General features: G+C 37.7%; 11 protein-coding genes and 3 pseudogenes across 23 annotated transcripts; 9 read left to right on the plus strand and 5 right to left on the minus strand.

The window, feature by feature from the left end:
* Positions 1-15,714: 15,714 nt before the first annotated feature.
* Positions 15,715-31,119, minus strand: LOC127432125 (YTH domain-containing family protein 3-like). 3 transcript variants are annotated; one of them, XM_051682943.1, is made up of 6 exons: positions 30,780-31,119; positions 30,228-30,252; positions 28,333-28,412; positions 24,463-26,097; positions 18,768-18,839; positions 15,715-17,229 (listed from the first exon to the last, which is right to left on the minus strand). In XM_051682943.1, the coding sequence occupies exons 1-6, from the start codon at positions 30,801-30,803 to the stop codon at positions 17,206-17,208; spliced, it is 1,860 nt and encodes a 619-aa protein (XP_051538903.1). In that variant the 5' UTR covers positions 30,804-31,119; the 3' UTR covers positions 15,715-17,205. The 3 variants fall into 3 exon arrangements, with proteins under 3 accessions (XP_051538903.1, XP_051538904.1, XP_051538902.1); XM_051682942.1 differs by lacking the exon at positions 15,715-17,229 and adding an exon at positions 17,236-18,148; XM_051682944.1 differs by lacking the exon at positions 18,768-18,839.
* Positions 31,120-34,229: 3,110 nt separating this feature from the next.
* LOC127431699 (pyruvate dehydrogenase E1 component subunit alpha, somatic form, mitochondrial-like) lies at positions 34,230-37,946 on the plus strand (annotated as a pseudogene).
* A 667-nt stretch (positions 37,947-38,613) lies between these two features.
* On the plus strand, positions 38,614-98,077 carry LOC127432121 (ribosomal protein S6 kinase alpha-3). 6 transcript variants are annotated; one of them, XM_051682932.1, is made up of 22 exons: positions 38,614-38,987; positions 41,650-41,709; positions 77,873-77,989; positions 78,352-78,433; positions 83,237-83,317; positions 83,440-83,519; positions 84,586-84,692; positions 84,999-85,036; positions 86,177-86,319; positions 86,437-86,507; positions 88,325-88,413; positions 88,501-88,565; positions 90,712-90,814; positions 91,024-91,148; positions 91,291-91,416; positions 92,874-92,963; positions 93,506-93,664; positions 93,950-94,111; positions 94,208-94,284; positions 94,373-94,490; positions 95,324-95,464; positions 96,383-98,077. In XM_051682932.1, exons 1-22 carry the CDS (start codon positions 38,925-38,927, stop codon positions 96,503-96,505), a joined length of 2,220 nt encoding a protein of 739 aa, XP_051538892.1. In that variant the 5' UTR covers positions 38,614-38,924; the 3' UTR covers positions 96,506-98,077. The 6 variants fall into 6 exon arrangements, with proteins under 6 accessions (XP_051538892.1, XP_051538896.1, XP_051538894.1 ...); XM_051682936.1 differs by lacking the exons at positions 38,614-38,987; positions 41,650-41,709 and adding an exon at positions 43,388-43,408; XM_051682934.1 differs by lacking the exons at positions 38,614-38,987; positions 41,650-41,709 and adding an exon at positions 66,767-66,886.
* A 9,655-nt stretch (positions 98,078-107,732) lies between these two features.
* Positions 107,733-112,289, plus strand: LOC127432137 (eukaryotic translation initiation factor 1A, Y-chromosomal). Its single transcript, XM_051682974.1, has 7 exons — positions 107,733-107,889; positions 108,564-108,647; positions 108,764-108,867; positions 109,639-109,689; positions 109,909-109,990; positions 110,146-110,237; positions 111,290-112,289. Exons 1-7 carry the CDS (start codon positions 107,874-107,876, stop codon positions 111,293-111,295), a joined length of 435 nt encoding a protein of 144 aa, XP_051538934.1. The 5' UTR covers positions 107,733-107,873; the 3' UTR covers positions 111,296-112,289.
* Positions 112,290-113,327: 1,038 nt separating this feature from the next.
* Positions 113,328-137,127, plus strand: LOC127432124 (MAP7 domain-containing protein 2-like). 2 transcript variants are annotated; one of them, XM_051682940.1, is made up of 17 exons: positions 113,328-113,577; positions 114,681-114,749; positions 115,557-115,720; positions 122,398-122,500; positions 127,075-127,167; positions 128,514-128,609; positions 128,732-128,862; positions 129,100-129,221; positions 129,342-129,550; positions 130,552-130,684; positions 130,796-130,976; positions 132,620-132,724; positions 133,176-133,226; positions 133,339-133,417; positions 134,498-134,624; positions 134,774-135,038; positions 135,741-137,127. In XM_051682940.1, the coding sequence occupies exons 1-16, from the start codon at positions 113,550-113,552 to the stop codon at positions 135,024-135,026; spliced, it is 1,944 nt and encodes a 647-aa protein (XP_051538900.1). In that variant the 5' UTR covers positions 113,328-113,549; the 3' UTR covers positions 135,027-135,038; positions 135,741-137,127. The 2 variants fall into 2 exon arrangements, with proteins under 2 accessions (XP_051538900.1, XP_051538901.1); XM_051682941.1 differs by lacking the exon at positions 127,075-127,167.
* A 1,161-nt stretch (positions 137,128-138,288) lies between these two features.
* LOC127432123 (BCLAF1 and THRAP3 family member 3-like) lies at positions 138,289-147,270 on the plus strand. Of its 2 annotated transcripts, XM_051682939.1 has the most exons (11): positions 138,289-138,518; positions 139,444-139,487; positions 139,601-140,140; positions 140,596-141,303; positions 144,434-144,603; positions 144,707-144,827; positions 145,203-145,260; positions 145,461-145,591; positions 145,817-145,913; positions 146,007-146,112; positions 146,323-147,270. In XM_051682939.1, exons 1-10 carry the CDS (start codon positions 138,510-138,512, stop codon positions 146,103-146,105), a joined length of 1,977 nt encoding a protein of 658 aa, XP_051538899.1. In that variant the 5' UTR covers positions 138,289-138,509; the 3' UTR covers positions 146,106-146,112; positions 146,323-147,270. The 2 variants fall into 2 exon arrangements, 1 of the variants encoding a protein (XP_051538899.1); XR_007895699.1 differs by lacking the exons at positions 146,007-146,112; positions 146,323-147,270 and having other exon boundaries at positions 145,406-145,591.
* A 110-nt stretch (positions 147,271-147,380) lies between these two features.
* Positions 147,381-158,093, minus strand: LOC127432128 (lipase member H-like). 3 transcript variants are annotated; one of them, XM_051682952.1, is made up of 10 exons: positions 157,948-158,093; positions 150,443-150,819; positions 150,136-150,244; positions 149,941-150,042; positions 149,219-149,308; positions 148,769-148,936; positions 148,573-148,662; positions 148,376-148,484; positions 148,096-148,269; positions 147,381-147,929 (listed from the first exon to the last, which is right to left on the minus strand). In XM_051682952.1, exons 1-10 carry the CDS (start codon positions 157,997-157,999, stop codon positions 147,854-147,856), a joined length of 1,347 nt encoding a protein of 448 aa, XP_051538912.1. In that variant the 5' UTR covers positions 158,000-158,093; the 3' UTR covers positions 147,381-147,853. The 3 variants fall into 3 exon arrangements, with proteins under 3 accessions (XP_051538912.1, XP_051538914.1, XP_051538913.1); XM_051682954.1 differs by having other exon boundaries at positions 157,973-158,076; XM_051682953.1 differs by lacking the exon at positions 157,948-158,093 and adding an exon at positions 154,876-155,022.
* A 4,781-nt stretch (positions 158,094-162,874) lies between these two features.
* On the minus strand, positions 162,875-168,267 carry LOC127431700 (stomatin-like; annotated as a pseudogene).
* A 7,949-nt stretch (positions 168,268-176,216) lies between these two features.
* On the plus strand, positions 176,217-181,742 carry LOC127431701 (ATP-binding cassette sub-family C member 2-like; annotated as a pseudogene).
* Positions 181,743-184,488: 2,746 nt separating this feature from the next.
* lyz (lysozyme) lies at positions 184,489-186,078 on the plus strand. Its single transcript, XM_051682817.1, has 4 exons — positions 184,489-184,683; positions 184,868-185,023; positions 185,578-185,653; positions 185,844-186,078. Exons 1-4 carry the CDS (start codon positions 184,548-184,550, stop codon positions 185,911-185,913), a joined length of 438 nt encoding a protein of 145 aa, XP_051538777.1. The 5' UTR covers positions 184,489-184,547; the 3' UTR covers positions 185,914-186,078.
* Positions 186,079-187,940: 1,862 nt separating this feature from the next.
* LOC127432016 (chondrolectin-like) lies at positions 187,941-228,844 on the minus strand. 2 transcript variants are annotated; one of them, XM_051682748.1, is made up of 8 exons: positions 228,814-228,844; positions 226,573-226,673; positions 197,530-197,875; positions 195,522-195,679; positions 195,386-195,436; positions 195,194-195,277; positions 194,650-194,746; positions 187,941-189,389 (listed from the first exon to the last, which is right to left on the minus strand). In XM_051682748.1, the coding sequence occupies exons 2-8, from the start codon at positions 226,634-226,636 to the stop codon at positions 189,305-189,307; spliced, it is 885 nt and encodes a 294-aa protein (XP_051538708.1). In that variant the 5' UTR covers positions 226,637-226,673; positions 228,814-228,844; the 3' UTR covers positions 187,941-189,304. The 2 variants fall into 2 exon arrangements, with proteins under 2 accessions (XP_051538708.1, XP_051538707.1); XM_051682747.1 differs by lacking the exons at positions 226,573-226,673; positions 228,814-228,844 and adding an exon at positions 202,152-202,501 and having other exon boundaries at positions 187,942-189,389.
* LOC127432015 (uncharacterized) lies at positions 214,169-224,723 on the plus strand. The gene is made up of 5 exons (XM_051682745.1): positions 214,169-214,448; positions 215,481-215,617; positions 217,608-217,785; positions 218,858-218,900; positions 219,288-224,723. The coding sequence occupies exons 1-5, from the start codon at positions 214,333-214,335 to the stop codon at positions 223,566-223,568; spliced, it is 4,755 nt and encodes a 1,584-aa protein (XP_051538705.1). The 5' UTR covers positions 214,169-214,332; the 3' UTR covers positions 223,569-224,723.
* Positions 228,845-229,107: 263 nt separating the features above from the next.
* On the plus strand, positions 229,108-230,524 carry LOC127431903 (NADH dehydrogenase [ubiquinone] 1 beta subcomplex subunit 4-like). Its single transcript, XM_051682540.1, has 3 exons — positions 229,108-229,319; positions 230,028-230,174; positions 230,377-230,524. The coding sequence occupies exons 1-3, from the start codon at positions 229,143-229,145 to the stop codon at positions 230,437-230,439; spliced, it is 387 nt and encodes a 128-aa protein (XP_051538500.1). The 5' UTR covers positions 229,108-229,142; the 3' UTR covers positions 230,440-230,524.
* Positions 230,525-231,304: 780 nt separating this feature from the next.
* Positions 231,305-241,707, minus strand: LOC127432043 (homogentisate 1,2-dioxygenase-like). The gene is made up of 14 exons (XM_051682812.1): positions 241,528-241,707; positions 240,460-240,531; positions 240,297-240,385; positions 240,044-240,149; positions 239,856-239,915; positions 239,658-239,749; positions 239,505-239,539; positions 238,467-238,546; positions 238,232-238,331; positions 234,648-234,772; positions 233,472-233,576; positions 233,245-233,371; positions 231,773-231,954; positions 231,305-231,687 (listed from the first exon to the last, which is right to left on the minus strand). Exons 1-14 carry the CDS (start codon positions 241,540-241,542, stop codon positions 231,544-231,546), a joined length of 1,332 nt encoding a protein of 443 aa, XP_051538772.1. The 5' UTR covers positions 241,543-241,707; the 3' UTR covers positions 231,305-231,543.
* Between the last annotated feature and the right edge of the window lie 2,086 nt (positions 241,708-243,793).

Raw genomic sequence — 243,793 nt, forward strand, 5'->3', positions numbered from 1 at the left:
GGTGAGTTCCCCTCACCTCTGCTCAAGGGTCAGAGAGCTACACTGTACAATTAACCCTAACCCTTAGACAAATATAAAGTCGTTCTCACCTTTTATCTCTCTCTCACATGCACACTGGCTTTGCTAATTGTATCTCATTGTGGAGGAGAATCTTGGAAGGTTAAGGTAGGAGAAATGGGCGGGTTGACGGTCTCAGATGCGGAGGCAACTGGGATTCGTCCACCGCCACCCGGACTGAGGCAAATCACTACGCAACCATCAGGACTTAAAAGCACATTGGGAATTGAGCATTCCAAATTGGGAGAAAAAGAAAAAAAATTTTTTTTTTTTGAAAAAACAAAACAAAAACAAAAAAAAACAAACAAAAAAAAAGGAAGGAGAAATGGTTCAGAAAGCTGTTACTAATATATGGGTGAGGCGGCACAGATAAAAAAATTGCTGACCTTGGCAACTGAACGAGAGTATCACCACATGCTGTCTCATCATCTATTAAATTAAAATACGCGTTTACTTAATGTATCTAAATGTATCCACATCTCAAAGACCGCAAGATCATGTAGATTTACACTCTACAATATCAGGAAGATAAGACCCTTCCTCTCTGAACATGCCACACAACTGCTTGTCCAGTCAATTGTCATAACTAGACTGGACTACTGTAACGCTCTCATTGCAGGCCTCCCTGCATGTGCAACTAGACCCCTCCAAATGATCCAGAATGCAGCAGCACGTCTGGTCTTTAATGAACCAAAGAGACCATATGTTACACCACTCCTTGTCTCTCTCCACTGGCTACCGGTTGATGCACATATCAAATTCAAGGCTCTGATGCTGGCATACAGAACAGTCACTGGGTCTGCTCCAGCATACCTAAAATCATTTATGCAGAGCTACACGCCCACTAGAAGCCTGCGGTCGGCTAAGGAACGTCGCCTTGTTGTACCAACACAAAGAGGCACCAAAACACTTTCCCGGACTTTCAGCTTCATCGTACCACGTTGGTGGAACGACCTTCCCAACTCCATCCGTGAAGCTGACTCACTCTCTGTCTTCAAAAAATGACTAAAAACACATCTTTTCCATGAGCACTTAACCAGTCATTAAAATAAAAAAAAAAAAAAAAAAAATTCTGTTGCACTTTATTCTGTTTTGAATGCTATTATGATGCTAGTGATATTTTGTAATACAGCACTTTTCATACCACTGTCTCCTAAGATGATTCGCTTATGTTTTCCTCTCTTGTAAGTCACTTTGGATAAAAGCGTGTGCCAAATGAATAAATGTAAATGTAAATCTAAATCTAAATGAGGACATACCATAGACTGTTTTTATAGAAAAGTAATTATAATTACTATAACCCTAACTCACACCCTAAACATACTTCATAAAGACAACTTTTGGTATTTTAAGATTTCTTTTTATTATGCACTGACTTAGCACTTTATTTGGAACACCTGTACACCTACTGATTCATGCAATTATCTAATCAGCCAATCGTGTGGCAGCAGTGCAATGCATAAAATCATGCAGATACGGATCAGGAGCTTCATTTAATTGCATATCAACCATCAATTGATTTCAACCATGGCATGATTGTTGGTGTCAGACGGGCTGGTTTGAGTATTTCTGTAACCGCTGATCTCCTGGGATTTTCATGCACAACAGTCTCTAGCGTTTACTCAGAATTTTGCCAAAAACAAATATTCAGCGGACGGAAATGACTTGTTGATGAGAGAGGTCAACGGAGAATGGCCAGACTGGTTCGAGATGACATAAATGCTACGGTAACTCAGATAACCACTCTGTACAATTGTAGTGAGCAGAATAGCATCTCAGCATGCACAACATGTCGAACCTTAAGGCGGCTGGGCTACAACAGCAGAAGGCCATGCCTAGCACTTTTTAGGACCATAGTGTACCTAATAAAGTTCTCAGTAAGTGAATATTTGCTGTATTAATAAATTTTACAATAGAGGATGTCCTCCAGTGTCCTCAAATTGAGGTTTTGTTAGATTTATCTCACTTTTGGGAACAATTTTGTACCAACAGTACACACAAACACCTGCTCTGTTCTACTGTCTTTCTTGGTAATTTCTTTGGCACCATTTTCGCTGAGGTGCATGTTTATTGCCCTCTGTCTGTTTCTACATCTCTGTCTTTCTTTCTGGATGTTCTTTTTCTTGTTTCTCTGTCTCTCCACCACTGTATCTTGCTTGTCATCTCACCTGCATATATTCTCTGTAAATGTCCATACATGTCAACTAAGCAGTGAAGGGGGAGACAAAGCCACTGAGTTAATTGTCTATCATTTACAGCAGATGGCTGCTGACAATATTTAAATGTGTGTGTGTGTGGGTGTGTGTGGGTGTGTGTGTGTGTGGGTGGGTGTGTGGGTGTGTGGGTTATATGGTCAGGATGAGGTTATTTTGTCAATGTTTTATTTATTTTGATTGATTGTTAATAGCAACCGCTGCAATTATGGGTTTTAGTTTTCAGCAATTATTTGTAACCTTTATGCTCATATTAAATCATTTATCACGTTAACTAGCAACAAAACAGGCTTTTTAATTTGCTTTTTATCTTAAAGCCAAATTTCTGTGACAATGATGTGACACAAATGAATTGCAAAAAAACTGTTTTTAAATAGGTTTCCCCGAACAGTTCCCCCATCCGCCACTGGTCAGGAAACAGATAGTCCCGCACCAAACTCACGCCATTGATTGAGCCAATTTTGCTATGCCAGGATGCATAAAGAAACAGAACAATGAATGGCTATCTCTACTAATATTTATCTTATTCCAGGTAAATATGTAGAGAAAAATTACACACTTCAGTTTTAAATCAGCTCACATATTTGTTAAACAGCTAAAATGCTTTCAGTCTTGCTGTAGAAAACATCCAACAGATGTTAATAAATGCCCATACAGCAAAACTGAATGATGATCTTCCTATGTTTAAGAGACAACAGTCTTTTTATTAATTTTATTGAATGCATGGCCCTAGAGAGTCTTCCTTCAGATTCAAGCACTCTTTAAAAAGAGAATGGACTGCGCTGGTAATTTGAGATGGGTGGTTTTAATACTTTACATGAATTGATTAAAGGACTAGGATCAATGGACCAGGCAGAAGCTCAGTCCACACAGAGCATGATCTATGTTCTAATGGGCGTCTCACACCAGCACACAGGAAGTTGTGAAACCACAGCTGTGCAGAATCCTCCTGCTGTTGGATCGATACAGCCTCTGTAAACACTGGCTATAAATGAGTACTTAATGCATAGTACTTCCAGGGGAAGCTTAGTGTGTGTATGTAAATATGAGGGTAGCTCTTTGGTTATTAATAGTTGTATTCCCACATTGGTAATCCAAAATCCTGGAATTATATATTGGGCATTAGTGGTTAATGACTAGTCAGAGAGTAATACATGCCCAGAGAACATTTCTATTGCTCAGAATTTGCTCTGTCATAGCTCGGGAGACTTAAAAGATTTTAATGTAATTTAATATCATAACTGTGTAAGAGAAACAATTGAGACATTGGAGAAAGATTTCATGGAAGTCAATTTTGTGAGACTTTAGCAAACATCAGAGAGGTGGCCCTTATTATGTGCTAATGCTAATCCTGTTCCAGTCTTGTTATGCTTTTGGAAAGATCATATTGTGTTTATGTTGTTGTATTTTGTCATTTTGTCTATGCTGCATCTCAGTGGTTCTTTCACTGATATAATTACCCTCATTAACAGGCCCAAAAGCAGATGAACATCAAATCTTGTGTTAAAAAAGTCCCTCTCTCACGCTGCATATTCTGATTGGATTAAATTTTTGCTGTTAAATGTTATTAGAGCCAAATGGAGTCTTGTTCATTTTACAGTAATAAGAACAAGAAGAATCGCTAATGAAACACACACACTGTGTGGTACTGCTGTGGTCCTTCAGCTGCTCACACACACAATGCAATCTGATCAGTGCAATGTGATGTGATTTCACTGTAAGGATGAAATTACAGTTTGATACAAGACACTAATGTCATACTGTTCCTTCCTGCAATGAGTACTGCAGAAGAATCATCTCAAAATGGAATTAAATGAAATCTGATTGGTTCTGTTCAATGTAAATAGTAGTAAAAGTTTGTAGTGACTATGGTTACTAAGCCAGTAATTCACTGCACAAAATACAATGTGGTCGGCACAAACTAGGTTTTTCCTCTTTGTAAGTGAACCAGTGTTTAATGTAGTCTGTGCTAAAAAAAGACCAGCTTAACTAGCATGCCATTCCCATGCTGGTCTAGGTTGGTTAATGCTGGTTTGGTGATGGTCTACTGTTGAACCAGCATAGCCATGCTTTTCATGAGAAAAACCTAGCTGGTGAAGCTGGTAGTCTAGCATGATCTTTCTAATTAAGCTGGTTAAGCTATAGTTTAAAAACCTAGTGTGGACACCAGCACACCAGCATCCCATGCTGGGGGACCAGCACCCAAAACACAACATATGCTGGGTCTTTTCAGAAGGATTTGCATAGTTTTGTTCATGGTTTTTGAGGATGAGGGCATGTCATGCAACCTGTCCATGTTGGCATTTGCCTAATTTGACCAGCTTCTACCATGTTACAGATGAATTTGTGCCAAAATACCATAGAGTTTGATTGGACACACAATCTTTTACGTAAACAATTTTTCAGCATTTTATCATCCCTTTTAAAAGTTGATAAAGCTTAATTATTTTGGTATCCTACCTATGCACCATGATATGGTTAACTGAATTTTATTATTTGCATTTAGCATTGTTTTTCCCTTGTATTTGTGACGGTATCAGAACAGACCTGTGACCCCCAGTTGAGAAACATTTTTTAGCCAATGCTGTAGCCATGAAATCTAAGATATCTACTGTACACCTCTAGTAACTGAGTGTACTGTATCACAGTCGATCACAGCTGTTTTGGATCCCAGTCCTAGAGTGCTTATTTGAGACCAGACATTCAGTCCTCAGTAACAGGATTCAAAGCAATGAGGACCTCTGTTGGTCAAGACCCAGCACTTAATCCACAACTGTAGAGGAAGGAATAAACTGGCACAAATCTGCCAATATTCCTTTTGAGATGCAAATCCTGAGCGTCATGAAAACAAAATGACAGAGAAAATAATATTCTGATTTAACAGTTCTGAGTTAGAATGTAAACATAAAACACATATGAGGCTACATAGTGTGAAGTGTAGTATCCCAGTGTGTGCTGTTGGATCTCACGGAAGATCTAATAATCAGAAAAAGATTAGAAGTACATTAATTTCCCCAAGTTGAATAGAGTATACAGTGCATCCGGAAAGTATTCACAGCGCTTCACTTTTTCCACATTTTATGTTACAGCCTTATTCCAAAATTGATTAAATTCATTATTTTCCTCAATTCTACAAACAATACCACATAATGACAAAGTGAAAGTTTGTTTGTTTGAAATCTTTGCAAATTTATAAAAAAACAAAAAAAAACAAAACGGGGAAAAAAAAAAAAAACCCTGTACATAAGTATTCACAGCCTTTGCTCAATACTTTGTTGAAGCACCTTTGGCACCAATTACAGCCTCAAGTCTTTTTGAGTATGATGCTACAAGCTTGGCACACCTATTTTTGGGCAGTTTCTCCCATTCTTCTTTGTAGGACCTCTCAAGCTCCATCAGGTTGGATGGGGAGTGTCGGTGTACAGCCATTTTCAGATCTCTCCAGAGATGTTCAATCGGGTTCAAGTCTGGGCTCTGGCTGGGCCACTCAAGGACATTCACAGAGTTGTCCCGTAGCCACTCTTTTGTTATCTTGGCTGTGTGCTTAGGGTCGTTGTCCTGTTGGAAGATGAACCTTCATTCCAATCTGAGGTCCAGAGAGTTCTGGAGCAGGTTTTCATCAAGGATGTCTCTGTACATTGCTGCATTCATCTTTTCCTCGATCCTGACTAGTCTCCCAGTTCCTGCCGCTGAAAAACATCCCCACAACATGATGCTGCCACCACCATGCTTCACTGTAGGGATGGTATTGGCCAGGTGATGAGTGGTGCTGGTTTCCTCCAGACATGACGCTTGCCATTCAGGCCAAAGAGTTCAATCTTTGTTTCTCATGGTCTGAGAGTCCTTAAGGTGCCTTTTGGCAAACTACAGGGGGGCTGTCATGTGCCTTTTACTGAGGAGTGGCTTCCGTCTGGCCACTCTACCATACAGGCCTGATTGGTGGAGTGCTGCAGAGATGGTTGTTCTTCTGGAAGGTTTTCCTTTCTCCACAGAGAAATGCTGGAGCTCTGTCAGAGTGACCATCTGGTTCTTGGTCACCTCCCTGACTAAGGCCCTTCTCCCCCGATCGCTCAGTTTGGCCAGGCGGCCAGCTCTAGGAAGAGTCCTGGTGGTTCCAAACTTCTTCCATTTACGGATGATGGAGGTCACTGTGCTCATTGGGACCTTCAATGCTGCAGAAATTTTTCTGTACCCTTTCCCAGATCTGTGCCTCGATACAATCCTGTCTCGGAGGTCTACAGACAATTCGTTAGACTTCATGGCTTGGTTTGTGCTCTGACATGCACTGTTAACTGTGGGACCTTATATAGACAGGTGTGTGCCTTTCCAAATCATGTCCAATCAACTGAATTTACCACAGGTGGACTCCAATCAAGTTGTAGAAACATCTCAAGGATGATCAGTGGAAACAGGATGCACCTGAGCTCAATTTTGAGTGTCATGGCAAAGGCTGTGAATACTTATGTACATGTGATTTTTATTTGTTTATTTTTTTTATTTTTTTTAATAAATTTGCAAAGATTTCAAACAAACTTCTTTCATGTTGTCATCATGGGGTATTGTTTGTAGAATTTTGAGGAAAATAATGAATTGAATCCATTTTGGAATAAGGCTGTAACATAACAAAATGTGGAAAAAGTGAAGCGCTGTGAATACTTTCCGGATGCACTGTAATTCCATTTAAGGCAGTTAATTAGAAAAGGCTTGACCCATTCACATCGGTAAGCTATCCAATTAGCTTATTAAATTTAGTTTTAACTGCGCAACAGACATGCCAATAAAACGATGCAGGATATCAGCTTTAAAGTTTAATTTCTGTGCCACTGTTTGCATCAAGCGGAATTGCGAATATAATCACTGTTATCACTGAAAAACTTTCCTGAAAACACAGCCTACATCTGACATTGGTAAGACCTGCAGATGGTTCCACCATAAACTCATGCAATTGGCTGAGCCAATGTTGGTGTCAGACTAGTGATAGTGCCACTATCACTTAGTCATCATAGTCTTAGCCTCAGACTGGTCTGAGGGGTTTTGGTCGCTTTTAAGCTGGTCAAACTGGGAGACAAATTGAGGACCAGCATAAATGATCTAAGACCAGCTTAAACCAGCTAAAACTAGCGAGTCGTCTTAGGCTGGTCTTAGATGGTTTCAGCAGGCACTTCACCATTAAAAACACACTCTAGCTACACTGGTAGCATCTACTATGCTCATTACCTGCCAGTAAAATCTCTCCCTCTTTCTTCATGCCGTCCCCATCCTCCTAAACCCCAACACTTGTATCACTTTCTGCCTGCTATGCATGTGTGTGTGCAGCTCTTTGATCCTTCCCAATTGGAGGATAAACACGGGGTCCCATCCTGAAGCAGAAACCCATTATATGCAGTCTGTGTCTACAGCCGCTCGTCATACTTTGGGGGGCTCTGGCATTAATATTTATGGATGCTGTGCAGGCTGCTCTCCTCTGTGATGTAATTGCAGTGCTGAGTGCCTCTGTGCCACAGAGTTCATCCACTACAAAATAAAACGCAAGGAACTACCACACCCAACTGCATTCTTAGTTGTGTACTAACAAGAGAATGGAAAATGCTTCTTTTCAAGGCCGTAACCATGTCTTGAACATTGAGGGGGACCAAATCATTTTAAGGGTGGGGGGTCGTGGCTGTCCTCGGACCAAAATTTTATCATTTTTGGTTTTAAATACTATGTTTTTTTTAAGTTCACACAGTAGAAGACAAACACTGTCTGGATTGCTAGCAATTTTCCTATTTCAGTCATCTTTTGTTTCTTTTTTGTGCTGTATCAAAGAAAAGACGAATATGATTTGAATTTCTTTTCATCACTGATGTATCTGTAAAATTACGTGACATCAGCTGGCTTGCAAAAAGAAAATATACAAAATTATTTACTGTCCTAAAGTTGTCCCTCATTGTTTTTCCCCCATAGAATCTTAAAACAATCTTTTCTTCAAGAATCCTAACGATGCTCTTTTACATGTAAAAACACTTCATATTCACCACTGCTGTCAAGGTCCAAAGAGGTGGGAAAAATCATCATTAAAATACCATAAATGTAGTCCATACAACACTAAGCTTTTCTATGGCCCCAGAATGCTTGGAATATAGTGCACAAGTCATATGGACTACTGTTATGATGTCTATACTGATCCTTCATGAAGTTTGACAGCTCCTGCTCACTAAAAACTGTTATTCTATGGAATAGAGCTGCTTAAAATATATATTTTTATGTTCCAAGAAAAAGTAACATCATATGGGTTTTGAACAACATAAGGATGAGTAAATGAGTGAGTAAAGGTACATTTTCCATTTTTAGGTGAACTCCTTTAACTGGTGGCTCATTTTTTGAGTACAGACCTGACAAGACATACTCAAAATAAAATAGTCTCTTATAAAAGAAGACACTTGGGAGATGCTGTACAAAATTCTGAATTAATTAAAGACAAAGAAATTATTTAGAAAATCTTAAATTGATTGTTAATTACATATTACCTAATACTATTTGCACTAAAAATATGTGACACTGTCCTTGTCACAATCTAAAAATTCAATGGAAGCCTCAAATCACAGGTCTAATGTTCTGGTTCTAATCTGAGGGTGATAACGCTCTACTATGTGTTGTAGATCATTTAAGACAATGTGAATGTTCTAAAAAGTTCCTTCAAAAGCTTGCCACATGCATTCAATTCCTTTACAATATACACACATTCACCCTTTGCCTTAAGCTTGATATGCTGAAAACTGCTCTATTAATGTTTCCCATTCACAATTATTAATGACATACGATTCACGTACTGTAGGCTACATGACATACTTTCAATTTAAAACGGCGATTTCTGCAAAATGGAGAATAGTTTGTACCCTTAGAAAATACTTATCTTGAACTTTTTTTAACACATTATTTTTTATATAATTAATCGCACTTAATTAACACGTTAAATCGACAGCCCTAATTATTATATATTGAATTATCCTTGTTTGGTGGCCTTTTTTAAGTAAATATTGATACAAAATCGATTAACAGCCCTAATTGTTGATATTTTGATTACATTATCTTTCCCTTATCCCTAACCCTACCCCTTAACCTAAACCTCACAGAAAACTTTTTGCACTTTTAGATTTTCACAAAGACATTATTAAGCATGTTTAAGCTGTTCTAATCATGGGGCTTGCTGGTCCGTTGGTCATGTCGCCCTCATAAACACCAAGGTTTAATGTGTCAAAGCATGCACGCTAATTGGTAGGCAATGGCTCCATCTTTTTAAACTTTAGAAGATTTGCAAGTACAAACAAGTCTCAATTTCTCCTAAATGAAAGTATTACACTGTGATAAATCCTAATGTGTGGAGGGAATTGTGGAAGTGACCCTCTGTGATAAATTATCTTCATCTCTGCATCCAGTCCCGAGACATGGCACAAAACAGCAAATCTGCTGTACTCAAGTTAAGTTCTGAGAACTTTCTGAACTTTTTTTCTGAATCTTTGGGGTTTATTTGGCACTTTGTTTGTTTGTCCTGAATCTGTCAATCATGAAGAGTGTGTTACGTGACAGATTAGAGAATAAAAAAACTGAAAGAACACAGTAAAGTGAGACAGAGAGAATGCGGTAATCACCAGCACCATCCACTCTGTGGAATAAGACCCAGTTCTGTCACGGTTTCCTTTGGAAAAGCTTATATGAGCACTATAGAGGCTGCTAGAATGAGATCCAGCCTTCAGGTTCAGACAAAAGGAGAGCCGTCTGCAATTCTATACCTGATGATGGGATAGGAAACATGCGCACATTGTAGACTATTAGTATATGGTTTCTGTAACAGAGTACAGTACCTTTGTTTGTTTGTTTGGGGTTTGTTATTGTAATCTGTTCTTTGGATTGGGACTTCTAAAGGGTCAATGTCTATATGCTGCTTGTTATTAGCATTTTTTTAATATATATATAGTGTGTCATTTATTTTATCAATATGTAAACTGATTTTACTGCAAGTAAAAGGATTGTTCACTCAAAAATGAAAATTCTGCCATCAGTTACTCACTCTCATGTTGTTTGAAACCTGTATGCTTTTCATTTTTCTGTGGAACACAAAAGGAGTGTTTTGTTGCAGTTTGTTACCAAGCGTGATGCATAAACTATGAATGTGTGTGCAGAGAAAAATAGAATATTTAAAGTTAATAATTACCTACATCACTACTGCATGTGTTTTGAAGACTTGTAATATAGTGCCCAAGTCATAAGCATACATTTTATTGTACCAAAGTTTCACTTTCATTGTGTGGGAAAGAGCTCTTTGGACAATTTACAAAAAAAATGTGTTTTGTGTTCCACAGAAGAAATAAAACCATACAGGTTTCGTACAACATGAGGGTGAGTTTTTTTTTTTTTTTTAGATGAACTATCCCTTTAAAGTTGTTGTTATGGGGATATGTACCCCTCTGGTCTGAAGGCCATGGCTGCATATGTATTTTATGTATCTTAAAATGGTATTCTTTGTACACATCATTCAGACTGAGAAAAAAAAAAGCAGATAGGTAGAGAACTCTGATACCCAACAGAACGCTTTGTAAGATGGATCCAAGCAGATTAACAAGAAGCTTTGTCGATAATAATAACTGCAGTGATTTCAAGCACACCCCCTCGGGCATCTTTTGATCCAACAGTCCTGTCGAACTTCACAGTGTCTGGCCATTCTCACTTCCTCTCAGCAGTCATAACTGCCTGTTTGCTGAACTGTTGGCAGAACTACAGTATAGTATGGCCTATTTGGCCATCCCCTGTTCCAGGCTGAAGTTTAAAGAAATGCACATGTCAGCATATGGTTCTATGGTATAACCGAGAACTTTAGAAGTAGACAGAAGGAAGAGGGCCAAGGGAGGGGTGACAACAGTTGTAATCAGATCATTGGCTAAAACAAGCTGAGTCGATGGGAACAACAGAAACTGCACATGCAGCAAAGAGCCTTTAATGGCCTTTAATCTCCATTAGGTCTTAAAGGGGAAGTCAGAGGAGAGACAGTTCAAGCCCTTTCAAGCCTCTGTTTTGTGGGACAGAAGCTTGATCCTTCTTTAAATGTTGGGACAAGCTTGATGTTGCCTTTTGAGCAGGTTACCGTCTCATCATGCTTGAAAATATACCTAAGGGATTGTGGGAAAATGCTGAATGAAAACTTGCAAGTGCAGAACCCTCTTAGAATTCCTTAGCATAAACATTTAGTCTGTGACTACTTAGTGGGATTTTGTATTTTGCCAACTGATTGTTTGTATTATTGCTAGTAAAATTACAATACATTGCAAAATATATTGTATTTTATTAATTCAGTTTAGTTAATTAGCACAATTAAATGTTATGGAAATTTGTTATGAAATTGAAATGCGTAAATCTTAAAACTAGGCTTAAAATTGTTTTGAGTGTGTAATGACTAACATGATGGCAGCATTGTTTCATTCAGAAACAGTTTTAAAAATTGTTTGGCATTAATTAGAATTACATTTAAAAATCATGAAGGCTACATTGGCCTATATGTTTTGTTTCTGTACCATTGTGTAAATACTTACAAATGTGTATATTTGAATAATAAATAATAAATTGTATTTGTATGTAACCTTTTATACAGTTTGAAGTGCTTCACATATCAGAAATTAAAAGTCAAAGGAAGTGACTACATTAAAATAAATAATATTAAAAACATTTCTTTTAAATTTTTGAAATTTTCAATTACATTATATATTTTACTTTGTTATTATTAAAGTAACAATAAAAAGTAAAATGTTTATTTACACAAGTAAATAAAAATAAAAAGTAAATATTTACACAAACATACTTGCATATCAACCAAATGCTAATTATATATATATATATATATATATATATATATATATATATATATATATATATACACACACACACACACACACTGTATATAACTGCTTTTTAAAAATGTGGATGTTTTGAGCCTCTCTAATTTCAATTGGTAGAATAGGACTGTTTTCTAATATATAAGGACTTCTTTATTTTTAAAGTCCTTACATGCTATCAAAATGTAGATAAGACGTGGTGTGTTTAAATTGTCTGACATGGCGTCAAGGGTACTTACTGATGCTGTGATATCTAGTGGGAAAATTTTTGCACACCATCAGCACCAGTGTTGGATGTAATCCAATTACAAAGTAATTAGTTACTGTAAAAAACGTAGTGTAATGCATTACAGTTTAAATTCTTGTAATCAGATTACAGTTACAAATTTTCAATTAATTTAATTACTTTTACGTACATTATAGTGTTATTTCTAATATATTATTTATGTAGAATACATGAATTATAGCCCAGTAATGAGTCATTATGATGGTGCTGTGTGTATGACTTGTAACAATGAACAAGAAAGAAATAGACTTTATTTTGAATTTGTTGAGCAAAAAATTATTTTAGAAAGTAACTTAAAAGTAATTAGTCATGTTATTACTTTTCAATGAAGTAATTAGTAAAGTAATCTGATTACAATTTTAGATAAATAATTAGTAATTTGTAATGGATTACTATTTTTACTATAGTAACTTACCTAACACTGATCAGCACCGGCTCATATAAAAAAAATAATTATATCACAGACACTAAACATTATTATCTGCTTTTTAAAATAGAATTCATAATCGATAAATAAGTAAACTAATTTTTCAACAAACCTCCATCCTTAAAGCTTCGACCTAACCTTGCTCTCAGCCATTTCTCTGTAGTTAAATAAGACAGTTGCTTCAAAGAGAGCCGAATCAAAGGCCTTTGGCTGTGGCTCTCATCTCTTCCTAATTGGCTACGCCGAGCCTTCGAAAGGAACATCTGTAGAATAACAGAACACTATTCAGCAGCATCAGAATGAATCAGCTCCTTTTGATAAAAAAAGATTCATATCATCATGTACTCAGTTTGTCCATCTTGATAAAATACCAAAGTCCTTTTACACTATAGGATAAGATAATACAATCTATTTTATTATGAATACTGTATGTAAATTGGTGGCATGAAATGTGTCATATAACCTATCACTGTCAAGGATGTTCAAATGTCACCTTAAGACAGTTTAAATCAGTGAAATACACTACAATCTGATAGCAAAATGCTACATGATTTAGCATTACAACTCTATGTGCACAGCTATTCCTCCCAGGTGTAAGAGATTAGAGGAGAGGGTTAAGATGACATGCTTACAACAGTATGTAAAATGTAAAAGTTGAGGTCACTGGCAATCATTTGTAACTGTAAGATCAAGAATGTGCACTCATGAAAATGCCAATATACAATGGGGTCAAAAAACCTGAGACTACTGGTGAAAATGCTTCTATTTTTATTATTTTTATTCAAAAATATTGACTGTAACATAATATAAGTTTTAGTGGAATGTTGAATTTCTTAGAGTATCTTGCGTGCATCATTTGAGCAAGGAAATTGCTTCGTGACCTTTGGTACATAGGATTATCATAGTCAGTATCACAAATTGTCTTACGTTTGATTAGTGCAGAATACATGTGTATACTGTGTGTATATATATGTATATGTATACTGTGTGTGTATGTGTGTGTGTATATATATATATATATATATATATATATATATATATATATATACACATGAATTTATGTGTTCTCAGATGTTTGGACCCCACAGCATGAAATGCTAAAAACAGTTCTATCTATACATTTACAAAATTCTCAACATGTGGTGGTTTTAGACATGTGTAATTTAGAACAGCCCAGCTCTGTAGGTCCATTTAATTTTTTGGAATGATACTTGGTTCCAAAAGTCTGCAGAGGTCCGACACAAATAGGGTACACGAAACCCCCGTCTGGCACAAAGACTGATTAAATGAAAACCATCATTTGCATATTCAGCCTTTGTTCTTTTTAGGTCTGTGAGCCAAACCAGCAATTAGAGGGAGTGAAGCAAAGGTTATAATTAGCATAGGCTGGGTTGCTCAAACTTACCTTAAAAAGGCAAAAGAAAATGTTTGTGACTCTTTTGCTGGTAATTGAATTGTATTTTACTTGTTAATATAATTTTCTTTAAACAGGTATATTTTTTTGTGACATACAGGCATGCAACATATTTCTAAGCGGACAGATGATGATGATCAACCTTGCATGTTCCAGTAAAATGTTTTTGAAGTGAAGAGGTCTTAAGGATTTAATTATAGAAAATATTGTTAAAAATTAGATAAATCTAAATACAAATAGATGGATATAACTATTAAATATATGTCCTATCACAATTTTCCTTCTCTTGTCTGTCAAAATTGAAATGTGGTTCATAGTCTGTAATTTAAATGAAGTTATCCTTCATTTAAATATCTTATTTGGTGGAACCAATTTTTTTGTTAAATACATAATCATATAAAATAACAGTATATAAAAATATTAAACCTATGTCCCATCTCCTAATTTTCCTTATGATTGTCAAAATTTAAATGCAGTTCATAGTCAATGATTAAATAAAAAAAATAAGAAAAGAATTCTGAGCGTTATATCCTAGGCTTTGAAATCAGACGCTATAAGCACTAAAATGTATTGGGCAATAGCGCCACCTAAAGGACATTCTATTAAAAACAACATCCTCCCAGCTATAATACATTTAATCAGTTAACCCATGTGAATATTTTGCATTTATACTTAAAGGAACATTTCAGGTTCAATGTAAGTTAAGCTCAATCGACAGCATTTGTAGAATAATGTTGATTACCACAAAAAAAAAAAAAAAAAAAAAAAATGTTTGATCTGTCCCTCCTTTTTATCTAAAAAAGCAAAATAATCTGGGTTACAGTGAGGCACTTACAATGGAAGTGAATGGGTCCAATCTGTAAAAATTAAAATACTATTTCAAAAGTATAGCCACAGGACGTAAAAAAATATGCACGTTAACATGATTTTAGTGTGAAAAAAATCACTTACTAAACGCATCTGTGAAAAGTTAAATCTAATGTTACTTTTCATGACAACGTAACAACTTAAACCCTATAACGGCCATAAAAACTGTTTTAAACAACTTCGCAGCTCAAATACATGAATTGTAACGGAACAATTAATTTAATTGCTTTTGTAAAAATTGTTTCAAATTTCTGCCTTTACACCTTCCAAAAATTGGCCCCATTCACTTCCATTGTAAGTGCCTCACTATAATCTAGATTTTAGCTTTTTTTTTTTTTTTAAAGAACAGGAGAGACAAGTCTAAATTATTTTTTGTGATAATCAACATTATGCCACAAATGCTGTTGTTTGAGCTAAATTGTATTGAACCCAGAATATTTATTTTACTTAGCAATCTATTTCACATTAAAACAGATTAGGAATTTAATATTACAGAACATTCACATCACAGTTGAGATTAGATCTGGTAGTGATATCGTGAGATGCATAAAACTAACACCGCTTTACTCAAGACAACTTTCTGATTCTGTTTCCATAAATCTATATTTATTTTTCAAATCAGATTAATCACATCATATCTTGATTAGCATCAGCATCATAAAGTAGCATTAATTTACAGTAACCCATACAAACATGGCCTTAAATCAAAGCACACAGAGAAAGGGGCGGAAGGCATCTCTTTTTGCAGCAGTGCCATCATCCAATTAATTTAGACCCAGGCGCTGCCTGTTCCATCATTAGGTCTGGTTCTTACCCACATCTTCCTGAAGTAAGAGCAGTCTTGTGTGGTCTCTGAAGGCAGCTTCCAGTGAGCAAACAGGAACTAGCAGAAACCGTAATTACTCTGCATTACTCACACATATTTGAGGATCATCTTATGGAGGGGTGTGATTTTGAGACCCCAGCAGGGACCATTTGGACTGTAATGTCAGGCCATAGTAACAATATTGCTTCATTCAATCAATATAATCAAAACCTAAATAGACTGTTTTCATTTGCATGGCCTCAGAATAATGCGTTGTATATAGTTGCAAACGACAAAACCAGAAGTTCTCATGCAATACAAATTTGGACAATACGAATGTTTCGCATCCGTTAAAATAAGGGGTAAATGGCACCTTCTGAAAGTAAAAACTCAAAACGTGGAATCGCTAAACATGGATGTTTATTTTAGCTAGTAAGTCATCTATAAGAGAAAACTGTCATGTTCTTGGTGGGCATCCGCAATTGCCTGACTCCCGATAAGCAGCAGATACGTTACAGAGGTTCTCCTGAACAGCATGGCCTTTCAGAGGACTTATGACATTTCTGAGCAGGTTTCTCCTAAGACAAATGCACTTTTGAATGACACGATTGCAACGAAATACATAAAAGAAAACAATACAAATGTGCATTGGCTGGTGTCATTCTCCACCAAGCGGCATAATTATCTTTTGGTATACAGATGCTGATACACAAAGGTGAATGGGCTACCGTGGAGTCAGTCTTGGGATCAGTCAGGTAGGACGCAAGTTTTTCTGCGCCTCAATTACGTTTTTTACAGTTTCACGTAAATTCAAGTATATATTTTTCTTTCCATGGACAAATAAGTTCTCATCTCCTCTGAGTGTGCTCAAATTTATAAAGCGCTAAAATTTGAAGGATTTACAAAAACAAAAGAAAAAAACAAAACAGACAAAACAATAAGCCTACAAATACATTTGAAATCCTCTGACCCAACTACACTGGTTAGTCAGTTAATACTGAACAGATGTCCAATGATAGTTAAGGGTACTGGTAGAAGCTTTTAGAAGGGCTGAAAGTGCTTAAAGATACAGTTTACGTGAGTGATTTTCTTTCCGTTTCGTGCGAGACTTGAGCATAAGGGTAGATCCATAGTCCACTGTTGTGAGAAGTGTTCATACATCATCTTCAGCAGAAATTGCGTCAGCACCCCCTTCTTCCTCTGAGGTTATGCAATAGTTAAGTTTCTATATCATTAGTGTTGACGTTCTATCAGGGAGATCTTTGTAAACCTACTGTTTATTTCTATTTCGCTCCTGCAATGACAGAAAGATAGAGGAAAAAAAACTAGATTAGATCATTAAATACACAAAAAAATAAACTTGCATGTCTTTAAAAACACTTGCGGTTTCCATTCGAGTTGCTCAGGAAATCGGTATAAACTTGGTTAACATTGTGCATCGCCCTTAAATCAGTTAACATTACATTTGTGGCACTTAAGTAGATTTAAGGGTAAAAAAAAAAAAAAAAAAACACATACTTTAACACCAATACTTGCCAAACCATGTTTATACAGACTGCATGAATTGCAATTTTGCAATGAAATCACCTGATTGATCAGATCATGCAGTCTGACATTCGAGATTTATCAAATTTACAATTATTACTTCTTACAAATGCTCTCTAATCAGTTCTGCTTGTGATGCATCCACATCAAGGAGCAAAAGGCAACTAGCAAAAATGCAGTACAATTAACCTCCTTTGCACACGAGGGACATGGACAGCTTCTGCATGTTGTGGGTCACTGAGCCAGCGAGGCAGTTACAGTGTTAAGATCGTTTCTAACCAAGCAAGGTTCCAGTTTCAACAACTGATTGCAATATTTACAAACACTGCCTGGCCAAAAAAAAAAAAAAGTTGTATACTCTAATATTTAATTGAACTGCCTTTAGCTTTGATTTTGGTACGCATTCATTGTGGCATAGTTTCGACAACCTTATGCAACGTCACAACATTTATTTCTGTCCAGAGCTGCATTTATTTTTGGCCGAGATCTTGTATTGATGACAGGAGAGTCGTACCAATCCGTAAAGTCTTCTCCAGCATATCCCAAAGACTTTCAACGGAGTTAAGGTCAGGACTCTGTGGTGACCAATTCATGTGTGAAAATGATTCCTCATGCTTCCTGAACCACTTTCACAATTTGAGCCCGATGAATCTTGGCATACTGTCGTCCTGGATTATGCCCGTGCCGTCAAGGAAGAAAAAAAAATCAATTGATGGGATAACCTGGTCATTCAGTACATTCAGGTAGTCAGCTGACTTAATTCTATTGCTGCATAAATTTGCTGAGCCTAGACCTGACTGATTAAAGCAACCCCAGATCATAACACTGCCTCCAGAGGCTTGTACAGTGGGCACTATGCATGACGGGTGCATCGCTTCATGCGCTTCCCTTCTTACCCTGATGCGCCCATCCTTTGGAATAGGGTAAATCTGGACTCAGACCACGTGACCTTTTTCCATTGATCCACAGTCCAATCTTTATGCTTCCTAGCAAATTGAAGTCTTTTTTCAGATTAGCTTCACTAACAAGTGGTTTTCTTGTGGCCACACAGCTGTTTAGTCCCAATCCTGTAAGTTCTCGTCGTATTGTGCGTGTGGAAATGCGCTTACTTTCACTATTAAACATAGCCGTAAGTTCTACGGTTGATTTTTTACGATGTGACTTCAAGCGTTTGAGTGATGTCCGATTACAATCATTCAAGATTTTTTTCCGACCACATTTCTTCTGCAAAGCTGATGGTTCACCACTATCCTTCCAGGTTTTAATAATGCGTTGGACAGTTCTTACCCCAATTCCAGTGATTTCAGCAATCTTCTTAGTTGTTTTCTTTGCTTGATGCAGGCCAATAATTTGCCCCTTCTGAAACACAGTAACATCTTTTCCATGACCACAGGATACGTCTTCCGACATGGTTAAGAAATGAGAGGCCACACACTGCATCAGTTAGGGTTAAAATAATTGTTGCCAGCTGAAACATATTAATCATTGCAATAATGATCCAATTATAGGCTCTTAAGTATCTGCTTATTTAAATCCAAACAGTGACTTTTTTTTTTTGTGGCCAAGCAGTGTATGTAACAGTGAAAATGAGCCTGCAGTAAAATACATGAAATGTTGAGGCAGCTAGTGGTTTCCAACAGTGTGATTAGATCTCTCTGACAAGCACTAACCCACCAAGTAGTTTTTTTTTTCCACTTAAAAAGTTTCACCAAGATAAATGAATTGCACTTTTGACAAATATGTTGAAAATATCATATCATGAATAATAAATTGATGAAGACTCATATCTGGGGGAGCCATGTCACATGCCCAGCTGAAAACAACTAATTTTATCTTAGTAACCGCCCTATTATTGGACTTTCAGAAACACAATAAATTAATAATGATGAGTGACTAATACAACTGTGAATATGGCCTTTCTACAATGGCATTGGTAACTGAAAATACTGTGCTTACCTCTGTTTTGTTTGGAATGCTAGCTAGCTACATCAGGAGCCCTATATGACTTTAGCCAGACCTAATACATCTGCACTAGACACCAGTATTTCCAGGCAAAATGAAGTCATGTGCCACACAGTGGCTTTAATAAACTTAATTAAACTTGAGTAGCGCTACTGATTTATATTATTATTATTATTATTATTATTATATTAAGACAGTTTATAGAGCAGACTGCATTAAGGGGAAACAAAATTAATAGTTGGTGAGTGGATCGGATGTCAAAATATCAATGACGCAGTCGGACACATAAATTATCACTCATTAGCTCATCTGCCATTGGTCTTGAATAACTTTACATTTCTGATAAAAACAAAAAAGGAAACAAACATGTATCACAATTCTACATTTACAGTACCAGGCTTGAAAAAAAAAGAAAAAAAAAACAAACAAAAAAACACACATTTAAAATATATATACACTGATGAGCCAAAACATTATAACCACTCACGGGGTGGGTGAAGTGAATAATGTTGATCATCTCCTAACAAGGCCACATGTCAAGGTCTATGGACAATGGACAAACCACAACGATAGGGTGTTGGGTGCCCAAGGCTCATCGATGCGTGAGGGCAACGAAGGCTATCCTGTCTGGTCTGAACCGACAGTAGGTATACTGTGGCACAAGTCACAGAAATTTTTAATTATGGTTATGGGAGAAATGTGTGAAAACACAGTGCATCGCACCCTGCTGCGTATGGGACTGTGTAGCCACAGACCGGTCAGAGTGCCATGATGACCCCTGTCCACCGTTGAAAGCACCTAAGAGCGTCAGAACTGGACCTTGGAGCAGTGGAAGGTCACCTGGTCCGATGAGTTCCATTTTCTTTTACATCACATGGAAAGCCGTGTATGTGTGTGACATATTCCTGGGAGAGTGAAGGCAACAGGATGTACTATGGGAAGACGACAAGCCGGTGGAGGGAGTGTGATGCTCTGGGCAATGTTCTGCTGGGAAACCCTGGGTCCGGCCACTCATGCGGACGTCAATTTGACACGTGCAACCTACCTAAACATAGTAGCAGAACAGGTATACCTCTTTATGGCAATGGTATTCCCTGATGGCAGTGGCCTCTTTCAGCAGGATAATGCGCCCTGCCACAATGCACACATTGTTCAGGAATGGTTAGTGGAACATGATGAAGAGATCAAGGTGCTGCCCTGTCCTCCAAATTCCCCAGATTTCAATTCGATTAAGCATCTGTGGGATGTGCTGGACCAACAAGTCTGATCCACAGGCAGCTCCACCTCGCAACTTACAGGATTTGAAGGATCTGCTGCTAATGTTTTGGTGCCAGATACCACAGGACACCTTCAGGGGTCCATGCCTTGCTGGGTCGGCGCTGTTTTGGCGGCATTAGCATATTAGGCAGGTGGTCAATGTTTTGGCTTATCAGTGTATAAGTATATACTGTATAACCAATTTAAAAACATTTAATCATAGTCTACAAAATCTGCTTTACACTTCACTGCAGCGTGCCTTAGGTTCAGATTTCTTCATTAGATAAAACAAGCAACATAGAAAATTGAACAAATTAAACCACAGGACTTACAAGTCTTTTCAATCTAAATGGTTTATTTCATTATGGCCTTGGAAATCTACAGATGATAGGCAAGAAAACAAAATAAATGGAAAATTAGGATCTGAAAAGGACTTAATTTTAAGATTCGCTAAAGTCCAAGTAAACAGAGAACCATAATTTGTTGAATAAGATGCAATGATTAAGGCAAGAGCTATTTTGATTGTATGTCAAGAAAATAAATAAAAAAGCACTTCCATCCCATTGTGGCATAAATAAGAATCATACATATTGTGCAAATAATAATTACCCAAAAATCTGCTAGATACAAATATACTTAAGGCCACGTCCACACTAATATGCTTTAGTTTGAAAATGCACTGATTTCACTAAATTTAGCCTATGCCTCTTATCACACTGAAAATACTTTTTCCTCAACCAAAAATTGATACTTTCGAAAAAATTCTCTGGTTTTGAAAAAGATGATGTTGTCCGAGTTGTAAAACGAATGGATTAGTGTGGATGTGGCCTAAGTATTAAGACTACACCTGCCATTGAGACCATGTCCACACTAATTAGGTTTCATTTGCTAACGCATCGATTTTTTGTGTGTTTATACCTCTCATCCACACTGGAACAGCGTTTTCCTCCACCGAAAATGAATACTTTCGAAAAAGCTCCCTGGTACCGCATACTTTGGAAAATTAATTGGAATTTTCAAACAAAAATGGATTAGTGTGGATGTGGCCCGAGTTGCAGTGCTACATACAGTAATTCTATGGCAAGTCGATACAGCGAGTTGAGTTTTAGTGTTAAACTTTAGTGCCAATATAAAAAAAAAAAGAAAAGAATCACATGGTTTCATTTCATCCTAATTCGACCCATAAACAAAGCTGCATGTCATACATATACCCGTTCCAAACAATTTAAAGTTCTATCAAGACAAGATTACTATGCTAGATTCACATCCTTCCTTATAAAGTTGACCTGATAAACCACAATATTCGTAAAATGTGATCTATAATATTGGTTGCGCATAGGGCTGCCCCCAACCAAAGATTTTCCTAGTCAACTAGTAGGAGTTAATTTAAGCCATTAGTCGACTAGTCGCACGTTTATATTAATTTAATTACTTGAATATATTTTTTGGGGGGCATCAGAAAATGGTTTGAGTTCTAGGGCTGAGAAAGAATGTTAAAAGTAACATTGCTAACACTGTTCTACATTACAGAGAAAATTACATTACAGAGAAATACTAAACCATAATAGAGCCTTTAAAATATAAATTTTACAAGCACACGCACGTAGCGAGATGCAGCGACACCGGCAAAAGTGGTAATGGTTCTCAATGTGTCGGGAAAAACCAGCAAGGAGACTGTCTGAACATTTTAATTTATAGAGAGAAATGCACATTAGGGTTGTGCTGACAGATGATGATCTCAAGGATCGATGATGGTCAGAGTGATCACCAATAGCTGATGCCTTTGGCCATGTCAAGACGATATTTGGCTTGTTTCCCCATGTATTAAATTATTATTATTATTATTATTATAAAATTAATATTACAAATAATTTTCCCGTAGACACAGACACGCGCTTGAAGAAACACACTTTATATTATTAAGAACAGATGACCGTCTATGCGCATGTCTGACGTGCTGATACGGAGGCGTGCAGTCTCGTATGTAAAAGTTCTCACTCTTTGTTTCTGTCTTCCAACTTATTTATTTATTTGCAAGAACAGTATCATCTATGAGTGCTGCAAATGACCTCAGACATCTCAGCTCAGGAGGAACTTTGAGTTCAGTTCACTTTATTTCCACAGAGCAGTTCATTGTGAACGCAACTCTGCAGCCTATTACATCTGTGATTAAAACATAAAATAAAACAACAACATGTTCACCTCGAACATGATTTATATTTCAGTGATTATTATCATCAATATAATTATTTTTACATTTAGAATTGTTTATATTTCTTCATTTGTGTAAGTAACTTTCCGCCTGCATGTTTAGATGGATACTTGTCTGACGGTAAATGGAAAGGTGTGTGTGTGTGTATGTGTATATATATATATATATATATATATATATATATATATGTGTATGTGTGTGTGTGTGTGTGTGTATTATTCTTTTATCACTTTATTATTTTAATTGCTTTTTCGTTTCGTTTGGAGAGCAATTTGAATTTAGAAATGTATTTGATTTAAGTTTTTTGTTTTTTAAATAAATTAATTTAATTTTCAATGCAAAATCACTAAAGCAAGAATATTCACCAAACCCTCAGCCCAGGGGTTGCCGATGTAATTGGATATTGCAATTATTTATATATATATATATATATATATATATATATATATATATATATATATATTTATATATATATATATATATATATATATATATATATATAGTGAAGGAGGGAACAAAAATAATTTATTCACACATGATGTATTTTCCCAGACAATGAAATACCCGTCTGGTAGAGAATGCACAAATGAAGTAGGTTCTTTGCCAGAGAGATGTTGACAACTGTTGTAAAGCCATCTTTCAAAAATGTACTTATTTATTTTCCAGTTTCATTTGAATTTTTAGTTAAAATAAAGTTCTAAGTTTGAAATCATGTAGGCTTAACCCTAACCCTGCTTAATGAAAATTACCCCATAGTACCATCTAGTGTCCAACCAGCAGTAATACCGTTCATCGTTTTTGTGGAGTTTTTTCTGCGACCAAACGACCAATCAAAACTTGGTCGACCAAGACTCTTCTCATGGACTAACGTTTGGTCGACTATTAGGGGGCAGCCCTAGTTTCGCAATCATAACTCGCAGACAAAAATGAAAAGCAGCTGGTGCCGAGGTAACGGGCACAGACATCAATTATTTGTGTTGGGTAGGCAGGAAATTATGCAAGTCCAATCCATTAATGGGACATCTGCCTGCTGTTTGAGCAGAGGCACTGATTGGAGTCACTGTTCGGCACCAGTCTTTTGTCAGTAGATGGCAGAGACTAAACTATTATATTAAAATAAACTATTCATTTCATGACATCTAACTGCTGAAACTTTGGCAGATTATTTAAGTTAAATATAGGGGAAATGTGTTATGCACAAGCCATGTTATTTATCTTTGAGTAATTATACACAAATATTGCTGGAGGTTATGCAATCGAATGTTACTGAATTAACAGATCAGATCAAAAACTTAATTCTTAATGATCAGTAATTTACTTTTTTCTTTCTTTTTTTTTTGTCTGATAAATACTGACACTTGCTGTTGCCTATTTTTGAACTGCAAGAGACCAAGTATAAAATCTCACTTAGAAATGAGCTATTAAAAACCATATCCTTGAAATGAACTGACATGCTAAATGCAATCATGTTTGAGAGATAGAATCAGTGTGATCTAAAGATGCAGTGCCTGCTTTCTGCTATTGTGAAGAGTGGCAGAAAGCCGCACTTACCCTTCGCATGGCTTCCTCTTCCTCCTGGCGCTTTTCATAATGTGCAAAATCATCAAAGATTGAGGTGGTATGCTTGAAAGTTGCAATAATTTTAAGCACTTGCTTTGCTTTCTCTAGGGGCACTTCCTGAGTATCCCTGGAGTTGGTGACAGGCTTGTTATCATTGTTCTCTAAACGAATGTGCCTCAGCTGATTATTGGGCACGTCCTTAACAAAGATCCATTTCACCTCAAACTTGCCCTTCCACTTATCCTGGGACCAGACGCCAGCGTATGCGTTATAATCCACGGTTGACTTCATTTCGGCCACGCCGCAGAAGTGTCCACTACCGTTGACACTGAAGAGTAGGTATAGCGGACCTTTGGCACCAAGTGAACGGTAGGCACCATCAAGACGCTTATTTCCATGCTCTGTGCTGCACCAAATGGAGTACTTAATGGAGCGGTGGATGTCGTCCTCGGAGTAGCTCTTGATGATAAAGACTCGTCCATTTTTCAAGTTCCAGTCGAAGTCTTTGGGGTTGTAATTGTTGAGGGCCTTGAGCTTCTCCAGAACAGGATGAACCTCACCAGAGGAGGGCGATGAGCTCATGGGGACTCCCGTCCCAAGGCCAAAGTTCTCCACTCCACTGTTTTGGTTGAAGGTGTTTCCTCTGTTCCGAGGAGCCACCCAACGGTTTTGGGGCGGCGGGTTCTGCTGCTGTGGTGGGTGCAAGGGAGGACCAGGTTGTGAGGGATGGTGAGGACCTGGGGGAAGCTGCTGAGGGGGCTGGGGTGATTGTAGCTGGAGCTGTTGGTGTTGGGGTTGAGGTGGCAATGGGTTATGCAGCATGGGTTGGGGTTGGGGCAAGAGTTGCTGCTGCAACAAGGGCTGAGGGGGCAGCATCTGCTGAGCAAGAGGGGGTTTGGTGATGGAGCCTTTGTCATCCCAGGTTCCAATGTTCATGTTATGTTTTATTGGTGGAGGAGGGATTGTTGCACCACTTCCCAAAACTATGTTGGGTTTTGGCTTCAACTTGGGCTGGGGTTTCGCAGGTTTCCTTGCGATAGCCGCCCACGACGTGGGTTTGGGTGCAGAGGAGCTGACAGGTGGCATGCTGTTAGCAGCCATGCAACTCATCCCCGCTGTTCCTCCTAAAGGAGACCCCACCGTTTTCGTAACAGCAGACATGTCAGAACCAAGCTTCAGCCCAGCCATACCCTGATCAATACTACTGAGCCCTGGAACTTTACTAAGTTGAGTGTCACTGCCAAATCCTGCCTGTCCATCGGCTATGGCCCGACCCAATGAGCTGGGGGGATAGCCATAGCTGCTGCTGTACGCAGAGCTCTGTGTAGACTGTCCCTGAGAACCACTGGTGCCCCAGGTAGAAAAGTCTGCATTTCCAGGAAAGAAGTTAAATCCATGTTGGCTGAGAAAAGGGGGTGTGTTGCCTAAAGCGCCAGGCTGGCTAAAGACTCCGTCTGGAATGAAGTGATGTTCACCGTTGCTCATCTGTCCATAGGTGGTCAGGTAGGGCACAGGGGGGTCTCCTGCAGTGGACCAGGCAGCCTCTCCCAGGGAGTAAGGAAATCCAATAGATGGCGCATAATAGCTGGGCATGTAGGGATCGGACATTGGTGGGTAGCTATTACTCTGTAGGGGTTAATTAAAGATAAGTCAGTAATGAGTATGTAAAGATCAAATGCCTTCTAACGATGTAACAAAAAGACAAACAGATGGAAAAAGTGTGATTAATAAAATGTAAGTGGCAGGTATGGTGGAAAAGATCTCAAATTACAGTTTCAATTTGTACTGTACATTTGTCAATTGTATGTGAAAAGTAGGGGTGTAACGATCCATCGATCTGGAACAATGTATCAAACAAATAACCAACAATGCTATGTTATCGATGTAACGCGTAAATATCAATGTCTAGGATGCAACTTTATTTTGACAATCGCATGACAGCCACGTCCGTACGCAATTCTGTCGAAGTGCACATCCTCTTCAAATTGTACAACAAGCACTAGGAGATGCAACAACCTAGCACTCTGAGCAATAGCTGCCAAGAACAACTCGGATAACGTATAGATGTTACTGTTTACACACAAACACTGCTCTAGCACCTCAGAGTTCATCTGGCGGTGCAGAAAAGAACGATGTCTATGGGCGCTTTACTCAAATTGTCTTGGCTAGTACTTTTCTAATACAACTGAAACTTTTTAATGCAGCACTTTTCATGTTACTGTCACCTCAGGATGAATCACTTGTGCTATATCCTTCATTATTTTGTAAGTTGCTTTGGATAAAAGCATTGGTTAAATTATTAAATGTAAAAGTATACTGAGCTGTCAATGCATAAAAAAACATTGTTTCTGGGGTTGAAACAGCGCATTTTCTTAAAATTTCCACCAAAATCACTGGATCAGGGTAAACTCAGGATTTGACATAAAACATATCACAGCCATTGTTATCGTGTCTGCTCTATTAAAGACCCACTTAGCCCTGCTGTTTGTAGTTTTAAACTTTTCACGAAGGAATCGCACAAACTTCGATCGCAAACAGCTGTTTTTAATTTCCAAAGTGGGGTCGGAAATGTGGCCAAATATGATCTAATGATGATCTTATACAAGACCCGTGGAAGGTCTTATGGAAAGAATGGAAACTGTCTTTACAACTGTGCATAGACTACTGTTTGAGAGGACACGTGAATGAAAATAATGTAATGCTTCTAAAATTATGTCTTTGAATTTATTCTGAATGCAGTAACTTGTTCAATCGAAACTGGCTCTTTTTAGATTTCAATATTTAATATGATGATTTTTATGCAAAATATTATTACTTACTGTATGCGAGCAATAATTTTATTCAGTAAAGATGCATATTGCATGTCTCAAAGTAGCTTTCATTTTATATGCCACATTTCTCAGGCTTTAGAAGTGTTATATGTGTGAGGATGTGTTTTCATCAATGTTAGCTACATGTCTTACATCATCAGGCATACTGAATCAAGTTAACGCTTGTTTTGCCGACAGTTCATTAAGAACCTATTTTTTTTCTTTACTGTAAACCATAGATATACTTTTATAATAATTTTTATTAACATTAACAAATATTATATTTATATAATGCTTAAAATATTATTAAAAATGCAGCGCTGCCTGTATCCACCATTGAAATCTGCAGCTCAAAAGAAAAAAAGAAGCGCGTTTGCCTATGGTGTGTAGTCACAGTAATTTCATCTTCACTCTCCGGAAAAAATGTTGTGGGTATTTAAGTATTTTGGATTTAAATACTTGCCTAAATGGACTGGTGTAGAGATGACAAAATGTAACTGTAGTGTTTACCTCATTCTACAAGGCAATGAACAGTCATCAAACGACTGATGATCACTTGTATGTGACTGTTTTTTACATTATTATTTTTTCTGTATTTTTTTTTTTTTTTTTTTTCCAACAACTGAAGTACCTTATTTTGTTGTGGATGTCCCAGTGTGGATACTGGATTTCCACTGTTCAATAAAAATGTAAAATTATATTTTGGTTGCATTTTTGAGACAATAAAAGTACCTGATTGTGTAAAATAGGCACATAATATCATTTAATATTGATTGTAGGCCCCTGAATTTAATCAAAATCGTGGCAGACTTTTTGATATATCGGCAAACATCGGATTGCATGCTAAGAGAATCGATATAAGTTCGTATTGTGATAAAACTTGTGATTTACACCCCTAGTGTAATGTGTTTGGGCCCCAAACAAGACTCATGCAAAATACTGCCAAATATAGAAAGTGGTCAAGTAGTAAAGCAGGATTATACTGAAATGGAAGGATAAAAATATTTTCAAAGTACTGACATAGTATGAAAGTCTGAGTTGAAGATCTTACCTGATTTGTCTGGCTGCTCAGGTAATTGTCAAAATCATCATCATTTACAGCATCCTTCTGATGCATTGAACCGTTTTGCACTAAATAAAATTATAAAAAAAGATAGAAAGTCTGTCAGTTAATTTTACTCTCCCTTGAATGTGTTGCAGCTCAGTAGTTTCAATCCACCAAAAGGTCAATATGAAATAATGAGACACATCAAAAGTAAACTACATTTGAAAATTATTGTCCAAGCAACTATAAAAGGTAAAACACTCCTTTTCTGATTAGATTATCCATTAACATTAATCCGGCAAGACATGCATTACATTTCTGCAAAATATTAAATATAGTAAATAATAAAGCTGACCTTTGCAATTGTTTCTTCATTTGTTAATGTCAGAAAAACAATGTCACATAAAAAAAACTAGGCTACTTTAACATTAAGAGTGGTCTACTATATGATTTCCAGAAGAAGTGACTATTAATAAATAAGAGACTTGTTAAAAATATAAAGCTTGATCGGTTTAATGTTTAAATAATTAGATATAAAGTAGAGATGCACCAATCCGATACCTGGATCGGTATTGGCTCCGATACTTAAGCTTTTAGACGGATCGGGTATCGGTCCGACGAGCCCGATCCAAATCCGATACTGTGTGTTAGTCATGTTCATTACTGCCAAGCTCCAAATATGACATAAAAGAACCATAAAAACACCATTAAAGTAGTTCATTTAACTCTGTGCATTTTATTCAAAGCCACTTGAAGACATGCGATAGTTCTGTGAATCACAAAAGGCAGTGTTTAATAAGTAAATATATATGAGCAGCACCAGCACGTTAGTGAATGTGCCGCTCTGATGACACAAACTCACGCACAGGCTGGTGATTTTGGTGACGCACTCGCGGCTATTTAGCCTTCACAGCGGTGTGCAATATTTGAGCTACTCAAGAACAGCATCTCCGATGTAAATGCTCAATAGTTCGGTTCACTTATAATGTGCATTTAGAACGGCACCGGAGGTGCATTTTACCAGAATTTGAATAAGAAGTGAATTAAACTACTGTGAACTTGCCAACAAACAGACACATACAGGACTTCCTGGAGAGCTTAGAATGTCAAAATAAAAGTGTGAGGGATTAAAAAGTGCACGATATTACTGTTGTATTTAAAATTAAAAGTCAATAATAATAATAATAACATTAATAACAATTTATTATTATTATTATTATCATCATCATTATTATTTGGTTACAATTTATAACAATATTTAAGTTGAATGGGTTCCAAAAAATAACTGTGTGAATGAAAAGCGTACTGATGTCTTACAACTAAATTAAAAAAAAAAAAAAAAAAAAAAAAAAAAGGGGAGATGAATCCTTTAAAGTCCAGATGCAAGTTGAAACATTTTTGGAAGAAAAGAAAAAAAATGCAAAAATAAAACAATGGTTTCTTTTCAACTGAAGACTTGAAGACTGGAATTACTGTTAATTTTGCTGTTACATTATCCAGTATACTAGTTAATAATAAAAGTGTTTCTTAATAAGCTATACATTTATACTGAAATAATGTGTAGTTAGAGGTTTGTGTTTCTTTACATATTAAAGAGTACCCCCAATTAGTTCCACACAATAATGTAAAGATATTCTAAACTGATTATGCAAAAAAACAACACTGGTATCGGCATCGGCCGATACTGAGATTTCCGATATCGGAATCAGAAGAGAAAAAGTGGTATCGGTGCATCCTTAATATTAAGTCCTTATCCTATCTTCAACAATTTAAGCTATTTACACAACGAAAAACATCAACAACAACAAAAAAATTTTTTATAAGAGGTGCTCTGAAGTTTTAATCAGCATTGAGCATTCTGTCAGTCAACTTTAAGGAAAACGAATCTTTCCATCACATACCTTTGTTTCCTTGTCCTTTAGGTCTCTGATGTTGTGTTCACAGTGTGTAAACAGTGGCAAAGAGAAAAATCACAGTATGAACTTGAGGCAACAGAAGTATCATCAATTTAACAGAGATAGAACAGAATCCCTGACTGTAAAACTAATTACACTGCTGACGACACATTTACACATCCTGTACATGAATACTGGACTCTGCGTGCCATGATCAGGGATGCATGACCAATGATTCGGCCCAGCAGCAACATTGGGCTCCCGCTATCAAAAATACAAGACTCTCTCAATCTTGTGTTAAAACGACCTTACTATGGACTACATTAGCTCTGTTGCTTAATTCCTAGTAAGCTGCCTACCTGAACATCATTTGGGGCGCATTTGGAACGTTCGTTCGAAATAACATTCGTTCGTTTTAAAACGTTCGATTCGCTCCTGTGATACGCAAAACTGATATCCAGGTAGGCAGCTCATGAGGTTTTGAGACTCAGCCACTGTCTGTACATGCACCATCACGTGTATGTGTTATATGCACGGACAAGGATCCGTCTTGCGTACCTGATCGACCGTTGTCGCAGACATCCTCCAGGAGCTCGATCGCTGTTATGACTGTCCACGGTCTCTCCTGCCACCGCTGCGGGTTCACGTTATTTTTCCTCTCTCCGGGGTTGGCCCTATAATCACAGCGTATTTCACACGCGTTGATCTCCTCGCCCGGTCTCAAACGGTCGGCAACAGTCCTTTCGGGAGGTGAAAACAGGGAATGTCAAACGGCTGGGGAGGTTGGCAGCAGTGTGATGTGTTTAAGTTAGTCCAAAACATTCACACACTGTGTAACGTCTGGAGAGAATATTACCCCTACTCTGCTCCACAATGGCGAATGGGCTCTGACTCTCACTTCCGTTTAAGCGCTGACCTTCCGCCGCTGACGTAAAGAGAAGAGACACGCGACTTCTTTATCATATAATCTTTCTTCTTCTTCTTCCTTTTTTTTTTTTTTTTTTTTTTTCAGCATAAATACTATAAACATAAGAAAAAAATTAAATACTTTACTCAGATTCGAAGTGTTTGTTTTAAACAAAATAAATAATGGCAAAAATAAGACATTACAAAAGTATTATGACCTTGTTTTTCTTTCTGATTGCACATTTCTAGTTTTTATAGATTTATTTATTTGTAATATATTATAAATGATATATCTATATTTTGTTCAGGATACTTTGGCCCTTTTTGCCAAATTTCCGATTTATTTCCTGTTCTTTGTTTTTGTAATGTGTAAATAAATAAATAAATAAATATCAAGTACACCTGATTTATTATCCAACGATTAAAAATAAATAATAAATAAAAATATATATATATAAATATAATTTATATTACAAGTGCACTCAGTTACTTTTGACTTTGTGTGTCATCTTGGATTTTACTGACACCTAGCGGCTTGGATGCAGCATCATTTTAAATCAATAGTTTTCAGTTTCAGATGCTATTGTAGAAATTTAGTATTCACAGTCAGCCATGATTACTTTAATCAAGTGAGTGAAAGTGTTAAATAACAGGACTGTTACTGAGATTACGAGAGTAGTATTCAGCTGGTCATGTGATTCTAACATGGCAGCCCCCATGTGCGGACCCTCTCCATCAGTAGTGTAGTCTAGGCACCTGTCTTTATGATTTTGCATATGCCCACCTAAAATAAGTGATGATACATATGGCAGCCAGAACAACGAGTAGGCTTTTGACCCAGAACATTTTCAATCTACTAACGCGATGCCGCAGAACCGTTGAGTGAATTGTGTGGGTGTTTATTTTTTTATTTTAATTTTATTTTTTTTATTATTATTATTTTTATTATTATTATTTATTATTATTATTATTATTATTATTATTATTATTATTAAGTGTACAGAGATTCTCTCTAAACGCGCATGGAGCAGCGGTAGGCGGGAGCGCAACTGATGGCACAGGCATGAGAGACCGTCCGACTAAGCTGATCGACCAATCAGAACGTCCATTTCAGACGCGAGTGGATATTTGCTAACCAATAATGTTTTCCATTTCAGTAAGGGGCGGGACATTTACAGCGTCTAATTTCCCAGCTAAAAGTATATATATATATATATATATATTCAGCTATACATTTTAATTTAACTTATGCAATTAAACTTTGTGAAAATACATCATGTAATTGCACCCGTGGTAGTTTTTGATGCTCTTTGCAGATGCTGGAAAACTGTGTCCCGTAATTATATCAAATGTTTTTTTTTTTTGTTTGTTTGTTTTTGTTTTTTGTTTTTTTGTTTTGTTTTTTTTGGTTGTTTGTTTGTTTGTGAGTTTTTTGTTGTTGTTGTTGTTGTTGTTTTGTTTTGTTTTTTGTTTTTTTGCCTTTTACTGCTGTCGGTGGTGCCTTTTTTCGTGATATCATATTATTTAAATTTATATTTCTAAGTAGGAAAACAATTTTACTTTACACAGAAAAGCACATTATAATACACATATAAAATATTCATAAATTCACAGAATGCGCACCTCTTCAGACACTGTTACAACACCACTGCTCTCCATGCAGAATAAAACAGCTTTTATAAGGTTACTGATTTGACTGGAGTCTTCATTTTAATGTGAGTGCTCACGATTTCTTACATATATTGCTGAATGTCTTTAGAAGCTAAAGTTTAGTAAAAAATTACTGAGTACACCTTTAACACGTAATTGCATAAATAATATCATAACTTTAATAAGTCATTGATTAACAAACATTGTATATTTTTGTTGTACGACCAACACAATATTTTGGTGTTCATTCAGATATGACTGTACATGAACAATATGAAACTTGATGCTTAATTATAATTTTTCATTAGGTTATAACACTTAGTTGACAGCTGACCCATGAGATTAGAATACTCTGTTCCTCTTACACATGTACTATTTTATATGTTATATAGTTTAATATCGGAACTCCTTGAAGATGTTCAGTCATTGTTAGTGATATTGGTACAGAATATTACATTATGCTGCTAATTGCTTGCCAGCAAAAAAATGTGTTTCTTGTTTTTATGTCAAATAAATCATTTAAATAAAAAGGGATCGATTATATACACACTTTATACAGTAAATTTGAACAACTGTGTAGGGAACATTATCAAACAGAGGTGGGTGAAGCTGAGGCATAACACTATAGGCTTTATCTATTCAGTAAAATATATAATAAACATACAACTTTCTGGTCTGACTGCCGTTTACCGCTTGGTGTCACTAGTCTATTTCATACAGACTGTTTGAAATCCACTCTGTCCACTGTAGATTATGTTCTATACAAGTCACCAAAATAAAAGTCCGTTAATCGGCTGAACCAGAAGAATCAAAAAGATTGTAACACAATTCCCAAAATTCAAGTAGACTGAGTCAGTAAAATGTAGCATTTAATCTTCACTCTTTATATATTAGTTCATTTATATGATGTAACTGCATAACAACAACTGCATCTCAATTTACATCCACATCCATAATTTTATACAACAATTTCTATTCTATTCTATTTGCTTCATATTTAATGAGTTGCTATAGTAATTCTTATGTATGCAGACAAATACAAAATACAAGGACAAATGGACCTATCTGTAATACCACTATCTCTTTAACTGATTTTGGGTTGACATTTAGTAAATGAGCCTATGTTAAAAAAAAAAAAAAAAAAAAAAAATGTCTCAAGTACTATTACAGTACTATAACTAAAACTACTACTACTACTACTACTACTACTACTACATAATAATAATAATAATAATAATAATAATGTAATAATAATGATGATGACAACAACGATGATAGTAAATTAGTATTGTTGTGGTTTTTGTTGTTCGCAGTGAAATTGCACTTTAATTCTTGAAGCAGTTTGTGATTAAATCCTCAGCCATTCTGAATTAGTGTCAGTGTTTATGGCTTCAGCTTGTGTGGGTTGATCATCTTGAAACACACCTGTACAATCCAGCTGGAGTTTGGAGCATGCAGAACATGCTGACAGTGATTGCAAGCACACTTAAAGGCAGTGCCAGAATAAATGTACATACAGTATCATTGTAAGTGTCACACAGTGTCTGTGTGTTACCTGTTTACTGATACAGAGATAGAGGCTTTGGCAGATTCAAGCTCTGTTTAGCTTAGAGCAGTGGTTCCCAACTCTGTTCCTGGAGCCCCCCAACACTACATATTTTGGATATCTCCCTAATCAAACACACCTGATTCAACTCATCAGCTCGTTAGTGGAGACTCCAAGACCTGAACTGGGTGCATCAGAAAAGGGAGATATACAAAATGTGTAGTGTTGGGGGTTCTCAAGGAACAGGGTTGGGAACCAACAGATTTACTAAAGGGCTAAACTAGACCTATATGGTCTCGTCGACCTTGTAGATGGTGTACAGTAAATGCAAAATCAAGCTTACTGTAAATTAAATGGCCACTGAACTGCTCATCAGACTAGATTAGTTTGTTGAGTGCATTGAGTCTGGTTAGGTAACTTGGCATAATATGGCATATGTTGGAACTAGAGTTGGTATTATATGTTTGGTCTACAGAGTGATATAATGGGGTCATTTCTGCATATTATATATATATATATATATATATATATATATATATATATATATATATATATATATATATATTTGTGTAGATATCAGAAAAGTATTGTGAAAATCTATTATCTATTCCAGTTAACATCAAGTCCATGGAATGAAGTGTACTTCAGTACATGCCCCTTTGGTAGCATACTTGTTTTTTTTTTGTTTTTTTTTTGTTTTTTGTGTCTTGTATGGTACCCAAACAGTGTCAGAGGTAAGATGTTAGGCTTAGGAGTTTAAAAAGAATTTGTTGCTTGCTGTGTGGAGTTGTTTTGTAGCCTTATGGATAGGTATTTCCCTTTTGGCTCTTCCGTCTCCAGTCTTCCACGCATAGTGCTTTTCATCAACTGCCTTGTCTGAACACGCTGACTTAACTTTTCCATATGATCCAGCAACACCAGCTTAACCACCTTCAGCAGTTAGTACCGATCCTAAAGTATAATGTGACCATATTTCATAAGCAAGGCAACATTTTCATCCTCTTTGCTATAGACCAAACAGACAATAATGGTTAAAAAGTGGTTAAACTTACACATACATCCATCAAAAATAACTTTGTGACCAGTTTGTTAAATGTTTTGGAAAAATGGCAAAGAAAAGTAAAATTCTGAGAAAAATCTTTTTTTCATAATCATTTGTTTGCAGATGCCATTAGGTTTATATTTTCTTATTTAAAGGAAAGAAAGAAGTTTTAATTGTGGCCAATAGGTTTTTTGGGGCCACTGTATCTGAGTAACTATACTCATAATTGACCCTATATGTTTATCATAACCCTCAAAATTCTCATGTGACAATTTGTGCTATGCTGAATTACATTAAAACCTTTTATTTATTTAGTTTTACTTTTTTCTATATGCATTCATTCCAGTATTCCTGTTGTATAGTTTAATACATTGTAGTGCTCCTCTCTTCTCCAGGGCTCCAGAGGGGTGGTATCAGCACATTACTTTGCAGACTTCACGTCTCAAGCCAGCTCTGACATAGAGGTAAATAATAATGATTTTGGTTTTATGAAATTAATTAAAGGTTGCTTGTAAAATATTACATCCAATATTTTACATTGTTCACATCTGTGTGAACTTCATCACTTGGACCAAGGCCCTTTGGTGCATACGGTGCTCACCAGAGAGGATGGACTGAAGTACTACAACAGATTATCTCTACAAGCAGATCATAAGAGGCTTCTGTCAATTCTATGATGGACAGGTGAGAAAAGACTGAATGCATTATCATCTATAACGGCTGTTTACACTCACCTACTGAAAAGACCAGCTTAGACTATTAATTTTCATGATAGTCCAGGCTGGTTTATGCTGATTTGGTGCTGGTCTGACTGGTAGACCAGCTCGTCCTGTGGTAATACTGTTTTTTCAAGGATGCCTGGTGGGGACACCAGCACACCAACATCCCATGCTGGGGACCAGCATCCAAAACAAAGCATGCACAGCATGAGTGATCACCTGATCACGGCTCATGGTTACACCTACACCAGAGGTGTGCCTGTTAAAGAGATCATGGCAGAGCTCACAGGTGGGTATCCCCACATAAAGCTGCATTCATAACACTCTCTGAGTTTTCTACTCTTAATATAATGTGAACATCATGTAATCCATCTCAGGGCAAAGTGGTGGTGTCGCCGAAGGCAAGGACGGCTTTTGCACATGTATGCCAAGAATTTATATGGTGACAATTGTATTGTTGATGCCAAGGTGAGATGCACTCTGCATACCTTAAAGAATGTTACGTCAAACATATCACTGTTTTGAAGGTTTCCCTTGGGGCAGGTGTGGCCCTGCGTGCCAGTATCAGGGTAAGAATGAGGTTTGCACTATGGGGATGGAGCTGCCAATCAGGTGAGATCCTGCACACTGTTGTGTCTCACAGATTGTGTGGGATCTGCTTTTTTCAAAATAATATCTTATCTGATTTATCCCATGATCGGGGTCAGATCTTTGAGTCTTTCAACATGGCAGCCCTGTGGAAACTCCCCTGCATTGTTTGCATTTGTGAGAATAATAAATATGGCATGGGCACATCAGTGGAATGGGCCTTAGCCAGCACAGACCACTACAAGAGAGGAGACATCATACCCATTTTGAGGGTGACTTTTATCTATTTTTTTCTTTTCTAGCCTCCTTGTGCTCTACATAATGAGGCACATGTCAGGAAATAAGTCACTCTGTTTAAACAGTCAATTACTTGGTATTCTCCAGTTGGATGGTATGGATGTTCTCTGTGTGAAAGAGGCAACCAAATTTGCAGCAGATTATTGCAGATCTGAAAAGGTAAGGTCAAGAGTTCTCACTTTTATCAAAAGTGCACTCAGTAACTTTTCTGCTTGTGTCTTCTTGGACTTGCAGTGACACCTTGTGGCATGGATGCAGCAAAATTCAAAATCAAAAGTTTTCAGTCACAGATGACATTGTAGAAATTCACTATTCATGGTCAGCCATGATTAATTTAATCCAAGAGTGAAAGTGTCCAATAACAGGGCAGTTACTGAGATTAAGCAAGTAGTATTCGGCTGGTCATGTGATTCTAACATGGCAGCCACCATGAGGAGACCCTCTCCATGTAGAATAAAACAGCTTTTTTAAGGTTACAGATGTGACTGGAGTCTTCATCTTACATGAGTGGTCATGAATTTATACATAGGTTTCAAAATTGCTGTTCATTTCTTTAGGTGTAAAAATTGTAATGAGGAAAAAATTAGTGCACCTTTATGGAAAAAAGATAAAATGAAAGTGAATGGTGACTGAGGCTAACATTCTGCCTGACATCGGCTTTTGTGCTCCACTCATGAAAGTCAGAGGTGTTTGGAGCAGCATTAAGGTAAGTACTGTAAATGATGACAGAATTTTCAATTTGGGGTGAGTTATCTTGTTAAAAGTATTTTGCATGACCAGTGATTAAGTTTAGGAGTGGTTATAGATTTATCAAGTGCTAGTTGTGGAAACAGACATCCTTCTGGGAGATCCGGTCTGTTACTTGTGGGTAAATGTTTGACCCACTCATGGCCTGTCTGCTCCAGGGTCCCAAACTAATGGAGCTCCAGACATATGGTTACCATGGACACAGCATGAGCAATCCTGGGGTCAGATGAGGTTGATCTTCAACCATTCAACTATGGCAGTCGCTCTTCACTACTGGTATCATTTAAAACAATGTCTTCTTCCCCTTGGTGAAATGTACAGGCATATTCAACTGTCTATGTATGAATACTGAACTGAAAGGATGAAATTAATAAATATGTAATCATTTGTGTGATACTTGTGTCATTTTTTAATTATTATTCATGATTTTAGTACACGCCATCTAATGAATGTCTAATCCTGCGTCACTAAAACTCACCAGCAGATGTCGCATCGTCCACCTACGTGAACCAAGTGGCAAATAACAGCTCACAAGCTTTATGCCAATTTATCAGAGGTTACATTTTAAGTTCTCTGTTACTATTACACCATGTCGTCGTATTCTTCTTAATTTAATAAACAGACTAGATTCTTATACCTTTCATACATCAAATAAGATATTAGGCCAATGTTACGTGGTAAATGTAATGGAAATGTCCACGCTGTGGTCTGTGTTGACAAATATGGTGGGAGAGAATGTATCAAAGCAGACCACGAGCACAGCTTGGTCCTTGAATCGAATGCGCACTCACCTGTCCGTCTGCGAGCCCTACAGCTTCAGCCCCTCCCTCAACCTATGACTGACAGGTAGATAAGCCAATCCGATGCGCCATACCAGGAGAAGCGGAAGTGAAAATCGCGCGTGAACGTTCTTTTTTTTTTTTTTTTTTTTTTTTTTTCAAAGGGGAAAGCGAGACTAGAGGGAGGTTGACTGGCGCGAGATCAGTGGCATGGTCATTCTATTTCTATGGAGACATCCTGCTGACTCTCAGAGGTGAGTGGATGAAAAGGTGACGGCGGTGCTCCTGGACCCGTTACGCACGCGAAGCCCTGGGTTCCTTGTTTTTGTGTCAAGACAGCGGAAACAATCTGGTATAATTTCTCCAAAGTAGCTCACTGTCGTTCTTCTGAATCTAATCTGGCAAAGAAGTAACCTCCGGAAAGTGAACATGCCTCTGGCACAACTAGTTGACCCTTGGCGAAAGATGGCAATCGGGAGTGCGGCGAGCGAGGTGAGTCTCCAACGCTCCTGCAGATAAAAAGGCAGATATATAACTGACAACAACCTGTACCAGATCTTTATCTGTATATCCGATGTTAGGGGATTAATCCTTTTTAAAATGATCCTAAATTTTTTCTTATTTTTCTTACTTGTTGTCTAATCAATTTGGAAATATGACATCAATTCATCTTGATCAGAAGGTTTTGTTAATAAAGAAGTTTTAATGAAACACTCGTTGACATTTGAATCAAACTGTGCGCGTAATGTCCAATAATCTCATGATGGAAGAATATACACGATTATGACAGTTTGATGATGAAGGGTGAGTCGATTCATCTGTTGGAGACTTTTTCTTATCATTCAAAAGAGTAGGGATTTATGTAAAATTGTAACTTGAACTTGTGTAGTGTATATAGGCCTACCCTTAATTTTTAGTTGGACACAGTCTTGAAAGAGTCATGAGTGTAGGGAGACTGAATGAAAAGATAAAAATGTAATTGGGAATGTTTAAAAGTTTGGTAACTGGGTTTGGTAATTGGTAACACTTTAAAAATAAGGTTTAACTATGTATTTATTTTTTTCATTCTGTTTTTCATTCCGTTTCTGGGCTTCCGTGGTTCTGCTGCCTCCTTTCCAATTAGTAACGTATTAAACGAAATTAAAGAACGATTAATTACGTTCTTGTTTTAAAATGACAGTAGCCTACTCTGTGCTAAGGGTGGATGATGTACCAGTTGCAGTGTGACCAGATCTCTCAAGAAAAAAAAAGGGACCTGCTCTGGGAAAAACAAGCTCAAAAGAAGGGCTTGCCTCAACCAAAATAAGTGGAAAAAAGCAATTAAATGTTTTTTGAATCTTTGCAATGTATGTTTTCTTAATATTAAATTTATCCCCAAAAATATAAAAAAAATATTTCAAAAATAAATCTGGCCACCTAAAATCAATTAATATAGCCAAAATCTATCTCTTCTGCATGCATGTGCACACTGCTTGGGCGTGTTTAGACTATATGTGATCTTATGCGGGCCGACTTATTTTATTTTAAACATTTAATAATTATTTAATTATTTTGTTTTAATTACAGATCTGTTTCTCAGTCAGAACCTCAATTTTTTTAAGTGTATCTAGATAACCGTGCATGTATGTCGTAATATAGTTGTCTAAAAGGTCTTCATTATGTTACAGATGGCTACATCCACAATCTGCATTAAGGCAATACTCCAAAAATGTTCCGTTATAAACCATTTAGACTGGTTTCATGAGAAAATTATCGGACGAAATTAACCAGTTATTAACCGGTTACAGCATTTAAAAATAATTTTTTCGCTCCGGAACAACTGAAAGGGACTTCTTTCCCATTTTTTGTTACATTCTGGAATTTTTTTTTTTTTTTTTTTTCGTTTTTGGTTTTGATTTTATTTCCTTGGATTGTTTCAGTCCTTGTTTTTTTATAGCATTTATTAATCTTGGTTAATGTAGATTTATAAACTGTCAATTGTTCATTATTAGTTTATGTTAGTTCATAATGCATTAACTAATGTTAAGATATACATCTTTTAATGTTAAAAATGAACAAGATGAAATCAATATTAACCAAGATTATGAAAGTGCTATGAATGTATTGGAAGTCCATGTTGAGTAGTTAAATAATGTTAATTAATTCAACCGTATTGTAAAGTAAACCAGATGATTTAAGTGTTTATTGTAAAATAGAGTTGCTAGTTGTAACGCAGTTTTGAGAAAGGATTTTATAGGGTTTTCAAAATATGGTTGATGGTCCATTAGGATTACAGGGGCTTATTTATCCATAACAAAGTTTAAACATTTATTTACTCATGAACCTTCATATCTTTACCATCACAATTTTGATCTCTCAGACTGAGTTTATTACTGCAGATTTCCTAAAAAATGAAAAAGCCTTAACTGAGAACTTTGCCATGCTATAAGTGATCTATGAAAGACGAGTAGACATATTTTCATATTTACTCCAGAATGCTCAGTCATCTATTCCAGAATGACAATGTTTCAAACAATACAGATAAAAACCCCCCAAAAAAACAATGATCCAGATGTAATAAAGTCTGCCGGAAAGCTGTCAAGGTGGTATTAGAGTAGAGAAAAAGAAAGACACAATGTTCCAATCCAGCCAGCAGATGATCATGGGTCATCTGTCCGTTTCACTCCCATTGCTGTGACGGATTGGCCCGTCCCTGACTAATTAGCCCTAAACAGTCAATAACAGTGTGCAGACCAGGTCTAACAAGACGTTCCACCACTATAATTTGGTGCAGAGGCACAGTCATTTTTAACTCGCATGACTGTGTGTCTGCTGTAGTAATGAAGACTACACTTCATAAGCTTTGCATGCTCTTAGAAACCAAGTAGATTCACTTAGTGGTTTTTATATTGGGTGTAGTTCAGAATTTTAATTTCTGCACCACTAGCAGCATGAAACAAATTTGCAAACATAATGATTAGTTGGACACTTCGCTTTTATGCATTATTGCCAGTCCATTGCCAGTTCTTTGGGAATCTAACCCATGACCTTTTCAAGTCTAGTGCCATGCTCTACCAGTTGAGCTACATCACCCTTTAATGTTTCTACACCCAATGGTTTGGCTTGCTCTGCATGAGACACTGATTTCCATATTAACTTTTCTCTCACATGACAGACGGAGCCACATCACCTCTTGGAGGACTCTATGGGAGAAGATGAAAATGTACCATGTCAAGTGAGTGTCACATCTTCCCGAGGTTTTACACTCTTCTTATCGCTTTTGCTCTTTTTCCTCACGGTCTTCATTTAGTTTTTCTCCAGCTCTCTCTCCTTTTTTATCCCGCTCCCTCTCATATGACATGTCCCCTCATGGGCTTTGATCTGCTTATTTGATTGCTTCTCTGTTTTTTTGTAACACTTGATTTGTCAAGGATTCTCTGAAGCTTCTTCTCAAGGATACAAAACTGAAAAGAGGCTCTTCTTGGCCACACTAAACACTTGAGATGCTTGTCTCCAGGATACCACCTGAATTTCCCCTCTATGTGTGTGTGTAAAGGGAGCTGGTGATAAATGGAAGTTATTGATCATAGTTTCCCCATAGACAGAGATTACATCGATTTAGTGCTCTGATTGCTTTATGCATGGCAGAGAAACTGGAAATCCAGCATGTTACATGGGCACTCTTAGAACCGTATTGAGCTGGAATGTATCACACTTATTGTACTGTATGGGGGCCTAGCATTCCTCTGTCCTTTGCTGAAAAGAAACCAGCCTAGACAACAAAGTGCTCTTTGTTTTTGTTTGTGGGAGCAGTAATGGTTTTTCTAGTTCAGGGAGGATTCTTCCTACACACTTTTCAGATGTTGTTAATGTAACGTACATGTAACGACGCCATTATGACATCATTGAGTCCGACCTCATACAGGAAATAGCAAAGCAGACTTTTAGGTCTCCTCTTTCGCTGAAACACACCCCCGTCTTCCTCCCTCACTGGTGCTGAGAAGCATTGATTTTTAAATGCAGGGCAGATGGACCTATAGATCTTGTTTGCGAAGAAAGCTGGTGCGTCATTAAAAACATTCTCTGGAGTATTTATTTTCCCCTCTGAACTTCCCCACTCATAAGCACACTCTGAAATGTGTATGTCTGAAAGCTGATTTTTTACATCTGTTAAACGCTGAACTTAGATTAGAAATTGTTCACTGTTTTTCTCTCGAAGCTTTTAACAGGTCAGCACTTCAAACTTGCGTTTGACTCTCAATAGGGAGATCCCAAAATCTATAAATGCATCTTTGTCAAACATAAGAGCACAAATGACTATTTTAGTCATTGGTCTGAATGAATGAATGTTTTATTTATATAGCGCTTTTCTGACACTACACTCAAAGCACTTTACAAACTGAATAGGGGACTCTCCTTAACCACCACCAGTGTGCAGCATCCACCTGGGTGATGCGACAGCAGCCATAGTGCACCAGTAGGTTCACGACACACCAGCTGCTGGTGGAGAGAGTACAGCCAATTCAGGGATGGGGATTATTATGAGGCCATGATTGATAAGGGCCAATGGGGGTAATTTGGCCAGGACAATTACACCCCTACTCTTTGTGAGAAGTGCACTGGGATTTTTAGTGACCATAGAGAGTCAGAACCTTGGTGTAATGTCTCATCTGAAGGACAGTGCCTTTTTACAGCATTGTGTCCCCGTCACTATACAGGGGTGTTAGGACCCACACAGACCAAGGGGTGAGCACCTCCTGCTGGCCTCACTAACACTTTGGTCAGCAAGTTTAAAGGGATAGTTCACCCAAAAATGAAAATCCTCATGTTGTTCTAAATCCATATAGCTTTCTTTCTTCTGTGGAACACAAAAGGAGATGTTAGCCTGAGTCAGCATTCACTTTCATATGGGTTTGGATTGGAAGGAAATGAAGGTAAGTAAATGGTGACAAATTTTAAATTTTAGCTTGAACCATCCCTTTAAATTTCACCTGTATAAATAAATGCATTTGGTTAGTCTTTATTTGTGTGTCTTTTTAATGTTTGTTGTTGTATATGTATGTGCACTCATCTGGACATGTTCCGATTCCTGTGTTTAATGGGGTGGATGATGGTAAACAGTGTTTTTCAGTAGCGTAATGAGAGTTAATGAGTAGGAGAGTGTGTGAATGCATTAGTCATGTGCTCAGTTAAATGGTCTTAAAGTAGCTCACTATCTCTGAGTGGCTGTAGTTGGAGCAGTAAAACAGGAAGGAGAGAGTGAAAATGTGTGTTTCTTATATTTAGTTTGCACTCAGGAACTTAGCTTTATCTGCAAACCATTTCAGAGTTTCTAAACAGGATCATATTTAAACCTCTTTCTTTTAATTCATCCCCAAAACATAGATGCAGAATAGTGAATCACACCAGCTAGCTCATTGGCTCCCTCTGGTGATTGCTGTCAGCTTATGTAAAAGATAGATCATGTAAAATTTTGTGAAAAGAAATAGTTCACCCAGGAATTAAAATCTGTCATCATTCACTCACTCACCCTCATGTTGTTCCAAACCCGTTTGACTTTCTTACTTCTGTGGAACACAAAAAGAGACGTAGGCAGAATGTTAGGGACAGACAGCCTCGGTCACCATTCACTTTCACTGCATAATTTTAATACAGTGAATGTGAATGGTGACTGAGGCTGTCATTCTGCCTTGCATTTCCTTTTGTGTTCTATAGAAGAAAGTCACATGAATCTAGAACAACATGAAGGTGAGTAAAGGATGACAGAATTTTCATTTTAGAGTGAACCATCTCTTGATGGCATTTAGAAAACCCACTTATCCAAAAACAACTTGTAAAAAATCGGGATTAGTCATTTGGCTGACGATTTTTAAAGTACACCCTTTACAGTGACATTTTCCTCTGAGCGACCTGTAAGGTCAAGGGCCTTGCTCAAGGGTATCAAATGGCTTATGAGGCTCTGTGGTTTGAACCTGCAACCTCTTGGTTACAAGCCGAGCGTTACGCCATCAAATATGTAATACTGAATCTAAATTTACACATATAAGATTAGCGACGGATTTTATCACACTAAAGTCATGTTAACACATACAGTTGAAGTCAGAAGTTTACATACACTTAAGTTGAAGTCATTAAAACAAATTTTTTAACCATTCCACAGATTTAATATTAGCAAACTACAGTTTTGGCAAGTCTACTTTGTGCATGACACCAGTAATTTTTTAAAACAATTGTTTACAGACAGATTGTTTCACTTTTAATTGACTATATCACAATTCCAGTGGGTCAGAAGTTTACATACACTAAGTTAACTGTGCCTTTAAGCAGCTTGGATAATTACAGAAAATTATGTCAAGCCTTTAGACAATTAGCCAATTAGCTTCTGATAGGAGGTGTATTGAATTGGAGGTGAACCTGTGGATGTATTTTAAGGCCGACCTTCAAACTCAGTGCCTCTATGCTTGACATTATGGGAAAATCAAAAGAAATCAGCCAAGACCTCAGAAAAAATTGTGGACCTCCACAAGTCTGGTTCATCCTTGGGAGCAATTTCCAAACACCTGAAGGTACCACATTCATCTGTACAAACAATAGTACACAAGTATAAACACCATGGAACCATCATACCGCTCAGGAAGGAGACGCATTCTGTCTCCTAGAGATGAACGTAGTTTGGTGCAAAGTGCAAATCAATCCCAGAACAACAGCAAAGGACCTTGTGAAGATGCTGGAGGAAACAGGTAGACAAGTATCTATATCCACAGTAAAACAAGTCCTATATCGACATAACCTGAAAGGCTGCTCGGCAAGGAAGAAGCCAATGCTCCAAAACTGCCATAAAAAAGCCAGACTACAGTTTGCAGTTGCACATGGGGACAAAGATCTTACTTTCTGGAGAAATTTCCTCTGGTCTGATTAAATAAAAATTATACATTTTGGTTATAATGACCATCGTTATGTTTGGAGGAAAAAGAGTGAGGCTCGCAAGCCGTAGAACACCATCCCAACTGTGAAGCATGGGGGTGGCAGCATCATGTTGTGGGGGTTCTTTGCTACAGGAGGGATTGGTGCACTTGACAAAATAGATGGCATCATGAGGAAGGAAAACTATGTGGATATATTGAAGCAACATCTCAAGACATCAGCCATGAAGTTAAAGCTCAGTCGCAAATGGGTCTTCCAAATGGACAATGACCCCAAGCATACCTTCAAAGTTGTGGCAAAATGGCTTAAGGACAACAAAGTCAAGTATTGGTGTGGCCATCTCAAAGCCCTGACCTCAGTCTGATAGAAAATTTGTGGGCAGAACTGAAAAAGCGTGTGTGAGTAAGGAAGCCTACAAACCTGACTCAGTTACACCAATTCTGTCTGGAGGAATGGGCCAAAAATCCAGCAACTTATTGTGAGAAGCTTGTGGAAGGCTACCCAAAATGTTTGACCCAAGTTAAACAATTTAAAGGCAATGCTACCAAATATAACAAATTGTATGTAAACTTTTGACCCACTGGGAATGTGATGAAGGAAATAAAAGACCTAAGACAGGGAATGTCTTCTACGATTAAATGTCAGGAATTGTGAAAAACTTTTGGCTAAGGTGTATGTAAACTTCTGACTTCAGCTGTATAATGTTAACATCTTGTGGCTATATTTTGGAAATGGTGTGTATTTTAACATTTATGGACATGCCCTATTCACTTCCATTGAACAGTATGTGCCTTACTTTAACAGCAATTTTTGTCTTTTTTTTATTTTATTTTTATAAACAAGTGATGAGACAAAATGTTTTTGTATGGTAATCAACATAATGCCACAAATGCTGTCAATCAAGCTTAGCTTGTATTGAATTAGGAACATTCCTTTTAACCCAAATTCAAAAGTGAGTTTAACTTGAAATGCTCCATTTCTTTGCAACTCTCTCCTAATCAGGTAGCTTTGACTCTTAATCCTCCTAGCCGACACTGTGATCATGTCTGCTGACACTGATGTACTGTCTCATTTTAGGGTTATGTATGTGTCCAGCATTAGTTTCATCCATTTCTATGTGCGTATGGTGTGTATGGTGGTGTGTGTCGTTTGTTTGTGCTAATGTTTGGCTATGTCTCCAGATCTCTCTGACAGATGGTATTTAATCTTCTCTGACCATCTGGACTGACTTGCTTTCGCTTTGCGGACACCCACTCTTGCCTCTTTTTTACCTCTCTCTCTCTTTCAATCTCTCTCACTCTCCATTTCTCTGTCTCTGTCTTTTTCTGCAGTCATTTGTGTGAGTGTGGCGAGACATCATGCTGTCTCTTATCTACTCTGACTCACTCTTCCAGCATGTCCCTGCACACCTAATTCACACAACTTGATTTACTGTGGCTAAAAAACAAACTTAAGTTTATGTTCAGCTTCAAAATGCCCCAGAGACCTTTTTAATTTGCTGCCAAATGTGTTATAAGTAAGGTAAGGCAAGCATTAGTGGGTCTCGCTAAGGCTACTGGTCATACTTGGGGATAGGGAGTTGAACAAATTTCAACACGTAACTTGTCCTATTTGTGCTACGGATATGAATAAAACCTCTAACCGTGCAACTTGTTGAGGTGAGGTGCGCCGTTACTTTTTTAAGAGATTAGGACCTAGTGGATGATAAAACTGACAAAAAATAAATAAATACTTACATTAAAGACAGGACCCAAGCCATGTCTAGGGTAGGGACCAGAATAATCCACCTTTTGGCCTGAAATCGGAAGTGTTCCACAATTCATAGGGAAGCCCGTTTTCAATCTTCAGTGTTTTCACTGGTATCTGTGTATGTTTTTAGCAGATAATGTGATGTTAAGCTTATTACGTTTATAAAAAAACTGCCAAATAAAAAAACATATGGCTCCATACTTTACAGAGTCACAATGACCGTTTTTTTGACTTTGCCTCATGAGTGGTTAGATGGTATTAAAGCGATGGCCCAAGGTTAGTTACGCTGATATCATTAACTATTTCGAGTTGTTATTAGGGATGTGCAACACAACCAATTTTCGTAATTGACTAGTCAGTGTTAAGGATAATAATGTATAAATAGGCTCCATTATGGTCACATGACCCCGACCTCCACAGCACCTCACAAATACAGGAACATTACTCACATCAGAGGATTTAATGTCCGACAGTGATTGTCTTGTAATGTGTTGTTGATGCAAAGCTTTGAATGCTGTAACAGCAGCAGTGCATAAATGGAATAATCTTAAAGCATTAAAGAGATGAAACTTCTTGCAGAGGGTTTTACTGTGCTAAATATTATTCACTTTTAAGAGCAGCAAGCTATAATTATGCAAAAACGCTTTTCAAGAAGTAGCTTCTCTCAATTAATTTGAGAATTGTGTCCCCCATTAAAACCACCACCACTAAAAATATTAATGTTAGTAATCTACCCTACTAATCGACTAGTCAGTTGTTGTATGACTAGTTGATTAGTCGACCACCGTAGCACATCCCTAGTTGTTATGACAGCCAGCAACTGCATAAGTTGAGCCTGAACTAATTTTTACTCCAATTAACACTTATAATGGTCATTGTTCTCCATCTGGATCTCCATCCGCTCGTTTTGGTAGATACCATTGCTTCTTATGGAGACCAGAAACAGAAAACAGTCAATCACAATCATCATGGTGCCGCCCAGTAGTTGGTCAGGAAAAATGTGAATAGAGAGACTTGGGGGAGAGCCAGTATGAAATCACCTACCAACCACCCAAAACACCCTAGCCACCCTAGCCACCCTCCAGCAGCAAAGCAACACCCTGGCAATGCAACATCAGCATTGCGGTGGCGAGTTTTGCACATCTACTTACATTTTCTCCCAAAAATGTTAAAATCTAGTTTTATTTTTTAGATCTTTGCCAGTTTATTGATTGATAGTAGAGAGAGAACCGGAAACAATGGAAAAGAACAGAAATCGGTATCGAGAAATAATGTATGCTGGACTCGTGTCATCCGCCTAAGCACCACGGCTCCCATGCATAATCTGGTTTTAAATAATTTGTTCTATGGACTATATTGATCTACATACAGAAGATCTATTTGTTTTCAAAACAAGATCTTATTTGATAGCCTGTTTATTGTATACTTTTTTGTGTTTGTGTGTACGTTTATGTAAACCTTTGGCTTTTTCAGGTTTACATTTCACTATAGTGTTTCTTCCTGTTTCCAACAGGAAGCAATCCATTCATTTTCAGTTAAAGGCCATAGGATCCTACATCAATTGCTGTAAAATATCTGTATTATTATTGATAAAACATGGTTCTGTTTACTGATAGATCCAGACCCAGTTACGCATGGTGCTGATGGCGTGACCAGGCTATGATTTAGTCATAACTCCTCCCCACCCCCCAACAACCATCCTTAGTCCCAGTAGTCGTGATGGGTCACAGATGGTGATTTACAGTTCTCTAGTGCTTCAGGATCAATGAACATGCTGGGAGTGATGGGTCTCTCTTACTGTTCAGTGGGCCTGATGGATCTGTGGATCCATGTGTTTCTCTGTGTGTTACACAGAACAGAGTGTGAGATGACTGTTGGGGCAGGGCGATATGTTGAATATTCGCAAAGTATTTGCTCCAATTTTGCTTGGGGTCATAATATTAAGCAATGCTGTGAATATTGCACTTAAATGTGATTTTTGTCCATTAAGTTTCCTAAAGACTGTGTCATTCAAGTAAGAGAGCATTAATAGGTTTTAACAGTGTCTCTGATGTAAATTTAGTAGCAAAAACAGTTTTGGTGTTAGTAAGTTTGATTAATTATGTTTCCCTATCTGTCACTCACTCGACGTTGTGTCGATGTAGTGACACTAGGGGTCACTCTTGGGAGCCCCAAACACCTCTGTTTTTATTTTAGAAAAGGCCAGTGAGAATTGGCGAGTGGAATTTGCATGCCAATCCCCCGGACATACGGGTATAAAAGGAGCTGGTATGCAACCACTCATTCAGATTTTCTCTTCGGCGCCGAGCGGTTGTATTCAGGGCACTGAATTCAATTTCCTCCAAAGACGCACCTCAAAACTGCTGGATTTACGGCGCATTTCAGCGGCTTCTCCCCCTCTGCACCCGTGGAGTGCAGAGAACGCCCCTGGGCGCTTCGGCAGAGCGAAAATAAGAGAGTATATACAAAAAGAGTGGCACACACACGGAACGTCTTTTTAAAGATGCCTTCCGTTTGTGTTATTCCTGGTTGCGGTCGTTATCTCTCCGCTTCTGACGGCCACGATCGCTGTCTTAGGTGTCTGGGCACTGCCCACGTGGAGACATCGTTCGTGGATGAGTCATGTCCTCATTGCGAGAACATGACCATGGCAATGTTGCAAGCCACCCCAGCGGCTTCCTGCACCGGTCCTTCTACCTACGGGTTTGAGGCCACGTCGGTTAGCACTGGGGGCGATTTGGGGACATCAATGGGACCACCTCCTCTGGGTATCCCCCCACAGACCTCCCATTCCCCAGCACGCTCGCTTGCCCCGATCGGGCTCTCGCACGAGACCGCTGGCTCGTCTCAGCGTGAGTTCGACTTCTCATTCGGAGCTCGAGATGACAATGAGTTTTCGAGCGCAGCATCGTCTCACGGCCGGCCGCTAAGAACCCGAGGAAGGCTTCGAAGTGACCCAGGGGCGAGGAGACCCACTTCTCTGCCCGCGGCTGCATTGGCACATCAACTGCCTAGAGTTGTTGGCAGTACTGCTCACCCTGCAGAGGTTTCAGCCGTTGATCCAGGGCAAGCACGTGTTGGTCCGGACGGACAACACAGCGACGGTAGTGTACATCAACCGTCAAGGCGGTCTACGCTCCCGTTGCATGTCACAACTCGCCCGCCGTCTCCTCCTCTGGAGTCAGCAGTGCCTCAAGTCGCTATGAGCCACTCACATCCTGGGCGACCTCAACACCGCAGCGGACACGCTGTCATGTCAGGTTACCCTCAGAGGTAAGAGTGGAGACTCCAACCTCAGGTGGTTTAGCTGATTTGGAGTCGATTTGGTTGAGCACAGGTAGACCTGTTTGCTTCCAGGGAATCCTCCCACTGCCTGCTTTGGTACGTCCTGACCGAGGCACCCCTCGGTATAGATGTGCTGGCACACAGCTGGCCCCCCAGACTACGCAAATACGCATTTCCCCCAGTGAGCCTGCTTGCACAGACCCTGTGCAAGGTCAGGGAAGACGAGGAGCAGATCATCCTAGTAGCATCCTACTGGCCCACCCAGACGTGGTTCTCGGATCTCACGCTCCTCGCGACAGCCCTCCCCCGGCGAATTCCCCTGAGGAAAGACCTTCTTTCTCAGGGATGGGGCACCATCTGGCATCTCCACGTCTGGCCCCTGGATGTCTGGCCCCTGGAAGACTTAAGTGGCCTACCACCCGCGGTGGCATACACGATCACTCAGGCTAGGGCTCCCTCTACGAGGCGTCTGTATGCCTTGAAGTGGCGTCTGTTCGCTAAGTGGTGTTCTTCCCGACGCGAAGACCCTCAGAGATGTGCAGTCGGTTCGGTGCTTTCCTTCCTGCAGGAGGGGCGGCTGTCCCCCTCCACCCTGAAGGTGTATGTAGCCGCTATTTCGGCTCATCACGATGCAGTAGATGGTAAGTACTTGGGGAAGCACGACTTGATCATCAGGTTCCTGTGAGGCGCTAGGAGGTTGAATCCCTCCAGACCGCACCTCGTACCCTCGTGGGACCTCTCTGTAGTCCTTCGGGGTCTACAGGGAGCTCCCTTTGAGCCCTTGGAGTCAGCTGAGCTTAAGGCACTCTCTTTGAAGACTGCCCTCCTGACTGCGCTCACTTCCATCAAAAGGGTAGGGGACCTGCAGGCGTTCTCTGTCAGCGAATCGTGCCTGGAGTTTGGTCCGGGTTACTCTCACGTGATCCTGAGACCCCGACCGGGCTATGTGCCCAAGGTTCCTATGACCCCTTTTAGGGATCAGGTGGTGAATCTGCAAGCTTCCCCAGGAGGAGGCAGACCCAGCCTTGGCGTTGCTGTGTCCGGTGCGAGCTTTACGCATCTATTTGGATTGCACGCAAAGCCTTAGAAGCTCCAAGCAGCTCTTTGTCTGCTTTGGTGGACAGCGGAAAGGAAGCGCTGTCTCCAAACAGAGGATCACCCACTGGGTCATTGACGCCATCACGATGGCATATCAGGCTCAGGATGTGCCACCCCCTGCGGGGTTACGAGCCCACTCCACCAGGAGTGTGGCGGCCTCCTGGGCCCTGGCCAGTGGCGCCTCTTTGGCAGACATCTGCAGAGCAGCTGGCTGGGCAACGCCCAATACATTTGCGAGGTTCTACAATCACCGGGTTGAGCCGGTCTCATCCCGTGTACTGGCAGGCACGAGCAGGTAATTTCCGGGACAACGGGCCGGGTGTACCGCTTGCGCATAGTGCCTTTCCCCTCCCTTGAGTTGAAGACATGCGCTCTTGACAACCAGTTGTGTTCACAGAGTGTGATCCCTCGATGACTTTCCTCCTTAGCCCTCTGGCAGTTGAGTTTGCGGAGAAGCTCGCTGACCGGCCCAGTATGTGCGCTAATGAGCCCCTGTACTGAGGTAGGTGCTCCACATGTGCTGGTTCCCCGAAGGCAACCCCATGTGATATCTTCCGCAAAATCATTTCCCTGTCAGCAAACTGCGTCTTCCATTGGCAGAGGCCCCTCTGCCCCCGGTCGCCATGCTCTGTAGAAACTCCTCCCCCTTCGGGTAGGACCTACCATGGGACCTCTCCACATGACATACTTCCGACAAGACTCGGTAAGACCATGTGACATATTCCACTCAAAATCCCCCCCCCCCCCCTTTTTGGGTGGGGTGTGGTCTCCGCAGTGTCTTCCCCTTGGGAGGGACACCCCCTGACGCAGACACTTATGGCTCCCAGTCAGTTAACAAATTCCACTCTTTTTGGGGAGAAAAGAGAGGGAAAGAGGCCTCAGATGGGCTAGCCTGTTCCTACAGTTGGGCAGTCGACTTGTCCCTGATGGACCATTCGACGCTCATAAGAGTGTTGGGGGAGGTTATGTGACGGCCTGGTGCACTGGCTACGAGGCACACAGTGGTCTGCCCGTCACACACCGCCAGTTCACGTAACACAGTTCAGCTAGTTGTGGCATTTTGTATAGGGACCCCTAGTGTCACTACATCGGCACAATGTCGAGTGAGTGACAGATAGGGAACGTCCTGGTTACTTTCGGCATCTCCGTTCCCTGATGGAGGGAACGAGACGTTGTGTCCCTCTTGCCACAATGCTGAATTACCTGCTGAAATGGCCGGGACCTGGTCTCGGCTCCTCAGCACAAAACCTGAATGAGTGGTTGCATACTAGCTCCTTTTATACCCGTATGTCCGGGGGAGTGGCATGCAAATTCCACTCGCCAATTCTCATTGGCCTTTTTAAAAAAAAAACAGAGGTGTTTGGGGCTCCCAAGAGTGACCCCTAGTGTCACTACATCGACACAACGTCTCGTTCCCTCCATCAGGGAACGGAGGTTACGAAAGTAACCAGGACGGTTTCAGTTGACTCCTTAAGTCCCTTTGTACTATTATATTGGTGTAGTGAATGAAAATTAAAAAATATTATTGTTCACATGTTCATTTTAAAATAATATGTGTGGAAAAACTTGCCTTGATTATTTTTAGCTAGATCTTTATTGGGTTTTAATTATTTTATAAATTAAATATATTGAATCTAAATCACAACAGTTGTTGTTTGGTTGAAATTATGGTTACTTGGGGATATCATTTTTTTTTAAGCCATTTCAGAGAAAATACGTACAGTATATTGAGATATAAATGGAATATTGTCAAAAGGTTGAAAAATTTCAAGATGTAATTCATTTTTTTGGTTATATCACCCAGCTCTACTGACTGGTAATATAAAGACTCAAACACAGAGAGTGTACATTGAGTAATGGCATTCTCAGTAAAGGCTTCCTGTGAATCTTTTTCCTCTAACATCCCACATAACCTGGAAACAAAAGCGGTGTGACGGCACACTATGTGTGAGAAAGCGAGAGTGGGTGTGTGTCAGAGACGTGGCGTGTGACTGCGGAGCGGTCATAGACCCTCGGAATCCATGTTGGTTAAACTCTGCTCTTTGTTCTGGGCTGAATAAGTGTGGGAGAGTTGATTCATAGTCATTCATCCTCTAAAGAGCTTCAGGGACAGGCTCTCATTAGCACGGCAGCCTCAGAGCCTCAAAATATGGAGGGGGTATATGTCGGTATGGACCTGGAAGATTCTTCCAGATATCAGGGGTGATGATGAGGGAGGCATCATGCAAACAAAGCCTCAGTTTGCAGGGCTTAACAATAAGGATTTTTTTCTGCTGTAGTCCCATTTAATGTATTTTTTTATTTTTTTCAGTTCAGAGTTCAGATTTTTACTTGGCCTACCCCAAAAATATGCATTTTCTTTTATCGCAAAATATTTTTATTAGGGATGCACCAACACAAAATTTGTTTGCAGATACAGATATCCAATTATTTAGGATAGTAAATAATCTGCCGATACCAATATCGAGTTTGGTGGTTCATTTAAAAAAAAAAAATTGCTACCCTGTAATTAATTGCACAACTTTGAAAGTAATAAATAAATAATCACAATAACTTGTAATAACTTATTAATAACTTATAATAAAACGCTGAAATGAAAAGCACATTATTAACTTACATTAATATTCTTAACTCACATTAACTTAATTCTGAATGATGACGCTTGTCCCTTTTTAGCTGAAGCAGCCTCCGCTTTAGCTTTAACAAACTCGTCATATTCCTTGCTGTGTTGAGCGTTAACCTTAGAATGCATATGTGGGTCGAAAAAGACAGAGGGAAAATTTAGATACTTCTTCTTTATAAAACTGCTTATTTTTCCAAGGAAAATTAACTGTAATAGTAATTGTATTAATTTAGATTCATTTAGAGTTTTGCACACATTTGAAAGGAAGTGAGTTGTTTTTACAAAAACATTTGTTATTAACTTGTAAAATGACAACCTTATGTACTCTTTATTGCTCTATGACACTATATTTCTATATTTCTCTATATTTGTTGTTCTAAATGGCAAGGTGTACTGAATAAAGAAAAGCTGCAGGTTTTAAACATGCTAAAATGTTGTCCAGGATCTATTACATTGTGTCCTTGCCATGAACAAGGCATCTAACCTCAGGTTGTTCCATGGGACCTGTCCCTGTAATGGGTATAAATTCATGCACTTTGGATAAAATCGTTGGCTGAATAACCACTTGCTATACTTATATTTAACATTTCACATATATTTTAAGGAGTAGTTCACACAAAAATGAAAATTCTCTCATAATTTACTCACCCTCATATCATTCCAGATGTGTATGACCTTCTTTCTTCTGCAGTACACAAATGGACCTATCTCAGCTCTTTAGGTCCATATAATGCAAGTGAATGGTTACCAAAATTTTGCAGCTCCAAAAAGCACATAAGACAGTATAAAAGTAATCCACAGAACCCACATACTGTATGCATTCTAGGAGTATTGATGCAGTTTTTTTTTTTTTATATATAATTAAACAAATATTCTAAATCTTAAAAAAATAAACAAAAAAAATAATCAGTTCACATGGTTAAAGACATCTTAATTGAGGAATACCTGGTGTGGCAGATCAAAAGACCACTTCATGTAAAAATTATAGATACAAATTAGACGGCCATGCAATTCTAGCAGTGAAAAGCTTTCAAATTGCACCTCTTCTGTCATTGTTACCCAATTTAAAGTAATTCCACACAAGGAGTTTAATAATTGTTTTTATTGGCCGATACAAATGTTTGGGTGATACTGATTTGTTTGGTGCATCTCTACTGATTTATCACAAGTCACTCTCGCAATTTAGACCAAACCATATCTCTATCAGCCAGCTAGATAACATTACCATGGTGACTTATTTACATCAACAGAATTCACAAAACAGCAATATATAAAACATCACAGAAAACCATGTTTATGTTTGCAAGTCACATTTACATAAAGAGCTTGAACATAAAAATGTAAGCACAAGTTTGATAAGGCAAGTGATAGCTCCATCAACTGGCCCAAAACTCTCTAACATTGGCCACGGGCCATGGGACTATCCTAATGGTTGAGCCCTGGTCTGCTGACCTGCCAAGAGGAATACATGACTGAGAAATGTGAAAAAGCAGGGTAGAAAAGAGGCAGCCATAGAGGAAATTGAAGGCAGAGGAAGAGAGTGATTTTACACGAAAAATTGCAAGAGGGGTTGAAATGGTTTTGAGATCTAGAGAGAGAATCCATGAATCTTTTCTCTTCTGGCTGCAATGCAAATATCTCCTTCATTCACTCTGCAGTTAAAATGCCCTCCATCTTATATACATCAGTGGCCCAGTGCCACAACGACAATAATTTTGAATGACTCCAGTGAGTGTTTTGATAAGACAGGGGCATTTGGGAAGCAGCAGGAGATGGTGAGAAAATGCTGCTATTTTCTGTGGTGTGCAGTCTGTGCTGTGTCAGGATGAGTAAGTGCTGTCTACTGCACTCTAATGAAGGATACAGTATGGGGAAGTTCATCAGGCGTCTCAAGGACAGTGAGTTTTTGGAATGGCCCATGTGTTTCTGGACAGGCTATGTCCCCTTTTGACATGTCCAGCATATACATCCCAAACAGGGTCCAAAATTAAAAGGATAGTTCACCCAAAAATGTTAATTTTGTCATCATTTACTTGTGTCGTTCCAAACCTGTATTCGTTTTTTTCTTTGAGTAACACAAAAGGTAAATTATTTTAATTATATTCTGGTCACTCTTCCTTATAATGAAAGTGAAAGGTACTGGTACTGTCAGTACCTTTACCTTGACATGGCACCTAAGAATGTAGTGCTCCTGCACAAGACGTGAGACACGGTGCAGCGGTCAAAGATGTCCATGCATGTTTACGCAAAATTATATTATTAATATATTAATTATATTGCACATACGCTTTCAAAAATGTGTTCGGTGTGAACGGCCCCTTATGCTGTTTATCATTTTCTAACTTAGAAAAAAACATAACAGTTCATCTTACATTTTCCTCTGTGACAAGAGAGAGACAGAGACAGTGTTTTTCCACATTTGGAAATGTGTTGGGAGACCATCTTGGCACTTTTCCAAGAGTGAGAGGAGGATTTTGTCTGTGAGGTCAGGATCTGAGGATGATGTAATGGCCTCATCAGGGTGCCTCACTTCCTGAGAGCTTTCTAAGAACAGGGGGCTGATGGGAGGGTTCCTGCTCTGTCATTCAGCACAGGAAGTCGAGTGAGGCAGATGAAAAAATAATGTCCCACCTTTGAACTTGCTTCGTCGCTACATGACCTGGTTTAGCCCATTCAGCAAGAACTGACGTAGACAAAACCTCAATTGCCAGAGATGATTGCATGCCTGCTGTCTATGATCTCTGTACTTTCTGTTTAGCATTTAATGTTTCACTCACTTTAAATGCTGTTTGACATTTTTAATGAAACAGTGTGAGTATATTTTATGTGAGTGATCTCAGAGTCTCTCCAAGAGATCTAGTTGTCCTAAGCATTATTTATCTGTAGAAGATGTCCAACATGCACATGTATTTAACATGTATACAAATAGCCAGTAAAGTCAACATGAAATCAAAATCGACCCTATTTACTTACTTATACACAATGTTTGACTTATTTTGAAAAATTAATCAGTAAACATTATTCCAAAATCTTTGTAATCTTTCATCAAATTGTAATAACTTGCTCCTCCTCTGAAACATCGTTCTTTTAAATTTGACATCACCTAGGCCGAAAATAGTGTTAACCAATAGCCAAATAGCTATTTAAGCATTGTTTTAGACTATTGTTGTAGGTAATGCAGAATTTTGAAGTCTTGTCAGTAGTTAATAATGGCAGTAATTTAACATTAACGTTAATGTAGTAAAAGTTACGGCAATAATGGCCAGTAATGATAGATTTTAAAAGGAAGAATTAACATTGGAATTCATCGAAATGCTCTTGAGGGTGAACTTGACCTTTAGCCTCCACATCCTAGTCAAAAAGCCTCCTCATAGCATGTGTAACTTCAAAAAAGTCCTTCACAATCAACATGGAACTTGCTTATTCTTGTAAAGAACACCCACTCTTCACCATGTAGTAAATTCCCAATGGATAAAATAAAGTCCCACCTAACCTTTTTTCTCATTGAATATTCACTCTGAAAAATGTCACACGTAATACCATCTCGTATCTATTTAAAGCTCTTAACGAAATGGAATTAGTTTCAAAATACTTAACTTTGAATGTAAGAGAGGGTTGGAGCATAGGTTTGCCTGAGAGTGTGTCTACATGGTTGATATATATTAGAGCTCCTTTAGCAGCATAGAGATGCTCTCTTTCGACACATGTGCCTCTTGCTGTGCATGGTGTTGCCAAGAAAACCAGGCCAGCACATGCTCTAATCTCAGTGTTGACCTGCAGCTGTAGGACCTTCCTGGGCAGGTGTTTCCTTTGCTGTACTTTTCTTTGTATATATGACTTCACCACAGACAGACTGCCTAAGTGATCACTCCTGCCACGCTGGACAAGGGTTCAAGTTTAGCCGTCATGCAGACAGGACCAAGCTGAAAATGTTTCCCCTGCGAATCAGGCAGAGAAACATGTGGGTAGGAGCCCTTTGGTTCTGTGAGCTAGAAATATTAGAAACATTAAGGTGAAAGTTGAAGTATTTGTATAAATACTGAGACATGTGCAGGTATGTAGCTCTAATATGCTGTCTAAAGGTAATCACAGCTCTAATATTAACTTTTTTAACTCACTTTTATTGGAGAGAGACATTTGTTAGTGGGTTGATTTTTGTCTATATTTCAAGTGCAGAGGGCATGCAGGAGGAAACTGACAATAGATGTAGTGTGTAGACTGAACAATGAACTGTAGTTGGTGACCATCTTGGTGGGGTATTCGTTGCTCGTTGGTTCTCTGAACAGGAAGAGCCACATCAAAGAGCTGGTTCATTTTTCAAAAGAATGCTTTTGAAATCGACAGCACAAAATGGTTAGGAATTGTTTTTGTTGGATTTTTCTGTTTTATCATGAATACCATAGTTCACACTTTCTCATCATTATTTCTATTCCAGATTTTGTGTTGTGCAAGCATTCATTTGTTACATAAAACATGTTTGTGCCATGTTCTTTTCTTTCACTAATGAGCAGAGACTAAAATCCATAATTAGTGAACTCGGCCCCAGAAAAGATCAGTGCAGCCAGACTAATAGGGACAAGGACAATGACTCTGTGTAGACCGCAGCATGTGTGGTTAAGACCTGGTTTTGCAAGTTTGAATGGTATACCATGCTGTATATGCCTTAGTGTAAATGTTAAGGTACAGTTGAAGTCAGAAGTTTACATACACTTAGGTTGAAGTCATTAAAAAAAAAATTTTTAACCACTCCACAGATTTAATATTAGCAAACTATAGTTTTGGCAAGTCGTTTAGGACATCTACTTTGTGCATGACACCAGTTATTTTTCCAACAATTGTTTACAGACAGATTGTTTCACTTTTAATTGACTATATCACAATTCCAGTGGGTCAGAAGTTTGCATACACAAAGTTAACTGTGCCTTTAAGCAGCTTGGAATATTCCTGAAAATGATGTCAAGCCTTTAGACAATTAGCCAGTTAGCTTCTGGTAGGAGGTGGTGTACCTGTGGATGTATTTTAAGGCCTACCTTCAGGGAGCCTGGGTAGCTCAGCAAGTACAGATGCTGACTACCACACCTGGAGTCGCAAGTTCGAATCCAGGGCGTGCTGAGTGACTCCAGTCAGGCTTCCTAAGCAACCAATTGGCCTGGTTGCTTGGGTGGGTAGAGTCACGTTTGGTTAGCCTTCTCGTGGTTGCTATAATGTGGTTCTTGCTCTCGGTGGGGCGTGTGGTGAGTTGTGCGTGGATGCCGCGGAGAATAGCGTGAAGCCTCCACACGCACTAGGTCTCCCCGGTAACGTGCCACATGACTTGCACCTCAACGTGAATTGCACCTCAACAAGCCACATGATAAGATGTGCGGATTGCCGTTCTCAGACACGGAGGCAACTGAGATTTGTCCTCCGCCACCCAGATTGAGGTGAGTCACTACGCCACCATGAGGACTTAGAGCGCATTGGGAATTAGGCATTCCAAATTCGGGAGAAAATCCAAAAAAGTAAAAAAAAAAACCTTCATACTCGATGCCTCTTTGCTGGACATCATGGGAAAATTACAAGAAATCAGCCTCAGACCTCAGAAATTTTTATTTTGGACCTCCACAAGTCTGGTTCATACTTGAGCAATTTCCAAATGCCTGAAGGTACCATGTTCATCTGTACAAACAATAGTACGCAAGTATAAACACCATGGGACCAGGCAGCCATCATACTATTCAGGAAGGAGACACATTCTGTCTCCTAGAGATGAATGTAATTTGGTGCGAAAAGTGCAAATCAATCCCAGAACAACAGCAAAGGACCTTGTGAAGATGCTGGAGGAAACAGGTAGACAAGTATCTATAGCCACAGTAAAACGAGTCCTATATCGACATAACCTGAAAGGCTGCTCAGCAAGGAAGAAGCCACTGCTCCAAAACTGACATAAAAAAGCCAGACTACACTTTGCAAGTGCACATGGGGACAAAGATCTTACTTTTTGGAGAAATGTCCTCTGGTCTAATGAAACAAAATCTGAACTGTTTCGCCATAATGACCATTGTTATGTTTGGAGGAAAAAGAGTGAGGCTTGCAAGCCAAAGAACACCATCCCAACCATGAAGCATGGGGGTGGCAGCATCATGTTGTAGGGGTGCTTTGCTGCAGGAGGGACTGGTGCACTACACAAAAGAGATGGCTTCATGAGGAAGGAAATTTATGTGAATATATTGAAGTAACATCTCAAGACATCATCCAGGAAGTTAAAGCTCGGTTGCAAATGGGTCTTCCAAATGGAAGTTGTGGCAAAATGGCTTAAGGACAACAAAGAGAAGGTGTTGGAGTGGCCATCACAAAGTCCTGACCTCAATCCGAAAATTTGTAGACAGAACTGAAAAAGCATGTGCGAGCAAGGAGGCCTATAAACCTGACTCAGTTACACCAGTTCTGTCTGGAGGAATGGGCCAAAATTCCAGCAACTTATTGTGAAAAGCTTGTGGAAGGCTACCCAAAACATTTGACTCAAGTTAAACAATTTAAAGGCAATGCTACCAAATACTAACAAAGTGTATGTAAACATCTGACTACTGGGAATGTGATGAAGAAATAAAAGCTGAAATAAATTATTCTTTCTACTATTATTCCGACATTTCACTTTCTTAAAATAAAGTAGTGATCCTAACTGACCTAAGACAGGGAGTGTTTTCTACAATTAAATGTCAGGAATTGTGAAAAACGAAGAAATATTAAGATGTTATATGAGAATTAGAAACATTATGATTTTTTGACAATTAAATTAACACCTATACACTGTGGTATTATATGAATTTAATATATGCTGATTTTGATTAAAATAATAAATAAATTGTGTCCAGACAGGATGAATTTTATTACTATTACAGTTATCGGAAAGATTTTTTAGTTTATTTATTTATTTATTTATTTATTTATTTTGCATTACAGTAATGAGAATGTTGGGGAGAAATTTGCTTAATTGTGAATAAATGGCAGTGAAAACATGTCAGAATGCAAAAGCGTCTTAATGAACCTAAAATTAGGCTTCATTTTCATTTTTATGTAAAATATAATTTAATTTTTCTTTTGATTTTGGGGTGGAATATGACCTAGACATTATTTGTCTTTTTGGTGCTGGTTAGGTGTTTTTGACTTCTGTCTTCCTTGTGTTTTTGCAGTTTTGAATCCAGTTGACATTTTGATTCTTTTACTTCTGCTGGGACAAATTCTTCTGCCTTCATTTCTTTCCTCTCTTTTTCTCATGTTTTCTTTGCTCTCCAGTGATTTAAAGTACACAGGAGCCATGGAAATCGTTTGGAAGTTGTGATTGTTGAGTCAGACACAAAGCACTAAGGAAATATTTAAAAAATAACTCCATGTTAACTCGGTCAGCATTATTGTGACTTATGAACCACCCAGAGTTGCCTAGAAGCCAGATAATCAGTTTTTTGTTTTTGACTTGTCACAGCCCATTGCAAACATTTTGAGCTGCAGAAAACCAAAACCCAAAGAGCTTGGTCTGATTTTTGATCATGGTCATGGTTTAGTAGTCTTCAGGCATATTTTTTGGTTCAAAAATTCTGTTCCTGAATGTTTCTGTCAGTTGAAATATTACAAAGATATCAGAGCGGGGGGCCAAAGCTTTAAGTCGGATCATGTTGAGGATAGTAGCTCACTTATAATTGATTAGCTTCATTGATCTTCCTGTCCCCCCCTCGGAAATGAATGAATAAATAATGCCATCCCTCTTCCATTTGCCTTATGTAGAAAGCTTTTTGTTCACAAAAATGCACACGTCATATTGTATTCAGCCTATATGGATTTATATTGGATATCATACTGTAAGGGGGTTCAGTGGAAAGGAGGAGGCGAGAACCGGCTTGATAACTTAAATAATAATTTAATAAACAATTTAAACAAAAACACACAACCATAAACACACACAGTACAGCTGCCTGTAATTCTCTCTCTCTCGAACTGTCGTCCCCGGCCGCCTTTATCCCTCGCGCGCCCCATCAGGCTGATTGGGGACCGGGCGTGCATCATTCCAGCCCGGCCCCGCCCTCCTCGGCTGTACACTCCTCCCGGCGTTGCCTCAGGCCGGGGAGCCCCCAGCATGACGTACATCCCCCCTTCCTCTCCGGGGAGGCGTGCCTTGCGCCCCGACTGCCGGGGGGTCATCCCCGCCTTCCTCGACCTGGGAGGAGACAGGAGGGGAAAAACAACAACAACAAAAACAAAATAGGCAAGGGAAAGGCCAACACGGAGTGACAGAGAGAGAGAGAGGAGAGCGAGAAAAAGAAACTCACCGGTTCTCTGATGCGCCGTCACGTGGTCCTCGATCACTCCTCCACCCTCTCAGGCGGAGGGCAGCCGCCTCTCCCCGGGCGGACCGGAGTCAGACCTCCGACCCCCAGCGGACAGAACGCCCTTCCACGTTCCTGGCGACCCGTGGGGACACTCCTCTGCCCCTGGCAGCGGCACTACCACTCCAGGCGGTTGGGGAGTCGCTTCCCTCCTCCCCCCGCAGATGGCGGTCTTCTCTCATCCCCTCCGCGTTCCCGGGGGACGGCAGGGCACTCCTCCGCCCCCAGCAGGGGCTCCCTCGCTCCAGGCGGTCGGGGAGTCCAGTCCCAACTCGCCTCGTGGATGGCGGCCGTTCCCCGCGTCCGGGTGGTCGGGCTACTCCGTCCCCCGTCGGATGGCAGCAGCGCTCCCCTGGGTGGACGGCAGTGTCGAGGACTCTGCAACGGGCATCCCTCCTCCTTCCCGGGTTTCGGCACCAGTGTAAGGGGGTTCAGTGGAAAGGAGGAGGCGAGAACCGGCTTGACAACTTAAATAATAATTCAATAAACAATTTAAACAAAAACACACAACCATAAACACACACAGTACAGCTGTCTGTAATTCTCTCTCTCTCGAACTGTCGTCCCCGGCCGCCTTTATCCCTCGCGTGCCACATCAGGCTGATTTGGCATGCGTCATTCCAGCCCGGCCCCGCCCTCCTCGGCTCTACACATACCATTTGAGAAATCCATTTTTAACAATGTGAATTAAAGGTGCAAATGGTAATTTTTTATCATTAGAAATGTTTTACACCTAAATTAATAAATAGCACTAAAATATTGAACACACACATGCAATGAAGACTTTTATTGTTCATGAGAAGAAAACGAAAACAAAGATAAACTAATGGCTTTGGTGTGAATCGTCAGCAGTTAAGCCTATAAACAAAATTTAAGCATCCATGCCGATAGGTGGTATGGCTCAATAAAAATATAGATTTTCCGATTAATCGTGATCTTCATTAAAACAATCCCAATATCGATTTCTTAAAATCCCAAGATCGATGTTTTACTTTAATGTTTACCTAAGTTTTGATTGTGTTGAACATTGTATCTGTTAAATAATTTTATTTTTATTTACGTTTTCATACCAGGTTAGAAGGCTCCTTGTATAAATTACACCACTAGCTGATCATTTTTTCATATGTAAGCAAAATGGACATTATAATTGAAATATACCCAAATGAATAAGAATTGAATCTGATCGTATAGAAATTGTATTTAAATTGAAAGCTTGTGAATCGGAATCTAAACAAATCTGGAAATCTGGATCGATACCCAGCCCTAATAGGAATCAGTGTAAAGTCCAAGATGATGGGGACAACGATGAGCCAGCGAAACTAACAAAACCTTACTAAGTGCACCTCTACAGGAAGAATAATTTACTAAATATTATTTTTGGCCTTTTGCCACTTTATTAAAGGTATATTCCAGGTTCAATACAAGTTAAGCCAAACTGACAGCATTTGTGGCAAAATATTGATTGCCACAAAAAAAATTATTTTGACCTGGCCCTTCCTTTTCTTTTAAAAAAGCAAAAAAATCAAGTTTACAGTGAGACTTATAATGGAAGTGAATGGGGCCAATTTTTGGAGGATTTAAAGGCAGAAATGTGAAGCTTATCATTTTGTAAAATCACTTATCATTAATTCTTCTGTTAAAACTTGTGTATTATTTGAGTTGTAAAGTTTAAGATGTTCTAAAATGGAGCTTCAGACTTCTGCCCTTCACCATGACTGACCTTGAGCTTCATCAGTACAAAGAGAGAAACTGGATCCACAAAGATCTCACAGCTGCTCTCTGAGGTCACAAACCAACTTGATTGAGTTTCATAACTCATTTTAATCACACAAAACACAAACCCAGAGCACAGTCCAAATCGGACAGAGTATGCCACACTGTGCTCCTGGTTGTTAACACTTAACTTATCTTAATAGGAAACTCTCAACATCTGCTTATGCCTATGATAATACTCTGTTTTAGGAGCTGTTGGTTGAGCGTATTTTATCTGAGTGGAAAATGGTGAGTGTGGCATCCTGTTAATGCCGACTTCAAGGGCCTCAAAGCCAGGCCAGCCGAGCTGTTAATTGTGTTGCGCAAGCGGCTTTAGTGAAACTGACTCCCAAAATTCCATATATGCAGCTGACACGATCTACCAGCTTGAAGAAGTGGAAATAGTGTTAGGGTAGGATTGTCTGTTCCACTTTGGAGATCCCCACAAGCTGGGTTTGTCCCTCAGCAATGTCCTTTTGGGTAAATGAATGGTGTAACAAGGTAATTGGGTTTATAAAATAGTGATACAGCAATGTATCCAGCAGGCTAATGAAAGGAATAGTTCCCCCCCTAAAATTAAAATTCTGTCATAATTAACTCACCCTCATGTCTTTCCAACTTGTATGATTTTCTTTCTTATGTGGAAAAGGAGATGTTTTAATAATTTTATATTAAATACAATGGCAGGGGATAGTGCCTCACTTTAAAGCTTAAACAAGAACCCAAAAGTATCTTCCATCAGCCACCCTGGTCTCTAGATATCTGCATGGGCCATTAAAAAATAGGGCTGGGTGTTGTAACCGATTTTTCACATTTATTTAGATTCAGATTAAGCTCTTGTTTCGATTCTGATTTCGATTAAATTCAAAATCAATTCATATGAGTGTATTTCATTTATAATGACCTTTTTTTTTTTTTTTTTTTTTTTTTTTTAACATATGAAAGAAATTCTCTCTCAGCTAAAGCTTTTTTCAGATTGTCTATGTATTCCATCAGTAAATATGATATTACATTGCATGTATTATATTTTTTACATCTTTATTGTTTAATGCATAATTTATACTATTTTCTAGTATTTGCATTGATTTTTAGAACATTTTTTGATTTATAAAACTTTTTAGTCAACTGTAGTCTTGGTCCATTTTACATTTTCACTGTTGTTTTTGGAACCCATCAGCCGACCTGAATAGCTATTTTATATTATATTATATTATATTCAATAGTAAAATATTTCTGTAGTAAATTCTTCATTTTTACACATTATATTAAGGCTCGGATAAAAACCACAAGTCCTTATTTCTCATGAAGGAGGACTGAAGGAAGAGATACTGTGTTCATTTGAAAATCTGTTCATTTTGTCATCTCCATAAAAATAAAGCGGGTGTTGTCTCCTCTTCATTGCTTGTATGACCAGGAACATTTGGCATTTCACATTAAATTCAAGTGAAACCAGAGCATTTTGCATTCACTATAAGTGAATTAGTTATTTTTTTTATATTTTACTTTTTATTATTTAAGTTTATACCTCATTTATAATTTCACGGGATTTTGCTGCGAGCCTCTTTTTTTTTTTTTTCACTTTTTAATCTTCATGCGCTCTTGCGGTGTGACTCAGTGAGATGCTCGGAGTTCAACAGAATGAGAGACACACAGACGTGCCGTTCACTGCATTATATATTCGCTTAAAATTCCCTTATTTGGACAGTAAAATGAGATTGAAATTTTAAAGGCACAATAATCACGATTCTCTCAAATAACTGCGATCAGACGATTGTTTAATAATCACGACAGGCCTAGAATTAAATGTTTATTTTTTTGTTCTTTGATCAACAATTGACTGTAAAGAACAGAAAGGGTATTAACGAAGACATTATTCAATGGCAGTTGAATTGCGTGGATCTTGTCTTTGGACACATGGAACGAGTCAAAACAAACTTTTACTCTCAACACACAGTGAAAGGATATCTGTGCCACTATACTACTCATTCACTGGTGACATCAGAAAAATCTATATTTAAACACAGACCTATTAAAAAACCTATATTGCTTGACCACTGTTTTGAAGTGTAGGTTGTTGTATGTGTTTGGGGAGTTCATTGACAGTACACTGTGTTCTGCACACCTCAGTTTGAAGGGGACAGTTCTACTCTTGCACTACTGGACTTCACACAACAGGTGTTGTTAATCTCAGCTGTAGCTCTACATCCTGAAACAAGGCCCTGCCAGAGTGTGTGTATATGTGTTTCTCTGTGACTGGTCAGCTGTGGGAGTGTGTGGGGATCTCCAAGAGTGTGTGTTAGAGGGATTGGTGTGTTGGGAGAGGGGAATCTCCCAGTTTGGGTTTAGCACTCCCTTCCTTCAGGACTGGGCTTCCCCCCTCAGTGACTCACTGATTGTCATACAGGCACTCACTCCTTACTGTCTTTGCTTATCCTGGCACACACACTTGATTGGACGGTGTCCCTCCAGACCAGAGGTAGAAGTGGGGATACAGTGCTATGGCGGCCAATAAGGCCAGGATGCTGGTTTTTGGTGAGGCTGTGATCCGCACACTGCAGTGTAGACTGAAGGCTCTACGGAGGCTATTTCAAAGGGAGCCTGAAAGGTTTCCCTTCAAAACGGTGAGTGCCGCATTGTGGACAGTGATCAGGTTTCTGCTTGTCTCCAACACTGACGTTTACCTTCGAGAGGCATGTATCACGACTGGCTTGTAAGCACGGAAGAGCCAATAAGGATATTATAGGGGGGAAAAAGTCTTAAAGTGGGTTTGAGGGATTTTTTGGTTGATCTTGTATGGTGTTACATCTTTTGAATGTCTTTAAAATGTGTCATTCACAATTTTTCCTTTCCCTTCAATTTGAGTAATTATGTATGAATAACAAACTAAAATGATGGCCTGTAAGCTATTGGATATATATGACTAAATGAATGAGATGTTGTCTGCAATAACAGATGAACATCAGAGGAAAAATCTGGTTTTAAGAGATCAGGCTGTCATGTCCTCAGAATGATTCCATTATTAAAGTATTAAATGGCTCAAGGTGCCTTTAATAAAATAATAAATAAATAAAGTGATGATGAGTCAGAATTGCCATTTACAGTGAAGTTTATTTAGTATGCTCTCAGACGCTCAAGCAGACTGCATCCTTGCTTGTTATTCTGTTTGACTTATTTTATCATTGACCTGTATTTGTGTTATCTCCCTTTTGGATCAGTCTATCATGTAGTTGGCGGCTCACAATGATATCACCCCAAAAAAAGTTAAAAAAATCTGTGGCTGATTCACTTACAGTAATTACATTAAAAAACACCTGTGACCTAATAGGACTTTAACAATAAGTTCAGTACAGTTCAGTACATTTGTTTTGTAGATCAGTACTTTTTGAGAAACCAGAAATTGAATGTCAGAGGTGACATGGTCACGGCTGTTGTATGCCCTATTATTTATTATGCTTTAAAAAGTCATTTGTTTTACACATGTTCTGATCATACGCATTTACGTATATATGTGTAAATACGTTGATTACATATGTAGGGTGAATTCATGGGAATTGGGCCACTTTCAATGTTAAAAAATAGCCCAATTTATACAACTGGGGGTAAATGCCACAAGAAAATGCTAGGGGGTCCACAGAAAATTTTAGAGTATCAAATTAGAGTATTTTGTTTAAATAGTTAAAAGTAACAAAGTTATGGAATTTGACATTGTTAAGGTTTGTTCTGCTTTCTAAACATTTGAATTGAACATGCCAATATAAAAGCTGATTTAATTTAGCAAACAACATGTTGTCTTATCACTTATTATTTTTCTAATTTTCACAGAGGATAAATGGGCCTTTGTAAATGACAATATAGAGGCCTAGCTGGCTGGTATAATAGGAAAGGGCTGTCACAGGCAGCCGCGGACCGTGCATTTAAAAACACGTCCACGCACAAAAGCCAGAACTTGAAACGACACTTAACGCTCAAGCAAGCCTAATATTAAATGCAGCATGAATGTTTTGTGAAATGAATGTCTCCCGAACAGACATTCAAAAATCATAATTTTCCATATGAATCTACTATATTACTATATATATATATATATTGCGTGCGGTGCAGCGAGCTCATCACCACAACAGAACGGGTGAAAAGCAGCGCGAGACACACTGGTGGTGCGCGCTCTATAGATGTATACAATAACTCACAAGATGATATCTGATGAAACCGCATATGAATGCACACAACCCGAATAGGGGTGTAATGGTTCAAATTTCTCATGGTTCGGTTTGTATCACGGTTTTAGTATTTCAGTATTTGCTATGTTCAGAAAAAAAAATATTGCTTCAAAATCCAAAGAATACCCTATTTGGTAAACACTTCAACAGGTTTGCCATTAATAAAAATCATGGTTTTACAACAGATACCATAGTTTAATCATGGTATTTGTAGTAAAACCATAGTAACCACAAAACCAACTTGGTTACTACAATGGTTACAATATATAGTAAAATCATGATTACTATATGGAAACTGCAGATGACCATGGTTAATTGTATCAGAAACATGCTTTCTGCTCAGATGGTTACTTCTGGTTCATGGTTACTACAATATTACTATAGTAAAACCATGGTTAATTTTCATCAGGGTCCTTAACTAAAAAAAAAAAACATTTCCCTAATTACTGAATCAAAATTAAAATGGATACAAGAAGGGATGTTGTGATAATGTTGCTCAGGTATTTTAATCATACGTGGAAATCCCACATATGGCAGTGAACAGCGCTTTAGTTATTGTTTCATGTCTGTCTGAATTAGCACTGATTGCCTGCTTAAAAACGGAAGGGGGAGTGTGCAGTTTCGGCTCACCTGTGGCTCTTTCTTTCTCCGGGTGATATCAGTGTAAACAGGGTTGGGAGGGTTACTTTTTAAATGTATTCCACTACAGATTACAGAATACATGCTGTAAAATGTAATTTGTAACGTATTCTGTTAGATTACTCAAGGTCAGTAACGTATTCTAAATACTTTGGATTTCTTCTTCAGCACTGGTAGATTTTCACTTGTTTTGACTTTAAAAACTCTGCCAGTACAGTAAGACAAAATACACATGTTAAAAATACATTCTCTGAACAACCTAAATATCTTATGCAGTGTTGTTTCTAAAACAAGATCAATCAAATTGATCTTGTTTTAAGGATTTTATATATTTTTACAGGAAAACAATACAAAATGATTATCAAGAATACGATTTTTGCCCTAATACCAAAGGTCTTACTGGTAACATGTGCATGTAAAATGGCTAGAAATAGCATTTTAGCTTAGCGTAAAGCTGACAATTTACACAAGGTTTATTTATATTTCTCTTCTGCTCCAAACTTCAAACTTACTTCTCTGTCTGCTCGTATGAATGTAACACATCATAAGAAAGTGTTTCACTGCTGCTCAAATGCACTTTGGATTGCATCATTTATATGTATAAATGTTTTCCATCTGAAAGGACTAAATATTAAATGAAACAAATGACAATAAAATGCAAAGTAATCTCTTCAGTAATCAAAATACTTTTTGAATGTAACTGTATTCTAATTACCAATTATTTAAATTGTAACTGTAGTGGAATACAGTTACTTATATTATGTATTTTAAATACGTAATCCCAAATACTTGCATTTTTTGCATAAATTACCAGTATACGGCACTCGCGTCGAGTGATGTCGGCAAACAGGGCCTGTTTTGTAAACATTTTTTGACCATCGCTGTTGTAATTGACTGCAAAAAGAAAATGTTTCCAGAAAGGAGAAACGCATGGGGCTTCTCTCTCAGCAAATCGTTTTCTCCACTTGCCATTTTCAACTACACACAACATGTGCAGAATTGTGATGTCATCAAGTTGACCCACATGAAACACAGGTGGAGCTTGTTTATCTACAGAGCCATACAGGTGCATTAGCGGAGGTTGTAACTGTGCCTGCATATTTGACGCTTTGTTTCCTTCACAAAAACTTGTGCTCCAGATGCATCATTAAACTTGAGGTGAACCACGGTGCCAATGCTTATAGAACCGTGGGTGGCAAACCATACAGTTGGTTTTTTACCGAGAACCATTACACCCCTAAGCCCGACTGTTGTCAGTGGCGACTAGATTTTAAATAATAGTCGCAATAAATTATTTTTGGTCGCATTTGCGACCATTTTAGTCGCAGTCTGGAGCCCTGCTAGTATATACTACATGTTTAGTAGGCACCACATTAAATATTTCATAAATATTTAAAAAGTGGTGTTATATGTCATATATAACCTCCTGAGACCAGAGCGTGACTGCTGTGTGCATTTTCCATTTCCCTTTTTGATTTGTAACTTGTAGCTCCTAATAAAACATGCAAAAAAAAAAAAAATGTATTCTAGAGCAAATTTTTTCCTAAAAATTGATGTCCACATTTGTGGACAGTGGGACTAAGCTGTAAAATTTTAAATAATAACAAGCGATAAAAAGTCTAATTTTTTTATCAAATTATTTATTATGTTTCCCGAATTGTTGGTTATTCATGTTTTTGAGACGTTACAGACATTACAGCTGATTTTCTGAGAAGTTGCTTTGGAATAATTTGTATTGGGAAAAGCACAAAAAACAATACAAATAAAAATGATATGACTTGGTTTGACTTTTATGTGACCATTTTTTTTAATTTAATATATTTAATTCTGACACAAGTAATGGTTAGCATTGTCCAATCACTACCAACCATGTTAAAAAAAAAAAATTACACATTATAAACTATTAATCTAAGTACTAATTACCAGTGTCCCATGTCTGGCAACCTTGTTGAGTGGTCCAAACATCACCTGCAGCCTGAAACTAAACTTTTGATAGGAAGTTTGGATTTAATGCTCTTGGCTTCATATGAAAGCTATAGGATGCTCCCTTGCTCCCTATTTAGTGAATGACTTAACCTCCAGTGTGCTGTCTGTCTACAATGGTCTCAGAATAGTTCAAAATGTACCTTATTTTCATCCTAACTCCTATAAAGCCTCTGAAAGCAAATATTTTTCTCAATGTGGAAATGCACAGTAAATATAAGCTTTCTTAGGGAAAATAGCGCTATTGTACACTATAGTGTGCATTGTTTAGCAGCGTGGCGTTTCATGATAAATCGCTCTCAAATTTTACAAATGCCATATTGGGTGAAACTAGAGACTCTAATCTTTTGACTCAAACAAGTTTCAATATAAAAACTTAATGAGGTTTCTTACCAGATGTAGTTTTGTTGGCATTTCTCCCAAAGACAAACTCCGCTGTGATCAGCGCCATGTTGTTTTGTCACATGACTCGTGCATGGAAAGCCCAGAGTCTCCTGAACTGAGATCAGTTGGTTAAAATAAAAATTAAATTATGTGTGCATTGTGTATAGTGAATCCAAAATGCAACGTCCATGCATGTGTACGCGGGTTCGCACAAGGCTAATATGCACTACAAATCTAATATGTAAACATCTAGTATCTCTAGTATCAAGTCAAGTGTGCGTGCAGTAAAATCCAATTAGATGTTTTGGTGTTATGAAATATATTTCATAAATACTGTGTGTTTATGAAATACAGATATGAAACCTTTGAATATACGATTTCTTTTTGATCAGTGCGATGTGAGTGTGATGTATACCAGTTCTCTTTAAATCAATGATTATATGGTACATGTGCATTCTGTATTGTCACCATCACCACTCTGAATCATTGCTTCTAAAATACCAGCGCTAACACACAACCTTTCCACCACAATGCGCACACACAAATATACTGAACTGTAGCTCTCCATTAGGGAAGAATCGGGCACAGTCATGCACACATAAACACACTGGACCTAAACTCTCAACCAGGCAGGAATCAGGTCTCGCGGCCTTTAACTTTAACCATTTTCTGGCACCCGAACCAGTTCACTGTGCTTAACTGTAGTCAAAAGGCTTCTATGTCAATTACCCTTCAAGATCTGTTCTATAGTAAAGAGTTTAAGTTAATGTTAAAAGATGCCACTTAACTATGGAACTAATTTTTACTTGTATCTGTAAATGTTAGAGGCTCATTTTCATTCTGAAGAATCAGTTTCCATTCTTGGCCACATTAAGATGGAGTGTGAATTATGCTCAGTGAAAGCTGAAGAGAGAGGCGGGGAAGTGCTGGTTGGATGCGTCTGTGCTTAACATGGTGCAGGTGAACAGTGAATTCATCACGCCTCCCTCCCTCACTTGCAGATTGGTTCAGTTTTTCTCTCGTTCATGAGGCAGAAGTTGCTAAGTGATGTCAGGGAAATGCAGATTGCATTGATGCTTTTCCGAGTTCTGGATGTTACCAGAAAAAATTCCTGCCCACCCATTCCTGATTCTACATTCTTCAAGTGCAGAACCAAGTCAAGCCATCTGAAGTCGAGGCAGACAGAACCTTGTTTTTATAAATATGTGACTTGGTTGCTAGAGACAAACTCACCAGACTGGACTAGGCTAAGACGACTACAACACCATATGGAAGACTTTCCTGTAGGGCTTCAGGAAGTTACAGAAAGGTTAGAAACACTGTCTGGGCTGTACGAGATCCAGCACCTCATGACAGGATGCTGGCTGCTCTGAGTGAGCCCAGACTGACACGATGCCAGACTGATCTGGGCTGGAACAGGATGGAGCATTCACTGGCCTCTGTTCCACATCACTCTCCATGGGATTCTGAGGTATTTATGGTTCCAACTTTATAGATAACACTGGAGACAGGAGGAAGGGTAAATTTGGGGATACTCATGGAGGTGGACTTCAGAGATGTTTATAAAAGTCTGGTAATCTTCACACAAGGGATTGTAGCAATTTAGCAAGTTTTAGGTTATGTTTTAGAATGGAATACTGACATACTGTGCAGCGTTCCTTTTACTGCCTACAGTTTTTTTTTAATTTTTTAGATCAAGATCACAGTTGATATATTGCGATTCATGTGTCACACTAACACCCTGTCTACACCGGGCACATCTGTTGATGCCACATGATGCCACGGCTTGAAGCTGTCTACACTGGATGCGTCAAACAGAACATTCTAAACCACTTATTTGTGTTGTTGGCTGTAGTAGCGCCAGCACTTGCAATGCTGCAATGGCTTCCAGTGTAGACAGCATCATTGATTATAATGGGTTCTGTTGCTTTCGACGTGACGCTTGAATCCGATGTCTAGGAAGGACACAGCCTAACTAGGCAGCAGCCTTCCAATTGAGAAGCACCCAGTGTGTAAGAATAGGAGGTTGAGGTGCATAGTGGGATACAGCTTTATAGGCAGTGTGCTTGTGGTGTATGCTGCACATTTGGGCAAATATAGTAGATTATCCAGGTATTCCATGGAGAAAACTTGCATACTGTGCAAAGTATACATACTGTATATTGCATTCATATGTAGTACTACTAGTAATAGTATAATCTGCAATTTTGAACATACCCCTTGAATTATTCTTTTTAATGGTTCTTGTTATAAGATAAGCATCGCTATTACTATAATTTGAACAAACTCCTAACACTAAGTATTATACTTCATCATGTAACTCATCACACACAATTTTTTCTACGGACATGAATGATACCTCATACTGAGCGGTTTGTTGAGGAGAGGTGTCTTCGATTACTTTTCTGAGTGATTAGATTTAATGATTTTGCTCTGGCGGGGGATAAAATGGATTAAAAAAGGTAGACTTTAGGCACTTACAATGGAAGTGCATGGAGCCAGTCCATAAATGGTAAAATACATACAGTTTCATAAGTATAGCCACAAGACGTAAACATTATACAAGTTAACATTATTTTAGCTAACTTACCATATCTCTGTAAAGATTTATCCAATACTGGGATTAAAGGGTTTGGTTGTCATGACAACCAAGTTGTAATATTGGATTTTAAATGGAAAATGTTAGTAAGTCATTTTATCAGACTAAAATCATGTAAACAGGTAATGTTTGTCTTGTGGCTATACCTTTTGAAACAATGTGTATTTTAACATGGTCCCGTTTACTGTTATTGTATGTGTCTTACTGTAACCACGAAAATTATTTTTTGTGGTAATCAAAATTATGCCACAAAAGCTGTAAATTGAGCTTAACTTGTATTTAACCTGAAACATTCCTTTGAAGTGTTTCAGGCAGCTGGGCCCACAATATCATGATTCTTTTGGGCCAGTTAACAACCATTTATCAACCATCCAGAACACCCTAGCAACCACTTAACAACATGCAAAATCATACCTTAGCAACACCCTAGCATGATGGCAGCAAGTTTTGCACAGGCAGGCATCACTCACATATTCTTCAGAAAATGTAAAAATCTAGTGTGGTACGTTGATGCCAGTCCTTCCTATACTTGTTCAGATTGAGTGGTCAAATTTCAGCTGAATGTTCTCTAAGGGTGCTTTTACACTGGCAGTTTAGTACGAAACAGAGCACGGTTCGCATGAAAAATTGGTAATGTGAAAGCTGTCATGCGGACCGGGGAGCGCACCGCGGTACCAAACCCGAGACTACCTGTAGGAGGTGGTCTGAGTTCGGTTGCAATGGAACTGTAGCGCGATTCGCGTGAATGTGAAAGCAACTCGGACTTGGGTGCGCACTCGTTCAGGAAGTAAAGTAACCTGTGCATGCGTTTTAGCCGATGACGACATCTATCTATCTATCTGTACACCTTATAAATACTATATATAAATACTATTATAGGTTATAAATATAGGGTATAATAGGAGATGACAGTGGCGATAACTTCACCTTGGACACGAGCGTGAGTAAGCGTGCAGTGTAAACAAAGATGCAAATGAATTCCTTGCAATCAGCTGTCTCCTCAAAAAAGGCGTTTGCGAGCAGCAGCAAGCCGCCTTCCCCTGGACATCTGATGAGTTACTCCATGAAGCGCATATATACGCAGTTGTCGTTCACTCTGCTGTGCATAATGGCACCAAAATAACAAAAAAACAAAAAGTATGATGAGTTGCGTTGTGTTCTCCATGCATGTTTGTGATGACGTAAGATGAACGCAAATGGACCGGGGTTCGATAGAATCAAGTGAGTGTGAAACCAGACCAAAGCTGCAGGGAGCACCGGGAACAATCGAACTCAGAATCGGACCGCAGCAAACGTGCCCAGTGTGAAAGCTCCCTAAGATATTAGAGTGTCTTAATGGATCAGAGTGGTTTTGATATTGTTTAGGTCTCAGTTTGCTGAGTGGTAGACGACTCTCTGCATCCATAAACTTTCATCAGTTTGGTGGGAGGCACTTTGTTGGTACGCCAACACTGGATGACATCATCTCACCTTGTGGAGATGGAAAGCTAATGGATTAGAGGGGGTGATGAAGAGTAATGGATGGAAAGAGAGAGAGAGAGAGAGAGAGAGGGGGAGTAGGAGGAAGAGAGTGAGGCAAGAAGAGCTTGAGCATTGTGTCTTTAGTCACCCTTCTCCACGCCCACTGGTACTGCGATGAAGCAGGTGGACTGGGGGCGGTGTCATGGCAACCGTGTGGGAAGCGGTCCATCACATGAGCTTTCTACAGTGTGAGGTATTGCTTTCTCTTTGTATCAGAAGTCCAGCAGCAGGCGCACACTGCAGGGGGATTGCCGGGGCTCAACCCCTCCTCCTCCCCCAGGCATGGAGCAGGGCGCCGAGCCCCAGGTCACACCTTGGAACACGTGGGACAGAGCAGGGCACAGCTGTGATGTGCGTGGCGTGGGTGAGAATTATGCGTTTGTGACTGCTTTGTCGCTCACCGGTTGCATGCAGGAATTCTCGAATATTGTATTTGTGTATTAATTTCACGTGACATGAAAATTAATAGTGTATAATAAACATCTTATGGAGTTTTTTTCCTTGCAACAGTTGCCTTTGGCTTGCTCACTGGGGATTTATAGACGTTATGGAAAGATTGTCTGTAAAAAAGCTTTAAAAAAATATGTATTGTGAAAAGCGCTATAAAAACAAAATTGAAGTGCTTTCTGTTTCTCTTTATGATAGTTTTTGTCCTGTTTTACTGGTCTTGGCTTTTGTTTTGTGGAATCTATGGCACTTGCATTTTGTTGTTTTCAGTTTGCATGTTTTTTTGGTGGGATCTGAATCATAAAGGAATTTAATACTTTTGGTTCATATTCTGATTCCTTTTAACTTCTGGTTTCGTAACGATTCCATTAACAATTATTTTAATACTTTTAGGAAGAAATATTTAGAAATCACATTTACTGCCCTCAGCAGTCATATGAGATCATTTTATATTTCAACAGAACAGATAAATAATTAAACAAATAAATGTAATACAATTCTTGCAAAAATGTTAATGCATAATCCAATCCAATCCAGCATAATGCAATCCAATAAATGGTCCTTACTATATATTTGTATGCTTTCATGCTAGCACTTTTTGTGCGCACCCAGGGTCATATGACGTCAAAGTTCGGTTTGTTTGGATAATGTAAACGCTGTTTTCCGAACTCGGGTGTGCAGCCACAAATCGCATCCGGGTGTGCTTGAAAAGGTGGTCTGGGGTACAGTTCATGTGAACTCTGTTACAGTTCACTGCTGATATGAAAGAAAACGTACCAAATCGCAGAAGTGAACCAAAGTGAAATTTGTCTTTGCATACTCACGATCGCAGTTATTGTGTTATAATCCAATTCACATACCTGCTTGTCACCAAATAATTCCCCTTCAGAGAGCAGCTCACATTCTTCATGTCTCTTGCAATGCATCCGCGGGCTCACAGGAGACGGACGCTAATATTCATCACATTGCACATTCAGTGCATCCGCGGGAGACATACACAAGTGTCGTTCTGTGCATGTCAAGTTTTCGTGGTACATCCAAAGAGACAAACTTTAATACTTCACTTGACACAGTGACGTCTTCTCGAGTTGTTGCCTAGTTTCAGTGGTAAACAGCTGCTGCTTGTACTCACATTGATGACATAATCGGACCGCGGTTTGGACCCAAATAATATGATGTGAACAGAGGCCAGCGGGAGGGGGGAGGAAACGAACTCTGGTTCGGTCCAAGCAATCGAACCAAGTGTGAAAGCACCGTTAAATAAAAATGCTTAAAAAAATTTTAACATATTTTTAATTCATTCAATCCTTTATTTATTTCTGTAAATAACTGTATGCCTAATAACTGTATGTTTATAAAATAACTGTATCTTTACACATTGTCATATGAACAATCAGTCTATAGCTTACACTCAAGAGCCTTACGTACAACAGAATATGGTACAATTCTTGGTTAGAGTCGGACATGTTGAAATGAATGACTTGCGGTTTATTAAGTGAGTCAGATTAATTCACTAACCACTATGACTGATTCATAAGTATTTTGCTTTTCTACATAGAACTGGCTCATAAGAGTCATTTGTCTGGGAATCAGACTATGCTGGTCATGTTGAATGTTTTGCACCATAGAAACACTACACTGGAAACACTGGCAGAGTATTTGAGTGTGATGTTCCATCTACGCTGAGAAGCATTAAAGGAATCCAAAGTCATAATAATCAGTTATTTAGTTTTTTTAATGGAACCGGTTCTGAATAAGAACTGGTTCTCGGTTACCAATCTATGTCTTGGTGATTAAATTTGTTGTTTCCTCTCCAGGAAGAAGTGACTGTCAAAGAGATCAGCATCACACACCATGTTAAAGAGGGCTCAGAAAAGGCTGACCCACAGCAGTTCGAGCTCCGCAAGGTGCTTGGACAGGGCTCCTTCGGAAAGGTGTGTAACATCAGGTGTATTTTTAGTGCTTGGAGTGCATGTGTGTGTTCTCATTATGCTTTCAGATGTAATCAGCTTGAGCACACAGATGGAAGCCTGAGTCATGCGCAGATATAAAATTAATGTTCTCGTACACCAAACAGTCTTTCATGTTCTAAGGACAATCTCAGTAAAATTACACATGGAACACTTACAAGTCATGGTCATTATAGTTACAGTGTCATCAGCTTTGCATGGTGTAGCGCAGTGACTAATTGTGTTTTCAGGAAGAGTTGACGAGTAAAATATATCCTGCTTCAAAGTGTTTTTTTAATGTTGTTTTGATGGAGCCATGATTTTATTTGTTTCTGGTAACATTACAGGTATTTTTGGTGAAGAAAACAACAGGCCCTGATGCAGGACAGCTGTATGCAATGAAAGTGCTGAAGAAAGCCACCCTGAAAGGTACAAGGGCAAATTAGTTGCCTGATAAAGGTTGTTTAATGGCCGATAGCCAATATAAGGTTGATTTATGCATAATACAATTTAATGATAACAATAAATAAGCACTTATTATGTATAATATTTACATAGAATTTACAAAACTTAAGACAAATTGTTTATTATCCATTGACAAGCTGTCAGTTGATTTTGGTAGGGCATTGCCAATGCATTTATACAGTATATCGATATCTTGTGTTCCCTATCTGTCACTCACTCGACGTTGTATCGATGTAGTGACACTAGGGGTCACTCTTGGTATCCCGAGACACCTCTGGTCTTTGATAAAAGGCCAATGAAAATTGGCGAGTGGTATTTGCATGCCACTCCCCCAAACTCTTCTGTGAGGTGCTGTACTGAACAAAAGTCAAGCAAGAGAGGTTCAAACTGATCCCACAGATTAACTTACTTGCACAGACCTGCTGGATCTATCTTGCGCTTGCTTCGGTTTTAATCGTGATCAGAGTTTGATATTGTAATTTATTTAATGTAATGTAATTAATTCTTGACATGTATCACGATGTGTATCGTATCATCAGGTAGTTGGTAATACCCAGCCCCAGTCATAACTATATATATATATACTGTATAATTTTTAAAAGAAGAAAAAAAAGTATTTTTTATTATATTTTTATTTTATATATATATATATATATATATATATATATAAAACATTTTTTTTTTTTAAAGGGGACATGATGTGCTATTTTATATAATTTTATTATCCACTGATAATGTTATGAAAGTTTTTTTTTTGCACCAAAACAGTCACAATTTAGTAATATATGATCATTTTCCACCCTGTTTTTGGCACTCTGTCTGAAACGCTGTGTTTGGCATAAGCGCATCCTTAAAATGTCAATGTAAACGCCCAATGTTATGATTGGCTAACATCATGCAGCCCCTCAAATTTAGCAAAATCAATCGGAAGAACATTATAAAACAAAATTGCAGGGTTTACACATAACACACATCCAACACATTGCATCTGAATGTATTAAACTGTTCATCTCAAGCACAGATGTTAACACTCAGCATCATAAACTATCAAACAGTCATGACATTTGAAATAATCATGAATGAAACGCTTTACTTACGTTTTTGAAGTGTTTTTAACTGTCCCCTCCTTCAATAACAGTTCCTTTGCAAAATTTGAATCGTATTTTGTCTGTTCACAAGCAATTCATGCTGATATGAGCTGAAAAAAATGCACATACGTAGTCCAAAGAATGGTGAAATTACACACATACATAGCACTGAGGTGCACATCAGCAGAAACACACAGAAATGGTAGAAGACATCCATCGTCAAAGATGTCCTATGTTTACATACACCAACAATTAAAAATAGTGCAGATGTGCGAAAAAACACGTCCATGATGCATTTTTGCTCAAATAAACAAGAGGCAACAGCTGAATGAGAGAGAATTGCTTCTCTCTTTCAGAGTTGTAACTTGACACCGCGTCTTTTAAAAGCGGCATGAGATATGTATCAAGCGGTCAAAGATGTCTGTCTAGTGCATGAATATATTCAAAAATAATCCCAAATAGTCCAAATAGTCCCCTTAGGTGTTATGTTTGGAATAGTTAGCCACACAAGGCCTGCTCTCTTGACTTGAATTGTGTGCCATTGGGCGGGGCCAAGGGTGCGATGACGCATGTTGTGGGATGTGTAAATACAAATGAGCAATCTTTCATGATGTCATGAACAGACAGATTTCAAAACGAGATGTTTCAGCAGGGTGGCAACTATAAATGCTCTTTTTAGACTGAAGAGGAAGTTTTGAGTTCTGAAATTTACAGTATGTTTTTATAGTACAGTTACCTTTTACATGTGTAAATATCAAGGAAAATGTGATTCTTTATTTCATGACCCCTTTAAGTACCCCCTTAAGACCCCTTATATATATACAGTTGAAGTCAGAAGTTTACATACACCTTAGCTAAATACATTTAAACTCAGTTTTTCACAATTCCTGACATTTAATCGTAGAAAACATTCCCTGTCTTAGGTCAGTTAGGATCACTGATTTATTTTAAGAATGTGAAATTTCAGAATAATAGTAGAGAGAATTGTTTTTTTTCAGCTTTTATTTCTTTCATCACATTCCCAGTTGGTCAGAAGTTTACATACACTTTGTTAGTATTTGGTAGCATTGCCTTTAAATTATTTAACATTGGTCAAACTTTTTGGGTAGCCTTCCACAAGCATGTCACAATAATTTGAGTCAGGTTTGTAGGCCTCCTTGCTCGCACATGCTTTTTCAGTTCTGCCCACAAATTTTCAATCGGAATGAGGTCAGGGCTTTGTGATGGCCACTCCAATAACTTGACTTTGTTGTCCTTAAGCAATTTTGCCGCAACTTTGGAGGTATGCTTGGTGTCATTGTCCATTTGGAAGACCCATTTGCGACCGAGCTTTAACTTCCTGGCTGATGTCTTGAGATGTTGCTTCAATATATCCACATAATTTTCCTTCCTCATGATGCCATCTATTTTGTGTAGTGCACCAGTCCCTCCTGCAGCAAAGCACCCCCACAACATGATACTGCTACATCCAAGCTTCACGGTTGGGATGGTGTTCTTCAACTTGCAAGCCTCACCCTTTTTCCTCCAAACATAATGATGGTCATTATGACCAAACAGTAAAATTTTTGTTTCATCAGACCAGAGGACATTTCTACAAAAAGTAAGATCTTTGTCCCCATGTGCATTTGCAAACTGTAGTCTGGCTTTTTATGGTAGTTTTAGAGCAGTGGCTTCTTCCTTGCTGAGCAGCCTTTCAGGTTATGTCGATATAGGACTTGTTTTACTGTGGATATAGATACTTGTCTACCTGTTTCCTCCATCATCTTCACAAGGTCCTTTGCTGTTGTTCTGGGATTGATTTGCACTTCGCATCAAACTATGTTCATCTTTAGAAGACAGAATGCGTCTCCTTCCTGAGCGGTATGATGGCTGTGTGGTGCCATGGTGTTTATACTTGCGTACTATTGTTTGTACAGATGAACATGGTACCTTCAGGCATTTGGAAATTGCTCCCAAGGATGAACCAGACTTGTGGAGGTCCACAATTATTTTTTCTGAGGTCTTGGCTGATTTCTTTTGATTTTCCCATGATGTCAAGCAAAGAGGCACCGAGTTTGAAGGTAGGCCTTAAAATAAATCCACAGGTACACCTCCAATTTACTCAAATTAGGCAATTAGCCTGTTATAAGCTAATTGGCTAATTGCCTAAAGGCTTGACATAATTTTCTGGAATTTTCCAAGCTGCTTAAACGCACATTTAACTTAGTGTATGTAAACTTATGACCCACTGGAATTGTGATATAGTCAATTAAAAGTGAAACAATCTGTCTGTAAACAATTGTTGGAAAAATTACTTGTGTCATGCACAAAGTAGATGTCCTAAATGACTTGCCAAAACTATAGTTTGCTAATATGAAATCTGTGGAGTGGTTAAAAATTTGTTTTAATGACTTCAACCTAAGTGTATGTAAACTTCTGACTTCAACTATATATATATATATACACACACTACCGGTCAAAAGTTTTGAAACATTACTCATTCTTTATTTTTTCACATTTCAGAATAATAGTAAAGTCATCAAAACTATGAAATAACATAAATGGAACTATGGGAATTATGTTGTGACTAAACAAAAAAAAATATCAAAGCTGTGTTGTATTTTAGCATCTTCAAAGTAGTCACCCTTTGCCTAGAATTTGCAGACATGTGCTCTTGACATTTTCTCAACCAACTTCTTGAGGTATCACCCTGGGATGCTTTTTAAACAGTATTGAAGGAGTTCCCATCTATGTTGGGCACTTATTGGCTGCTTTTCTTTATTATTTGGTCCAAGTCATCAATTTCAGAAACTGTTTTTTTTAAATTACATTTTACTTTTATAATGAAATAAATTAATATGGTGGCACAATTATATTTTTGTGACAAAACTAATTTCAAACATTTAAGCATACGCCTTCAGATCAGAAGATTTTTAAGATCATGAGAAACATTTCAGTCAAGTGTTTCAAAACTTTTGACCAGTTGTGTGTGTGTGTGTGTGTGTGTGTGTGTGTGTGTGTATATATATATATATATATATATATATATATAAATTCTAATAAAAAAAAAAAATTAAGTATGTCTTAAATGTTGGATATGATTAAGCAGATTTTTGTCTCCTTGAAACATAGGCATTAAAAGAGGAAGAGTGCTTGAATATTTGCATCATCACTTGTTTTTATTGTTAGTTGGCTGTAGCTATAGTTACCAAAAGTGCAAATGAATTTTTTTTGCCCTCAACAGGAAGTTTTGCAGGTGTGCAAGGCGAGATATTGCAGTCAGTTCAGAAGTCTCATTATCATGCAGGACCCAAAATCACACAGAAGGCTTCCTAAGCATTCACTCTTTCCACAGTAGTTGCTTTTGGTTATTTAATTCCCAGATGTAGATGTTTTAAAATATAAATAGATGTTCAGCTACAAAAAAAAAAAAAATACCTCCAGATGATAAACACATCACATGAGTAAACTTACACTCCTCCCCCCACAGCTCTCAGCTTCTCTTGTGTTTCTTGCGCTGCATGTTCTTGCTCTCTCCTTTATTTAATTAGTCATCCGGCGCCATCTGTGTGATTCTGCTGTGCCAGATTTCTTGGCGGGTGTAGCGTTTGTTAGTGGGGAGATAAAGTGTTGTTAGTGAACTGAATAGAAATTATCTAAATATCAGCGCTGTTTAGCTTGTTTACGTGTGTGTTTTCAGTACGAGATCGGGTCAGGACTAAGATGGAGCGGGACATCTTGGTGGAGGTTAATCATCCCTTTATTGTTAAGCTACACTATGGTGAGTGCTGGTCATTGGCCAATCATAATGAAGAACAGCTCTCATCCAGATGTTCTGTAAAAGAATAAAACGTCATCCCTCTCTGTCTCTTCCACTATTTCTTTCTTCTTGTGTAATTGCAGCATTCCAGACTGAAGGAAAGCTTTATCTTATTCTCGACTTTTTAAGAGGCGGGGATCTTTTTACTCGACTGTCAAAAGAGGTAAACACAGTGAATGAACACCCCATACATAGTCTCACAAGTTTTGACTATCGGCATGAAGTCTGGTCCACTTTGCAAATTATTCCAGCCACTGAGTATTTTTTCCATTAATTTTTTACATAAGGAAAAAATCTAAATAAACAAAATCATAAAAGAGTTCTGAATGAACCAAAACAAACCATCCAACTCCAAATCACAAAATTACAAACTTTGATTTGAAGCAAAAAAAAAATATTTAAAAGTCAGACAAAAAGACAAAGGTACAAGACTGTATACTTAACGTTTTTAATGAGGAAATTATCAACACTGTCATTCGCAGTGCTTCACTGCTGGGCTCTTTTGGTGCGCTTTGGCGCGATTCACACAAATTCTGTTATTAAATGCAATTTAAAAAAAATTATGTTTAAATAATGCAGACTGATGACTTCAACAGAAGAATATACCATTGGTTACAACTTCGGATCTTACAGTAGATCGGTCTTTCAAGGTTTATAAATTAGCATTCAAAAAACGTTTTACTTCCGGAACCAGACTGTTGCGCTGTAGACGCATCAAACAGTCAGTGAATGGATTGTGAGAGTGCCATGTGACGCTGATGCTACCCAGAGCATGGGTATTTGTGTGTGTGTGTGTGTGTGGGCAGGTTTAAGTGGTTTACGAGGACTTTTTTTTTTAGGTTACAAACTGGTAATTACAAGGACATTTCTAGTGTCCCCATAATTCAAATCACTTAAAAAACATACTAAACAATGTTTTATTGAAAATGTAAAAATGCAGAACGTTTTTTGTGAGTGTTAGGTTTAGGGGTAGGGTTAGGGTTAGGGGATAGAATCTATAGTTTGTACAGTATAAAAATCATTATGTCTTTGGTGTGTCCTCATAATGATAGCTGCACCAACATGAGTGTGTGTGTGTGTGTGTACATGTTTATGCTACATTGTGGGGACCAAATGTCCCCACAAGGATAGTAAAACCTGAGATCATCTACATTGTGGGGCCAAGCCAACGGTCCCCACGAGGAAATGGCTTAGTCTAAGTAAGGTAACACTGTGCTCTCCTTCTTCAGGTGATGTTCACAGAGGAGGATGTGAAGTTTTATCTGGCTGAACTGGCTTTGGCTCTGGACCATCTGCATGGACTGGGCATCATCTACAGAGACCTCAAACCAGAGAAGTACTTTCCATACTTTCCATACTTTTTATTATTTGTTCTTTTACTTTTTCTCTCTCTATTACTCAAACCCTCATTCTCTCTTGCTTTCATCTATCCATGCTGCTAGTCTTTAAGGTCATCCATAAATCACATTTATGTCTAGAGAGAATAGGGCAATACAAATAATGTTTGTTGTAGTAACAGAGGCATAAAAAAATATGTCCTCATGTCTCAGGGTGGGAATGGGGATAGACAGTAAGGAGACCATTGAGTGTGCACTTATTCTGTTAAATGGCTTTCTGATGCTGTGAATCTGTGTCATTTCAGCATTCTCCTGGATGACGACGGCCACATAAAGCTGACAGGTAGGTAACTTCAGATTGCTGGAATGGCTGCATCAGCATTGTGCCACCTTGGGAATTTTGTGTTGCTGCTGTTTGACTGCAGCCTTATGGGAGGACAGACAGAAGATTTAGCCTTCCCTCTGTAGAGGTTTATGACCATGTAAACCACACATACAGAAACCGGTACTTTAAAGAGGTCCGTTTACCATTAACAGCAAATTTAACAAGGAGAAGAAGCAATATGCACGCAAAATGATCCTGGTTTAACTGAATTTTGTGTAAAAGCACTTGATGATTAAAGATATATTGATGGAAATGAGCTTGCGTTTACAGTGTGATTATATTCACTAGAGAAATCCAGAAGAACCAGCGCAACCAACCACATCAAACTCATCATTGCAAAACACATCAAACACATCACTGCACATCAAACTCGACGTTTTTGGAAGCGTATTGTGGTCAGAATCCAAGTGCGATTTTGGAAGTTTCCATTTGTGTTTCGTAGTTGCACAATTTGTGACATAATATACTTGAGATTATGATTCATATTATACATTAACACAAATATCCAATTTGTACTTTAATGTGTATTTTAATTTAGGCCCAAACATACTCTATGCAAGTACGTGAACACAAATGCACCTTGCTACACAAGCTCGATTTCACGTGTTGTTGCATCGTGAAATGTGTCAGTGCTCAATTCATAACGCAATGCAAGCCTCCGAATGCAGCATTTTCCTGGTTTCGGATCCAGCACCGGTTTCGTGGTCATGCCTAAAAAATCTATTGCCCCCTTGTGGTCTGAGGTTTGTAACTGCCAGAACAACGCAAGATCGCATGTAACGTATGTACTACGGTACCACGTGTTGGCCAAGCGCTCGCGTCTGCATTTGCATACTTGCGTGAAGTACATTTTGGCCTTTACACTCTTTTCTTTTTGGTTTATACATTTTCTTTTTTATTTAAACCATATTGAAAAAATTGTTGGAGCATACATTTTATTATATAAAGTCAATGTAATCAACTGAAAGAAGAACATAATGTTATCACTTCAAAACATATTAAAACTGTTATAATTTAAAATGGATAGTGTTTTCAAAAACAAGTGCATCACTAATTGAGATTTTGCCACTCTGAAATTGTGTATTTATGTGTCTACAGATTTTGGACTCAGTAAGGAGTCAATTGATCATGAAAACAAAGCATACTCTTTCTGCGGGACGGTAGAGTATATGGCACCAGAGGTGGTGAACCGAAGAGGACACACTTACAGCGCTGACTGGTGGTCTTATGGTGTACTCATGGTGAGGAAGTGGCACTTTCTGTCTTTGATTCATTGTTGATCATTATGCATACATTTCCCATGAACATAATGAATCAGACAAATGTGACAAATGATCTGTTTTGTTTTCTATCCTCAGTTTGAAATGCTAACCGGAACGCTGCCCTTCCAAGGCAAGGACCGTAAGGAAACCATGACCATGATTCTGAAGTGAGTGCGACAGTCTCATCCTTCCGTCATCCCAGCGGATACTCGCCTCACTCTATAATCTAAACACAGTCATCCAGTGTGAGTGGGAAGAGTTGGCGGATTTGGTCTGCATAACATCTGGCTGCTTAGTGCTTTAGCGATGATAATTTACCCTTGGTTTAGCTGACAGAGCTATTTAGCCTAAAGACTAACCACTAAACCATCAGTAAACACAAAACCACACAAAGCACACTTCACTTCATAAAATGGCCTGCTGAGCGGTGAATAAAACCCAGACGTGCTACACTAGCTTTCTACTGTGGTGGATGATTATAATCAAAGGACTGCGTTGAGTTTGACGGCTTTGATAAGCTGCAGTAATATGGTTTTAGTGGAGCGACTGCAGAGTGCAGGCGAGATGAGGGTTTGAACACTGTAATTGTCGATTACAGTTCATTCGAGGCTTCTGGAGAGAATGATAAGTACCGGGCTTCAGCCACTGATATAAATACACAATGTATTAGCTCTAGAAATGACATCAGTGTAGAGGAGTGACGGATTTTGTCTTTGCCCTCTTGTCTATATTATCTGACGTCTACACTTATCTACATGTCCAGATTTTTTAATTAATTTTTTGGGGCTTTATTTGGGGGGCAGATAGGAAACTGGCAGAGAGAGAGGGGGAACGGGTTCAGGACATGGCCTAGGTTGGAATCGAACCAGGGTTTCTGCTAGCCAGTAGCTCTTATATACATTACTGTGCAAAAGTCTTAGGCACATAAGATGTTTCACAAAAATATTTGTCTTAAGATGGTTATTTATATCTTCAGCTTTAGTGTGTCAATAGGAAATATAAATTTTAGACTCCCAAACATACATTTTGCGAGTAGAATAGAATAGAAGAACAGGGAGCCCTGCATCAGATGGCATGCCCCCCATAGAGCCCGCCACTGAACATTGAATCAGTCTGGGATTACATGAAGAGACAGAAGCAATTGATAACAGCCTAAATAAATAAAAGAACTGTGGCGAATTCTCCAAGAAGCTTGGAACATCCAATCTGCCAGTAACCAAGAAAAACCGTGTCCAGATGTACCTAGGAGAATTGGTGCTGTTTTGAAGACAAAGGTGGTCCCACCAAATGTTGATTAACTGGACTTTGTGTGACGTTAATTATTTATTTATGGCATTATTTTTGAAGACATCCTCAATATGCAACATTTTTCAGAAGTGCCTAAAAATGTTGCACAGTACTGTATGTCATGAGCAAATGTGCTACCTTATGTGCCATAGCTCTGACACATATCTAGATTTATGACCTTCAGAATACAGTATGGTCCACTTTGCAGCTTAAACTGGTCAAAAACTGCCCACTTATAACAAAAAGCAACCTTTTTGCCAATATAAAATAAAATTAACTGGATGAACTGGCCACATTTTACTTGACGTTTAGGGCTGGCAAATTTGAAAATGAAGTGGAATATTATATGTTTTGGAATTTATAGGTGTGCTCTCGAATATCACGTTTACTTGCCGTTAAAACTCTTGAATGTCTTTCAAAGATTCAGATGATAATTTTGGCAAATCCAGCAACTAGATCTTCCTCAGAAGTGTTCATTGTAGCAATCTGTAGAATCTTTAAACACAACTTTGTTTTCTGGCAGACTGATAAAAACCCGTGCACCCCGACTCCTGGAAATTGTGTAGAAACCAGCTAATCTAATTGGAGCTAGCCATTTCAGTTCCAATATGTGTCAGATGTACGTCAATAATCTGTGAGTATGCTGTCTGAGGGTGTGAATGACATCTGGCTTAATTCCTTACCTCTACTGTTGTAGGGCCAAGCTTGGAATGCCTCAGTTTCTGAGCTCAGAAGCTCAGAGTCTCCTCAGAAGCCTTTTCAAACGAAACCCTTCCAATAGATTAGGTAAGCAGCAGACTTGATTTCTGTGTATTGAATTATGTTTGGTTGTTTTAACTTGTGTCCTTAATGTTTGACTATGGATGTCTGCAGGTGCTGGTCCAGATGGGGTCGAAGAGATAAAGAGACACCAGTTTTATGCTAACATTGACTGGAATGTAAGTATGTTTGCATGAAAAAGTTAATATACTGTATGAATTAATATAATATAATATAATATAATATACAGTTTTGCTCAAAAGTTTGCATACCCTTGGAGAATTGGTAATATATGTACCATTTTTAAAGAAAACATGAGTGAGCAGGCAAAACACATTTCTTTTATTTCTTATGGGATTCATATTCAACTGTAGGTTATAACAGAATTGCACAATCATAAAACAAAACATGGCAACAAAGAAAAAAATGAAATGACCCCTGTTCAAAAGTCTTCATACCCTTAGTTCTTAATACTGTGTATTGTCCCCTTTAGCATCAATGACAGCGTACAGTCTTTTGTAATAGTTGTCTATGAGGCCCCAAATTCTTGCAGGTTGTATAGCTGCCCATTCGTTTTGGCAAAATGCCTCCAGGTCATGCAAAGTCTTTGGTCGTCTTGCATGAACCACACGTTTGAGATCTCCCCAGAGTGGCTCGATGATATTAAGGTCAGGAGACTGTGATGGCCACTCCAGAACCTTCACCTTTTTCTGCTGTAACCACTGGAGGGTCAACTTGGCCTTGTGCTTAGGGTCATTGTCGTGCTGGAAAGTCCAAGAGCGTCCCATGCGCAGCTTTCGTGCAGAAGAATGCAAATTGTCTGCCAGTATTTTCTGAAAACATGCTGCATTCATCTTGCCAACAATTTTCACAAGATTCCCCATGCCTTTAGAGCTCACACGCCCCCAAAACATCAGTGAGCCACCACCATGCTTCACAGTGGGGATGGTATTCTTTTCACTATAGGCTTGTTGACCCCTCTCCAAACATAGTGCTTATGGTTGTGACCATAAAGCTCTATTTTGGTCTCGTCACTCCAAATTGCAGTGTGCCAGAAGCTGAGAGGCATGTCAAGGTGTTGTCATTTGTGGCATTGGCACAGTAAAGGCTTCTTTCTGACAACTCGACCATGCAGCTCATTTTTGTTCAAGTATCGTCGTATTGTGCTCCTTGAAACAACCACATCATCTTTTTCCAGAGCAGCCTGTATTTCTCCTGAGGTTACCTGTGGGTTTTTCTTTGTATCCCAAACAATTCTTCTGGCAGTTGTGGCTGAAATTTTTCTTGGTCTACCTGACCTTGGCTTGGTATCAAGAGATCTCCGAATTTTCCACTTCTTAATAAGTGATTGAACAGTACTGACTGGCATTTTCAAGGCTTTGGATATCTTTTTATATCCTTTTTCATCTTTATATAGTTCCATTACCTTGTTATGCTTGTCTTTTGACAGTTCTTTTCTGCTCCCCATGGCTCAGTATCTAGCCTGCTCAGTGCATCCACGTGAGAGCTAACAAACTCATTGACTATTTATACACAGACACTAATTGCAATTTAAAAAGCCACAGGTGTGGGAAATTAACCTTTAATTATCATTTAAACCTATGTGTGTCACCTTGTGTGTCTGTAACAAGGCCAAACATTCAAGGGTATGTAAACTTTTGATCAGGGCCATTTGGGTGATTTCTGTTATCATTATGATTTAAAAAGGAGCCAGACAACTATGTGATGATTAATGGCTTCATATGATCACTATCCTTAAATAAAAGACATTTTTTTTGCATGATCAGTCATATTTTAAAAATCAATGCCAAAATTTCACAATTTCTGCCAGGGTATGCAAACTTTTGAGCACAACTGTGTGTATATATATATATATATATATATATATATATATATATATATATATATATATATATATATGTTTTAAAGACTCCCTGAAATCAAAAGCAAAGGGGCTTTTGTGGCTTTTAGTCCATGTTTGTTAGCTTTGAGGCATTTGAGATCTAAATGCTTGTGTACTCCTAAAAGTTGGCAAAAATAACTTATTAGAAATACGCATAAAATGTACAGTCTTTCTCTTCCTAAAAAATGCACCAAAAATATTGATGAGTCATCTGGCACCTTCGACTAACAACTGCAAATAGCATATCATGGTTCATGGCGTAAACTGTGGGCCATTGGCTATATAAAAAATCGAGCACTCCAATATGTCTTGTCCCAACTTCCTGTTTCAAAAGGAAAGGATCAAGCCATTTCATGGGGTCTGTTTGAGTTCCACCATTGCATATTTGTTTTAACGTGTGTATTTCATGCTTTTGCCACAAGAAATTATTTAGAAGAGAGATGTACCCGCCCTTCAAACCAGCCTCTAGTAGACCAGACGACACATTCTACTTTGATCCAGAATTCACAGCAAAAACTCCCAAAGGTACATCAGCTTAACCAACTTTAACCTTCTGTGTCTGATCCTTGATCTGCTACTGGTAAACTGTACGATTCTGTAATCCCCTTTCAGACAAATACACGATACCCAAAATCCAATGTAATTGAATGCTCATAGACCTTTTTAAATCTGTGTTGGATGATTTGATGGCGTATTTAATGATAAGATCAAAATGCTGTGTGTGTATTTGTCAGACTCACCAGGTGTACCCCCTAGTGCCAATGCCAATCAACTCTTCAGAGGTTTTAGTTTTGTGGCCATAACCTCAGAAGAGGAGTCTCAACCCATCCAGAGCAACAGTATGAGCTCTATAGTTCAGGTATACACACTCACTGGTAATGCATTTAAACTGCAGATTAAGGCTTTTTCCACACTGTGTATGCTGTAATACCTGTGATTTAAGGTCTGGCTATGAGTCAGGTTTTATGTCAGCATTACATCTGGTTATTTCCACTCTATAGCAGCTCCACAGAAATGTGTCTCAGTTCAGTGACGCATACGAGGTGAAGGAGGATATCGGAGTTGGCTCGTATTCCATCTGCAAACGCTGCATACAGAAAAGCACAGGCATGGAGTATGCAGTAAAGGTGAGGATAGTCACATTAAACTGACACAGTGGCTGGCTGTTTTTCATTGAGACAGATCTCTGCAGATAATGCAGCCAGCAACTGACTTCAAAAAGACTAAGGGGCCGTTCCCACCGAAAACATTTTGGCATCCTCCTGCATTGTTTTTCAATGTAAACACATGCTAGACGGATGTTTTTGACTGTTGCAGCATGTCTTGCTGCTTTTTTAGCATCTGATACAAGAGCGCCACGTTTTGAAATGCTGTGTCAAGTTAAAGATCTTCAAGTCTCGAGACACCTGCATTCGGTTCTATTCATTTGCGCTGCATCTAGCTTTTTTTAGCACAAGAATGTGTTTGATCTGAATGGTCCTGAAGAACATAAAGTAAAGAAAAGCATTACTACTACTATTGCTCAAACTTAGTGTAAGGGAACATACTGTATCCTGTCTGTAATAAAGGCAAAAAGCATACAATATATTAGAAATATAAGCATCTTGTTTATACTGTATAATGAGACTAAATTACTTTTTACTCCTTAAATGCATTAGAATTTTACCAAACATCTTACATGTGACCTGGCACGTACTATCACAAATGGATCTACAAAATGCCCAGATAGTGTAAAATGTTCAAAATATTTTCAAGACAATTAGAAAATAATAGAATTAAATATAATTTGATGTTTTATTTTTAATATATTTCTCAGGCACTTATTAAGTCTAAATAGATGCACAGCTTACATAATTTCAGTCATGTCATACTGTTCATGTGTTGTACTTGCTATAGTTTACTTCCATTGTTGTTTTTTCATCAAATAGCAATGTTAAATGTAAATCAAGTCAATCACTGTGCCACCTTGAGTAAGAAATAGCATGTATAATATGTATGTGTACACACATATGGAATACTGATAATTCACAATTGTTGTTAACTCATTTCTTCACAGAAAATCAATGTGATATAGTGTTTATTTGTATGAATATATTACTCATTTCTCTTGTAATAAACAAAGAAATGGCTATCATGTGATAGTAAACTTGTATAGGTATGAAATAATCATAAATATATAATTTATGGAAGGAAAAAAATGACACTTTTACATACTTAGGGTCTCTAATGACCCTATACACTTTTGGTACTTAACCATTATAAAAAAAATAAAAACAAAAAAATCTATTTTGGCTTTTTTTTGTGTGTGTGTGTTACATTATTTATAAGAGAAATATTGAGAATACTAAAGAGGTGTGGGCACAACTCCAAAACTTGGATGAGGTACAGGGGTTGGAATGGGGTCACTAAAGACCCGAGGTATGCGTTTAAGGGTTTTTACGTGTTTTGTCCAGAATCTTCTTTTTTTGTTTGTGTGGTTTGGCCTGTCTTGCATTATCTAAGACTTTTTTGCATTTATTTACTGCCTTCTTGAACCGTCAGTTTCCTGGACACTGTGATGCATCTGTATGTATTTGTTGTCTAGATAATCAATAAAGCTAAAAGGGATCCAACGGAGGAGGTGGAAATTCTGTTACGCTATGGACAACATCCAAATATAATCACCCTGAAAGACGTGAGTGTTTATAAACAAGGACACCGTCAGTTTCATTTTAATCTAGTATAAGGATGAGACAACACAATGCGTTGGCAGACTTTGAGCAATGTCTTACTGGTTAAACAGTTCTATTAAGGTAATGTCTTGTTCTGTTCAAACGGCATTGATGTGTTTACCTATATCGATTCTGCCAAAACTTCCGTTGTTGGATTGAGGGAATGACGTAATGAGTTCCTGCTCTTATTGTCTCTCTTGATAATTACTCTAAACAGGATATCCATCATTCATATTCTTTTAGCAATGTATTAGCATTACAGTATGTTTCCATACATTAGAAGTGATTGACTCAAAGGAAAGCATCCGTTTCATTGATCGGGTTCAAACACAAAATGCACTTTGTCGCAAATATAAACATCTGTATATTATCACATTGTCATCATGTATTGCAGAATTTATTTCTATAACATTAATGAAAATGATGTTATTCATGGAATATTTCAACTGATTATCTATGATTATCTTTAATATTTATTTATCTATTACTGTGGCACCATCTGCAGGTATATGATGATGGGCGCTCAGTGTATCTGGTGACAGAGCTGCTGAAGGGTGGAGAGCTGCTGGATAAGATCCTCAGACAGAAGTTCTTCTCAGAAAGGGAGGCCAGTGCTGTGTTGTACACCATCTCAAAGACTGTGGAGTACCTGCATGCTCAAGGGGTCTGTAGTCTATGTAGAGTCCGTATGAATTCTTTCTTTTCATGGAGCACAAAAGATGATGTTAGGCAGCATGTTGGTCTCATTAGCCATTCGCTTTCTTTGCACTTTTATTCCTGTACAATACAGTAAAAGTGAATGGTTACTGAGGCTGTCATTCTGCCTAAAATCTTATTTTCTGTTCCACAGAATTCCATAATAAATGATGACATAATTAAAAATTTTGAGTGAACTGTCCCTTTAAGATAAAACATTTGGCTGGCTCATGGATTTTCCTCTCATACCCAGGTGGTTCACAGGGATCTGAAGCCCAGTAACATCCTTTATGTTGATGAATCTGGGAATCCTGAGTCCATCCGGATTTGTGACTTTGGCTTCGCCAAGCAGTTGAGAGCAGAAAACGGTCTGCTGATGACACCCTGTTATACTGTTAACTTTGTGGCCCCAGAGGTACATTTAGCTGTTTTGCATGTGTATTGTGGCACAATGGTCTTTACAATTAATTTTGGTATTTTTGATCATAGCAAGTCTCTTTTCATTCCCCAGGTGCTGAAGAAACAGGGTTATGATGCTGCATGTGACATCTGGAGTCTAGGTGTCCTTCTGTACACAATGTTAACTGGGTAAGTGAACTACGGCAATCAAGAAAGTTGCACTATACTTTTTTAAAGGTGTTCTTGTTCAACTGACACTGAGCATTTTTTTTTTTAGATTTACTCCATTTGCTAATGGCCCAGAGGACACGCCTGAAGAGATTCTGGCTCGAATCGGCAGTGGGAAGTTTTCTCTTACAGGTGGATACTGGAATTCGGTTTCATCTGAGGCCAAGGTTGGTGTGGTACTACATGAGAGAAGCACCTGAAATATACACTCATTGAGCACTTTATTAAAAAACACCTGTACACCTACTTTCATGCGATTATCTAATCAGCCAATCATGTGGCAGCAGTACAGTGCATAAAATCAGGCAGATGCAGGTCAGGAGCTTCAGTTATTGTTCACGTCAACCATCAGAATTGAGAATTTCTGACAGATGGGTATTTCTGTAACTGCTGATCTCCTGGGATTTTCACACACAACAGTCTCTAGAGTTCAATCAGAATGGTGCCAAAAAACAAAAAAACATCCAGTGAGCGGCTGTTCTTCGGACAGAAACGTCTTGTTGATGAGAGAGGTCAATGGAGAATGGCCAGACTGGTTCGAGCTGACAGAAAGGCTGCGGTAACTCAGATAACCGCTGTGTAGAATTGTAGTGAGCAGACTAACATCTCAGAATGCACAACATGCCGAAACTTGAGGTGGATGGGCTACAACAGATGGGCTTCACTTTATTAGGACCATAGTGTCCCTAATAAATTGTTAAGTCAATGTACACTCTTCAGAGTTACCATGGAAAACCTGGAAATAACAGGGAATATTAAAGAAATGGGAAAGTGATGGAAATAAGTAAAATCTTAATTTTTAGAGAGATTCATATCATGTAATCATGAACAACTGGAAAGGTCTTGCAAATTCACTGCTCAGAAAATGTGGGAACCCCGACTCCTACACATCCTTCAGGACAAACCTCCTTAAAGGGCCACCATCTACAAATGATTGACACTGGAGATAGATGTATAACATAAATTATGACATCATACACCAGTTTATTGTTTTGTACAGGACTTGGTTTCAAAGATGTTGCATGTAGACCCCCATCAGAGACTAACGGCTGCCCAAGTGTTAAGGCATCCCTGGATCGTTCACAAAGACCAGCTCCCCAAATACCAGCTGAACAGACATGATGCCCCCCATCTGGTTAAGGTTTGGTGCTTTCCACACACTCTTTTCCCCTTAATATTTTACCATGCCCCTGAAATGGCATTGTTGTTGTTGTTTTGTTTTTTTTATTTCCCCCAACAAGGTTTACAACATGTCTTAATTCAATAGCACGTACAGTACATACCTATTTACATACATGCATACATAAATAAGTAAATAGATATAGATGAGTGAATCAGTAAATTAAAAAGGTACATAACGAGTAAAAACAGACATCACCAAAACATTTATCAATCAAAAAATCACATCACTATCTGCCATCCTGAAGAAAATCTCTTAATTCAATTTTTTTTTTGTCATCACTATTAACTCACATCAACCACATTATGGAAAGTAAAATTGAATATACTGTAAAATACATTAATTAAAGGTGCACTCAGTAATTTTTTCCTCATTAAAACGTTTTACTCCAAAAGAAATGAATTGTCATTTTGATACATATGCATAAAATCATTACCCCTCACAAGAGATGAGGACCCCAGTCATATCAGCCACCCTATTATTGGACACTTTCACTCATTGATTAAACAGTCATGGCTGACTGTGAATAGTGAATTTTTACAATGGCAATGATAACTGAAAATTATTGATGTACTTCTGCATCCACGACGCTAGGGGTCACTGTAAATCCAAATTACACAAACAAAAAAGTTACTGTATTAAAAAATAATACTAAACATTGTATAAACTGAACCAACAAAGTAATTTTTATACTGCACAACCAGACATATTGAACAAAACATAATATACTCTCAGTGCAGCCTATGTATACCCCTGTTGTTCTTTATATATAATTATTTAATTCTTTAGAATTTTTTTTTTTTTTTTTTACTGGTTCATCTAAATATTGCATGGTAAATTCAGTTCAGCAAGGTTTGTGTTAAATCTTTTCTCCTGTAGGGGGCGATGGCTGCTACCTACTCTGCCTTGAATAGGAATGTTCCTCCAGTGCTGGAGCCCGTGGGCTGTTCTATTCTCGCTCAGCGCAGAGGGGTGAAAAAACTGACCTCCACTGCTCTATGAGCACATACCTACCACCTCCAACCTCTAGCTTGGTTTGAGCACAGCCTAAACTCGGCTTGCTTGCTGCCCACCTTGCGTCAAGGCCTTGGAGCCAAGCGTAGATTCAGAGGACCCCTGGTGGACAATCAAAATCTTCCTTCTGTGGTTAAAACAAGGGCCAACAAAAATGTTTCGCCTGTCCAATAATTGCTGCCTCCAATCACAAACTGCTGAAGCATCAGGACAGTTCTGTGGACTTCATCTGAAGAGCAAACACTTGAGTACAGTATTATACATTAATATAAACATGCTGTATCTCAGCCATTATATTAAGCTAAGAATGTAATGTATTCAGGGAGGATGGGGATTTTACAGAGGGAACTTGTGATATTGTAACAAATTCCAACAGTTATAGGCACCGACGTGTGCTGCACACAGTTGGGAAAAGCTCCAGTTGTATGGAGGTGTTGTATGTGGGAAAAGTTCTGAGCTTTGGAATCAACACTGAATATTCAAATTAAATTGTATTCTGTTCTAACTTAAATCTGTTGCACTTGTCCCCTTTCTCAAATCAGGAAAGCCACTGATGTCCCACCAAATTATAATTGCTATGGTTTTCCCCAGCAAAATTTATTTTCCTATTAATCCTTGAACAAACTGGGAGGAAACCCTCTTAGCAGACCCAATAACACTGAAAGACAATTCACTTTTGTCTGAATGGTTGTAAGACAGCTGCTAGTGTTAGCTTAAAGGGATGGTTCACCCAAAAATGAAAATTCTGTCATTTACTCACCTTCATGTTCTTAATGTCTTCTGTGGAACATGAAAGGAGATTTTAGGCAGAATTACATCCTCAGTCACCATTCACTTTCATTGTATGGAGAGAAAAAAAAAAAAAAAAAGCAATGAAAGTGGATGGTAACTAAGGCTAACTTTCTGCCTAACATCTCCTTTTTGTCTTCCATGGAAGAAAGTCACAGAGAATAACATGAGGTTGAGTAAATAATTTGTAATTTTTGGGTGAACTATCCCTTTAATGTATTCTTTTTACAGGACAACAATGTGAAAGAGGTCCAAAGCACAATATTGCAGTGGAAGCCAACATGTAAGTAGCACAGAATATCAAATAGAGAACTCAGGTGAAATACAATACATAAATAAGCTGGAAAGGAAAATGTACACAGCTGTATCGCCTCACCTAAAAACCTGATGACCTGTGTATTTGTTGTATGTAGGAAATTATTGCTCAGAGATATATGTAGTGACTTTATGGAGTGACTACTCACAGCCTTGACATATTTTTATAAATGTGCATGGGCAAGATGTGATATTAGCTTGTAGCTTTGTGGAAGTGGATGTTTATGAGCATGATTGAGGATTTCCCCTTCATTTTTAACCACTTCTAATTCCTTGAAGGTTTTTTTTTCTTCTTCTTCTTTCTTCTGAGCAAGTTTAAATTTGTTGTACATTTTCATTTAATCTCAGTTTTATTTTTCCTGTCTTGGAAGATTGCTGGAAAAATTTTGCTATCCATGTAAGCAAGCTGCTATCCTGTTCATTTTGTACGTGTAGAAAATAAAGTTGCAATTTTTACAAAAACACTTTAATATGATTATGAATTTTATTTGCAGTGTTTTAGTGTAAAGTCAACAAAGAGTAAAAATCAGCCAGTTAACCCTCCTTTATACACATTCCTGATCTTTTTATGCATGATTCATTTGTGCAGTATGTGTAAAATGTAACAAAATGTCAATTTAACTTGCTCCACATCTGAAATGACTACTTTTGGGTTGGCATCACCAATCCCTTTTATTTTTTAACCCTTCCTGAGTCCCTTTAACCTCCATTCTTGCATTTAACACCCACATCTGGGATACAATCAAGTCACCACCAGCACCTGTGCACTCAAAATACATATAAAATGATTTTAGAATGTCTTTGCAGCTAAACATTAATATGAATACCAAAACAGAGGTCTATGTTTATATTTTCTACCTTGATTCAGCGGTAACACTTTACAATAAGGTTACATTTATTAACATTAGTTAACATGAACTAACAATGAACAATACTTTCATATCATTTATTAATCTTGCTTAATGTTAATTTCAAGAAATAGTAATACAATACATGTTTTAAATGAAAAGTTGTATATGTTAACAGTTATTGCACTATGAAGTAACAATGAGCAATTGTATTTTTATTAACAAGCATTAACAACATCTAATGCATTAACTAATGTTAACGATTGAAACCTTATTGTAAAGTGCTATTGATAAAACAAAAAGACAAAGGTATGTACAATTTATCTTTGTGTTCTGTCTTGAATACAGAAGTCTACTTAACATGCAATTTGCTCAACAGTGTAGCTGTGAAATGGCATTGCACCCTTGGGTTTAACCAATAACTTGACTAATCAAGTGCTCATTTTCCTCAGGTAAAGAAATTTTTTTCTCTCTCTCTCTCTCTAATGAGGCAATGGCCTAAAAATAACAAATGTGAGAGAGAAAAAAAAACTATGCATGTACATTTAAAGAAAGAAATACTCAGTGGCCCCATAAAGTATTTGGACACTTCAATCACACTTAAAATATATGAATTTAATTGCATTAGAAAAGATATAAAACCAAGCGGCATCTGCAAATAAATGATATTATTTGACTTCTCTCAGAACTAAAACTAACTCGTCCCCTGGTAATTTAATGAATGTATGAAATTCCGCTAACATTTGTAGACAGGTGGTAGAGCAGGTTGTCCGCTAATTGCAGGGTTAGCGGTTTGATTCCCGGCCCACATGACTCCTACATGTGGCAGCTCTGCTGTCATTGGTGTGTGTGTGTGTGAATGGGTGAATGAGACACAGTGTAAAGCGCTTTGTAGAACCGCTAAGGTTTAAAAAAGGCGCTATATAAGTGCAGACCATTTACTGTTGGCTATATTTCTTTCAAATAAATTCTGCTTGGTTTGATATTTTAGTTAATGATGCAAAGACTAAGTTTGGTTTAAGTGTGTATATACTTCTGATGCTGTGAGTAGCTAACTGATATCTTACTGGCTCATTGTTCAAGCATCAGCCTGGCTTGTGTCCATCTTCTCTTCATGATTATCTTGGAGAAGTTCCTTTTCCAGAACAATCTGTGCTTCTCCAGACTCCACAGCCTCGACTGTAGATTCCACTGCCGATGGATTAATTGAACTCTCAGCCAAAGTTTCCATTTCACTTTCACTGAGCGGCTCCATTCCGTCCTCCACCGGCCCGATTTCAAGTGTTATTCCTTCTTCATAGTTTTTCTGTTGTGTCGACACACTGGCTAGACTCTTTCTGCCATGTTTTGGTTTGTTCTCAGCTGACTTTAGCTCCATTTGATCATGTGTCTGCATGTGTGGCACGTAGCTTCGCTGTGTAAGATAGATTTGACAGATTGCTCGGTAGTATGGGGTTACCACAATGTTTGAGATGCCTTATTACACCTCTTACATGGGAGTCTTTTCCCAGGATGATATTTTTTGAGGTGGTGAGCAAGGGAACCTCTGAGTTGAAAGCCCTTTTCACAAATGGGGCAGATGTATGTATGTTTGGATGAGTGATTCTTCAAATGAGCAAGAAGAGCATCTTTGTAGCCGAAGCATCTAGGGCATGAGTCACACAAATATGACAAAAGAGTGTCTGTATCCTTGTGAACTTTCTGGTGAAATGTCAAAAGCTCTTTCGCAGGAAAGCCCTTTCCACACTGGTGACAAATTAACTTTCCATCCTTAGTGTGTGTAGCTCGATGCTGCAAAAGGAGAGGCATAGTATAAAACTTCTCCCCACAAGAACAAATGAAAATCTTCTCTTTAACCACTGATTTAGTCACAAAAGTCTTCTTAGAAGGTTCAGCCTGTCGATGCTTCATAAGGTTACGTCTTCTAAGAAAACTTCTTCCCACAAGATGAAGAACTGATCAACTTTACTGCTTTACCACCATTCTCTTGAACCACAGGTTTAGTAAAACTGGCCATATATACATCCATCTCATCAGTAAGAGCCAGTTCAATCTCCTCATAATCAAAACACTCATCCAGTGAGAGGTTCTGCTCTTCTTTTTTGGCTGCCATGCTGGCACTTAAGTCATATTCAAGAGGCTCCTCTTTGACATCAGCAAGTGAAATGGTCTCACCGATGGTGATTTTGTATGTGTCACCTACCACATTCTCATCTTCGGCCTCCTGTCAGATAAAAAGCAATACAGGAGTTGATGAAGTACATAAGTGGCATAACTGCATTTAACATAGAATAAAACTTAAAATAACATCTTGAAATAATTACAATAACTGTGAATAAAATGATGCAATATAATTTACTTTCCAACCCTCCCCCAACTACTACATTCTATCTACTTAGGAAAATGCTTTTTTATTATAAAGTAACGCTAAATATAACATTATACAGGTGCATCTCAGAAAATTAGAATATTGTGGAAAAGTTATTTTTTTTCCGTAATTTAATTAAAAAAGTGGAACTTTCATATATTCTAGATTCATTAAACATGAAGTGAAATATTTCAAGCCTTTTTTTTTTTTAATCTTGATGATTATGGCTTACAGCTCATGGAAATCAAAAATCCAGTATCTCAAAATATTAGAATAAGGAATTTTGCACGAATTACAGTGGCAGTGTCGCATTCCTAGTGTCAAGCCACTCCTGAACCAGAGACAACGTCAGAAGCTTCTTACCTGGTCTAAGAAGAAAAAGAACTCCAAAGTCCTCTTTTCAGATGAAAGTAAATTTTGCATTTCATTTGGAAATCAAGGTCCCAGAGTCTGGAGGAAGAGTGGAGAGGCACAGAATCCAAGCTGCTTGAAGTCCAGTGTGAAGTTTCCACAGTCAGTGATGATTTGGGGTGCCATGTCATCTGCTGGTGTTGGTCCTGGTGTTGGTCCACTGTGTTTTCTCAAGTCGAGAGTCAATGCAGCCGTCTACCAGGAGATTGTAGAGCACTTCATGCTTCCATCTGCTGACAAGCTTTATGGAGATGCTGATTTCCTTTTCCAGCATGACTTGGCACCTGCCCACAGTGCCAAAACTACTAGTAACTGGTTTGCTGACCATGGTATTACTGTGCTTGATTGGCCAGCCAACTCGCCTGACCTGAACCCCATAGAGAATCTATGGGGTATTGTCAAGAGGAAAATGAGAGACACCAGACCCAACAATACAGACGAGCTGAAGGCCGCTATCAAAGCAACATGGGCTTCCATAACACCTCAGCAGTGCCACAGGCTGATTGCTTCCATGCCACGCCACATTGATGCAGTAATTCATGCAAAAGGAGCCACGACCAAGTATTGAGTGCATAAATAAACATACTTTTCAGAAATTCGACATTTCTGTATTATAAATGCTTTATTCTAATCCTTCAGCTGTCATAGAAACGTAAACAGACGTACATTTGAACATATTATTTTACATTTTAACTGTACTTCACATACATAATAATTTTTTTATATATATTTGTAACCCAGGTAAAGTACTTAAAAGTAATAACTTTCATTGAAAGTCAGTAATTGTAATCTGATTACAAGATTTAAAATGTATTGCATTACACTACTTTTTGTGACTTAAAGTAATTAGATTACAGTAACTAATTACTTTGAAATCCAGTTACACCCAACACTGATTATACATAAATAAAATTAATATAAATTATTATACATAATTATATGTATGACACATTAAATAATAATGTAAAAACAAATGATAGTAATAATTAAAATTAATTTACATCAATTAACAGAGAAAGTAAAAGGGTTAAATTATACGGCTTAAAACGGGAAAATAATTGTATATTAATTACATTATCATACTTTACATTACCTAGCATTAATTGCCCAGTTCCTTTGTTTTGTTATTTAACAATCTTACCTTGTTTTGTATTTCGTTTTCAGTAAGAGAAGATTGATTAATAGAAAAGATCATGGGAACAGCATCGACGGGGCTCCAGTTTTGGCTGGTGCTGCGTGTTCAGCTCCTCCACCCTCCACTTAGAGCCCCTCATAGTCCCAGGAGCAGCTGGATGAAGAACACCCCAAAAAAAAAAACAAAAAAAAAAAAAACACACTACTACTATCACCTATATATGACACACTAATTATTATACCATATTAATGTAAATCCATTTAACATATACCTTTCTATCTGCATACGTATATGCACATACACTACATACACACCTATAAGAACCCACACAAACATATACATACCTACTTCTCTTTCTGTCTCACCCTAGGCCTATACATATCCCTATATCTGTATTATTAAACTTGTAGATTTCTGACACTGTCAATGCTGAACTGGTTCCCATTTCTGCCTTTAAATTATTCCTTAATGTTAGCATTTCCCCTCCTTTCCTCCTCACTTCCTCCATTATTTTTTCCCTTTACCCTATACGCCTCCTGCAATGAATTAATGCATGTTCTAGCGGGCCCATTCTCCACACCACTCACTCTCCTGTTGGATATTTTCCTATTAAATGCAACATTTTATTTAATCCTGTATGCCCTAATCTCATTCTTGATATTGTGTTTTCTTCAACCCTATTCCTATAAGAACATCATCCTCTCCCTACTGTTGGTTGTACTATATATATATAAACGTCTACCCTTTGTATCACTATCCCATTCATTCTGCCATTCTTTGTATACTCCCTTTTTAATAATGAATTTAATCTCTGATTTGCTATGTGATATTTGAAAATCAATTACACTCTTCTCTACAGCCTGCTTTGCCAACCGATCTGCTTCCTTGTTTCACTCTATACCCACATGAGCCGGGACCCACAAGAATCTTACATCTTATGTATTGCCCTGATGTAATCTATACAAACACTGCAAAATTTCCTGAATTATAATTTACCTACTATCTGACTGTTGAGCTTCAAGACTTAAAAGAGCAAAACTGGAGTCCGAGCAAATGATTGTATGATTTAACCGTATATCCTTAATCCATTGAACTGCCATCATAATAGAAACAGGGTCCCCCTTATAAACTGGTAGGTAATCAGATATTCTTTTCCACACTGAAATTTCCTTTTTAGGCATTGTATATGCAATCCCTACATATTCTGTTTCTGGATCATTTGATGCATCTGTGAATATAGTATCTAATTTCGCCAACTGATTATTAGATGCTGATCCATACACAATACAACCATAATCCTATACTGACCTAATCATTGATACATACAGGTGCATCTCAATAAATTAGAATGTCATGGAAAAGTTCATTTATTTCAGTAATTCAACTCAAATTGTGAAACTCGTGTATTAAATAAATTCAATGCACACAGACTGAAGTAGTTTAAGTCTTTGGTTTTTTAATTGTGATGATTTTGGCTCACATTTAACAAAAACCCACCAATTCACTATCTCAAAAAATTAGAATACATCAGAAGACCAATAAAAAAAAAAAAACATTTTTAGTGAATTGTTGGCCTTCTGGAAAGTATGTTCATTTACTGTATATGTACTCAGTACTTGGTAGGGGCTCCTTTTGCTTTAATTACTGCCTCAATTCGGCGTGGCATGGAGGTGATCAGTTTGTGGCACTGCTGAGGTGGTATGGAAGCCCAGGTTTCTTTGACAGTGGCCTTCAGCTCATCTGCATTTTTTGGTCTCTTGTTTCTCATTTTCCTCTTGACAATACCCCATAGATTCTCTATGGGGTTCAGGTCTGGCGAGTTTGCTGGCCAGTCAAGCACACCAACACCATGGTCATTTAACCAACTTTTGGTGCTTTTGGCAGTGTGGGCAGGTGCCATATCCTGCTGGAAAATGAAATCAGCATCTTTAAAAAGCTGGTCAGCAGAAGGAAGCATGAAGTGCTCCAAAATTTCTTGGTAAACGGGTGCAGTGACTTTGGTTTTCAAAAAACACAATGGACCAACACCAGCAGATGACACTGCACCCCAAATCATCACAGACTGTGGAAACTTAACACTGGACTTCAAGCAACTTGGGCTATGAGCTTCTCCACCCTTCCTCCAGACTCTAGGACCTTGGTTTCCAAATGAAATACAAAACTTGCTCTTATCTGAAAAGAGGACTTTGGACCACTGGGCAACAGTCCAGTTCTTCTCCTTAGCCCAGGTAAGACGCCTCTGACGTTGTCTGTGGTTCAGGAGTGGCTTAACAAGAGGAATACGACAACTGTAGCCAAATTCCTTGACACGTCTGTGTGTGGTGGCTCTTGATGCCTTGACCCCAGCCTCAGTCCATTCCTTGTGAAGTTCACCCAAATTCTTGAATCGATATTGCTTGACAATCCTCATAAGGCTGCGGTTCTCTCGGTTGGTTGTGCATCTTTTTCTTCCACACTTTTTCCTTCCACTCAACTTTCTGTTAACATGCTTGGATACAACACTCTGTGAACAGCCAGCTTCTTTGGCAATGAATGTTTGTGGCTTACCCTCCTTGTGAAGGGCGTCAATGATTTTCTTCTGGACAACTGTCAGATCAGCAGTCTTCCCCATGATTGTGTAGCCTAGTGAACCAAACTGAGAGACCATTTTGAAGGCTCAGGAAACCTTTGCAGGTGTTTTGAGTTGATTAGCTGATTGGCATGTCACCATATTCTAATTTTTTGAGATAGTGAATTGGTGGGTTTTTGTTAAATGTGAGCCAAAATCATCACAATTAAAAGAACCAAAGACTTAAACTACTTCAGTCTGTGTGCATTGAATTTATTTAATACACAAGTTTCACAATTTGAGTTGAATTACTGAAATAAATGAACTTTTCCACGACATTCTAATTTATTGAGATGCACCTGTATATAGTTTTCAATTCGCTTGCATTTCTCTACAATTTTATCTATATGCCCTTTACAAGTTAACCTGCTATCAAACCACAAACCTAAGAATCTAACAATAGATACTAGCTGTAATACTTTATTGTATACTTTAAAATTAAGATCCTTAGGGGCCTGGGTTGCTCAGCGAGTATTGAGGCTGACTACCACCCCTGGAATCGTGAGTTTGAATCCAGGGTATGCTGAGTGACTCCAGCCAGGTCTCCTAAGCAACCAAATTGGCCCGGTTGCTAGGGAGGGAAGAGTTACACGGGGTAACCTCCTTGTGATCACGATTAGTGGTTCTCTCTCAATGGGTTGTGTGGTATGTTGTGTGTGGATCGCGGAGAATAGCATGAGCCTCCACATGCTGTGAGTCTCTGCGGTGTCTTTTCCGCTGAAAACTTAAATCCCTAACTTCTTTTAATGCCGTATGCATCTGTACACTATATTCTATATTCCTGCCTCTAAACCAAAGAGCCCCATCATCCACGAACTATGATTTACCTATATTTCTATATATCTGAAAATACATCATTAATCATGATGATAAATAACACTTCCATGGGGAGTTCCATTTTCTGCCAAACCTGAAGAAGATACTGATTCTCCAACTTTCACCTTAATCACTCTTTCCAAAAGAAATTCTTTCATTCCATTAAATATTCTTTCACCTATACCCATTTGACATTGTTTCACCAATAATCCATCTCTCCATAACATATTGTACGCCCTTTCAGCATAAAAAAATACTGTTACCACTGTGTCTATCATTGCTTTCCTGATATCATCCTCTAGACACATTACTGGATTCATCATTCCTCGCCCATACTTGAACCCACTCCGATATGGAGAAAAAACGTTCCTTTTCCAAATAATACATCAGCCTATCTGTTACCATCCTTTCTATGACTGCATAAATAAGATGTGAGGGCTATTGGTCTATAATTCAATCTTTCCCTGTTTTCCAATTCTGGGGTAAAATTCCTTCCACCCAATTGTAATATTTCAGTATTACCATTAGTGCTTTCTCGCTTAAATATTTCATCATATTATAACTAATTTCATCTTGACCGGGAGTTGATCATTTCATTCTCCGTAATGCTCTTTTTAATTCAACCATTTGTCCAACAGATTACTCATTGCTTCTCTTTTTCCCTTTAAACTCTTTAACTATGCCTTCTCCACTTTCCTTTCTTCAGTCAGAGCTAAGAAAACAAATCTCCACGCTGTTTCTTCTGATGTAACTCCCAGATGTTAATGATGACATTTTCGACCCCTATTGAATAGGAGGTAAAAGGCAGTATAACGCAACTCTTTGATGTTCTTTATTAAAGGAATAGTTCACCCAAAAATGAAAATTCTCTTATTTACTCACCCTCATGCCATCCCAGATGTGTATGACTTTCTTTCTTCTGCAGAACACAAACGAAGATTTTTAGAAGAATATCTCAGCTCTGTAGGTCCATACATTGCAAATGAATGGTGACTAAAACTTTGAAGGTCCAAAAAGCATATAAAAGCAGCATAAAAGTAATCTATATGACTCCAGTGGTTAAATCCATACCTGCGTCCGAAACCGTCTACTGTCACAGTATGCACTGTATTTGATGAAAGACACACTTCTCAGCTGGTAAAACAGTACTTTCTTTTGCGAGTAGTATGAATACATTTTGTACATAATTAATCCGGGGAGGTTGGTATCAGCTCCCGAGTGAGTATGGGATCATCAATTCTCCAATCGATCCGCACTTTATGATCTTCATGAATACTGAGGATTCGGACACACTATGCATTGGCTTACTGTTTCTGGCATACTATATAGTAGGGAAGTATGGATTTTCGGATGCAGCGTATGTCTTCAGAAGTAATTTGACAGGTGTGGGTGAGAAACAGATCAATATTTAAGTTCTTTTTACTCTAAATTCTCCTCTCTGCCCAGTAGGTGGCGATATGCACAAAGAATGCGAATCGGCAAAAACAAAAGAAGAAAGCGAAAGTGTGAAAATGTGAACTTTTGATTTAACCACTGGAGTCTCATGGATCACTTTTATGCTGCCTTTATATGCTTTTCGAACCTTAGAATTTCTGGCCACCATTGACTTGCATTGTAAGGACCTACAGAGCTAAGATATTTTTCTAAAAATCTTCATTTGTATTCAGCAGAATAAGCTACCCCTTTAATTAAAGAAAATTATTTATTTTTTAATTAAAGAAAATTAATTGTATTTATTAATGGTATTTGTTTTTTATAATTCATTATATCATGTCAAATATCATTATTTATATATTAATTGATATACATTTTACGTATATAGCATTAGATATAATTATGTTTTAAATAGTAATAATATACTGTATATATATAGTCAGCTTTTGATCTAGTTCAGGGTGTCAATAAAGTTTTCAGCTGTTGAATAAAGCGCTTTGGCGCATGCGTTATTACTGGCTTTTCCCTTTAGCGGTGCTGATTTACACAGCTGCACGTTTGAAAAGAAAATTAATCATCATTACTGTCGTTTCTGAACATTATACGAGGACAGACGACTTGGTGTTAAGAATATGCCGAAAAACAAAGGTAAGGAGCTCTCTAATGGCAATTGTTTGGGACATTAGGCCCGAATTTAGCAAATAAAGTATGGCGAGCTCTTGAGCGTGATGTCATGTGTAGCAGATTATTATTAAGATTTTCGATTACTTCTCGACAGAGTAGTGCGTTTTAAAAACACGATGTGTTGCCTATGAGCTGAAGTATAAAATATATCACGTTGTCAAGGTAAAGAAAAGGATGTGGTTCGCCACTGTAAAATGCGAATATTGGCACATTTAGGGGGTTAAAAGGATAGGCAGTGAACTACAGCTGTTTAATAGAGTTTGGTGTATTTTATTAGTAACCTAATTTGAACAACAAAGATAAAAAATGTTAAAGTTTGCTAATGAGTAACTATAGATATTATGACTATTAAACTACATCCAGGTCACCTTGTTGGGTGTTACATGTTCTGTTGGATTCTTGTACTTTGCTCAGTAATTAGGCAACATTTGTTGGTATGACAGGTTCAGTTACAGTTAAACCAGCAATAAGCACCTGTTTTGTGGCTGGTTGTCCAGTCTTTTCAGGCCAGTTAACATTTCAGATTTCAGTTTTTGCGTCATGCCTAGCTGCCATAGTCATTGGTTCATGCTTGACCCCATGAGAACTTAAACATATATTATGGTACCTTATCCAGTTTTCTTAATCTGTGTGTCCAGGTAAAGGAGGAAAGAATCGGCGACGTGGTAAGAACGAAAATGAATCCGAGAAAAGGGAGTTGGTGTTCAAAGAGGATGGACAAGGTACAATACAATACCCCTCCATATACTAAACCTTCATGAAGTAGAGCAGTTCCTTTTCCTCAAAATATTAGCTTTTTGTTTGTCAGTTTTTTAAAAAAGTGTCTTCTGTCTTCTAGAATATGCTCAGGTCATAAAGATGTTGGGAAATGGGAGATTGGAGGCCTTGTGCTTTGATGGAGTCAAGCGGCTTTGTCACATTCGGGGAAAGCTCCGGAAAAAGGTGCAATTTAAAGTTCCAGTTTGTGAAGCTTGAGGCTGAATGCAGATTCAGCATTTTGTTATCACTTTATGAATTAGCTGGACTGCGGGGCTTGGGGACTGAGAAAGGTTTAGACCAATCAGGCAATAACATCTAATAAAACTGAGTAACAAACCTTATGTTTGAAAACTTAAGAATTTACTTTACTGGGAGCCTGGGTAGCTCAGCGAGTATTGACGCTGACTACCACCCCTGGAGTCGTGAGTTCAAATCCAGGGCGTGCTGAGTGACTCCAGCCAGGTCTCCTAAGCAACCAAATTGGCCCGGTTGCTAGGGAGGGAAGAGTCACATGGGGTAACCTCCTCGTGGTCACGATTAGGGGTTCTTGCTCTCAGTGGGGTGTGTGGTAAGTTGTGCGTGGATCTCGGAGAGTAGCATGGGCCTCCACATGTTGTGAGTCTCCGTGGTGTCATGCACAGTGAGCCACATGATAAAAAGTTTGGATTTACTGTCTCAAAAGCAGAGGCAACCTGGATTGAGGTGAGTAACTGTGCCACCACGAGAAAATAGTAGTGGGAATTGAGCACTCCAAATTGGGAGAAAAGGGGATAAATATAAATAAATTAAAAAAAGAATTTACTGAAATTATTGATCTGCATAGGGCAGAGTACCATCCTGAAATCATACAAAAAGAGGGACTATTATAAAAATAAAAATAAATAGTTCTTTAACAATGTGGACATATGTTTGCCTCTGTTTTCTTAACACTTTATTGTCTCTTCGTAAATGTAGGTTTGGATTAACACATCAGACATTATACTCATTGGATTAAGGGATTACCAGGTTTGTGAAATATTTCCTACTAAATTATAAATGGCTGTTTATGTCCACTTAGATCCCTATTCAAGCATACTTTGGGCTGAAACTGAATATACTGCATTTTTTATCACCTAAAACCTTTATTATTTTTCTGAAAATAAGAAGCATACTCTTCCTTAAACTACAGTTCTCTTTAATGGATTTCAGAAGTAAGTATCTGACATTTTATCTCTAAACTCCTAGGATAATAAAGCAGATGTCATTTTGAAGTATAATGCTGATGAGGCTCGGAGTCTAAAAGCCTATGGAGAGCTTCCAGAGCACGGTGAGTATATTTGATCCTAATCTGGAAATTATAACCTGAACTAAACAGGTCTTCTTCATGCAAGAAAGTTGTTAGTTTGCAAGGTGCTGGTCTTTTGCTTTACTGCATTTAATGTCATGTCTCTTTAAATTCTTACTAAATTCTTGGCCTTGCAGCCAAAATCAACGAGACTGATACCTTCGGGCCTGGTGATGATGATGAGATTCAGTTCGATGACATTGGTGATGATGATGAGGACATTGATGATGTAAGTACTCAAGTGCTCAGATCTCCATCTGATTTATAATATTCATTAAAAACTGCAACAAAATGCAGCAAGTACACTGCCTGGCCAAAAAAAAAGTTGCATACTCTAATTTTTTGTTGGACCGCCTTTAGCTTTGATTACGGCGCGCATTCATTGTGGCATTGTTTTTGGCCGAGATCTTGTATTGATGACGGGAGAGGTTAACCAATCCGTAAAGTCTTCTCCAGCACATCCCAAAGACTTTCAATGGGGTTAAGTTCAGGACTCTGTGGTGGCCAATTCATGTGTGAAAATTATTCCTCATGCTCCCTGAACCACTCTTTCACAATTTGAGCCAGATGAATCTTGGCATACTGTTGTCCTGGAATATGCCAGTGCCGTGAGGGAAGAAAAAAATCCATTGATATAACCTGGTCATTCAGTACATTCAGGTAGTCAGCTGACTTCATTTTATTGCTGCATAACGTTGCTGAGCCTAGACCTGACCAATTGAAGCAACCCCAGATCATAACACTGCCTCCAGAGGCTTGTACAGTGGACACTATGCATGACGGGTGCATCACTTCATGCGCTTCCCTTCTTACCCTGATGCGCCCATCACTATCCTTCCGGGTTTTAATAATGCGTTGGACAGTTCTTAACCCAATTCCAGTGATTTCAACAATCTCCTTAGTTGTTTTCTTTGCTTGATGCAGGCCAGTAATTTGCCCATTCTGAAACACAGTAACATAACTTCAACGAATACGGGATACATCTTCCGACATTGTTAAAGAAATGAGAAGCTACACACTGCATCAGCTAGGGTTAAAAGAATTGTTGCCAGCTGAAACATATTAATCACTGCAGTAATGATCCAATCAAGTATCTGCTTATTTAAATCCAAACGGCGACATTTTTTTTTTGCCCAGGCAGTGTAAATGCCATACAAGTACAAGGTATAAGTACATCTATTCTATAACATTGAAGCAAAGATCTGAGTTAAGTAATCAGTGTGTCTTTGCAAATATTATGGTGATACCTGTGGTCATGACAACACTCCATCCCCTCTCCAGATCTAAGAAGATGAAGCTGGGAAATAAACCTTTCTTTGCCTGCAGCAACAGTGTCTTCGCACACAACCAACCCTCAACCAACCCTCAACCCCCCCCCCCCCAACAATATGTACACAGAGGCTCAAGTTTTAGGTTTCTGTGACTATCCACATGACTGCATTGTCACCTTAAATCCATTTTGTTATCTTTTAATGTATTTATATTGATTTCACATCAAGTGGAATTTAGTTACAAGTACAGAATCTCTGGATTCGCAATAAAAAGATAACCAATTTTATGTTTGGTCTTGCAGTCTATCCTAATAGAAATGTTAAAAAGCTCTGTAGAGTTTAACTCTATGGGAAAAGCTGGTACCTCTAAAATGCCTCTCTTTTTGAATGTTTTATATCTATGATTTACTGATCACACACATGCAGTGGGCAATGCATTTATAATTCTGAAAGCCTGCCTCTGTTTGGCTCCTTGTTCAACTTAGTGATCTTTGTTTTTTGTTTTATCCATATTTGTTTTTGTTTTTTTTTTGTGTGTGTTTTTGTCTACTTCAAATGATAATACTCATTTTTACAGGGCTGCTGAATTTATGAAAGAAATTTGAAGTTTTTCATTCAGTATGTGTTACTTGACAATTACTTAATTACACATTCATTGCTTGATACTAAACTAGAAAAGCTCAGCATATGATCATTGGCAGAAATGGTTGTAAGAGGAAAATTGATTAATTGTTTACTTTCTAAAATTATAGCTCACAAAGGAAATAACCAGGAAGAGTAAGTATTTTTGTATGCAAAATATGCATATTCATGCAAGAATTATGAGCTTATGGGTTGTGTTCTTGCTGATTTGGTCCTTTTGAACGATTATGGCAGTTGTTGGTTATAATGTGCTAATCTTAGGTATATTGTTTTGATGGAGCTAATGATTGCTTTTTTTGTCCTCTGATGCTTTTGATCAGAAAACCTGTGATTTTTAAATAAAATTTAACAACATTCAAAATCCCAAATATTTGTATTTTAAGCCTTTTTTTTAGTTTGTCATACATTTTTTTTATTATTATTATTATTATTTATTATATTATTATATAAAAAATGCATCAACCTGAATCTGCACACATCAAATACCAGTAATGTATTTATCAGTCCAATGTTTGGGATGACTAGCTTAAAGGAAAAAAAACTCACTTATGTTTTACCTCTGATAATTGTATAATGAAGAGTGACCTCTTAATACGTAATGTATCTATAAATGTATCTATTTTATTGTCTTTGTCTCAGATGTTTTATGCTAGATATGATAAGGCAGTCTAATAATAGGATGTATGAGGGTGTCTAGCCCTAGGCTTGAATGTTATTGGTCACTGCACATTTAATTTCTTCTATCACGTTTGTTAGTGTAAAAAACAAAGGTATAGCGCATGCGTCTGCATGCTCAGACAAATGTTAACAGAATAAGAGGAAAATATTGTGGTGTGAAAATAGGCTATTTGGCACGTTATCTTTGCACATGCTAGTTTGTGGTTCAGACTGTCTACAACCAACCAGTTTCCTTATATTTTAAATAATACAGCATTCAAGTACAGCATTCTGTCCTTTAGAAATTCAATTACATACTTTGACTGCATGTCTGCAATAATTCCAAATAAATTATTTTGATGATTTGAATCTCTGCCAATGTGCATGCATCTGTGGAATCAATCCAGGAAGTTATTTGCATATTTTGGACAATATTAGGATCTCCAGTGTCAGTTATAAACAACAATCAAAATGCTTTGTTTGACTGGGTTATAACACATTTATAACCATACTGTTATGCAAAAGACATCCTGAAATTTCCTTTTTGATCAATGAAATAGCCTATGCATGTATTTCTAGGCACTACTAATATAATTGAACGTCTCTAGGGGAAATAAATGATATTTTTCCTCGTGCGCAGCTGCTCAGTCTTCCAAATATAGCTCTGTATACACTATGACGTAATGCATCGCTTATGCGCGCTTGCGCTCGCGCTTAGCGATTGGTCGAGCGTGTTATAATTTATTAGAACCTTGCGCTCTTTTGGTTCCGCCTTCACTATAGATATCTGGCAGAATACATCGATGAGGTTCGGATGAACCAAATCTTCAGTTGAGGCCAAACGGTTTTGTTTTGCATCACGTTTTGATTTTCATACAGCCAGTGTCTGTTAATTAGGTGCGCAGTTTGTTGTGGAGTCGGAATGCCGCCTTTACAGTGATTTGTGGAATACAACCAAAGAGACACTGAAAATGGCCACGATCGTGGAAAACACGACAGGTAGGTTTTGCCATATTTTCTTCTTGTAAATCCAGAATCACAGGAAAATGGGATACGGCGAGCATCTTGAGCCGTTGGCATGGAAATTGGCTGCTGAGGTAAGGATGGGTAACCCAAGAAAGACTGACCTCCAAGTCAGTGTCTTTTGAAAGGAGAATTGCAGTCTTTGAAAACTCCATTATTTCATAACATTCTTCAAAAGCTTATCTAAATAAATACCAAGTAATGTCAACCACAAGATGTACTGATGCCAGCCTTTAATATTTATGCCCACTCATTAGACTGTATAGAAAAATGAAAGTCTTTTCATTTAAAAAAATATATATTGTTACATTTAAAATCAACTTATTTAGAGATTAAAATCATCTTTATGTAAAAAACTAATATACTGTATTGATAATCAATGGATCATGCATATGCGATGATGCATACATGTATAATTATAATAACATTTAAATGTTTATTTAAAAGTAGTCTTGTTTTTATTCTGTATAATTTTATATAAGAACATTTGATGGCAATTTGTCTGATTAGAATTTATATAGCCTATGTCTGATTCAGTCTTATTTTCAAGCATGCATCTCACCACTTATTGTATAGTTGCATGCCACATGATTCCAAAAACCCTTATAAAGATTTTGTCATACATATTGTCTGGTATAAATACTATTGAGTTTTCTTTAAAAGATGAAGCAAAAGCATGTTAAATGTGCTTTGATGTAGCTTTGAAGAGACCTGACAGTCTGTGGCAAAGGCTACACTGTGAATCGTGGTAAATCACTTCTGCTATTGTGCTTCTCCTCAAGCATTTTGATTTTGCATTTATTTGCACACCATAACATCTTAAAACAAACGATTTAATCCCAGCCTGTGTTTGTAATGCTTGTGACAGTGCTGCACCACCATAGACCCAATATTCAGAAAAGTGGTTAATCAGTATTGGATTTTTCAATGAATGATTCCTACATTTTTACATTTGGTCCTGCTCAGTCTTGAATATTTGGTTACATCATTGGGTTGTGAGATGATTGGGCATACTCTTCAATGTGTGTTCCCTGCTTATTAATGTAACTTTAACATTTAATTTCCTTTCTCATGCAAAGCTGTCAGTTCAAAAAAGGACAAAATTCGACTAGCCAAAGAAAAGAGAGCGGAGAAAGACAGGAGCCAAGGTAAGCTTAAACCTTGCGTCGGTTAAACGTGCACTCAGTATTTTTTCCTCATTAAAAAAGTCATACCACAAAATAAATAATTATTATTTCTTTTTTTATATATTTTAAAAATCATGTAGACTCACATGAGATGAAGAATCCAGTCATATCAGTGGCCTAATATACCTGTTTTCTATAACATAAAGCTTGGCTGCCTCATGTTGAGATCACATGACAAGCCAAATACTATTAATTTTATCTCCCTAACCTCCCTAATAATCTGACACTTTTACTCAGAGAATAAATTAGTCATGGCTGACTGTGAAGAGCTCATTTTTAAACTGGCATCTGTAATGGAAAACTTTTGCTTTTGCGTTATACTGCATCCACAGTGCTAGGTGTCAGTATTAGTTCAAGGAGATTGTCATATCGGCCAGCGCAATATAAACAAAACAGTGTCCTACTAAAATTTAAAGCATAAGTAGCCCAAAATCAGAAAGAAATAGCAAAAAATTAGATGTAGGCTACCTTGCAGAATCGTTTCAATTTTTTTTTGCTTGCACTAAAGCCATGGTTAATGCCTAAATTGATTCCTGTTATCCCTGACACTATGGTGGATAAGTTAAAGGAGAGGGTTATTCCAGGGCAATAGACTATTGGCCAGTTCATCACTGAATCCAATGGCTCTTGAGCAGCAAGACTTCTGATGATAATACTAATTGCTTAGCACAAACAAACCAGTATTGTCAGCAGGTAGGGAGAGGCTTGGCCTTTTCTGAATCAGGGCAATCTATAGCGTTATCCATATCCACCCCCCACTCTCTCTAGCTGTGCGGGAGCGATCTTTTTGGGAGAAGGAACAGCGTTCACAGCAGCAGTACGAACGCTCGCTGGAGGAACGAGGGAGGCGTATGGAGGAGCAGCGGCAGAAGGAAATGATCCGTCGTTCAGCTGTGGAGGAGAAAAGGAGGCAGCGTATGGAGGAGGAAAAGGTCAGGGGTCACAGCTAATCTTTACTTTCTTTAGGGTATCCATTCATGGTACAGGTCAGAATTGTTTGTTTATTTAGATATTTTAAAGTCAACATGCAATCAAATTGACCCTATTTAATTTCTAAAAGGAATATGTTCAATACAATTCAGTACACAGCATTTGTGCCATAATATTGATCACCAAAAAAAACTTATTTGGACTTGCCCCTCCCTTTCTGTAAAAAAAGCAAAAGTCTGGGTTACAGTGAGGCACTTACAATGGAAGTGAATGGGGCCAATCCGTAAACATTATAATACTCACTGTTTCAAAAGAATAGCCACAAGACGTAAACAATATGCGTGTAAACATGATTTTAGTGTGATAAAATCGCTTACTAAACTTTTCTGTGTAAAATTACAGCCAACAACTTCACAGCTCATATATTACATGAGTTTTAACAGAGGAATTAATGTAAGTGCTTTTATAAAATTATAAGCGTCACATTTCTGTCTTTTAACCCTATAAAAATGGGCCCCATTCACTTCCGTAGTAAATGCCTCACTGTAACCTCGATTTCTGATGCACATTATTTCCAAGAGCCTGTCAAGTGTGTATATTACCTTGTGACAAGTTTACTACATGGAGGCAAAATATCCAAATCAAGTGCTAAGATGAGGCCAAGATGATATAGGGAGGAATTATATTGAGTTTGGTTAGTAGATGTGACCAGTGGTTAGATAATATTTTACAATTAGTTTTATCAAGATAAATTTTAAAAAGGTCACTCTTTGGTCTGGGACAAAATGTAGCTTGTTAGGTATTGGAGGACTTTACACTATTGAGGGTCTGACATATGGTTATATGGAAAAGCTAATTCAGTAGATATGTGATTAGGTGTAGATAATGGGGACGAAACCATTGGCTGCATTGTAGGTGGCTAATAAAGCCTTAGCAAAAATTAATGTTTGGATTTTGCAGAGACTGAACACCAGGAGGGCAGTAGATATTTATGTTAGCTCAAGATGTCCTAATAGTGTTGCTGAAATTATACTTGGTGCACCATACATGTTGACATTTTTACTTGGCCATTTCCACACAATCAGATCTCAGATATAGTGTTTATATATATATATATATATATATATATATATATGTAAGCTTTAGTTTTTGTTATTTTATTATTAAAAAAATGTCTTCACTCATCTGGAATATAGTCTCCCAGAGTTCCAACCTTTTGTGACATTGAGCTTTGTCTGAGTAGGAAAGAGAAGTCTTTGTGTTTATTGATTGAAAACTAGCCACATGCTGTAATGACTGGTGACTCTCTGGGATGTTCGAATGACCTCACTGTTCCCGATATCCATTCTTGAGTGACATGTACAAATCAAATTACCTTTGGCAAATGTGGTGTCATTGCAATGGTGTATAAACAAGCTAAAAAGGATCACATATGCAAAATACTGTATCGTGTCACAATGATGCCTACTAGAAGAGAGAAACTGGGTGCAGGGTGTGGTACTGCTGTTTCTTAAACTGTTATGTGCCAGTGTTCTTGATTCAGACTAGGGTTGCTCCAGTACAGCTGGCTTCGGTACGATACCAGCCCTGATGCCATTGTATAGACACTAACTCGATACTTAGGCAACAAATAAAACAACCTCAGATTTTTTATGAAATTAGACAGAAAATTACTTGTCTAAAAGAACTGCATTAAGTCTTATAGATACAAATTATGCCTTTTCTGTTTTAATTTGTCTGAATTTCATGTTAAATATTTTCAATTAGTGTTATGATCAAATTGTGTTTAATCACAATTAATTTAATGAAATTTAATGAAATTTAACGAAATTTAATGAAAATATAATACTTTTCAACTATATATATAAATATATATATATATATATATATATATATACACACACTGGTGGCCAAAAGTTTGGAATAATGTACAGATTTTGCTGTTTCGGAAGTTAATTGGTACTTTAATTCACCAAAGTGACAATCAGCTGATCACAAAGTATAGTCAGGACATTACTGTTGTAAAAAAACAGCACCATCACTGTTTGAAAAAGGTTATTTTTGATCAAATCTAGACAGGCCCCATTTCCAGTAGCCATCACTCCAACACCTTATCCTTGAGTAATCATGCTAAATTGCTAATTTGGTACTAGAAAATCACTTGCCATTATATCAAACACAGTTGAAAGCTATTTGGTTCATTAAATGAAGCTTAACATTGTCTTTGTGTTTGTTTTTGAGTTGCCACAGTATGCAACAGAGCTTTATAGTATTAATGAAAATATTAAATGAAAACAATCTGATTACCTGAGGCAAAAGGCTGCCATGGCTGAATCACAACATGCTGATATTCAGTACACTTGCTTATGTGATATTGCATACAGGTAATAATACAGGTGCATCTCAATAAATTAGAATATCGTGGAAAAGTTCATTTATTTCAGTAATTCAACTCAAATTGTGAAACTCGTGTATTAAATAAATTCAATGCACACAGACTGAAGTAGTTTAAGTCTTTGGTTCTTTTAATTGTGATGATTTTGGCTCACATTTAACAAAAACCCACCAATTCACTATCTCAAAAAATTAGAATATGGTGACATGCCAATCAGCTAATCAACTCAAAACACCTGCAAAGGTTTCCTGAGCCTTCAAAATGGTCTCTCAGTTTGGTTCACTAGGCTACACAATCATGGGGAAGACTGCTGATCTACAGTTGTCCAGAAGACAATCATTGACACCCTTCACAAGGAGGGTAAGCCACAAACATTCATTGCCAAAGAAGCTGGCTGTTCACAGAGTGCTGTATCCAAGCATGTTAACAGAAAGTTGAGTGGAAGGAAAAAGTGTGGAAGAAAAAGATGCACAACCAACCAAGAGAACCGCAGCCTTATGAGGATTGTCAAGCAAAATCGATTCAAGAATTTGGGTGAACTTCACAAGGAATGGACTGAGGCCGGGGTCAAGGCATCAAGAGCCACCACACACAGACGTGTCAAGGAATTTGGCTACAGTTGTCGTATTCCTCTTGTTAAGCCACTCCTGAACCACAGACAACGTCAGAGGCGTCTTACCTGGGCTAAGGAGAAGAAGAACTGGACTGTTGCCCAGTGGTCCAAAGTCCTCTTTTCAGATGAGAGCAAGTTTTGTATTTCATTTGGAAACCAAGGTCCTAGAGTCTGGAGGAAGGGTGGAGAAGCTCATAGCCCAAGTTGCTTGAAGTCCAGTGTTAAGTTTCCACAGTCTGTGATGATTTGGGGTGCAATGTCATCTGCTGGTGTTGGTCCATTGTGTTTTTTGAAAACCAAAGTCACTGCACCCATTTACCAAGAAATTTTGGAGCACTTCATGCTTCCTTCTGCTGACCAGCTTTTTAAAGATGCTGATTTCATTTTCCAGCAGGATTTGGCACCTGCCCACACTGCCAAAAGCACCAAAAGTTGGTTAAATGACCATGGTGTTGGTGTGCTTGACTGGCCAGCAAACTCACCAGACCTGAAGCCCATAGAGAATCTATGGGGTATTGTCAAGAGGAAAATGAGAAACAAGAGACCAAAAAATGCAGATGAGCTGAAGGCCACTGTCAAAGAAACCTGGGCTTCCATACCACCTCAGCAGTGCCACAAACTGATCACCTCCATGCCATGCCGAATTGAGGTAGGAGCCCCTACCAAGTATTGAGTACATATACAGTAAATTGACATACTTTCCAGAAGGCCAACAATTCACTAAAAATGTTTTTTTTATTGGTCTTATGATGTATTCTAATTTGTTGAGATAGTGAATTGGTGGGTTTTTGTTAAATGTGAGCCAAAATCATCACAATTAAAAGAATCAAAGACTTAAACTACTTCAGTCTGTGTGCACTGAATTTATTTAATACACGAATTTAACAATTTGAGCTGAATTACTGAAATAAATGAACTTTTCCACAACATTCTAATTTATTGAGATACACCTGTATAACCATTTAATATTTTATATATTTGTTACTATGAGTATTATTGCGACTGCTTTGAATATTACACTTTTATACAGTAGAAATATTTTTCTGTCGTAATTCTTAAATTTCACGCATCCGGTTGAATAGAGCTCCCATTTCAGCAGGACTTTTATTTTGAAAGATCTTTGAAATTCTTCCTGTTTGTGAAGGGTTCGTTAAGCTTCCCGTGACTCGCGAGCTGAAATCTCCAAGCGGAGAAAGAGATAATTTGAGAGTTCACAGTTGTTTATACACTCAACACACTGATCTGTGGCTCTGCAGATGGATACTATTGGACACACTGCATGAAAATCAAGCATTAGTGGTGTGTGTTGCATTTGTGTGTGTGTTTGTGTGCGTGCCTGTGTGTGTGTGTGTGTGTGAAGAAGATGACAGGGCAGAGAGGCACCTTTTACTGCTGTACTGTGGCACGCAGCACATGATGTGACTGTATATTATTTCATTAAATGACATCCTTCTGCTGTTTAATGATCACACTTGGCCATATAGAGGCTTTTTTATTATTTTCAAATGGTCTTTGATTTCATCTCAATACTCTCACATTACATTACATTTTGCTAATGGCAGAATACTTTAATATGGTACCGAAATTAATATCAAGATGATATCGTACCATTTAAAAATTTTTGGTATTGCGATATTTCGCGACAGCATTATAGTTCTGTGTCTTATTGTGTAGCCTTACCTCAGATGACTCTGTTCTTGGCCAGGGTTTGGTTTTAATTTAATTCTACCTCCTCTGCATCTGCAGTGCTGTCAAATCTGTATTGGTAGCCTGCCCTCCTTTCATTCACCTGCAGACAATATGCAATGTGAGCCACCTATTTTTATAATGAATCATACTCTCACAGCTATGAAACTTTATGAAAAAACTTTTTTGTCTTCTTCATTAGATGTATCAATTGAAAAAATTATGAGATATTGGAAAAGGTTGTAAGAAGGGATACAAGAGGGGTCATATATCATCCTAAAGGAGATTACTTTGCAATAATGACTGGCTAATTGTATATTATCATGCTTATTACATGGCTACTTACCAAATATTACTCAAATTGAAATGACTTTATTATGCGAGAAAAAAAGAGACCACCGAGTGATACGAGAGACATGAAACTAGCACAGCTACGTGGCAAATCTTTACCTTGGACAGTGGTCTTTTTTAGAGTTTAGTGGTCATTGTACACCGTAGAGTGGAATGATTGACCATTCAGAATCAAGTTTTGCAGAGAGCTGTGTAACAGTGCCCAACAGTCTGTTTCCAGAAGTAAAAATCACATTTATTTTTCCATTGGAGCCTTGAGCTCCGAGGTTGTTAATCGACGATATATGCTCCTGTTGAAGCCATCAGTGTGCATTATTTAATCTTCATTCTTATAAAATCACATTTAATAGCAGAATTTGTGGTGAATAACTACACTACATATGATCCTGCAGTGAAAGTTCCACCAATCAGTGAATCGCAGCAAATAAAACACGCCAAAATAGCTCTGCAGCATCTGTCCACTTCCATGACACAATGTGAATGACGTAATCGAATCTCCCTAAACGACTTATTTTTATATATATTTTGCAAAGTATAAAATATATCGTTTTTTTATTTATTTTTTTTTACTTAAAATCAACAATTATAAATCAAATATTTTATATTTTTCTATCATTTTTCATTCTGAATGCGCCATTCGCTGTGCTTCATGGGATTGTAGTTTATTCCCTTGTGAAAGATGTTAAGTACACAGTCTTGTACCTTTGTCATTTTGTCCGATTTTTAAATGCATTTTTACTTCAAATCTAAATGTGTAATGTTGTGATTCACCTCGGAGCTTTTTGGTTTGGTTTGCGGCTTAGAACTCTTTTATTAAATCCCTATGGAAAAAATTACTGGGAAAATACTTCTGGAATCAAGAAGGGTGAAAAAGAGGGCGGGGACTGTTGCACTCTATAATGAATGTCCTTTCACTGTTCTGCTTTTATTTCTTGTGTTTTTTTGTGGTATTTTGTGGTTTTTATGCTCTTGTATTTGTGCATTCTGGCAAGCTTTGCTCTGTAAGTTTCATGTGTAAACATCAATGCTCTGGGAATTAACAGGTTAAGTCAATTTATTCAAAATCAATCAAGATGGAAAAAATCAGAGTGAGAAACAGAGCTATAATGGCTAGAGGAGGAGCTGAGAGAGGGAGAAATTGGGTAGAAAATGGGGTGGGGTGGCTAGAGAGAGCGAGGAGATGAAAGAAATTCGAGAAATATAGAGCGGCTTCCTGATTTTACTGCAACCTGTGTCATAATATTCACTCTGTGTGCTCACCCATTTGTGTCAGCTGCTGAGGGGGGAGGGTGTGGGTGGAGTTAAGTGTGGCTGCTTTCTCTTCTGTGTGGCAATATGCTCTCTTAGACACAGTCACCTGGGAGAGAGTGAAACAGAGAGAGAGAGAGAGAGAGAGAGAGAGAGTCACTGAGTGCAAGGGTGGTTGAGGGCGAGAGAGGCAGACACGGAAGGCAAGGCCCTCGTCATTTTGTTTGCGTGCATACAGGGAGGAAGACAGGGAGAAAGGGAGTCAGAGACAGATAGGAGAGGTGGTCGCCATGGAGCAGCCAGCCCCATCTCCATCTGAACGGTGCCGTAGCGACAGCTCAGTCAGAGAGTCTCTTTTCTTTCATGTTTTGGAACGCAATGAACAGGAGCGGTTGGAGGCCTTGATGCTACGCTCCATGGAACGCAACCTGCAGGTGGACCAGAGGCCCAAACGCTGGACCTGGGGCGGACCTCCTGGAGTCTGCGAGGGTGAGTGTGTCTGGGAGGGCGTGGAGGGTCCCTTGTGTGAACTCTCAGGGCTGTGGGAGGATGAGATGAAGAGATAGAAAAACAGGGTGTGGAAACTGCACTGCAGCCTTTTTGTTTTAAAGGGATAGTCCAGCCAGAAATGAACATTTGTTTTAACATCCTCATGTTGTTCAAAACCTGTATGACATTCTGTATTCTGCAGAACACAAAAGGACATGTTAGGCTGGATGTTAGCCTCAGTCCTCAGAAAATCATACAGGATTGCAACAAGATGAGGGTGAGTAAATTATTTGAAAATTTTAATTTTTGGTGAACTTTCCCTGTAAAAAGGAGTGGGATTTTGGCATACTGTATACAGGAGTGGTTGTAGACAGGGATGAGGCTCTATTAGATGCTGCTGTTTTATGAGGCAGCTGCAGTGTCATGGAGGCGTCGCACTGTTGCTGATATCTGGCTGGCATGAGTGAGCATATGAAGGAGTCGCCCCAGCCGCAGGGAGGCTGAGGCTCAAGGTTAGCGCTGACAGCATCTGATCAGTATCAGAGACCCAGAGGCACCATAAATCCCCTGCAATAGCTCTGCTGGGCAATTTAGGCTTTTTCTTTTTTTTACTGGAGAACAAACATCATAAACTGTGCTGTCACTGTGCCTACACAGGGCATATTATTCTGCGTATCTGGGGGCTTTGGGTCTGTTACTGCCAGATTCGTATTCAAAAACAATCAATTTCTCTGAACATTTCAATGAAACAATTCTAAATCTCTCCTCCTAAGCAGTAGACATGGGCATCGGATAAATTGACTGTGTTTGAGAAGAAAAAAATTGCTGCTTTCGAGACAGATGCAAAAGCATCACCCAGACACTGTGGTGCATTCATAACTACATCAATTATTTACAGTGTCCAAGAGCAGAGGGGTAGCCCTAAGACATTTATCAGAGCCGATTGATAATATATCTAGTGTTATAGAAAAACATATAATGCCTGTTTTGCCTTGTGGGTTAGGGTGTAATATTGAGTCTCACATTAGGCCAATGCCGGTCCTCCCTATACACGAACTACTCAAGTTGCATAGGTACCCCGATCCGCCAGGGGGCCCTCATATTGACAAAGATGTTTAAAGTAGCCCAGGTAATGACATGTAATGTAAAAGTAGACATGGCTATAGTTTTGAAGCAAAGCTACCCTTCCGTCAGGAGCAGAGAAAAGGAGAAAAATGCGAAAGCATGAAGGTATGTACTATTTTTAAGGCATGATTTTCAATTACGTTTTTTTTTTTTTTTTCAATGTGTACTTTAAGACATTACAGACATTATAGCATAATTTTCTGAAAGGCTGCTTTGAAATTATGTGTATTGTGAAAAGCGCTATACAAATAAAAATTACTTGACTACTATTAGTCATATTTAAAATTCTTATTTAATCTTTACATTATCATTGCAAAGCTCATACTCCAGGGGCCTGATGTATAAATGTTGCGTACACACAAAATGGGCATTGAAATGTGCGTAAGCAATTTTACCACTAACATATCGTGATTTATAAAAAATAAACTTGCCGTCAATATGTGCGCACTGTCCGGACACTCTTGACTGTGTGTACGCACTCTTTTACTGGTGTGTGTGAATTGGCGACTCCAACTGGACAAATAATGAACTGAACAGACTGATTATAAACTGATTTTCATTTAATTCACATTTAGAATAAAAAAGTATGTAGTTAAGCACTTGAAACAGAGGTAATCGTTATCAAGCCAATAGTAGGCTATATTATTTTTATGTAACTAATTGAAAAGGCATTCAATATAAGCTGTAAAAGGGAAATATTGGTTTGGGATGTGCAGCGTTTGGAGAACTTTCCCATGTCATCATAGAGAAGGAACATACAGTAATTAAAAATGACAGCAAAGTTTTCTTAGTTTGAGATATTTTCTGTTCTATTACAATCATGTACTGAGATAAGTACAGCATATGAATAAAGATTCTCTGTAATGCGATGCGCACTTGCCTCTGACTGGCGTTAAATGGCTCGGTAAAATGGACAGTAGCTATAAGACAGGTTACTGTCAGGCCACATTCAGCAGTCAAACGGTCCATTGGAGAGACATGTCTCATCAGAAACAGTACTGTACAGCTGCAATCAGGTACAGCAATGCACATCAAATGCGCATCAAATGTGCTGCCTGCTCCACTTCATCCAACCCTCATCGCAATGAAACCTACACACTCTCATGACGAAATCGTAAAGGATTCATACCACTTTTCTAAATTTGGCTAATTCTCATGATATGACTTCCACATTACACATCCGGGCATTTGCACGTGATGAATCATACAAATTTATACGAACGAACTCCTACGAAATCATACGAAATAGCCAACATGTAAAATATGTAAGAATTTTCATGAGACTGGGTTGAATGAAACCCCCATTCTAGTCTAATAAAAACATTATGAAAAGTACATTTGCCGTTCAGCTGTTTTTTGAATATAAAATACTAGTCAAATATAACATTTTAGTAATCTAATGATATCAGACAATGCTGCACAAAGAATTTTAATAATTTTTGTTTTGTTTCCAGTACTAAATATTTAATTTCTCAATAAAAACACCCTTAAAACGGTTTAAAAAAAATTCTGAGAAGCAAAATTGCATAGGTTAGATTTATGTCTGCAAAGATAAAAACATTTTACCAAGGGATATTCAAGATTCAAACAAGTTCATATCTTAATAAATAGTGTTTCTTCATGGTGCAGCATCTAACTTTTAATAAACTTAAAACTTATAATACAGTTTCTCGTACCATTAAACGCAGTAATCATGTGTCTGGATGGTGAAATGCATATGGTAATTGTATGCAGATGAGGATATGCATGTAAAAACAGGTGTTGTACACTCCATATATGGTTATTTTGGGGAGGAGACGGGGTGGGGAATGAATCACGTGCATGTATGCACAATCTTCCGCTAGCTGGGATTTATTAAGGGAACTATGTGCAGGTTCTGGTGTACATACAGTTTTATAAATCTGCATTTTTTTTGTGTGTACGTAAAATCTGACTTTTGTGCTTATGCACACTTTTAGGAAGAAATCTAAGCAGAGTTTTATACATGAGACCCCAGGTGTCCAGCCTGGATGTTAAAGTATGCCACCGGAAAAGCATTTGGCTGTAAAACACTCTCATAAGTGTTTTCGAATGTTACAGAATGCTAGGTGGTAACAGAGCGTTATTTTCGGCGAGCACTAAAGGGATAGTCCACCCAAAAAATGAAAATGTTCTCATCAATTACTCTCATGCCATCCCAGATATGTATGACTTTCTTTCTTCTGCTGAACTCAAAAGAAGATTTTTAGAAAAATATCTCAGCTCTGTAGGTCCATACATTGCAAGTGAATGGTAGACAGAACTTTGAAGGACCAAAAATCACAAAAAGGCAGTATAAAAGCAATGCATATGACTCCAGTGGTTAAATCTGATAGGTGTGGGTGAGAAACAGGTCAATATTTTTGAAGCAGAGAGTTTCTCACCCAAACCGATTGTAACACTTCAGAAGACATATATTAAACCACTGGAGTTGTATGGATTACTTTTATGCTGCCTTTATGTGATTTTTGGGGCTTCAAAGTCCTGGTCACCATTCACTTGCATTGTATGGACCTACAGAGCTGAAATATTCTTCAGAAAATCTTTGTTTGTATTCTGCTGGAGAAAGAAAGTCATACACATCTGGGATGGCATGAGGGTGAGTAAATGATGAAAAAAAAAATCGTTTTTGGGTGAACTATCTATCCCTTTAAGCTCTCAGTCAAAATGTAATTTCATTCATTTCATTGTTCATTTGTATTACTGCCATTTTGTATCTTTTTGTCTTTCAGCCTGTATTCATTTACTCTTGTTCATTGTTTAATTAAGTTTGATCTGTTTTATGTTTTAGTTCTTAAAGTTTATAGATTATAAAAGCTTATTAAAAGTGCCCTACAGACTGGCCTTATGTTCCTTTTCCTTTTATTTATTGAAATTTGGCACCTTAGATACTGTTGGGTTATTGTCAGTATAAAAAGTAATAAATACCAATGTTACCTTAATTTTGACTCACTGTATGTTGTTTTATTTTGAAAATGCTCTGCGAGAAAGGCTGAAGTGGTGTGCGGATCATTTTGGTGGTTACGAACACACTGACGTGGGCTCCCACACAAAGTTTTGCTTAGGGCCCCCAAAAGCCTAGGACTGGCACTGCATTCTCTGCACTGGTTCTCTAATATACTGATATGATCAGAATCATTGGCTGCATGCTGTGCTCTGGGTTATTTAATCTTTCTTTGGTTCATATTACCATCCTGCTTTATATAGCAAAATTGCACTCATTTTTTAAAATCCCTGCTGGAAATAATGCAGCTCCCCATCAGCGGAAAACTGCTGACAAAGTATATCAGTATTTCACAGGGGCACTATGTTCTGAAGTGACTTCTTTTATGTTGTAGTACACTGAGTAATGTTCACTGTGATCTTGTGAAATACTCTGTGCCGAGCTCACGCACCTGTCCTTTCTCTGCTTTGCATCACCTGCCGCACAGGTGACCCTAAGATTGCCCCACCCTCTTCTCCTGCTTCTGCCTCCTTAGCCAATGACCCTGCTGCTCACCTTACTGCCAGCAAATCCAAGAACGGTACTGACTTCCTGCTGCTTTATGTGTCAACCCCTTCACTTCCCTAAAGAATAAGTCATAGTGATTGTGATGTTGTGGTTGTGATGTTTGAATATGCATGAGATTTTACATAGTCCTTTTGCATTGGATTTGAGTTGTACTGTGAGTTTACCCCTCTTACATCTCTAACATCTTACCTCTAAGATGTTTTCAGCCCCTTTATTTATCTTTTTATGGTTAGTTTTATTATTAATAGTTCTTTTAAGGAAAGCATCCCTATTGCTGTTGCTCAAACTTAGGGTTAGGGATTTTTTAAAGAAACCTAAACCTCTGAATTAAACTTTAGTGCAATGTGCAGTTAATTTTTATGAGTAATTAACTTATTAAAAGACTTTTGATTTTTGCCTTATATTTACAATGAAGGAGGGATCTGTGCCATATTTAGTCCTCCATGTTTCCTATTCTCTCCGACAACAAAGCACTTGAACTTGACATGCTCGTTATTACGAGTTCAAAAATATGGAAAGTATGATAATTCTGATAGCACGTGAATGCAGCATTAGAACCCATCCCAGGAAATAGAGTCTCCATGCATCAGCTAGTGGGTCTGTTATATTCTCCCCTGCCTAGTAAGGGGTCCGGATGCACAGGGGAGGATCTGTAATCAGGATCTGCCTGGAGCTGCATTACACCTCCCTAAAGAATGCATAGGTATCTCATCTATTAGCTGATTTGATATGCAGGCCCTGTTCCAGCTAAGCAAACTCTCCTGCAAATCCCACGAGCAGTATCAACAGACATACAACCCCATTTACACTCCTACTTCCATACACACAAACAGCACAAACTCTCATAAATTCAGAGCCCTCAGTAAAATTCTTTGATCATTGCAAATATTAATACCCAAGTGAGCATTAATTACTATATCAGAACAACAAGCCTCCAGCATTTTCCCTCCAAATTAAAGGGGTAGTTCACCCAAACATGTGTCATTTACTCACTCTCATGTTGTTTCAAACCCATATGACTTTCTGTCTTCTGTGGAGATAATAAGCAGAATGTTAGCCTCAGTCACCATTCACTTTCATTGCATCTTTTTTTTCCATTCAATGAGATTGAATGGTGACTGATTCTGTCAGCTCCTAACATTCTACCTAACGTCTCCTTTTGTTTTCCACTGAAAAAGGAAGCCATACAGGTTTGGAACAACATGAGGGTGAATAAATGATGACATAATTTTCATTTTTGGGGGAACCGTGCCTTTAACTGTACATCTGTGGGTGAATCAGTATTATTACAATCTTGTCTGATTGCTTGTGCCTGTATTTTTTTCTCCCTTTATCCTCTCATAATACATTTCACTGCAGTCCAAGATTTTATGATTCCGCCCGAGTCCCCAGACTCTTCTTTGAGCAGACATCTGTCCTCCTCCTCCGCTACATTGCCCAATATGACCGAGAGAGGCAAGTGTGTTTTTATGAAGCTTCACTATTTAATTGAGGTCCATTGCTTCCCCCACCCTTTTTATTCCTTTGTCTTCCTGTGACCTCTGGCCCCTCAGTGTCTTGTCTTTGTTCCCGAATAGCCTCCTCCAGCCCTCATAAGTCTCCATACAGGGCTTCTCCCAGTAGAGCCGATCGGAAGAAGGTTAGTGCATCATTCTGTGGAACACTGGATGACTCCAGAGGAGCAGCCACAAACCTGGAGACTCCTCAGGTATGATCTGCATGGATTTGATCAACATTGTTGTCAATAGCAATTTTTTTTAGATAGCTCATACGTTTATATTTGGTGCATAGCACGGTGGGACACAACCCACAGAGGAGCTGGTCTCCTAGCAACTACACAGCTCCGATCTGTGCATGTCCAGTTGCAGTGATGGATTTATAGCTCATAGGAATGACACAGTAATATATCATGACACTGATTCTGGTCTCTGCTTTGGGTACTTAGGCTGAGAAATCAGACAAGAGCATCACCCAAACCTTACTTGACCCATCTATGAAAAAACTTGAGTCTCCAACAACACCAACCCGAAGTCCATCCACCCACAAAAACCCCAGCACTCCTAAAAGGTATGATTTCAAACTAATAAACAATTGCTGGGGTTCTGTCTATGAATCAAATCATGCATCCTTTGAGAAAGTTAAGCTCTTTTTAGGTTGATACCACTGACTTTTACACTTTTAATTCAGATCAAGTTCCTGTAAGAGCCCTGTAAGGTCCCCAGCCTCCCAAGGGCAATACCCTCCTTCCCCAGTGAGGCACAGAGCCTCAATGCCCAGCACAGAGGGCAAGAGGTGGGGAGGGGAGGAGAGTAGAGGCAACAACACTCTGGAGAGAAAGACTTCTAGAGCAGAGAGAATCCCCAAATCCACAAGCAAGGAATTTGGACACAATTTAGGTAAAATCTTTTTTTTAACATTAAAGCTGCTATGTGTAATTTTTCCCAGTTTTCAATATGGCAACCAGTGTCAGAAATTAACTTTTTGATTAAGGGGCAATATTTGCTCCCTGAAATTTATTTTCAGTTGCATTTTTTTACCTCTATGAGGGCATAATTTCTTTCGAACCAAATAAAAGCACTCTATGAGCTGTCATTTATGTCATACACTTCAGTTGAATCCAGTAAGTCATTCTCAATTTAAAATAAATTTGGAATATATTTTTAATTTAAACAGTTGTGCTGTTACCTATAAATTAATATCAAATAAACATAAAATACAAAAGTAGCTGTAAGTAATGCACAATAAAAATCCTGTATACATTTTAATTAATTGGCCGAACCCTATTCTACATTAAAATGCTCTCTGCTGTCAATATTTTGATGTAATTACTTAAGTTCTGGAGGATGTTTGTCACTAGCAATATGTTCGTTAATTTCGTATCCTGAAAATATATAAGTATTAGTAATGAAGCCATTTGTAGGTTGATTTCCCCAAAATTATAAAAACTGTGGCTGTATCCGAATTCACATACTGTCAGAGTATGTACTGCTTTTGATGAAGAACTTATTTCTTGGCCATTAAAAAAGTACCTTCTTTATGTATAAATACTGTACATTCTTACATCTGAGAATGTGGGCATTGTCCCATGACCAGGCGTAGTTACAACAACTGTGAAAATAATCTACTCTTGTTTACTTACTTTGTTAAGTAATTTAACACAAAGAGCAACTTTTTTTGGTATATATAGCACTCACAGTTGAAAAGAGCCGCCCAACTCTCCGCCTTTTAAATCTCCTGACGTCTCCTCAGCTCCCATGGCATTAAGGGATAAAAAAGTGTCCAGTGGATGGGCACCTTTAAATATGATAAATATGTGCTATAAACTGTGCCAAATCGGATTTCAATAATGTGACAGGGACAAAGTGGCTCTTTTCTTCAATCCATCTGTGTGTATTAGAGTCTCCAGTGACTCCCACTGGGAAAGCGGGTACCACTGATGCTGAGGAGGCCTCCAGGCTGCTGGCGGAGAGACGACGCCTTGCTAGAGTACAGAAGGAGCAGGAGGAAAAGCAACAGCTAGAAGAGAAAAGGTAGAGATGTTGTGTGGCTCTAGGGTCTATGTGTCACAGTGATGTGTTTTCTTGTGTATACAGTATACTGTATCATCACATATTATATATCATATTCTTCATGACTCTCAGGCTCAGGGCTGAGGAGCTCCAGAGACAGCAAGAGGAGGCAAGACAGAGGCAGGAGCAAGCAGCTCGGCAGGCAGAGGAGAAAAGACAGAGACAGGAGGAGGAGCGCTGCCAGAGAGAGCAGGAGGACAGACAGCAAAAGGAGCAACGTTGGAAAGACCTTCAGGATGAGCTGGAAAGACAGGTCAGGGGTTTATTATATATGAATCTGATTTTACCTAAAAAAGGACACTCAAAAACCAATAGATACAGACCAGTAGTGGAAATGCTCCTATTTTGCATTCTTAAATTTATTTTTCTTTTTTTACAAATTATATTATCAGAATAATAATTGAAAAGTTGAACTGAAAAAAATTTACTTTTTTGGAATAAATTAAGTATTAATAAGTAGGCTTGAGATTGAAGCTGTTTTACGTATAGATAATTGGAAGATTTTCCTGCTGATTGTCGATATACAGTATATTGGGATTTTTTTCAGATATAAATAGGGCTGCTCGTTGCACAATAGTTTTTGTCTTGTCAAATACATTTCTCAACACAACTTTGGTAAAGTGTGAGCGGCAGGGTTAATTAAAGCAGTTCACGCATCGGACACATCTGGCGGACGACATGGCACGTTCTAAAATTTAAAACAATTATTTTCTATGAATGTACTCACACACCACAGGCTCACCGTCTCCTGAGGCTGTCAAAAATTTTGCAGCACCACAGAGCTCAGCTCACATAGTTTTCCAGTGCATTTGACCCAAAACATTATCAGACTACATTGATTATTTACTCTAGTCATTACTGCATTGATATATTGTGTATATGTATCTTTCATAGAGCCTACACAATGTATTTTCAGTTACAAGTATGTCTTTCTGTGGTTCGACAGCTTGAATGAAAGAACTATTCAAGGCTACATACAGGGAAATTGCATAATAAGCGTCACCATTTCTAATCGTTCATTTTGCATAGTAACACCAGTTTCATACACTAACATGCAAACTCATCAACGTCACTTTGTTAATTCTTGAACTGCAATCAGCTCGTAATATTTGTGTGATATCTATGCCTGTCCTACCCGCGACCAGCTTCAGTAAATGTTATGTCGCCCCCTTGTGGTCTCCCAAAGCTATCAAATCAGATTACATTGAATGGAAGGCAACTGACAGTGAAATCACACAAATTAGGCTTCTAATTTAAATGTCGGATGATGTCAATATATTGATGCCTCAAAAATGTATCAATAAAATAACGTGCTGATCAATAATCAATATATCGATATTTTATGACATCCCTATTAATAAGTATTTTGCTTTAATTTTGCCTGATTTGAAAAAGTTCCTAAGAGCATCTTCAGTAGAAGGATGGAAATCAGACCTTTTGTACAGTTATTTGATTAGTGAAGTAGAAAGAGTGCAGAGTCTTAAGTATTATTCATTTTACATCATAACTCTTTTTTGTTTTAAATGTTTAAAAATCTAAAAACTAAAAAATCCTAAAAACAAATCCTTAAATATATATATATATATATTTCCAGGTTTAAATAATAAATAAATAAAAATACCCCAGACATTTCAATGTGTTTGTAAACGAACAAAAATAACTAAAACAACATATAGACAAGTAAATGATTACATAAGCACAAAAAGATAACAAAGCGAGAAAAAAAGACACAGAAATAAAACTGTCTCATCAAAACACAAAACACTCATCCATCCAGTCACCTACCTGAACACGTGCAGCACCAATCTGTCCTTCTATCCACCAATCTGTGAATAATTGTAGAGATGAATGTGTGATGTGAATGGATATGTGATGGTGTTTTATGTTATCTGGCAGAGAGAGGAAGCACTGCAGAGGGTTCATAGGGAAGCCGAGCGGAAGAGACAGGAGAGAGAGCTTCTGAAAATTCAGGAGGAGCAAGAGAGACTGCAAAGGAAGAAGGTTCTTCTCTTTGTTTACAATTAGAAGCATGCACTAAATAGAAAATTCAATGGATGCTATTACAATGTAATGTTAAGTGCATTATAAGTGTGTAGCAATTATGAAGTGGCTATCTCTAAAGACTACTATTCCATGCAGATTTATTTCTCAATAAAAGTATTATTTTAGATGGGAAATTACCAATACAAGTCAACATGAAATCAAAATGTATTACTTTCTTAATATATGCGCATGGTCTTATTGTGCACGATTCATTGGTGCAAGTCTTCATAAACTTTTCGGCAGACTTTCCCTTACGATTATTATCTATTACTATTATCAGTTATTACTATTCAGTTTCTTCTTTTTTTTAAGCATTTTCTTTATGACTAGATAACAGACCAATTTATTACTTGCAGTTCGTTCATGACTTTTAACTGAATATTGTTGTTTGCATCTGTGATTCTGCCAGCGTATTGAGGAGATAATGAAAAGGACAAGAAAACCGGATGGAGAATCAAAGGTAAAATCTGTAGCCTGTTTCTTTGAAACCTGCACACAGATCGATTATAATATCAAATTACAAACATTTACCGACTGTATCTAATAATTTTGCATGTCATGTGTTTGGGTAGAAAGAGGAAGTAGAGATGGAAGCCCCATCCCCCATATCTGTTTCCCAGTCCGCCTCACTGTCTCCCTTGGAAACTGGAGGTATTGGCTCATGATATGACCCGTATCACAATGCAGTTCTACAGTGGGCATGTCCTAAATGTACCAACGCTTAACCTTTCCTTCCTCTGTGTAAAGGCATCCGTCTGTGTAATTCACACAAACACACTCATTAGTCTGTTTCTTGTTGTTGAATGGCTGAATGACTCAGCATGAGGAAAAAAAATCTGTATTGTTAAAATAATAATGAAAGAGCGCCATCATGTGGTATAATAATAAACTAAAATCAGTGTTTCTCCTCTTAAACAGCAAGGTAGAATTTTGACAATCTTGTAAAATAGCTCCTCATGTTCTTTTGAAGTTAAAATGAATCTCTTATTTTTCTTCACATTTTTTAATTATTTATTCTGAGCTAATCAAAACCCAATAGGCAGATATTATTTACACTATTGTTCTGTTATACCTCTTGCACTTTTCAGAAATGTGACAGGTAATTCTAGAAACATTATGTCTGTTTGGGGTCAATTTGACACCAGCAGAAACACATTATAGAAAAATTAAAAACCACCAGGAGTGTATTTCGTTATGGTGTACGCCCATCAGAGAACATGTTAAAACTCATGTTTTATATCTGGGTTCTCTGAGACCCCCCAAAAGTAGTAATGTAATGTAACGGGTAAAAGATGGGCAAGGAGGAGGCGGGAACCGGCAGAACAGTCAACATAACTTTAATTACATAAATTAATTTAAACAAAAATAAACACATACAGCGGCCATGTGTGTGTGTGTGTCTCTCTCTCTCTCTCTCTCTCTCTCTCTCTCTCTCTCTCTCTCTCTCTCTCTCTCTCTAACTGGCGTCCCTGGCTCCTCTTTATCCCTCTCACGCTGATTGGGCTGATTCAGTGCCCGGCTACGCCCTCATCACATGTAACCATTTTTATGGAGGACAGTTAAAGCATGTTATCAAGTAAAAAATTTGTTTATAATCAGTTTTTATAAGATTAGAAAAAAGTCACAAAGTATCAACATTACAATATTTTTTGCAGCTAAGGTCTATCACACCCTACGTAGAACTTGAGTTTATTATTTGTTTTAAATAGAACTGTTAATCCCACACAACAGGTAACGCACAGATTAACAGTCCAGCGAAGGCAAAGTCTAATTCTCCACTCATTTGCCTTGAGCCATTGGAGGCAAAGAGCAGTGGGGCAGATGATCTTTCTGATGGAGTCCAGTCCATGGATGTCAGGTTAGTCTCCAACAAAGTCATGCCATCTTAATATTATTTTAGATTACATACAAAATGTGTCAAATGCTAAGATTATAATGGGTAGCTAATAAGCATACTTCCCACATTGATATAATGCCCTAAAATGATCGAAATACTTTCCCTCGCAGCCCAGTTTCCAGAGAAGAGCTGCTGCCTGTCTCAGATTATTCCCCCGTCAGCGAGATCTCACAGAACAGCATGAGTTCTGTGGCTTTGGATGATATCCTGGGTCTGACCGGGCAAGTCTCACATCCCAAAGTATCAGCTGCTCCAGCATTTGGTGACTGCAACAAGAACCTGATCCAGGATTGTAGCAGCGCTGCTATTGACTCATCGCTTTTCCAGAGTCTTAGACCAACCTCAGACAAGCTCAACATCTAATTACAGTATAAGGTGATTATTGTAAACTACAGACTTTTCCCGTTTTTGTCTTAGAAATGTTGCACTAATAAGTTAAAGGCTTTGTTCAGACAGACAGCAAAAAGTGTCAATGCATCCCACTCAGATCTGTTTAGTTGTTTGTAGTACATCCATATGTGGTTTGAAATCCCATAAAATCTGAATTTTGCAAATGTATTTCAATCTGAATTCTCAGACTGGTTTTCAAGTAGTTTTTTTGTTTTGTTTTGTTTTTTCGTAATTTGGGACACAATGTGATTGTAACATCCTACAAAAAGCGCAGTAGTATCTACATATGTCTGAATTCACTCCTTTTGCTCACAGGTGTCATTCAATTTTTAGGAAATAATAATTGTGTGAGAGGTTTCAGACAGTATATGCATTATTGTGTAAATACTGCTGCATATGTTGCCTCGTGAGTTCTGCACTGCGGTGAGATGTCATGCATGGTGAACATGATCAGAGGCAAAATTTGCAGTTGTCCATCCTCTCTTTCCATAGTGACTCTTATATCTCTTGCCTTTGTGCCAACACTTAAGTCATTACTATAGCAACAGATGTAGTTGTAACAGATATTGACTACACTGTCTGAACGGACGGCAAAATGACAGTGCGGACAGTCAGTCCTAAATATCACGTTTGGAAAACAAATCAAATTTGATAGAATGAATCTTGTTTTTGTCTTCTCGTTTTTAGACACTGTTGAAGCATTGGGCTGGACTGAACTGATGGATTGAAGCTGACCTTAGAGAGACCAGCCCTTTGTGCCTCATTCCTAGCTTTATAAAGCTTCTTCATGAGAGCCTCCTCTTCCTCAATATCATCTGAAAAAGAGAACAAGCACTGAATGTTAAACCATGAGTGAATAGTCAAGAATTGACACCCTGACAGTTGATTCCCACAGATTAAATAAAGTTTTGCCTGTTCCTTGTAGATATTATATTTCACATGATTTTGCTGTAGTATCACCAAACAAAGACAACTGTATTAGCACAGTCTTAGTGGTCTTCTTGTTATACACATGTAGCATTGATGAGTGATACACTGTGACAATTGTAGCAGCTCCATTGTGTAATTTGTTTTATTTTGGGTTGCATAAATGACCAGCAAACCAGGCTGTTATGTGCTGCGTCTGCTAATTGTGCTGTATCCTATGGCTGGGGTTTGCAAACATTATATTGTGTAAAGCCATGAATTCTCCGCATTGTCTAAGCAATCCAAGCTTTGTAGTCTGAACGTGGATATGCATATTTAGTACAGATGTAAAGTGTGAAATTATTCCATCATAACGCTGTTATTCTGGCATCGTTGTATTATTAGTCAGCAGCTTTTAGAAGTTTTGGGGATGTACACAAAAAAGCCTGTACGTCTAATGTAATTTATTGTGTAAAAGTGTAAAAAGGGAATTAAAAGTGCACCACTCCCTTGTGTTGACAGCATTGCGCTTTTAATTCTTCATGGGCTTTTTCTGTATTGTTTTGTTATCTATGAACTAGCTATGATATCACTGCAAACAGCTCTATGCAGAAAAGTGCAATAGCAACACAAATGAAAGAAATTCTGCAACTCTACATCTGTACAGTATACTGATTAAAAAGACCTGTATTTACTGATAAATCATAGGCCTATTTGCTTACCTTGTGAAAAAAGACTGTATACTCAGGGTGCTGGTGAACTTTGCATGTGAGCTCAGTTTTATTTTTTTCAGTGTTTGAACCGATGTTTGGTGGTTTCAATGGCTTGTAGTATGATGCTGTTGTGTAAAACGTCTGATGCACTGGATTGGTTCAGGACCAACATGGAACAAATATCTTGAAAGCTGTATCTATCTATGTATCTATCTATCTATCTATCTATCTATCTATCTATCTATCACAAAACTTGGGATTTTGATTACATTTTAGATTTTACAGAGGGTGATTGGTTGATACTTGTTTTCAGCTCTTCAAAATGACTTAAAGGTGCATGAATCAATGGATCAGCTGCTTAAAGTCGCAGAACCCTGAGATATTGACAAAACAATAAAAATGATGTAATATCCTGAGCTTTTCTTATAAACAATAAATGCAGTTTTGGCAGTGTATCTATTTGTTAGTACAGTCCTGCATATAGGTACACCAAGTACAGTTGTAACACTTTTGGCTGTAGTGCACAAATTCAGAGCAGAATAAACATGCCTTTTTTTTCTTTTTTTTTTCTTTTTTTTTTTTGTCTTCACCTTTATCCGTCTGCTAACAAAATAAATGACGAAACCCTGCATACATTGTTTCTATTTTCTACAATTAATGTTTGAATACAAGGAGCGCTTTTGTTACCATACCAGGTACAGTTCTAATACTACCTCAGGACAGTTGTAATGTGCTAAATAAGGCACTATGCCAAACTTGAAATTTATTGACACATTTTATACTCCATGATTGTTTTAAAATGTCTTTAATCCTTGCATATGTATAATTTCTAACACATCACCCTGATACAAGGCATCCTGTGACATGCACACACATGCAAACAAACCAAAATACTAATTTAAAATAATATTTTTGGACTAAATCTACTTCAAAATCATTTACATGGCACAATTCTATCTATCTATCTAATTAATTTTTTTTTTTTTTTTGCTTATCTAAGCTTTCTGACTGAATAAAAGCAACCATGTTTCGTATGTAGTGGGTACAGTTTTAACAGTGCTGTCCCCTGCTGATCATCTTGCATGTTTGCCTGATTTTCTCTGTGATCTTACATCCTAGGATGTCCCAAAATACATTAGTTGAAGGTGGACAAATCAATAATTACAACAAGCAAAGTTTCCTTTTATGGTCATTCAAAAATAATAATTTATTCACAATGAAAGTGTAGTAAGAAAATTTAAATTTCCCCCTCAAAACTGATGTTCTCTAAAAATGTCTCATCAATGTGGACTATGTTTTTCAAATTTTCCACACAGAGAGAGGATGCTAATGTGAATATGCACACTGAAAATGAAAGCTCACACTTGCATTAACAGGGAAATATTCAGTGTTTCAACTGTATCCGGTCTACCCTATATAAGCAACATTATTGCAATTGTCTGGTTTATATATGCTCTTTAAAACGTATAAATGTGAAAAGTCCGTATGAACGGATCAGATACAATATATGTTTCACTAAAACAGTCTGTGAATCAACAGAGGATCTGTAGGGGTCAGTGACGCGCGCAGTCGCTGATAGCGCAGGCGCAGAATGTACTGATGAAGAAAACGCACAGTTTGATTCTCTTCCGGATCAACCTTGTGAAGACGGAGTGCTGGGTCAAATTGGTCGTGTGAGGAACATAATAAATCTGCGATCCACTAGTATTTTATTCATCGCATTAATTCTGACATCCACTTAATCTGTTAAATAAGTCATCTGGTGACAGTTCGTCCTTTTCTTTCGCGAGAAAACTGGTATTTTGGTGGACGCATCGTCTCGCAGTGTGTGGAATCCATGGCGCGGGTATGTGCAGCTAACACCAATCATTATTAGGTTATTTGTCATAACTTTTACCGTATAAATTCTGTTTTAAACGTGTGTTCATTTGTTGTTTTAATTAACTGTCATTACGCCTTGCTCTTAAATCATCATTGATGTGACGTTGGCATGTTTATTTGGCGCAGGCCTAGCTGAGAACTGTTAAAGAAGCTTAATTATTTATTATTCATGTATTTTTTTGTATTATGTTTTTGAATGAGTCTTTCTTTTGCAGTAGTTTTGGAGACATATCTTCGTATTTAAGTGCCGCAATTTAATATCATTGGTGTTGGATTTCCACCAGTTCCGCCGCTTCAAACATTTACCATAGTTACTATAGCAACACTAGTAACTGTGGAAACTATGGTGTATTTATTTATTTTTTATTTTTTTCGGAAATGTTCTATTTTCATACCAAGTTATCGGATTGTTACTATTGCAGACGTAGTTATCATTTCTAAATGTGTTTAGGCTATTATTTTTCATGAGAAATACGGATTTCATTCATAGTAGAGACAGTTAATGGTGTGGTTAATGTGCAAGAACTATGGGACATTTTCATAAAGGGGACTCAGGGTTCCCATGGTCATGGAAACCTTGACATTTTATGGAATTGTGATAATGATAAAATTGTGATTTTATGCCCCAGAAAGTCTATTCTTTATGCAGATCTCCATTCTATCCCCTGGAAAGTCATGATATTTAATTAAAAAATTTAAAAGTCACAGAAATTTCTGAAGTTAATATACTTTTTTTTCCAGCTATGTTCAGCATAGGCTAAAGCATAGTGCAATCTCATTATACTGTAATCACAAATGACCGGATAAATAAATCGGTTATAATGTGTGGGAAGCCTGCGGTCTACATTTGCATAAATCGGGTCTCATCTAACAGTGTCTTGTTTTTCAAGGAGACAATGTCACGTCCACAAACGAGATCTCCTGTATATTCAAGGTATTTAATTTAAACCAGACATTTTGAGTTGGAGTTAAACTTTAAATCATTATTTCGTTGTTCATTGCTGGTATTGTTATTAACAGCATGTCGAACCTCTCCAATATCAACAGAATTCCAACCCTTCATGGGAGGAGAGCAGAAAGCTTCTATGATGGCCAGATACATTCATCAGTACAGTCCGATGCATGGAGAAACACAGAATATGGCAGCAAAGTAGAAAGTAATACTCACTTGAACAAAGATCCCTATCAAGGAGAGCAACATGTTGACCACTGGGCCAAATTTATTGATGCGTTAGAGCATGCTCAAAAAAAAGAAGCTTCACATATGTCCAGATACCAGGTGCAGGGTGATGATGAAAGACCGCCCCATTCTCCAAGAAGGCTGCCTAGGGAGAGGTTACCTTCTCCTGATCATGCACGTTTTGATGTGGAAGAGCGTTACAGGATGCCATCGCCAGGCTGGAACAGGAATGAAGGCCCTGATGCAAATATGGGCAGGCAGGAGCATAGCATACAGAATCACAGAGAATCAAGAGATAGGCCTTATCCAAGACATTCAGAAGGAAGAAGACATGACAGGATGGAATATGGATTTCATAAAGAAGAACATGGTGATAAATATCATGAAAGAGGCTCCTTTTCAGAGAGGTACAAGAGCAAATCACTTTTCCTCTTCATACATCTGACGTTGAGGGAAAGCAACCAAGACGAGAAGATTTGAAGGATTCTGCCACTTTCTCCATCACTTTCTGCGATGGATACAGATTTTTTAAAACTACGTTCATTAAATTTGATGCCTTGTATTTTACATTTAACCACTATACAGGCAGTAACTTAACAGATTTAGTCTTCATTACTCTGTCATTTGTTATTTGAAATGAATTTGTTTCAGTTAACAGTCGTTGTCGCCTTATCAAACTCCTCATATTTCTATACATGCATAAAACATCCGGTTAATTTGTAGTGTTCTCGTAAACTTTGCTCGTAGTTTGATTTTACTGTAGTTTCATTTTAATCTGGTACAAACGTTTCTTGCTCGTAACTACGTTTTAATGTAGTTTCACTCTAATGTTGGACAAATGTTACTTGCTTTTTTAATACAGGTCATCAAAGTCAGATTATATTGAGCATCATCCGTCTTCTAAAGGATTTACAGATTTCGGTCTGCAGGATGAGTACAGCGAACATCACAGGGGCTTTAGCCCTCATCGTGCACCTTTCATTGTGGAGCATGATCACGGATTTTCAAAACAAGACTCGAGGAGCAGAGATCCCCCAAGAACAAGAAGCCGTGCAAGGAGCCGAGATCCACCTAGGAGAAGTGAGACCCCTAGAAACCGGGAACCTCATCAAGATAGAAGAGACCAAAGTCATCATACACATCCCTTACAAGGTAGGCACAGCGGACCACCAAACTGTGACATCCGAGAGAATTTAAGGAAGCAATACTCTTCTTATGGGAAAGAAAGTCAAGTAAGAGAACGATCAAGACATAGGGATCGACCTAGAATGGATACTCATTCAAGATACCCAGAAGGACAAAGGGAATTGGAGTTGAACGATATGAATGAAATCGAATTGAGAACAGATAGGAATAACAGAGAAAGAGACTCTGTCCATGAATGGGAGGAGGAGAGATCTCCTCAAGGGAATCATGGAATGTTGATGATGGGACAACAGGAGGTTCATCAAAGACCTCACTATCAAAGGAATCTAAACACTAACACTGGTCCTGTGCCTCTAATTGATTTCAGTGAACAGGAGACCCTCAAGATCAAGGTGGACATGAGTCGCTCCGTTGGACAAAGCAGGTATAGTATCATTGTTGTACCACTTGGTTCTGGTTGAAAGTTCATGCCTCTTTTCCTGTCCGCTGTCTTTACGTCTTGAAGACATGATGAACAACAGTCTATGAATTGTGAACATCAGGAAGATTCTCTGGAATGTGTGGCAAAGAATGCAGAAAACCTCCTGAAGAGTAATGGTCAAAGAGTTGTACCCTAATTTAATACACAGTGTTATGTATAAACAATGGGTATATTGCATGGATTTATATTGCATGAATTAAAAATCATACCAGAAGAAGCTTGCTGCAAGGATGGGAAGATTTTACATTCACACATCCACTTGAATGGTTCTCTCCTATATTTAGTCAAGGCTCCCAGGATATTCTGTACTGCCCTCTGAAGATCTTTAAAAGAAGGATTTACAGTGTTGTATGGATACTTCAAGATATCCACAGTCTTGTCCCTTGTGGAGTCATATATCAAGAATTGAACCATGTTACTAAAAGCATCAAGTAATCGGATGGAATAAGGATTGACCAGAGTTTTCACATGTATTAATCTTCCTCTGTGAGTCCTATTGCACTGGTGACAAACCTTAATTTCAGCCCATGTAAAATGTTTTGGACATGGAAGCCACCAGCCTGGCTCAAAAATATCAAGAACCTGGACAGCTTGAAGGCCCTGATGTCATGATCCAAGGCTAATAGATCTTCAAAGAGGACTGACAGAAGGACTGCTTTGAAGTCTACAATACAGGTGATCTTACCCAAGGTTTTGCAAAGGTATTTGGAGCACCTACAAACTGTAAAAATCCCAGGTGACTTAAGTAAAGTTGATGAAGATGTTGGTGCAAGGTACTGTGTATTATTTCTTGACCTAAAGTACAAAGCTTTTGGGATTGGATCTTCTATGTTTTGCAGTCAGACATATCTGTGGAAATGTGTCTTCTGGAGAGGATGTGTATTGACATGCCTTTCAGTTTCACACTTCATTTTGAATGCAAGTCAATGGACTGAATCACCATACTTGAAGTAAGACCGGATTTGAAGGAAAACCACCTCTTCCTGCTGATAATTGCGTCATATCTATTGATGATAAAAAGTATGAAATATTTTATATGGTACAATGATCTCCGGTTGCTTCTGAAGAAGACTTAAGGATGGCTTCGCCAATTAACCCAAAGAAAGTTCAGTCTCCGTACTTGCTGAAAGTTAATTTTCGGTTCTTCAAGATGATGTCTCTGCCAAAATACCAGTACCCCACAGGCTCTAAGCTCTATTTATTTATATTAGGACTGTATTGACAAAAGGTAAGTCATCAACAATATAAATTATCAACAACTGGTTTGAAGAAAACATTTAGCGTCATTGAAACTACTTTGATGGCTCAATTGAAATTTGAAGTCGAAAAGGTCTGCACATGTGTTTGCCATGTTTACAGTCTTCATAATGGCTGTCATTCGCTACACATGGTTTCTCCTGTGGCCAAAGAGTATGGACTTGTTTTAAAGAAAGAAGAGGAAGCAGAAAAGCAAGAACAAATTGAAATTTTGGACTTGAATATGCATCTTGAGCATGGCGTGAAGAGATGTGATCCACAGAAAAACACCCTGGCTCAAAGGGACTATTCACATATGTATGTTTTTGTTGATAAATTTGTAACTTACATTTGCATTGATGGACTCGTCCAGCAATCACCCAACAATCTTCAACTGAGTTAATACTGGAACTTGTGGATACAGCAAAGATACTTTGGCTGAAGAAGACACACTAGGTAATGTTTCTAATGTCTTGACCGCACAGCCTTTCTTTCACAACAAAGACAGAAAGCAGAGGAGCATGATTAAAATTCTTTGCTCAAATGAAAGAAAATAAACCAATGGGGATTTTTTCGAGCCACTTTATTTTGGTCCAGCGTTTCGATTCTAGGAATCGGTCAAGGCATCTTAACAAACTCTGAACATTCTGTCTGGCTGTATTGTGTATAGTTACACTGAAAGAATGCAGCAGTCACCTGAAAGACTCTTCATATTAACAGATGCACACTTGGGAAACATGGCAAAAACTTGGTATATTTTAAGGATGTGTGGGACAGGCACAATTAAGGAGGAAGTGGATGCCAAGTTGTAAATGCAAATTCCTGAATAATAACTAGTGGAGGGAGTGGTTGTAATAACAGCACACCACAGATTTGCTATATGCCAAGGAAAAGTCCAGGATCTCAGCTGAACGTGAAGAGTAATGTATCATTATATCATAGTCATTATCATCATATGAGAAGACGAGCGCTCTATGATGATCTTTAAACCCTGGAGATTCTCAAGACTTCAGGAATTTCCTAAAGTTTAAAGCCATTGAAAAATCTGCTCTCTTCATTGAGTTGATTGCCTCAGAGCTTGCCTCGGTTGGAATGTACTGTTTGAGATGTGTTGATGTGATCACCATGTTGACAAAGAGGAACAAAAAAGGAGCTTAATAAAGGATCTTCATTGATGGAGGGAAACACAGTGACAATGAGAGGAGAGGCATGAACTTAGACCTGACATATTTCTTAATTACCATTTTTTTATATCGGCATTTTATGTGTAATAGCAGCGAAGGTTTAGCCCACCTAATTTTTTTGTTTGACACAACACTTAAATTGCAATTATGACTGCGTAGCTATTTTTAAATAAAAAAATGGAATGCATCAAAAGTGCAGTCTTCAGATAAATAGAAGGATACTGCTGAACTTTAAGTATCTTGTGTTCCATATTTGTACTCCTTAATGTGCCACAGTAAATCAACGTAAATTTCCACATAAGTGTAGCACCTTTAATTTCCCTTGAGGAGATATCTTGCATTCATATAAGCGTGCTGCTGGTGATTTCTTCGATAGAAGGAGCTGTATGACTGGTAAAAAGTCAATTGATTTGCATTAAAATAAACATTGCAGTTAAATAGCAAGAGAATTATAATTTTGTTTGAATTTGGTGTTTGTGATTAATATGTTTTTATTGACCTTAGGTCTAAACATGTGTTAAGGCTATATACCTATTCATTCAAAAACACTTTATACACAACTCCAGGAATTTCTTCTGTCTTCTCATTAATTTAACTTTTTAATGGAGGATTTCACAACTGAAATAATTCTTGATATATTGCCTGTAATTCAGTCATTTAGGATATTCTTCAGATAGGCAGTTATCACTGGACTTGGTCAGTGTGGGTCGACAGCGCCTTGACTTCCTGCCTTTGCTAGAGCATTCTGGAACCCATAGGGAACCGGCTGTACATTCTGGGACATTTGCCCAAGAGATCATCACTCTTGTGCATCAAGTCAAAGGTTAGTAACCAATGGATTTGTCTTGTAGCATATTCCTTGTCCTCAATGGAGTTATATTTTACAAATGTATTTTTGTTTAAATGTTTGTTTGTTTGTTTTGCAGAAAATTACTTTAAGGGTGAAGGGATCACACTTAATGATCGGTTTTCAAATGAACAGTATTACTCAATTCAGGATGAGTTTAAGGAAGAAGAGACGGGAAGTGTGGGACCAGTCCTGAATAGGTAAATCTCTACAGCCTCTGCCTTGTTGGAAAACATCAATGATTTGTACAAACCTCAAATTATACTGTTTGTTCTGGAGAGGTGTGCTATTATTGTTTTATGTGATCAGACTTAAGATTTCTCCAAGTAGATGAAATAACAAGTGAAAAAATACCATAAACTCACATTTGTTGGACCCAAGCCATGTCTAGTGAACACAATATTATAAAGACTTGGGAGTGGACATTTATAACATCAGAACACCATGGCATTGTGGTGGCCATTTTTGCATGGGCAAGCATGCAAAAGAAAATGTATGCTTCAGAATATGTATTCTAGTTATATTAATCATTGTATTTTTGGGAGTGGTTTCATTTTTTTAATTTCTTTTTGTAGACCACTTGGAATGTCTTCATCAGGGACTGAGATCTTTTGCAAGATAGGGCCAGAGCCGGTAAGTTAATCTTTGTCAGTCTCATATTGTCACTCCTGCATAGCAAATAAAATAATGTTTTACCAACAGTTCAAAATCTTTTTGGTTAAACTCTTTTTACTGTTTCTGATTTTTTTTTTTTTTGTGCCATTTTTCTATCAAATAGAACATTTTATTAATGTTGGCTCAAATTTGGATTCAAATTTGGATTCTTCTGCTAGATGCAAAGACAACAGCTTGTCCCTGACCCTGGTGACCTCAGGTATGATCTGGAGCGAAGAAGACAGCAGCGACTGGAAGGTGTGAAGATCACCATTGCTGGGGGCAACTTTACTCAAATGGCACCTGAGAGGTATGGACTGAAACATGTTTCCATTAGCATTATCTTAAGACCAGCTTTGTATGTTATTGTCTCACAAATAAACTTTAAACATCATATGAATTGTTTGCATGAATCGGTATCATAATATCAGTTGTGTTTTCAGTAATTACCATCTTAATGAATGCAAAATTGTAAGATATCTTCATCTCTCAATGCATGATGTTATGATATCATTTGAATTATTAATTTCTGTAGTCAAGAGAGTGAGCCTCCCTACATGAGTGAGGATCCCGAGGAGTCGGAAGGGAATTTTGGCTGGTCTGAACAGGCATCTAAACGACCAAGGCATTGGGTGAGTTTAGTCTGTTTCTTGTTGATATGGAACACGTCTATTTTTAAGAAATGTTGGATGTTCATATCATTACTCTCTTGTCTGGTTCATCAGAATGATCCTCGTCAAAGAATGACAGCACCCAACAGACAGAACTTGAATCCGAGGGAGAATTCTAATCGCAACAGTAGACCACATGGAAGGAGGACTTAAAACGGTGGTCAGAAGAATATTTTTGTCTTCGTTGATGTCTTCATTGAAGCACTGAGTGACTTGAAGTTACTTTTACAGACCTTTTTATAGGAAATGATACATATTGTTACACACATTGTTATATATTTTAAAAAGTTTTCTCTGTATTTAGACAAGTGATTCAGTGGTTTTTTTTTTTTTTTTACTTTATATTGCTAACCAATATTTTCTTTTGCAGGTGGTACTTCATGAAGAGAAAGATGACATTTCAAATCTGAGGTCACTTACAGCAGTGTTGTTTTGCCATTACTGTTTTGTTGGTGGTTACTGAAATCATCATTCATTGACTTTTTGTGCACCTTCACCGAGACAACACTACTGGTGCTTTTCGTAATATCTTTTTCATCCATTTTTGATTCCCCCACTAACTTTTGTTTGATTTAAGACAAGTTGTCAATATAGTAAACATTGTTTAATGTTTACTATGTTACCGTTTACCTAACCCTATGCTTTTAGGATCGAAAAGAACAAAATAGGAAATGTTATAGGGGAGGTCATAGAGATTAATGATTAACTCTTACTCCTGAAGACCTAAGCCTAAAGGCTCAACTTTACTTTGGTTTTCCACATGCCGCTACATATCTGACGTAAATTGCATCATCTGCACCGTCCACGCACTGTGTCCGTGTCTGTGCACGCACATGAAGTTGACCATACTAAAGAGTATTGCAAAGCAGTCATAGAGCGCATGCTTTGAACGCATCTATATAGGCTCGCTATCAAGAATATACTAGAATGCTCAACTGTGCATGAGACGTAATGGCACGTGGGCAAAAAGTTTACTGTAGCATAAATACTAGTCCTTTAACCTGCAGTCAACCTGGAACATTGATTTTGATTTTACACTTGTTTGTCAATTGAGCTACAGTTTAGAAACAGTTTATGATTTTTGATAATCATATAGATTCAACTGTCACAGTTGAAGAACGAATTGGCTGAAATATTTTCAGTGCTTGCCTTGTCCGGCTCTTACCTGATATTTAGAAAAATATTGTTTTTATACTAAAATGCACACCTTTTGTTGTTGTACCTACATATTACACAAGATAAATTCATATCCTGTGAATTCCACATTGTAAAGAAATTAGAATTTCTTTTGTAAATAAAATCTATTTGTTCAAAAATGCTTCTGATGGTGTAACTGAACATACTTTTAAGTCCACTTTTTTTTTTTTTACAAAAAAAGAGAATGCAGAAGCTGCTCATGTTAAACATCTTTATAGTAGAATATCTGGTTTATATTGATAATGACGAACCATACACTGACTGTACAGTTAAAAATTAATTCAAAAAGATTACAATATTCACTGTGTTCAAAAAAGTAAAAAATTGTATTAATTACATTTGTCAGGAAAATATAATCTGACAATGCAAAATTGCCCCTAAACACAGTATCTGAAATAACAGATCATATACTACTACACAACTGCTGAAAAATAACAGCAATAACATCTCACACAAAAGGCACTAATTTATCTCAAGTGTGTTAAAAGTGTATCGGATTGCGTTTCAACTATAAATGCAGAGAACTTGCAGTTATCCTCACATGAAGATCATTTTTACTTATACCCACATCTTTCTAGGTGTGTTTGTCCTATATTAACACAGATAGTCACCAGCTTGAAAATGACCTGGAACTTGTTAGTTCTACTTAAAATGGCTCTTTTTTTTTTTAGAGAGGCGTTTGTGGTGATTTCTCACAGATGAGATCAAGTACAGGGCAAAAGTTTGAAGGACACCTCCGCATTCTCCTCCAGAATAATATCATATCGACACATTAGTGGCCTGTTAGGGACAAGAACATATGATGCAATTAGGTAACTGTCAACATTGTGCAAACAGAGAAATTGAGCATATAGCACTTGTTTTTCACAAGTCTCAATTGTAATGCACAAATTAAGGAAGACAAGATGGACAGTAATGGAGAAAAGTATCTTGTGTTGTTATTCACCTGTTCGGCTTTTCCAATGGTGATATCCTAATGCGAAGCAGCCTTATCTTGTAACGTGGCCCGATGACATTTCCAGTTACGATCCGTAAAGAGATTTTCTGAATTGGATATAGATCTTCATCAAACTGGGCAAGTAGTCGAGTGGATGTATACTGTTCAAACCGCAACAGCTTACTGAAAACGGACAAGAAGAGGAATTTGTTTATGGACATTTGTAAGAAATATTATTTCTAAGAAACAACAAGAACATAGGGTAAAATGTTTAGAAACTCATACTCACTGATCTAGCCTGGTTTCTATTACATTTTTTCCATTGTGCAGTCGGAGGATGACCACCCCCCAGCGTAGAAACTGGTTCCAGGTAACTAGGTCCACTCTGTAGCTTGTCTCTGTTAAAAATGAGAAATCAGAAATATTGCACAATCTCCCTTTAAGAAAACTCTTCTGTAATAAGCAGATATAATTTTGATAACTCACTGCTGTAGGGGAGCTCTGCTGTAGTTGAGAAAAAGGCTCTTGTTTGCCCCAACCTCAAGAGTGTATCCCTCCACTGGCTCATGTCATAACCTTAAGATTAAGAACATAGCTGTTAATATTAATCTTCTTTTTCAATAATCAATCAGTCATACTAATCATATTTGTTTTGTTGGCTAATTATTGGGAAAGCTTGCACCTAGAACAGGACAGGAAGCAGGCTTGAAGGTCTCACACTGCAAACACTGGCCACTGAGGAAGTCAGTGTATGAGGAACAGGGATATGCTGTAATGTTACAGGTGTGGTTCAGAGCACAAAGGTACAGGAAAACAGACCTCTGGTGATCACACACAAAGTAAGACTTCCCTGTGGAGAAGAGCACAAATGAGATGAGATCTTAGCCTTGTGGTTAATTAACATCCTTGTTATAAAATCAGTCCCACTGTGTGAATTACAAAAAGCAGAATCTTAATTGCAAAGCCAGGTGTATATATATGGAAACATACTTTGGTAGAGTCATTTCATTATCTTTAGAGCTTTCTGTTTTGGGTTTATTTCAATAGCATTCTATGTGAGCCTCATTCCTAATTTGGATCTCATTTACAGGTTTCTAGATCCTGATGTCTTCCAGATCTTATAAAGACTGACCTGAGAAGATGGTCTTGGGACAGCCAGGCTGATCTAATCCTCCATTGGCATACAAATCAATATGGCCATGGGTTCCTCTAAGGCCAAAGGCTTCCACATGAAACAGAGTACAGAGAGTTAACCGTGAGAGTATTAGGCTGTGTTTAGATTTAAAATAGCACACTTTGGGTACTATTTTTGCCATATTTGCACTGTGCACAATATGTGAGTATGCACATTTGCTGTATGCATGAAAATGTACATATTACTTTTTACAATTTTACAATTTTACAAAATGTGCAGTATACAACATATCCTACTGCGAAGAATACTGTATTCCTCAAAGCAATGAGATTGGTCTTTCATTTCCAATGTGATAAATGACCATTGACCATGATTGTCCATGATTTTTAACATCTTTTTTGGCTCATTATTCAATCAGACAGCCAAATGTTGCCACAAAATCTGATTAAAAATGACAAATAGCCCTGATAACTGAAGAAGACTCACTGAATTAAACATGGCATGTAGTGAGGTCATGTGGCAACAAAATAGCAAACTACAGTTTGAAATGTTTATTGTTGCATACTGTTTGACATACTATTTTTTAAATAATAGGCAGTATACAATATATACTTAGAAGTATGTTAGTATTCCATTTCAAATGTAGCCTTACACAACTACATGTAGATCTTAATATTTTAATTTATCAGTAGCTTGATCACATGCTGTATTATTCTTACAGTTCATATCTGTGTGCAGAACATCAACAAACTGGGCATCAGTTGGATCAAGGCGTTCCTCAGGGGGAACACCAGCAAACATTGGCCCTGCTGGGTCCAGACCTACAGTAATTTAAGTGAAAACATTTATTAGGTAAGGATTACTGAGCAAAACTGTTTAACTAATTGAAGATATTAGAACAGGTTTAGTCTCACCTGTAATTCTGCCTACCCTTCCACCCAGCATCGCCCCAATAAACCCAGCCACATGTGCGCCTAGGCTGACCCCAATCAGGTGGATGGAGTCAAGAGATGCTCCCTCCTTCTAAAAGAAGAATTGAGTTTTGACCACACCCATTCATTTGGCAGATATAATGGAGCAAACAACTCACAACTAGAAAATTGTCTAAAAAGCCTTGAAGATAGATAGATAGATAGATGGATGGATGGATGCATGGATGGATGGATTGATTTGTCAAGCAAACATGACCCTGTGGGCACAATATAATCAAATAACACTCACCTCCATGCTCTCTATGAAGCCAGTAATGTTTGCAGCTGTACGACGTGTATTGGCCACGGCTGTGAAGTAGTTGAGGTTGGCTGCCCCTCTGTTCCAGTCCACTACAAGGATGTTCATGTCCTTCTGTGCTGCTAGCAGGTGCACAATGTGGTTGATCCAGATGGGTGGTGCACCTGTGGGTCGGTACCCATGTATGACAAAAGTAGTGGGTCTGGTCACATCAAACAGGGGCTCTTGAGTGAAGTTATGGTGGGGAAACTCTTGACCGCACTCTAGGTTGGTGCGGGTGTAGAGGAGTAGACGCACATACAGATTGGTCCCCATGAATGACTCGTGGAAATCCAGATCAGTGAAGTTGTCGCACTCACTGTCCTGACCTACAGACAGAAGACACTGATTTACTTGTCTGGTGTGTATGAGAGAGATTATGCTGTTAATTATTAAAAACATGAATTATTGCATGTTATACCTTTTCTTTTTAGATAGTTTTGTGTGTGTGGAACAATAGCTAAGACAGAAGAATCATCATATTTTTTGCACAGCTCTATGGAATACTTCATTCTGATTGGTCAATTGCAGCATTCTGCATGCAGTCATTGTATGTAGCTTGGCTAGTTTCATGTTTCTAGTATCACTCTGCAGTCTTTATCTTACCCCTCCCCAATCCCCAACCCCACCCCCACCCTGACCTTCAACAAACATTCCTGTGGTCACATATAAGTATACACACACAAACACAAAAAAATAATAATAATAATTAAAAAAAAAAAAAATATATATATATATATATATATATATATATATATATATATATATATATATATATATATATATATATATATATATATATATATATATATATGAAAACAACCACACTGTCTTTTTCCAGAGCAGCCTGTATTTCTCCTGAGGTTACCTGTGGGTTTTTCTTTGTATCCTGAACAATTCTTCTGGCAGTTGTGGCTGAAATCTTTCTTGGTCTACCTGACCTTGGCTTGGTATCAAGAGATCCCCAAATTTTCCATTCTTAAGTGATTGAACAGTACTGACTGGCATTTTCAAGGCTTTGGATATCTTTTTATATCCTTTTCCATCTTTATAAAGTTCCATTACCTTGTTACACAGGTCTTTTGACAGTTCTTTTCTGCTCCCCATGGCTCAGTATCTAGCCTGCTCAGTGCATCCATGTGAGAGCTAACAAGCTCATTGACTATTTATACACAGACACTAATTGCAATTTAAAAAGCCACAGGTGTGGGAAATTAACCTTTAATTGCCATTTAAACCTGTGTGTGTCATCTTGTGTGTCTGTAACAAGGCCAAACATTCAAGGGTATGTAAACTTTTGATCAGGGCCATTTGGGTGATTTCTGTTATCATTATGATTTAAAAAGGAGCCAAACAACTATGTGATAATAAATGGCTTCATATGATCACTATCCTTAAATAAAAGACAGTTTTTTTGCATGATCAGTCATATTTTCAAAATCAATGCCAAAATTTCACAATTTCTGCCAGGGTATGCAAACTTTTGAGCACAACTGTATATATATAATCACACACATTTAAAACTATGCTACTTTCTCCACTGTTTCTCCCAGAGAGCCCCCCCAAAAATGCCAAATAGCTGCCCCATTTCCCATGACACCTGCTTGAAAGCCGTCACCCTCCCCATCTCTGCGCACCACTCCCGAAACGAGGGTACTCCAGCTGACTTCCATCCCCTTAAAACAATCTGTCTGCCGATCATAACACAGAATTATCATAGTTAAATTTTGGAATACAATTTATTTTAATAACATTAACCTTCCCAGTCATAGATAAATGTAATGAAGCCCACCTGCCCACATTGCTCGAAAACCTTTTTATTAAGGAGTCAAAATTAACTCTAACTAAATCAGACAAATTTGCTGGGAATAAAATGCCCAAATACTTAATGCCTTGTCTGGGCCACTGGAAGGTGCCTGGCTGAAAAGCCGTTACTGGGCAATACACTGTCAGAGCCAAAGCTTCGGATTTAGACCAATTGACTCTGTATCCTGAGAACTTAGAAAAGGAATTGATAATTCTGTGGAGGCAAGGCAAAGATCTAGAAGGGTTGGAGATGAATAATAAAATATCATCTGCGTTAAGCAAAAGCTTATGCGCCACACCTCCTGCCATCACCAATGGAAAATCATCCTCCTTTTTTATCACGGCTGCTAATGGTTCCAAAATAATCTGAAATTAATACATTTGTTTGTACCGCCACTAACCAATAAATGTACTCCCAAACCCATACATTTCCAAAAAATAATCCCATTCTACCATATCAAATGCCTTTTTGGCGTCAAGTGAGATGGCAGCGACCGGAGTCTGATCATTCGCCACTGGCCACATGATATTGATGAATCGAATTATTTAAAAGCATTATAAAAATCAATGGTCGAGGTAAAAATTTCACCACCAGCAGATTTCACTGAGGGAATGGTAGAAAAAGACACTCTCTGCTTTATATATCTATCCAAAAGCTTCCCTGCTTTGTCCCCTGACTCAAAGTATGACTGTCTTGCCCTGAATAGCCAAAACTCCACCTTCCGTGACAAAATAGTATTATATCTGTATTTCAATCGGGTCAATTCTCTGAGGCCATCAGACGACATTCGGCGCTTCAGCTCTGCCTCTGCACTTTTAATATTCCCTTCCAACTCCACGAGTTCTCGTGCTTCGGATTTTTTGGTGAATGAGGCATACTGTATTATTTGGCCCCTAAGAACCTCTTTAAGTGCCTCCCGAGCCATGCCTACAGAGGATACTGAGGACCAATTGGTCTCCATATAAACATTGATTTCAGCCTTTAACATTTGTTGGAAATCAGGATTTAGCAAAAGGGATACATTAAAGCCCCAACTATATGATTTCTTATTCTCCATATGTGGCAACACCTCTAAACACACCAGGGCGTGAGCTGAGATTAAAATGTTTCCAATTGAGCAATCAACAACAGATGAAATGAGGGACTTAGAGATATATATATATATATATATATATATATATATATATATATATATATATAAATCTATTCTAGAATAAATCTTATGGACTGATGAAAAGAATGTATAGTCCCCGCCCGATGCGTTCAAATGTCTCCAAATATCTATAAGACCAAGATTTTTACACATCCTGTGAAGCGTCCATGTTGCTCTGGGGGGCTTACACACTTTTGCTTCACTATGATCAAGGACTGAGTCCATCAATAGATTAAAGTCTCCTCCCAATATTATATCATGATGGGTGCCAGTGGCTTGCAACATCACTTCAAGATCTATAAAAAATGCCCTGAGTTAGGTGTGTAAATATTAGCCAAAATCAACCTTTGCCCCTGAATTTCTGCTAAAACAATAATGACTCTTCCTAATTTATCTATAATCTGTTTGAGACATTTGAATTGTAGATGTTTATTTATCAATGTAATGACTCCCCTACTCTTACTTGAGCCAGCACTAAACAAAATATGTCCACCCCATGTCTTCCCAACATTTTCAGCTTCCTGCTGGGAAAGATGTGTCTCTTGAAGAAACACTATATCATATTTCTTATGTTTAAGAAAAGAAATAACCTTTCTTCTTTTTATGGGGTGCCCCAGCCCATTCACATTCCACATGGAGAGAGACAATCCGCTCATAATAACACTTGACATTTTGACATATTAGGAAAAATAGATTGTGTGTCAAAAACAAAATTATAAAGACCACATTCCAACATTAGTGCAACAGTCAAACCCTGAACTTCCTCCAGAACCAAACAAACAGTACAAAAAAAATGTGCACATTAACCCCGTGCTGTCCATCCCTTTAAACTCAAACAGTCCATGTACGCCTACAAGAACCCCCGCGATAACTTTACCATCGGATTGCTCAAGTCCAATGTCTCTATACAAATTTTGTGAGACAGAGTTACACAACAAAAGATAATCTATAAAACAAACTCCAGCCAATAGGTGGAATAAACACAAAGAACATGTAAATTCATCCACATAACTGTTCCGAAGGTGTGTTATTCCACAAAACAAACTCCAGCCACTAGGCGGAACCAGCACAAAAAAAAGAAAAAAAAAAGGCGCTTAGTTTCCTCAGACAGTCAAACGAATGTTCAGTGAGCTGGCCCATTTGGCTGCTACATGAGTGCAACAAATGACTTAATCACTCCAATGTCTTGCAAGAAATACTCCACAAAACAAACTCCAGCCAATAGGAGGCATAAGCACAAAGAACGTGCAGATTCATCCACAAAACAGTCCTGAAGGAGTGTTACTCTACAAAACAAACTCCAGCCACTAGGCAGAACCAGCACAAAAAGAAACAAAAAAGGCACTCAGTTTCCTCGAACAGTCAAGTGAATGTTCATTGAGTCAGTCAATTCAGCTACAATGTGAGTACCACAAAATAACTTACTCCATTTACTTTATGAAGGACATCGCTTGCTGGGGACATGTGAGTTTTTAACAGCCATCCTTAGCATCTATTCTCAATTTGTCCGGGAACATCAGTGTAAAAGCAACCTTCTGTTGATGTAAGATTTTCTTGCATTCCTTGAATCGATCACGTTTCTCTCTTGTCAAATTCGCCAAGTCTGGAAACAAGAAAATGCTGTGGTTCTTCCAAAAAAGCCTTCCTTTATTCCTCGACTCGCGTAACACCAGATCTTTATCGGATGATCTCAGAAATTTGGCCAGAATTGATCGGGGCCTGTCTCCCTCAGTGGATCACAGAGCCGGAAGCCTGTGAGCTCACTCGATTTCCAGTTTGTGACCTTTAATGTCAAGCATTAGGTTTGGAAAGAGCCCTTCCAGGAATTTCACCATATCCTGACCCTCTTCGGCTTCAGGAACTCCGACATTATTCCGCAGGCTACGGTTCTCCAAGTCCTCCAACTTCTCCCAGACACACTCCAAATCCACCTCGGTCGCCAGCGGATTAGCAGCTAATTCCCTCTCCAATGACTCCAGATAATCGATCCGTTTCTCGACATCCCCCACTGTTGTAACCACCTCAGAGAACTTTGCCTCCATGGCAGTGATCGATCAACATATTACAGCAAGATCCTCCAAGTCAGCAACGACCTTCATCAGTATTGCCTACATGTTCAACATTTCTCACTGAATTTCCCTCATTTGTCTGACCAGATTGGCTCCCTGGCTCGAGGCTTTCCCAGGGATATCAGCTTGAGCACTTAAGTGTCTTTTAATGTCTCTAGAGCCCAAGGATTTTGAATTCTTTGAAATATTGTCCTCCTAGAACAGTTATGGAACAGAGTGTATCGAATCTCATCAGTTTATGTCATTAATAGTGTTAAAACTAGCAAAGTGTGCAGAGCTTGCCGTTCACACGTCCGAACCTCGCATGGCGTCACGTGACTCAACTAGAATCAATATTTAATGTCTACTTATTTATTTCTTTGGTAAGTAGTTGTGCAAAAAAGTAGCCATGTCATTATCACAAAATAAACCCTGACAAGACCATCCTGATGATCACCATGATCATCTTGACAAAGCCAACATGCTGTTATTCTACAAACTTTATTGTTTTACAAATACCTAAACAAAGACCAAGATTTCTGACTGTAACTCCTAGAGTTTTCAAGCTACATCCACAAAACTTGGCACAGAACATTAGACTGTTCTGGAATAGTCTTTTCTAACTGATCAGACTTACAGTTTTCGTACAGCGGATGATTAAAACTGGGGAAAATCCCATAAACTTATATGGACGAAATCCTACAAACTTGCCGCAAATCTCCCACTCATTATTTTTACATGCAAATGAGCTTGCGATTCCCCGCAAATGTTTGCCAAAAGTTTGCAGCTCTTCCCCATTAGTGGTGAACCTGCAGCAAATCGTTTGATGATGATGAAGAGTTTGCCACAAAGCTTATTTGCATGTGAAAATAATGACTGGTTATTTTTGTAAGCGAATGTTCAAAAGAGCCAACGGAAGGCTTGCTAATTTTGACTCCAACTGTCAAAAATTAAAATGTAAACAAACCCACAAAAAACCTCTGCTTTAAGTTGCTCTCTCTCTCTCTCTCTCTCTCTCTATCGATCTATCTATCTGTCTGTCTGTCTATCTATCTGATGGTTTATGTGACTATGTGACTGTCTGGCTATCTATGTTTTTCTAAGTGAAATGTCTACCATTAAACCATCAAACATAAAAATGTATAACTATTTTAAACTCTCACGCAAAATCCTGAAATCTGAACACACTGATTTATCCACTGTGAACTAAGCCTGTGTATAGCGACCCAGTTTCCATTCATCATAGTCTCCTTTATCCCCACTAAATATAAAAGATTCATCCTTCCATATCTCTCCATCACCCTACATAACAGCCTTCTGGTGATCCTGCAGATCCTTAGATCATATCAGATTTTTTCACCTGACATTGTTTTGAAGAATATTACACACTATCTCTCAGGGTTTTCCATGGAGATTCCCCAGCCTTGGAGGTGATCTGTGCTCTGTAATTAGTGTGCACGTACAAAGCACAATTGGATCAGGCTTCTATAAAAAAAGCAGATCATCCCACCTCTCATTCCACATGTTCCTACCATGTCATCTTCCCCAATAGAAAGATCTGAGATGATTATAGGTGTCAATCTCCTGAGATGGAAGCAGGTGTATTGTTTTTGACCTCAATCCCCCTCCCCCTACATACATTGCCTGGCCCTGAGCTGACCCATGCCCTCTATCAGCCTGCTGTGTTATGTCTGCCATCTGTAGGAGTTACTGATTACACAGGTCACATAAATAACATTGGTAAATATAGGCTACATAATAACCCTCATGTTGAGATTGACTTTACTGTTTTTACTGTATGTTTGGGGTCCCGGAGTCCCCAAGACAAAACAAACCTCTTATTTTTCCTTTTGATAAGTTCCTCTGACCTAATCAAATCTCAGTAAGCAGATATTATTAAAGCTTCATGTCTCTATTTTACATATTAATGTTGTTTCTGTTTGGGGTCAATTTGACCCCAGCAAAACACATTGTAGAGAAACACAATACTGTAAAAGAAACCAAACAACTGGCAGGAGTGTATCTCTACAATGTGTACATCAGTCAGAGAATCTAAGCCTGTGAAAATTCTACCCATTTAAGTATTATGTCTGGGGTCTCTGGGACCTCAAACATAATGTAACATTAATGGAGGACACTTGAAGCACATTATCATGTTGAAATTTTGTTTATAATCAGTTCTCATAAGATTAGGAAGATTCAACCTGATACTTTAATGTCAAGTATATTTTTGAGCTATTAAAATGGTCTTGGGGTCTCTCACCTAACCCCAAACACAGTATTGTTAAAGCTCATCACACAAGAAAATGCATATCTAAATACTTCTGAACTCAAGTCATTTAAAAAAAAATTAAGTCACCTTCAACAGACAGGGAGAGTCAACGAATCAGACAGCTAACCAATTTAAATCTGTGTAATCTATTGAATTAAGGCCTGTTCTGTCTCTTACCTTTACAAAGCATAAAGATGCTCACCAAATTCAGGAAATGCCTCAGTGACATCCTTGCCAGGAAGTGACAGAGAGGTAGACAGGGAAAGATGTGAGGGATTTTAAGAACACTAAGAAATAACAGTGGAGTTCATGTAGTAAAGAAGAGAGAAAGAACAAGGGATTGCCATGGAGGAGGGGTGATGGGCGTGGTGAAAGAGATTGGACGAGATCACAGCATACTTGCTCTGTGCTTAGTGTGACTATATGTAATTCAGCTGGGCAGCTTAGGACTTTTCCAGAAGACTATAGAAAATCACAAAAAGGATGATTTGACTAACAAGACTTTATTAAAGAAACTGAATCAAGACACAAAGAAAAAGTATTTGAACTCTTAAACTCTAGTATTCAGTGGCTGTCAGCTGGTTTTGTTTCAGGACCTTGATTTTATACAGGATGGCCTTTATCAAGTGGCCACTCAACACAGCACCAGAATTGTTTATTGTACAAAATTGTCCTTTAAATAAAAAAATGAAATTTATTCATATTACCATGAACCGCATAAGCCCATGTTTGGTTTCCAAATGTCTCTTGAATTTCAATGGTTTCATGCTCTCTGCAGTCAATATTCACAGCATGCTGCCTTTCAATCTATCCGTTCCACATCAAGGGGCACAAGGTCACTTATAGATGAGGTGTGGTTCTCTTACCAAACTCCAGTGAGAGGGCCACATCAGCAGGGATATTCATAGCATAGCACAAGCTGTGACTAACCAAAACATACCCTGCCAGCAATACATGTATGTAATTTTCACATTGCAAACGTATACTGTAGAAGAGCAACACTGTATAGTTAGAGACTGGGTGTGTGAGAGTGCCCATTTTTATGATGTAGTAGTTTCAGGGAAGCAATAAGCCAGGATACTTGCACAGTCCATCTCAAACTACCCTTCCACGCTACCCTGGTGAGTGTTTTATAATCTTGTTTCCTCTAAAATTATGTCATGCATGAAATTACCACTACCACATAGCTTGTAGTCTCACCAACTAACTTTACACCATGTTTTAATGCTGCCTTCATATGTGCTATCTGACTTATCCTACTTCCCACTTCTGAAGTGGTAATTATGAGTATGTCGCATTCAAGTGCTTTGTTGCTGGAAAAAAACAACATTCATTCATATATATTTCTTGAAGAACTTTTATTTTGACACAATAAAAAATATTACTCAGCTTGCTGACGATAATGGATTTTTGGTCAAATACAAGCTCCTAATAGCCAATCCTGATGTAGGAGGCGGGACTTGTCGGGGTGTAAAAGCAAGCAAGCAGTCCGAAGTTCTGAGCGCACGCAGAGCGCATACAAGGAGAGAGAGCGATTGAGATCTTGCACATGCAAAAAAATTATTAATCTTTGCAAGAAGATACATTGCTTTACAAAACTGAGTTCAAGCGCATGCAAATAACGTTTTGTGCACTCAAAAATATCATCTTGCGTGCGCAGAACTTTTTTGTGCATTCAAAATGATATCTTGCGCATACAAAATTCTTTTTTTGCGCTCAAAATGTCAACTTGCACGCACAGAACATTTTTGTGCGCTCAAAATATAATTTTGCACCATCAAAATATAATTTTGGCACATATCTAACTCCATACACTTGAAAGGCACATAATCTCAGAGTTTCCCAGTCGTAATTATGACTTGAGGGGTCATTCACGTGCAACTTCCGAGTGGGAAACTCGTATTTACGATAATTCCGATAACTGGTGAAGGCAGCATTAGTTGCAGGTTCTGTTTGTGTGTGTGTGTGTGTGTGTGTGTGTGTGTTTGGAGAGGTTATACAGAAGTGCGGGTGTAGTAGCAGCAACAAAAATTACTGTGAGAGACTATTTAGCAGAGATGGACAAGTGTGCAATTTTACATAGGGAAACAGTTGAAAAATGACGTGGAACATGTTCGACGTGAACGGTCCCTAACCATTTTGTTAAACCAGAGACTAGCAGAGAGGGGCCACTTCCATTAAAATGAATGGGACATATTGGAACGCCCAATGGTCAACGGATGTAGAAAGGAAATCCCGCCTTAAAGAGCCAATGACCTTTTAGATACAAACATCACCTGTCAATCAATTCTTTTTTTTCTTTTCTTTTTAGCATGATCTGAGGTATATACAGTATATATGTATATATAAAAAGCACAATTTATGATTCCAGTGTTGTCAGATTTTACTGCTGATTTGAAATTTGTTCTTTGATCATAACGCTGACCAACTGTTTTGGAGATTTCGGTCTTTCCCCATTCAAGTAGACAAGAGCTACACTTTCATGAACGGAAATAGCTTCCCAAGAGTGTTCCAAAAATGGCCGCCAGTGGACTGACTTGCTCGAAAGACTTTGGTGTAGTTCAAGCAAAGTTTTTTCTCTCCAGTCTTTATTAGTAGTTATTGCATTTACACTTGGACTTTTTAAGTTCAACTCTGTTATGGCGAAAATCACATGTAAGTAAACTAATGTGGTATGATGATAGCTAATGCCATTATTCTACATTTTTGAACTGATCTTCAACCCGTAACATTTAAGTCCAAAACATTTAAAATGTAACAGTGATATAAAGATTTAGGAACTAGTTTTCTTTGTATAAAGCAATGCATCATGGTTCGTCTCTGTCCTCCAACAGGTCAAATGCAGATCACTTACCATGACGTAATTAAGGAATGACTTTATACTTTCAGCTGTCTGTTTGCATTAAACTCTTTCTTTAGTTATTCAGAGAATCAAGTTTTTGTTTATATATTTGTGAAAATTGTTTTACAGACATTTTTATCTGTGGATTTCAAATATCATATCTAATCCTCCTCCTCAGCTTCTTGAATTGAGAATTAAATGGGCTAAGAATTATTTTGTGGCTTGTAGACTGCAGAAATGAGAGCATTGTGAGAGTGTGTCTTAAGGGTTCAGGGTCAGAACAGAAGCTCTACACGTCTATGTGAGGTTGAATCAGATTAGATAGCAGATTACAGTAACTCTACTAAACTGTTCACCCAATTATAGGGCTCACTGATCATGACTCATTAAACCAATTTTGTCAGTATCAGAGCAACAGATTTAAAGTAATTATTTTGCCATGACAGTGTTACAGTCATATTGTCATGTAGCATTGAATTTATACTGTAATATTTCTCCTCAATTTGGCATGCCCTATTCCCAATGCTCTCTAAGTCCTCGTGGTGGCATATTGACTTGCCTCAATCCAGGTGGTGGAGGACGATTCTCAGTTGCCTCCGCGTCTGAGACAGTCAGTCCGTGCATCTTATCATGTGGCTTTTTGAGCATGTTACCGCGGAGACCTAGCGTGTGTGGAGACTCACGCTATTCTACGTGGCATCCACGCTTAACTCGCCACGCACCCCACTGAGAGCAAGAACCACATTATAGTGACCACGAGGAGGTTAGCTCAACGTGACTCTTCCCACCCTAACAACCGGGCCAGTTGGTTGCTAAGGAAGCCTGACTGGAGTCACTCAGCATGCCCTGGATTTGAACTTGCAACTCCAGGTGTGGTAGTCAGCGTCTTTACTTGCTGAGCTACCCAGGCCCCGATACTTAGTATATTTGATGATTCTCGATATAGTCAACATTTTCAGTTGAAAATGACAATGTGTGGCAAGCGCGAGTGTGATGAAACCGTTGTTCTATTCAACAATTCACAAAATTGGGGAACATACTTTTAAAAGTGTACTTACATTCTTGATTTTTCTAGCTGCAGAGCAATCTGGCAATATTTTTCTTGTGCACAGACATACGCGCGTGTGTGCAGAGAGCAGGCAGGTGCATGAGCGAGAGAAAGAACAATTGTAAAAAAGTACTTTGAAAGAGTACGCGCTCTGCCACAGCCGCCTCTCAGCCAGAATAATCACATAAGCACATGTATACACTTAAAATTTAATGCACAGTAACAAATATACTGAGTGTATGATAGTCCTAACTGTAGAGAGTACCTTAATATGAAGACAAAGGCAAAAAAATGTAAGCCAATTTTGAAATCCCAGCCAGGTGCTTTTTATCAGGTCAGAAAAAGAGGAAAAAAGGACATACACTACCAGTCAAAAGTTTTGAAACACTTGCCTGAAATGTTTCTCATGATCTTAAAAATCTTTTGATCTGAAGGCGTATGCTTAAATGTTTGAAATTAGTTTTGTAGACAAAAATATAATTGTGCCACCATATTAATTTATTTCATTGTAAATCTAAAATTTAATTTAAAAAAAACGTAAACAGAATTTTATTGCCCAAGTTTTACAAAGCAGTACATCACAACATTTGGTGATTTTTTTTAAAGGATGACAAAGCTTTAGTGTTAAAAGTTAGCAGATTAATTCATTCTAAAACAGATACTGTATAAAGGTACCGGATTTGGACATTGGGGTTTAACAGTGGGGTTTAAAAGTCAGAGTCTGCATCTCATTACAATTCATTATATTTTTTCCGTTACATATTAAGACATAAGACACTTTATTGTCATTGTATACAATACAATTAAATTTAGGAAGAATAGCCTTTGTTGTGCTTCCTTCACCAGGTGGGAGGTGTTGACGGCCCATGTGAGATCTTTTGTTAAGTAGACTCCAAGGAACCTGATGTCGTTGACACTCTCCACCTCCTCTCTGTTTAGAGGGTTATGGGTGGTCTTCATGGATTTTCTGAAGTCTACAATGATCTCTTTGGTTTTTGTGGTATTCAGGGCCAGGTTGTTGTCCGTAAACCACTCAACAAGATGTTGGAACTCCTCCCTGTAGGCTGTTTCCTAATTTCCTGATATGAAATGGTGGTGAAATGGTCCACAATGGTGGTGTCATCAGCAAACTTTATTATAGTGCTGGAGTGGTGAATTTGGGTGTAGTCATGAGTGAAAAGGGTGAATAGGGCTGGGCTACGCACACAGATTACCTATTCTGACGTGTTGTGGTCTGTTGGTGAGAAAGTCCATAATCCAGCAGGGCAGAGTGGAGTGGCTTGGCCCAGGTTGCCCAGTTTCTGTATGAGTTTGTGCAGGATAATGTTGAAGGTGGAACTGAAATCAATGAATAGCATCCTAACATAGGTGTCTGGCTGTTCCAAATGTTTCATGGCTGTTTGAAGTGCAAGTGAGACAGCATCATCAGTAGATCTGTTTGCTCGGTAAGCAAACTGGTGGCTGTCTAGATCCTTGGGGATGATCGTCTTGATGTGCAATAGTATGAGTCTCTCAAAGCACTTGAGAGGCAATAGTCATTGAGGCATTTCACTTCAGATGTTTTGGGCACAGGGACATAATATAGAATATAGTTACTTGTCTACCTGTTTCCTCCAGTATCTTCACAATGTCCTTTGCTGTTGTTCTGGGATTGATTTGCACTTTGCACCAAACTACGTTCATCTCTAGGAGACAGAATGCTTCTCCTTCCTGAGCGGTATGATGGTCCCATGGTGTTTATAATTGCGTACTATTGTTTGTACAGATGAATGTGGTAACTTCAGGCATTTGAAAATTGCTCCCAAGGATGAACCAGACTTGTGGAGGTCCACAATTTTTTCTGAGGTCTTGGCTGATTTCTTTTCATTTTCCCATGATGTCAAGCAAAGAGGCACTGCGTTTGAAGGTAGGCCAATTCAATACACCTTCTATCAGAAGCTAATTGGCTAATTGGCTAATGTCTAAAGGCTTGACATCATTTTCTGGAATTTTCCAAGCTGCTTAAAGGCACAGTTAACTTAGTGTATGTAAACGTCTGACCCACTGGAATTGTGATATAGTCAATTAAAAGTGAAACAATCTGTCTGTAAACAATTGGTGGAAATGTACTTGTGTCATGCACAAAGGAGATTTTTAGAGGAATATCTCAGCTCTGTAGGTCCATACAATGCAAGTAAATGGTGATCAGGCCTTTGAAGCTCCAGAAAGCAGATAAAGTCAGCATAAATATAATCCATCAGACTGCAGTGGTCTTCTGAAGCGATCCAGACTCCAATGTCTTCTGAAGCGATCTAGTTGGTTTTGGGTGAGAACAGACCAAAATATAACTCCTTTTTCACTGTACACCTTGACAGCAGTCTCCTTAGGGATCGATATTTCAAACTCAATTTCACTTCCTATAGCGCTATATAGCGCTCTGCACATGCATCAAGCACTAAGAAGTGTCATCAAGCTTGAAATCATGATTGTGCCTAGAGATTGCAATGACAAGTTGTACAGTGAAAAAGGAGTTATATTTTGGTCTGTTCGCACCCAAAAAAGTGGATTACTTTTATTCTGACTTTATCTCCTTTTTGGAGCTTTTGGAGTTCTGGTCACTATTCACTTTCATTGTTTGTACCTACAAAGCTGAGATACTCTTCCACAAATCTTCGTTTGTGTTCAGCAGAAGTAAGTCATACAAATTTGGGATGGCCTGAGGGTGAGTAAATGATGAGAGAATTTACATTTTTGAGTGAATTATCCCTTTAATATAGAGGAATCTATCAAACTCTTTGAGGTCATGAACAAATTTAAATGAGCTTATTTTATGAACACAGTCCCAATTCACTATTCAATACACTCTGGCACACACCTCTAATTACTCTGAAATTTCCATTGAGCAAATCCAGTTTGTTTTTCCACTGTGCCATAGTGTGAGAGCAATCAGGCTCAGGTTTCCAGTCAACAATACAACGTCCATTATTATACTGTAGTTATCGTTGTATGAGCTCTTAACTGAATTTTACACAGCAAAAATCTTTTTCTTAATCAGTATTTTTGTCTTGTTTCCCACTGAAATGTCTAAACATCCTTTAAACTAGATATATTTATTTGGGAAGATAATTTAAGCCAGATAATAAAGCTTGTTTTTAGAGAATATATCTTGAATTAAGTTTATTTTTCTTACCCTATTGGCAAATAGTTTTTTCTTGTTTTAAGCATAAACTTCAATAAAGTAATTTTTATTTAGTTATTTATTTTTGCAGTGTAGGAGAAATTGGATCAACATAAGCAACATAAACACAGCTCAGAACTAATTAATAGAGGGATGCATTAATGAATAACTGAATGATTGGTAGATAAATGAGTGAAAAGATTAACAATTTTCTTTCATCTGGCAAGTCATTACAAAATGTAACATTAAACCAATGACAATAAAATAGGGCAAGTGTCTAGAACAGCAAACTTGTGCAGTGATTTACCGGTCTGCAGTCCTTGTTATGGAAATTGATTGGCTTAGGGGGGTTACAGTTCATCTATCCCTTTGAGTGCATGCAGGGGGCTGCAGGTGTTCATCCACCAATCAGAGAACACTGTGTCTCCCCCGACAGACACAACACAAAGCTGCAAAGCTGATAAGACTAAATTTGGCAGACTCTGCAGAACAGACAGTCTATGGTCAGTGCTTGTGTGTGAAGCATGTAGCAGTCTTTCAATGACTCCCACCTTGGCCTGGGCGTCTCTGGCAGTCTCTGCTTCAGCTGCTATGGCTCTCTGCAAAGCGGTGGGCACTTTGACGTCTTTAAGCTCTACCTGTTCCACTTTGATACCCCAGTTTTTGGATGCAGCATACATTCTTTAGGCAAAGAATGAACAGCAGTCTGCATGAGCATTTTCATAGCCAGGGTGTTTTTCACAGAGCATTAAATAATTTGCTTTTGGTTTGCTGGTCCTAAATGCAAAGATGGTGAAACAAATTCATCTGAAAATGTGGAGTGAAAAGGAAATGTTAGAAAATGGTGGAGACAATGTTAATAGTTAGTTTGTGAGGTTTGTGAGAGTTCTCTTACCTACATCTGTTCTGATATCTCCTCACGGTCTTTTATGATGTCTGCTAGGCTATTGGTACCCAGCATGTTTCTTTAAGTGGTCTGTGCCACCATCTGTGTGGCTTGATTAGCATTCTTCACTTTGGTAATAGAGACAGTGGGGTTGAAGATACGGTAGTAGACGACACAATCCACCATAATAGTCACAGTGTCTTTGGCCAACACCTGCGGAGGCATTTAACTGTGAAATCTTTAACTATATTTTGACATATTTGGCTCTTCAGAGAAGCAGGTGCATTACTCACCTCTTGAAGAGGGATGTTGAAAGACACTGTCCGCATATCTACCTTCCGAAATGTGTCCACACATGGAATTATCCAGAACAAATCTTAAAATATGAAAAGTAAACTGTCAGTACAGTACAGTTGTACAGTAAACAGGTGAAGTAAGGTGAAAATGCTCCTTATTTATTCATTTTTAAATACTTTTTTTTTAATTAAAGGAGAAATAATCTTAAGTAATAGTTACTCACCAGGGGCTAGTTGCACCAGCTATACGTAAATGACAACTTAGCCTAGTTGTGGCGTAAATGGGCACTAAATCACAATTTATGCACTACTAAATATTTGAGCGTTGCCCCATTAAACTTGAGAACGTAGAACATAACCCTACGTATGAACTAAATATTTACTAAATAATATACCAGGAGTAACGGAATAAAAAAGCAGACTGATATTTTATGACATCAATGAGCTCATGTTTTGTGTGACAGGCATCAATCATTTCGACATACAGTATGATGTTGACATTTACATTTATGAGAGAGAGAAAAAACGTACTTTTAAGTGGCTCTCCAGCATGAAACCGTTCTAACGGTGCAGTTTTCAGGGTGCGTCAAGTTTCAACACATTACAAATATATACAGGATATTAAAATGAATAAATGTCTATTTTTCCAGCCTGTTGTATTAGTATTTATTTATCACCCCTTATTTATTTTAGATACCAGTTCCTATATATTGTTATTTACACAGGGCAATTATACTATTTATCAAATCTACTTTTATTACGTATCGTATTTTAATGGGGATATAATTTATTACAGCTGACAGTTACGTGAGCAAACAAGGTTTGAACATCAAACGTAAAAAGATCAAACTGAAATTCACAGCTTTTTAACACTGTCAGATTTGAAGGCTGTTTATTGGATCAGATCAATACAGGTAAACGTCATATTTTGTGACTACGCATTACTTTACGGAGAGCTTACGACCTACTAGTTAAATCTTGCCTTAAGAACAGGTGGTGCAACCAAATTAAGCACTGACTTAGTCCTTAGTGTGAACTTTAAGTCCCAATTTATGTAAGACCTTACGCATAGCTGGTGCAACCCTACCCTGGTCCTTTAGCACCGCCATGGATTCTTCCCAAATGGAAAATAACTGCTCTCTCATATTCCTGGACAACCTTTTAATGAATGGAAGGATGGACAATGAGGAATTGATATTGGTATATTGATCTGGTGTGATCTGATCTTACATTTGTTTATGTAATTTGTGTCTTTATAGTTTCAGCTGTTTGTTTGTATTTAACTCTTTCTTGAGTTATTTAGATAATCAAGTTTTTGGTTATATATTTGGGAAATTGTTTTACAGACATTTTTATCTGTGGATTTAAAATATCATATCATATCTAATCCTCCTCAGCTTCTTGAATTGATGAGGTAATAGCATGTAAACCCCAGACAAATACCTTACAATTAAAACCTGCCAAGTAAATCTTAACTCACATTCATACAACACCACACAAAGAAAGGAAATGGAAGAACGACAAAAAGAAAGGAGAAAAAATTAAGGAGGTATCCACAAAATCCAGTGCTGCTGGACTGATCACCATCTGATAAAACCCAAAGGTAAGAGGTTAGTCTTTGTTTAGCATAAAAATCATCTAAATAAAAATATTGCAGGAGTCACTTGGCAATTACCTGGCTGAAATGTGTCATTTGTATCACTCTCTTCCTAAATTACAGGTCCAGTTTTCAGGGCTTGACATTAATGCTTGATTAAAATCTCAATGACGAATGTTAGCTCGATTACGGGGATTGAAATGCTTAAATCAGGCCTATGCATCATCTTGAAGATCTGCTCCACCTCTCATCTCTCTAAAGCTCCATCTGATATATGCATCTGAGCTATTTTCTCTGCCATGTGAATCAGTCAGTTTCAATAAGTGTACCAATATAAATAAATAGGCTAATATTATTAGAATTACATTAATACTATAACATAAAAAATATGCTACATACATAATTACATACATAACTAAAATATATTATCTACCTTTAATATATTTAATATACATACTGTATCTGTTATCAATATACATCGTAACTGATTTAGCAGCAAGAATTTTCAATGCATTTTGTAAATCTTAAACGGCTTTTCTTTTTCTCCGGACAACTAACTTTTTTACATAAGTGAATGACCAGTTTACTTGTCCGAAGGACAAGCACGTGACAATGCTTGATGTCGAGCCCTGAATTTTGTTATGGGACCTCTCATTCTTAGAAGACACCATTATAGACATGTTGGAAGTTGTTTTCTGTTTAACAGATTGTAAAAATCTACTTTGCACAAGATATTTAAGGTCAATTAAATACGCTCTCTTTTTCCATAACCGTCCCTTTTTCAAAAAACAGCACGACATACAGTAGGCCTTTGCGTGGTAAGTTGCTAAGCAACAAAACTGAACTTCTGTTAAAACAGAAAGTCAATTACTTGTTTGCTCATTCTGTGAGGCTCCCTTTAAATACAGTATGATCAAATATCATCTGTTTGTTTACATATCCTAAGTTTAGTGAGAGAGATGAATTATTTAGACAGGCCTAAATAAGTAAATTATCTGTCACTTTTATTCTCTATCTCTGTTTTCTCCTCTCACATCATATCTAACATCTTAAAAGTAATGTGACAAGAATCCCATCCAAAAATAAACACACTCTGAATATGGTCTATCTATACAACCTGACCTTAAACTAAACTCTAACCCTACAATTTTTTTTTAATTTGTATTTTTAATGTGCTTTAAAAATATATCTTACCCATCTCAAAAAAAGGGTCTATATATAATAGTGATGTTGACAGATGTAAAACAAGCCCCCATCCAAACGCACTTCTCTCACTGGGTATCTGAGCATGCTCCACGCTCCACTATATTTATTCTCCAGAAGCGCTTTAATTCCACAAAGAAAACACAGTTTAATTATTGCAAAACACATTAGAGCACATGTAAAGCATGAATGAATTCGGAAGTTTAAAAGGCATGAAAAGTTGGCTACTTTATCTATTTTCCTATAAGCAGCTATTGTTCCAGTTGTGTGTGGCTTCGAGATACGCGCATGTAGTCTTGCAGGGTTTCACTGCTGCTTTTGTTTTTACACACTGCCAGTCAGTGTTGAGTAAGTTACTCTAAAAAAGTAATAATTACTAACTACTAATTACATCTACTGTGTAATTAGATTACTGTACTAATTACTCTGTCTGAAAAGTAATTGCATTACTTGTTACTAATTAATTTCTAAAACCCTTATCAGCTTCGACCAGATGAAAAATATAAGGATAGACATGAAATTGTACTTTTAATTTTCAAATAAATCATATCAAATCAAATAAATTATTCATGAACTGGCCAAAGAATTTAAGGGTGCTGCATTTAATTAGAAAGCATACATTTTAACATAAGACATTACATTTCTATTGTTTTATATAGAAATCTATACAGTATTTAACACAATTTCATCAGAAGTAACTGTAATTAAATAATTGAAAAATTAAGAGTAATCTCTTACTTTTTTCAATGAAAAAGTAATTTAATTACAGTACTTAATTTCTTTGTAATGCATTACACCCAACACTGCTGCCAGCTTCATAGAAGCCTTAGTGAAATGAGGTAAGCACAACTTTCATTGATGCTTTTGTATGATACATAAACAATGTTTGACTGAGTCAAGACCATTGGAGAAGTTCACATTGTGGTAGAAAAGAATTATAGATGCTCTCATTAAATTGAAAGAAATGGCAAATGCAAATGCAAAAAATAAAACATTTAACTGTTGGTATTTATATTTATATAAACAAATATAAACATATATTTTATATTTACTAATATGATTTATTTTTATTTTCGAATTAAATATTTTTTAATTTATAATTAGTATTTATATTTATTTTAACTAACTGATTTTCAGTTTTTAATTGAATATTAAACCTAAATAAATTGATTAAATTAAATTATATTTTTCCTTTTAAATGTTTTTTTTTTTAATGAAAGATCTTAAGCATTACATTGATACACATTTATATACTAGCTTTATAATATTTATCTACTAAATGCATATTAGCTTGAATCATCAAGTGTCAATTATGTTACTGTAAATGCATAATATAGACTCTTTTGCATCCTTACTGTGAGATATGTCCTGATATTTGTGTTCAGAATCAGTGCCAGAAGGGTCCTGCCAACTTAGCCGAATAAACTACTGGTGGTTAAATAGCTAAGCCATAAATAAATCTGTCAAAAGAATGTTTGTTCTCTACCAAGGTGCCTTTAACAGTTTTTTTTCTCCCCAGTTTTCAGGGTGGTTGTCATGTACCACAGGTGCATGACAACCACATGCGCGAGTTTAAAAAACAACAGAATTACTATGAGGTAACTGATGAAGATACAAAACAAGTAAGTGCATTTTGATTTATCACTGTCTTAAAGGGATAATTCACTCGAAAATGAAAATTCTCTCATCATTTACTCACCCTCAAACTCTATGACTTTTTCTTCTGCAGAACATAAGCAAAGGTTTTTAGAAGAATATTTCAGCTCTGTAGGTCTCCAAAAAGCACAAAGGCAGCATAAAAGTAATCCACAACACTTCAGTGGTTTAATCAGCCTCTTCAGAAGTGATATGATAGGTTTGGGTGAGAATCAGATCAATATTTGTCTTTTTTTTTAACTATAAATTCTCCTTGCTCAGTAGGTGGCGATAAGCATAAAGAATGTGAATCGGCAATTACTCGGAGATTACTAGTAAAAAAGGACTCAAATATTGTAATATCATATCACTTCTAAAGATATAGATTTAACCACTGAAGTTGTATATATTACTTTATGCTGACTTTATATGCTTTTGGAGCTTAAAAATGTTGGTACCCATTCACTTGCGTTGTGAGGACCTACAGAGCTAAAACATTCTTCTAAAAATCTTTGTTTGTGTTCAGCAGAAGAAAGTAAGTCATACACATCTATGATGGAATGAGGGTGAGTAAATAAAGAGAATATACATTTTTGGGAGAACTATCCCTTTAATTAGACTGGAATATATCACAGCTCCGAGCACTGAGCTTTTTTGTTTGTGTCAGGAATGCTTTTATGGAAAGCATGATGGGAATGGAATGTAACTATTTTCATTATTTTAATAATACAGAGATTGCTGGTCTCCAGTAAAACTATTTCTGGTTACTTACTCCTCTATGCAATATGGACTTTCCATCAAAACTTAATCAAAATTGTACTTTTGAGACTGTCGACTGATCTTCTTTGCGTTCTAGGACCATGACACTATTAAAACTGTATGTTTGATTTTGGTAATTTCATATTCTGGATTTTAACCTAATCTGTGGTTCTTATCTTCAGATGGATTGTCCTCTTCTGTGAGAGGCAGCCTGTGTTTGACTGGGTGGGATATACATATTCAGTGGTGGTGCTGGGGGCAGTTTGAGAGACACAGCAGGGTAACAATAGCCAAAGCACAAGCTGTTCTGGCTGGCGCCCTCTACAGGACGTTAATGGTCATTATTTTGCTTATAATCACTCTTAAGGCTGATTTTTTCTAACCAAAACATTTCTTTTGAGATTGTTAGCAATTCATTTCTTCTTTTTTACCTAAAATGTATTTATTTGCTGAAATGTTATATCTTTTTTCATCCATGTTTCACATTTCCGCCATTTTTCCCTTCTTTACATTTGAAAGACATTGTCTCTTTCCCTTAATTCTCAACTGCATTCCAACACCAATAGTGCTGACACTCTACTGTCAGGGGAGGTTGAGCATGTGGCAGAGCTGGGAGTCACACTGGCTTGTCTCTGGTCCTCCACCCTGAGAGTAGCTTGCTATGTTGAGAACTGGTGTTAAGGAAATGCTGCATAAACTCCAGGTCTTTTCTGTTATTAATCCTCACATGTGATCCTGTCATAGTCCTACTTCTCTTTTGTATAATTTCTAATGATTATATACAAATTGTTTAAAAGCATTTATTTCATTAATTTTATTGATTTATAGATTAAACACTTGCTAAATAGTGCTATAATTTGCTGTTTTGTTATAATTCTCTCATCATTTACTCACCCTTATGCCATCCCAGATGTGTATGACTTTTTTTCTTCTGCTGAAAACAAACAAAGATTTTTAGAAAAACATCTCAGCTCTGTAGGTCCATACATGACTTTTTGAAATTGCAAAAAGTGTATGAAGGCAGGGGTTGAACTGAGATTTCAGAGGTGGGGGAACCCTAAAATCTGGTGGTTGTCCTGGAATTGATCTACTGGAACAAACAAAACCTTGGACTGGAGTATACACATGCGCAATGGAATGGATTGAAAAACAAACAGCCATCAATTTTTTTATTTTATTTTGAAGGTGGCAGAGCACCGAATTTATTTCCAAATCCCAATTTAATCCCTGGGCCTTGTGTGTTTTAGTCACGATGGTTAGTGCAGGACAAGAAAGGATGTCATTAAGAGAAGCACAGTTGCTCAAAAGATGATAGGCCCTGATACAATCTCATATAAAATAGGAAATCATTAGCTTGTTTCTCCTCTTCCTACTGACCAAACAAGGCTGCTGACATTCCCTTTGTATCCCACATTAATGAACTTGGAGATGCATTATCAACAAGATACACCATGTTTCTCCACCCTGCCTGTATATGGAATATGTATATTTTGATTTTACACCATTTTGAATCACCTTTTTGCTTCTCTAATTCATTTTAAATGGTCCTCCGGTGTGAAAATGCACTTTTTAGAGTACAAATATTACTGTATATGAAGTGGTCATAAAGCTTGCATGCATAATAATAATAAAACAATTAGGAAAATGTTGCCTCCTATGGGAATAATAAATGAGCCCTACCTTTGGTCATTTCTGACAAGAAAAAGCAAAGGTGTAACTTTTTTTTTTATTTTTATAATGATGATAATGATACAATTTCTTCTTCCCTGAAGTAATAACAATACAATAATGCACATTCTTTTGGGATTTAATGCTATTTTTATTTACATGTAAATTTTTACCATTAATTAGCATATGCAAATAAGCAAATATATGAAACTTTAGTACAGTAAAAACCTACACTTCTATAAGTTGAAACTTGAAGAAATTATGAGAATGTGACATATATTGGAGGGAGATTGCTGCCATCTGGTGACTAAAATATAAATAACATGACTTGAAAATCATGTTGTGACAATAATAGTCAGTAGAGGGTCTCCTGAAAAATAAAGGGGGTCACTCAGAATTTGTTCTTTGATCATTGTTCTCAGTGTGTGCACGGACAGAGGTGTACAGTAACAAAGTACAGTTTTTTAATATTTGTACTTTACTTGAGTATAAATATTTCTTTGGACTTTTACTTTCACGTTACTACTTCGTTAAAAGAATCATTTGAGTCGAATCTTTTACCTTTTATTCCTTTGAACTGAACAAAAAGATTCAAAAAGCGGTCTGAATGATTTGTTATGTGAATCACGAATCTGAATCAAAATCACAAGCGAAGCACGTGCCAGATTACTTGTTCCGTCATCTGTCTCCTCTGGGGGGAACAAAAAACTGCTCATGTGAGTAAATGTTTTTTTTTTTTTTTTTTTTTTTTTCGACTAATTAAATGTATAAGTATAGGCTTAAACATTATGAAAGCTATGAAATAATGAAGTTATGTGCGATCAGTCTCACGCCTTTCCAGGAGATCTGTTCATATAAAAGTCAATCATATGCATTCACATTTTACATTTAAACAAGATATGATGTGTATGAATAATTACCAGCACTCATGAAAATGTCCAACAATATTTATTTTTATATTTTATGAAGATGTGAATGGTCTTTGCTGAAGCAAAACTAGTTTTCTGGTGGTTGCTAAAGTGTTATATTTGTTTGTAGCACATTTATGCTACAGTATGTGGTAACTAGGGTTTTCTGGATGGTTGCTAGGGCATGCTGTGCAGTTATCAAGGTGATCTCTGCTGTGTGTTTTGGCACATTGCTACAGTATGTGGTTGCCAGGTCGTTACTATGCTGTTGCTAAGTTGTTTTCTGTGTTTTTTGCACATTGCTTTGCAGTTGACAGGGTGTTCTAGGTGGTTGTCAGGTTGTTGCTATGCTGTTAAGTTGTTTTAACTGTGTTTCAGCACATTGCTATGCAGTTCCCAGGGTGTTCTGGGTGGTTGCTGGGTGGTTGCTTGTAGGCTTATATAAATATGATCATTCTGATGTGACTTGAATGTACCATTAAAGGGATGGTTCGTTTAAAAATGAAAATTCTCTCATAATTTTCTCACCCTCATTCGATCCAAGATGTGTATTACTTAAAAAAATAATTCTACAGAACACAAACAAAAAAAGATTTTCAGAAGAATATCACTGTTATGTAGGTCAATTCAATGTAAGTGAATGGTGGCCAGACCTTTGAAGCTCCAAAAAGCACATAAAGGCAGCATAAGAGTAATCCATAAAACTCCAGTGGATTCATCAGTCTTCTGAACGGATCAAATTGTTTTTTGGGTGAGAATAGACCAAAATATAACTCTTTTTTTTTTACTATAAATTTTGACATTAGCAGTTTTCTTGGCAATCAGGATTTCAAGTTCGATTACACTTCCTATAGCGCCACCTAGGGCTCTGCGCAAGCGTCAAGCACTAGAAAGTGAAATCAAGCTTGAAATCATGATCGTGCCTAGAGATTGCAATGGCAAGATATACAGTGAAAATACCCAAAACCAACTGAATCACTTCAGAAGACATGGATTTAACCACTGTAGTAGTATGGATAACTTTATGCTCCCTTAATGTGCTTTTTGTAGCTTGAAATGTCTGGCCACCATTCGCTTGCATTGAATTGACCTATAGAGCTGAAATATGCTTCTAAAATCTTTGTTTGCGTTCTGCAGATGAAAGAAAGTCATACACAACTGGGATGGCATGAGGGTGAGTAAATGATGAGCACCACCAATCAAATAAGTTGCCATGGGTTTAATGAACTGTTCCTTTTTGATACTTAAGTAAATTTAATATCAGTTACTTTAATACATTTACTTAAGTCATTTTCTCATGAGCTACTTTTATTTGAGTCAGTTTCCATGAAGGTATCTTTACTTTAACTCAAGTATGAAAAATGGATACTTTATACAACACTGTGTGCACATGAGTGTGTTCTGTGTTCTGCCTCCTGGCTGTTTTAGTCTCACCCATTTATTTCTGTGTGTGTGTGTGTGTGTGTGTGTGTGTGTGTGTGAGTGTGCGTGCGTGCGTGCGCATGCTCTGCATTGTGGGTGTGTTATTGTCCCACCCCCTCATTTCTGAGTGTGTGTGTTTAGTATTGTAGCTGATTTATTGGTTTTATTTGACACATAAAAAAAATGTGTTATAGTCTCACCAGTTCATATGTGTGTGTGTGTGTGTGTGTGTGTGTGTGAGTGGGTATGTATGTTTTGCACACTGGATGTTTTATAGTCTCACCCTTTATTTTTATGGTTGGGTTTTCCTGCGTTGTGGCTGATTTTTTGATTGAATATGACAGATTAAAAAAAAAAAATTTCTTTGTGTCATGGTCTTTCCCATTGATTTTCAATGGGTGGTCAATTGTGCAGACAAAAGGTGTCGCTTTTTTTTTTTTTTTTTTAATGACCACTTGTGGAATCATGCCCACATTTCTTTTCTTTTTTTATGTTCAGAGGGCAAGTGGAGGAAAAGTCACTAAGTCTTGTACCACTCAGATAAAGGAAACCATTTTTATTAAATCAGCAAAAGTGATTGATTCCATTCAAAAATGACCAAAGACCATAAGAGGGTTAAATAGTTTTAGATCACACCACAGCCAGGACACGTCAACTTCCCTACATTACTACCCGTGTACATACAGCCTAAATATTCTGTTGTTTTACAGGTGTAAAAGAGATAAGCATAGTGATTCTGATGAGGACAGATATCACCAACTATTTCAAAAGGTACTTACCAATAATATTTTTTTGTAAGTTTTAAAAGCAGGTCATCAAATTCAGGTATGGGTGATTCACCTAAATGTGTTTACATGTTTGGATGTTCAAAGATTGTTACGTGTTCCAATCACCACCTAATATCAAACATTGTTTTTGTTTGAGGCAACATGTTTATAAAAGATCGTTATATTGAAATGCCTTTCTTGAATTCCTTGTTCATCTTTCAGTTTCATTTCTCATCAGCTCACATCCAAATCAGAAACATGGAGACAAACCCAATTGTTTCAGTCACTTCTCACACGGAGGTGTGTCAGCAGCGCTGGCTTCAAGCAATGAATCAAAACCTGCTGGTCAAGTATAACAGAATCATCACAGAAAGTTTAAATGTTGTGCTTATTGCTTTCACTGATTGTCGCAGCACTATAGTTGTACCCTAGGGGGCACCATTTGAATGTAACATTCGTTTGTGACTATCTACTGTATATTGAACAACACAACTGTGCACTATGGCAATTATTGTAAAAAAAATAAAAATAAAATCTATATTGTCAGGTCGGTAGACTCTCATTTAACATAGAGTGGGGTTTAAAAGACCAATTGTGAAAATGCATTTTTTTTTATTTAGTTATTTATTTTTTAATGTTAAAGTTAAAGGTTTCTTTAACATTATTTTTTTTTCCTATTTGGTATGTCCCTTTTTTCTTTAATGACAGAATGACTTGAACTGGTATGGGCTCCACAGGTTTGTGCAAAACCTTATGATCCTTGTTATCTCAGCAGTTAACATGGTCAATATTGTAAATTTGCTTAAATTACATTAATGACTTAGAAATAGTGCAAATTCTTAAAAATGTATTTTACATTGCATTGTTTGTTTGTTTTAAAATTTTAAATGTTTTCAAATACTTTGTTTATTTCCAGGTTTAAAAGAGATTTTGAATCCCAGATTTTCAATTTGGACTTTTAAACCTGATTGTATTTGTTTCAGCCATGCATTAAATAATTCAGCTTCAAATAAAAATGTAAACAGAAACATTTACACAGAAAAAATATAAAAAAAATCTTACTGAGTGTTTTTGTCTTATTTTCTGGTAAAAAAAAAATATCTGAACTAGAAAAAAATAACTTGAGAAGCAGAATGACATATTTACAGTGTCATTTTAAATCTCACTAAATGTCATTTAGTGAGATTTATGCTTTAAACAGGAAAACAAAACTTTTCCTTTTGAATAATTTTTCATGTTATAAACATAAATGTTACAACATTTCGTAAGATTTCTCTGAAAACAAGATTAAAAATTTTTTATGCAATTTTAAAATACATTTATCTTGTTTTAAGAATTTTTTGTCATATTTTATACTGGAAAACAAGAATACTCCATAAGAAAATTATTTAAACATGTCATATAAACATCACATTTACAGCAGCTTTGAATAAGTAATGCGATCACTTTATGACCATCATCTGTCTTTTTGTGTACAGTTGGGTTGCGTTGCAGCTAAATGCTGTTGCTGGGATTGTGCTTTTCTTGGTCCGACTCAACCAGACTTGTGGCTCTGGTCTTCATCTGTGCTTTCAGTGTGAGTTCAACTGTCCTGAAACATTACATATCCTGAGTTTTATTTGATTAATTCATTATGATTATGATAACAATTAAGATTTTGTTACAGATTAGAGAAGCTCTTCACCGGTACACTGAAGCTGCCTCTGATGTCAACATTGACATGTTGAGCATACAAAGAGTCTGTGAATTTGCCAAAATGGAGGAGGTGGTACAGGATAACATAATGCTATTTAAACACATATAAATGCACCTCCCTTTGTTTGCATCTTCACACCACCCCACCCCTAACCATAAATGGCCAAATTCATTGTGTACTGCATTCCAAAGAGGATGCCTAGTCAAATCATTAGATGAGTGTCATTGGATTTCATAACCCTTCTAGGAAAAGCATTGAACTAATGGCTGCCCCCACTTTAACCCAGGCTGCATCGACAGTCACCTACAGAGCACCATTTGACTGGCCACAACAGGGAGAGGTTAAGTTCCGCTAGCCAGCTATTAGGGGACTTAATCTCATTTTAAAAGGAGAGAAGGTACTTTGAATGTTGAATGTGAGGGTGCATATACAAATGTATTTGGATACTTAAGCTACATTTAAAAATGCATGGATGTTATAGATAGATAGATATGTAAGTTTTAGGCTGATGTTTGCGTATATACACACAGATTGGGGTCGTGAGCAAGGAAAAGGCAGACACTGATCGCTTGGTGAACTGTCTGTTCCAGGCAGTGGAACCAAGCAGTGGTGCTGTTCTGATTGACAGTGTAAACATTGCCTGTGTGGGTTTACACAACCTGTGCAGCCGTCAGCGAATCATTTCTCAGGCAAGTGAAACAATATTACCTTTCCAAACAAGAGAAAAGGGGCAGAGATGCAGCCAGAGCCAAACCAATTAAAGACTTGAGGGGAAGGAGTGTTGACAGGTAACAGAACTATTTCACTGGGTGTGGTAGAAAGAATGTTATTAAAAATCGTGCGCAATCCAGAAGTTTACCCAGGCTCCACCAGTAACAGGCATTATCCAGTTAATGTTTTCATCAAGGTATGTTATGCACTACAGGTTCCTATACTGTTCTCGGGTCCCCTCAGGGCTAATCTGCACCCCTTTGCTCAGCATACTGATGCACAGGTGTGGCTGGTTCTGGAACTCTGCCATTTAAAGGAGCAGGTTCGACAATTGCCTGCTCAGCTGCTGCACCCAGCACAGAAGACGTCCCTTGTTCTCAAGTGTGTGGGAATTCTGGTAGATATTTTGATGCCTCAAGCCAATGTACATGTTTATGTAACATTCAAAGCAATATATTGTACCAGAATGTAGTTATTTGTAGGCCCACATGGAATCTGCACCTGCAGAAAATTCCACACATTTCCACAGAATTGGAACTCCAGTCATTCATAAAATTCTACATATCCCCTGCCCTTGGCATGTTTGATTTATTAAATATTTTAGAGAATATTTTACACATTTTATCACACTTAAATCCAATCTGCACATTTTCTCTTTAAATCAGTGAAGACAATGCATGAAAAAGTCACCGGATTAAATTTGGCCTTGTTATCTATAACGCCTGTTTTACATTGCACACCGAAGCAGTGTGTGAGCCGAACCGATGAAGTGCATCATGACAATTTCGCAGCAAACAACGTGGTTGCTTTCACACCAGCAGAGTTTCTGTTGCAGAAACTGCTGCGCTCAATACAGAAAATTAATTTATAAAATGGTTATCAGGAGTGAGCTATTGATAAGTGTTACAAGCTTGATCGTCATGAAATTTATTTACATGATGCTGATGTTATCTAATGCAGACTTGTAGAATTATTTAATGTAGTGACAGCCAACACAATAAGCTCTGCTCATTTTTAAACATCATTATTTAGGGGAGGGGGAGGACAATGAGCCTGAATGTTGTTTTTCACAACAAATGACGGATTGATCACTCGGTTTGGCTCGATCACACTTAATAATATAGTCCGAAAAATTTAATTATGCACAACCATTGAATAACAGTATCTCTGTTCAAACAACAGCCAAAACATTTAAGTGCTGAGTACTTTCCTTGCAAAAAGCACGCACTTCCAGTATGTTAACTCACCATCTTCACCAACAACCATGTTTTTTCCTTTGCTAATTAATCCTTATAAAAAATTGAGGGCAACAGAACAGTGTAATACAAGTGTCTTTCAATACAAGACTGAGATCAGTTCTAAATTTATTGACCACACATGCTGTTGCATGCATTTATTTACATTTGACAGCACACTCGGCTGTATATGTGTATTGCTGTTAACCCTTTAGACCTGATCTCAATGTAACAGTTTATAGAAGGGCAGTTTAATTTTTTTAAGGCTATGACTTGTAGTATGCTGTAGTTTTAAATTATTAAACCGTATGTCTGCTTAAGCTTAATAAATATAATAATTAAATTTTGTTTTTGTCATAAAAAGGTCGTTTCCTTCGAGATTTGTAATTAATTAAAACAAAAACACACTAGACTACAAATATATGCTTAATCTGTGCAATATCTACTTTTTTGTGTCACCTCATCTTCATGATGTCCATCAACAGTGCACTTTCACATTAATTTAGCGTGAGCAGTGCAGCAAAAATAGACTCGGTGCCGAAACTCCCGCTGCACTGCTGCTTATGCGCTGCTTCTGCTTACGATGTAAATAACATTTTTTTTTAACATGGACGCCAGAAAAAATATGCACTGCTTCTGTCCTGCTTCGGCGTGCAGTGTAAAACAGGCGTTACACTTTACAATAAGATTCTATACCTTAAAGGAGCAATATGTAATATATTTACTTTACTAAAGCATCAAATTTTCATAATATGTTATCAGAGATTTAGGAAACATGCTAAGCTGAAATACTGACTTCTCTGAAAACAGTGCTACAGCCAGTATATTCTACTTTGAAATGTCTGTTCTGGGCCGGAATTTCTGTTTGTGTTTTGGCCTGTGTGATCTCGCCCATTTCCCAATAGATTTTTGACACCCCGGCTTGCCAGATTTGAAACAAGTTAGCAGGCAAACACAGTGCGCTGCAGCCATGGAAGCCAGCAATACATCTAGCTAACATTGACAGAGTTATACAAAATCCACATGAGCTGGTTTATAATTTGCAAACAATAAAAACACTGCAAACGTATACATTATAGCTGATCAGCTTGCAGTGTAAGGCTCATCGCTTGCCATTGTCAGTTTGCTCATTCCTGTTGCGTGTCCTCAACCTGGCAACCTGTGTGAGCTTCAAGTCTGGGGAGGAGGGGGCAGGAGAGACAACTCTCTCCAATATTTTGAATTTGGACTGCAGTACCCATTTTAAACACTTGATATCAATGTTACATTTTGCTCCTTTAACATAAATGCATTAGGGATCATGCACTAACACGATACAGCAGTTATTAATCTTGGTGAATGTCAATTTAACTCATTCTTAGTTCATGTTGGCTCATAACGCATCAATGTTAACCTATACAACTTTTAATGTAAAAAAAATATTAGCAAATGTAGAAATTAACATTAAGCTACTGTAAAAGTATTTTTAGTGCATGTTAACTATTGTGTTAATTGATGTTAACATAAAACCTTATTATAAAGTTATCTTTAAAAGTTGTCTTAGCATAGATATATGAGCGTATGATTGTGTTGCATTATGAAGCAACCTTTATGTATTGTCAAAACAAACAAATAGTTGTTATGGGTTAAATATTTGTCTTTGTTATGTTGTATAAGCCTTGGGCAGAGGAGGTTGCTATGTTTGGCTAGAGCCGTGCTGGAAAGGGTCAAAATTCTGCATGTGGAAGAGGCTCTTCCTTGTGTGGACCTAGAAGCCGAGCATCTGGTCCAACAGTTGATCCACACTGAGTTTAAAGACTGCACTGTGCTGCGGCTCACTCAGAATCCACTCACTGTCCTGCACACAGACAGGTCAGGATCAGTCAGTTTTTTTAATCAACCTGTGAGTCATTCAGTTATTCGATTGATTTCAAGTATCCAAGAAGGTTATTTATGGTTACCTACCTGTTGTTACTCCCCCAGGATGCTGGTATTGAATAAGGTACAAGCTTTGAAGTTTGATGCCCCTTCCACTCTCCTCCAGCAGGGGCCGTTATTAAGTCAATGAGAGGAGACTTGTTTTAAGGAGGGGATTTACCTGTAATCTTGCATCAAATGCTGATTACTTCATCATTGGAAATTGGTTCCAGTTTTATTAAATCATAGCAGGCATAATTTATTTAAGATTTTTAATGCTTTTGGATAGATTACACTGAGAAAAAAGTAGACCACAAATGCAAAACTTCCCCAAGTCAGGCACGTGCACACATAGACATTAAAGGGGGCTTGAGTACCTGCCCTTTTTCTTCCTCGAGAGAAAGTGCCCTTTTTTCTGGGGTGCATTTTTCTTTCTTTCTTTTTTTTTTCATATATAAATGAATATAAATGAAACGCACAGCTTCCCTGTCAAACAAATATATTTATTGAATAAAAGATCAAAATATCAGGTCGGGAGATGAGAGTTCCGATGCCTTCCCTCCCACTCTCTCGCCCTCTCTCTCCCTCCGCGTCTCCGCACAACAGTGCAGCACACATCGGCACATCAGACACACAGACAGGCAGGCAGCAGCCCCTCCCAGCTCCTATCCCAGTTGTGTTTTTCTTGGCTTGTGTGGAGGTGAGTGGTGATGAACAAAAGACTAAGCTACCAGTGCCTCGACTTTACTAGTTTTTCTAATTAGCCAAAAGACAAATATAGTTAACTTGTGTCTTGCTAACATGCATGACTCATGAGCTAAAGTTTAGCTAAGGCAATATATCATGGCCATACAGGCTAATATTTTTTGTACTTAATGGAGACACTACAGGTGAATACAGTAAAATTTGTGTCTAATAACGTCATTACAATTGCTACATTGATATAAAAATTAGGCAGTAACTAATTGAAATGCACTAATTTGGATACATTTGACAAGGCACTGCAGGTGAATAGGATAAACAAAATAACTAAAGCATATCACCACAGAACTTCCCCAGTTAATGACTTACATCAAGAGTCTTTTCCCCTGAAATGTTATGTTTAAATATGCAGATTAGCTTGTTTTGGTTAATTTAGAAGAAATCTACAGATGCAAAAAGACAGAGGGTAGTAGGCTTAAAACAAACACCATCTAAATGTGTATTTTTGAAATAGACCAAAATCTCAAAATTGACCACTACATGAAAAAAGTGTCCTGCCTTAAACAGTAACTTCATCATTTTGATCGTAGGCTCCTCATCTAATAACTATCCATTCTATTAGTTTGTTGTATGCTGATAGATCTTTACATGATACAGTGGTCCAATAACACCAAAATAATTAAAAACGATTTATCGCCTTGTGCAAAATAAACAAATTATTAGTGAAACTATGTCCCTCTCCTTGGTGCAGTCATTTATTCTAAATATATACTTGAAAGTAGAAACAGAAAACATGCACATTGTGGCATAGTTTCCTTTGCTGTTGCCTGCTCTTGTGATAAACTTAATGAATACTAAAGAAGACCATGGTCTCTGTGTGAACTGATTATTTTGTAGAAATCTGTTGAGCATGAAACAATTGCATGAGTGTGAGGGAATTCAAATAAACTGGTAAGGAAGTCAGAGTTGTGTTAATATATTTAACATTTTGTTTAAAAAAAAAAAAAAATTAATAAATAATTATGAGAAGTGCCCTTTTTTCCACTTGAGCCCCTGCCCCCCAAAATGTCTGTGCACGTCCCTGCCCCAAGTTATGTTGTGGGGTAGGTTATTTTAAATGTAAAATATTTAAATCTTAATTTCACAACTTGTTTCTGCCACTTAGCTGAAGCAAAACTATTTGGTAAACACAAGCTCACACACGTACTACCAAGAGTGATCCAGTTTACCAAATTTTTGTTTAATGATACCTCAAATAGAGCTGTTTTTAACTGAATTGTTTTGTCATGAATGTTCAATTTCTTATAATTTTTAACAAAATGATATTTTTACATTTTTGATATTTATTGGAGTGTTTTACCATGAAACAGAATTAGCGTATTAAGTAAAATACTAAATAAATAAATAAGAACCAAGCAGCAGGTCTTGTAGGTACTTCCATTTAAAGGGTTGGTTGTGGTTATGCCCAGTGACTGTGTCTTACATAATTTTGCCGTTTGAGCTGTCTGTCGACACATTCCCTTCTCTCCATTTCCTTTGCAGTTATTGTCAGTTCATAGCGCTTTTGAATTGCATTAACCTTTTAACAGTTTTTTCACAATTTTCCATAATGTAACTTTTTTCGTATCTTTGATTTGTGCTGATTTCAACACCTAACCCTTATGTTACGAAGAACTTACTTTGGTATAACATTTTAAATGCACATTTTTGTTATATTAGACTGAATGTTAGCAGTTGCTCTGACTGGGAGAAGAAAAAAAATTCGAATAAACATGGCTTTTTTGAAAATCAAGATATTTCTTTTGCTTTCTCTGCTTTATGCTCATTTTATTTTATTTTATTTATTTATTTTATATGCTTTTGGAATTAAAGAAAGAGAGAGAGAGAAAGTAAGAAGGGTAACACTTTATTTTACAATATCCTTGTTACAGTGTAATTACACAAGTAAGTACTGAGTAATATTAATTAACATGTAATTACTATATGGTTATGGTTTGGATTAGGGTTAGTTACTTGTAATTATGCATAATTTACTGTTATTACTATAGTCAATACATGTAATATGTATAACAAGGACACTGTAAAATAAAGTGTTACTGAAAGAAAGAAAGAAAAAGAGTTTTGATTCCAGATGTAAAATAGAACATCAAAACAACCCAAAGTCAGTTATTGCCTCAGCAGCAATAACTGGAGCAACAGCATCTAGAAATCCAACTGCATGCACTTGTGAAAAACAGGTTGCAACACAAACCTTTAAAATCACCTATAAATAATCCCACTTGACAGCCTGTACACTCCATCATAACTCCATTAGAGAGCAGATATTGACAAAGCAGCACTGAAGATATCATGAGGGTGGCTATTGTGGTTGTGTGTCTGATGTGGCTGTCCTCATGTGAGAGCATCAGGCTGAGTCGCTGTGATGTTGTCCGTATATTCAAGAAAGAGGGACTTGATGGCTTTGAAGGATTCTCAGTTGGCAACTGTGAGTACATCTATGACTTAAGTCTCATCTATGCAACTGTGTTTTTTTACATATTTGATATGATTATATTAATGAGCTGGATCCACTTCAAAAGTAAAATAAAATGTAAAGCAAACAGCTTCAACGTGATTTATTTTGTTATCTGATAAAACTTTGGTTTAAACCCTTCACTTAATTTCAACAGATGTGTGCACAGCCTTCTGGGAAAGCAAGTTTAAGACCCACAAAGTGCGAACGGCTGATGTTGGCAAAGACTATGGCATCTTCCAGATAAACAGTTTCAAATGGTGTGATGATGGCACTGCAGGAGGAAAAAACAAGTGCAAAATGCCCTGTGCTGGTACTTTACTCCCTAATGAATTCCATGTGTCCATATCAATCGATTTGATTAGCAGTTAAAATTTAGGTTTTTGTTAGCTTTTTTCCTGTGATAAACAAGTGAGGTCCAAAAGTCTGAGACCACATTGTAAATTTGGTATTCAAATTTTTATTTAAACCTTGAAATAAACTGAAAGTTTTAGGATTAAAAAAGAAAAGAAACAAGAAAAAAAAAAACATTATTATGTAAAATAAACTTGAAATATTAAAGATTCTACTCTTTTCAATAAGCAAATGTGTGACATTGACCATGGCAATATGTTTGTAAAGGACAGATTTGCATCTCAGAATGCACAACACGTCGAACATTGAGGTGGATGAGCTACAACAGTAGAAGAACATGTCTGGCACTTTATTAGGACCATCGTGTTTCTAATAAAGGGATCAGTGTATAAAATTTGAAAAATGCAAAATCGCAGCATTTTCACTCGTGATCTCTGAGTCTTGAACCCCACTGTATGTCGTTTGTGTGTAAAACGTTTGTTTAGATTGAACATAATATTTCCCCTTTGATAGATTTGCTGAGGGATGACTTAAAAGCTTCAGTTGACTGTGCAAAGCTCATTGTGAAAGCTGAAGGCCTGAAAGCATGGTAGGTATTCATTGGATACACATAGCAGATTATGGGTTTTAATCCAAACAAAGCCCATAACAAAGGATACTTGTTCCTTGAGGAGTTTGGCCTCAAGTTCTGCTTATTAATCCACACTATCTGCATATATTGATCCTGTCATGCATTTATGATTTTGACATAATGGTTTTGTTGATCTTTGTGTATGCAGGGACACCTGGGATAGTTACTGTAATGGCAGTAAAATGTCACGCTGGGTGAAGGGTTGTGATGATCACTAACAAGGCCCTGATTGCTTTGGAAAACTTGAATTAGCTATAAATGCATTTTAACCTCTTAACAGATGTAACATTTCAAACTAAAACACAATTGTTTTCATTAATATTTGTAACCATGCTTTGTTCAGGTCTTGTGGTGTATATTAAAGCATCTTCCCAAATTATAAATCATCTGTGCTGGTAATGCTTTTCTATCTGATTTAAGCACATTGTTGAATACATTTTTTGTAGTTATCTATTCCTTTTGGATAAAGCTGATGTAGCAGTGGTAACGCTTTCTATGAAGCCCATATTTATTATGCATTGTAAAGGCATTACAAATGCATTATTTTGCATTCATATTGTCTCATCATACACCTTATAATAAGTTATAACTTCTCATAAATAAGTATAAATACAGTTATAATACATTACAAGACTTCCCCTATTCATAGTTATACTTTAGAGTATAATCCATAATAACACAAGCAACCTCCAATTTTAATGCAGCAGATGTAAATAAAGTTAATCGTATAAGTGCTGTCATGCAAAAGCAGCATAGTGTAAACCGTCAAAAGGCTTTATGATGTTATCATATTATAAGTGGTCTTTGCCTGCTTTAAGTAAAGTTACAAAAGCAATATATTCTTATAAACAGCCATAACATAAACTTGTAACATACAATAACTTAAAAGTCAAACTTATATAATGGAAATTATTTATAAAATAAGTCTCCAAATAAGATGCACAAATTGAAAGTTAATTGAATAGAGCCCAGTATAGAATAAATTTTTTTTTTTTTTTTTTGGGTGTGTTTACACCCAAGAAGATTGGCTACATGTGTGATCAACATTAAATATTTAGAGTTTCTGATATATTTATAGTTATAGTATAATATGGTATACAGTATAGTGTATTGTTGCTTGTGTTATTATGCATTATACTCTAAGGTATAACTATGAATAGGTCATTATTATTATGTATTATATATAATTGTGGTTATAATTATTTATGAGAAGTTGTAACATATTATAAGATGTATTATGAGACATTTCTTAATGCATTATAATGCCTTTACAAATCATTATAAATATGGGCTTCATAGAAAGTGAGAATCTAGAGTCAGAATCTAATACGGCGCCTGCAACAAAATGCTACCATTTGTAAACTTATGATTAGGTGTGGTACCAATTGTGGAATCACAGTTAAGCGTAAGGTTTGATTCTTTTCCCCACCTTCAATTATGTACACATTAAAATCAATGAAATGCATCCACCATCACAAACATGCAAAGCCCACCTGAGTGCAATCACATACACTGATTATCATTACTGTAACCACATTGATTAGCATCTGATGGCTTTGACATTTGGAGCACAGTTAAGATTTACAGCTTGCAGGATGAGGGGAGATCTCGTTTTGTTTTCATCATTGACTAACTGTATTCCAATTTAAATAGAGAGATGTGAAGAGCTGTGTTTGTATCTTGATCGGGTGGAGAGTGAGACGTTTGTGTTGTGTATCTCTAATAGGCTAAAATCACCCCCCTCTCCAGATGGGAAAGGGTTTGTTTCTTTAATTCTACCCTGTGCCACCACACTAGTGATTACAGTCATATCTATAATTACCAGATCCTGAGTGTGTGACGTGAGTTCTTCTGTCGAAGCCGAAGGACTGATTAGTTTAATTGGCTCCATAATTAGCAGTGTGCTTTAAAGTCTCTGCTGTCACTAATTGCAGACCAGGGTAAATTGCATACAAAGTACCACATCTTTTCAGTGTTAATGCAGTCCAGTTCATTTGTCTTATGTCTCGTTCTAACTCTGCCTGCCAGCTGGACCCCCTGAAAGCATTCTGATCTCTGCCTCTTTTTAAATTCATGGCCATGAACTTTCTGGCTGTTTCTCATAAACATCAATACAAATGGTGCAATTGCCAGTGGATATTTGCGTTCAAATTCAACCTTGATCTATGGGTTAGATGGAGCTAAGGTATTTTCACAAAAGAAACATTTGTTTGAGGAAATGAAAAGCAGTGATAAGGACTTTGCTATTCATTTAAAGTATATCAACAAAAACCTACATTAAGCATTTTATTCTGTGACAAATCACAAAAAATAATACAGATAAATATTTAAACTCAAAACACTTTTTGGTTCAAGTGTTTATGCAGGGAGACTACAAACAAAGAAATGTAACCATTTTAGAGCCATAAAAACTTACTAAAACATCTTCAAAATTATATATGTTTAATCCATTTACACTTGTCCAATTCGCCTCTCTCAAAAATATAAAAAAGTATTAATAGCACATTTCAAATTCAAACACAGAATAGACCCACACTCACAGAAACAGAAGACAGAATCTTCCTCTACAAACAGACTTCTAACTGACTAATTTCGGTAAATGACACAATTATTACTATGTTGCAAACCATCATTTTCCTGTTTTAGCTGTGAAAGCACAAGTAACTGCTTATTTTCTATATGCAATACTGTAAAAGGTCGAATTGATGAAATATTCACATGCAAAAAACAGTTTTATAACAGCTTTGCCGTTGCATTTTACAAAAATTATGTACAACTCTATTTCCTTATTATGTTAGTTTTGATTACAACCTCCCCATAAGCTTTAAAGCTACATATCAGTCACTATATAAGCCAATCCTTCCATAATTTAAAGAATGATCACGTTTTAACATCAATTTAGGGTTTTAGAATGATCAGTTGTATGTAACTTTACACTATATTGTTGCAACATTGCATGTGCATCATACTGTATGAGGAGAAATGTTTGACGAAAGTTTTAAAATAAGCCTCTCCCTTCTTAAATAGTTAGAAATAAAGTCCCCTTTTTCTAATACCTCATTAACCTTTTGAAGCTGTCTTATGCTGTTTCATGTTTTATTTTTTCATGCTCTTTTAGTGAGTAATTTCTTTACTGTGTCACTTGCTTCAATTTGTGTGACCCTATTTGCTGTCAGTGGGAACTCTTAATTCCTCTTTTTATGTGGTTCCCACTTGTATTTGTCTTAATTACAGTAAATTAATTGCCCACTGTGCTTGGTGCCAATTAGTATTTACCCTCCCTAAGCAATCCTCAGCACCCTCAGGTCAGACTATCTGACAGGAAACATGAAATAGAGAAGAAATTCATGAGAGCAAATTGGAAACTCAAAGCAGTTCTTGGTAAATGAAAGGAAATAATACATTTGAGTCATTAGTGAGAGGCTGAGGAGCAGCCGTAAGCACAACATTTGCACAGAAAAGTGATACATGTGTAACTACATTGCACATTTGAACTTGTATTATTAAATCTCACACACAACTACCAACCAGACAAGTATATTGCAGATTAAGCAGCATAGTTGAAAAATTCAGAAAGCTGCTTGAATTGTAGAGATGATTTGTGGATCTTTAAACCTCCATGCTGCTGTCTAACTTTGGTGTCTTAGAGATCCAGAGAGTTGATTGGTTAATGCTCGTTTTGGTCCGTGGTTTGCTGTACAAAACAAAGTAAACATTAAGAGTTTTATAAAAGCTTATTACAGTATTTCCACGTTGTTTACTTAGTGTTAATTTGGTGTTTCATAAGGGTTTGCATTAAACCTGTCAATGTTAGTATGTTTTTGGGGAGGACAAATGGCAAGTTTGATTTCAATAGGACTAACTGCAAATGCAACGCTCTATTAATTGAGCTACCACGCAATTTGATCATGTTCAAACAAGCTTGTAAATGTAGTTGGTTATGTCATTAAAACGTTAAAACCATTCCAAGGATTTAAACAATAACAAAGAATTTAGAACGCTACTGCGCATGTCTTGCCCTGAAGCATTCCTTGTAGTGGCATTTCTATAACCCCAGAACTATCTAAATAAAATGACTTTTAGAGTCTAGCTAAAACAGAACAATGTATTTGCAAAAACGGAAAATAAACAACGAGGTGTCATTACCGGATCCTTTAAAGACTGAGTAAACAAATTTTTTCAAAGAACATCAAACGTTTACCTGAAGTGACTTATCCAGACATTGTTGATACTGAGGCGTCTACGCAAGAGAGGCAATGAAAGGCTATTTTATAGTTTAGATGCTCACAGTTATTTCCTCAGCGGCAAGGTTGGGAACATTGGATCGCTCCTGTTATAATCAATGAAGCTGTTAAGCGTGTAACTTGCAGACACGATAAGGGTTTTCTTTTTAATTATATAAAAAGAAATACTTTCCTTCTGTGTTTCTTTCTGTGTGTCACTTCTATACTGCTCCTGCTAGTCTGAGAACTTGGCAGTGGATACTGCAGATATTGTTGACTTTTGTTGACAAATTGCTTGTTAGGTTCCTCATTTGTAAGTTGCTTTGTATAAAAGCATCTGCTAAATGACTGTAAATGTAAATGGCTTGTGCAGCTTCATTAATTATAATGGATATTAGGCTGCACAATTAATCGAAAAACTAATCGCGATTACGACTGCCACAATTATGTAATCGTGAAAACTGAGGATTACATCGTTCAATTTAAGTCTGCTCCTGTTGCGTCAATTATTTCTATTTACAACGTGTTTTTGCAGCAGTTGAGTATTCTAACCAATCACTAACATGTCCGTTGAGCAATGAAATGGCAATGACCAATCAGAGCCGCTTAAATTAGTCCTCCATCCTTTCAGTAATGACAACTGATCCCAATACGCAAGTTTTAAACCGTCTGAATGCCCAGATGCTTGCTTTATGATCCACGTCTGCTCGTGGTGGCACACAAAAATTAATACTGAAGAAACATCACCTGACTCTCAAAAAGAAGCTGTAGAACAAGAGCGAAACGCACTTTGGAATTATTTTGGATTCATTGCATATTGCGCCGCTTGCTTTGAACGTAGATGTTAAACACATTGCACGTGAGCAACACGACAAAACTAAAATTCTCACGTTCTTATCAAGGCATAGACGTGGTGTAAATAAGTGATTTATTATTATTAATGAGAGCATTCACGAGAGTGCAGAACTTTGCAGCGCGTCACTGAGCTCGTGTAAAATGCAGGTCTCAAACAGTGTGACAGCAGTCATTGTAATAGGAGAGTGTGTCGGGTTGCTCGATTTCTTTGTACAATTTATTAAAAACTGTAATAACAGTTTTGTTTTTATCATGTTAATAAGTAGGCCAATGTGAATTTGATTTGTACAAAATAGCAATAAATTAATTCAGCTTAAATGTTCTAAGTTTGTTTGGAGGTGTAGCCAATGAGACATGAATAGCATATTTCAGGAATCACCGTCATTGTTATCGCGTCTGCTCTAATAAGACCCATTTGCCACACAGCTGGTATTAGTAGATTTAACATTTTCACGAATCGCACAAACTCCGATTGCAAATTTAAGATGCTTAAAAGAAACTGGAAAGATTTCCACCATTGAAATCTGCAACTCTGAAGAACCACACGGTTGCTTACTTTGTGACGTCATGGTAATTTAATATTTTAATCAATATTAATAATCGCGATTACAATATCAAGGGCAATAATCGACAATTATCATTTTTGCTATAATCGTGCAGGCCTAATGGGAATGATCTATAGTCAATTTTAGAATTTAGAAATGTTCAAGGAACAAAGACATCACTTCCTTAAAAGACAAACAGCCCTTGAAATGGCCTATATTATAAGTGTTTTAATGTCATAAGATAACATTATTTATGAACTGATAATTTACTGAGTCACTGAGTGTGTTTACATGCACATTCTTACACCGATTATGCTTAATAAGCAGACAATGCGCGTGGTCACGTAAACGCAATAAACGGCATTCCTTTATCGGTGTAAGGTCATAAACGGCGTAAGAATAAACCGGTCGACACTGGTAGAATTTTGCCCATTACAACAATTTTGCATGCCATGTAAACACCTTTACCGGTGTTCTCATCATCTTATCCAATGTGTGCACGTGTTGAGCACATGTCTTTTTGCGGTTTCACGTCAAAAGCAGAGAATAACGCGATTATTTCAATCTCATGTAAACAACGGTTTTCTTGCTTTGTCAGATTTTTTAAATAAGCTGATTTTTTGGAGTAATCAGCGTATTGGTGTGCATGTAATCGTGCTCACTGTTGTTAATTAAAGCACCTCTAGGGTTCATTTCTTCAGCGATATGTACAATGAGCCATGTAAAATAATTTTGCAAAATAGTAATGTGATTCCATGATACCAGGTTGAAAACGTCTGCATTATTTGTTGTTGAATTTTACAGTATGAATTTTATAGCATAGAACACATCACACTGAAGATGAGATATTTAAAGGTATCCTCTATGAACAGACTGAACCAAAGCATCTGTTACAGTGCAACATTTTTTTATGTTACAGCCTTAATCCAAAATGGATTAAATTCATTATTTTCCTCAATTCTACAAACAATACCCCATAATGACAACATGAAAGAAGTTTGTTTGAAATCTTTGCAAATTTATTAAAAATAAAAAATGAAACAAAATCACATGTATATAAGTATTCACAGCCTTTGCTCAATACTTTGTTGAAGCACCTTTGGCACCAATTACAGCCTCAAGTCTTTTTGTGTATGATGCTACAAGCTTGGCACACCTATTTTTGGGCAGTTTCTCCCATTCTTCTTTGCAGGACCTCTCAATCTCCATCAGGTTGGATGGGGAGCGTCGGTGCACAGCCATTTTCAGATCTCTCCAGAGATGTTCAATCGGGTTCAAGTCTGGGCTCTGGCTGGGCCACTCAAGGACATTCACAGAGTTGTCCTGGAGCCACTCCTTTGTTATCTTGGCTGTGTGCTTAGGGTCGTTGTCCTGTTGGAAGATGAACCTTCGCCCCAGTCTGAGGTCCAGAGCACTCTGGAGCAGGTTTTCATCAAGGATGTCTCTGTACATTGCTGCATTCATCTTTCCCTCGATCCTGACTAGTCTCCCAGTTCCTGTCGCTGAAAAACATCCCCACAGCATGATGCTGCCACCACCATGCTTCACTGTAGGGATGGTATTGGCCAGGTGATGAGTGGTGCCTGGTTTCCTCCAGACATGATGCTTGCCATTCAGGCCAAAGAGTTCAATCTTTGTTTCTCATTGTCTGAGAGTCCTTCAGGTGTCTTTTGGCAAACTCCAGACGGGCTGTCATGTGCCTTTTACTGAGGAGTGGCTTCCGTCTGGCCACTCTACCATACAAGCCTGATTGGTGGAGTGCTGCAGAGATGGTTGTTCTTCTGGAAGGTTCTCCTCTCTCCACAGAGAAACGTTGGATCTCTGTCAGAGTGACCATCGGGTTCTTGGTCACCTCCCTGACTAAGGCCCTTCTCCCCCGATCGCTCAGTTTGGCCAGGCGGCCAGCTCTAGGAAGAGTCCTGGTGGTTCCAAACTTCTTCCATTTACGGATGATGGAGGCCACTGTGCTCATTGGGACCTTCAATGCTGCAGAAATTTTTCTGTACCCTTCCACAGATCTGTGCCTCGATACAATCCTGTCTTGGAGGTCTACAGACAATTCCTTGGACTTCATGGCTTGGTTTGTGCTCTGACATGCACTGTTAACTGTGGGACCTTATATAGACAGGTGTGTGCCTTTCCAAATCATGTCCAATCAACTGAATTTACCACAGGTGGACTCCAATCAAGTTGTAGAAACATCTCAAGGATGATCAGTGGAAACAGGATGCACCTGAGCTCAATTTTGAGTGTCATGGCAAAGGCTGTGAATACTTATGTACATGTGAATTTTTTCATTTTTTATTTTTAATAAATTTGCAAAGATTTCAAACAAACTTCTTTCACGTTGTCATTATGGGGTATTGTTTGTAGAATTTTGAGGAAAATAATAAATTTAATCCATTTTGGAATAAGGCTGTAACATAACAAAATGTGGAAAAAGTGAAGCGCTGTGAATATTTTCCGGATGCACTGTATTTGCCTCGTCCTGGTTTTATGCATCCAAGATTGTATTTAATCACGAGAAAAAGTGGCAAACATAGTAAAACAGAGAAGCATCATCTGTTAAGGAGGCAAGACGTTTATCCAAAAGCTTTGAACTGGCTCCAGGAAGCCTTTTACTGAAAAGAGCACACTCAGTCATTGCCAGTGATTAAATGTTTTGTCTGAGCATCCACAGTCTGCCGCAGTGATCGAAAATATGTTAAAAAGACATCACTCTATGGGAGCGGGAGCCGTATAAACATAATAAATTACACAAATAAGGCACTATGCAATGTCTTGCCAAGCATGTGCTGGGGGTTAAAGGGAGATGAACTGTGTCTTGAGGGTGTGCTGGTGGGAAGGGAGTGGAGAATGGGAATGGCTTGCTTCAGCAATTCTGCTTGCCCGTGCCCTGCCAATCCGGATATTGATGGGAAGAGAAGTTGAGTTGGACTCTGTCTCAGGCGCAATGTGACGTAATGCGGCAGCCAAATCACTCCCCCATCGAGATATACCAAATGCACACTATAATAAGTGTGCTGATGGTGATTAGTACAGACTAAGCTGTTTTGCCGGGCACAGTTACAAACAGCTGAACCTAAAGCTAATTAATCACGGTAAAACCTTTAGGTTAGCGGGGGAAGCAGAGGACCGTGTCAGACCTCTGTTAGTGAGTACAAATTCTGATTAATGAAGAAGCAATGTGAAGGCTGTTAGTGTCTATAGATGCTGGTGCGACACTGACTCCCTGATGTGTTGCAGTATTTGGAGGAAACTGTGCATAATAGAACAGCACATTAGCATTAGTCTGAGGAGCATTTACAGTGATTTGGTTTTAATGGCTCACCTCTTACTCAACATCTGGAAACAGCATGTCCCTGAAGCCACCAGGATCAGCAAAAGGAGCGGGATTGTTGGAATAATCACATAGATTAGCAGCATACCTGTGAAGAAGGAAAAAATGCATTCATTTTCATTCAGCAGTTTATTTATTTTAAGTGAAATCAAAATTAGAGTTTTGTGGCTTTTAGTCCATATCTATTAGCTTTGAAGTAATCTGTATGCTTGTGTAATCCTTCAAACTGACTAAATTAGTCGTTAAGTTTGTTCTCTTCTGAGAAAACAGACCAACAATTTTGATGACTCCTCTAGTCCAACACAAATTTTTGTCCAATCAAATGCTCTCTTGAATGAGAATGTCCCTCTCCCTAATACCACCTGTAGCCAACTAGTGAGTAATAAATCATGATTCATGGTTGTGATGTAACTAAAGCCTATTAACCATTTTCAGAAAAGAGACAAGCCCTTCAATATGTCTCACCCAAACATCCTCTTAATAGGAAATATGTCAATGATTTCATTGGGTTTTTAAGGTATTAAATTAATATTACTTGAAGGCCCTGGAATTATAAGTTGGGGGCTTTCATCCTCATTGATGGGAGGTGTCCTTTCCTCTTGTTCTTCTGTGGAAAAATCTGAAGGGCATATTAACAAAGTCATTTGGTAATCAGTTTCAAACATCTGTAACTCTTCAAGTCAGTAGTTTAGTGCAATGATGATGGATTTGACACTTGGCTGCTTACCAGCATCACGCCCTACAGGTCTGTCTCCCTGCTCTTTAACCAGGTAGCTCTCTGCTCAGAACAACATAACAAGCATTGTAAAGCTCTGAGCTAATCCACATAAGTATATGAAAATACTGTGCAAATCGCTTAGTACCTGGTTCATACTTGCAGATGAAATTGTGCTTCATATTGCACCTGTCATCATTCCACTGATAGAGATATGGCCCACCAGGCCCGTCGACAGCAGTAGGCTGATGATACATCACTACACAAGCTTCTCCTCCACAGGATGGTTCATCAGCATACCAGTTTCTGTAGAACAAAGATTAATAATAATAATTAAAAACCAGAGAAGGAAAGTCAGACTTTGAATGTTGGCTTGACAAAGTCCTGCCTGAAAGTTTAATACATTTTTAACAAGTCTATGACAAACAAGAAGTTATATAGAATAAAGCAAATATACTGCATTAAGGTGTTTAAAGAGAGATAGCGTTTTCATTTGAACTGTTTACCATTTGAAGTTTGAAATCATGAACATTCCGGGCCAGACTCTCAACATTCCGTCAGTGTAAGTAAATGGTATTTTTGATCATCCACTACAGGAAAAATTTATGTCTGATCAGTTAAAGATAAAACAACCCCAGTCAGAACAGGCTGAAGGTCTGTGCAAATTGGTTGACATTGTCACATCTTCATCAGCCTCTGCTCCTCCAACCGCCTCTCACTCACCTGATTACTAATCACTCTCACCTTTCCCTCATCAAACCATCAGCCAGTCCTTTATAAAGCCTCACCACTCACTTCAGTCACCGTCTAGTCTTGTTTGGACTCACCCTAGCTAACTCAGCTTTCTACTCATCCTAGTCTTCAAAAGTAATATTCCTGTAATTCTTCAATTTGCAAGATTATTATATATCCTGATTTGCCCTTTGGTTACTTCTTTGTGTTCGCTCTGCTTTCTCCTGAGTTTAATAAAACTGCATCTGAGTTCAACTCATCGTCTTGGCTTCCTGACAGACATAACTGTTTCATGTCTCATGTCAGTCAAATTTGGTCGCAGGTTAGGGATTTAGGAAAAACCTAACTCAAGTTTGTACAATTACAGTATATAGAAAAAGAGTGCTAATGCTTAACATACATTGCTAGGTAGTAACAAATTACATGTAATCTGGATTATGTAATCAGATTACACAAATAAAGTACTTGTAATTGTATTAAATTACATTTAAAATACTTGTAATCTGACTACAGTTACTTTTTAAGGATTACATGATTTCATGTTAATTAGGGAGCGCAGTAAATTGTTCATAATTTATTGATCACCGTATTTTTTCCCTTTTTAAATCTTTTACATTTTTCACTCTAAATCAGCCTACCTAAGATACATGTTCAGTAATTCTTCGAATGCTTTTGGAAGAGAGGGAGGGTTGTGAAATTGCACAGTGACCTGATACATATCATTCTATGTTTGGAAGGGTTTTGTCCATCAAAATGCCCAAATACACATAATTTCATATTCACAATGTAATCCAATAGCATAGGCACAGTAAATTTAGATTTGTTTCGTGAATTGCTTTTGTACTTGGCTTCAAAAATGTAAATGAAGGCACTTTTGCTTTAGTAATAACTTTGAGGCTGTTTTTGTTATGTTGATTCTCAAATATAACTGGTCTGGGCAGCGTTTCCCAAAAGCATCGTAAACCTAAGTAGATCGTAGAAACCATTGGCACCGGTGGGCTCTACAATCAACTTGAGCTTGTGATACATTTGGGAAATGCTGCCCATATCTCTTTCCACACATGGATGGCGTTTATAAAATGCCAAAATTGCAGGACCACATTTGTGTAATGCGCCTCGGAAACTTGTCCATATTTCTAGAAACTCCTATAAGAAATGCCTGATAAATTCAAATAAAAGTGTAAGGTTGGAAGTAATCCATAAGTAATTCAAAAGTAATCGAATTAGATTACACCAATAATCTAAAATTAAATTACTGATTGCAATTTTTGTCATGTAGTTTGTAATCAGTACCTAATTACAATTCAGAAGTAATCTACCCAGCACTGTTAACACACAAAAGTAATACAGTAATATCCATAAAAGAGCTAAAACTTCTCTGTGAACATGAAACATGGAGGAAAAGTCACCATGTGCCATCTTACCTAAACTGTGAGACACTTCCATCAGTCCATCTGTACAGGTTGGGACAGGAGGCAAAGCTGCCAGACTCCTGTGTGTTCTCATTCTCTGCTCGAGTCAAGCCGATCCAGAAATCTCCATCTGTGATGCTCGGCCCACTGGCAGTACCAGTGGAGGAGGAAACACTGAGTTCCTTCAGGAGGTGTTCGATGTGCCTCTGCTCTGAAGAATTCTCAATGCTCAGCAATGAACCTCCGTCCATTTCACACGCCTGTAGAGCCTCCCAGAACGCAACACGACTCGACACATCCCTGAAGTAGGCAATCTTATAGCAAGGATGCTCAGGACTGCCCTGACACACTGTCTGACCTGAACAGACAAAATCCATACTCTATATTTTACTGATTTCCTGCATTTTTAATTAATACACTGCACATCAACATAAGTACTGCATGATACAGTATTCACTCCAGTAGATGCCCAATAGATAGCATGCTAATTGATAAGTAAACCTCATAACATAAGCTCTTTCTGTTCAACTGTAATTGTCTCTAATTGTATGGTAGATTTTCTCATTCATAATGAAACTACTTACTGCCAAGCATTGCATTCATGTTATGATGTAGCAGCTCTTTTGTACTAAAACATGCTGCACAACATTAAAAGAATAGTTCACCCAAAAATGGGGAATTCTCTCATCATTTACTATATATTAAACCACTGAAGTCATATGAATTACTTTTACTACGATTGTCTGTGCTTTTTGGAAGTTTAAAGTACGAATCACCATTCACTTGCATTGTATGGACCTATATAGCTGATATATTCTTCTAAAAATATTTGTGTTCTGTAGAAGAAAAAAGTCTTACACATTTGGGATGGCATGAGGGTGAGTAAATGATGAGGGAATTTTCATTTTTGAGTGAGCTAACTCTTTAATAAACATAGCATTTCATTTAATTTTTTTTTTTCATCCAAAATAAACCCATCATATGTGACTTGTAAGCAATAAATAAACACAGGCCATAGTGTGAATATTCATGCGAACATCTAGTGTTTAGAAGTGGAATTTTTTATATTGTTTTAAACTACACATTTGACAATCATGATCACAATGAAAATCCTAATGTTGACTTTACTCAGCTGACTGAGTAATGTCATCTCCCAAACTTGTGTTATTAAGTTAACTTAATTTGGTTATCATATATTTAAGTTAAGGTAACTAGATGCAAATAGACTTTACTCAGATTTGCTATCTAATTGTTGTTATTCTATTTTTAATTTTAATTGAATGGACTCAAATTTCAAAAACACATCTTAAATAAAGAAGATTATAGCAGATTAGGTAAATCATTAAATAATCTTATAATATATATTTTATAATTAAAATAATCTTATAATTATTTAATCTTATTTGCAACTAAACAATATAAATAATACTACAAAAGAGCTAAAACCTCTATGAATTCTTAATAATGACTATTTAAATGCCCCCATAAATTCCCTTTGACCAAGGAAAAATAATTAAATAATTAAAGCACAAGGGTAACTTGATTTTTCCAGTAATGACACCATTAGGGTTTACAGTGCACAACATTTACCAACTTGAAAATGTAAGTGCTCCCACAATCATTATGATTTTCCACACTCACATGTTTAAATGATGCTCAGCTGAGATGACTGAAAATGTCTTGTAAGTGACAAAGTGAAAGGAAAATAAGCAAGGAATTAATATTTGAGAGACATCATAAATGAAGCATCTCCATCACACAAAATACTTAAGTACACCAGATGGTAACTGTGATTAATACACAGACTGTTAAAAGTCTAATAATAACATTAGCTCCCTGCCCGGGAGGTACTTTAAATAATTGCTTGGTCCAGATCTGCTATATCATCAATTTAAGCCCAGTAATGGGTCGGGTTTAACTGGGGAAAAGTAGACTCAGCATTTTCCCAACCAGCTTCCTTAGCTCTCTTCCTCAATTCTTGCCTTTCTTGCACAGTTTCCTCCTTCCATCATGGAATGTTCTATCAGTTCTCTCCAACACTGCCACTTCCTTGTCACCTTCATTACACCCAGATCATCAGAGGTGGCACTAGGGAGGGGATAGCGTGTGCTTCAGATTCCCCAAGAAAGTCCATAGCACCCCTGCAAATGTTTGTAACAGCCAGCAGATTATCCTCTGTATGATGATTGTATGAAGAAACATTTTCCCTGACAATATTTTAGCAATCATGTCGTGTGTCCCGTATTTCTGTCGCCTGTTTAGAATCAGAACTAGTGATGCCGATTTAAGAAATAATTACTCATTTGAGTTGATTCCTTCAAATAATAAGTCAAACGGTTTAGCAAAATGGTCCGAATCGTTCAGACAGCTCACGCACTGTTTCATTTGGAGCGTTTCTCACTCCGTAAAAACAGAAATGAAATAAACAGAACAGAAAACAATCAAGTAAAATATTTACTGTCATGATACACAGAGCAGATGAGGAGGTAAACTTAACTGTTCAAACTTTATTAAGCGCACTCATTCCAACTGCATATCTCACAACAACTCTCTCTCAGTAATGGTGGAGCAGCCCCCGTAACTAGCAAACCTGGACCCTGCTTTATAACAACCAGAGCCCTTCTACCAAAGTTAACCTGCAAAGTTAGCAAAAAAAGCATAACACAGCGGTACCATAGACATTCTTATGGTGATTCACTGGCGAGGAGACAAGACAAAAGAATAACAAACTGCTTTTGTGAGGAAACAGCACATAACTTAATGAATTGGCTGCCTGTTCACTAATCTTCAACATGTTTTACACTCAGCGATCCTACTGGAATGAGCAATGTGTGGAGTTTAAACAATAAAAATGGCTTCTTTTTTAAGAGAAGTCACGGACAATTTTGCGACATGTAGATGTCAGTTACGGCTCTCCCCGTTCATACTGTGACGGATATATTTTGAATCAAAACCTGCAAGTGCATCCTTCGTTTGACAGTGATGAATAATACACCTGCATGTGCAGCTTTTGAACAACTCAAGGTAAAGCCATTTTTCCAACCAAACGGGTATCGAAAAGTATCATTGCATGCTTTTTTACATGTACATTGGAGTACTATGTAAATACCATGGTGTACATCAGTGCACCGCAGTATTACCATCACAATACCATGGTCCTTCCACAGCAGGCTATATATATATATATATATATATATATATATATATATATATATATATATATATATATATATATATATATATATATATATATATATATATATATATATATATATATATATATATATTATTTTTAGATAATCAAAATCTAGCTGATTTTGAGAAACTTTAATTCGTACTGGATGTGCTGTGTGAATAAATGTTTTATCAATACTTTGTAGCCTGTAGTTACATTAACTGCTACACAAGATATATACTTGTGAAAAGGTAAAACATGCTGCTCCTAAAGTCACCAGAATTAAATGCTTTAGTGCCATTTTTGCAAACATTTTCTCCCGGTGGAGCATGTACCCAGAACCCAAATAAGGGTACACAGTTTTGCTGTACCTATGCTTCAGACAGTACTGCAAAAAGCTGAAAACACCCCTGAAAGTGTGTTGCCTGTTTTATTGAGGCTGCAGCATAGAGATTTCTCTTCTGTTGCCACCACGTGCAAACTGATATTCATAAAATTGCTTGGCCATGCCAGGTTTTGTACATATTTAGTGACCAAAGTTCAGCTCCCTGTCAATGATAAAGCACCTCTTCATCACCAGCAATCAAACTTTGCTGGCGCCGCCCCTGCAGATCATATCGTACAATTGCACAACTTTTCAGACCTAGCTCAATATTTTAGGCAGTTTAGGGGCATTTATCACCTGTAATCTTTCTGATGAGCTGTATGTCTCAACCCCATTCTCTTTCTTGATGCTTTCTCAATCGTCAAATACTTGCAGCCTAGAATTATCACCTATATATTTTAAGAGAGCCATTTTCATAAAAAGTAACTGTTTTATCACAATTATTATTATTATTTTACAAAATCAGACCACAACGTTACAAACCTTCAGGGCAAATAATCTTTGAAAGAGTTGAAAAAATGAATCTGTCTTTAAATAATTATGTTTTGCAAGATTCTTCTGAAATAAAATGACAAAATATAATTAAGAATGAATGAAATGAATGAAGAAAGACTGACATTTTTCTAACAGTCAACCAAAAGATGATATTTGGAATGTAAACACTTTCCATTTTGGGACATTATCTAACAGTGTTTATTTCACGCTTTACAGTTATTATCTGAGCACAGAAAACAATTTGAGAAATACTAAAGACAGAAATTGCATAAAGATATATTTATCCAAAAAGTCCCGGAAATAAGCACTAACAAATACTTTTTTGACAAACTATTGTGTGACAACGGGTCTAAAGCTGTCATAAAAATAAAATAAACAAATTAAACGGGGGATAAAATCATTGCAAACCCTTTTTCGCATTTGCATTTACCACATAATAAACAAAATTAAATAGAGTTACATCTGGACACATTTATCCTCACAATCTGAATTTCTGGAAAAGGGCCTTATTTAGCTCACATTAATAATGTAATCTGAGATTCATAAAAATAGTTTTATTCCAAATATATTCAAACTTACCACTCACAACTCTCGCGCCATGACAGCACGAGACCAAGACAGTCAAAGCACAAAGGATCTGGAGATCGGCGCGCATCCTCGCGTGCTTCACTGGTGCATTTGAATGAGGAGATGATGGAGAGAAGTGCATACAGACTTCTTCCAGACAGGATTATGTTTCTACCTTGTATTTGCAGAATCACTTCTTGATAGTTTTAAAAGACATGTTGTCCACCAAGCTGGTCTGAAACTTTGCAAAACGCCCCTGAATTCTGAAGAGAGAGCTCGCGCCTCCACTCGCGTGGGATGTTGCTGCCCGAAATGTATGAAACAACCGCGCGAGAGCGCGCGGCTGCTCTATTTTAATGATCTTTCCCTCGCGGCTGCCTGGGTTGTACTGCAGGTAATCGAACAGGGCGCAGATGTTCATCACCTCCTTTATTAAGCGCAACACACGTCTCGATGGGACAGTTCACAAACACATTGTGTTTTAGTGTACTAAAGTGATTTGAACATTGTTGGGTCAAAGTTTTACGAGGGTGAGGTGAGAAAGCTCTTGAATAATATGCGTCTAATTTAGTGGACCAAAAAGGCTTAGACCAATGTATTATGTCATGTATATTAAGGTTCACAGGTGTGAAACAAAAATGATAAACAGGGTTGGAGATTGCATGAAGTAGCCTTGGTAAGATTGGACAGTGATACAATTATGCTCCAGTATAAACACAGGTGGACTTTGTTTGAGTATAAATCTTTCTCTTCTGGATTATATTCTTGGTCATGGTCATAATATCCTATGACATAGGCCATTGTATTTATCACTACTATCTAGTAAACACTAGACCACAAATTCAGTATTACTTGTATTGTTACAAATTACTACCAATGTTTGCTCAAGCAGACTTCCCTTCTGTTTCTTTCTAACAACTTTGTATTGTTATCCAAGGGTATGTGTACCCCAGGGGGTACTTAAAGAAATATTCCGGGTTTGATAAAAATTAAGCTCAATCGGCAGCTTTTGTGGCATAATGTTGATTGCCATAAAAATACATTTTGTCTTGTCCCTCCTTTTCTTTAAAAAAGCTAAAATCTAGGTTACAGTAAGGCAATTACAATGGAAGTGAATGGGGCCAGTCTGTAAACACTAAAATACTCACTGTTTCAAAAGTATAGTTATGAGAAATAACATGTGCTAACATGATTTCAGTGTGATAACATAGTTTATTAACCTTTTCTGTGTAAAGGTGCTTCAAATCTTACAACTTCGTTGCCATGATGAAGTAACATTGGTGACAAATAACTAGAAACTCATCTGCCTATCTGTAGTCCACTGCAAAAAACGACAATTTAAACAACTTCACAGCTCAAATAATACACAAGATTTAACAGAAGAATTCATGTAAGTGCTTTGAAAAATTATAAGTTTCACATTTCTGCCTTTAAACCCTCCAAAACGTGGCCCCATTGAGCTAAACTTGTATTGAACCTGGAATATTCCTTTAAGCAGGTTCCGGGGGTACTTGGGAAGGTTTCAATTTTGCTTTGTTGAACCTAAAACAGAAAAGCAAACCAAAAGTAGTTTGTGAAAAAAAGAATCGTGATTAATGTCATGATTTTTCACAGGTCCTATTTAAGGAAAGAAAACCAAACCCTCAGCTGAATATATGTTTATAGACGGACAGAGCTATATTTCTACAAACAGTGCTCTTTACCCGTCTCACTTGCACTCCTCTCTACTTCACAATACTATTACGTTCTGCCCTTTTTCCGTATTTCACATCTGAAAGTACAGAAACCATTATCAATTATATGAAGCTTAATAACAATAACAGATTCCATATTTCTCAAATTGCATCAAAACACACCGGAAATGCAATTGCAATAATTAATAATTAATTACTGCAATAATTATAACACCACCACACTTTATACATACAGCATTAAACATAAATTTTTGACGCTACCATGCTCTGATGGACAAATGTCTGGTTTGGTGTCAATGAAGGGGTATTTCAGCTTTATTGATGTGGATAAAAGGGGGACATAGGACTGACATCTCTTGGTTTTATAAGGACATAAGTTCTGGTCTCACTCTCAGCTGGTACTGATCTTTGGTTTTATCTTTTTCTTGAGGCTTGTAAAGCCAGCTGTCTAGGTCAATGAAAAGCTTAAACCAAATAATGAACAGTTGAAGTCAGAAGTTTACATACACTTAGTTTGAAGTCATTAAAACTCATTTTTCACCACTCCACAGATTTAATATTAACAAGCTATAGTTTGGGCAAGTTGTTTAGGACATCTACTTTGTGCATGACATGAGTAATTTTTCCAACAATTTGTTTACAGAGAGATTGTTTCACTTTTAATTGACTATATCACAATTCCAGTGGGTCAATAGTTTACATACACTAAGTTAACCTTTAAGCAGCTTGGAAAATTCCAGAAAATTATGTCAAGCCTTTAAACAATTAGCCAATTAGCTTCTGATAGGAGGTGTACTGAATTGGAGGTGTACCTGTGGATGTATTTTAAGGCCTAACTTCTAAGTCAGTGCCTCTTTGCTTGGCATCATGGGAAAATCAAAAGAAATCAGCCAAGACCTCAGAAAAAATTGTGGACCTCCACAAGTCTGGTTCATCCTTGAGAGCAATTTCTAAATTTTCTGCTTGAGGTCATTGTCCCTTTGGAAGACCCATTTGCGACCGAGACTGAACTTCCTGGCTGATGTCTTGAGATGTTACTTCAATATATCCACATAATTTTCCTTCCTCATGATGCCATCTATTTTGTGAAGTGCACCAGTCCCTCCTGCAGCAAAGCACCCCCACAACCTGACGCTGCCACATCCAAGCTTCATGGTTGGGATGGTGTTCTTCGGCTTGCAAGTCTCACCCTTTTTCCTCCAAACATAACAATGGTCATTATGGCCAAAGAAATCAGCCAAGACCTCAGAAAAATAACTGTGGACCTCCACAAGTCTGGTTCATCCTTGAGAGCAATTTCTAAATCTAAATACAAAAATAGTACGCAAGTATAATCCATAGGACCACGCAGCCATCATACCGCTCAGAAAGGAGACACATTCTGTCTCCTAGAGATTAACATAATGTGGTGCAAAAAGTGCAAATCAGTCCCAGAACAACAGCAAAGGACCTTGTGAAGATGCTGGAGGAAACAGGTAGACAAGTATCTATATCCTCAGTAAAACGAGTCCTTTATCGACATTGCTCAGCAAGGAAGAAGCCACTGCTCCAAAACCATCATAAAAAAGCCACACTACAGTTTGCAAGTGCATATGGGGTCAAAGATCTTACTTTTTGAAGAAATGTCCTCTGGTCTATTGAAACAAAAATTTAACTGTTTGGCCATAATGACCATTGTTACGTTTGGAGGAAAAAGGGTGAGACTTGCAAGCTGAAGAACACCATCCCAACCGTGAAGCTTGGATGTGGCAGTGTCATGTTGTGGGGGTGCTTTTCTGCAGGATAGACTGGCGCACTTCACAAAATAGATGGCATCATGAGGAAGGAAAATGATGTGGATATATTGAAGCAACATCTCAAGACATCAGCCAGGAAGTTAAAGCTCGGTCGCAAATGGGTCTTCCAAAGGGACAATGACCCCAAGCAGAAAATTTAGAAATTGCTCTCAAGGATGAACCAGACTTGTGGAGGTCCACAGTTTTTTTTTTATTTTTTTTTTTTTTCTGAGGTCTTGGCTAATTTCTTTTGATTTTCCCATGATGCCAAGCAAAGAGGCACTGACTTAGAAGTTAGGCCTTAAAATACATCCACAGGTACACCTCCAATTCAGCACACCTCCTATCAGAAGCTAATTGGCTAATTGTTTAAAGGCTTGACATAATTTTCTAGAATTTTCCAAGCTGCTTAAAGGCACAGTTAACTTAGTGTATGTAAACTATTGACCCACTGGAATTGTGATATAGTCAATTAAAAGTGAAACAATCTCTCTGTAAACAAATTGTTGGAAAAATTACTCATGTCATGCACAAAGTAGATGTCCTAAACAACTTGCCAAAACTATAGTTTGCTAATATTAAATCTGTGGAGTGGTTAAAAAATGAGTTTTAATGACTTCAACCTAAGTGTATGTAAACTTCTGACTTCAACTGTTCATTATTTGGTTTAAGCTTTTCATTGACCTAGACAGCTGGCTTTACAAGCCTCAAGAAAGAGATTAAACCAAAGATCAGTACCAACTGAGACTGAGACCAGAACTTGTGTCCTTATAAAACTAATGTCCCCCTTTTATCCACATCAATAAAGCTGAAATACCACTTCGTTGACACCAAACCAGACATTTGTCCATCAGAGCATTGTCGCGTCAAAGATTTATGTTTAATGCTGTATGTATAAAGTGTGGTGGTGTTATAATTATTGCAGTAACTAATTATTCATTATTACAGTTGCATTTCTGGTGTGTTTTGATGCAATTTGAGAAATATGGAATCTGTTATTGTTATTAAGCTGCATATAATTGATATATTGAAGCAAAATCTCAAGACATCAGCCAGGAAGTTAAAGCTCGGTCTCAAATGGGTCTTCCAAAGGGACAATGACCCCAAGCATACCTCCAAAGTTGTGACAAAATGGCTTAAGGACAACAAAGTCAAGGTATTGAAGTGGCCATCATAAATCCCTGAACTCAATCCGACAGAAAATTTGTGGGCAGAACTAAAAAAGTGTGTGCGAGCAAGGAGGCCTACAAACCTGACTCAGTTACACCAGTTCTGTCTGGAGGAATGGGCCAAAATTCCAGCAACTTATTGTGAGAAGCTTGTGGAAGGCTACCCAAAACGTTTGACCCAAGTTAAACAATTTAAAGGTAATGCTGTCAAATACTAACCAAGCGTATGTAAACTTCTGACCCACTGGGAATGTGATGAAAGAAATAAAAGCTGAAATAAATCATTCTCTCTACTATTATTCTGACATTTCACGTTCTTAAAATAAAGTAGTGATCCTAACTAACCAAAGACAGGGAATGCTTTCTACGATTAAAATGCTAAGGTGTTTGTAAACTTCCGACTTCAACTGTAGATACACAAAGTCAGACTTCCCATTTTTTAAATCTCCCCTCAGTTGACATCCTCCATCTTTCTTTACATTTAAAAAAATATATATAATAATTTGTTACACAGTGATATCTGAGGGGAGGTTTTCATATTGTCCTCAAACACGTTTCCCTGTATGATAACTAATTATGTTGTCAAAGCCAGATGTCGGCTCTGTAAGCGGATTGATCTATTCATCTTGCAGCGTGGAGCCTCGCATATCCGAAGACTGTTAACTGAGCTGTAATATGCATCAACACAAAAATGCTATTACTTAATTTGCTGTTTTCTATCGATAACTTATTTCCCACTGCAAATGCCATTTTGTTCCTCAAGTGTTCGATAACGACACAGAGAGATTCTGTGACACATTATCAATAAAAAGGCAGCTGCGTTATTACTGGGACCCTTGTCTGCCGAGGTAATAAGAAGATCTGGCAGGAAGCACCGGCAGCAGAGAAAAGAAATGTCAGGTAATCACGAAAAATGCGGAAGCTGAGTGCACTACCAGCCAGCTTGCTGAAAAAATCCCTTAACTGGGCCTGGGGAGTGGGGTAGTGCTGATTTTGCAGGCCTGGACAATGGGCCCAATTTGCAAGCTCTGCCAGAACATCACATTACACTTTCCACTCTCATCATCTGCTTCTCGCTCTCTGTCCTTTTTCAGATCAAGCATTGAAGTCACACAAGAGTTCCTTCTATCACTGTGGTTAACTGCCCAGGAGTAATCAGTGGCATCAGGTTTAGGGTATGCTCAGTTCACATTACAGGAATGAACTAAGAAGGTGGATCCAAAAGGATCTAATGCTATTACCTTGTGTTGACAGATGCTGTGAACCTTTTTAAGAGATTGGCTTTAAATGTATTCACATTGTTTGTGACACTTTCATCATTCTGAGACCCCAGCCTGAGACACAGACCAATTTTAAAATGTTAGTGAGTTGGAACCCTGACGGAAATCTGACAAACAGCCAATAGGATGCAATAGGATGTACTATTAATTTGTGCCACCTTAGGATGCTCTGACCTATGAACTTTGACCCTGTAAACATAACTCCTCATTAGTGTGTACTCTTATTGTCAAGAGGAGCATAATTCACATTTAAAACCAATGGAATAATAGGCCCCAATGCATATTTGGTTGAGCATTGTTGAACAAATAAATGAAAGTAGGATATTAATTTAATGATAGGTCCCAAAACATATTTGGTTCAAATGAGCATTATTGTAAACAAAAATAAAGGGTTAAAAGCTTGATCTTAATTGGATTAATTATCTTTCAACTGGATGATTTCTGAGACATGGAGTAGTCCAAGCAATGTACATATATAAGTGCTGAAAGAAAGAAAAATCCATTGATGACTTGTACTGACTTATTCCATCACCTTTCTTTCCCGGTTCTGTGGAATGGAGGTCTATAAAGAGGACATAAGGGAAAACTCTGCAGGCTGAAAAATGACACCGTAAGACATGTGTGGTGAGAGATACTGTCCTGTCATGGCTAATCCCACCAAGGATGTATGATGGGCCCCTCAAGCCTTCTGGTTAAATGAGAACGGGCTCTTTGCTGATTGGATTAAAGTCTACAGTTAGGCAATGTGAGATTAAGAGAACATTAAGGAGAGAGAGTGCCTGGGATCCATTTAAGAGTCTCTGGATTCAGATCTATATGCATGTTTAGTCTAAATGTTCTTTCGAATCCAATAGCACACATATCCAAATGATAATTGACCTGTATCATCTTTTCCCATAATTCACTTCTGGGGTATTGTAAGTGTGAGTTTGGCTTGCCTTGCATAAGTATTAGTGCTCTATTATGAACGCTTCACATGGGTTGATTGGGATTGATCAGTGGTCCATTCCACTGCACAAGCCAATTAATGGCTGTCTCCAAGGGAGAGTCTGGTTGGCCGAGTCACAATAGATGTAAATGCAATTGATTGACTGTAAGAGTTAGTCTAAGTGATTTTGCCCTGTAAATCGTGCAAACCGAGTGTTGGGTACATCTAAGAGGAGAATTTCACATCCATCACAAGAAACTGCTTTTATTCTTTCATCTTTTAGGGTGTTTGTGTGCAAATTGAGGAGAGAACCTGAAAGAACTAAAAAGGACTTGAAAAAGTGAAAGTGCTGTAAAATCATCCAGAAAAAGTATTTATTTAAAAAGCTAACCCCTTTACGACCCCTCTGAGACCCGAATGGGCCAGGCTGCAATCTCGTTCTGCTCTCCCTCATCACTTAAAAAGGTCATTGAATTCCCCAACAGCTTTCCTGTCCCAAAAGGCAATGGCTCTCTAGGCTGACATCAGCTGGTGACTGGGTGCTCATACCAGAATTAATGTAATCAGTAATTACTGCATGACCTAGAGGGTGGCTCAGCCGCAGTAGACTAGCTCATGAAAACATGCAAAAAACAAACACGTCAACCTGGCTCACACAAATAACTGAACAAGAATCTGCATGTTAATAATGGACTTACTGCAACATGATCATATTTATTTTTAAAAGATCTGATTTTTCTTATCCTCATTTTAATAACAAAGATATCTCAGATGCAAAAAAACAAACGTTTTCCAACCAGTCTCACAGAATCACGTTACTATACCAAAATTTTTGCTAAATGATTTTAACGTGGCTTGATGTACATTTCGTGCCAGTTTCCTGGTGAAATAAACACCACAGACACAACAACAATGACTTATTCCCTTTCACACAAATCACGAGTAAAACAGCATATTATCAGTTCATAAACACTTTTCGCTCTGTTACTCACACAATGCTATCTAATGGCATCTAAAAAATTTTACTATGGTCCGTGACTTTAAAGGCGATACATTTTAACATTTGCATTACATAAACAACTACATTCATTAGCTTGTTCAAATGCAATCAAACTGTGTGGTAGCTCAACTGATAGAGCATTGCATTTGTGATGCAAAGGACTATAGTACGAGTCCTGAAGAGCATGCGAGTTGGCACACAAACTGAAAGTGTTATAGAAGCACCACCTAATGATGTGGTCGCTTCAGTAACTGTGTTTTTCATCTAACATTTGCTTTTCATTTACACTATCGGTTATAGGTTTAAAGGTTAGGGTAGGAAGGTAGGTTTTGACGATTTAAAACTCGACAGAGCATTAGCCTTAAAAAACTTCATCCGTTTGGGAGAAAATGTAACTCGCTTTTAGTGACACACAGTGGACATTTTACCACGGATCTTCAGTTATATGTGTTAGGAGCCACATAATCTCAATTAGCAAAAATGTGACCACAGTCACGTAATTCTTATTAAAGGTACAGCTTAACCAAAAATAGAAAATTCTGTCATCATTTACTCACTCTCATGCTGTTCCAAACCTCTATGTCTCTCTTTCTTCTGTGGAACACGAAAGGAACTGTTTGGCAAAATGTTAGCCTCAGTCACCATTCACTTTAATTGAAAAAAGATGCAATGAAAGTGAATGGTGACTGTGGCTAACATTCTGCCTAACATCTCCTTTTGTGTTCCCATAAGAAAGAAAGTTGGGCCCAGAAAATAAGGAGAGTGAACTATCATTTTAAGTCATTTTGAGTGGAAATCTGGCAAAGTTAAGAAAGGTTGTTGCCATGACTGCTGTTTTCCCTTTTTACCTTCCATGTTTTAACGTTACTATATGAGAGAGTAGGAAAAGAAGTAGAGAGCTTCAGTATGGTAGTATGGGTGAGTGACTTAGGGCCAGGAACAGGGGTGTATTTTTCCTTAAATTGCCCTATTTCCACAAATGGACTCTTATTGATTCTAAGAATGCATCCCATCAAAACAGATAATCAGTTACTGCCATTTACCTCCTCTAGTCACCACTTAAGTATAATTACCCAAAAGTCAATATGCTGCCAGGCTGCTGCCACGGTTAACCTCTGAGTCACCAGTGGCAGGCATCTCTCAGACGTCTTCTCAGTCTGGCAGAATGACAGGGTTCTGGGTTTTTAATTAAATGATAGTCTTGTCAATTAATAAAGATTCTTGGTGCTTAATGAGCTCAAGGCATCTTAAAGACTGGTTTTGGTCAGCTGCAGATTTTAGGCCACAAGGGAACTGCATTAACCGCAGATAGCTGTAGATAATGCGCCATCAATTAGAGTATCATCTAATTCATGCCCTCTCTGGACTCTGCTTTAATTATCCTCTGTCCTCCATTATTATGTAGTCATAGTTAGTCATATCTGGCTAAATAATTCTCAGCTTGAACCATACTTGAAAAATGTGACAATCGTCCAGTCATCCAGTTCAGTGATCATTTAAACTGTTCTCTACTGTCTATCAGTTTAATATTATTGCATTTTCATAAAGCTTAAGAATCGCTTTGCTAGTGCCCTGACTTTCATTGAAAGCAGTACGAAGGTTATTCATGCAGTGATCATCAGAGGTGCACCACAACCACCATCAAGAAAATGATGGTGTTTGTTGAGTAATGTACCATGTCATCCACTTCAATCATCTCCTCTAATAATAATAATTAAAAAAAACTAAATACTAAAAAAATCTGCAACCAATATACGTATAGCCAGTTGACATAACACACACAAATCTATATTAGATACACATATAAATGTGTTTTTGGAGTGGTATCGTGTGAACCTATTTTATTGTTAAGCACTGACTGACTGATTACATGAAGCAAAAAGTGTTCTCTTCAATATACTAAGCCTGATTTGCTGATTATGTTTTGTGATTACTATTTTAGGAACATATAAAAACTCAATTATGCTAACCTCCACAATACGTGCTCTGAATGCACTGCCATATTGCAGCCAGCATTTAAGAAAATCAATTCACAGTTATGAATTGGCCTTGTCATAAACTCTGCAGGAGATAATGCATTTTCCAGCAACGGTGGTTGATTTATACAGCAGATGACAAGCCACCAATGAAATATGTAACCCTTCCAACTAATAGACTACTAAACCCAATCACCAATATGATCAAACTGAGCCTGTGCCAACAAACCCGAGAGACAGATATACATTAGGCAACAGATTAATTTATCATACTTGTTATGTCCTAACGAACTATACTGGCTTCTGTTTTAATCAACAGAGTTAATTGAAACTTTAGATTTTATTACAGGATTAAATTGCTTTGCTATAATGGATCAACAGTCGCATCACTCCATGACAATATTTATTATCATGGTGTCTGAATATTTTGGTTGTGTCTAGAAATAAACACCACAGCTTTAAAGAACACTGCTAATGGCACCCTCCCTCCAAGCACACATAAAAATTATTTATCACAATTATTATTATTTTTTTATCCATGCCAGACAGTACACACACACACACACACACACACACACGCACAAACAAACACATAGGTAAGCAATGCAGCATTTGTGATCTGGCTTTAGTGTAATTGCCTTTAGCCAATGGGGCTAATAATGAGTCTAATTGATGGCCTGTAGTATATCTACATAAAATAATTAGAAATTATCTACTAGGCCTTTTAATCTTTTCCATATCGGCAGAATGCCTGACCAACAATTAGGAGCGGGGATGTGATCATTGGGGGGGTGGGGGTTATTTGATCTTTAGGGTGGGCAACTGTTTATCTCTTTGTCAGACAAACACTCTACTCTAGCAACCACCAAGAATACCCTAGCAACTGCCTAGCAATACCCTAGAAACAACCCAGAAAACCTTCGCAACCCCCTAGCAACAGCCTAGCAACCACCAAGAACAACCAAGCAACTGCCTAGCAACCACCTAGCAACGCCCTAATGACCACTAAGAACACCTTAGCACCCGCTTAGCGACCACCCAGGACACTCTAGCAACTGCATAGCAACATGCCCCAGCCATATCTATGCACCAGAAAATCATACAGATATGGGGGTGGGCTCTTTCAACTTGGGGCAGTTGGTGGGACATTGTGGTGATGAGTTTTGCCACTGGAAGCACCACTTACATTTTCTTCAGGAAATCATTTGGGTTGGTCCCCCTTGATCGTGTTTCAGCGTTGGTCCGGGGGGCATCAGAAGTTTCACGGGGGACACAAGGGTAATTTAGGCGGTCAGTGACTAAAATAATATAATATATTATAATATATATATAAGTAAATAATATGTTAAATTCCATCAAATTGAATTTAGTTAGCTTTAACAACATTTAAAAAATAATAATTTATTAATAATTAATAATACAAATGTAAATTTAATTTTGTTAAACATTTCTCAATTCATTTTGATGGAATTTTTGAAATATGTAGGCAATCTTAAAAATAAGCTAAAATATTTTTTTATTTTTTTTGGAGTGTATTGATGTTATTGTTTTATCCAAACAAGGAGTAAAAAATCATAAATAATATGTTTTATTTCTTGTATGATGGCCAGCAATATATTTTTCGGTCATTGATCAGGTGTCCAGGAAGTTTACAGGACCAGTGTTACAACCCTGCTCATAACACAGAAAATATAACAGGTCGGGAGTATTTAATGCTGCATTATTCTGCCTTAAAAATGTTTGATGAGAAGTTTGATAAGAACTCAGATTACACATTTTGTTTATGACCCCATCTATCGGATATTGGTGGAAACACACACTTATTCAGTCATCGCCTGTTATCACTTGTTATCACTAGATAAGCCCCAAGAGAAAAAAGAATTGTATAGGTCTATATGCGTTAGAAAAATGTAATGCATTTGTGAAAGTAAAGCCTTTTAACCTTTTTCTTTATCTGTGCAGAGGCTACCTAATATTTATAAGTATGGCCATTTTGCTTCAAAAATGGCCAAAAAAAAAAAAAAAAAAAAAAAGAAGAAGAATTTCTAATATTTATCAAACAGTCTGTCTATGCTTATCGTTGTCTCCATGTTTCTCGCAATAAACTTAATTCAAAGTACACCGTTTGTCACTGAAACACAACCTCACGCCACACTTCCGTGGCTCTCTTCTTGATAGCACGCACTTCGGTCGGTGGAGGAAAAAAACACAAGACGGGCGGCGTCGGGTAATACGGTCGTTAGTATAATGGGTCTGTCTCACCATTTTGAACCGGAGGAATGTACAGTGAGGGTACTTAATGTTACAGCAGATGCCCGGAGGGAATAATAAGGGGAGGTAACCAAACTAACTGAACAAGATACAATCTATAATGACAACACATGAGCTGAAGTTACAGCAGTCAACTTGTCAAAGCGCAGAGACAGCCAGCGTGTCTTGTGTTGCCTCAAATCACGAGAGATTTAATACACACATTTACAAAACACGGTAGGTGAAAAGTTTCAAAGTTTTTACTTTCACTTTAAAGATCTTTTCTACTCCTGTTTCTCTCACGCACATGTATTAATTTTCCTACTTTACTTATCTAATCCTAATCAGGAGGTGACAAGGATCCACTGCAGAAAACATTGTTATGCAGGACGTTATGTCTCTGTACGTAGCTTCGCTGGACAGGTTGAAGCTTTGATGTTATTTTCAGGAGCCTGTGGAAATTTTCAAAAAATGTTATGTCCTTAAAGTAAATCGGGTCAGTCATGGTTAATAATTCATTATATTAAACGTCAAAGACTTATAAGATGCCGATGGATTCAACGTAAATCATTGATTTCGGCTGTGTGTCCGGCTTTGATCCCTTGTCTGGCACCACCCCAATTATGTAATAAGTACCTTTTGCCAGCACACAATCAGAAATGTCAAATTAAATAACCAGGGATTAAAGAGGGGATGTAAAATTACAAAATAATCTTAAATAATGTGTTTGCTTGGATCAGTTAAATGGTTTTGAATTATTTAACTACACACCTTCATAACAAAAGAATACACCTCATGCGTTTTGTTATCTCTTGCTGAATGTTTTCTCATAGTGCTGCTGCTCAACATGCCTTACCATGTTTATGGTAGTTCTTAAACTATTATGCAGTTTGTTACATCCTTTGCATGTTGTCTCATTAGGTCATTCTAAAATGAATTCAAACCAGAATTCAAATTCTCAACAGTATTTATTAGAAATAAATTCAATCTTTCCCATCTACTTGGCAACTAATCATTTTCACTGCAGAAGTGTTTGCACACAATTGCATGATGGATTACTGTTAGTGCCATGTGTCGATATAATAAGATAACATCTCTTAAGTGTTCCTTTCAATATTGTTTTTTTCCCTGATGGGTTTTAACCTTAAAGTCATGTTTTTACTAAATAGTTTCTGACATGTTGATTTCCTGTGTCCACTGAGAGAGTTTCTGTGTCTCTGCAGTTTGTATTGTTTTTTTTATACCATTTTAATGCCAATGCTTAATTAGTTTTCAGAATGTAAGTGGGCACGAGAAGTTACATCCTGAAGAATCTGCTCAACACATCCACAATAAGAAGGATTCAGAAACTGCTGCTACGTCTTCACCGCCACCGCACTTAACAGGCCAAAAGAAAAGCTGCAGATGTATGTTTATGAGTCCAGATCATATACTCTCAGACACACAGAGAGTGTTTTTTAGGATTTAGATTAAAAAATATTATATATATATAATTTCTTTTTTTTTCTTTTTTTCTTTTTTCAAAATTAGCAAAACAATTTTAATTAAATGTGTATAGTTAATGAGATGATACATACGTGGTTACTCTGCTAGGACAGTACACCTCTGTGAACTTGATCTTGGGACCAGTTGGTTGAAAGTAATTGAAAAAAAAAAAAAAATGGCTAAGAAAGTTATTTAGTCCTGCATCATTTGTTTGCAGATGCCACTTGGTTTGATATTTTGCTTCTAATGCAATGAAATTGATAAATTTTTAGGTGTGACTTAAGTATCCAAAAGTGTCTAAATACTTTTAGGCCACTATATATACAACCCCAATTCTGAAAACGTTGGGACTGTATGAAAAGTGCTAATAAAAACATAAAGGAGTGATATGTAAATTATATTCACCCTTTGCTATATTGAAAGTACTACAACTACACATTATATGATGCTTTTTACCTTGTGAATTTCATTGTTTTTTGAAAATGTACAGTAAGTTCAAATCAGATGATTGCAACACGCTCCAAAAAAGTTGAGATGGGGGTAATTTAAGACTAATAATAGTTTGATTGGTTGAAACAACAAGGCGATGTGAAATGTTAAACGGGTGAGGCAATTGTGTCATAGTACTGTATACTATATAAGGAGCCTCCAAAAACAGCCTAGACCTTCAAGAGCAAGGATCATTCGGGATTTGTTCATTTGCCAACAGATGCTTCAACAAATAATCCAGCACTTTGAGAACAATGTTCCCTAAAAGCAAATTGGAAGGATTTTGGGCATTTCACCCTCTACAGTGCACAATATAGTTAAAATATTCAAGGAATCTGGTCAAACCTCAGTGCGTAAAGGGCAAGACGAAAACCACTTCTGAAACATCATACATCTGTGAGTGATATCATGAACTTGGGTTTGGGATTACTTTAGTAAACCTTTGTTAGTCAACACCACTCACCGCTGCATCCACAGATGCAAGTTAAGACTTTGCTATGCAAAGCAGAAGCTATACATCGACACTGTCCAGAAGCACTGCCAACTTCTCTGGGCTCGGTCTCATCTTAGAAGGAAATTAGAACGGTGGAACCATGTTTTTTGGTCCGACGAGTCCACGTTTCAAATAGTTTTTTAAAAACACAGCCGTCGTGTTCTCCGGGCCAAAGAGGAAAAGGACCATCCAAGCGTCAGGTCCAAAAGCCAGTGTCTGTATAGACCAGGGGTGTGTCAGTGACCATGGCATGGGTAACTCGCACATCTGTGAGGGCACCATTAATGCAGACAGATATGTACAAATTTTGGAGCAACACATACTGCCATCCAGCACCATCTTTTCCAGGGACGTCCCTGCATTTTCCAGCAGGACAACTTAAAACCACATACTGCCCGGATTACAAGTGCATGGCTGTGTAAGCAGAGAGTGTGGGTGCTAGACTGGCCTGCCTTTAGTCCTGACCTGTCTCCAATTGAGAATATGTGGCACATTATGAAGCACATTAGATGGCAACGAAGACCCCGTACAATTGTGCAGCTGAAGACCTGCATAATGGATGAATGGGGGAAAATTCCACTTTCTAAACTTAACAAACATGTGTCCTCAGTGCCCAAATGCTTAATAAGTGTAATTAGAAGAAATGGTGCTGTTTCACAGTGGTAAACACTCGACAGTCCCAACTTTTTGGAGCGTGTTGCAATCATCTGATTTGAAATTACAGTACATACATTTTTTTACAAAAAAATTAATTCACATGATAGTTGTAGTGCTTTCAATATAGCAATGTTAATATAATTTACAAATCACTCCTTTTTGTATTTATTAGCATTTTTCATGCTGTCCCAACATTTTCGGAATTGGGGTTGTATGTAAATTATGTATTATCATGCTAATAATACTTTTTGTTTGGGGTTGTTGCTTAACAGATGTACAGATCAGGCAGTTAATACTGCTCAGATCTAAAAAAGACTCCAACAGGACATCTACGGATCAAAGGGAATCTGCCAGATTCACTACCGTCATATCTATCAGTCTTCCCACCAAAAGAAACAAAAAAGACACAGTGGAGGACACTGAAGAAACATTGCCAGTTGAGATTGACTTGTGAGTATCATGGTCTTTTCAAAATTTTCACTCACTATAATAATTCATAACCATGCAGTTTAGCTCAGTTTATGCATGAGTTCAGTAAACAATGTGAATGATAAGCTTGGAACCTTATATTATTCACTCCTAAACTGTTCATTTACCTCTCCCTATTAGTAAATGTTATGCAAAAATTTGTTTCCACTCAAAACACTTGTATGTAATAATATCTCTTATCCTACGAATTATGTCATAGCACTTTGTATGTAATTTGCTAAGTCCTAGCAAGAGGAGCAAACGCCCTTTAGACCCACGTCTGGCCATAACAGGCCTTATATAGTGATAAGTCATGTTTTAATGGGTGTGAAAGAAAGCATAATGTTAACGGTTGTGTATCCTTAGATTTGCTGCTTGGCATGACAGTATCTAGGTGTGTTCACAAGTTCAAATGTTATAGGAGTGTTTACACTTTTACTTGGAAACATAATAAATACATATGCAAGTACAAGTTCAAAAGTGTCAACACAAAGAGTGAAGTATTATAGTATATAATTTACAAAACCCTGACTGCACTGCTTTTTTTAGATGTTTGTTATTGTGGTCAAAATCTTAGATTAACAATTTCAAAGTTGTGTTTGTTTTCTGAGTGTGTGTGCTTCTGACTGTATGGGTTAATGGATGTAAAACACTGTAATAAGCATGGACCCCTCCCTTCAAGGCAGGCCAATGAATTGTTTACTCCTAAAATGCTTAAACTGAGTGAAAGGATGGAATGCTGTTGATCTTGTTTCCCTGTGCTGTCGTAATGAATAAATGGAAGGCGTTAAAGTAGAAAAAACATTTGCGAGGACTAAGCATAACATGTGAAACACTGAGTTAGGTGAGAGCTTTGCTTTCCTCAACGTTTTTTATCTTCGTTTTTCTGCCTGAGGTAACTTATCTTTGTGAATCTGTGTGATTCTGCATATCAAATGTAACTTGAAGGTTATATTTAATCTACAAACTTTTTTTTCCAGTTTCCAAGTTACAAGGTGTTTGTTTAAAAGTGTACAGTATATGCTTATTAAAAACTATTTTCTTAATTTGACAGTAATGAAGCCATAAAGAAAACAGCTAATCAACACCACACAGAGGTAAGCATCCAAGCAAAGATGGAAACATGTGAATCAGACCATAATTCTAAAAATAAACCGTAATATGTAAATCTAATGTAAATATAAAATCAAGGCATCTTTTCTTTTCTACTCATTTGAATATTTTTTATTTAATTAACTTTTTATAGAGTATATTTTGTCAGTGGAATGCAAAGCTCAACTGTGAAGTTGAATTATTTGTTTAAAGAGAGTTATGGAATGGGAGTGGTGGTTTGTTCAAATAGTTCAAATGTATGTGAGAAGCATTCCATACAATTTTCCCAAGCAAGTCTGGAGTTAAAGTCATTAGCATAAAAAAGTTAAAAATGCCACCTTGGTTGTTTAACTGACACTAATAAAAAGCTTATTGGTTGGTTGTTCTGACAGCTAAAGGACCTAATTTCACCAACCTGTAACAAATCAGATGGTGAATTATTAAAGGATGGGCCAAAAGTACCCTTTGATGATGACAGCATTTCCACTCTGCAAAATCAACATGGACTTAACATACCTAACCAGATACGAGACACAGGAATACAGCACAACATAGGCCTTCATAAACATATGCAAACAGTCCATAGTGACTCACAGAAACATTCTACTCAACCTGCTTTTGAGATACAAACAAAAGTCAGCAAGTGCTCCGTTGCAAACAAGGAATCTAGAACCAGTGACATTCATAGAGAGAATACTCCAACAACTCCACATTACCACAATAATCGGACCTCCCTTGGAGAGGACAGTGGTCTAAAAATAGTAAACCAGGTCTTACCTTTTCACACCTCTCATTCTGGAAGTACCCCTGAGCCAGAACTCAGTCTCATCAATCCTGCCTCTGACATGTTATCATCTGCCCTGGTCTCAGTTCTTGCTCCACCTTGGAGTGGCCGTCTTAGAAGACCCAAACAAGGCAGCAGTGAGCTAGAGCAAAATTGCGGACAGAGTGTCAACCCATCTACCCTATTCCGCCAGGATCATCGGCAACAACCGTTTATTGCCACTCGCAGGCTGCCAGCTGAGCACATGTTGCAAGAGCCCAATGACAGTGACATGCAGTTTACTGCTGGGACCAGCTATAGCACTCTAGACTGGCAAAAAGAGAACAACTCCCCAAATGTCACAACTGCAGTTCAGTCAAAAAGACCCATTGTGAAATCTTCCTCTGTAAACACATACAGATGTGTTCCCACATCTCTGGACACTGGTCAGATACTCAGTTTGCCCCCCTCTGAGGAACGTAGAGGGTACACAATGTCAAATACTGAAGATCAAAACGAGCCTTTCAAATCATTGAGCTCCAAGCCAACAACAAGCAGCCTACTTCTCTCTTTGAGGAGGTCAAATTTGAGAAGGTCCAATGCTGAGTCCACACAAATGGATTCTCAGATAACTAGGTCCCTTACATTGCCCCACAGGAGTGTATTGAAGAATGCTCAATACACCCCTTCCGTTACCCCTGATGACCAAGCTGGAGAAACATTGATGTCATACCCATTTCCAGACACACCTTCAAAAATGGGAATATTAGACATAAGCCATTTCCCTTCTTCACCCAGAATAAAGAGGATAGTGGCATTAGAGAAACCAATGTTGATAAACAAAACAGAGACAGACATTTTAAAGAAGCCAGAGGGTTCTGTTGTTAGAGCTGAAGAGGAGCCTTTCCAGCTATCCCCAACCCATTCCAACCAACCTGGGATTGTCAAAGCTCAGCAGCATTGTCATTTAGTTAATTTGAGAAAATATTCCAATATAGATAACAGTAATCCAGTGGAACAAAGTACAGCTAACAATACAAAGCTTCATAATCTGAACACCACAATTTCTAGCAAGGAAAAAACAAATGTTAACTTGGATTATCCTCAAACTGTTAGAAACGTAGAATCACAAAGCACGCAAAATATTCCTGACAGCAACTCAATGAGCATGAGAACATTCACAGACCGGCTTAACTTCTCACCCAGGAAAGAGAACTCTTCTGTAGATGGAAATAACACAACAAATTGGGGGCACATATATCTGGACTCTAAGAAACATTCTCTGTCAAGTCAAAGCTCAATGGAGCTTTCAAGTCCTCTCTCTCCAAGCAGATCTATTAGAGGGATTCAAATTCAGAGCATCTATTCATACCTAAGAGAGTCCAGCCCAAATGTATCTACCCCTAATTCCCCTTCCACCCCTTTTTCCCACTTACAGAGAGCTGTAACTTCTTCCTCTCCTAAGCAAGATGGAGGCGTAATACTACATGGCGACAGAGAACCCCTTGTATCGAGATTTTCTTTTGACCTAAGCCCAATCGAGCCACAGGTAAAAGCATCAAAAAGAGGCTCTAATGGTTCCAGTGCTCTTATAACTCCAGCTCAATCTCTGCCTCCTGATTTTGGAAGGAGATCAGCACCCCGTCTCAGTACTTCTCCATATTCTACCCTGATCTCCTCAAGACCTGCCCTCAACAGCACTATACAAGGACTGTCCTCTCCACCTGCGCCCAAACAACATGACAGATCTACATCAGATACTGCAACCATACGTGCTGACCCTATAAAAGGTGATCCAACCTCTTCTCCCTCCATATACACAAGCATTACAAGGAGACCAAAGGAGCAGCTAGCTTCTCCTGAAAGAGATAAGAGGACAGAAAATGCATTTCAGGTTTATACATGTGCCTTAGATAATCACAGACCTGCCCAGCCATGCCTCTCACAAACTGTACCTGATGCAAGTTTTGTCATGGAAAGCCAAAGCGCAAATATAACCACACACCCAAGGAAGCATTGCACAGGCCCTAATAACATTCCTCAACAGGAAAATGATGGCTCAATGATACTTCATCTTGATAAGGGTAATGGTTATCCCAAGCACAGGAGACAGTTAGAGACTTATTTACTGTCTAATAAGCTCACAGCTGAAAGTGAGACCCCATTTACAGCTGAGAAGGAGATTAGCGCTTTGCAAATGCATGAGAGATTGCAGGAAATCCAAAGTCCCAATTCAAAGAAAGCCCTCTTTGCATTACAGGTTAAGAAAGACAATGTCACTTTAGATCCCATGCCAGACAAAGAGGTTGTTCCCCCTCAGTATTTAAAAACCAAAAGAAACTCGCCAGTATTTAAAACAAGCAGCAGGATTGACCAGATGTTAAATCGCTTGAAAATGACATTTAGTGTCAAACGTTTAGAAAACACTCTTGATACAGTCACAAAAAAGAGTAGGACCCCCACTCAGCAACCCTCAGACACTAAGAATTTGGAAAAAAACATGACAGTGGAGAAAAAGTCTTCTAGGATCCAATGGGAGCCCCCCAAAACATCTTTGGCCACTGATAAAGCATATTTTCCCTCTTTGGAGTCATTGTCACCATTAACATTAAAGAAATCTTGGAATACACTAAATGTGAACCAGCAAAACAGGTGTAAGGATGAAAAAAAGTGTTCTGGGATCCAATGGGAGCCTCCTAACTCAGCTTTGACCATTGATAAAGCATCTCTTCCCTCTTCAGAATCATTGTCACCAGTAAAATTGAAGAAATCTGATAATACACTAAATGTAGGTCAGCAAAACAGGTGTAAAGATGACAAAAACTTTTCATGGAGCAAGTGGGAGCATCCCAACTCATCCTTGACCGTGGATGAAGCATCTTTTCCTTGTTTGGAGTCAGCTTCTCCATTAACATTACGGAAATCTAAAAATACACTAATTGTAGATCAGCACAACAGGTTTAAGGATGAATATAAGTGTTCTTGGAGTCAGTGGGAGCATCCTAAGTCATCTTTGAGCATGGATGAATCATCTTTACACTCTTTGGAGTACTTGTCACCATTTAAACTACCACACAAGTGGTGTAGTGATGAAAATGGAAACCGGTCTAGCGGCAGCAGCTTTAGTCCACACACGCTAAAGCCCCATGGTATGAACCGTTCTGCCACCTTGCCACATTACAAAAAGTCCTCTGTTGGTCCTCCGTCACCCTTTTATCTGTTTGATTTTGATTCGGAAGACATTCAGAATGACAATGTGTTTTATAGTCCACTGAGCAAAAAAAGTAATTCGCTTTGTGAGTCTGACAATGACCCTCAGCTGTGCGTTTCCAAAAGTACTGTGCAGCAAAACCTCATGCGGACTCGACTGTCCTCCTCTTGTGCGGATTTAAAGTACGGTCTGGATAATAGGCGGTCTTTCTCTGTCAGCAGTGTGTTTACAAGCCGCCCATCAGGTCCTAAACGTATCTCAACAAGTAGCATCAGTGACCTCTCAAGTTTAGAGGACTTCAGCAGTAAGGGGAGCTTTACAAAATTTGACTCTCCTATAAATAATAGAAATTCCCCTAGCTATGGTGCCAAATATGTTACCAGTAACCAAACCCAACCTGGATGTCCATTGCCAGATGATCATTTATGGACTACAGATAAACAGGAAAACTTTTTGGAAGATGCAGACCCAACCCCACCTCCCTCACCACCTTTTTCCCCCTCATCCCGTCGCATTTCCCAGGCTCCTGCTATCTCTTCCCCCATCCGAACAACTCCAGACAATCTATCTCCTCGTGGAATTCTGCCATCAAGGAGCTATACAACCAGCTTGACTGTTTTTGAGGAGTCTAGTTCTGACACCACAACTGATGATGAATACTACCTTGATGATGGTGATGAGGTAGAAACAGAACTTTAGTGGAAAGTATTCCAATTGTTCAGTTTAATCGCTTTTGTAGTTTTGATTATATGTACTGGATGTTTAAAAATTGGTTGTTTTCTGTGCACTAGGTCTTCTATGACAAATTTATTAAAACCACAGCAACATTATTTCTCAGTCAGATCAAACCTAAATTGTAAGAGCATCTAGTTACTGCAGCACAGCTCATTTAATAAAAGAAGGAATTCTTATTATTTAAAAAATAAATTGCAAAGAGCACTTTTAATATTTTTCTGTGTAAAACATAAATATTATTATTATTATTAGGGGCTTGTAAAATATCTGGTGCTTGAGCATAACAATATTTTATTTAATTATGAATGTATTAACATTACAAATTAATGTTGTTTTGTGAGGTGTTTTGATACTTTCTGGATCTTGAGGCTTTTACATGTTGAATTCTCATGTCTCATTCCTTTTGTAGTGGGCTGCTTCCTGTAGTTCATAGGCTAATTCATACAGGTATTTGAAAGCATCAGCATGTCAGACACAATAATTTATTCTTTCTGACAGACATTAGTAGCTGCCAACTTAGGAACTGAACCACAAATGCAGTTTATCTCTCTCTCTCTGTGTGTGTGTGTGTGTGTGTGTGTGTGTGTGTGTACATGTTTCACTATATTTGTGAGTGCCAACTTTTTGAAAATGTCCTCACTAATATAGAGAAACCTTTTTAAAAACCATTAGTGAGGACATTTTAGGTGGTTCTGACACCTCACTAGTAAAAAAGGCTCATAAATCAGCCAAATAATGTTTAGCTTTAAATCTACTGATGTGCACATGTTTCTGTGAGGGTTAGGTTTAGGGGTAGGGGATAGAAAATATCATAAGCCTGCTATGAAATCAGTGGAAGTCTATGAGATGTCCTCACTTATATAGTGATACAACCGTGTGTGTGTGTGTGAGAGAGAGAGAGATTTTGTTTTTTGGTAAGGTAATTTCTTTAATATCTTAATTACTAACAGGAAATTGTTATATTTAAATAAAAAAGAAGATAATATATTGACTAATATTGATACTATGTTGAAACGTAAACAACCAGTGTCATAAAAGAATGTTGATCGCTGCAAAAATGTATCACAGTGTAAAAATGTTTTAGTTGAATTGTAAATAAAACGAGTAACTTTGAAAACACATTTATATCGCATTTGTCTGTGCCTCTACTCAAGTAAAGATAATCCTTAACACAGCCTGACAGTGTTGCGTGACATGCCACAACTTGATATATCTTTTCAAATTAAATTTAATTTTACGCAATACAGTGATATACCTCCCTTGAAAGTGCCGCTCTTGGCACTCTTTTGTATTTATCTTTTTACTAATGCTGCATGGTGAAGTTTGCGCAACTAGGTCCCTGCTGAAAAAAAAATCTTTACTTTGTTTACTGAAAAATAACTAATAAATAATTCAATGTGAATGAGTTTGTTTTCACGTTGCACCGGAAACGGTTCTTAGGCTCTAGACGTGCAGTCACCCGTCCACTTAAAGGAATTAAGTCATATTTCCGAAAAGCTTCATTTTTTGTCATTTTTTTTTCCTGCACTTTTATCTCCCTCTACTGTGTCATTGTGAACATATGTTCAAACACTTTGTTGTATGCTTTGCTATATTCACCGGAATTTGGATTTTCTTTGGATATTATTAGCATCATAAAGATAAAAGACAAGCTTTTGCTTGAAGCTTCAACGGGCAAGCTACAGAGAGAAGGATTTGAATGTCTTGCTATGGCAATGTCTCTGGGGGGGTTATTGACCCAGGTTTCTACATACTAATAGGCTATAGTAAGATTTTTATACTTCCATTTAAGCCGTCTAATTACATTAGGCATCTAGGTAGATATCTACCTATCAGAAACCTTTAAATTCAAGTATATCTGTCTTTTGATACTCTACCTCCAGGATGAAGAGGACTCCAGAGATACAGTAAGTAATATTTTGGGGGATCAATGGAAGTAGTTTATTTAAAGCAACTGTATACACAACTTCAGCCATCTTTAAACTGCAAAGTGGGACTTTAGTGTATTTACACAGACTGGTTAATGCTGCTTAGAGCAGGCATAAATGCATTTAAACAGCAAATACAATTCCATAAATAATGTTATGAAACTAACAATTTAAATATAAAATTATGAATATAGAAATATAAAATGAATGAAAATATTAAATTAAGCTTTTAAATATGAAACTAAATTATGAAATAAGCTCTATCATGACAACAAAACAGTTTAAGGCGGCTCTGATTCTGCATTTCATTTGCACAGAACCAAAGCAGCATCAGAATTGCATTTGGTGCTAGGGCCTGAGGTGGGTCAGAGCAGACATAATTTAGTCTGGCTTTTATACACCATTGCTTTTTTACGCAGAATTTTGAGCAGGCCTCTAGTTGGATAAGCCAATTTCCCATTCCTGGACATGGCAAAAAGGCTAATGCAGGTGCAGAGCTTTTTATATAGTCTTAGATAAAAGTTAGCATGTTTTCTGAACAGAATTAAGAGCTCCTTTAGCTTTGTTAGACTAATGCAAATGTAATACCATCCATGTAAATGTTTCATAGAATAAAAGTAATTTTTTTTCTTGTCCTTCATCAGCATATGTTCAAGCTTGAGCAAGAAAATGCTAGAATTTACATACGCATTTGACAGGTATGAAATAAAGCAATGTGTGACGAGGAGGAGGGCGTGCACCCTCAAGGCCCAGCAACGCCCTCCTCCTCGTCACAGACACAATGTAACAGACTCACTTTTAAATGAGTGAAACAATAGAAAAGACTGTCAGTCATTCTCTTCCCTTCAGGATTCACCAAATGTTTGGGGATACTGCATCAGGGAACGATGAGATTCTTGTCCCACAGATAAAAACAATTTTCAGCCAAGCAGCCACGATCATCCAAAGAGCATGGAGAGCACATGTTGTTAGTGGTGTTACATTTAAGAAATTTTTTTCCTCTAACATGGTTAAATACACCAATAAAAATCAGCACATACCTCTGCTTGTCATGTGTAGGATTTTGCTGTTTTCAAGCATCTTAAGAAACTTGTGAGCTTCCATAATCTAGGGGACCCATGTCTCCTCAGGTTTATTAACCCTGCAGAGGTAAGTTAGATTATGTAAACAGTGCAGGTCAAGTTTAATTTAGATATTTTTCCTATTTGTAAAATTGTATGCATGAATGTTTTGTTTTAGGCAAACATTCTTGATGCTGCTTCAGGGGTCCTCATCAGATTTAAACTGGGTGGGGTGAGTGCTAGCGTTATTTATTTGTCCATCATTAGTATTTGTGCTGAAGAACATTGTAGAGTTGTTGATGTGTTGTTGTGTTGTGTTGTAAAAGGTTACATTATTTGGAAGGTAATTATGGTGTAAACAGACAAATTTCAAAACATTTGTAAATATTCCAGACAGCCTTTCCCCCCAACACCTACTATAAAATCTACACTCGCGCACCAATAGTGGACATGTGTGCCTCCAGCCCTAAAGATTACACACATGCACTGCTAAAGAAACCTGTTCCAAGCCAGATCCATAATGGCCAGCAGATGATTTACGATGATCAATCTGGGTGGTACCAATGGGTGGAGAATAATGGCTGGAGGATTTCGTCTTGCAAGGTGATATTTCCAGTTTGGACACTTTATCATTTGGATATCAATTCACTGAACTCAATCATTCAATACAATACAATATTAATTGACTCTTCAACCATTTGTGCCTATTTTTTATGAGTCATTTGCTATTTCAACTATATAGTTACAATCAGAATACAAAAAAAGTTTTTTTTTTTTTTTTTTTTTTTTTTTTGCATGACTGAGAATTATTTGTCTTATTATTTATTTTGCATGACTGAGAATTATTATATAGAAGGACTCCTGTTCGTGAGTACTGAGCACAGAGAAACGGCTCTGTTGGAGGAGAAATCTGCACAAAGAATGATAAATTCACTGGAACAGATTGGACCAAATCCAGTTTCAGAGCAGGAGGTGCATGAACTGCTTGCACTGACCAATGCTTTCAATTTTGATGAGTAATTAAGTTATTTGTATGCATTTAATACACATCAGTCGCATGAAATATGCATCATGAAAATTATTTTGTACATAGTGCATCCTTTAGATAAAATTCTCTTTTCTTGTTTGTTTGTTTGTTTGTTTGTTTGTTTGTTTGTTTGTTTTAATAAACATACTCAGGTATGCCAGTGAATGGAGGGATTTGGGTACCAGCAATTGTTGGATATTTAACAAAGGTAAGACTGTAAGGTTGTGTCCCTCATTGAACTTTGACCAATTCTAAGCACTTTTGTTGCATTATAGCTCTATCTGTTGGCCAAGATGGATATTGACACCTCGCTCTCTATCTCCCTTGTTTAGATGAAATGCCTGTGCTTGATACATGTGAGTTCCCTCAAATGACGGTCAAGTGGTGACCCAGAACAGGATAGCAACTAAGACTGAAAATGTTTGTATGAAATATTCAAATAAAAAAACTGTCATGAATGCTGGCAAGTCCTGCTTCTACTGCATTAAATGAACCTATCTGTCTGTCTGTCTGTCTTTCTATCTATCATCTCTCTGTCTATAACTTTTTTGAAAGTTTTTTTTAATGATATTTAATTAATAATTTTCTGATGTAATATTGCAATATACCTACTTAAAGTGATAGTTCACCCAAAAATGAAAATCCTCTAATCATTTACTCACCCTCATGCCATCCCAGATGTGTATGACTTTCTTCACTGTACATCTTGCCATCGCAGTCTCTAGGCACGATCATGATTTCAAACTCGATTACACTTCCTAGTGCTTAACGCATGCACGGAGCGCTAGATGGCGCTGTAGGAAGTGTAATCGAGCTTGAAATCATGATCCCTAAGGAGATGTCTGTCAAGATGTACAGTGAAAAGGGAGTTATATTTTGGTCTGTTCTCACCCAAAACCAACTAGATCGCTTTAGAAGACTTTGATTAAACCACTGGAGTCTGATGGATTATGTTTATGCTGACTTTATCTGCTTTCTGGAGCTTCAAAGGCCTGATCACCATTCACTTGCATTGTATGGACCAACAGAGCAGAGATATTCTTCTAAAAATCTTAGTTTATGTTCAGCAGAAGATAGAAAGTCATACACATCTTAGATAGCATGAGGGTGAGTAATGATGAGAGAATTTTCATTTTTGGTTGAACTATCCCTTTAATGTCAGTGCCTGTCATCGAAATAGAACGAAACTTTACCTGCGTTCCAAACGGGATTAATCAGCTTTGGAAGGTCACTTCGAAAGGAGAACAATCATGATAGCCATGCTGTGAGATCGCTTCAAACAGAATTTCCAATAAAAAATGACCTAAAAGGTGAGTTCCGAATGTTTTATTTTTTTTTAACCCCACACTTTTCAGCCCCCCAGAGCTGTCACACTGTATGGTAAAGTCTTTGAAGGGAATAGGGCATAGGGATGATCACTTCTGAATGGACCGCACACTTTTATTGATGAGACGTTCTGAAATAACGCGAGACTCTTGTGCAGGACTCGCAGCCAATCAGATGTTCTGTGCAGTTCGCAACCATGGCGGACTACAAAGAGGCTCCTCTGGCTACAAGGCCAAAAACATTAGATCCAGCCGAATATTTCAATCTTTCACCTGATTACCGACGGGCTGAGGAGGAGAGAACGGCGCTAAAGGCTCGCCTTAAGAGGCAGTATATGGTGCAATTAAACAATCCTCACCGGAAAGAGCTTATTGTAAGACAAAGATCTACCAAAGATCATTCGCTCGGAGTAAAACAGTTAATATAGTTCAATATTTCGCATCCAGAGCACATTGTAATAACGTGTAATTTCATAAAATGTTTATAGACTTTTATTTAGTATACATGCGTATTTTAGAAGTCAGTGTTGTCATATTTTGAACCATTAATGAGTGACCTTCAATGCTCGCTGGCTAGCAGTTGCTGCTGCTAGCTTGTTTTGGTCCATATGGTGTACCATTAGTCTGTATGTAGAAGTATTAAAGGGATGGTTCTCCCAAAAGTGAGAATTCTTTCATCATTTACTCACCATCATGTTGCTCCAAATCCCTATGACTTTCTTTTTTCCATATGACACAAAAGGAGATGTTAGGCAGAATGTTAGCCTTAGTCACAATTTACTTTTATTGCATCTTTTTTTTTTTTTTTTTTTTTCATTAAATACAAATGAATGGTGACTGAGGCTAACATTCTAACTAAGATCTCTAAGTGTTCCACAGAAGAAAGTCATAGGGGTTTGGAACAACATTAGGGTGAGTGAATGATGACAGAATTTTCAATTTTGTTTGAACTATCCCTTTAAATTACTATAAGATACTCCGAACTGCACCATGGACAGTTTCCAAAAGGGCAACATGACATGTTCAAGCCATGTTTGTTTGATAAGATTGAGTGATCCACTTGCATGTTTGTTTACTCATAGGAGGATCCTGCTCTTACAAGGTGGACATATGCACGCACCAGCAACATATACCCCAACTTCAGACCAACTCCTAAAACTTCATTGTTGGGTGGCTTGTTTGGAGTTGTACCCCTCTTCGTCTTGTACTTTGTGTTTAAGACAGACCGGGTGAGCTGTAATACATTTTTCATCTGATTCAGACTGCTGTATTAATTCTTGTTCAGTTTTGCACTTATTCGCTGTCGGTTTAGTACTCCTATTGACATTATGTAGATTTAAACAATATCCTGAAATCAAGTGTTACATGTGCAAAGATGACAAATTGCAATAAGTCACAGCTATTTGAACCAGATTTTTCTTGCTTTTCCAGGACAAAAGGGAGGGCAAGATAAAAGCAGGGAACTATGAGCGCCCTTATAAGCTGTCATCCTGAGAGCAAATAGTTGTTTTCTGATTCAACTGTTTATTGTATCTAATATTACTTGTAATTATCAAATAAAAGTCTTTATTGTTGAAAATTCCTTTGTCACTGTGACTGAAGACAGATGTAAGGAGACCGTTAGTGCACAGGGCGGGAACTTGTTTTCAGAAATAGTTTTGCGTTCCCTCGCAGTAAGTTTTGCGTGCCCTTGCAATAGTTTGCGTGCCGTCGCAATACATTTTGCGTTCACTCGCAATAAATTTATCATGGTTTTACTACAGGAACCATATTTTAACCATGATATTCAAAGTGAAACCATAGTGATTATTCAGGAAAACGAAAACTGGTAATAAAAATCATAATTTTGTGGTTATTGTTTTACTATACAAATACCTTAGTTTAACTATGGTTTTACTATATGGTAAACTATGGTTTTACTTTGATGGAAATAATTTTACTATAGTAATATTGTAGCCTAGTAACGACTGTTGCAAAACCGTGGTTTTACTATAGTAAAATTGCAGTAACCATGTTTTGTTTTGTTTTTGGTGGAAACCATGGTTTTAATACAGTATTACAGGTTTTACTACAGATTAAACATGGTAGTTCTTGTGGGTACTATGATTTCACTACAAATAGATATTTGTAGTAAAACCATAAGCACAAAATTATTATTTTTATTACCATAGTATTCATTTTCCTGTATTCTCTATGGTTTTACTACGAATATCAAGGTTAAAATATTGTTACTATAGTAAAACCATGGAAAATTTATTGCGAGGGCACTCAATCTTATTGCAAGGGGACGCAAAAACTATTTAAGAAAAAAATTCCTGCCCTGTCCTATAAGGGGCTCCATAATTAGTACTGATGTGTAAGAAATCACTCGGGTTTTTTTTAATGCCATTTTATTTAAGTGGTTACACTCCAGTAGCATGTTTATCATGACACCAACATAGAACATCTCTGTTTAACTAAACATTTCAAAATTGCTTTAGTATCAATATATGAAACTGCTGTGAATAACTGATCCACATATATGAAAAAGATAACTGAATAATTTCCACTTCATATCTGTGACACTGGAAGCGAGGTTTAAAAACACTTTTTCTCTTTCTATTTACTGTGGGGTTTCCAGTTTGGGTTGAAGTGACTTTTTAATGGCTCCCAGCATTTATAGTAATTCTTGTCCAGGCACTGGCAGGTGTCAAGCCCCCACTTAGTCACAGCCATGCTGAAGGATGACTCAAACATGAATGCCTGTTAGACACAACATAGGTTAGACTATGTCATAGCCTTTACATAACATGTCATAAAGCATTAGAGGTATTAAAGTACACTTTACCATTGTGCCCTCAGCAACTCTCTCTGGTTTTAAACTGGCTGTGCTGTTTGTCTCAAAACAGTTTGCATCAGGGCCGTGTGGAGTCATTGTGCTGTGGAGACTGGCTCCTCCAGGTTGGAAGCCCTCTTCTTTTGCTTCATAGTGGCCCTTGATCAAACCCATGAACTCACTCATGCAGTTCCCTTGTAGAATAGACAGAGGGTGCTCTTTAACAACAAGACCCTTGATTTCATTTCAAAGCAAGTATTTAGTCTACAACATACACCGATCAGCCACAACATTAAAACCACCTGCCTAATATCGTGTAGGTCCCCCTCGTGCTGCCAAAACAGCTCTGACCCCTTGAGGCATGGACTCCACAAGACCTCTGAAAGTGTCCTGTTGTACCTGGCACTAAAACGTTAGCAGCAGATCCTTTACGTCCTGTAGGTTGCGAGGTGGGGCCTCCATTGATCGGACTTGTTGGTCCAGCACATCCCTTAGATGCTCAATCGAATTGAGATCTGGGGAATTTGGAGGCCAAGTCAACACCTTGAACCCTTTGTCATATTCCTCAAACCATTCCTGAACAATTTTTGCAGTGTGGCAGGGCACATTATTCTGCTAAAGAGGCCACTGCCATCAGGGAATACCGTTGCCATGAAGGGGTGTATGTTGTCTGCAACAATCTTTAGGTAGGTGGTACGTGTCAAAGTAACATCCACATGAATGCCAGGAACAACGGTTTCCCTGCAAAACCTTGCCCAGAGCATCACACTGCCTCTGTTGACCTCCCTTCTTCCCATAGTGCATCATGCTGCCATCTCTTCCTCAGGTAAATGATGCACACGCACCCGGCTGTCCACATGATCTAAAGGAAAACATGATTCATCAGACCAGTCCACCTTCTTCCATGCTCCATAGTGAGCTCTGACGCACACATGCCCATTGTAGGCACTTTTGGTGTTTGGTGGGTCTGCGTGGGCACTCATGACCACTGCAGATATGCAACCCCATATGCAGAAAGCTGCGATGCACTGTGTGTTCTGATACCTTTCTATAATGGCCAACATTACGTTTTTCAGCAATCCGTGCTACAGTAGCTCTTCTGTGGGATTGGACCAGACGGGATAGCATTCGCTCCCCACGTGCATCAATGAGCCTTGGGCGCCCATGATCCTGTCGCCCATTCACCAGTTGTCCTTCCTTGGACCACTTTTGGTAGGTACTAACCACTACATATGAGGAACACCCCACAAGACCTAATGTTTTGGAGATGTTCTGACCCAGTCGTCTAGCCATCACAATTTGGCCCTTGTCAAAGTTGCTCAGATCCTTACGCTTGCCCATTTTTCCTGCTTCCAACACATGAAATTCAAGAACTGACTGTTCACTTGCTACCCCTTGACAGGTGCCATTGTAACAAGATAATAAATGTTATTCACTTTACCTGTCAGTGGTTTTAATGTTGTGGCTAATCAGTGTAGACTTACTGTGGTAGTAAGGGGGCCGAAAGGTACGGTCAGCAACACCCCAGCGAGGAGGAAAGATCACAAAATCGGCAATGGCTACTCCTGGACGTGTGGACTTTGCTGTTAATACAGTGAAAATGGATGGATCCTGAAAAATAGAGATTCTGATCATATGAGGCTGATTTGCAAAGCAAATGTGATGATTTAAAAGAATACATCAGATGTAGGAAAAATTTAAAAACACTTACTGCATGATCAAAAGCCACAGAGTTGATAACCATGAAGTTCTCCAAGTTGTATTTGTAAGGTGTGTAGTTTCCGTGCCATGCCACCACATTAAATGGTGAAAAATCCTATAAAAATGTTTTTTTTAATAATAATAATGTGTATACTCTAAGACTAATATGCTTCACATTAGAAATTGATGTAGACTTTAAGTATACAATCAATAATAATAGGTCAAAATCAAAACACTAAAACATCTGATTAATAAAACATTTTATTTTATTTTGATGTTCTGCTCCTGTACTTGTAGTTAGTTACAGAGTAAGAAATGTCTGTATCTTCATCGTTAAAAACTATTTTCTAAAGTCTTCAGTTGATAATGTTGCAGTATGAGATTTTGAATGCTTGCTGCAAAATCAATACTATTTATTACTGCCTGCTGTCCTGACCTCCATACCACCTCCTGTTGTTTCAACCTACCCACGTGCACAAACACATACACACGCCAGGTAACTCATCAGTCACCTGCAACTTTACACTCAATCTCGAACAAGAACATGACTGTATTTACAGTTACATTCATTCACACAAAGACGCACTCCACGTTTCCTGGGGTTTCTGGGTCCCCAAGATTCGTAATCTCACCGACATTACAGTTCTCAAGATAACTCTACCAGGCTCGATTAAGATGAAGTAAAAACACTTATACAAACAAAACACAAACACATTTTCCCAGTCAAGCAAATAATAAGTTAATTTGAGCAATTTTAGCACTCAGCAGGAGGACAAAACAGCAGGATAAAGCTGTACCTTCTCCTTCAATAGAGACCATAAACTTCTTCCATTTAAGAGAGTACAGACAGTGGGAAGAGGGCAAGATCTGCCTGTGGTTCATTGCATATGTCCACAGAAACAGAAGGAGGCTGAGAAAATCTACTTTTTTCCTTTTAAACAAACAGTACTGTCTTTACGAGGTGTGGCTTATAATGCTACTGCCTTGTCTGTCTCTGATTTGCTCCTGACAGCCATAAAAAATCAATCCAATTATTCACTCGACAAGACACTTGGGGAAATAAATTCAGTGTGAAATGAATGTTTAACTGAGGAAATCTTTTTCTTATTAAAGATGGATCTTGCATGGATTGTATGGATTATGTTATGTCACATATGGCCAATGGATACACTAAATTTTATAGTACCTGTTGACAGGAGAAGAGCTTCCCCTGGTACTTGCTGACAATGGTATAACCAGTGGTGATAGTGCGGTCTTCATACCATGCCACAGGAGTTTGGAAGTCCCTGGGGTTAGCAAGTCCATTGGCCCCTGCAATTCAGCACCAAACTAATTAACCCTCCTATTACTTTTGGTCATTTTTAAGTTTCCTTTATCTGACTGGTACAAGATTTGGTGACTTTACACCCACTTGCTATGTGAACACCCAAAAAATTTGACTTGATTCCATAGGCGGTGGTCATGAAATAGGTGGTCATGAAAATAAAAAAAAAGCGGCACCTTTTACCTTTGCGGTCAAAATTGACCGGCCGTAGGAAATGAATGGAAAGACCATAATGCAGAGCAATTTTTGGGGGGATTTGTGAAATACAATCTATAAATCAGCCGCAATGTAGAAAAAACACACATAAAAATGAAGGGGTGACTAAAACATCCAGAGTGCAAAACATACACACCCACTCACACACAGAAATGAAGTGGTGAGACTATACACATTTTTTTGCAAAGCGGAAGTAAGCTGCAGCTGCATTTCCGGCGAATGTGAAAAAGTTCCACTGGCACTGAGTGTAAATAACTAGAAGGTTATAATACCAGAATTTAGTGATATGGTCTTATAAACTATCACACAATCACATGATGTACAGCAGAATTATGTGCAAATGTGGGATAATTTTCTAATATCAGCATTTATAGTAAAAGAGTAAGTAATCATTCACTTGTTGCTGTGTGTTGTTGTATTGAAGAGACAGTAATAAAATCTGCTTCTTTCTTTACTGAGATCGTGACGATGCAGTCTTTCTTGTTTCTATGTACACCTCCATTCATATGTACCTGCATAACCTCTGATGATGCCTTTATTTATTTATTTCCAAAGGCAATGTTTCATTAGCCATGCTTAATGCGGATATGCGTGTCTGTTTACTATACACTGCTAAGAAAGAGAAAATACTCTCTGACGAGAACGAAGAGTAAAATGTGTTAATTATTTTGACAAGATGCAGTTTTAATGCAAAAAAAGTTGAAGCGGCATTTTCCCTGCAGCTTTTTCCTTTCTGCTGGTTGTCAGCGCCTGATTTAATTCAATCTGCCTGTGCAACAGTGTGTGATAAAACATTGACAAAATGCGATAAACGGTAAAACTATATGCGCTCAAAACTAATGAGTTTATGAAAATCGTAATTAATTATAATAATATGTCAACATTTATTGCCAGCCTGAGATATAAAGTAGCATAATGTAGTATTTTTGTATAGCTAAAATAGATGGAAGTGGCTTATACCGAAAGTGGTCCACATTGAAAGTTGATAATGGCGGCGCCCTAGTTTCGATGAAAAATAAGGTGGATAACAAAGAGCATTTTTTATGGAATTTGTCAAATAAAATCTATAAATTAGCCACAATGCAGAACACACACACATACAGAAATGAAGGTGTGAGACCCACAGTGCACAACACTCACACATATACACACACACATGGCAATACAGTAAATGGGTGAAAGTAAAACAGGCAGAAGGCAGAACACACAATCCAAATGGGTGAGACTGACACAACCAGAAAGAGGAATGGAGAACACACACTCATGTACTCACACGCACTTGTGCACAGGGCTTAACGTTAACTTATTGGCTAACCAGTCACTGTGGCTAGTGGTATTTCAGTCACTAGCCACTCAGTATTTTCACTAGCTAAAATCCCCTGTCCCACAAAATGTGATAAAGGTAACTGGAGACTATAGCCGCATGCATTTGTTTGGATTTTATTTGAATGAAAATGATATGAGTTTAGCAGGACACAATCCTAATGATTTAAGTCACCTCTTAAAATATCTAAAGGCAAGCATGACCAGTTAATTGGAGTAGGACAGAACAGGATGAAAACTTTGTCAATAATTTGTCCATTGGTCTATGGAAGTCCAGATTTTAACCCCTTTAACCATTCTAAAATGTACTTGCCTTTATGAAATTTTACCATTTTTCTTCTATTTTTTAACAGTGGCATTTGTAATAATAAGGCCATAAGCACAGATCAGACCATGGATGGCTCCACATTACTGTGGTTAGGCAAATATAGATAGTCTTGCTAAATAAATCAACAATAGTGCTTGTTATGAAAAACTAAGAGCCTAAACATGTTTAGAAACATTTAACTACAACTTTCACTGTTAATAATTCCATGGAGTACAAAATGGATAATAAAATTGAGATGTTTGGTAGATTAAACTCAGTCACTGTTTACTTTTATTGCATCTTTATCCATAAATGGAAAAACATTCTTCTTTTTTCCATTCATGGAAACATAATATTTATTAACAATAAAATTAAAGTCTTATAAATTCGCCCTAATCAATTTAATATGCATCTATACCAGTTACCAGTTCGTGTTACTGCAGTAACAACATTATAGTTTGGATGATGATGTGTATTTTAAAAAACTTGTAATCGATGTTGATGCAGGGCGAACTGTTATCTCTTTACCATGTCAGTGCTGTTTATAATGTCAGGGTTGTCTAGCAGTTTAAGATGTTCGACTTCCTCCATATAGAGCTTTATACTAGAATGTTCTCAGCAGAATTCAAATGGGTCACATAAGTTTTGTGGTCTCCACCGGCCGCCACGATATCAAAGCCTGACTGAATCATGCAAGTTCCGCTCTGCGCTGTCCCAGAGCTTAGGCTGTATCTCTGGAGCACGCTGATGTGCGCTGCAGCGTTTAGTGCGAAACCACACCTCATTCTCCCCGCTGACATACACGTGCCAGATATGAGAAGCATATTTACCAGGGCCATAACCACCTTAGACATTGAGGGGGACATGTCCCCCCAATATTCATAATAGTGGTCTACTTATATGGGGTTTTCCTATGTTTGATTATTAAATAATACTTTATTAAAATAATAAAACGCTGGACGCGAGATACAATTACATTTGCTTCGTCCACGTCCAACTGCCAAAGTGGCTAGTAATGGTGATGGAGTTACCCACCACTGCCGATTTCTACCCGCATTTGGCGGGTGGGCGGTTGTTAACGTCAAGCCCTGCTTGTGCGCGCACAGACACACACACATATGTTGGTGCGGCTATCCTTATGAGGACTCTCCATAGACATAATGATTTTTATACTGTACAAACTATAGATTCTATCCCCTACCCCTAAACTTAACCCTCACAAAAAACTTTCTGCATTTTTACATAAAAAAAACAAACAAACATGTTTTTTAGTATGTTTTTTAAACAATTTGAATTATGGGGACAGTAGAATGTCCTCATAAACCACATTTATAGCATAATACCCTTGTAATTACCATTTTGTAACCTAAAAAAAATGTAAAATAAAAACATTTTATTTTACACCTTTTATCTTTCCGGTCATTTTTGACCAGTAAGGTACAAGGTAGGGCCTTTTTTTTAAACTATTAGGTGGGTTAAGTAATTTCATAGCAACCTAAGAACGTAGGTTTCTATTTGTTGGGGGGAGGGGGGAACAAAAACGGCTGTTCAAAGGCATCAAAGAAATTATGGTGGAAACACAAGGCAGCCCAATACACACCAATAGGGCCCAGGTCAGGCAGCTCAAAATGGGCCCCAAACACCTCCAGGATGTATCCCCTGGTCTCTCCAAACACATCCACACTAAAACGCATCCCTTGCTGAGAAACATAATAGAATGAAGGAGGAAAAGTGTATTGGCAGAATAGAAAGTTATTACAAATATGAATGTGACTCATCCTTATATCACAACATATTAGTTTGACCATTATGATAAAGGCACCACTGCAAGACACCTGAATGACACAGATCTCATTGGGCTCTACCATCATCTTCCCAAATTCTGTAGTAATCAGGATTTCACCTTGCTGAGGCACTAAAACATAGATCACATTAGAGCAGTCTTTATGTTTGTGGGAAAATAAAGGCAGATCCAGAAAGCTGTTCAGCATATATGTCATATAGTTTTATGGGTAATCAAAAGGTATTACTACAATAAAATAAGTGTATATTAGGAATTACTTAAAGGAATAGTTCACCCAAACATTTTCTCATCATTTACTCACCCTCATGCCATCCCAGATGTGTATGACTTTCTTCTGCTGAACACAAACGAAAATCTTTAGAAGAATATTTCAGCACTGTAGGTCTTCACAAATGTCAATGGGGTCCAAAACTTTGATGCTCCAAAAAGCACATAAAGGCAGCATGAAAGTAATCCACATGACTCCAGTAGTTAAATCCATGTCTTCAGAAGTGATATGATATGTGTGGGTGAGAAACAGATCAATATTTAAATCCTTTTTTACTATAAAGTCTCCTTCCTGCCCAGTAGGTGGTGATATGTGCAAAGAATGTGAATTGACAAAAACAAAAGATGAAAACTCTTAGGAGAGAAGAGCGCTTTGGAGGGCTGTATAGAAGTGCAGATTTAAAGTTGAAAAAAGGACTTAAAATGTATTTGAAAGTTGAGATTTATAGTAAAAAAAGGACTTAAAATGTATCTGTTTCTCACCCACACCTATCATATCTCTTCTGAAGACATGGATTTAACCACTGGAGTCATATGGATTACTTTTATTCTGCCTTTATGTGCTTTTTGGAGCTTCAAAGTTCTGGCCACCATCACTTGCATTGTATGGACCTACAGAGCTGAGATATTCTTCTAAAAATCTTTGTCTGTGTTCAGCAGAAGAAAGGAAGTCACACACATCTGGGATGGCATGAGGGTGAGTAAATAAAAAGAGAATTTTCATTTTTGGATGAACTATTCCTTTAGGAAGACAAGCTCATCTTGAAAGAATATTGCTTAGCTAAGGGCTCAGCAAGCTTACCAATAAGGAAATCCCCATCTGAGTTTTGGAAACATCTATGAAAAAAAAAAAAAAGACAAAAAAACATTTTTTTTGGCATTATATTACAATTAACAGACACTAAACAGAGAATGGAGGTAAAATCATTGGTGACTTGCATCAATTCAAACTGACTTATCAGTCACTGAAGTGTTACAGGTGTAGACATGGATGCCGATTCCATTACGAGATTTAGAATCACCGGCTCCACAGATCGTATGCAGACCCTGAACATCAAACAATAATGGGCATCACTGAGACTCTGGTTATTTAGAAACACAGCTAATCACATTTTTTATGCATAAGGTTGAAATCCTTTCAATAAAACCATACCGATATGAAATCCACTTTATTCTCTGAAGTTTTGGGGATTTTAAACGGCAACCATCTAAGCTGTTCAAAAACAAATTATTGTTGAAAACATGGACAAAGAACAACAGCATCCTTTTATATTCAACACACCATGTATTCATTCAAAAATAGTGGCTATTGCTTCTCATTGATATAGAAGTATTCATTACTTGGTTGGGATCAGGCTCCACTTCATTCCAGTTCTCTGTAAGATATCCACAGCTCATTGCAGTGAAGGGCTTGTGACGCACAGAAGGTATAATGCGATACAGCCAGCTATAAGCACAAAAGTCTGCTGTTGTCAGAATTACTCCTTTTAATTCTTACAGATCATTAGGGTTTAAGTTTGACTGTATAATGTTACTGAATTACAGTAACATCTAATATACATGTTATATATATATATATATAGACTATATATACCTTCTTTTATTGGTAGATCGTGGGCAAGTGAAGGCAGAGCCAGACAGTTGCTCAGCATATAGGCCATATGGACATACTTGTGGATTGTTCTGCAAGACAATAATCTAAATTTAGCATTTAATATGTGATGTTAATAGGTGATAGTCAGGAAGTTTGGCATTACCTGTCCTTCAGGTAAAGATCCTGGACAGCGAGGGTCCTCAGAGGAAAACTCATTGCCAAAACCACTCATGTACTACAACACAGTAATAACATTTTTTTAATTTAATGGAATAGATTTTAAAATAAGCATTTCTATAATGCAGTTATAGATAGATTTGTTATTATTTAAACAGTAACAGTTCAGCTTATTTAGAGGCCAAATTATGAAAGTGACAAAAGAGAAATAATTTCTATATCTGGCCCCTCCTATGAGCGAGCAACAATCCAACAAATGTGCTTAGTCATTGTGTGTCTGCAGATGTCAAGTCAAGATTGCATAATTGTAAGTGCACAAAGGGGTTAAATCTGGCGATAAACTCAAGGGATTCATATCATAGACATAATACTTTTCAAACATGTTACTATCCAGCAGTCTGTTTACATTCTAGTAGGCAACTGAGGTCTTCAGGTATTGCTCTCACAAGAGTGCACTGACAGCATATTAAATTCCTTTGGACATTGAGCTTTCAACCAGCAGTGGAAAGAGTAATCTGTTGATAAAGCATGTGTAAACCTTTTTTCATATATATATATATATATATATATATATATATATATATATATATATATATATATATATAGTTAGTTAGTTAGTTAGTTAGTTAGTTAGTTAGTTTAATAAACAGCAATACTGAGCAGAAATCAACCACATCTGGGCAGCTGCTGATTCCCGTGTCCTGATTGGTCAGTTTGGAACGCCCCCCAAATCCTCCTCATAGAGATGAAGACTCCAGTAAATAATTTATCATTCAAAATGCAACGTAAAAACGTAATAACTGAGCCTGATTCTATATTACGGCCAATTTTGAACAAGCGGCAATGTGTCGCTCAATTAGAATAAAAAGATATGTAGGATAAAATAAACATTAACCAACAGTATGTTTGATATTTTAAACTAGAACAAAACGACAACTGGAATAAGTTTGCGAATTCAACTCCAATTCGATAGTAAAGCACACGCTAAGTTTAGTCATCTTAAAAGTTTTATTTTAGACATGCCTTCGTCCATTCAGTCCAAAGGTACACTTACCTTCAAACCAGCCATTGTGCTTTATACTGTTATTGCCCAGAAATATTTGAACTTTAAGTGGTCTACAACTTTCCACAAATGACTGAGGATCTATCGACAGCACAGGTCCCTTGAATCCGCTCGTACATCGAGTCAGCGCTCTCCTCTTGCAGAAGACTGAGGGAGGAACTTGGGTCGTATTTACGTTTTTTTTCTCAATATGGTTTTAATTACACACAGACACGACTCATGACGCAAACAGAGTTTGGGGCAACGTTTAAGAGGGGAGGAGAAGTTTAAACTTCATAGACCTGTGCAAAAAATGACCTCTGGTATGGGCACAGCAAATGTCAATTAAAGGGATAGTTCACTCATCATTTACTCACCCTCATGCCATCCCAGACGTGTATGACTTTCTTCTTCTGCTGAAGATTTTTAGAAGAAAATCTCAGCTCTGTAGGTCCATACATTGCAAGTGAATGGTGGCCAGAACTTTGAAGGTCCAAAAAGCATATAAAGGCACCATAAAAGTAATCCTATCGACTCCAGTGGTTAAATCCATATCCCAGAAGTGATATGATAGATGTGGATGAGAAACCAACCAAAACTGAAGTCCCTTTTTACTATAAATCTCCACTTTCACTTTCTTCTTCTTTTGTTTCGCAAAAAAGGGCTTAAATATTTATCTGTTTCTCACCCACACCTATCATATCACTTCTGAAGATATGGATTAAACCACAGGAGATTACTTTTATGCTGCCTTTATGTGCTTTTTGGAGTTTCAAAGTTCTGGCCACTATTCGCTTGCATTGTATGGACCTACAATGAGATATTCTTCTAAAAATATTAATCTGTGTTCTGGAGAAGAAATAAAGTCAAATACATCTGGGATGGTGTGAGGATGAGTAAATGATGAGAGAATTTTCATTTTTGGGTGAAATATCCATTAAGGCAACATCATAAAGTTCATTTCTCAGGCCTTTAACAAATGGGAGAGAACAGCGCTAGTTGTCACAACACTATTTATTCCAGTGAATATTTCTAATAGTAGGTCTATGTTTGAAAAACTATTTCTGAATAGAACATTTCCACTGTCGAGGCATGTTGTCACACTATATAGGGTAAGTTTTCACAATAAAAACTGGCTATTGCATATCCTATTATAGGCCTTTCAGATTAATTTAAACATTAAAACAATTATGAAACACAAAATTCATGACACAGCAAAAATGTAAAAGGTAATGTACAAAAACATAAAACCATTGTATTGGAAAACAAATACTGTAATTAATTAATTGTACAAATGTATTAACATATTTAAAATGTGTGACAACTTGCCCCAACCTGAATACAGTTAAAACTTTTGGTTTGTTATTTTATTGTTTCCCCTTGTTTACCCAACAGCTATAGCAAAAAAATATGATAATGCTGAAATTTTAGTTTTGGGGACAGAGTTTACAAAAACTATTCTGATTTAAGAGGGTTTGCAACCAACATACAGTATCCCTGCTTGAAAACTAGCCCAGGTATCTCATATGCCTCTTGTATTCCTTGTTAAATACATTTAAAGAGGATCACTTACTAAAATGAAATGTATAAGTTCTACATGTTTCACCATGCACTGCAGGCCAAGTATGCCAAGGCCGTTCAAATGTTGTAGTTGTTTCCATAATTTAAACATAGCCAATAATAGACCAAGCCATTATGTAGGTTTGTGTCCAAGGTTCCAAAATATGACACTGAACATGGGCACTGGTCCAACTGTGCATTTCTATCTGAGAAAATGAATAGTCGTAATAAAAACAGAAAACAATGTCACGTCGAATCAATTTGTCATTTTCATTCCACACACTATTCCCTTTCTCTCATCTTTTGGGGAGGTGATGTGTTGGTGGGGTAAATTATGGCAATTGTCATGGTGAGGCGTAAATAAACTCAGAGCGGCAGAAGTAACTGTTCTCTAGTGAAGCATGCAGCTGTGCCGAGACTCCTGCTGGCAGGCCGTTTAGGTGCTGAGCTCAAGTCGAGAAACACTAATGCCGGAATATATCTCGACACTGTCTGTGGAAATTGATCTGCTCCTCAGAGAAAAATGACTGATTTTAATTTTGTCACGCCTCCCTGTCTCTCTCTCTACCCTTTCTTTAAGTAAGCTGCATTCTTCCACTGGCAATAGACAGATGAAATTGCCTCATGATAGGTGCACAGATGAGCAAGAGCATTTTCTACAATAAAGTCTAGGTGTCAAAAGTACATGTTGATGGGCCTGAAATCAGTCTCCTGCATA

Source organism: Myxocyprinus asiaticus, chromosome 41 (genome assembly GCF_019703515.2).
Source record: "Myxocyprinus asiaticus isolate MX2 ecotype Aquarium Trade chromosome 41, UBuf_Myxa_2, whole genome shotgun sequence".
NCBI classification, from domain to species: domain Eukaryota; kingdom Metazoa; phylum Chordata; class Actinopteri; order Cypriniformes; family Catostomidae; genus Myxocyprinus; species Myxocyprinus asiaticus.

Excerpts from the sequence above, each read along its gene's own strand:
- LOC127432128 (XM_051682952.1), bottom strand. The coding sequence starts at position 157,999 with ATGTCACTGAGGCATTTCCTGAATTTGGTGAGCATCTTTATGCTTTGT. Across the intron at positions 150,820-157,947 it reads CATCTTTATGCTTTGTAAAG|GTCAGGACAGTGAGTGCGAC; the intron begins GTAAGAGACAGA and ends TTCTGTCTGTAG. Across the intron at positions 148,663-148,768 it reads TGCTTCCTGTCCTGTTCTAG|GTTATGACATGAGCCAGTGG; the intron begins GTGCAAGCTTTC and ends CTTAATCTTAAG.
- LOC127432123 (XM_051682939.1), top strand. Across the intron at positions 141,304-144,433 it reads CGCTCCGTTGGACAAAGCAG|TCATTTAGGATATTCTTCAG; the intron begins GTATAGTATCAT and ends CCTGTAATTCAG. Across the intron at positions 145,592-145,816 it reads ACTCAAATGGCACCTGAGAG|TCAAGAGAGTGAGCCTCCCT; the intron begins GTATGGACTGAA and ends TAATTTCTGTAG.
- LOC127432043 (XM_051682812.1), bottom strand. Across the intron at positions 239,750-239,855 it reads ATAAAGTGGATTTCATATCG|GGTCTGCATACGATCTGTGG; the intron begins GTATGGTTTTAT and ends TTTGATGTTCAG. Across the intron at positions 238,332-238,466 it reads ATGAGATCTGTGTCATTCAG|CAAGGGATGCGTTTTAGTGT; the intron begins GTGTCTTGCAGT and ends TATGTTTCTCAG.
- LOC127432137 (XM_051682974.1), top strand. Across the intron at positions 108,648-108,763 it reads GTTCAAAGAGGATGGACAAG|AATATGCTCAGGTCATAAAG; the intron begins GTACAATACAAT and ends TCTGTCTTCTAG. Across the intron at positions 109,690-109,908 it reads TTGGATTAAGGGATTACCAG|GATAATAAAGCAGATGTCAT; the intron begins GTTTGTGAAATA and ends CTAAACTCCTAG.
- LOC127432121 (XM_051682932.1), top strand. The coding sequence starts at position 38,925 with ATGCCTCTGGCACAACTAGTTGACCCTTGGCGAAAGATGGCAATCGGG. Across the intron at positions 38,988-41,649 it reads TCGGGAGTGCGGCGAGCGAG|ACGGAGCCACATCACCTCTT; the intron begins GTGAGTCTCCAA and ends CTCACATGACAG. Across the intron at positions 88,566-90,711 it reads ATGCTAACATTGACTGGAAT|AAATTATTTAGAAGAGAGAT; the intron begins GTAAGTATGTTT and ends TTTTGCCACAAG.
- lyz (XM_051682817.1), top strand. The coding sequence starts at position 184,548 with ATGAGGGTGGCTATTGTGGTTGTGTGTCTGATGTGGCTGTCCTCATGT. Across the intron at positions 185,024-185,577 it reads GTGCAAAATGCCCTGTGCTG|ATTTGCTGAGGGATGACTTA; the intron begins GTACTTTACTCC and ends CCCCTTTGATAG. Across the intron at positions 185,654-185,843 it reads GCTGAAGGCCTGAAAGCATG|GGACACCTGGGATAGTTACT; the intron begins GTAGGTATTCAT and ends TTGTGTATGCAG.
- LOC127432016 (XM_051682747.1), bottom strand. The coding sequence starts at position 202,281 with ATGCACTTCTCTCCATCATCTCCTCATTCAAATGCACCAGTGAAGCAC. Across the intron at positions 197,876-202,151 it reads TGGCGCGAGAGTTGTGAGTG|GTCAGACAGTGTGTCAGGGC; the intron begins GTAAGTTTGAAT and ends TTGTCTGTTCAG. Across the intron at positions 195,278-195,385 it reads ACCTGTAGGGCGTGATGCTG|ATTTTTCCACAGAAGAACAA; the intron begins GTAAGCAGCCAA and ends TATGCCCTTCAG.
- LOC127432125 (XM_051682942.1), bottom strand. The coding sequence starts at position 30,803 with ATGTCTGCGACAACGGTCGATCAG. Across the intron at positions 28,413-30,227 it reads TAAAGGACAAGGAAACAAAG|TGCAAAACGGTTCAATGCAT; the intron begins GTATGTGATGGA and ends AATTTTATTTAG. Across the intron at positions 18,840-24,462 it reads AAGAGGAAGCCATGCGAAGG|AAGGGGCAAATTATTGGCCT; the intron begins GTAAGTGCGGCT and ends ACTGTGTTTCAG.
- LOC127431903 (XM_051682540.1), top strand. The coding sequence starts at position 229,143 with ATGGCGGACTACAAAGAGGCTCCTCTGGCTACAAGGCCAAAAACATTA. Across the intron at positions 229,320-230,027 it reads CTCACCGGAAAGAGCTTATT|GAGGATCCTGCTCTTACAAG; the intron begins GTAAGACAAAGA and ends GTTTACTCATAG. Across the intron at positions 230,175-230,376 it reads TTGTGTTTAAGACAGACCGG|GACAAAAGGGAGGGCAAGAT; the intron begins GTGAGCTGTAAT and ends TTGCTTTTCCAG.
- LOC127432124 (XM_051682940.1), top strand. The coding sequence starts at position 113,550 with ATGGCCACGATCGTGGAAAACACGACAG. Across the intron at positions 114,750-115,556 it reads GGAGAAAGACAGGAGCCAAG|CTGTGCGGGAGCGATCTTTT; the intron begins GTAAGCTTAAAC and ends CACTCTCTCTAG. Across the intron at positions 130,685-130,795 it reads CAACAGCTAGAAGAGAAAAG|GCTCAGGGCTGAGGAGCTCC; the intron begins GTAGAGATGTTG and ends CATGACTCTCAG.
- LOC127432015 (XM_051682745.1), top strand. The coding sequence starts at position 214,333 with ATGACAACACATGAGCTGAAGTTACAGCAGTCAACTTGTCAAAGCGCA. Across the intron at positions 214,449-215,480 it reads ACACACATTTACAAAACACG|TTTTCAGAATGTAAGTGGGC; the intron begins GTAGGTGAAAAG and ends ATGCTTAATTAG. Across the intron at positions 218,901-219,287 it reads CTAATCAACACCACACAGAG|CTAAAGGACCTAATTTCACC; the intron begins GTAAGCATCCAA and ends TTGTTCTGACAG.